Raw genomic sequence first — 288,358 nt, forward strand, 5'->3', positions numbered from 1 at the left:
GAGTTACCCTCATGACTCTTGGACTTCTAATGTGACCTTTGGACTTCTATATGACTTTTGACCATTTCCTAGAGACTCTTTTGTCCATATATGACTATGTGACTTTTCATATTCCACATATGATTCTTGGACTTCCACACATTACATTTAGTCCTTTCCTTTTAATAATTACATCATTACATCCACACACATGACATTGTGATGACACTAGTACAAGTCACAACTTAACAACGATGACATGGACTTCATGATGAGGTGGCAATGCCAAGTTGTTCTTCTTGTTGCTTTGTCTTCAATCTTCGTGAGAGATTTGTTCAACACTTCATTTTCATGAAAGATATCCTTTGTTCTTCATCTTCACCCTCCAAAGGACTGAATGATATGGAGTCTTCAAGTGATCGTGATCTTCCAACTTTTGTCGCAATCTAGTGTCCCTTCATCTTCTTGTTCAATGATCAACCTATCTCTACTGCTTCATAAGTGCCTTTAGCATTATCTCCTTCTCCTATTCACTCATCATCCTGTCATGTCAAGATCTACAACTAAAAATCACTCATGACAAGATGACATGCATCTGGAAAACTCCTAGTCTAGCTTGCTTCATGAAAATCTTTGATTGAGTTGGAACTAGGTATTGGATAGGGAAGAAGGCTCAGCGACTGTGCAGTGTGTAATTCAAGAGACCAAGAGTGAGGTATTGGTGCTTGTGATTCGCAATGTGTAGCACTAGGGGCTCTAGAGATAAGACTGCACAGTTGAGGGTCATAGTGAGGTAGGCTTGCCCACTGTAACTACACAATGCGTAGTTCAAGAGAGAGAGAGGGGGGGCCAGAGGATTGGGAGGCACGATTATGCAGTTCTGGAGGTCAGGAGGCAGTCATTGGGCACTATGGTTGCGTAATGTGCAGTCCTTGGAAACAATAACTGCACATTACACAATTCTAGGAGGCAAGGATGCATGCTTGAGGCTTGCAACTGCGCAATGCGAAAAAGTGAATCCAGGTTGGTTGGGCATGAGACTTCCTGAAATTTGACTAAGTATGCGATTAATAAGGTAGGGATGAAACCAAAGTAGGAATTGAACATGATCACACACTCAAAACTATCGACGACACAAAATTAAACATTGAGCACCCAGAATCAACATGGTCCCCTTAATGCAATGAAAAAGCGACATTCTCCTCCAAGTGCGACACTTAAGACATACTTTTGTGACGACAATGACGACACTAGTACAACAGTACATAAAACTTTGGGAATAAGTCTAATACATGTCATTAGAGAAATTTTGAGGTTTAAAATGGGCCTCAAAACAAAAATATAAAACCAAAATCAATTTTATAATAACTAATAGGATTCAAGATGATGATGTCAACCATGGGTGATGATTCATCAATTTTGGAGTAAAAAAGTAAAAAGACTAAAAAAATAAAATTACTTTTCAACTCGTATTTTCAACTTATCTCCCTAAGGTTTTACTCAAATTTCAAGCGGGAGCACTCATTGGATGCAGAATTTAATTTCTCATCCGAGTACCAATGTTGCATATTTTTTATGGACCCTGATACACAAAAAATGAAAAATACATGAAAAATGTGATTGCAATCATGTTTTTACATGTATTTCTCTTTTTTTTGTAGCAAGGTCCATCGAAAATATGAAACATAGGTACTCCTTGGATGAGGAATTAAATTTTGCATCCAATGAGTGCTCTCGCTCGAAATTTGAGTAAAACCATAGGGAGATAAGTTGAAAATATGAGTTGAAAAAATAGTTTCTTTTTTCTTTTTTTCTCTCTAAAATTTAATGATGTGACCTAATCTTATTTTATTATTTCCACTATTATTTTAGAATATTCTTTAGGAGAACCATTTTAGACCTCAAAAATTCTCTAATGCTATATAATAGATATGACCCATTGGTACCAAAGTTTCCTTTTGAAATGAATCATAACTCTTCTTTTACAACATGTGACACTTCCCATGCCAAAAGACGACACTTGTGATAGTAAGATAATAATGCAAACGGCACTTGCAAAGGCTTAAAAAAAGTGAAAGGGACACATGCTAGAGTGAAGATAACATGAAAACGATACTTATTAAAGTGAATTCAAGCAAAAATGGAAGTTGCGAATGTGAAAACGACACTTGTGAAAACAAAGGTGTGTCGGAGCAACAATTGAGAGAACTCACTGAAGTAGAAGTACAATTGCAATCGAAGTGAGGAAGACTGTCAATGGATAGTGCACACTAACTCTCAACATGTGTTGCGCAATCCATTGTGCTTATGGACTGTGCAGTAATTGTCACTAGTGATTGTGCATGCCTTACCTTCAAGAGTTTCATAATGCCTAATTACGTTTACATAAAATATGTGTGTTTGTTAATTCTTCGAACACAAAACATGTGTGAGCAAGTGATTGTGACACTTAGAAAAAGACTTAATACTTTGCAAAACATTAGACGACCATGAAGTGACCATGGAACGACAAATTGCAAGATCCTCAGTAGGCTCCAAAATTCAAGTGTAAGCAAAACTTTGGAGGGTGTTTGTCGCGGTAACAACAGTATCTCACATTGCCAATCTCTTCATTGAGAGTTTGCAATAATTTCACCCCCTCATGGGCACATGACATCATCCAACCAATCTTCAAATGGGACAATAACTCTCATCCAAACTATTACTTGACCATCATGATTGGGCACACCTTTGCCAAACTTTATGCCATAGTTTTGAATTTGTGATCTGTGCAACGTTTTGAGAGGAATAAACACAAGGCTATAGACCAAGCAGACTCTAAAAGTGACTGATAAATAGTAGATGCCATTTTTACTCTCCAAGCTATTGTTGAGAAAGCCATGTAATGGCCTTTGTTGTTTTGCAAACTTCAACAACGCTTTTAACTCAATTCTAAGGGTTCTCATTTTCCAAAAATTGCAAGACAATGGTTTTTTGAGTCTCTCAACGTGGTTTCCATGAAGCTTTATGAGACAATTGCTAGGAAATTTTGTATTCATTAAGACTTGGAAAGTTAACTCATATAATATACTCACATAAATAGTGTTAGTGTTAGTATTTGCATACTGCCATTAGTGATCAAAATTCCTCTTTTCATATTCATATTAGGGTGTCGCTCAGAAATTTTTGTCATTCCACCAGGTCATCATTCAAAAATTTACTCACCAATGGTAGTCCTAGTCCAAAAACATCACTCTTCCCTAAATGTGATTACTTGTTGGCATAGTTTCATATCTTGTTGATTGTACATCATCCATAAAGTTAATTTTATCATGCCATTTGTATCAGTCATGAGGTCATCATGTCATCTTGAAATTCAGTCCTTCAAGGTCTCATTAGGTCTTTTAGGGTTTTTCAAGGTTTCATTAGGTCATTAGGGTTTCCAAGGTTCCAATAAAACTCCATTCCATTGCATAAGACCAACAAGTAAAGGGTGATCAAATAACATCTCTTCACCATGTGAAGATGATTTGTAAAGAGAAATGCTTATTTCATCATGTAGTTTTGAGTTCAAATGTAAATTTTTATATTTTTACCATGTAATTTTATGTTATTCAATTTGTAATAAGTTCATGACTCCCAAGCTACCAACTCAAAGTTCCACATGCCAAGCATCAAAATGTCAAAGTCAAATGACAACTAGATTAGAAGAGCTTTCCAATGAGCTATCATGAGCTCAATTTGGAGTTGAGGAAGGCCTCCAAAAGTTGCCTACAAGAGCACACTGCATTTTTTCACCCCCCATTCTGCATTTCTTTACCAGTCTTGGGAGAATTGATTTTTGAGGGGCTATACTTGATCATTTTCAGTGCTTGATAGGTCCATTGTGTAGCCAAGAGAGAGATATTTCCAACGAGTTATCATGAGCTCAATTTGGACTTCGAGGAGGCATTCAAAAGTTGATTTGAAGTCGGAAATGCGCATCTGTTCATTGCGTTGCGCACCTGTGTTTTGCATTGCGCGCCTGCGTTGTGCGCTGTGCACTTGCCCGAATTTGCACAGCAAAGGTCAAAACGCCTCCAAACTCCATTTCATCGCCTCTACCACTTCAAAAATTGTTCTCCACGCCTCCAGCAAGCAAGCAAGCCACAATTGCATCATCCATTTTCTTCTTAAGTCGATTGTGTGGTGTTTTAAGTGTTATTACAAAATTTGGTGTCTTATTCAAGTTTGAAACCCTAGTATCACCGTCAATTCCTAATTACAATTCCAATTTCACTCCCTAAGAACTTTTATTCCCTTCCCACATCACTATTAAAACCCTTTCCCAACCCCCATATCATATTACTTCTTCCCAAAACCTTTATTCTCTTAAAACCCTAAGACCTAGGTGTTTCATTTGCCTAGGCTCCCAAAACCCCTAGCCTGTAATTAAATTTCCTATCCCAAATCCCACAACATTTCTACTCCCCGTCACCTCCCTCAACTTGATAATCCCTTCCCCCATCTCCCTAATGTTTTCCATCCCATTCCCCACTCCCTAAACCTACATTTCACTCCCAATTCATCTCCCTAGGGTTTCTAGCCAAGACACTATGGAAGAAGACAAACATAGATTTCATGGAGGAAGAAGAGAGGGAAGAGAGAAGGCCACATAAGGGAGGAAGGATTAATCAGCATTTGGAGAAGCTCCTAGACAAGGCCAACAACTACAATGAAATTCAGAGAAGGATGGCAAAGCATTATGCCAAAAGAGACAAAATTGCAAGGGCAAAGCTTAGAAGAGCTAATGCAAAGATTGAAGCCCTAAACAAGCATGAAGAGGAAGGAAGGCTTGATATCCTTGCTAAAGCCTCACTCCATGCATAAACCACATGATCAGCGGTCATTTCACCAATTTTGAAAAAAATTGGGGTAATTTTTGAAGTTTTTGTGTTTTTCAGCAATCCTAGACAGTTTGTGACAACCAAAATGCCAAGGGCATTGCGCTTTTGTTTGAGGCACTTTTTGGCCAAAAGAAGACCACCATTGGATTCAGAGCAGGGAAGACATGCAGGAAAACCACTTTGCTAGCCTTGTTTGGTCCAACTGTCAGGTGAAAAGGTGAAAAAACATACGAAAAATCAATGTTCTACCTCCTTTTTCACCTTGGCACTACGCGCTGAGCAGTGTTGGGAGAAACACTTTTTGAGGGGTCAAATCAAGTCCATTATGCAAACTAAAGACATCTGGAAAGTAGACTGGATAGGCTTTCCAACAAGCCATCTTGAGCCCAGTTTGGACACCAAGAAGGCACTCAAAACTTGGCTGCAACATGGAGGGCGCACCTGGCAAAGAGATGGCGTGCTTGGCACAAAAATGGCGTGTTTGACAAATGTCTGATATTTTTCAATTTTCACTGCATTTTTTACTTTTATCTTGGGAAATGATGATTTCACTTATGTAATTGATGAAGTAAATGTAATTATCATGTTTTTATTATTACCTAGGGTAAATACATTAGGTAAATGGACTCAATGAGGTGTAATGAATCAATTCACTTAAGTTAGGGATGAGTCACTTGGACCTCCCTACACTTCAGCTTTCAGCTCAGTTTTTGGTGGAATTGCTCCTCCTCTCATGGATTCGACCCCCGAGGCTGGGAGGAGTTTGTTTGAGGCCTATATCGTGTAGTTTTTCAGTGATTCCACATGTTGGACTTAGTTGGATGTTGTTGTTTTGATCAGAGACACTAGTGTAACCAGTATTTGGCAGAAATTTAATGAATCAGTTGCAGCTATTTTGATGGAATACCTGTGGTATGGCATTTTGACATAGTTTCTTCTTACGTTGCATATGTTTGAATGTTTTGTACTCTCATGTTTCATTTCACTTCTATGATATGTTGATTTTCAAGTTGATGAGCATAATACATCTTACATGCTCTACTTTGGGAAAATCTTCATAATTTGTCCATTTTCTTTAATTTAGAAAGAATACATGCTTGTCTTGCTCTTTCTAGCACCTCACCAGTCTTATCCATCTCACTCAAGAACCTTAAAGTGTTTAAGTGTCTACCTACCTTGATCCATTAGATATCTGCAATCATACCCTTATTTTCCCTGACCTAGTCTCTTTGACCTAATCCTCATTCAGCAACCCATTATCAAACAATCAAACCCTTCTGCACATCATAACTAGCCTAAAACCCTAATTCATACAGCCCTCTTGGCTGTGATCTTGCGGAGAGAGCCCTCTTTGGCTTGGTAGGGTTAGATACCAAGTCAAAAGGTTGGTTTGTGGTTACCTCAGCTGGACTCTTCCTCAGCCTTGGAGATCCGAAGGAGTGATAACAGATGGGTGCAAAATCTTACACCATGTGATTTGTATTATAATACTCATTTGCAAATATGTGATCCTCTTAGACTCCTCACACAAGGGCCAATAAAGGCCACTGGATGCCCTCCCTAGCCTTTGTGATTTTGACCAAATGCTAGTAAGCCTTAACAAGACAAACATAATTATCTTTATTACCTCCAAAATGTCTCTAGAGGATTTTCATTTTTTCTTTTAGGTGGGAGGTGGAGATTGTTAATGCTTACACATACTTCCAGGTTCAACCCAAAAAACAAGGTGAAACAAGTATATCAAGATTTTAGGGAAATGCACTTTGAAGTGGGGGATTTCGTATTCCTAACGCTACTACCATGGAAAAAAAGGTGCCTCAAGCAACAAAAGTAGTACAACAAATTAGGACCCAAGTACTATGATCCTAATAAAGGTGTCATGGAGGATTAGCAATATGTCATAAAATTGGAGTTGTTTTTTTCACATGTACATCTAGAAACATCATAATGAAGGGAACTTTAAAGTGGTGGATTGCTATTTCTAAGATTGAAACTATACAAACAGATGTCCCTCAAGAAACAAAATAAAGATAATAAATTTGCACCCAACTATTATGGTCCATAAATGTGTTTTAGAGGATTGTGTTAGGGTAAACTTGACTCTGGCAAAACAATCAAAATTGTTAGGTTCATAGTGATGATTTCGAGCACATGGTTTTAGTGGCCTGTGGTATTAGAGCCCATGGATTTCATGTGATGAAGCCTTTAAAAGGCTTGGACATTCTCCATTGTGATGTACCTGATTTGAGCGCAAGACTCAATTGGTCGGGCCAAGAGGTGGCCACCCTGGTTGCTTTTAAGTCAAGGCATGGATGGATTTTAGCCATACAAAAATAATAGATTTATCAGTTGGTTTTTCCCAATTTGGATTTTCCAAGTTAAAATATTTGCGTTTTGTGTGTTATCGTTGTTATAATATTTTCTCTCGCATTGTTTTTATTTCTAATAGTGATATCGGAGCCAAGGGATCATGGCCTTTAGAAGGAGGTGATGATTGCATACATGAATATTTCCTAAGAGAAAATAAAGGTCCAACAAGGAGAGACGCAGCCATAGAAGCGACCTTTGGGGAGGAGAGCACTTGGTGTGAACAGGTGTGCAAACGAGTGAGAATGGTGGTATAAGTGTCAGATAACAATAACCAAAAAAAATTTACTTTGTAGATGATATTTATAAATTACATGCATATGGGCATATTCTTGTAAGACCTGGTTAAGCATGTGTACCCTTGTCGGTAAAGTCTTTGAGTAGGCCTAGGTGACAGGGGAGGAGTGTATGTGGATTCCCCCAATCAAGTTTAAAGGGGGGGATGTTAGGATAGAATTGATTTGGTCAAAGAGTCAAAGTTGTTAGGTCATGTTGCCCACCACTTTGAGGGTGATATCCCTAGGAAAAAAAAATTCTCCATGATGGTCCTCATCTAGCAGCCCCTTGCAACCACCAACTAGCTCGGTGTGCCATTTCTCCGCCACTTAAGCCAACCATGTGGTCCCTCACCCATTTGTCATGATTGTATGTTTGAAGGAGGGCCTCCCAAGCCTAAAGGTATGCCTTGTCATTTAGTAATTGAGTATTTTAGTTTACTTATCATGGAAACTCTTGGGCATGGAATAATCGGGGGATTCGGCAGAAAAAGTGGACTAGGTTTGTGCTCTATCCCCTAGGTCTCTTTTGGGATGTTAACCTTGAACCCTAGTCCTATGGGATCTCTTTTACTGGCCTTTGGGTTTCTGGGATGGTATTTTACACGAGAAACCTTGATTTTGCATGTGTGGTCTCGCTCCCCAATTCACATATATCACCCCCCTTTCCGCTCATTATAACCCTTTTCATCACTTCTCCCACCTGGGTCTACATTCCTCTCCTGGGCCCGCATAGGGTCAGCCATCCCCTCCCCTTGCCCACATCTTGGGTCGGGCCTAGAACAATGCCCCAAGAGGTTGATGCAGCTGAAAAGAAAAGAAAAAGCATAAAAGCATAATTGGCCACATTCAACAGGGAATTGTACCACAAAATGCAAAATATGGCAGGACAAAAACATTTAGCACGTGGGCAAAAGCCATTACATGAGCTCTACCCCTTCCATAGCCATCACCATGGTTCCTAGAGGCCCTAGATGAGTCTCCTTTATCATTCAAGAACCCATGATTGTCCCAATCCATAGTGGGTGATGAGTTGCCCTGTTAGCCTTGGAAGCATTTGGCCCAAAAATGGATCCAAAACACTACTGAAGGCTTCGAAATTCACCTAAGGATCATTTAAAAATCCCAATAGTCGCATGCCAAGAGCCCTTGGAAGGGCGGAAAATCACTATCGGGAGGAAAAAACCAAAGAAAACAGTGAAAAACCATGAATCACAGGCTTACACAGTCAAAGCACAGCAACCGTTAGATCTGGCCGATCAACAGCCCAGATCTAAGCGACAAATCGCAATCGGCAGATTTGATCGGCACAGGCGAGCAGCGGCAATCGGTGCAAGACACCGCCGATGATCGGATCAGCAGGTCGCATCAGCGGAGGTATTGGCGTAAACAATATGGAATGAGCAATTGCGATCGGCAATTCAACGTGGGTCGTCGATCGTGCGCACAGATCGACGGCCCACATCGCATCAGCGAATCGCAATCAGGGAAACCAAGGGGTGGAGCCTTTACACCTTCATGTACGCGATGCGATGATGCGGACCCGACGGTATTCTAAATAGTATTTGATAATATTTGAGGTCCGTAGTAAGCCTATTTTAATGTATTTCATTATATAACGAAATACAAAGGGGAACTTGGCAGCGTCGATAGCGATGAAGCCCAGACCCGAAAGGGTCTGAGAAGTGAAATCTATAATATTTGAAGTCCAGAGGGAGGCCTTTTTCATGTATTTCTCGTGTTTTTCAAGTATTTCAAGGAACAAAGGGACCAGGCTGTCTGCGATAGGCGACAGCAACCCAAAGGGCGGACTCGATAGATATATATGCCATGTTTAAGGACTTTTGAAGTCCAGAAGAACAAAGAATTGGCGGGATTTTTACAGGGTTGTTGTGTTTTCTATATTAAACAGAAAACAATCATTATAAACGTTTAAAAGACCACAAAGGCATGCAGACCCTTTCCATTACCTAACAGAGGCCGGGAGACAGGGAAAGAGGCCGAAAAGTGATCATGGATAGCACAGCACGACACAGCCAAAGCAAATCGAAACGATCATAGAGTAGACAGCGCAACACAGCCCGAAACAGAAATATCATGGGCATCAATAGCACAACACAGCCCGAAACAGAATCGGTCATGAGGCATCAACAGCACAACTTATCCAAAACCAACAAATGATCATGGGGCATCTCTAGCACGAGAGAGCTCCCAGACAGCGCAGAAAACTACCCTAAAGCAGTTACTCTGCTGTCAGAAGAAGAAACCTCCGAGCCCATGCTTGCCTAGTCAGGGCATGAAACTGTTGAAAAGACAGAGAGGAAGATTGAGACACTTCGAGCCTTTGAGAGCTCAGGAGCATTGTAAAAGGCCTATAAAACGCTGAAAACAAAATGTAACAAGGGTTCAACTTCTGGAGACTATTGAGACTTTGCTACTCAAGCTTCTCATCTTCATTGATTAGTAATACAAGCTTCTTTTGTTGTTATATGTTTAATGTTCATTTTCTCTTCTGTTCTTAGCTTGCACTTGAATAGTTTGTTCATGTTTCTTCTGTATCTAATGCCACATAACTGTCATCTAATCACTGCGTTGATAAATTAGATTTGCAAGCTTCTTTACTGCCTGTAGCTAGCCATTCATATGTGTTATTATATATGCATCTGCCAGTACAATAAGTATTCTCATTTGTTGCGTGTAGCTAGCCGTTCATATGTGTTTATATATATGCATCTGCCGGTATGGTCAGTGTTCTCCATCCGTTCATTGAATCTACAAACTATTGAGCATTAGTGCTGAGGGTGTTCATGCATGTCTTGAGTAAAAACATAGTTTAAATGGTTATCTGGCTTGATCCAAACCATCTTTCATTCCAATAGTTCAGAGAACAATATTGAAGATTATATGTTACCAGGCATCTCCGAGTTGCAACTTAGGAGAGTTTCATGGAGTGATAACATAATTGGCGTCATTGCTGGGGAGAGGAAACTGAAGCTCGGCTTCCCTGGGAAATGACACAGATCCAGCTTTGATGATAGACAAAGTCTTGGCACTTTTTTGGTTGTAATCATCTATCTGACGACTCTACTAGAGGTCGAACCTCTTGGAGACTCCACTTCATAGTTCTGGCTCAGTTTGTGAGGTATACTCGGAGAAATCCTAAGAAGCCACAAGCTGACCCAGTACCTGACCCTGAAAAAATCATCAAAGAGAGAAAGGCATTGCAGAAAGGAGCATTAGGTTCAGGTAAACCTAAACAATCTTCTATATCTCTTCAAGAAAATCCTGCAATAGAACAAATACATGTTGAGAGTATAGCATCTAATACTAACAGTGAAGAAAAACTCTCAGAGATTCATAAAGCTCCTTATTCTTTAGGTTCTCCTTTTGTTGTAAGCCCAAAGGAAACCTCACCTCCTATCCATTATACTCCTTTAGTCTTGTCAGTCACTCCTCAGCCCTCTATCATTCAGACTGCCAGTACTCTTATAGCCACCACAGTTATGGCAGGTCCACAAGCACCTACCAAAATGGAAAGAATCATAGCTGCTAGGTATGGACCTCTAATACTGCCCACTCCTTTGAATGCCATGCCTACTGGAGAATATCAAAAATATAGGCCTAAGTTCACTAGGACTGAAGGTGTTACAGCTGAAGAACATCTTGAATCATTCTATAACTATGCTGATAACCTGGACATTAGTGAAAATGATGTCTGGATTAGAGTCTTTGTCCAAAGCCTAGATGGAGACGCTAGAAAATGGTTCAAAGAACTAACCCCAAGATCTATAGCAGATATTGAGGCTTTAGATGATGCATTTCTAAAGCATTGGGGGGATAAGAAGGATCTCCTCTACTACCACACTGAGTTTGAGAACTCAAAGAGGGAAAATGGTGAGTTGTTGTCTGATTTTAATAAGAGGTTTAACAACATGTACAGCAAGATACCAGCTGAAGTAAAACCCACCACTACCTCTGCCAAACTCACCTATGCCAGTGCTTTTGATTCTGACTTCTGCCTACTATTGAGGGAGAGGCGATGTGCTACTTTGGCTGATATGCAGGATGCAGCCTTGGAAGTATAATCAAACATCATAGCTGCAGAGAAGCTCAAGGGAAATGTCGATAGAAGAAGACTGAGGGGCGAGTCTTCATCATCTTTAAACCCCAAGATAGATAAAATGACCAAAATGATAGAGTCATTAGCCTCTGAAATCTCCAAATTAAAGGTTGAGCAGCACCCTGGGAAAGGAAAGGTCCCTAATGCCTTTGCTCCTAGAAATCCAAATCCATATAGAAGAACTAATGAACAATTGCAGATTTTGCAAAGAAGCAAAGATGCCAATGAAGACCAAAGGGTGAAGACCCCTTTCCAAAATGTGGTCATAGAAGAAGAGCAGTTTGAAGAAGATGATGAGATCCATTGTCTGGAAGACAAAGGTAATGCCTCCTTTTTGACCTCAGTTTCCTATGAAAAGTCATTATTCAATGACCAGATCAGCCAAGAATGGGATGGTGACGTTGTTCTGCAAGCTGAAGATTAGCACAGATATAATCTGAGGCCGAGGATGAATAATGCCAAAGAAAATCCTATTCAAAAAGTTGTTATCCCTGTAGTACAACAAGCTAATAAGCAGAAGCAACCGACAGTTGATCCCATCATCCTCAAAGCTCCAGCTCATGAGGTAAGAGGCCTTGACAAGTCTCCTTCTCCTTTCAGTTTTCAATCAGAAATTCAAAAGCTAAGAATACATATGCCTTTGATTGAACTAGTGAAGAATGAGTCCTTCAAAAGATCCATCCTCGAGGCCCTTGAGCCTAAAGCCATCCAAGCCTCCACTGACTATGTAAATCTGCAAGATGACAAGCCAACTATTATTCTCAGCCCAATGATTGAAAATTGTGAAGACAGCTCCCCATCATTCTATGTCTCTCTAACTATTCATGAAAAAATCCTTCACAACTGCCTTTTGGACACTGGAGCCAGCCATAATCTAATGCCCAAGGCTGTCATGGATGAGTTGGGTCTTGACATCACCAAGCCTTATCATGACCTGTTTTCTTTTCACTCTAGAAAAGTGAAATGCTTGGGATTAATCAAGGACCTAGCCATCACTTTGTCTCAGTTGCCCATGAAGAGCATGATGATGGATATTGTGGTAGCAGATATACCCCCCAAGTTTGGCATGTTACTTTCCAGAGGTTGGATCAAGAGATTAGGTGGATCATTGCAAAATGATCTGTCCTATGCTATTGTCCCAATCTTCGGAGGTGAGAGCAAGAGATTGTACAGAGAAGCTCAGTTGGCTTATATCATCAGTGATGAGAAGAATCCCACTAATCATCCCATCTATGCTGTTGACACTGATTTTGGAGCATGTATTCTTCATATTGAAGAATCCCAGTTGGCCTCCACGCAGCTTAAAAAACCAGTTTGCCAAATCGCTGAGGAAGAAGGCCCACAAATTTGGGACATGTTCTTTGATGGGGCTTGCTCTAAGGAAGTTGCAGGGGCAGGTGTAGTCCTTGTGTCCCCCACATAAGAATACATTCATTTATCTTTCAAATTAACCTTTCAGGTCACAAATAACATAATAGAGTACGAAGCTTTGATTTTGGGCTTAAGCGCTACTAAAGAAATGGGTATCAAAGGCCTGAAAGTGTTTGGAGATGCAGACCTCATCATTCAGCAGGTCAATAAAGCATTCTAAGCAAAGCATCCAAGGTTGAAAGCATACAGAGATGAGGTATGGAGGCTCAAGGATTCTTTTAATAATTTCAGCATTTCTTATATTCCGAGAATGAAGAACCAACGTGCCAACTCCCTTGTTGTGTCTGCTAGCACGTTTATTCCTCCTTTGCCTCTTAAATTGACGTATGAAGTTCAAGTAAAATATAGATCGTCTCTGCCTCGCAATGTCAAATACTGGAGAGTTTTTGAAGACGGTGAGGAAATTAACAGGTTTTTACAAGTCGTTGAGGAATTTTCTAAAACGCACATCGACCAAGAAAATGAAACCATGGAAGAATGCGGCCAGTCCAAGCTAAAGGACGAGATCGGTCGAGGAAGCATTGTCCAGCTGCCTAGTAATCATATACCAAAAGGATTGGTGCCTCTAGAGAAGTTGTTCGATCATAACGATGTGCCTTATAAGCCTGCCAAAACAGAAAATGAGTCTGTTGTTCGTAAACACAATATAGGGAGCCCAGCCCATCCAAAATACATCAATCTATCCACTCATTTGTCTTCTGCCCAGAATTCCGAGTATTGCACCCTCATGAAGCAATTCGCTGATATTTTTTCTTGGGAATACAGTGATCTTAAAACCTATGACACAAACATCATTCAGCATAAGATTCCACTGGAAAATAACACCACCCCTTTTAAGCAGAAATTAAGACCTATCAGCCCTCTCTTATTGCCTTTGATTGAGAAAGAGATCAAGAAGTTGTTGGATGCCAAAATCATAGTTCCCCTAAGGTATTCAAAGTGCATAGCTAACCTTGTGGTAGTAAGAAATAAAAATGGAGAAATCAAGCTTTGTGTTGACTTCATAAATCTGAACAAGTGCTCTAAAAAAGATAACTACCCCCTGCCTAAGATGGAACACTTGTTGCAAAGAGTTTCAGGGGCCAGAGTCATGTCTTTCTTAGATGGATTTTCAGGTTACAATCAGGTTGTTGTACATCCAGAAGATCAGGAAAAGACCGCCTTCACTACTCCTTGGGGCACTTTCATGTACTCCAAGATGCCTTTTGGACTGATGAATGTTGGGGCTATTTTTCAGAGAGCCGTGGACATAGCCTCTGTGGCAGAGAAGGACAAGTTTGTCCTTATTTATTTTGACGACATAACAGTCTTCTCCAACAGTCACAAAGACCATTTACAACGTTTGAAGGTCTTTCTAAAGTGCAAACAGTTTGGAATTTCGGTTAACCCAAAGAAGTCACAATTTGCTCTAGAAAAAGGCAAGCTTCTGGGACATATTGTTTCTGCTGAAGGTGTGAAGATTAATCCAGCAAGAGTTCAAGCAATTCAGACATTGTCCATCCCAAGGTCAAAAAGGGACATTCAATCCTTCCTGGTTAAGATTAACTTTGTAAGGAGGTTCATTCCAAACTTTGCAGAGCTAGTAAAGCACATCACTTCCATGATGAAGAAAGGATCAGAAATAAAATGGACAGATGCCTCAGGAAGCTTTTTTGAAGCCATCAAGCAAGCTATCATGGAAGCTCCCACTCTAATCAGCCCAGATTACACTAAGGAGTTTTGTATCTTCTCTTTTGCCTCTTATGATACACTTGCAGCAGTTTTGTTGTAGAAAAATGATGAAGGCATAGAGCACCCTGTGGCCTTTTTCAGCGAAACTCTAAGGGATGTTGAACTAATGTATGACCTTATTGAAAAAAAGCTTATGCTCTCATAAAATCTTTAAAGGCATTCAGAATTTATATTCAGCATTCCAAAGTGGCGGCATATGTACCTTCAACCCCAGTAAAAGATGTCTTAATTCAGCCAGATATTGATGGAAAGAGAGCTAAATGGATTGCAAAAGTCATAGAGTTTAACATAGAGGTGAAGCCCACTAAGCTTGTCAAAGGCCAGGGCTTGGCTAAACTTATGGCTGAAGAAAATTACAGCTTGTTAGACATAAATTGCATGGGTCTAAATTCAGATGCAGACAGAGGGAGCAGAAAAAGAGCAAAAGCAGAATCAGTCTCTGGCTGAAAATCTAGCCACCTGTGAATGGTATTCCAGCATAGTTCATTTTTTGCAAAAGCTAGAAGTCCCTCCAGGGCTTAGCTCAAGTCAAGCCCGGGCCATTAAACTCAGATCAGCCAAATTCTGCATAAATAAAAATCTGCTTTATTGGAAAGACCCATCAAGAATCCTCTTGAGATGTCTCGATAAAGAACAAGTTGTGGACGTCATACACCAGTTCCATTCTAGCATCTGTGGAGGGCATCATTAGTGGAAAACCACAACCCACAAAATCCTGAGGGATAGGTATTATTGGCATACTCTGTTCTCTGATGTGTTTTCTTTTGTGAAATCTTGTGACAAGTGTCAGAGGTTTGCAGGAAGACAGCAGCTAAAATCTCTGCCCTTGAAGCCAGTACATGTCAATGGTCCCTTCCAGCAGTAGGGCTTGTACTTTATAGGTGAGATCAACCCACATTCCAATGGCCAACACAAATGGATCTTAGTAGCCACTGATTATTTCACCAAGTGGATTGAGGCTATACCCACTAAGAATACCAATCATCAAGTTGTCATAAAATTCTTGAATGAGAATATTTTCACTAGATTTAGTTGCCCAACCAAACTAGTCACTGATAATGCAGCAGCTTTCAAGGCAAAAGAATTGGTGGACATGACTGAATCCATGGGCATTCAAGAGGTGCATTCTACCTCATATTATCCTCAAGGCAATGGCCTGGTAGAATCATCTAATAAGAGTCTAGTAAAGGTAATCAAAAAATTATTAGAGGACAACAAAAAGAGTTGGGATTCCAAGTTGAAGTTTGCGCTATGGGTTGACAGAGTTACCATCAAAAAGTCCATAGGGAATTCTCCATTTAAACTGGTTTATGGCGCTGATGTTGTTTTCCCTATCCCGCTGATTCTCCCTGTGGCTAAATTCTTGCAAGAAGAACAAGATGAAGAGAATGACATGGTAAAAAGAATGAATAACCTGGTTGAACTACAGCAGATCAGAGAGCAGCTGGTTGAGAAGTCAAAGGCTCATCAGAAGACAATCAAAGAAACCTTTGACAAAAAGGTAAAAAGGGTCAATTTTCAGTTTGGTGACTGTTTTCTCAAAAGGCATGCATTAAAGGAAGGAGGAGATGTTTTTGATGGCCCAGTCAATGGGTTGTTCTTCATACTTTATTTCAGTTAAGACTTTCAAGCCTTGGTATTTTAAATATGTTTTTTCAAGTTTTTATTTCATGCTAAATAGACTCCATGCCCAATGCAACACTAGGAGGAATATTTGATCTTGTTTTTTTTTACAGGAAAGGCATTGTTCTGTAGTTCTTGAAACCTCACAGGGAGGATTTCATCCCCAGAAGGAGCCAATGTTAGCCTTGGAAGCATTTGGCCCAAAAATGGATCCAAAACACTACTAAAGGCTTCAAAATTCACCTAAGGATCATTTTAAAATCCCAAAAGTCGCATGCCAAGAGCCCTTGGAAGGGCGGAAAATCACTATCGGGAGGAAAAAACCAAAGAAAAACAGTGAAAAACCATGAATTGCAGGTTCACAGTCAAAGCATAGCAACCGTTAGATCTAACCAATCAACGGCCTAGATCTAAGCGGCAAATCGCAATCAGCGGATCTGATCGGCACAGGCGGGCAGCGGCAATCGACGCAAGACACCGTCGATGATCGGATCGGCGGGTCGCATTGGCGGAGGTATCGCCGCAGACAGTATGGAATCAGTGATTGCAATCGGCGAATCAATGTGGACCGTCGATCGCATGCGCAGATCGACGGCCCACATCGCATCAGCGGATCACAATTAGGGAAACCAAGGGGCGGAGCCTTTACACCTTCATGTGTGCGACGCGATGATGTGGACCCGACGGTATTCTAAATAGTATTTGATAATATTTGAGGTCTGGAGTAAGCCTATTTTAATGCATTTTAATGTATTTCGTTATATAACGAAATACAAAGGGGAACTTCGCAGCGCCAATAGCAATGAAGCCCAGACTCGAAAGGGTCCGGGATGTGAAATCTATAATATTTGAAGTCCGGAGGGAGGTCTTTTTCATGTACTTCCCGTGCTTTTCAAGTATTTCAAAGAACAAAGGGACCAGGTCGTCTGCGATAGGCGACAGCGACCCAAAGGGTGGACCCAATAGATATATATGCCATGTTTAAGGACTTTTGAAGTCCGGAAGAACAAAGCATGGGCGGGATTTTTACAGGGTTGTTGTGTTTTCTGTATTAAACAGAAAACAATCATTATAAACATTTAAAAGATCACAAAGGCATGCATACCCTTTCCATTACCTAACAGAGGCCGGGAGACAAGGACAAAGGCCGGAAAGTGATCATGGGCAGCACAGCACGACACAACCAAAGCAAACCGAAACGATCATGGAGCAGACAGCGCAACACAGCCCGAAAAAGAAATATCATGGGCATCAACAGCGCAACACAACCCGAAACAGAATCGGTCATGAGGCATCAACAGCACAGCTTATCCAAAACCAACAAATGATCATGGGGCATCTCTGGCACGAGAGAGCTCCCAGACAGTGTAGCAAACTACCCTAAAGCAATTACTCAACTGTCAGAAGAAGAAACTTCCGAGCCCAGGCTTGCCTAGTCAGGGCATCAAACTGTTGAAAAGACAGAGAAGAAGATTAAGACACTCCGAGCCTTTGAGAACTCAGGAGCATTGTAAAAGGCCTATAAAAGGCTGAAAACAAAATGTAACAAGGGTTCAACTTCTGGAGACTATTGAGACTTTGCTACTCAAGCTTCTCATCTTCATTGATTAGTAATACAAGCTTCTTTTGTTGTTATATGTTCAATGTTCATTTTATCTTCTGTTCTAAGCTTGCACTTGAACAGTTTGTTCATGTTTCTTCTGTATCTAATGCCACATAACTGTCATCTTATCTCTGCGTTGATAAATTAGATTTGCAAGCTTCTTTACTGCCTGTAGCTAGCCATTCATATGTGTTATTATATATGCATCTGCCAGTACAGTCAGTGTTCTCATTTGTTGCCTATAGCTAGCCGTTCATATGTGTTTATATATATGCATCTATCGGTATGGTCAGTATTCTCCATCCATTCATTGAATCTACAAACTATTGAGCATTAGTGGTCTAAAGCCTTGTAAGTTGAGGGTGTTCATGCATGTCTTGAGTAAAAACATAGTTTAACTGGTTATCTGGCTTGATCCAAACCATCTTTCGGAGAACAATATTGAAGATTATATGTTACGAGGCATCTCCGAGTTGCAACCTAGGAGAGTTTCCTGGAGTGATAACATGCCCCACCTTAAAAAGGGGGTATCCATTGGTATACTTTATATATCATGCTCTCATTCCTTTGGGCCCCAAGGAGTCAACCAAAGAAAATCATAAAAGTAAAAATGCATACAAAGAAGGGTGAAAAGATCAAGGCCAGGGTAACTCATGTACCACGATTTCTCCCTCCTACACATCATTTACCCAAGTGTGGGCTTCCCTTTTTATTGGCTACCTTTGTACCATGGCATGTGACCCAGTTTGTTCCCCTTCATCCCCTACTATGTTTTATCATTGTATCACATTCCACCATCATTTGAAGGATGTACCATGGACATATCACCCCCTTTGGAGGCAGAAACCACCTAATAGGATGACTGGTTAACCCCCTTTGGACCTTGGAGACATTAGCACCTGCCAAAGCCCATTATGGAAGGGCATGCCATTATGAAGTACCCACTTGTTTTCCATGGTTTGTAAATTATTTTAGTTGATTGCTTTAATGACTTGATATGCTAGAAGGTACGGGGACACGTTGGATCTTATGCAGGATTGCTAATGGTCTCCATTTTGGGTTTGGTCTCCCTATACTGGGTCCTAACCCTCCAGAGGGCTACATTGACATATGTAGGGTGTGTATAGAACCATGGGCCTCCACAATAGTAGACAACATTTGATGGATCCCCAAAGATATTTAGACATTGCTCGAGATTCACCTATTGGACAAGGAAGATGCACCTGATTCACCATGCCCAGTGGGCCCCAGAGTTATATCATAAACTTGGCAGATAACCCAAGACCTGTATGATGATATGGAATCACTTACACCATCATCTAAGCCATTGCAGATGGTCTAAAGACATCTTCGATCTATTTGGAGACCCATGAGGGCACTTGTGTGCCCCCACACCAAGGAGAGCACAACATGTTTATTATTTGGAAAACAAGGGGCCAAGCCCTTGTCCACTACTTTTAGGAGTCCTATTTCACATTTTGGCACTAATGGACTTAATTGGGCCTCTTCTAAGTCCCAACGCCATGTATTATTGATCATTCGACCTCTTGAGAGGCTTATTCTTTTGATTATGAGCTAGTTTGGTGGGCTTGTCACCAAAAGTTAGTTGTTTTGCACATTATTTTATTTTAAGAGTTGTATTAGGCTTCATTAGGCAAATCGAATTCATTTGGACATGTATAAATACAAAGTGATGTGATTTCATTTTAGCATGATCACTTGGATTAGGACTTGTATCTCTTTAGAGATTTATGCTATCCTTCTTGGAGGACAAATTTTTGGAGCATGTAATGAATTTTGATGTTTGAATTATTTTCTCATGTCTTGGAGCTTCTTGAATGGAAAATTTTGGATGGTTGGATATATGTTATTCTTTCTTTCTATTTTTGTCACATACATTGTTGTTGGGATTTCGATATACTAGGGCTAATTTGTTGCATCCATTTTTGCAAAGTTGTGGAAATTTTGTTTCTAGATAGTGTTGCTTCATGTATGGGCCATGTATAATGAATGAATGTTCCTAGGGATGTTTCATTACTGAAATCCATTTTGATAAGCCATCCATTTTGCAAAGCGAAGTATAAAGTCTTTGAAGCTACTTTTGTTGTTGCCCTAATGCTAATTGAAGTTGTCTTTGAGGCCTCCTTGACCTAGAAAATCTCCCCAAAGGATTAGACATTGGTCCACCATATGGTGATCACCTTAAACCTTATTTCCTCTCCTCCCTCTTCTTTTCTAGGCCTAGCCCATTAGATCTCCTAGGGAATCATTTATCTCACAAACCACCCACTCAAAAATATGATCTCTTAGCATCCTTTACGTCAATGTGTCTCCTAAGTGCCCTCCAATTTTGAAGAAATTTCGACGGTGGGATTTTGAGATATCTCAAGCCCTGGCCTCAAGATTGAATCTTGCCCTTGGTTTCCTTAGGCTAGAAGCCTCATTGGGACCCTCATATTGCCTTGCATTAAAAATTCTTTCTTTGGTCCCTTTCTCCCTCCAGGATAGGTCAAGCATATCATTGGTTGCTAAACCCTACCCCCTTGACCTAACCCTGGGTCCACTTGGTCCCATGTGGTCCCATACACCATTAAGGATAATCCTTCAAAGATCACTTGGAATCCAAGTCTTCACAAGAATTTTAGGGCTTAGGAACCTCCATTATAAGATACATACCTTGAACCTAAACCTTGAAATTCTCCTTAAGCCCTTCCTTGAGAGCCTTTCAACCTTGCACTCCAAAGCAAGCAAGCCACATATTTGAGCCTCTCTTGTGAATAGGCTTCCAGGATCACCCCTCACCTTATCATTGGTCCATCTATTTCGTGATCCTTATCATAACGGGTCTCCTCCCATCGGTGAAAGTCCATAAAGAGTAGGGAGCCTTAGTTGAGGTGACAATGGGCTATTGCTCTAGTGTTTCCCTTAATCTAGTAGCCCTTCAAGGATCCCCTTTTAGGGCCCCGCTAGTTTGAGCGGTAACATGTCCATAGTGATGGTTTCAACCACATGGTTTTGGTGGCTCATGGTACTAGAGCCCAAGGATTACATGTGATGAAGCCTTTAAAAAGCTTAGGGATTCGCCATTGTAATGTGCTTGGGTTAAGTGGAGGGCTCACTTGGTCAAGCCAAGATGTTGGCTGGCTTGGCTGCTTTTAAGTCAAGTAATTGTTGTGTTTAAGCCATACAATAATAATAGATCTATTAGCTGGTTTTTCCTGATTTGGATTTTCCAAGTTAATATCTGTGTTTATGTGTTATTGTTGCTATAATTATTTTCTCTCACATTGTTTTTATTTCTAACATATTGAGAATATGGCTTACAAATTGGTGTTGCTTCCTGATTCACATGTACACATGAACTTCCATGTTTCTTATTTAAAGAAGGAAATCAATAACAAAATTCTAGTTTCAGAGTGCTTTTCTACAGCTTAATGAAGAAAAAATCATACAATACATCCCAAGTGTTGTCCCAAGATAAAAGGAAGAGAATCAAAAGCAATCTCCCCATAAATGATAGGTCAACTTTTTGGTAGAGCCGAATTGCCAACCAAAAATAAGCCAAAGTTATAATATCTAAGAGATTTTAATTTATAAGTTTAGCATTGCACTTGTGTATTGGTGAGAACTTTGCAAGTCCAATCTACTTTCTTTGTTTCTGTGATATAGTATCATTTGTCCTAGAGCTTAGAAGCCATGTTTCGGCTTGTGTTTTGGACAACTTTAAAAAGGGAGATCTTGGCAAATCCCTTTGTTTGGAACACATTTCTTTTTTAGGGGCTCAAATATGCTATTTGCATAAAAAGTTTCCATGACTTTTCATTTTCCTTTCCTTTTCCAAACATTTTGTTGTCATAATAAAAAGCCACTTGCGTTCATCTGTGAAGAATTTTACAGTTTGTAAACAATTACCTTTGCAGACTAATTTTCAAATGACTAATATGTAATGCCTACATAAACTTGAAACATGCAAGGGAAAATTGACATGGAGGTGTAGTTTTATTAGATTCTTCAAAATTGTGATGTATACAAAGGTACATGAAGACAACCCTGCAAAAAATTCAAACAGAACTACTGCTCTATCCTATTTAAAGACTGTGATTTGGAAGTCCTTTAGATCTCACAGATAAAACCAATCATTTGAAACAATATAACTAAACATTGTGAGAAACATTTTAATGTGACTCAAATTTGACTGTAGCTTTTCTTATTAAAAAAATCTAGAAATTTACTTCCATGGAAGTCTTATATAAATTATCTTTATGCTTTCTTAATGTGACAACTAGGTACAAAGCTCAGTAAGAAGAGAAACCTCCGACTTGCAACAGGGCCCATGCATCATGGTTGTCATCTTAGTAAAAACAAGAAGATGCCTCCTGCAACTGAAACATTGAGCGACTCAAATCCTCCTGGCATAGGTATTGCAACAAGATTACATGACTTTCTTGCTTGTTCAGACAAGCCTTTTCCCTCACTGCCCAGCACAAGACATAAAGGTTTATCTGTCACCGCAGATGCAAATTCATGGGACAGTAGAATTGAATTATGTCCATTGCAGACTGTGCTACCCTTGATTACTGAATCACTATGAGAGAACTCTAGAATATTTGCATTCTCATCTTTCCCAAAAGTTGCATATTTTCTTGCCATTGTCTCTTCATTCGTTTTACTGCTGTCTTGTTGAGCTGCATACATATTTATTTGATATTGATCCCTAATAATCTCTAGATGACTCCAAAGCCCTGTAATAATAGGAAGTTGAAAGCATGCTCCTTGTGATGCACGAAGGGCTTTCTCATTAAATGGATCGCAGCAACCAGGCAATAAGAAGATACCATCCTACATATATAGCTATTATTGAGTATTGAAGGTTTTACAAGAAACATTATTTTCAATTAGGAAAAGAAAAAATAAATGCAAATGAAAAGGTTGAGACTTACTAAAGAAATAAATATAACTAGACAAGGGATCTAGAGGATGTACAATTAGTTCTAAACAGACACAAATAGTAAAAATGTAGACATGAAAGAAACATTTTTCAACATAAGAGTATGGGTATAGAAAACTTAAGGTAAAGATGAAATATTTAAAAACATTTGAATAAGAAAAGTTTCAGCAATAACACATGTAAGGGAGAAATTAAGAACCTGACAGTATGTTAGATGAAATAGAATATTTAAAAGGCAAAGGATTTCAAAAAGATGCAGCAGTACACCATCAAATATTTGGTTACTAAGTTGCAACGAAGCAAAATATCATGGTTTCACATTTTGCACAAGCAAATGCCATTATTTGTTATCAATGTTACTCATTAATGGTCTATATTTTTACTCAATTACTAGACAACATTGTTGCTTTGTCATTCAAGAGAGAATGATAGACTGTAAATTAAAATATAAAGCTGAAATGCTTTACTGCCAAAAATTAAGTTTAGGATTAAGAACACACTCCTGATTCTACAATCAAACTGTAAGACTGAAACAAGATGTCATTTTTCTTGCCTAGAAAGTGCACGTAGTATTGAAGTCCAATTAGCCTGACAATTAATTATTGTGAACAATATCTCATCAAATTTCCAACTGTCATTTGTAGTTGCAATTATGATTCCATACATTTACCAAGCACATACTAGCAATTTCTATCAGAATTGGCATTGGATATTTTGAAGGGATATGGTAGGTGTTACCCCCCCACAGGGTAACTACATTAGAAGCACCCCCACAAGGGTGTTATGTTGTTGATTTCATGAGCTTTCTTTATCAGACTCTCCAAACTCAAGACAGTTCTCTCAATTTACCCTTTAGGCATATGATTGTGCTAGCTTAGCTATGGTATATCAGATGCTCCACCCTCACCTCTCAGATTGACAGATGCACTTATGGATGATACAATTTTGTTTCAGCATGCTCTATTTGATATTTCATTCATTGGCTGTCTTACTTGGATGTGATGCTATAAACGTTGGGTTATGCCATGTAAGTGGTAAATGTTAAATGAGATCCAGTAACCCTTCAGAACATTATAAGTTCCATTATTTGCCTTGTCGTACCATGGGGGGCATGATTCTCCTTTAGAAGCATTGTCATTTCTCGAGTCAGTTTGTACTATTGGGAAACTGGTCAAGGTAGTGTCTTCCACATCCCAACCATACTTAACACTTTCCATTTTCCCTTTCACTCCATCCCATCCATAAAAAAGCTATCTTCTTTCATGTTTGACTAGTCAAAGAATCAACATGGTCTAAATGAAGAAAAGCCCAAGTCATTAAAGCCAAAAAGGCCAAGAGGTGGAGAAACAATGAAGTTAAAAGCCAAAATGTACAGCTTGAGTAAATGCCACCTCGCTATGAGGCCAGTACCCCTAGTACCATGCTTGTCTATGAATATTTAAATAAAAAGGGACTTGTTCAATGAAATTAACACTTAAAGTAAATGGCAAAAGGGGTAGTAAGAAACAATGCCAAGGAAAGGCAACTCAATGCTAAGCTCCCTCTTCAAAGGCTTCTATGCATAAAATTCCTAGCTCTTGGAAACTAGATGAACAAAATTATAAGACCTATACATCACTACATGATTTTGAGAGCCATTACATGAAGCTTTCCCCTTCTCCTCTCATAATTTTTCATCACATTACCTACCTTCTACTTAGGGACTTGGGAAATTGTTAAAATTGGCAACTAGGGCCGAACTCCATGTGGGTCATCTTATTTACAGCAGCTGATATTTTTCTTGGATTCCTCTCTTCGAGAGGTGTAGGATTGATCTAAAGATCATACGATTCCGACATGTATTTATGGAAATATGAATTTATTTGTATTATTTGACAATTTGTCAAGGTCGGCCAGCAAGCAAATTACCCCAGCTCAACCTCAACGTTGCATTATAAATAGAAGAGTCTTCAAGTCATTTGAGACACACTCACATCTCTTGTGATCTCTCTCCACTCGTTTGGGTTTGGTGGAAAGAGAGGTCTAGAGAGAAAGCCCTAGCCGCAGTCCTAAAGGAAGGAGATCTAGCCGCATTTCTGGAGAAGAGGCCATGCCCTAGCTGCAGTCCTAAAGGTGCCCCAGCCGCAGGTCAAGAGGATCCTTAATCCGCACTTAAAGGGAAGCCCTAATCCGCTGTCAAGAGAGCCCTAAAACGCAGCTAAAGGAGACCCTCATTCGTAGCTAAAGGAGACCCTAAGCCGCAGTAAACGGCAGCACTAGCCGCAGTCAAAAGAGGCTTAGACGCGGTCAAGAGAAGCCAGACACGCAGCAAAAAATAGTCTGTAATCCGCAGCAAGGGGCATTAGGGTCACTAATCCGCAGCTAGAAAAGGAGAGTCCCTAGCTGCAACCAGAGGAACCTTAGTTGCAGTCAAAGGAAACCCCAGCTTAAGAGAATCATGGTCAGATTGCTGTAGGTGACAGCACAGTGATAGAGACTGTTCCAGGTATGAGTTAAAGACTGCCTGCAAGGAATGAGAGCCACAGTCATAAGGTGAGGCTGTGTGTTGAAGAAGTCTGCCCTCAGACTTAGATCAGATCTACGTAGGGCTAGTTTCATATGCAGATTGGGTGCTAATATATATACTGATGCGTTGATGATGTCTGTGTAACTGTTTTGAGGACATTTACTACAGTGTTGCTATGTGCTAGGCCACAGGCCATAGCACCATAGAAAGGGCTACTTAGGACTGCTCTTAGGACTGTTTGAAGATTATGAAGGAAGTTTAGGACTACTTCAAGTGCCCTTATGATGGCACGTCATCACGGTTGCCACCTGGACCACTTAGAGATGCCCCCCTTTCCCAATTGGATGCTTAGTCACATGTATGCATGATTATTTGCCTCCTTGGATCACACATGGGAGGTTGTTGACGTGTTTGAGGACTCCTAGGAGGTGGTTACAAAGGGTCACAAGTTGTTACAGCAGTTACAGACGACATGGCAGTTGACCATCTTATTTTATTTGAGAAGCATCCTGATTGAGGAGCCACAAATATCAGCCTACATTGGATGCTTACCTTGGACGATGCACATGCATGGGACGTTATCATGCATGAGGAGGTTGTTACCTCTTTAGATGTGCACTTCCTTGTTTTTAGGAGTTAATTAGAGGATTTCCCTAGTCCTCAGGCCCATGCTGACTAATTCTTCACTCATTCCAAGGACAATGGCCAATATTTGTGAGGGTGCACTTCTCCTCGCCCTTTTCAACCACACGTGTGACCCCTTTTGTTGCACATGTGACCATTTTTAGTAGGGTTCTCTTCTATTGGAGGATTTTGAGAGTGGTTTGTGCCCACTTATTGTGGTTTGCTCATGGTTTTAAACTGGGCTAATAGTTTTTGCTCATGGTTTTAAGCTAACGCAATATATTTACATCTTGTATTTAGGCTCCTTATCTATGTAAGGAGGTTGTCTCACTCCTTTTCATTTGTCAAAGATTATTGAGAAAACTTGCCTACAATTACTTGTGCATCTATATTTTTCCTAAGTGTTGTTTAGATATTTTCCAAGAGTTAAATTAGGATATTTTTTCAAGTTTGCTAGACGACAGACCTACCACAAGGCCAAGGAAAAGCACCTTGTTCCACTTGGAAGGGAAATCAAGGTATAGTGTTTTTGCCTTACTCCCTTTGATCACTGATCTTTGGTTCCTTTGCATTGAGGTAAAACATCCCAGGGCTCTTCCCTCTTGCTTTGGCCAAACTTTGAGATCATCTTGCTAGTATACAGTGTTACCCCTCAAGGGGTAACTACATTAGATGCACCCCCACAAGGGTGTATGATGTTGATTTTACTAAGCTTTCTTGCTCAAGCTCTCTTGATATAGATAGTTTTTCTCATTTTCTCCTTCAGGCAGATGATTGTGCTAGGCTAGTTGTGGTATATCAAATGCTCCATCCCACCTCTCATATTTACAAAAGTACATGTGGATGATACGATTGGTTACTTTATATCCTATCTTGATATCCCATGCATTGGTTGTTTTATTTGCATGTGGTGCTATAACTTGTCATGCCATGGAGGACATGGTTTTCTTTTAGAAGTGTTTTCTTTTCTTAGGTCAACTTGTCCGACTGGGAAACTAGTCAAGATAGTGTTTACACATCCCCATCCATACTTAACACCATCGAATGTGTTACTACCCAAAATGTAATAATTGGTGAAAGCCCTAATCCTTAAGGTACAATCCGAGGGGAAACCTCTAAGAAGGTCACCTTTGTCACTTTAGCAACCTATCCTCTACACTAGATCATCTCTCCTTTGGATCAATGGGGTATCCCTAATAGGATTACTAATACCAAGCAATGAGGCACAAGGTGAAGTTCCAAGGAGCCTCCTCTCTTTTGGCTCAAGTTTTAGAGACTCGTGATCCAAAAACATTTGCAGAAGCTTCAAGCCATCCAGATTGGGAAACAATAATGAATGAAGAATATCGTTCCTTGATGGTGAACGATACTTGGAACTAGTACCCTTTCCAAAAGGAAGAAAACTTGTCAGACATAAATGGGTGTATAAAACTAAGTATGCATCATATGGAAGTATTGAAAAACACAAGGCTCATTGTTTCTAAAGGATTCTCCCAAGTTGAAGGAATTGACTACAATGAAACCTTTGCCCCTGTTGCCAAAATCAATTCCATACGCTTTGCTCTAGCCCACTGTTTAGAGTGACTGCGACCTTGTTTGCCAGTTTAAGAAATATCTTTATGGTCTTAACCTAGCTCCTCAAGCTTGCTATGCAAAAATGGATAACTTTCTTCTTGACACCATCTTCTCTAGATGTCATTTTGATCCCAATGTCTACACCAAGAAAGTAGGAGCCATCTCATAATCCTTGTTCTTTATGTTGATGACCTTATCCTTACTAGTAGTGACCCTAGACTTTTAACCCGTGTGAAATGAAGCCTTAGGAAGAATTTTGATATGACGGACTTAGGTTATTTGCATTATTTTGTGGGCCTCCAAGTATTGCAAACCAAGGAAGGAATATCTATTTCCCAATCTAGGTATGCATGTCACTTTTTTCGTCAATTTCACATGGAAGATTGTAAACCATCCCCTTTTGCCTTTCATTTTGGAGTGAAACTTGTTGCCACCCACACTACACCTAAAGTTGATGCCACTTTGTATCGTTAGTTATTTGGTAGCGTCTTATATTTGACCCCTACCCGCCTAATATTTCCTTTGTTGTTGCTCTTGTTGTCCAATATATGCAAACACCTAATGAAAGTCATTGAAAAGCAGCAAAAAGGATACTTCAGTATATTCGAGGTACAGTTCAGTTTGGGATACATTACATTTCAAGGGGGGCTCCTTTGTTGGTTGTGTTATCACTCAGGGAAAACCCTGGCTGCAAGGAAAAACCCTAAGGTAACCTCAGAACCTCTTTTAGGTTGAAGCTGGCCCTTCAACCCAGAGAGAAATCTCTCCGTAAAAACTCAACTACCCTATGGTCATTGTAGTAGAAGGTTTTGTGCAATTGAGTTCAGGTGGCTAGATTTAGGTCGAGAGATAAATTGGTTGGGTGATCTTCAAAACCATTAGGCATGGAGTCCAGCTATTAAACAAATGTGATCACAGCTCCAATGAGCAGGTTGTACAAAGCATGAAAGTCACATGTCCTTTGAATGTTTGGGAGATTTGGAAGAAAGAGGATTGAAGGAAAACAAAGTTTATAGATGACTAGAATAAAAAATATTAATGATCAATAATTTCAAGAGAGGAGCATCAAAGGAATCCAATCTCATAAACTAACATACTCAGACAATGAAGAAAACAATTATATAACAGAGAAAAACTAACAAGGAGAAGTAACACATGAATTTCCTACTAACTGCTCATTAAACATTGTGAATACATTCAAGATTTTCTCAAATATATTTGGACTACAAGTGTTTTTCCAATAAAAGCCAACCTCATTTCAATATTCATAAATTGTTTATATAGTGCTTACATAACAGTTTGCAAGATAATAGTCATCACATAATTACAAAAGCTGAGATATTTTAAATATCTTTCAAATTCATGTATGCAAAAGATAAACTTAAAAATATTGTCTTCCCTAGAATAACTATAGGAAAATATGCTTGTATTTAGGCAAAAAGAAATATCTGGTCAACTACCTCCCTTGAAAGTAGAATAGGTCCCTAAATTGTAGTTTAGCATCTCTGCTAGCATAATAAGTCCCTCTGCAACAATCCATCAAAACTACTCCTTTGTTTTTCTCGTTCTTCTTCAATTTTGTTGGAAAATCTTTAGCCTTCAAATCTGGAAATTGGTTCATTAATGTTGATCCTCTGCCTTGGAATCTGGAGTGGTTGAAGTTGTTTTCACAAAACCTGTTAGTTTCCCTTTCAAACTACCAACTCCTCTATTCTTGCACTCAATCTCGCAGTTGCTGACCCATACGTCTTTAACTCTTTGTATTGTCTTATCGGAGAAATTCCACATCGTTGCAATGCTTCGATACTTCTCAGTCCCTTGGCACTTAGCTCCTTTGGCATTTGCTTTCTCATATGACTGGGCCAGTGGCCATCGACTTAATGCCATATCGAAGCCCTCTTGGTATCGTAACTTTTGCAAGTTTCTGATTTCATCTTGGCTCCTTCTGCTTAGCCCTCCCCGAATTTCCCGTCATAGGACCGAGAGTTGTGACCTGTCGCTTAGATTTTAAGGTGCTGGGGCGTTTTGCTCTTGTCGGAGGCCATTTTCCTTTGTTAAGTGCTTAGCACCCTTGCTTCTTTAAGTTCTTCTTGACCATGTGCCATCCCAATATCAGAGCCCCTTTATCGGAAGTTTCTAATTACCAACTTTTATAAAGTGCCAACATCCTCAACCTCCAATATGTCGTCCTCCAATATGACGTTATCACTCCACGTGGCACCTCATGAGTGGTGACCAAATTTGTCCCCTTAGGCCCCTTAAAATGCCAAAACTGCCTGCCACATGTCTTGTCGTACCGCCACGTCATGCTGACGTCAGATGCCACTGTAGCTTTATCAAAACCAATCATATGCTGCCATGTGTCCCGCTAGAGGAGAGAGAAAAGGACCCATCCACCTTTGGTTTTGTGATGAAATCCTTTGTTAACCTTTATCGGCGTTCCCCGACAATTTTTAACACTATCAGCACATTATGCATATCGCAACTTTTTAAAGGTTGTCACCTTAAGAAGTTCTGATTCTCCGATACACCGACCTTCCGATATGTTGACGCTCCGATATGCAGGACCTCCGATATACGATCGCCAATATCTTTGGACCTCCGATATGCGATTGTCGATATGCTGGACCTCCGATATGTGATCGTCGATATCTTTGGACCTCCGATATGCAATCGCCGATATGCTGGACCTCCGATATGCAATCTTCGATATCTCTTTCCTTCCTAAGGCTTCAATCCTTGAAACTTCAACACACCATATATTTTGATCCAAGAGTCCATTTTTGGACTTCTACATATCGTTGGAAAGCTTGTTCAGAGCACTTTCCAATGGAGAGGGTCCAATGTAGGCTTTGAATCCTTCTGCTACTTGGAAGATGACTGCAAACTTCTCTGCTTATTTACTTGGATTTCCAAAAAATGTTGACAGCCCTGTTATCAAGAAATTTTCCCTATTTATTACAATTTTAAATGTTGACACTGCAACTGTCAGCATTTTCCAAAAATTAATTTAAAATGTGAAATGTTTATTATGATAATAGTTGGCTCCACGGGGATGTTGTCGATTAATGATGGCAGCAAGAACCTCCCATAGACCAATTGCCTCATCCAATGGGCGACTCCCAACCAATAACCCTACAACCTGTAAACTGTACCACACTGCAAACCGAAATTGAAAGTTGCTACAAAACATGCTCGGAGTGTTGAGCTTATTGGCACACCATCCTATCCTAAACTGCTCAAATAACTGCTCAATCAAATAACACAAAAATGCCAATGAAACCAATCCATTAGCTGCTCAAATACAATGTCTTTTTTACTATGTTTCAACAAAACAAAAACTGGAAAATATAACAGCAATGGCAACTGATAATGGAACTGGTTTTCACAGTGAAAATATGATTGAGAATGTAGTCTGAAAAATTCCTCCATATAAACAGCTACAGGATCTTTGAAATCATAAAAACCACATCTTGTCTGATGATCTAATTGTTCCTTTTGCTTCAGCTGTGAACTGTCAAGCTCATGATTAAAGTCATAATATTTTCCATTCTCAAAACCAAGGGGCAGCAATATAACTTGTTGCTTCTACTGAAATGAAACTTCAAAAGAAAGATCCTGAAATGGAAAAATATGGGGTAAATTCTGACCTTCTAAAGCTTCAATCCTGATTTCAATGTCATTGGCCAACTCTTCTAAAAAATAAATTTTATCTTTCGAGCTACATTTGCATGACTTTAAATAAGAATACAAAAATGAAGAAAAGTTTTCATCCACTTCATCATTAGTGTACATATCATTCCATTCTTTAAAACCTTGAATGGAAACATGATCTGCCACAAATTTTGTTTTCTCCATCCATGTTTCTAAAAAGATGAGCCAAAAAGCTGAAAAAGATCTTATAGATTCTGTAGGTAAACCTTCAACCCAACTTTTGCACTTTCCTTGGAATGAATCATAAAATAGTCTGATAAAGACATCTTCATATTTGACTCTAAGAAGATCAGTAAAGTCACGAAAATTTGAAATATGTTTCAAAGTCAAGCTCAAATCCTCTCCACTAAATTTTGGACCATTCCTCAAAAAATATTCATCCTTGGGTAAAGGATTAGGGAAACCATGATTTTTTGAAAAGTCCAAACATGCATACCTTGAAATGATTGTAGCAGTAATTAAGTCCTTCATTAGTGTAGTGGAGTCACCAATTAATTCTTTGAGCTACAAATCCTTTTAACAGTGGAGTCGCCAGTGATGTATCAATTTTTGGATCTCATTGACATTGGAATCGCCAAGTGAATGGTACACAACCTTTCCGTGTATGTCCTCTGTTCACCATCAAAGAGCAGATCTGATCTTTGTCGTTCTCCCAGGGATGATTTGACATGAAACTTAGGGGTGATTTGACATGAAACTTCGCCTCCTCGACAACGGCGCCAAAATGTTATCACTCAGGGAAAACCCTAGCTATAGGGAAAAACCCTAAGGTAAGCTCATAACCTCTTTTAGGTTGAATTTGGCCCTTCAACCCGGATAGGGATCTCTCCGTAAAAACTCAACTACCCTATAGTCACTATAGTAGAAGGTTTTGTGCAATTGAATTCAGATGGCCATATTTAGGTCTAGGGATAAATTGGTTGGGTGATCTTCAAAACCATTGGGCATGGAGTCTAGCTATTAAACAAATGAGATCACAAATCCAATGAGCAGGTTGTACAAAGCATGAAAGTCACAAGTCCTTTGACTGTTTGGGAGATTTGGAAGAAAGAGGACTGAAGGAAAACAAAGTTTATAGATGACTAGAATAAAAAATATTAATGACTGATAATTTCAAGAGAGGAGCATCAAAGAAATCCAATCTCATAAACTAACATTCTCAGACATTGAAGAAAACAATTATATAACAGAGAAAATCTGATAGGGAGAAGTAACACATGAATTTCCTACTAACTGCTCATTAAACACTGTGAATACATTCAAGATTTGCTCAAATATATTTGGGCTACAAGTGTTTTTCCAATAAAAGGCAACCTTGTTTCAATATTCATAAACTGTTTATATAGTGCTTACATAACAGTTTGCAAAATAATAGTCATCACATAATTAAGAAACTGAGATATTTTAAATACCTTTCATGTTCATGTATGCAAAAGATAACTTAAAAATATTATGTCTTTCCTAGTATAACTATAGGAAAATATGCTTGTATTTAGGCAAAAAGAAATATATGGTCAACTAACTCCCTTAAAAGTAGAACAGGTCCCTAAACAGTTTAGCATCTCTACTAGCATAACAGGTCCCTCTGCAACAATCCATCAAAATTGCTCCTTTGTTTTTCTCGTTCTTCTTCAATTATGCTGGAAAATCTTTAGCCTTCAAATCTCGAAATTGGTTCATTAACATTGATCCTCTGCCTTGGAATTTGGAGTGGTTGAAGTTGTTTTCACAAAACCTGTTAACTGCCCTTTCAAACTATCAACTCCTTTGTTCCTGCACTCAATCTGGCAACTACCCACGCAGACGTCTTTAACTCTCTGTATTGTCTTATCGAAGAAATTCCACATCGTTGCAATGCTCCAATACTTCTCAGTACCTTGGCATTTAGCTCCTTTGGCATTTTCTTTCTCATATGACTGGACAAGTGGCCATCGGCTTAATGCCATATTGGAGCCCCCTTTGTATTGTAACTTTTGCGAGTTTCTGATTTCATCTTAGCTCCTTCTGCTTAGCCCTCCCCGCATTTCTTGTCATAGGACCGAGAGTTGTGACCTGTCGCTTAGCTTTTAAGGTGCTAGGGCATTTTGCTCTTGCCGGGGGCCATTTTCCTTTGTTAAGTGCTTAGTGCCCTTGGTTCTTTAAGTTCTTCTTGACCATGTGCCATCCCAATATCAAAGCCCCATTATCAGAAGTTTCCAATTACCAACTTTTATAAAGTGTCGACATCCTCAACCTCCGATATGACGTCATCACTCCACATGGCACCTCATGAGTGGTGACACATGTCACCCATATTTGTCCCCTTAGGCCCCTCAAAATGCCAAAGTTGCGCGTCACGTGTCCTATTGTACCGCCACATCACGTTGACGTCAGATGCCACTGTAGCTTTATCGGAACCAATCATATGCTGTGAATCGCGATGTATCCCGCTAGAGGAGAGAGAAAAGGACTCGTCCACCTTTGGTTTTGCGATGAAATCCTTTGTTAACCTTCATCAGCGTTACCTGACGGTTTTTAACACTATCGGCACCTTACGCATATCGCAACTTTTTAAAGGTTGTCACCTTAAGAAGTTTCGATTCTTCGATTTGTTGACCTTCCAATGTGTCGATGCTCTGATATGCAGGACCTCTAATATGCGATCATCGATATCTCTGGACCTCCGATATGCAATCGCCAATATGCTAGACCTCCGATATGTGATCGCCGATATATTTGGACCTCCGATATGCGATTGCCGATATATCTGGACCTTCGATATGCGATCGTCGATATATTGGACCTCCAATATGCGATCGTCGATATGTTGGACCTTCGATATGCAATCGCCAATATGCTGGACCTCTGATATGCGATCGCCAATATCTCTTTCCTTCCTAAGGCTTCAATCCTTGAAACTTCAACAGACCATATATTTTGATCCAGGAGTCCATTATTGGACTTCCACATATCGTTGGAAAGCTTGTTCAGAGCACCTTCCAATGCAGAGGGTTCAATGTAGGCTTTCAATCCTTTTGCTGCTTGGAAGATGACTGCAAATTTCTCTGCTTAATTACTCGAATTTCCCAAAAATGTTGAGAGCCCTGCTATCAAGAAATTTTCCCTGTTTATTACAATTTTAAATGCTAACACTACAACTATCAGCGTTTTTCAAAAATTAATTTAAAATGCAAAATGTTTATTATGATAATAGGTTGCTTTCACTAATTTAGATTGGGCTGGCGACACCGATAATCGGAAGTCTACTGTAGGTTATGTTTTCTATCTCGGTTCCAGATCTGCCACTTGGGCTTATAAAATGCAATAGGTTGTTTCTCTTTCTTTAGCAGAAGTAGAGTATTGAGCAGCGGTTAGTGAAATTCAAGAAGTGTTGTGGCTATCGCAAATCCTTTTAGAGTCTAGATTCCAACAACGATATCCAACCACCTTCTGATACAACAATTAGAGGACCATCAAGATTGCTAAAGATCCAGTTCAACATCAGTGTAGCAAACAAATTGAGTTACAAATGCACTTCATCAGAAAGCTCATTCATGAGTTTTGAAGTGTTGTTACTTTTCCCTGCAAATGATCAAGTTGCAAACATTTTCACAAAGTCTCTTACAGAAGCAATTTTTCTAAACTTTGATCCATGTTAAGAGTTCAACATGTTGTCATTAAGGGGGGATAGGCTCTAGGGCCACCTTCCTTCTATTGTGTTACCTTTGTAAAACCTTCAATCCTATCCCAAGTTGTTCTTAAGGAGGCATGTTAAGATATTTAGACACCTAGAAGTTAGTTAAGTTCAACTTGGTCTAATGTGTCTATTACGTAAAAGTGTGTTTCTTTAGTATGTATTACTTGCATTGTTATTCAATAGTCACGATATGTTATAGACATAAAGTAATCTGACAGCTCGTATTCTCCTCGATACTAATGGCTATTGTTTCGTGGCTTAACATTCGATTGGTCCATGATCTCTATTTAAAGAACATGGAGGGTCATGGATGATGATCGATTGCGAGAACTCTCTTATGTAAAAAAAAATCTTTTGCATTAATAAAATTGCCTCAAGTTGCCACATTGGCGAGGGTAGTGGACTTTTTCCCTATTAGAGGGTTTTAACCATGTGAAAATATTGACATTATGAAGTTTGATCTGGTTGTGTGAGTGGTTACTGAAGGTGTCCATCCTGTATGGAATACCCTATTTTCCCAAACAACAAGGTGGGCCTTAGGGGGTTGTGTGGCGGGAGGGGGTGTGTTAGCCTTAGGAGAGAGAAGGAAAGAAGAGCATGGCTCGCAAGGGGGATGGTGGAAATAGAGAAGTGACAAATAAAGGGGAGTAAGTTTTGGCTAGAGAGGACATAATCAACAACACTCACACCTTTGTCATGAGGTCGACATGTGAAAAAGAGTGAATCTAGGAGACATGTAAGCCCATTCATAATTGATGGTTAGCTTCTAGCTTCAAAGATACATCAAGTGAGATTGTCATAGCCTAAACCAGAGCCAGCTGCCAGAGCCTAAAGCCAAAGTCAGCCATAGCTAGATTCAAAGTTGTAGTTAGATACAAATTCATGTTCTATGAGCATGACTTGGTTGGTGGCCATCCTTAAACCACCACCAACAGAAGACTTTGATTTCTGCTATTCACTTCATCGGTTTGTGGTCATATTTAAACCATCATTAGGGAGCACTTCCACTTCGCAGAAGGCTTTGACTTCTAGGCAGATTCAGAATTTTTCCAGGAATTGCTTTGAGCTTAGTTCCAAAGTCGGTGGTCGGCCTTAAACCACCACGGCTAGAAACTTCGGGTTCTTCTACCTCATTTGGTTTATGGGTGTATATGAGTCCAAGAAAAGAGTTGAAATACAAAGGTGCATGGTAACCAATGGCTAGACGTGCTCTAAGGGGGGAAATGTTGGGCACCTAATCTGTTAGGGTTGGTGTAAAGGAATTCCAACATTCATAGGCGTCCAAGAGACCTCCCCCCTTAATCCAAAGGGGTGTACATGAGTCCAAGAAGAGAGCTGAAATACAAAAGTGTATGGCAGCAAATGACTGGATATGATCTTTGAAATGGTGGTTTAAGCAAGACCATAAACCAAATGAAGTAGAGGAACCTGAAGTTTTTATCGATGTTGATTTAAGGTTGACCACCAACTCTTGAACTAAGCTTGAAGCAGTTCTTGGAACAATTTAGAATCTAACTAAAAGTTGAATTCCTCTACGAAGTGGAAGTGCTCCCTGATGATGGTTTAAAGATGGCCACAAACTAATGAAATGAAAAGCAGAAACTGAAGTCTTCTACCAATGGTGGTTTAAGGTTGGCCACCAATCAAGTCATGCTCATGGAACATGAATCTGTCTCTAGCTACAACTCTAAATCTCGCTATGGTTAACTCTGGCTTTAGGTTCTGGTTCAGGTTATGGCTCAAGCTCACTTGATGTATCTTTGAAGCTAGAAGTTGACCATCAATTCCCCACTATCAGATACAAAGTGAAAAGATGAAGATATCTCCACTGCAAGACGTGTCAATACTCGAGAATGAAATCTAACATACGACCAATATATCTTCTTGATTGTTGAAGACCATTACCAAGAAGCAATCCATCCAATCAAAGATTTATCAACTACAAGCTTCAACTTACAAGACAAAATGCATGTACAATCCTTATTGATCCAAGATAACTTCTCCAATGCCAAGAAAAGAGCTCCAAAAGATAAAGTACTCCATAGATCACATCTCTTCAAGACCCGGGAGGCCGAAAATCTCCTAGGAGGGCCAAAATAGTCACAAGTGGTGATGAATAGAAATGAATGAGCCTCTCCTCTATTTATATGAGTAGGACCTAATATTAGCCTAATGGCACCCCTAAAACAAGTTTAATCACAAAACACCTTGGGTTACAAGCCAAACCACTAGCTTCAACCATAAATGCTCTAATAAGCCCACACATGTGAGGCACTAACTCTCTAGGGCTGATGTCATGCGTGAAAGGAGCTTCAAATGCCATGTCCAAGTGATATGAGTTGTCCAAGGTGATGTAGAAGCATGTAAAAATCAAGATTTGAGGGTTGGCATTCAAATCGACCTCATTTCCTTACTTGTGGTCCCAAGACCCAATTGGCGCAACACAAAGTGGTCTCCATGGGTCTCCAACTAGTCTAAGTGGCCTCCTCTACTCCAGCGTTGAGGGCTTCTTAGGTGCAACTAGCCCTCCCTAGTCTCTGAAGGTGAAACCAGCATCTGGGCTCTGAATTAGCTATGATTCATCAATTGGTGTATAGGTCAGCCTGGGCGCAAGCTAGGTCTGGGTGTGTCATCCTGAAGAATCATCAAATTAGGTGCAAAGTCATCCAACATCTTAGGTGCAGGGGGTGTGGGTGCCTGTGGATAAGGTTCCCAAGACCTAGGCTACTGAACCACCTGACAAACACAACAAAGAGTTTAGTGAAAGCAACCAATCATCAGAGACAATGATTATTATTGCATCTAAGTGAACCAAACTTGGATATCATGGGTTATTTAATACTTCAAATAAGGATCCCCTTCCAAAATCAGGGCCCTGATCTCGCAATGGTGTTTTCTCCATATGTAGGAGTGGCTAATGGACAACCCCTATTAGGTGTTTCTAGCCCCTAAGGGGAAGTAGCATTTCCTAAGTCCACCCTTCAATTGATAGGTGTTAGTGAATAATAATGATGCTAATAAGACTTCATGGCCAAGTGCCATGGTCAAAGGGACCAGCTAAATGGGTGAGTCCACATCCTAAGTGTATAGATGTGAGGAGGGAGTAATCAAGGATGCATGAGATACCAACTCGGCCTTTGTTTTTCCACCCCTCTTGTGCGCCTTTTACTTTTCCCTGATTTTTTGTTTATATTACTACTCATAGCTCAAGGGTTAGAGCTTGCTTTGTAAGATGTGGTAGTTTTATCACCCCTTAATGACGAGTCAATTCATCGCTCATTGGGGTTAGGACATCCAAGGGTTCCTTGTAATTGATCAACATGTGCTCAGGAATCAGGTGATGGCCATATGAGTGAGGTAGAGCTCATGCTAGGCTTTTGCCCACATGCTAATTTTTATGTCCCTGCCCATCTTTTGCATTTTGATTTTCTTTCTTTTGTTTTGCTTGAGGCCATGATATGCTCTTTTTATTTCTTTTAGCTACAACAACCTCTGACGGCAAAGTTTCCAGGCCCTACCCAGGTATATGGACTTATGAGCGCCAAATGCCAAGGAACCAATGATCAGTTGAACCTGAAGAATGGAGGTGACACATGGGCTTGTAAAGTAAGATGAAAAGTGTTAAGTATGATATATAAGATAGATGGAACTACGCTATCTCAATCCAGGATTCCCAAGTAAAGCCCCTCCTATACCGATTAGGCCATTCAGGAAGGTACCACTAGACCGGGATCAAATATTAACCCCCCATTTAAGGTGAGAGAACAAGATCACGGTCAAAACCCATCCTTCTTCCATATCATAATCCCAAAGACAAACACGTATGTAATATTCTTTTTAAGAAATTACTAGTAATAACTAGAGAAACTATCAAAGATTTGCTTCATAATTTATGCCATGAATTTTTATCCCAGAAGTCACCATAGAATTTCACAATATACAATAGAAATGACCAGCAAATTTAACAAGAATTTGCAATCCAAAATTTATATGAACTATTGCAATTTCAGTAATATTTTATTAATGAAATTCATGGAGGAAATTTATATGAACTTTGAGACAAAACCCAATTGATGGACCCCTGAAAACGCTCCTCCTAAAGCCCTGCTAATTCGGCCTCTAAAAGGGAAATTTGACCCTCTCACAACAAGTGATTCGGCTCCAACAAATAAACTCAGCTCCATCAATTAAATTTGGCCCCAGTAGATAAACTCGGCCTCCATCAAAATACTTGGCCTCTAGGAAATAATCTTGTCCTAACAAATGAAATCAGCCTCTAGTAAATAATCTCGGCCCCAGTAAATGAAATTGGCCTCCAGTAAATTATCTCGATCCAGTAAATGAAATTGGTCTCCAATAAATAATATTGGCCCTAGTAAATGAAATCAGCCTCCACAATGATGAATTCGGCCTTCAATAAACTTGGCCCCCACAAATGATGGACTCTGCCTCCAACAATTAACTCAACCTGTATAGGGAACTCGTCCTCAATGAATAAATTTGGCCTCCATTAATATACTTCGAACCTGCAATGACAATGACCAAAGCTCAAAAAATTAACCCTTCAACCAAGGGTCTCTCCTCTATAAAATTTGCTCCAAATACCTACAAAATCTCTTGTTTGCGCAAGTGGAAGATCTAAAGTAATCTCCCCAAAGAGCCAACTAGGGTGGCACTTGAAGTCCACCAAAATCAGCTGAAGAGTTCCGCTTGAAACCTTTGTATGAGACTCGCTTGAGCCAAATCGATCTTCAAAGTAATGATTAATAGAATAGAATAATGTAGAAATTTCTGTTTTCCCACCCCGGTTTTCAGTTTCTCCTTATTTCTCCCATGTAATTAAATGCTCATTCCCATAACCATACATTTAACAAACTGAAAAAAATAAATATTGCTGAAAACACAAATTCTGGAAATTTTTCAGAATGCTGGAAATTGCAGAATTAAAAATCAGCAATCAAAAACAGCCATTAAAACACATTAAAACACTGATTTTTTTGTCAACTTGACCCTGGAAAAACCCCCTACAACTCTTGGGGAAAACCAGTTTGAGAGCTCTTCTTTATTTCTGAAAATTCCCTTTTTACAGTGAGAATTATTCAGCAAAAAATCAGCAAGAAAATTTACAACTTATCTCATTTCCCGTGCCTCACAGCAATCTGGAAATTACAGCAAACAGGACAGCAATAAATGCTGTACGGCCTCCGTTTTGTGTGCAGAAAAATCAGCAAACTGCTCCTCGATTTTTGTGCAAAAATCTGCCTTTCACTATGTGCTAAATCAGCTATACAAATCTACTCAACTGCTGCCTTGGAATGTGTGCCAAGCTGCTGTCTCCTTCTCCTCCCTGCTCAGAAATCTATCTTGCTCTCTTGCTCTCCTTCTCCCAATCTGCTCATGAAAGAATGAATGACCTTTTCTTCCTTTTCCTCCTTTAATATAACTCCAAGTGACTTTTGGGTGATCCAAGTGACTTTTGGGTGATCTCTAAATCCAATGGCTGAAATAGATTTAGATCAATGGTTGAGATTAAATGCTCATTTAAATCTCACTTTCTATTTTTTAATTCACCCCACTTTAATAAAAACCCACTTAGTCATTTATTTCCAAAGTCACTTTTCCTTTCTAATTTTTCATTTACTTTTTAAAATTAGACTTAGTAACTTTATCACTTAAAGTCAGTTTTAAATTAGATTTAACTTTATAAAATTATAAAGTCACTTTAGGAGAAAAATTAAATTCTTTTGGACACTTTTCCCTAGGCCAAAGATCAAAGCCTAAGGGAACCACCTGTCCTCCGGTACCAAATTTCAACACTCCCTCTTACCGAGGAAGGTGTTCCTCACCACACCCATCTTGTCTCTGAAGTAGACATGCTTGCCCCGTGGTAAGGCTTTGGTAAGAATATTTGCAACCTGCTCATCAGTGGAAATATACTCAAGCTTCACAGCTCCCTTCTGAACATAGTCTCTGATGAAATGATATCTGATCCCGATATGCTTTGACCTGTCATGAAATACTGGATTCTCCGTGAGTTTAATGCAACTCTGATTATCACAGTAAATCACTGAAGGTCTCAACGGCTGACCAAATAAGCCAAACAACATCTTGCGAAGCCAGATGGCCTCACAACTAGCTAGACTGGCTGCCATATACTCTGCTTCCGCTGAACTCAATGCTACTGACTGCTGCTTCTGGCTGAACCATGACACTACTGCTGAACCCAAACCAAAACAACACCCTGAAGTGCTCTTCCTATCAGAAGCACAACCTGCCCAATCAGAATCAGTGTACCCTGCCAATCTCACTCCATCTCCCTGCCTGTAGTCCAGACCATAATCCACTGTCCCCTGCAAGTACCGCAAAATGTGTTTTGCAGCCACCCAATGAACCTTCCTAGGCTCACACATAAACTGACTCATCGTGTTGACTGCAAAACAGATATCTGGTCTAGTGTTGACCAAATACATCAAGGAACCAATCAGCTGCCTGTACAATGTGGGATCCACCAACTCGGAACCCGAAGCATGAAGCTTCTTCCAGTTGGTGATCATCGGTGTCGACATGGGTCTACAATCCTCCACGTGGAATCTGCTAAGGATGTCCACAATATACTTCCCCTGCCCCAGGAAGAAATGCCCCTCCTCCTGCCACACCTCCAAACCCAAAAAGTAATACATCAAGCCGATGTCCTTCATCTCAAACTCCGCCGCAAGATCTCTCTTGCAGTGCTCTATGAGTCTCTCTGCACCTGTAATGATCAAGTCATCCACATACAACACCAGAATGAGAGGCTCCTCACCAATCACAATAAAGTAAAGGTTCGGATCTGCCTCACTCTTTGTGAAACCCATCCCCTGCAAGTATGCATCTATCCTGTAGTACCAAGCTCTGGGAGCTTGCTTCAGGCCATAAAGGGCCTTCTTCAATCTGCACACATGGGACTCCTTCCCATGCACCTCAAATCCCTGTGGCTGCTCAATGTACACCTCCTCCTGTATGAAGCCATTGAGAAATGCGGTCTTCACATCCATCTGGTGGATCTTCCAACCCATCTCTGCTGCTATCGATATAATGGAGCGGATCGAAGTATATCGAGCCACGGGAGCGAAGGTCTCCTCATAATCAACTCCCTCTACCTGGGAGAACCCTCTAGCCACAAACCTCGCTTTGAATTTCTCAATGCTGCCATCTGCAGCATGCTTTACCTTGTAAAGCCATCTGGAAGTAACCACGGATTTGCCCTCAGGCCTCGGCACCACCTCCCAAACATCATTCTTCATGATAGAAGAATACTCCTCCTGCATGGCCTCTCTCCAGACCTGCTGGCTAGCTGCCTCCTCATAGCTAGAAGGCTCAGAGTCAAGGATGCTGGTAACCATCGCCATATAGCTACAGAACCTCTCAGGTGGTCTACTCTCTCTGACCGGCCTCTTCGGCTCAGCAACAGATGTGGCATCTCTCAAGGTGTCCTGAAGCCACTTGGGCTTCCTCTTCCCTGAGCGCACTTCTCCCACCGGAGAATGAAACTCCTCCTCCTCATCATCATCAGTAGCCTGAACTCCTGACTGTCTGTCTGTCGTCCTCTTGCCTGCACCTGAACCTGTAGAAGCTGAGGTACCGTGTGAACTGTCCATCAATGGACTCCCTAGTGAACTGCTCTGCATGCTGCCCGGAGCACCACCCCTCTGTCTCGGCGAGCCACTGCTCACTGACGGACCTGACATCCTCATAGATGTACCTCCGGATCCTCCTGATCCCTGCCCACTGGATCCCTGCGACTGACTCAACTGCTGCTGAGGGTCTGGCTGATCCAGATACTCTAACTCCCGTGACCTCCTAAAGGCCCTGTCCTCCTCGAACTTCACATCCCGTCTGACAACAACTCTCCTCTGTGCAGGAATGTAAATCCGAAAGGCCTTTGAGGTCTCACTGTAGCCCACAAAGATACCCTTCTCTGCGGTGGGCTCTAGTTTGGTCCTCTTCTCCTTGGGTATATAGGAGTATGCAATGCATCCAAAGATATGAAGATGACCAAGATCAGGCTTCTTCCCAGAGAAAGCCTCCTCCGGAGTCATGTGCCCCAAGGCACGATGCGGACTCCTGTTCTGCAAGTAAACAGCTGTGTTGCAAGCCTCTGCCCACAAGAACAATGGCAACCCCTGATCATGTAACATGGCTTTGGCAGCCCCTATGATGGATCTGTTCTTCCTCTCTGCAACCCCGTTCTGCTGGGGGTTGTAAGGAACAGTGAACTCCCTCCTAATGCCTGCCTCCGCACAATAGTCAACAAACTCTCCAAGGGTGTACTCTCCTCCATTGTTCGACCTCAAGGACTTGATCTTTCGACCTGTCTGAGTCTCCACAAAAGCTCTGAACTCCTGAAACCGCTTGAAGACCTCACTCTTGGTCTTCAAAAAATAAATCCGGGTCCTCCTGGAGTGATCATCAATGAATAAAACATAGTACTCATATCCACTCAAGGAAACATGAGACATCCGACCGCTCACATCGGAATGAATCAAATCAAGTATCCCCGTCGCTCTGCTGTCACTGCTGGGAAAAGGGGATTTGGCAAACTTGCCCATCGCACAACCTCTGCAAGTATCAAAGTGATCAGTACTGAAATCTGGCACACCTGTAGTGATCTCCCACAATGTCCTCAAGGCTCCATGATACATATGTCCCATCCTGCGGTGCCAAATCTCACACAGCTCAGAACTGCTAGCTCTGCTGTCGGTACTACTGCTCAATGCCAAAAGGGGTTGGAATGCAAACTTGTACACCTTTGCATGGCGTACACCTATCACTCTAGCTGAATCAGCTGGAGCGCCCCTGGGATACATCAACACCTGTCCTCCCCTGAACAGTACCTTATATCCTCTGTCCTCCAAAGCTGAGACGGATATGAGGTTCTTCCTCATCCCTGGCACATAAAGAACCTCTGACACCTTCAAGGGAGGTTTGGACTCCCTCTGAAATGTCACTGTCCCCACCCCGACTGCTCTAACAACTCTGTCATCACCGAGCACTACCTCAATATCAGTGCCACTCTCTGAAAGCTCTGAGAAGTACTCACGGACTCATGTCATATGACGTGAAGCCCCACTGTCCACATACCAGATACCTGAAGATGCTCCGCTAATCGAGGGAAAAGCATGCTCCCTCTGAACCTGTGTGGCAGGTGATCCTGCACTAGAGGACTCACACGTAGTGAACACAAACTCCCGGTCAAAACGACCTGCAAAGTCCTCAATCTCTGCTGAAGCTGCCACGTCCTGGTTCTTCCCCTTCTTCTTCTTCTTCTCCGGACACACAACTGCATAGTGTCCCATCTTTTGACAATTCCAACACTTCACCTTGGAATAGTCCTTCTGTGTGTTCCCCTGTTTACCTTTACCTTTGCCTTTGCCCCCACCACTGCTTGTGGAAGCCTGCTTCTTCCCTTTGCCTTTCTTGCCTCCTACCACCAGTGCTACGTCCTCATCCTGCTCAACTGGCTTGGCTGCCCCAAGTTGTCCTTTCCTGATCTCTGTCTGAATGCAATCATCCCAAAACCTCTCCCATGTGGGAAGGGTCTCACGTGCACAAACCCCATCAGCAAAGTTCAACCATGAACGGGGGAGGCCATTCACTGCAATACGCACCAACTCAGTGTATGGAATGGCCTCTCCAATCGCTGCCAACTCATCTCTCACATTAGTAATCTTTGTGAGATATCCAGCTGCACTATCATTACCCATCTTAATGTTCTTCAGCTTCTCCTTCAGGACCATCTTCCGGTTCTCATTGGTACTCTGGTAGAGATTGGACAATGTTGTCCACATCTCATGGGCATTGCTCTTTCCTCTCACATGAGGAATGCAATGGTCTTTGATTCCGTCTAGAATCAGCCTCTTACCCTTATTGTTCTTCTTTTTATACTCAGCCAACTGAGTAACATCAGTGGGCACAACAACAGGGTTCTGTGCGGTATGCACCATGATATCCCAGACTTCTGCCTCCTCAAAGATACTCTGCATTCTCTCCTTCCAAACACTGTAATTTGTATGCCCATCCAACCTATCCTCCACCCTCAATCCCAATGACATCCTGCTGTCCTAAAACTGAAAAATAGCACTGCTGTAGTAAAGATAAAACTGTTGTTTATGAAAAAATCAGCTTGCTGGAATTTTCTGAGTGAAAAATCAGCAACTGTAATTTTTCCTTTTGCTGTCCCAAACTGCCCTTCAGCACTCAAGCTCAGATACCATATAGAAATTTCTGTTTTCCCACCCCGGTTTTCAGTTTCTCCTTATTTCTCCCATGTAGTTAAATGCCCATTCCCATAACCATACATTTAACAGACTGAAAAAAATAAATATTGCTGAAAACCTAAGTCACCTGACACGAGGATTCGGGACACGTAGGATTCGGGATTCGTGGTGTCGGATTCGGGAAAAGTTGACCCCGGAACAAGACACGATTAGGACACGTTATATATTATTTTATTAAAAAATATATATATATATATATATATATATATATATTTAAAATATATATATATATATATCTTAAAAATTAGTTATTAGCATATTTCTTACACAAATTTTAATTAATGATACAAATTTATTGATTTCAAACATAGATCCTCATCTATAGCTATTAGCATGCATAGTACATACAAAATTCAAATAAATGTCAGTGGTACTGGTCACATAAATGATAATTGATAAATGATAAATCTATTAAAAATTTAAATCATGATTCATAAATTATAATTCATAAGTATAACTGAAAGACAACTTACAACTACAAGATACTAAGATAGTAAGATAAACACACTGACAACTGTAGTTTTCTCATTAAGTCATCAAATCAAAATCTGTTACATAGGTAGTGTTGGTGCAATGCCAATGGCAAATAGAAATAGAAAATATAAAACAACTATAAGTCTAGACTCTATAGGTATAAAAGCCTCAGGCCCTCAAGCCATCAATCAGCATCAGAATCAGCATCACTGTCCCCATCATCATGGTCCCCACTGCTCTCCTCTGCATCCTCCTCCTCCCCTGTATCCATAGTCGCCTCTGCATCTGCTGGTATGGAGGTTGAGTCATCAAAACTAATAGGGTCTAGCACTGGATCACCGAGATCCATGTTGGCCAATGCCAACTCAACAGTGGTGTCCAGACCCATATCTTCAGGAAAGACATCCCACATCTTTGTCTTTCCCCTCAACCACTCTTCCCTCTGCCTGTAAATAAGACGAAGGTTGGTGTGCACATACACCATTGTCTCTGCCCTGGACTGCTCAAGCCTGTTCTTCTTCACAGTATGCAAATTCCCATATGTGCTCCAATTCCTCTCGCAACAAGAGGATGAAGTCACCTGAGAGAGGAGCCTCATGGCTAACTGCTGAAGAGGACGGCTTGTTGCCCCATGATATGCCCACCAAGAGTAGGGCTTCTTAAGCCCCCTGTCTCTAATCACATCATAACCTGCAAACCCACCAGTGCTAGTGGAAAACTCTGCAAAGGAATCCTCCACCTCAGCAAGCAATGCACTATCCTGAAAAATCCGCTGAAGCGCCACTTTCCTCCCCTGTGAGATTTCACCATCCATGTGAGGAGGGAATCTGCGGGAAGGTCCACCATTCAGCCACTCATGGCTGTAGTATTTGGGGTTCAATGAGTGAGCCAAACAATGTAAAGGTGTACAATTCTTGTCCCATCTGCGGACAAGAATATCATGTATGGTATCGCAGAAGGCCTCTGGTGATGTCTCATACGGGGGGCACTCACTCTGTAGAATAATGCTCCTCACAGACTCAATCATGGAATCCCATCCCTCATAAACCTCTCCTAGGATGGGTTTGTCTGTATCTACAACTCGAAGCAAAGAGATGATAGGGTCCATGATCCGAATAATTAGATCTACCCTCTCCCACCAAGCATCATCTAGTACCGTGTCCTTCACTCTTTTAGAGGCTGCCTGATCTGTCTTTCTCCAAAAAGACCAAAACTCAGAAATAACCATGGACCCAAGAGCAGTCTTGACCTCCCTCAACCTCTTCAACATCATGAATGAAGATGCAAACCGTGTATCAGCAATCTTCAACAATGATAGATTGTTGTACTCCTTGTAGATAGTGAGGGCATTTGTATGATTTTGCACAAAGTTACGGATATGTCTTGCATCCTCAATAATGCTTCCAATCCAAAGCACATCAGAAGCAATGGATTTCAGTGCTAAGTTCAATGAATGGACAATGCAAGGTGTCCAAAACACTTGTGGATATTTAGCTTCCACAATCATGCCAGCCGCCTTGCAAACAGGTGCATTATCTGTAATGATTTGCACACAAGAATCAACACCTACCTCTTCAATAACTCTAATAAATAACTCACCCATAAATTGTGCATCCTTGTATTCGCCAAGTGTATCCACTGCTTTCAGGAAAACTGGACCATTCAAGGAAGACACCATGAAGTTGATGATTGGGTGTCGTGCTAGATCTGTCCATCCATCAGAAACAATGCTAACCCCAGATGTTGGCCATGATGCCTTAATAGGCTCGAGCATTTTTTGCACCTCTTTTTTTGCCTTCGTCAACAATGTGGTTCTCAGCTTCTCTGACCCAGGAGGCACATACCCTGCTGGAGCCCCTTGAGTTAGAGCTCGGCACATCTCAACAAATAAAGGTGAACGTGCAACATTAAATGATATGAAGTTTTGATAGAAAAAGAAGGCAATGGTGAGATCAAGCTCGTCCCGTCTCTCTTTTTGGAAAATCCTGTCCATTGGACCAAGTGATCTTCTTTTTAATGCTTGTCCCCCAGTAGAAGTAGAACTCTCAAATGGAAATTTGGAGGTGGCTTTCCTCAAAAATGGAAGGGGGTCTTCATTCTTGCCCTTGGGTGCTTTTGATTTTGAAGCCAGTGCCACATGTTCCATACCAACATGGGCCTCCTTTACCAATTCTTTTCTCTTTGGTTTAGGAATACCTTCACAAGCTGCAATCCCCTTACGAGGTATAGCCAACAAATGTGCTCTCACACGGTGATATGTGCTTGTGAAAGAAATGTTACAAAAGCTGCATTTCCATTGCACATTGCCTCCTCCCTTTCCCTTGCTGTTTGACCCATCATCTCTTGCGACATATTTCCACAATGGATATTTTTCATTGTCTTTAACTCCTCTTCCCTCAAGATTACTTGCAGCAGACTCTGATGATATTGGGGGAGGAAGAGCATCTCTACCCATGACATTCTTGCCCTTCCTTGCTGCCCCTGCCGTTGATTGAGCCATGTTACCTCAACCTGTAAAAAAAATGAACAAACAGTCAAACTGCTGTAAAAATTTTAAAATGAAAACAGCAAAACTTCTACACTGCCAGGACAGGCCAAGGTCTGACTCATGTGCAATAGGGTAGTGATGAGTTACTAATGAAATTTCCCTGTGCCAAGTGTGCCAAATAATTAGAAAATTTTCAGTACTTTCTGAGCTGTACTGGAGCACTTTGAAACAAACAGTGAAAATTATAATAAGGTTATGCCACTGTCATATTAGATTTATGCACATTGCAGATGTGAGGGGTTTTTATGTTGATTTAAGTTTGATTTTCTCACTGTTATGAAACTAATAGGACAGCTGTAGCAAAATGATGAAGTAGGAAACATTAGGAGATCAAACCCTGGAGGCTCAACCACTAGAACCCACTTGCACGAGAACCTAACTTCAAATTTCAATGCTTCTGCAAACCCACCAGGGATCAGCTCAAGAAACAAACATTTGCTGACAGTGACTGATATGAAAGAAAAGGAAGAAGATAAAGCAAAACAGTCAATTGTAATACAAACCTTAGGATATAGCAATGATGCCATCAATCTATATAATCAAGTGATGCAACAGAGCTATATAATTAATTGATGCCACAGTCAAGCGATGCCACAGAGCTATATAATCAAGCAATGCCACAAAGGCTCAGACCAGTGACATATAATTTATAAACACTCAGAAAATGGTACAGTCCTCTGATACAGGCAACAACAGCAATATAACTTTGAGTTTAATATAAGTGTAGAGATACCTGGGTATGCTCCACTGTAAGATACACCTCTAGGAATATCTCAAAATCCCCTTAAATTTTCTCAGTTTTGCTTGGGCTTGTCAATGTGGTATTTTGTCAAACAGTTGGGATGCATATGGCTGTAGGTGCACTTTCTTATATTTTATTCAAAACAAACACAGTCGCCAATAAATGTTGAAAGACACTTCCAAACAGCAATTTAAATTAATATCAGAGACGGTACATACCCCTGATATGGCCTTGCTGTAGCAATATAAGAGGAATATAACAAGAAATATCAGCAATATGTCAGTGAGCGTGACAAAGCTATACAATGAAGCGGTGCCACTGTAATTATAATGCGAGCCATGGGAATATAAGTGCAAGCGAAGTATTCTTCCAAAAACAAAGGCACAGAAGAGTCCGACTTGACCCGGGATAAAGAGAATTAGCACTGAATCGTTGGTACGAATATATGTATCATGGCGTTGCTCAGCAAACTAACCTTGGTCTCCGCCGCTGTTACTCGCTCCAAATCGCTGTTAGTCGCTCCAGATACAGCCTGTTACTCGCTCCAAATTGCAAATGCGGTCAAATGCGTGTGAAAACAGCGAACTTAAACCCCGAAAAACGAATCCGAAACCCTAAATCGTTCCAAAAATCGTGACACGCTCTTCATTTTTTTGACACGTTCATGACACGGCGTACCCGGATATGACACGACGAGTCATTGAAACATGACACGTGTCAGGGCAGAATCGTGTCCGATTCGCCCGATTCGGGATTCGTCCAGGGGTTTGGACGAATCCGGTTTCATAGCTGAAAACACAAATTCTGGAAATTTTTGAGAATGCTGGAAATTGCAGAATTAAAAATCAGCAATCAAAAACAGCCATTAAAACACATTAAAACACTGATATTTTTGGTCAACTTGACCCTGGAAAATCCCCCTACAACTCTTGGGGAAAACCAGTTTGAGAGCTCTTCTTTATTTCTGAAAATTGTCTTTTTACAGTGAGAATTATTCAGCAAAAAATCAGCAAGCAAATTTACAACTTATCTCCTTTCCCGTGCCTCACAGCAATCTGGAAATTACAGCAAACAGGACAGCAATAAATGTTGTACGACCTCCGTTTTGTGTACAGAAAAATCAGCAAACTACTCCTCGATTTTTGTGCAAAAATCTGCCTTTCACTATGTGCTGAATCAGCTGTACAAATCTGCTCAACTGCTGCCTTGGAATGTGTGCCAAGCTGCTGTCTCCTTCTCCTCCCTGCTCAGAAATCTCTCTTGCTCTCTTGCTCTCCTTCTCCCAATCTGCTCATGAAAGAATGAATGACCTTTTCCTCCTTTTCCTCCTTTAATATAACTCCAAGTGACTTTTGGGTGATCCAAGTGATATTTGGGTGATCTCTAAATCCAATGGCTGAAATAGATTTAGATCAATGGTTGAGATTAAATGCTCATTTAAATCTCACTTTCTATTTTTTAATTCACCCCACTTTAATAAAGACCCACTTAGTCATTTATTTCCAAAGTCACTTTTCCTTTCTAATTTTTCATTTACTTTTTAAAATTAGACTTAGTAACTTTATCACTTAAAGTCACTTTTAAATTAGATTTAACTTTATAAAATTATAAAGTCACTTTAGGAGAAAAATTAAATTCTTTTGGACACTTTTCCCTAGGCCAAAGATCAAAGCCTAAGGGAACCACCTGTCCTCCGGTACCAAATTTCAACAAATAATTGAGAAGTGAACCCCTCTCCCGTTTTAAATATTTGTTGGATCTTTCTCCAACCTTCTAGAAGCACCTTATTATTTTTATTTTTTATTGATAAAGTCGCTAAGTGAGTTTTTCTTATTTTCTCCAAATGACTTATTCCCTTCTTGGCCTTTTTCTCCAATTAAATAGTAGAGAACACTTTTCCCCTTTTATTTAATAAAGGGACTTTTATTAACTCATTAAAGTCACTTTTAACCCCAGAAAATGCTTAATTAATCATCATGATCACACCGACCACCCCAAAGTCCCTTTTCATCATCCTGCCTTGTATTTTGTTCTAATTCCAATGAGCTATTACACTAAGGTGTTCCTCCAAATGACCGGCCCCAAATAGCACCTTAACCGTAAGTGATTAAAATATGCCTGATAATAACCTTTTTTTACGGGAATCGTCGAAACACAATAGAACCAAGATCGAATTGTGTGGAATTGATCTTGATGATGAAATATGGTAAGTGATCCCAGTTGGGCCCCATATAACTCCTCCAAACCCACTAAGCCTACCAATGGTGTAATCTCGCTCCTATGACCTAGCTGACAGAAGCTCTGGAAATCTACCCTAACCATATTACAAGGTAATCCAAAAATTGGAGACATTACAAAGTATAAGCACCCAATTGCAAAATGACCAAAGTACCTTTTGAGTGGAATCCCACCTTCATTCATGTGCTCATGTCGAATGGTTGAGAAGAAAATGGTTGATGCAAGTGGTGGAGATATATGGCATATCATCAAGTAGTGATTGTTGTCAGGGGCTACTGGTTGTATGGATGATCGGTTTGGTTGTCAAATGTAGGAGAAAAAAATTATCCAATGGGTTACCCATTTTGGTGGGTAACAATAACCATCCCACACCTAATCAAGGTAACTTGTTTACAAAGCATAAGCTAGGAAGACATTTGAAGATGATGCTTGTGTGAAGTATTTTGATGCCTTCATCATTGAATATGGCCCACACTGATACTCTGATGGTTTATGAACCCATGATGTTGATCTCACTTGATTGTGGGAGTGTCTATTAGATCTTTGCTCCTAGGTACAGGTGCCATCCCTCAAGGGATTGTATGACGCTTCCCTAGCACTTCAAAGAGGACATCCAGCACCACTTGAGGATTCCACTGGGCAATTTGACATAGGACATTGACCACTTATTGAGAAGCATTGACCTTGTAATGCCTCAGCATAGTTGTCACATCCTCACCTATCTCTAAGAACTTGGATGCAGTCTTCCAGAACTAGGGCATTGCCTTGAGAATCGATGAACCCTGTTACCGCTCAAACTAGCAAGGGCCCTAGGAGGGGTTCCTACTAAGCAACTACTAGGTCAAGGGACAACAATGGAGCAATAGCCCATTGTCACCTCAGCTAAAGCTCCCTGCTCCTTATGGACTTTCACTGATGGGGTGAGTCTCAGTATGAGAAGAATCACTAGGAAGGACAGATCAATGATAGGACGTAAATTGATTCCAAAGCCTATTCACAAGAGAGGCTCAGATGAAAAGCTTACTTGCTTTAGAAGCAAGATGTATGGCTCTCTAAGAAGGCTAGGAGGATACCTGGGTCTATGCATGAGAGGTATCTCTTGATAAGAGGTGCCCTAGACCAAAGAATCCTAGAAGAATAGGGTTTCTAAGCAATCCTCGTGAAATTGGAGTTAAAAGGATGTGGGACCACAAAGAAGCCCTAGTGGACCCAAATAAGGTCAAGGGTTTGGGGTTGAACAACAAACTAATGGATTTGACCAAGTTAGGGTGGAGAAGAGAATCAAAGAAATTAGATTTTTCTTGAGATTTGAATGCAATGGCCTCAATGAAGGCACTAACCCAAGGAACCCTAGGGAGAAAAACGGTCTTTGAGCTAGGGCTTGCAATATCTTGAGATTCCACTTTTGGATTGGTCTCAAATTTGGAGGACCTCACAAGAAAACCCCAACGCAATTCTTGACTGATTTTCAAGAATTTTGGATGGCTAGAAAGAATTTCGTGTGATGCCCTAGGAGGCCTACTAGGGTTAGGCCTTAGAAAAGGAGAAGAGGTGAAAAAGAATTTTCTTTCGATGATCACCTAGGACTAGACCAGTGCCTAGCCTATTGGGAGAATGGAGTCTAATGAAACCAATGTTTAGAGATGTTGATTCCCAACCAAGGAGTTTCCCAACAACTTCGTATGGTCCTTAGCAGCGACTAGGCTATTTAAGGAAATTTATACTTCTTTGTGCTGCAAATTGATGACTTATCAAGGAAAATCATGAACAATCATGTACCCCTAGGACAATAATTCACCATACTTCACAATAATCATATGAAAAATCCCTCACAAAGACAAGATTAGCAACTTCACATTAGCATTAGGGCAGCTACACCAGCTTCATGAACGAAAATATTTCATAGATCATTAAATGAGACAAAGTACAAGATAAACATGAAAAAGAGTACTCACAAGTATAGCGAAATTATTCCAATCATCAAAGTGCAAGAAAATCGAAGCTCCAAGACAAGAATTAAGCTCTTCCAAACATCGAAATGCATTAAGAAACCAATTAGTTCATCAAAAGGTTATAGTGAAATTCTCAAAAGAAACAAATGATCCAAATACAAATGATGATCAAATGGAATGATTATCACATCAATATATATCCTCCCAAGGGATTCGATTTGCCTAATAAGGCCTAATAATACCCCTACTAATAAAATAATGTGTCAAAATAACATGCCTTAGTGACAAGCCCACCAAAATAGCTCCATAATACAATAATAAGCCTCCTAAGAGGGAAAAATAATAGATGCAATAGGTCGAAGGGCCATTGAACAGGCCTAATGGAGTCCAATATGTGCCAAGATGAATAAATGAACTCCAAACATAATCATCATGAAGTTGGCCCCTTGATATCCAAGCAAACAACCTGTGGTGTCCCCAAGTGGCTATGGGGGCACAAAACATCCTCATGTGTCTCCAAATGGATCAAACAAGCCTATATCCCATCTGTAAGGGCTAGAAGAATGGTGCAAGACCTCTCATGGTGAGAACACATCCTCATTTGGACCTTGGATCAACTGCCAAGTGTGTGGTGCAAGAGTGGAGCCAGTTGGGCAAGGTGGTCCAGGTGCATCATCATCGTCCAAAAGGTGGAACACGAGCAAGGAATAGGTGGAACTGAAGGATCCTATGAAGTGGCAATTTTCTCTGAGCTATGGTGGAGACCCGTGGCTCTCAATGCTCATCCTACAAACGCCATTATGACCCTCTAGTGGGCTTGGACCCCATACAGGGAGACCAAACCCAAGACGAAGACCCACTTGCAATCCTGTATAAGATCCAATGTGTCCCTTCACCTTCCAATACAACAGATCATTAGTGCAATTGAGTAAATAAGCTTACAAATCATGGAACCAAGCAGGCACTTCATGGTGGAATGCCCTTCCATATTGGGCTTTAGACTGTAGAAGTGTCTCCAAGTTCAAGAAGAAGGTTAACCAAGGACCCCATTAGGTGGTTTCAGCCTCCAAGGGGGTGACATGTCCATGGTACATCCATCAAAGCATGTGATATAATGGTGAAACGGAATGGGGCATTAGGGAAAGCTCCAAGCCACATGCCACAGTAAAAGGGTACCCATAATAAGGAAAGCCCACACTTGGGTGTATGAATGCAGGAGGGAGCAATCATGGTACGTGAGTTACCATGACTTTTTCCACCCTTCTTCATATGCCTTTTACCTTTTATTGCTTTTCTATTTGTAGCTGCTTGGGGCTCCAGGGGATGAGAGCATGATGTGTTGATTTGTGGTAGCATCGGATGTGCTCTAGCCATGAAAATTGGTGGAGAAGCTAAGGCACATAAGATCTCCAAGACCCATAAATGGTTTGGGGAAATTCCACCCGGTTGGAGAAATATTAAAATAATTAATATTTTTAATGGGGTTCATAAGTCTAAACTTAGGAAAATTAAAATATTAATGGGTATTAATATAAAATTTGGTGAGAATGTTCTAAATGACATGGATCAAGCCAAATCTAATCTTAGTTGTTGATTAGAAACTTAATCTAGGCCGTTGAAGACTCAACGGGAAAAGTATAAGAGGAGGCTTGAGGTTCAGTTGGAGATACACCAAGATTGATCAGTCAGTTTGATTTTCTGGAGCGGGGCTTACTAAGAAAATTCGAACTAGTGATCTGTTGCAGCGAGGGGCAGTGAGTACATAGCAAAGAAGCAGGGATAGTGCCAGAGGGTCAGCGCAGAGACCGAAGAGGCTGACACAAAGGCAGTTGAGGACTGCGCAGAGTTTGAGGGGCCTGCGTGGGTAACGCAAAGGGCCAGAGAGCTGACACAAAGAGCTAGAAGGCTGACGCAGGGGCTTCATGAGCTGAGCTCAAGCTAGCTGGGTTGACGCAAAGCCAAGAGGAAGTGCCAAAAGGATTTTCGTGGGGCAGACTAGCTGAATATATGTCCCCGAGAAGAGGTATTACTGTCGTGTAACAATCTCTGTTGGGTGAGCCATTTCTGGCACCCTAGTTGTACTCAAGAATCTGCATAATAATAAAACCCTCAAAACTGTTGCATCGGTTTTCCCGCATTTGGGTTTTTCCGGGGACGTTTGTCCAAAAATAATGGTGTCCCTTGTGTGTTTGTTTCAGTATTTTAGTTGTTGATCTATATATGAGTTAAGGCTACATCTATGTTTATTTTTAGTATTTATATTTATAAATAACTTGTTAATGTAATAAACAAGTAGGAGAATTTAAACTAGAAGATGCAGTAGGGATTTCTAACGTGTCAGAATTAGAAATTTCAACATGGTATCAGAGCATTGCATATCACAGGAGGACTTAAGGCATCAGCAATATCGGAAATTTTCAGCAGTAGCAGTTGTCCCGACTCCCGAGAGACAGAGTTGCTCCTAAGCAAAAGGCAGCAAAGAAGTGACGCAAAGGGCCTGTGTCATCATTTCGAGCCAAAGAGAGGGCCAGTGCAGAGGCATAGAGAGGCAGAAGAGGCTCACGAAGAGCCACGTCATCCTACTCAGCCCAGTAGGATTGATGCAGGTGGCCAGAGGAGCGATTCAGCCTTTGTCTGGATTGCGCAGAGCTGGAAGGCTCAGTTTCTTCAGTTGCCGGGGCCTAGGGAGTTGTGGGAAGATTGTGGTTGGGAAGCTGGTGGGGTGTTGTCTCGGTCAAAGCATAACAGTACCTAACGAGACAGAACCAAGGTAGAGGGAGTCGCTACCTTGACAGATTTCTAGCCAAGAAATCTAGATCCGAGTTGCATTTGCAAGGAGGATTGGAGAGGAGCAATTCGACATTTGGCGAGAAGATTTCCAGCAGGGAAATCAGGACTTAGAGGGAGATTTCCAGGAGGGAAGTCAAAACTCAGAGGGAGTCCAAAAGAGGAGCAGAGATGGCAGTGAACGGACTGAGGGATCAAGACAGGTTGGACAGGGCTTCCAACTTTGTCATCTGGAAGGCCAGGATCTTGGCAGTCCTAGATCAACATCGCATCAAGGGCTTTGCCTTGAGAACCGTGGCTATCCCAGTCGACCCAACTGATAATGAGAAGTATGAAGATGCAATGGAGAGGGAAAAGTGCATAATCCTTGACGGGGTCAAAGATCATGTCGTACCACATATTGCTTAAAAGAACACAACAAAGGAGATGTGGGATACTTTGACAACCTTGTATCAGGGCACTTCTGTGCAACGGAAGATGTTATTGGAGAATCAGTTGCGGTCGTATCAGATGCAAAAGAGGGAGCAGATAAATCCATTCCTCCTCAGATTGCAGGAGATTCGTGACCAAATTACTTCCATAGGGTCTACACCAGACCCAGAGTTCATGGTGAGGACCGCCCTGAATGTAGACTCCGAGGAGTGGGAGACATTTGTCCAAGGCATTTTGGGCATAGCTACTCTTCCAGGATGGGAAGAGATGTGGGCAGCTCTTCGCCAAGAAGAGATCAGACGGTTGACCAGGGCAAGGAGTAGTGGCAAAGGAGGTCAAATCAAGAAAGAGGAGGAGGATGTGGCTCTAGCATCTGCAGGACAGCAGGGGAAGAGGAAGAAAAAGGATATTTCCAAGGTGAAGTGCTTCCATTGTGGGGAGTTGGGACATTACACATCCCAGTGTCCTAGGAAAAAAACAAGGGAGAGGCTTCTGACTCCAAGGCAACTCCGGCTAAGGCAGAGAAAGAAGTCGAGACGGATGACGATTGTGCCATGAGTGATCATGCACCTCTAGAGAAAAGGTGGGGAGACATCGAGTTGTAGTTAGGAGGACTACACACTAGGGGTAGGATCCTTGAGGTGCTCAAACTCTTGGATCATATCCAGCTACAGGAACCCTTAATGACAGTAACAGGATGACAGAGGTCGGGTGGAGCAAGTATAGTGGAGCAGCAAGGCATTGCTTGGGTGCAGAAATCTGAGGCAACGCAGTGGAGGTTGAAGCAATGCGAGAGGCACAGAGGTTTATGCAGTAGTGCAATGGCAATAGAGGGAGCATAGTATAGCAACAGAGGCAGCTTTAGCATCATGAGGCTTCCAAACTGACCGGATGTCAGCATATTTGGGTAGATCGGTTACTTACTTCTTGGTAACTGAGTTGTAGTGCAGCAGTTAGCAATGGCAGTGCTAGGGGCAGCATGGGCAGCATGTTGAGAGGGAGCTACAATACAGATGTAGCAGTGGCAGTGGCAGTGTCATAGGCAACAGTATAGGAAGTAGCAGTGCAGATGATGTGAGTCAGCAGGCCATGCATCAGCACAGGTACCGCTGCGAAAGGATCAATGTGATGTTTAAGTGGTGGAGCATTACTAGAGCACATTCCTCGCTAAGAGGGAGTGTTGATTTGTGGTAGCATCGGATGTGCTCTAGCCATGAAAATTGGTGGAGAGGCTAAGGCACATAAGATCTCCAAGACCCAGAAATGGTTTGGGGAAATTCCACCCGGTTAGAGAGATATTAAAATAATTAATATTTTTAATGGGGTTCCTAAGTCTAAACTTAGGAAAATTAAAATATTAATGGGTATTAATATAAAACTGGGTGAGAATGTTCTAAATGACATGGATCAAGCCAAATCTAATCTTAGCCGTTGATTAGAGACTTAATCTCGGTCGTTGAAGACTCAACAGGAAAAGTATAAGAGGAGGCTTGAGGGTCAGTTGGAGATACACCAAGATTGATCAGTCAGTTCGATTTTTTGGAGCGGGGCTTGCTAAGAAAATTCGAACTAGTGATTTGTTGCAACGAGTGGCAGTGAGTACATAACAGAGAGGCAGGGATAGTGCCATAGGGTCAGCGCAGAGACCAAAGAAGCTGATGTAGAGGCAGCGAGAGCTACGCAAAGGCAGTTGGGGACTGCGCGGAGTCTGAGGGGCCTACGTGGGTGACGCAGAGGGCTAGAGAGCTAGAAGGTTGACGCAGGGGCTTCAGGAGTCGAGCTGAAGCTAGCAGGGCTGACGCAAAGCCAGGAGGAAGCGCCGAAGGATTTTCGTGGGGCAAACTAGCTCAATGTTGCACGAAGCGGGAGCGAAGCGGAAGCGTTTTTTGGAAGCGGGGACGCTGAAGCGTCATTTTCCAAAAATCTAGGAAGCGAAGCGTCCGCGGAAGCGTCTGCTATATATATATATATATATATATATATATATATATATATTTTATATTTTTTTGCATTTATACTCAAAACAAACATCCCAAATACCAAATTAATTGTAGAAGACATGAAAACATGCATATTTTTGCATAAATCAAGATAGATATGGCATCCATGATTCCATTGTAGTTACTAGTATGTACAACAATCATCTATATTCTAGCTATTACAAACATACATCAAATTTTTAAGCATATCATAAAACATAAAACATTTAAGCATATTATAAAACATAAAACATAGAGCATATTATGATTTATCTAGCAAGTGAGCAACTGTCAACATTTGTCATGTCCAAAATTCAAATAATAATGTTTACAAAATATGTCACTTGGTCACCGCCAAGCCAAAAAGGTTCAAAATTCAAATTCACAAGTCTACAAGTCTAATGAGTAATCTATGACAAAAAGTAGTAGATTGTGAATATATCTACTAATCTCTCCTCCTTCCACCACGAATAGAACGTGGTGGCGGGCCTCCACGTGGTGGCGGGCCTCCACGTGGTGGCAATGAAGAAGATGGTGCCTGTGGAAGTCGTGGCACTGAAACTGATGAAGAAGAACCCCCTGCTGTTGGTGTTGAACCATGGAACCTAGGAACCAAGGGACCAGATGGGGGTGGGGGTGGTGGCATATCAACACGGTCATCATCATCCTAGAATCGCTCAAAAAATTCATGCAAAAAAAAAAACACTAGTTAACAAAAAAATTAAAAACATGAATTAGAGAAATGCTTTATAAGGGAAAATTGGAAAATTCATACCACAATGGACATACCTGGATAAGAGCATCCTCTAATTGCTCTAGTCGCAACACTCCATCCTCCAAATTGGGCTCCTCTGGATTATTGTCCCAAATCAACAAGTTTTTATTAGACTTTGCATCTTCACAGTAATGGGACAACAATCGCAAGTTGTAATGAACATAAACCAAGCTCTCTGCCCGGTCTAAATTCAACCTGTTCCTTTTAACACTGTGGATGAAAGAATAAGAGCTCCAACACCTCTCTGCAGAAGAAGTGTTTACCACCTGTGATAGCACCCGCAATGCCAAACTCTGTAGAAGTGGAGTACCCCCTCCATGCATGTTCCACCACTCAAGACCAGAAAAAGTCTCTCGATCTTTAATTGCATGCATGCTCCCAAATGGACCAGTGTTGAGCATATAGTTGCTCACCTGTCTCCGTACCAATGCAGCGTCCTCCTCATCAGGGATTAATTTACTCAATGCAGCCATATATTTTTTGTGAACCTCTTGATCTTGGTGTGGTTTTCTCCTACTTCCCCCCCCAGGTGCTGGTGTTGAAAGCCATGATGGATGATAGTATTTAGGTGTTAAAACATATGCTAATGCATGCAATGGAACATTTAGCATTTCCCATCGGTTTTCCACCTCTACACGAATATAATTGTACAAGGTGATATCTCTAGGCTCAACAATGTCTTTAATCTGCCCCAACATGCTATCCATTTGCTCATACACCTCCCCAATTACTGGTCGATCTGAATCTGCAAACTTGATCATGTAATAAATTGGTTTGGTGAATTGCAAAGCATATTTAACCTGTCCCCAAAAGTAACTGTCAAGAACAGTGTCCTTGACTGCATTAGCACCATCTATGTCAGTGTTAATTTCATCCCATGTTTCAGCACACACCAGATTAGTTAAAGCTTGTCTCACCTTCACTAGCCGCCTAAAGGTGAGGTAATAACTAGCAAATCTTGTCTTTGCAATTTTAAGCAATTGCAACTTGGAGTAAGTGCCATAGAAGTAGTTTACCCTTGTATGCCCTGTGATGAATTTAATGAGCTGCTTCCCTCTCCTGTAAACCTCAGCAATCCACCCACATTCTTTGTGTTTCACAATATCATGCATCAAAAGGTTCAATGTGTGAACCAGGCACCCAGACCAAAAGATGTGTGGATGAGTACGCTCAATAATTTTTCCTGCTGCCTTAAAATTTGCTGCATTATCTGTGATCACTTGAACCACATTATTCGGACCAACATCTTTGATTGATTTCAATAGGAGATCTGCAATGTTTTGTGCAGATGCAGTGATGGAGGAGGAGTCATGACATGCAATAAATACTGCACCACTAGAAGAAACACCAAGAACATTTATCAAATGTTGGTTTCTAATATTTGTCCACCCATCTGATACAATGGATACCCCAGAATCTACCCACTCATTTGTAAAACGTGTCAAAGCTCTTTGAACCTTAGTTTTTTCTCTTTCTAATAACATTGTTCTAGCTTTCTCATAGTTGGGGGCCTTGTATCCTTTTGGGGCTTCATTGATGGCCTTTACCATTTCATGCCAATAGGGAGAGCGAAGCACATTGAATGGTACACCGCAAGCACAAAGAAAACGGACTATCTTTCCATCCACATCATCCCTCCCAGCAACATTAAGGAAATCCCCTATTGTTCTTCTACCTCCAGAGCTTGCAGAAGTACCATGAGGAGATGAGCAACTACCAAATTTAGAGGTTGCACTTGATTCAGAATGAGTTTTTTGTTTCTTGTTTTTTTGTTGTGCAGCCATCTCTATTTGGATGTATTTTCTTCTTTCTTCAGTTGAAATGTTTGGGCAAATTTGTACCCCCACAGAACCCTTTTTTTCATCACTGTCCAGCACCCCACAAAGATGCCTCCTCAGACGGGTATATGAACCACAATATGGTTTTCCTCCATGACAACCATGAGGGCACACAAATTTGTAAGATCCACCACCCTTTCCCCCATCAAGTTTGTCACATAGTTCCACAAGGGTGTTGATGTAGCTTTCCCATCTTGTGTTTCAGTGTCCCCTTCAGGTTCATCCCCTTCCTCTTCAAACCCTTCCTCCTCATCATACATTGGGTCACTCCTATTAGGACCATCACCAATGTCTTCTTCTGTTTCTTCCCTTCTATTCCTCACATTTGCCATCATTAAAACCAAGAGTGGAATGATACATAGAAGCCAAAAGAACACCATCTTGGAATATGGATATAGGTGGTGGACAACGGCAACCTGTAAATAAAGGAGCAAGTAGAAACAATGGGAAAGAGTAGGAGAGGGAGGAGAAAAATACAAAAAAATTGTCAAAAAAACAAGGGAGTTTGGGGTTTGAACTTACCTCTTTAGCTCTTGTAGATGAAGTCCTCCAAGCTCTTGCTCCAAGCTCCTCCTCCTTCTCCTAGCTCCTCCTTCTTCACTCCTCCAAGCTCTCCTCTCTTCTCCTCTCCTTTCCTCTCTTCTCTTGTCCTCTCCTCTCTTCTCTTCTCCAACTCTCATAAACTCAAAGTGAGAAAATGAGGAATGAATGGGGGCTTTATTCTTTTCATTCCTCACCTTAACCTCACTCTAAGCTCACCCTAACCCACCCCCTTAATGTTGAGTGAACATAACTTAAAAAAAAAATTAAAAAAAGACTGTTTTTTTTCCCTTGGGCGCGCCCCTTTTCGCCGAAGCGTACGGAAGCGTGCGCGAAGCGGCCGCTTCCTGCTCCGAATCGTCGTGCTTCGGAGGCCCGAAGCGCCGTATGAAGCGCGCTTCGGAGCCATGGAAGCGGCGCTTCCGGCCGGCGCTTCGGAAATTCCAGGAAGCGTTTTAAAATGCCGAAGCGCCGCTTCCATGGATCCGAAGCGCGCTTCGTACGGCGCTTCCGTACGGGGCGCGCTTCAGAGCTTCGATCCGAGGGGGGGGGGGGCGCTTCGTGCAACACTGAACTAGCTGAATATCTGTCTCCGAGAAGAGGTATTACTGCCGTGTAACAATCTTTGTTGGGTGAGCCATTTCTGGCACCCTAGTTGCACTCAAGAATCTGCATAATAATAAAACCCTCAGAACTGCTACACTGGTTTTCCCGCATTGGGTTTTTCTGGGGACGTTTGTCCAAAAATAACGGTGTCCCTTATGTGTTTGTTTCAGTATTTCAGTTATTGATCTGTATATGAGTTCAGGTTGCATCTGTGTTTATTTTCAATATTTATATTTATAAATAACTTGTTAATGCAATGAACAAGTAGGAGAATTTAAACCAGAAGATGCAGTAGGGATTTCTAACGTGTCAAACTTAGAAATTTCAAGATGATGTGCAATATATAGCAGTGAATACCCCCTCTAAGGTGGGGCAATTCATCGCCCACTAGGGGTTGGGACAATCATGGATTCCTAAATGATGTAAGGGGCCAATGTGAAGGGCCCTAGAAACCACAGTGATGGCCATGATAAAAGGGGTAGAGTTCATGTTCGTCTTTTGCCCACGTGTTATATTTGTATGCCCCGACCATCTTTTGCATTTTATGGTACGTTTCTTGTTGAGAGTCTCCAAATTATGCTTTTTATTTTCTTTTAGCTGCATCAACCTCCGAGGCATCATTCCAGGCCCAACCCAAAGCGTGGACAAGGGGAAGGGGAGGCTAACTCCTTGTGGACCCAATGGACAAATGTGGACCCGGATGGGAAATATGTTGAATGGGGTTATAATGAGTGGAGGGGGGTGATGTGTATGGTGTCAGGAAGCAGAACCACGTAACCAAAATTGACGTTACCCATGTAGTGCCACCCCTAAAGCTAGTAGCCAATAAAGGAGATTCCACAGGACTAGGATACAAGGTTAACCATCAAATTGGACAGAGGAGACAACAGTACAAACCAAGCCCACTCTTTCCACTGAATCCCCCCACTAATCTATGCCCAAAAATGTCCATGATGAGTAAACAAAAATACCCAGTTGCACGATGAAAAGCCATACCTTCGAGGTTGGATGGCCCACCTTCAAACCAATGAAAGAGGACTCGTTGATCAGTCGCGAGTAATCGCGATTCAGACACTGCTCACCTTCCAAACGATCCGATTCAAGACTCTGCGAGTTAAACTCGTGTTGACCGAGTTTGACCCATGGTCAACACAAGTTTGACTTGCGACTCACCGATTAAATCTGATTCCTACAATTATTCCTGATTTATTCGATTTCCAGCCTTGACTTCGCAAGCACTGGTTTCATGAGTTTTTCAAGTTTAGGGCTATTAAACATCGGTTGTTCCCAAATTCATTTCAACTGTTCAAGCCCACAACTCATACGCCAAGACCTTCATTACTAAGAGACCACTCACTATTACACATCAACTCCATATCAGGCAGCCACCAGCATAAACCTCTGTCCAGACTCCACACTCCAAGCCAACATGTGCTCTATCCAAACTCCAGACTCCAGACTCCATATCGACCCTTGGACATTCGCGCGTTACCTTTAGGCTTAGCTACTTTCCAGTGAGAGCAATCGAGGTACGTTGTCTATTCTATCACTTAACCATTCTAGATGGCACCACACTTGAGACGTTGAGAGAACTTAAGCATGTAGATTCACGAGCTCCATAATATCGGCTCAACTCCAAACCATCAACTAAAATTGCAACACAAATTCTGTAATCGGAAGACAAAAACGAGAAAGCATGACACAGCTTAAGCTGCCAAACAGTGAAGTGGCCCATGGGCACTGCATATTGTTTTAAAATATATACTTTGAAAAGTTGTATACTTTAAAGTTTTAAACACATTTGAAGATCCGAATTATGTATTTTTAGAGGGGTTGTTTTATTGGTTTTAGGGGAATCTGTTTTTAGAGGGGTTGTTGTCTGAAAAGAAATTTGGATGTTGCCTGAATGAATTATGAAACAGTTATGAACCATTTAAGAAGTAGCTTTTTTGTTTAGTAATCCAAGTATAAAGAAAGGTAATCCCAAAGGGTTGGAATTTCTTATATTATTTGAATAGGTGTTTGGGTATTAAATTTATTTGTTGATAGTATTTCCTTTAGGTAGCATTTCCTCATATATACCTAATTGTGTTTCAACTTTCAACTTTCAAGGTCATAATGATATAGCAGGTTGAAATGTGCTTGTGTTGTTGGACAGACTTCTCACTCTTAGAGTCTTATACTCTTAGTTACTGTTTTTTTACTGATTAGTATGCATTATTTTGTAAACTTTTAAAAGCAGATGCTTCTGGTTCTATGTAGTCACTGGTTAGAAGTCAGGACTCGGTACTTTGGATCATGTTTGGACTCATAACATATATGAGATACTTATTCATTCATGATATTTTTGACATCTATTGATATTATGCATTGTTTGGACATGGCTTTATTTAATATCAATGAAAAATGTTTTTTTTTATTCCATATATGTGTATATCTTTATTTATTGAATTCACTGATTTTTTCCAGACCCGATTAAAACTCTTCACTCTTTTGCCTCGCTGATTTATTGCCTAATATGAGTCTGGTAACTTTGCTTCAAACATACGATCATAACAGATGGGCGAGGGAGCATATGGCTAACTCAGGTGGCGGAGATAGTGGCACATTGAGCTATCTGGTGGCTGCAAGGGGTCGCTGGCTGCTGGCTGAGGACCATATAGGAGAAAAAAAATCTCCTACGGATACTACCCACTAGTGATAGGTAACAAACCCTAAAGATAATATGACACCCTCAAGATGGCATTACACCTACTTGCTGGGCGTTGCCCTGTTTTTGAGGATATTTGATAATGATGATGACACATGACCCTTCTAGAGAGGATGGCACACTTTTCTACTTGATCACACCATGCCCTAGCAAATATGTCACATGGTTCAAGTTCGCGTTCAACAATGATTAAGTTCAATTCAAATTCGAATTCTTTTGATAAGATCTTTTGATAAGATTCGGATGAGATTCGCCATTAAATTCAACTATTCACACACACACACACACATAATGATATAATCTTTAAAATAACTTATAACATAAACTAATATATATATATATATATATAGACTATCTTTAAAATAAAATATACCATAAAATAATAAACTTAGATTTAATATAAAAAACAAAAAAACAAAAAAAAAAAACTACTGTAATTTAATAATTATAATTCATACAATCTTTACAAATCACAAAACTAGTGAATTTCAACCATAAGTTATATATGATATACTACAAGTTTTAAAATCTATAAATTTACACTATATCCCAAGGTGGCTTTGAAGAATGCACCTTGCCACTACACTGTTGATCTAATTAATTCAGAGATTTCCACTACACTTGTCTTAGCTTCAGCATTATTGGTATCAACATTCTCTGCAATAGCATAACGATTTGAAGAGTGTGCTTGTGGTGTCCGCTATATTTCCCTGTTCATGGACAGAATAATAGGAGTGACACTACTTGACTGTTATTTATAATCAAAAGTCTCATAGGCACCTTCCCACGTTCACTTGCCAATGTGAATAAACATACGAATAATTGTATGGTCTGTGTTCTATTTGCATCTATATCTTCAAAATGAGATCAACCTTTTTAGCAACGCTTAAAATATCAAGCTTGTACTTCTGAAACTTTTCTCATTGATCTTCACGATGATCCATGGCACCTTCCCCAAAATCCCTACTATCTTCATCATTCTCTTTTTTTAACAACTATGCTAATACCTGTTCAAGGAATATATCAAAAGCCTCACAAACAAAACCATAAACTGTCTCATACTGATATGGACTCTCTGCTGGCTTCACCTACAGTGCCTCTGTGATCCAAATTGAATTTCATATGAGTAGGTATTCTGCCTGTTGCTCAATCCCATCGGAGTTTTTTTTCAAGTCCATTCTGCAGATTCATTTGCTTAGACTAACCCTCCAAACTGGAGGATCCTCTACATTTGGCCCTTTCTTCAACAAAACCACAAACGAAAATAGGTTTCACATTGACGAATTCAGTTAGGGTGGTGTAAAAATTTGCCAGAACCAAACCTGGGCAAACCAAGGGGTAGCAGTCCCAATCCCAATTTAGACCCTATATAATATTTAGTTTCTATTCTTAATATAGGTCAGCATATCTCCTCAAAGTTTTGTGTCCCTATATTGGGTTCAACTCAGCCATCATCATTGGTTTTGGCCTATGTCTTTCTTATATATAAACCTTGTTCCTTTTCATTCTAAGCAATGAAGTTGTCCTTGAATACTTTGAATAGACACTATGAATTTAATGCTCAAAAAGGGACATGGGTCATAGATGAATGACTTTGAATATACAGTGATCTCCAAAAAATGATATCTCGAGAGTTTATTTGTTTATACTATGGTAATGGTTAAGGTCAAGAATCATTAAAGGCGCCTCACATAAGGAGGTCACATGTGGTATCTCAGGATAACTCAAGACATGAGAGTTTTCAAATATGATTTGAGGTAACCTATGGGTTCATTGTTGGGTTGGGTACCTAGTTTTTGTATTATCTGGGAGCTGGCTAGAGGTATCATATAAGATGTTAACAGGATAGTCAGTTGCCAATCAAGGTGGTCACCACAAGCGAATTTCGATCACTTCCATTGTTATATCCTTTAAGGCCTCTAGAATTTTATACTCATAATGTGGAATTGGTATGGACACAATGTTTACATAGTACCAGTAAAATTTTATGTACAGCCCTAGATGGCTATTCTCATAACCAGCCTACTTGTGGGATTGTCTCACTTTTGGAGTGTTTATATTATTGTATAGACCACAGACCTGTACTATCCTTGGGTTTTATCTTACCAATGGTTGAGAGGTGAGTACTTATAGGCCTTCGTTCACTATTTTCTAGATGAACATGATATAAGGCAAATTGAGTTGCTTATTAGACATGATAATGCCAAATCCTACATGAAATATTTCCATTTTATAATAACATATGCCAGTGGTGATTACATCATTGGTGAATTTAATGTACATGTAAGGTATCACTTATTTGAAATTTCAATTTAAATGTGTAACAAATTTATAAAGAGCTTGATAGCAATTAGCCATTATGTCCCTCCCAAGAATAGAAAAGTAACATAAATGATATTAGTAATTGACGCCCTCCAAACAATGGAAAGTAACATATATAGTCAGGAAATCAGAGTGCATACCCATTGAAAGGCAACAGCAGTGCGGACTAAGGTGCCCAAGTTACCAGGATCCTGCAATTAAACATATATCATAGTCAACACATCATTCTAAAGCATTTACAATGCATAGGTTGCAAGAACACGAGCGAAAAGGACAACCACTAGTAAAAAAACAACATACATTTATTACATAAGGATACAAGATAATTTTATTAATGTTCAAGAAATGACCACAAAAGTAGGTCAGTGGGACAGAAGAAGAGTACAATCAGTATGAGACTGATGTGGGAGTGCAATCTCCTAGAAAATGCAGCAAAATAACATAAAGAAAGAAAAAAACAAGAGGTAATGCTTCCACTACATGCATATAAAAGACCATGGCGCAATGCAAAATAATCAATAGCCTCCCAAGAAAGAATGAGTGAGAAGAAGATCTGGCAATAGAGCTAGAGATGTCAATGGCAACTGAGTCTGATGGTCAATGGCTGTTATAGATTATTTGCATGCTCTAAATTGCTGGTTAGAGCCCTAGTTTATAACGGTTAAATATAATTTCTCAATTGCATGTGTTTGAGAACCTATTTGATCCTCTAACTGTTAACCTAAGTCTTACAGATTAAGCCAAAGGAACCCTTCAGGTCGCTCTCTTAGAATTATACCATAAATCACCCAAAACACTAATCGTTGCATATTTATCCTTGGTTGTGTTGGAAAATCAAAGTTCTTGTAAATAATAGTTGACATTCCTTTCTTGATAGTTACTTGTGATGTTAGTTGCCCTTTTATTACTTTTTATTTCTTGTTCATCAAGCAATTATCAAAACAGTGAAGATCACAAAAAGACAAAGTACACAAGATATAGGCTCCAAGCCAAGGCAAATCCCCTCCAAGGGGAAAACCCAGAAAGAATACTTCTCTTCTTATAGAATCAATTCAAAATGAGACTTACAAGACCCAAAGACCAAAGCCAAGATTCCTCCCAGGCACCAAGTCAGCCCTTCAACAAGATCTCCTCTAAGCAAGACGAAATCTTCCAAGGTCAACAAAGATCGAACCTCTTCAAAGTCTGCTCCAACTAGGTCTCAGCCTCCACCTCAGATCTGCAATTTCGACCTGCGATTTTCGACCCTACAATTAGCCCCAAAACCCTAGATTCTCGCACGTGTGGACAGAATTAGGTCTGATTTCAGCCTTCCTTCCTTCACTAGGTCTTTCTCCTTTCCTTCTTGTCCTTCGCACTTGCTTTCCTTCTTCTTTGATTGCAGATCGAACTTGTTGTGCTTGATGCCACAAATGAGACGAAGTTCCTTCTTATTTATAGTCTTCTTGAGGGGTTGAATAGGCTTCCATTGGGCTGACTTTTCTTTGTAGGGCTGACTTGGTCTTGGAGGATAAATTGGCTTATTAGACTCACAAATAGTATTTTTCTTTTGATACAACAAGTCCAAATGGGACTATAATACATGACATAAATTCTTCTTTGACTCAACAAGACCTTGAAGCATGAAGAACATGCTTTGACCTAGACTTTGAGCATGAAACCCATGCTTGAATAAATAAAAATTATTTCTCTTTTTATATAAAATATATAATGTCATGTTTACAAAGGTCATTACGAAAACCAAACCTAGTTACATTTTCCAACACTCCCTCTTAACTAGGGAGGTAGTCATAATCCCATCATAAAGTACAAGGAATCTCAAATTGAAGTATTCTCATAAGAAGAGTCAGATTGATAAGCCATCTTTTAAGCATCTACATCACAAACAACATTGTCAACAAGGCCTTAACTAACAAGCTCTACTTATATCAGAGCATAATGCAGGGAGGCTTTACGTGAGTCATCACACAACCTCTGTCATGTCCCTTCTCAAACACATTAGTAACAGGGTGCTACTACACAATTTTGCACATTTTTTACTAAGGAAGAGGGCCCCACACTTTCGACTTAGGGACTTAGGGGCCAAATCAACTTTATTTAGCTGCTAGTGGAATGTGGGGGCCACCCACATAGGAGTTCGAATTAGCCATTCGATATGCTTGGAGGGAAAATCGAATGGGTGGATGGAGGGGCCCACATGAGGCTAAGGGGGCCCAAGGAGTTATAAAGAGAGATCAACTCTCATTTTGTTTTCATTCTGAATATCTGGCAAACAAACTCACTCTTGTACGCTCTGTTGTTTAGCGAGTCTACCGATTGTTTAGCCATGAGTCTTCCGCATGGAAGATTCAACCTCTACTTCGGGGACCATCCATGCCCGCCCTAGGGAGGTTGTTCCACAAAGATTGCAGGAGTTTCAGCAGCAATTCACAGCGAGCAAGCCACGCAAAGGTTGATTTAGCCACCCAAGAGGCCGAAAATCCAAAGTCAAAATCAGAGAAATTCCCTTCTAGGTTTTTCTGGGTTTTGTCCAAGGAGTCTAAGGCTAAAAGGGTATAATTTTCTGGGCAGTTTTTGGGCACTTTCCAGCAGGCCGAAAGTCGGCAGATGTAACGGGAGAGCAGCTCCCAAGAGGCCAAACTCAAAATCAGAGAAATTCCCTTCTGGGTTTTTCTGGGTTTTGTCCAAGGAGTTAAAAGGGCAGAATTTTCTGGGCAGTTTTTGGGCACTTTCCAGCAGGCCGAAAGTCAGCAGATGTAGCGAGAGCAGTTCCCAAGAGGCCGAAAATCCAAAGTCAAAATCAGAGAAATTCCCTTCAGGGTTTTGCTGGGTTTTGTCCAAGGAGTCTAAGGCTAAAATGGAAAAAAATTATGGGCAGTTTTTGGGCACTTTCCAGCACGCTGAAAGTCAATAGATGTAGCCGAAGAGCAGGCTGCAGCTCCCAAGAGGCCGAAAATCCAAAGTCAAAATCAAGGAAATTCCCTTCTGGGTTTTTCTAGGTTTTGTCCATGGAGTCTAAGGCCAAAAGGGCAAAATTTTCTTGGCAGTTTTTGGGCACTTTCTAGCAGGCTGAAGTCAGCAGATCAACAATTTACTAGGATAGCGCAAAGCATAGTAGAGCAGCAACTAAACAGCCATCTTTCCAACTATTCTACCACCTGGGTTTGGTCCAACTTGTCCTTGAGACAAGCCCAGGTGCACAACTCCATTTATATATTGTACTCATGCTCTCATATTTCATAATATATGGCTCAACAATTCCAGTATTATAGTGTTTCATGGGTGTTTGCTAAATGTTTTTAATTTTCCACTGTTTCATTGTTTGTTTAATTTGTTTATCACTTAAATTCTTGTTTAGGAACATTACAACCTCTAAAGGCACATATCCCATATGAATGTTCACCAGGTATGTCCTTTTAGGACTATTCTTATCTTTGATTCTCAATCCTCAAAGAATAGCAGTCCTCTTCGACTACCCTCATCTTGGATGCCCTACCTCATCCTCAAAGAGTATCAGTCTATGAATTTATTTCTATCTTGGATTTACCAATCCTCAAGAAGTACCAATCTCAGATGTTTATCCAATCCCCTGGACCCCATTCTCCCTTCATGGCCTTCACTTAGACTTATGGCTATTAGTCTTGGCCTAGTGCATGATACATGAAGAAGAGAATATAATGTCCATCATCACTCCCTCTCAATCAAGGAAGAGATGTCCACCAAACCAAGCTTGCTTCTTAAGTACTCAAGCTTCTTGTTTGGTAATGCGTTTGTCAGAATATCAGCTACATGTTCATCTGTAGGAATGTAATGTAGCTTCACAACCCCATCTCGTACCAGGCTTTTGGTATAGTGGTACTTATTATTAATACGCTTTGTCCTAGCATGAAACACAAGGTCTTTTGTCAGTCTTATGCAGATTTCATTGTCACAATGTATACTTGTAGGGCTTAAAGGTCCTTCAAATAAATCGGACAGCAACTTTCTAAGCCAAACAGCTTCTCAGCAAATTTCACTTGCAGTAACATACTCGACTTCAGCACTACTCAAAGCAACAGTATCTTGCTCACCCATGAGATCATAGAAGGTCCCAAACTAAAGCATAGACTAGTAGTGCTTATTCCATCTGTCTCACTGCCACCCCAATCAGAATTTGTATATCACAAAAGTTGGATTGCATTACCAGCATATCGTAGGTAGTGATACATGGTCCGATGAAGATAACTTAGGATGTGTTTGGTTGTTATCCAACTTTGGCTCCATCTGAAATTGGCTGAGAACATTTACTGCAAAACAAATGCCAAGTCTAGTATTCACAAGATACATTAAGGAGCCAATCAATTGTCTGTAGCAAGTAGGATCCACCAGACTAGAATCTGAACTCCTCAACTTCTTTAGATTAGTAATCATAGGAGTTGTCATTGGCTTGCTATCCATCATGCCAAATTTTTGTAGTATCTTGATCACATACTTTCCCTGACCAAGATATATTTCACCTGGTTTCTGCCAAACCTCTAGTCCCAAATAATAGTGCATAAGCCCAAGATCCTTCATGTCAAATTCTGCTGCCAACTGCTTCTTGCATTCCTGAATTCAATGTTCCACACTTGTAACAAGTAGATCATCCACATATAAAAGTATGATCATAGGTTCATCCTTGACCACTTTGATGTAGAGGTTAGGATCTGCAAAACTCTTGACAAAACCAAGTCTCAATAGGTATGCATCCATCCTAGCATACCATGCTCTAGGTGCTTGCTTCAAGCCATATAGAGCCTTCTTCAATCTGCAGACATGTGTCTCCCTCTTATGGACTTCAAATCCTAGAGGTTGCTCAATGTAAACCTCCTCATCAATGGTCCCATTCAGAAAAGTTGTTTTAACATCCATTTGATGAATGTTCCATCCCATAGTAGCAGCCAAAGAGACAAGTGATTTGATAGTTGTATATCTAGTTGTAGGAGCAAAGGTTTCTTCATAATCGATACCTTCCTTTTGTGAAAAGCCTCTTGCCACAAATCTAGCTTTATACTTATCAATGCTCCCATCCACTACATGTTTTATCTTATATATCCATTTGGAAGTGATAATAGATTTGTCACTTGGTCTAGGAACAATTTCCCAGACATCATTCTTCATAATCGACTGGTATTCTTCTTGCATTGCATTCCTCCACTCTTGATGTTTAGTTGCATCTTCATAGGAGGAAGGTTCAGCCTCAATGAGCTTAGTCATATAAGTTGCATAACCAAAATACCTTTTAGGTCTTTTACTTTCTCTAAAGGTTCCCTTTGTTGTTGCATGTCCCTTTGCCTCTTGTAGAGTTGTTCTCAACCAAGCAAATCTCTTACGAGTTTCTAGAATAACGATTTGTTGCACAAGCTCACTAGGTCCTTCAAAATTTTCTTGACTTAATGTAGGATCTTGAACATTGTCATCCCTTGAGATTTCTTCAAAAATGGGTACCTCTTCTTCATCAAAATCCACTGGGATCTCCTTGGATTTCTTGTAAGCAACATTTTCATCAAAGATGACATCTTTGCTTACTTCAATATGACAATCCTCTTTAATGTAGATTTTGTATGCCTTTGATGAAGCACTATAACCAACAAAGATGCCTTTTGTACTAGTAGGATCCAATTTCTTCCTCTTGTCTTTTGGAATGTGTATGTAAACTGGACATCCAAATATTCGAAGATGATCCACAATTGGCTTCTTTCCTATAAAAGCTTCTTCTGGAGTCATATTGTTGAGAATCTTATGAGGACTTCGATTCTGCAAGTAGATAGCTATTACAGATGCTTCTCCCCATAAGAACTAAGGGAGATCTTGATCATGAAGCATGGCTCTAACACATTCTTCAATTGTTCTATTCTTCCTTTCAGCCACACCATTCTGTTCAGGATTATAAGGAACAATTAGCTCCCTCTTGATCCTTGCTTCCTTGCAAAATGCTATAAGTTCTTTGGAGGTATATTCTCCACCATTATGTGACCTAAGGGTTTTTATTTTCTTTTCTGCCAGAGTTTCTACTTCATTTTTGAATTCATGGAATTTCTCAAATACCTCATCTTTATTCTTGGGGAGGTATAACCACGTTTTCCTAGAGTAATCATCAATAAATGTCACATAATATTGATGACCTCCAAGAGATTTTATAGCCCTAGGACCACACACATCAGAGTGTATGAGATCTAAGATTTCCTTGGATCTGGTATCACTTCTTGCAAAGGGTTTCTTCACATTCTTGCCTAAAGCACATCCCTTACAAATTCCTTCATGTTGTTCCTTCAATTCGGGGATGCCATTGACCATTTGATTTAGAAATGGCAAGACCCTGTAGTGAAGGTACCCATACCTTTTATGCCATAATTCAAAAGGGCTAACATCTAAGTGTACTAGGGTTTGAGGGAGAGGTGTAAGAAGTCTACACAATGTCCCCTCACAAATCCCCATTATCTTAGCATGTTCAATAGTAGAGCCCTTTCCCTAAACCAAAACTTTACCATCAACAAAAAGCAATCCTATCACCTTTATCTTCTAGGCAAGAAATAGAAAGTAATTTTTTTCTTCAAACCAAGAACATAGAGTATGTTATTGAGATAAATGCTTCCGTAGGTCTCTAGCTCCAATGAAGTAGACCCAATTCCTTTCACTGGATAGCTCTTCTTGTCTCCAAGTTCGACTGAATGAGAAGAGGTTCCTTTTGACAAAGTCTGGAGTTGAATTTGCCTGTCATATGTCTGGAGGCTCCATTGTCAATAACCCATACATTATCATCCTTAAAAGTGCCTGTGAGAGCACAGAAGAAACTTACATCTATCACTTTTTCTGCTAGCTTGGAGATGTTCTCCATTGTCAATAACCCATACATTATCATCCTTAAAAGTGCCTGTGAGAGCACAGAAGAAACTTACATCTATCACTTTTTCTGCTAGCTTGGAGATGTTCTTCAAGATGTATCTTTTGAGAGTCACTAGGAGGCTTCCAAGAGACTTGAAACCTTTCTTCATAATGGCTTCTAGATCTTCAACAAGAGTGCCAACTAAGATGTGATCTTCAATCTCCTTCTTGCACCTTAGCTCTGATACCATGTTGGAAAATCAAAGTTCTTGTAGATTATAGTTGACTTTCCTTTCTTGATAATTACTTGTGATGTTAGTTGCCCTTTTATTACTTTTTATTTCTTGTTCATCAAGCAATTACCAAAACAATGAAGATCACAAAAAGACAAAGTACACAAGATATAGGCTCCAAGCTAAGACAAAACCCCTCCAAGGGGAAAACCCAGAAAGAATACTTCTCTTCTTATAGAATCAATTCAAAATGAGACTTCCAAATCCCAAAGACCAAAGCCAAGATTCCTCCCAAGCACCAAGTCAGCCCTTCAAGATCTCCTTCAAGCAAGATGAAATCTTCCAAGGTCAACAAAGATCGAACCTCTTCAAAGTCTGCTCCAACTAAGTCTCGGCCTCCACCTTAGATCTGCAATTTCAACCTGCAATTAGCCCAGATTCCTAGATTCTCACACGTGGACAAAATTAGGTCTAATTTTGGCCTTCCTTCCTTCGCTAGGTCTTTCTCCTTGCCTTCTTGTCCTTCGTACTTGCTTTTCATCTTCTTTGATTGCAGATCGAACTTGTTGTGCTTGATGTGTCAAACGAGTCGAAGTTCCTTCTTATTTATAGTCTTCTTGAGGAGTCGAATAGGCTTCCTTTGGGTCGACTTTTCCTTTGTAGGGCTGACTTGGTCTTGGAGGATAAATTGGCTTATTAGACTCACAAATAATATTTTTCTTTTGATACAACAAGTCCAAATGGGACTATAATACATGACATAAATTCTTCTATGACTCAGCAAGACCTAGAAGCATGAAGAACATGCTTTGACCTATACTTTGAGCATGAAACCCATGCTTGAATAAATAAAAATTATTTTTCTCTTTTTATATTAAATATACAATGTCATGTTTACAAAGGTCATTATGAAGACCGAATCTAGTTACATTCTCCAACAGGTTGAATATTGTTGTAAAACCCTTAGGGGGCATTCATCTTAAGTCTAATTGGGTTACTTGATCCCTAAGATCTAATAGGAAAGCCTCATTTCGGGTGGATTGTGTTCAATCACAGAAAAGAGAGGAATAATTGCTAAGGAAACAGTGGTAACTCTCCCATTGTTGCACTCAATTTAAGTTGCTTAGAAAGGCTTTGCACTAAGGTTCTAGATTTTGGAGTAACAAGCGTCACATAAGCTCACATACGGTAATCATAGTTGAGTTGCAGTCAAAGCCAAGAGAAGTTGCAATTGCAGGTGTAGATGTGCAGAGGGAGGAGCTACGGTTATAGGTATGGATGTGCAGAGGGAGGAGTTGCAGTGGCAAGTTTAGAGTTATGCACGAAGGGGAGAGTTGCAGCTGGGGGTTTAGAATTCAGTTGCAACAAGGCATTGATCAGTAAATTGTTGTGGATATTCCACCAAACAGTTCGTCACAACAGATCAAATAAGATTATATATAAAATCTAAAATTCTACACTATTATAGTTTTATTCCTTTTATTTTTGGATCTATAGAATACTGTTAATAGTGCATGCATGAAAAATAAAATTTACGCAAAAAATAGTGAACGGAAAAATAAAAGCTCACACACACATTTGACACAAGATATGACGCAAGAAACTCTTTTGGGAGAAAAACCCAACTGGAAGGTGAGGTCGCTCTGCTCTCTTTCTCTAAATGGAAATATGGCTACAAGTACAAAGAAGTATGGTTTGTGGCCCGTGGGCTATTACAGTGCACGAATCCTCTCTACGTGCTCTATCTCCTATCCCTCTTGGCTATTTTTGCTCACCTATGGAACAAATGCACTCGAAAGAATGGAGCCTCCTTTCCTCCTAGTGGCCCGATTATAACACAGGCGGATAGCCCACTAGTGGTTAGGTTTGCCTACCTCAACTCTTAGCAAGAGTTACAATATAGACTCTTCTAGAGTCTACATCATAATCATGTGTCTAGCCCCCTTTTTCATGAATAATGGGGGCTGACATGGCATCCTCTCAAATTATGGTGGTGAAAACGGGAAGGTCAAATTTTGAGTAGCACAACTTTCACATACAAACTCTGATTGACGTGATTCTTGCACCATTGGAAAGGTCTCTATGTGTAGAATAGGAAAAAAAGATGCGGCACTATAGCAACAAAGTTTTACCCCCCAAAAAATGTCATTTGATGCCTTAAAATGCTCTCGGAAGGTTCCAGAACCCAATTTGCCAAACTGGGCCCCCTCGATAAAAATTGTCCCGAGAGTTTATTCCTCCACTTTTTCCACTCTAAAAGCATCAAGATGGACGACAAACAAGATAATGATCCAATCCAAATCAGGCATGGGTATAAGAAATAAGGGGACGCACAAAAAATGGGACGAAGTTTGGATGCGTTGAGGGTTTGGGCAGGTAGTCGACACACAGAATGAGGACGAGGTGTGGGTTCGTAGAGAATGAGATGGAGCTTGCACACAAAAAGTGTTTGGATCCTTTTGCATCTTTTTCTTAGCATATGATTGCCATTATCATGCATTTCCAAGGATGTGGAGGACTTGCAACATATTCACTTCTCATGGTTAGCTCTCATCAAATATTGGAGTTCACATTAACAAACAATTAGAGATATTCTAGCTCACATTTTTGCACAATGGGATTTTCCAAATTTTCTGAATTTGCAGCATCCAGAGTTGGCAATTTTTTAGGCAAATATTCGTTGAAGCTTAGATAGGGAGTCCCATAATGAAGACATGCAAATGTGTAATAGGCTAAGGCAATTTTAGCACTAGGGTTTCATAAGATGTCAATAATTTTTTTTCCTTTTTCCAACACAGTTAATTCAATACAACTAAATACTTCTTCAAGGAACAAATACAATTACGGAACAGAGCAAAGTAGCATTTAATGAACCAATCCTTTAGTTAACCAAATAAATAAAATTCAACAGTGCCATGTATTATCACAAATCTAAGACAATAGTAAGATAATATAATCCACGTTTAACTAAAGTTTTTCTATTTTAATTACTAGATCCCCTGCAGGCCCCTCTCTACTCCAATGAAAACACATGAGTTTTGCCTCAGGTCCGCACAAAACTCCAGCCGCAATTTTACCCAACCATCATGCTTTTGCCCCTCTCGAGAGTGTCTCGTCTAGTACTAGAGCCGCACGTAGACCAATCACTACAGAAGCTTGGGAAACTAGGTTTTATCTGAATTTGTCACAGGCGGCTACAGAGTTTCCACTGTCACAGATCACTTGGAATTTGTAACCCTCGCTTCAAGACGTGGCTCTTCCTTAATTCTTGCGATCTCAGGTCCTGTAATGACAATTCCCTCAGCTTCTATAACTTGCATGACCTCAAACTCGATACCATGTATGCCCACAGAAAAATACATCTCGCGTAGGGTTAACGGCTTGCCCATAGAGTTCAACAATTTGACCAGCTTCTAAGGTCAGAGACAAACTTGTCTTCTGTCTTAGGGTGAGATCAAGGGTCTTGGCTAATGAACATCAACAATACATAGAGGACCTCGCTACCTCTCCAATGATACCTGTTACCCACCACCAATGGGTGACACCCATAGGAATTTTTCTCCTAGATTGCCTTCATCCAGCAGCCCCTTGCAACCCCAAGATAGCTCGATGGCCACTATTATGCACCCTTTCCCATCTGTCATGATCTTATGTTTGAAGGTGGGCCTTCCAACCCTAAAGGTATGGCTTTCATCATGTAGTTGGGTATTTTTTATTACTTAGTATGGACACTTCTGGGCATGGATTAGTGGCGGTATTCAGCAGAAAGAATGAGCCTGGTTTGTACTCTTGTCCCCTTGTACAACTTGGTGGTTCACCTTGTATCCTAGTCCTGTGGGATCTCCTCTATTGGCAACTAGCATTAGGAGTGGCACTACATAGGAAACCCTGATTTTGGTTTCATGGTCCCTCTTCCCGACATCATATACATTACTCCTCTCCGCTCATTATAACCCTTTTTCACATATTTCCCATCCGGGTCCACATTTGTCCATTAGGTCCACAAGGAGTTAGCCTCCCCCTCCCCTTGTCCACACATTGGGTCAAGCCTGGAATGATGCCCCAGAGGTTGATGCAGCTAAAAAAAAGTAAAAAGCATAATTTGGCCACTCTCAACAAAAAATGTACCATAAAATGCAAAAAATGGTCGGGAAATACAAACTTAGCATGTGGACAAAAGCCAACATGAGCTCTACCCCTATCATCATGGCCATCACCTTGGTTATTAGGGCCCCTATATTGGCACCCTACATCATTAAGGAACCCATCATTGTCCCAAACACTGCTGGGTGATGAACTGCCCAACCTCAAGAGGATATTCACTGCTATATCATTCACATCATGCTCTATCCCCTGGAGCCCTGAGCAGTTATAAAAGAAAACAAATAAAAGGCAAAAGGCATGTGAAGAAGGGTGCAAAAACAAAGGCCGAGGTAACTCGTGTACCATGATTGCTCCCTCCTACATCTATACACCCAAGTGTGGGCTTCCCTCATCATAGCCACCCTTGTACCATGGCATTTGACTTGGAGCCATCCCCTATTGCCCCACTTTGTTCCATCATTATATCACATGACACTTGCCACTTAATGGATGTACCAAGAACTTGTCACTCTCGTAGAGGTTGAAACCACATAATAGGGTCCTTGATTATCTTCCTTCTTGAACTTCGAGACATCTGTACACTCTAAAGCCCATTATCGAATGGCATGCCACTATGAAGTGTCCACTTGGTTCTGTGGTTTGTAAGCTCATTTACTCAATTACACTGATCATTTGTTGTACTAGATGGTGAGGAGATCCATTGGATCTTATACAAGATTGCAGGTGGGTCTTCATCTTGGGGTTTAGTCTCCCTGTACAGAGTCCAAGCCCTCTAGAGGGTCATATTGGCATTTATAGGGTGTGCGTTGAGAACCATGGACCCCCACTAGAGCAAAGAGCAGATAGCCATGCCATGGGATCCTTTAGCACCACTCAATGCTCACTCGTGTTCCACTTATGTGATGATGATGATGCACCTGGACCACCTTGCCCAGCCGTATACACACTTGCACCACACACTTGGCAGTTGATCCAAGGCCTAGATGGGGTTTTGTCTCACCATGGGAGACAAAGGGAGGGCTTCAATCATTGTTTCAGCCCTTGCAGATGGGATACATGCTTGTTTGATCCACTTGGAGACCCATGAGGATGCCTTTATGCCCCCATAGCCACTTGGGAGCACCACAGGTCATTTGCTTGGAGATCAAGGGGCCATCCCCTTCATCACTATTTTTGGAGCCCTTCCATTTATTTTGGCACATGTTGGACTTCACTAGGCCTTCCAACGGCCCTCCTAGCTATTGTATTATCATTTCGGCCCTCTTGAGAGGCTTATTTTTCATATTATGGAGCTATTTGGTGGGCTTGTCACCAAAAGGTTGTTATTTGTACATTATTTTATTATTAGGGGCATCATTAGGCCTAATTAGGCAATTCAAATCCCTTAGAGGATCATATAAATTGATGAGAGGTTCATTTCATTCCTCATCATCACTTGGATTTGGGATATATCTTTCTAAAGATTTCGGACCTGCAATTTGTGGAATGATTTGGATGATTAAATGCATTTTGATGTGTGGAATATTTTCGCTATCTCTCTTGGAGCTTCTATTTGGCAAGTTTATTGATGGATATACTCCTTTTGTCATGTAAGTGCTCTTTTCATGCAAATTTCATAATGTTTCATGTCTAATGTATGGAATGTTATGTCATGATTTTACTTGTGCCCCAAAAATTAATGTGAATTTTTAAAACACATGTAATCTTGGCTCGTTGCATATGTTATTAATATTGGCAAGAAGAACAAATTTTCCTAGGGGTAGGTTGGGCACCTTTTACCTTGAAACTCCATCAAAAATTGTATATTGAAGTATAAAAGTCTAAAGATGTTGTGAAGCTACATCCACAGAAATTGTCGTTGCTTCTTTAGGCCTCCTTGACGAGCGAAGTTCCTAAATCTTGATCATTTTGACTCCAATCTTCCCAATAGCTATGCACTAGTCCTAGATCCTTGGTGATCACATTAACTCAACAAAATATCATTCTTTCACCTCCTTTCTTCCTCTTTTCTTTGTCCCCTAAGGATAAGGAGATTTTCTAGGGCTTGGTGCGAAATTTTAGGGAGGAGGAATTTTAGGATTTTGTCCAGACAAGTTTCTTCATTTATGTCTCCTTTAGGCATCCTCCAATTTTGAACGAATTCCGACAGTGGAATTTCAAATAAATCGATGCCCTAGCTTTCACACTAAGAGGGAACCCTTGAAGTTGCTTTGATTTGGGAATTTCTTGAAGGTTTGCACTTTGTACTTCATCATTCAAAACCTTTTCTTTCAACTATAGGTGATCATTGGATTGTTGATTTGGGGTAGCATCCGATGTACTCTAAGCCTCAAATTTTGCAGGGAGGCTTTGGAACATGCATTCCAAAGAACCTAGAAACTGTTTTGGGAAATTCCACACAGAGACTATTTTATTAAAATAATTAATATTTTTAATGGGGTTCCTAAGTCTAAACTTAGGAAAAATAAAATATTAATGGGTATTAATCTAATTGTGGGTGAATCTTCTAGATAAAAACAGAGATCAAGTCAAAACGATCTGAGCCTTTGATTAGGAGGTAATCTACGTCATTTGTTATCCAACAGGAAGATATAAGAAGGGGCTTGAGGTCATCTAGAAAATACACCAGGTAGATACTCAGTTGCCCGAGTAAAATCAGTTTTCTCACTGGTCGAAGTTCGGCAAGAGAAAATCGATTCAGAGGGAGAGCTGCAAGTGGAGGAGAGACAGACAGAGTTCAGCATCAGTTAGGGAGACAGGGATGAAGACGCAGAGCAGCAAAAGGACAGCATTGGGCAGATTGACGTTGGGAGAAGCAGCACTGGCTTGGGTGACACTAGCACTACGCAAGCCAGTCAAGGAGCCGGAGAAAGTGACACTGGGCAAGCCAGAGAGACACTGAGGGTGGAGGAACTTCTCTCTCAGGTCAGATACTTGTTCAGGAACATCTATAAATTTTTCTCAGAAAACCTTGTTCTATACTGCTGGGTGTAATTTGTACATGAAGATTTTGCTGAAGAATAATGAAACCCTCATCTGCTGCATCGATTTTCCCACATTCGATTTTTCCGGGGACAATTGTCCAAAAATAACTGTCATTGTGATTGTATTTGTGCCAGTGTTTTACTTACATTTACTTTCTGCAATGTTTTAATTGTGAAGGCTGCAGTGGAATATACTTCGATATTTGCCATAAGAATACTATAGATAACTTATTTTTAAGGTAATAAGTAGAAGAAATAATATTAATCACTGCAGTAGGATTTCTATTTAGAAATTTTCACATGATATCAGAGCTACAGGGAAGCAAAAGAGAGAAGCCGGAGGACCCAACATTGAGAAGAGAAGGGAACTTGAAATTCATGTAGGGGCAGAAATTCGAATCTCCCAAAGGATTGTGCAGTTCAAGGAGATTGGATTTCGTGGGAAAACTCTCTCTGAGTGAGTCGACGGAGAGGTAAGTCTTTCGAATCGAAATTTATCACTGGTAGAAGGGATAGCGCAACAGAAGATTCAGCAAGGAAGGACTATCTTAGGTGGGACGCAGTTTTTCCTACAGCAGTTGCTAGGATAGGTTAGCGTTAGAAATTGGCACAATATGGATACTCAAAGTGTCTCAAATTTATCTACCAGATTAGATGAAGAATTCGCATGCCTAGCAAATTCAGCATCAGCGGATGTTTGGTACATTGATAGCGGGGCTTTAGCTCATATGACTAGAGTACGAGAACATTTCTCGAGCTATCAAAAAGAACAAATGGACTTCCAAATAACTATGGGAAACAAAACGAAATGTACTCCAGTAGGGAGAGGCACCATAGCTTTTCAGACGGAAGTAGGGACCAACATCCAAGCCACCAATGTTCTGCATGTGCCAGGATTAGGAATGAACTTAATTTTAGTGTCCCAGTTACAGGACAAGGGATATGATGTATACTTCATAGGAAAGAAAGTATATGTTAAGCATCCAAGCTAAAAGAAGAAAAAGCAAATTGGGGTTCGAACTTCGAAGCAACAAGTTGTATAGGTTGCAGCTCGAATCGCCAAAGGCACTGATAGGCAGAAACTGTAATGGTGAGAAGGAGCGAAATGAATTAGGGCACATGCGAATGAGGCACTTACACCATGGAGCACTGAGGATGCTAAGAGAGACTGTTTCAGGGGTACCAGTCCTTAGTAGTGAACACGATGACTTGTGTAGAGAATGTGTGCTAGGAAAGTAGCCTTTTCCAGAAGTAACAGTAGAGCAAAGTGTGTATTAGGAATAATACACTCAGATATCTGCAATCCTATGTCCACAAGAGCTCTTAGTGGTGGCGAATACTTCGTCACTTTTATCGATGATCACTCCAGAAAAACATGGATTTATTTCTTAAAGACCAAGGATGAGGTCTTTGATCATTTCCGAGAGTTTAAGGCTCTTGTTGGAAATATGACAGGGAAAAAGATAGAGGTATTGCGTTCAAATAATGGTGGAAAATACACAGACAAAGACTTCACAGATTTCTGCACAAAGGAGGGCATCAAAAGAGAGTGGACAACCCCATATAATCCAGAGCAAAATGGAGTGGCAGAATGGAAGAACAAAACTATTGTTGGGGCATCCAAAGCCATGTTGTATGATCAGGATCTACCTAGGTATCTATAGGCAGAAGCTTGCAACACGGCAGTATATATTCAGAATAGAACTCCTCATAGAGCATTGGGAAAGAGAACTTCCGAAGGAGTTTTCACAGGGAAGAAGTCGGAAGTCAGTCATCTCAGGATATTCGGAAGCGTGGCTTATTGTCACATTCCAGATGAGAAGTGCAGCAAACTGGATCAGACAGCAGAGAAGAGGTATCTCGTAGGATACAACGAGACCTCAAAAGCATATAAAATCTACATTCCTAGCAGCAGGAAGATTGTAGTAAGACGGGATGCAAAGTTCATGGAAGATAGAGCTTTCAAGAAATCTCGTGAAATGCCTACAAAAGATCAATCAAGAGATGTTCTGTTAGTCCAAGAGCAGCAGGGGCAGCAAGAAGGATAGGCAGGAGAGCATACACCTCGGTCGAGTACAGTGACCAACCCCAGTATCTCCTCAAAAGGAGGAAATACAGGTGCTTCTCAACAGACGAAACAACAGGATCACGAGGAAAAGTTGGTTTAGCTCCCACCACCAGTGGTAGAACACGTAGAGAAGTGCGGCAGGCATTGAGGGATGCAGAGGAGTTTGTTGGAGCTCCTAGAGTCAAGAAGAGGCAGCGTAGACAACCAGATACATACCAAGCATTGGTAGCTCAGGTTGAAGAACTCTCTAGCTTTCCGAAATTTGTTCAACACCAAGTATGGATGGATGCCATGGTGGAAGAATACAACTCCATCATGACGATTCATGCCTGGGAAGTAGTACCTAGACCAGAAGATAGATTAGTTGTAGGATCACGATGGACCTATTGTAGACGGCAGCATAGAGAAGTATAAGGTAAGGTTCGTAGCAAAGCGGTATGCTCAAAAAGAAGGAATAGACTATGAAGAGACCTTCGCCCCAGTTGCTCGATACACCTCTATCAGATCTGTTATATCCCTAGCAGCTCAAATGAGATGGGAGATTCACCAGATGCATGTCAAGACAGCATTCTTGAATGGAGTGATAGAAAAGGAGGTGTATATAGAACAGCCCGAAGGCTTCCAAACTCGTGAGAAGAAAACTCATGTTTGCAGGTTAAAGAAAGCCATGTATGGGCTCAAGCAGGCACCCAGAGCATGGTATGGTCGGATTGATAGTTACTTGCAGCAGTTGGGATTTGTGAAGAGTGATGTTGATCCCAATCTCTACTATTTGTTGGTAGATAATGAGCCACTTGTTCTGGTATTATATGTAGATGATCTGTTCCTAACTGGGTCCTGTTGACCACTGGAGTGGCACCTGATGATTATGTGAAGACTCCATGCCCAAGGATGATCCAGAGGACACTTGTACCATTAGATATCATTAGTCAACAGCGTTTTTTAACTCTACTTCTATCTTCTCATCATCTTTCTTGTACCCAGATTCCACACCCTACGGGGAATTGTAATAAGTGATACTAGTTATGATGAGTTTTGAATTTGTAACAGGCCTAGGATGTTGGGACTCGATCAGCAAACGAGTACACCTTGGAGTGTTTTTTTTATCCGGTTAATTATCCCTTCTTTTTCAGAGGCGGATAATTTTCTGGATTTTTTCACTCATGTTTTACCCCAAAGCCGAGGTGACGGTTTGAAGATTGAGCCCCTGACACATCTTAGTGTCTAGAGTCGATGTATATTACCATACTAGATCACACAAAAAATTTCGTGGAATTTGGCTAGGTCTAAGTAGGATTTTTTAATAATTAAAAATTTCCCGCAAAACGGGATTTTTTAATTATTTTCTATATAGTGATGTAAATAAGTGGCCTTAGGAAATGTCTGGGGCATGCGACTACTCGAAATTCATCCTCAGAGGCCCAGCATTATCCTAGGACCCACTTTGGGGGTCAAAAAATGACTTAAAGTCCCTCAGAAGCCATTTTTTCAAGTGACAGTAACAAAATGAGGAAAAAATTCAAAAAAAAATGAATAATTGGAAAAATTTATAAATTTTTCCAAAGTCAAAATAAGTCAAATTTTGACATGGAAATTATGTGGAGAGTCAAGGGTGATGTGGCAAACACAAGGGACCCACCTCATGAGGTACAACAGGCTCAAGTCAAAAGTTTCAAGTCAAAGTCAAAGGGGCCCACAATGAGCTCATGAGAAGTACGTACAAGCAAATGTATGAAGTGACTTTGATTTAATTTAAATCAAATGTTAATTAAAGTCTAAGGTGAAAAAGTTAAAAGAACATGGAGGGACCCCACATAACTATAGTCTACACATTAGTTTGATAAAAGGCACATGATAAAAGATATCTCCACATACAGCTACAGCAAAGGAATATTCACGCCAGTCAAAGTGTCAACGCAGCCACTCCAGCTCCACGCAAATCAGCCAATAGCAGTTCAGTTCAGCTTCAACGCAGCAATTATAGGCAGAATTTTAAGAGGATATTTACGCTGGGAATCAAGGAGACAGGTCCACGTATGGGCAAATTATGTGCATGTTGGCGGTCAAAGATCAACGCTACAGCAAACAGCTCAACATTGCCAGTTACCTACAGCAAATACTCATATGCCAAATCAGATTACACGCTGTCCCAATCAAATTTTTAATGCAGCTGTCAAAGTTATATACACAGATTTTTGAAGCAGATTGGAAGGTTCAGTTAACGCATAAGTTATGGAGTGTGTCACCACTATTCTACGCCCATCCATCCACGTGTATAAAGCTAGCTACTTCAGCTCCTACGCAAATCAGTTTAGAGGCAGCCTATACGCACAGTTAACAACAGTCAATACAATCTTCATAACAGCATACACAGCAGTTGGTTGGCTTGGCTGTTTGAGGTGTCAACAGCAGTTTAGAGGCAGCCAAACACACAGCAGATTTGAGGATATTCGATGGACAGCCAAGGAATCAAGTTTTCTGCCTACAGCCAGTCAGCTTGCCACTTGTAATTTGATTTTCTACATTGGGATTGTCAATCCATCTCCATTTGTCATTGGAATTTTCCTTGGGATCATCTCCCATTTTCTTATTTATATGAGTCTTGAGCTCTCATTTTGATCGATAGAATGAGCTGTTGGGCTTGCGGAGACTCTGCTGGATTTTGTACTCAACTTCTATATAAATAAATAAAAGTCTTTGGGGTTACTAGCTTCTCTTGTGGTGCATTCTTTGGTTGATGAGGTATACCTGTGTCATTTGATGTTATTATTCATTCGATTATACATTGCTATCTAGTTGTTTTTTTTGTGCATTTGCCTGAAGGCATTATTGTCTAGGGAGGAGAGATTTGCAGCTATCTCAAATCTCCTTTGGGCTTGGTATATTTTGTGCTCTTGTTGTAGCTTGTCATTTTCGGTTGAATGACAAGCTCAACTTGGTCTCTATATGCCAAGTCCCTTTTGCGCTAACAATTGGTTTGCAGGCATTTTTGTGTTCAAAGTATAGGTTGCCAACTCTATTGGAGTGTGAGGACTTCTTCGGTTGGAATAGTCACCTCCAAGGATATCAAAGGTCCCACAAGTTGTTCAAGCCAACAATCTCACAAGACATCAAAAGATTTATTTAAGAGGGGGTTTCCTGAGCCCTTTGCTTGTTTTCTATCTTGAAAAATTATCCCATATTTTCTTCTTTCATTTGTGTGTATATTGGTTTTATCTAGCATTTGAGGCCGTAATTTTTTTTTTTTTTTTGCAGGCTAACTCTTTTGCTTGCTTTCCTACAAGCGTTCCTGGAGGCAAATTCAAATTTAAAGAAGAAAGCTAAAGCATAAGCTAAGTAACCCTTTTCCGTTGGGAAACCCAGGTCCAAGGTTATTTGGGTTTTCATTTGAAAGCGTTTGACTTCATTCTAAACAAAAATAAAATAAAAAATTTCATTTCTTAAAGAGCAATACTTTGAAGGCACTGGTTGTTTATGTATCTCATGCTTATCTTATGTGTTTATGGTTATTGCTCATATCAGGCTTGCTTATAAATCTTAAATAAATAATCTATTTAGTTCTAACAATTCTCCTAGAAACTCACATCCTTGTTTTTAACTTAACTTTCCATTAGGGACCACCCCCCTTAGCTAACCTAGGAGATAGCTCAAACGGAGAGAGTTGGGATTAGTGTGACAGCCCCTTCTCTGAGTTCCCTGCCACCAACCACACCTTGTGGGGTTGAAGGCTTTTCTCACTGACCTGTAGGTAGGTGTAGGCGGCAGGGTCAACATCTTTGGCGCCGTTGCCGGGGACAAGCTTTCTTGTACCTGGGAAATCGACTAACCTTTTGGTTTCAGCATTTTGAACTTTAGATTTAGATTCTTGCTCAAGTGGCGACTCCACTCAATCCAAATTTTGCAAGAGTCTCTACTAGGAGAAATTCAAGTGGTCTAGTTAGCCCCTCTCCTGATCCTGAAAGGGTTTTTAGAGAGAGGTTGAATAGACTTTCTCGTAGTAGAGCTCTTGCTAGTCTTGGGCAAGAGGCTATTTCTGATATTCATTTGCTTTTTCAAGAACAAGTAGAGCCTAGCATCATGAATGATCTTTTTGCTCCTTGTGACTTTACTAACATAAATGGCTATCCTCACAATATCCCTGACAAGGCTATTGAAAAGTTGCCTTCCTTTCAAGGTAACAATGCCATTAGTGCTACATCACATGTGAAAAACTTTAATGTTTGTATCTTTAAATGGTGTAACACTGCTAATTATGAGGATGTGAAGATGAGGCTTTTTGTTTTATCTTTAGAAGAGGATGCTCTTGATTGGCTCACTGAGCAACCTGCTAACTCATATAACTCTTTACAAGCCATTCTAACTGCTTTTTTGAATAAGTTTGGAGAGAAGAAGGAAAATAGGCATTTGATCAATGCCATTAGCAACATGAAGAAAAACGAGAATGAGACCATGGAGGAGTTTAACAAGAGATTCAATGAATTAGTAAAAAGCATGCCTGCTACTGTTAAACCTCCTGATGAATTTCTTTTATGCTCATATCTAGATGCTTTTGGGGTTGACACTGCCTATGAGTTGAGGAGGAAGGAGCCTACGAATCTGAGTGTAGCTCAATCTGAAGCCTTAAAGATAGAAAGGGCTAGAAAGCAATCAGGAAAATCTGAAATTCCTGGTTTCAATAGAGGGCCATCGAAACTGAACGATTCCAAAGGCAAGGCCAAAGAAGAGACTACGCATGATCCTATTAAGGAGTTAACCCAACTCATCAAGAGTATGGAGGCGAATCACACCAGTCAAATGAATGCTATCCAAAATCGATTAGTGGCCATGGAAAGAAATCAAGGTGGGAGATTCCCAAATAGAGTAAATGATAAATGGCAAAAGAGAGGACCTCCCAATGACCATAGGCCACCTAATCCACTCGAGTCTACAAACTTAGTTGATGATTCCATGCCTTATTGTAGACCTTGCGATGACATACATGATGAACTCACTTGTCCTTATGCAAGAAGGATCCTAGAAGGAGATATGATGGGAACAAGTGAACAAATCAATGTAGTTGGAAAAGAGCATCATTTGTCCTTAGAAAATTGGATGGGAGTTATGGAGAGTAGTCAGAAGGTAAATAAAAAGACTCCATCCTCCTATAGTATAAATAATTTTGAAGATTTGGATAGGATCACTGAAATATATGGAGAGAAGCCTTCATCAACTCAAATTTTAGAGATAGCCAAGAATAAAGAAAGAAATCATAGTAAAACTTTCACTCCACCCACATCGAAGTTGAATATTGACTTGGGAGGATGGATTAATAATGCTAAGATTTTAGTTCCTGTCACTGAAATCATGAAGATTCCCTCCCAAAGATATAAATTGTTGAAAGCCATTGATGCTCCCAATGGAAAAGAAATGTCTAATTTTTCTAAGGATAGATATGAGGATGCCCCTATCACTCTGCAAAGTAGTGATATGTGTAGAGATAACAGAGACCACCAACCTTTTTTCATAACTATGTTGGTCAATGGAATGCTTTTACACAATTGTATGTTTGACTCTGGGGCATCATCTTGTGTCATGACTAAGAAAGTCATGAATCAGTTAAATTTGAGGATTTCTAGACCCTACCACAACATTTGTGCAATGGATTCAAAGATCATTAAAGTGTGTGGTTTGATAAAAGATCTTCAAGTCCACTTAGCTGTACATCCTGACATTATGATCACCATGGATATTGTGGTGATTGATGTGCCTGATGCTTGGGGGATGTTATTGTCTAGAAAGTGGGGAGCTGATATTGGGGGTAGTTTGCAAATGGATTTAAGTTATGCTACCATCCCTAACAGTGAGGGCATCATGGTTAGACTGGATAGGGAATTGGAGAGAAAGTTTCATATAGAAAATCCCAGGGAGCCTCATAATGAAATTGTGTATGAATCTGATAACTTGGGAAACTATGCTATTCTGGCTAATTCTTTTCCTCCTTTGGAGGAGGAGGTTGATTGTAAAAAAGATGGAGTTTGGCACATGAATTTTGATGGTGCCCATTCTAGGTATGGTAAGGGTGCTGGAATTGTCCTTACCTCCCCTCTTGGTCACATATTCAAGTTTGCCTATAGATTGGAATTCGATGCGACCAACAATGTAGCAGAGTATGAGGCTCTATTGTTGGGTCTTGAGTTGGCAAAAGACTTGAGGATAAAGTTGCTTAGTATCAAGGGGGATTCTGATCTAGTCATTCTTCAAACTAAGAATCAATTTGCATGCAAGAATGATAGATTAAAGAAGTATCGAAATGCTGTTTGGGATAATATGGAATATTTTGATGCATTAGACCTTCAAGCAATTCCTAGGGAAGGAAATAAACAAGCTGATGAGCTGGCTGTTGCTGCATCTACATTACAGCTTGGAGAGAACTTGGTGGATGATAAAATTAAGATGGAAATTATCTTTAGGCCATCAGTTCCTGACAATCTAGAGCATTGGCAAATCTTTAATGATGAAAGCCAGGTGGTTCGTTTTTTAAATAACATGGAGGAATTTTCTGAATTTAAGGCTGGCTACAAAGAGGAAGGATGTGATTATGAGGAGTGTAATGTGGTGACAAATCCTACTCCTAGGGAACGTGTAGCCTTGGAGCAAGTGTTTGACAGACATGATGCATCAAAGAGAAAAGATGATAAGAAAATTGGCCCAGGGGAATTCATTGAAGTGAATATTGGTACCCCTCATGACCCAAAGGTTATTAAAATAGGCAAGGGTACCAATGAGCAAGAAAGGAAGAATTTGATAAATTTACTTCATGAATATAGAGATGTTTTGGCTTTTTCATATGATGAGTTGAAAGGTTATAGGGAAGATGTTATGGAACATACTATCCCTCTTAAGGACGAAAATGCCAAACCCTTTAGGCAGAAACTTAGGCAAATCAATCCTAAGTTAGCCCCCTTGGTACAAAAGGAATTGCAAAAGATGCTTCAGGCTGGTATTATTGCTCACACTAGGCATTCCACATGGTGTTCAAATTTGGTTATTGTGAGGAAGAAGAATGGATCAATCAGGCTATGTGTAGACTTTCGAAATCTTAATTTAGCATGTAAAAAAGATAATTACCCTTTACCTAATATGGAAACATTATTGCAAAGGGTAACAGGATCTGGAATGATGTCTTTGTTAGATGGATTTTCAGGATACAACCAAGTCTTGGTGAAAAAGGAGGATAGGCATAAGACAACATTCACCACACCATGGGGTACTTTTGAATATTTAAGGATGCCTTTTGGATTAACGAACGCTGGAGCAACTTTTCAAAGGGCTATGGACTATGCCTTTAAGGGTTTAATTGGGAAATTTCTTGAGATCTATCAAGATGATTTAACTGTTTTTTCTAAAAATGGAATTTCCCATATAAGCCACCTAAGGCAAATTTTTGATAGGTGTAGAGAGTATGGAATATCCTTAAATCCTGATAAATCTATTTTTGGAGTGACTGAAGGGAAGTTGCTTGGTCACATCATTTCAAAGGATGGGATCAAGATTGACCCTGAAAGAGTTGAGGCTATTCAAAAGATTCCTTTGCCTCATAATATTAAAACTCTTCAATCCTTCTTAGGAAAGATTAATTTTCTTAGAAGGTTCATTCCAAATTATGCTGAGATTGTCAAACCCATCCAAACCCTCTTAAAGAAAGATGTTAAGTTTGTTTGGGGAAATGAGGGTAGAAAAGGTTTTCGGGAAATAAAGGATTCTATTGTCAAAGCACCTGTTCTAATAAGCCCTGATTATTCAAAGGAGTTTTTGATTTTCTCTTTTGCATCTGAAGATACTATTGCTGGGGTGTTGCTTCAAAAGAATAATGAAGGGCATGAGCAGCCTATTGCTTTTATGAGTAGGTCCCTCCAAGGGTCTGAGTTGAAGTATAGCACCATGGAGAAACAAGCTTATGCTTTAGTCAAGTCTCTTAAACAGTTCAGAGTTTATGTAGGGTATTCTAGGATAATTGCATTTGTTCCCCACTCTGCTGTAAAGGATATTTTAGTCCAAGCTGATTGCTTAGGAACTCGAGCTAGGTGGGTCTCGAAGATTCAGGAGTACGATTTGGATATTAGACCTACCAAGCTTGTGAAAGGCTAGGGATTGGCCAAAATCTTGACTGAAGGAAATGAGAAAGCGATAGGAATGATTTGTCAAAATGATTTGGAATTAACTTCATCAAAACTTCAAAAATTGGGTCAACTTGAATGGTATAAAGACATTATTTATTATTTGCAAAATTTATCATGTCCTAACCATTTAGTTAGCCATAAGAGAAGAGCATTAAGGCTTAGAGCAACTAAATATTGCATTATGAAGGATGGTCTGGGTTGGAGAAATCCGGAGGGGGTAATACTTAGGTGTGTTGATGAAGTTGAAGCCAAAAAGCTTCTATCTGAGTTTCATTCAGGATTTTGTGGAGGGCATTATGCTGCTAAGACTACTACCCACAAAATCTTGAGGGCTGGTTATTTTTGGCCATCTATTTTTGCTGATGTGCACAAGTATGTTAGAGGTTGCCAAGCTTGTCAACTATTCACTGGGAAGCAGAAGTTAGCCACTTTGCCTCTTCAGCCTGTGGTCGTGGAGGCTCCCTTTCAACATTGGGGGCTGGATTTTATAGGGAAATTTAATGAAAATTCGAGCAATGGCTACTCATGGATTATAACTGCCACTGATTATTTTACTAAATGGGTAGAGGCCATCCCTACAAAACACGCCACCGAAAAAGTAGTGATAGATTTTCTTGAAGATAAGATTATCACTCGTTTTGGTGTCCCTGCCAAAATAACCACCGACAATGCCAAGGCTTTTAGCTCTGCTGAATTCTCATCATTTTGCTTTAAGTATGGCATTGTTTTATCCCATTCATCAAACTACTATCCTCAAGGTAATGGCTTAGCAGAGTCTAGTAATAAGAATTTGATAACCATAATCAAGAAGATAGTAGGGGATAACAAACGGGCATGGGATAGCAAAATTAAATATGCTTTGTGGGCTGATAGGATTACAAAGAAGAGTTCTACTGGGAAGAGTCCCTTTGAGTTAGTTTATGGCTTGGATGTTACCCTTCCTGTGCATTTGAGGTTACCAGCTTACCAATTGCTACAAAGTTTTACATCTGATAAAGATTTTGTGCAATGCAGGATTGATCAAATTGTAGAATTGGATGAAACCAGAAGAAGAGCATTTGAGCATTGTTGTAAAAATCAGTCGAAAGTAAAAAGAAATTTTGACAAATCATCTAGGAATAGAATGTTTTCTAACAATGATATGGTTTTGCTATGGGATCGCAGGAATGAAAAGCCAGGAAATCATGGTAAGTTTGACAGTTTGTGGCTTGGACCATACATTATCAGGGAAGCAGCTGGACAAAATTCCTACCATTTGAGCACTTTGGATGGAGAACCACTCGAGTTACCTGTGAACGGCCAACTGCTCAAATTGTTCTACAAAGAAATTATCTGATGCCATGGGGCATCTTTTTGTATCATATTTCTAACCTTATCTTGTGTCATTTTTGTTTAAGTAGTTTTATTTCATGAATAAATTGTCATTTATGCTCTTAGAATAAATTTCCATTTCTTCGTTTCTATACTTTATTTCTTTTGATGATATTTTGAATGGATACTGCTGATATATGTCTTTTGTCAGTGGATGCAGATTCCAGGTTCTTGCACACTATCACTTCATATCTAGCATGCATCCCCATATGGAGCCAAATGTTGACCACTGGAGTGGCACCTGATGATTATGTGAAGACTCCATGCCCAAGGATGATCCAGAGGACACTTGTACCATTAGATATCATTAGTCAACAGAGTTTTTTAACTCTACTTCTATCTTCTCATCATCTTTCTTGTACCCAGATTCCACACCCTACGGGGAATTGTAATAAGTGATACTAGTTATGATGAGTTTTGAATTTGTAACAGGCCTAGGATGTTGGGACTCGATCAGCAAACGAGTACACCTTGGAGTGTTTTTTTTATCCGGTTAATTATCCCTTCTTTTTCAGAGACGGATAATTTTCTGGATTTTTTCACTCATGTTTTACCCCAAAGCCGAGGTGACGGTTTGAAGATTGAGCCCCTGACACATCTTAGTGTCTAGAGTCGATGTATATTACCATACTAGATCACACAAAAAATTTCGTGGAATTTGGCTAGGTCTAAGTAGGATTTTTTAATAATTAAAAATTTCCCGCAAAACGGGATTTTTTAATTATTTTCTATATAGTGATGTAAATAAGTGGCCTTAGGAAATGTCTGGGGCATGCGACTACTCGAAATTCATCCTCAGAGGCCCAGCGTTATCCTAGGACCCACTTTGGGGGTCAAAAAATGACTTAAAGTCCCTCAAAAGCCATTTTTTCAAGTGACAGTAACAAAATGAGGAAAAAATTCAAAAAAAATGAATAATTGGAAAAATTTATAAATTTTTCCAAAGTCAAAATAAGTCAAATTTTGACATGGAAATTATGTGGAGAGTCAAGGGTGATGTGGCAAGCACAAGGGACCCACCTCATAAGGTACAACAGGCTCAAGTCAAAAGTTTCAAGTCAAAGTCAAAGGGGCCCACAATGAGCTCATGAGAAGTACGTACAAGCAAATGTATGAAGTGACTTTGATTTAATTTAAATCAAATGTTAATTAAAGTCTAAGGTGAAAAAGTTAAAAGAACATGGAGGGACCCCACATAACTATAGCCTACACATTAGTTTGATAAAAGGCACATGATAAAAGATATCTCCACGTACAGCTACAGCAAAGGAATATTCACGCCAGTCAAAGTGTCAACGCAGCCACTCCAGCTCCACGCAAATCAGCCAATAGCAGTTCAGTTCAGCTTCAACGCAGCAATTATAGGCAGAATTTTAAGAGGATATTTACGCTGGGAATCAAGGAGACAGGTCCACGTATGGGCAAATTATGTGCATGTTGGCGGTCAAAGATCAACGCTACAGCAAACAGCTCAACATTGCCAGTTACCTACAGCAAATACTCATATGCCAAATCAGATTACACGCTGTCCCAATCAAATTTTTAATGCAGCTGTCAAAGTTATATACGCAGATTTGTGAAGCAGATTGGAAGGTTCAGTTAACGCATAAGTTATGGAGTGTGTCACCACTATTCTACGCCCATCCATCCACGTGTATAAAGCTAGCTACTTCAGCTCCTACGCAAATCAGTTTAGAGGCAGCCTATACGCACAGTTAACAACAGTCAATACAATCTTCATAACAGCATACACAGCAGTTGGTTGGCTTGGCTGTTTGAGGTGTCAACAGCAGTTTAGAGGCAGCCAAACACACAGCAGATTTGAGGATATTCGATGGACAGCCAAGGAATCAAGTTTTCTGCCTACAGCCAGTCAGCTTGCCACTTGTAATTTGATTTTCTACATTGGGATTGTCAATCCATCTCCATTTGTCATTGGAATTTTCCTTGGGATCATCTCCCATTTTCTTATTTATATGAGTCTTGAGCTCTCATTTTGATCGATAGAATGAGCTGTTGGGCTTGCGGAGACTCTGCTGGATTTTGTACTCAACTTCTATATAAATAAATAAAAGTCTTTGGGGTTACTAGCTTCTCTTGTGGTGCATTCTTTGGTTGATGAGGTATACCTGTGTCATTTGATGTTATTATTCATTCGATTATACATTGCTATCTAGTTGTTTTTTTTGTGCATTTGCCTGAAGGCATTATTGTCTAGGGAGGAGAGATTTGCAGCTATCTCAAATCTCCTTTGGGCTTGGTATATTTTGTGCTCTTGTTGTAGCTTGTCATTTTCGGTTGAATGACAAGCTCAACTTGGTCTCTATATGCCAAGTCCCTTTTGCGCTAACAATTGGTTTGCAGGCATTTTTGTGTTCAAAGTATAGGTTGCCAACTCTATTGGAGTGTGAGGACTTCTTCGGTTGGAATAGTCACCTCCAAGGATATCAAAGGTCCCACAAGTTGTTCAAGCCAACAATCTCACAAGACATCAAAAGATTTATTTAAGAGGGGGTTTCCTGAGCCCTTTGCTTATTTTCTATCTTGAAAAATTATCCCATATTTTCTTCTTTCATTTGTGTGTATATTGGTTTTATCTAGCATTTGAGGCCGTATTTTTTTTTGCATGCTAACTCTTTTGCTTGCTTTCCTACAAGCGTTCCTGGAGGCAAATTCAAATTTAAAGAAGAAAGCTAAAGCATAAGCTAAGTAACCCTTTTCCGTTGGGAAACCCAGGTCCAAGGTTATTTGGGCTTTCATTTGAAAGCGTTTGACTTCATTCTAAACAAAAATAAAATAAAAAATTTCATTTCTTAAAGAGCAATACTTTGAAGGCACTGGTTGTTTATGTATCTCATGCTTATCTTATGTGTTTATGGTTATTGCTCATATCAGGCTTGCTTATAAATCTTAAATAAATAATCTATTTAGTTCTAACAATTCTCCTAGAAACTCACATCCTTGTTTTTAACTTAACTTTCCATTAGGGACCACCCCCCTTAGCTAACCTAGGAGATAGCTCAAACGGAGAGAGTTGGGATTAGTGTGACAGCCCCTTCTCTGAGTTCCCTGCCACCAACCACACCTTGTGGGGTTGAAGGCTTTTCTCACTGACCTGTAGGTAGGTGTAGGCGGCAGGGTCAACAGGTCCTCTATGCTCATCCAGGACTGCAAGAAGAATCTTGAAGCTGAATTCGACATGAAGGACTTGGGATTGACGCATTAGTTTTTGGGGTTGGAAGTTTGGCAGAAGAATGGGGAGATCTTCCTCGGACAAGGAAGGTACGCTATAGAAATTCTGAAGAGATTTAGAATGCAGGATTGTCGATCCATGGCTACTCCCATGATCACCTTGGAAGAAAATAGATGCATGAGAGGACAAAGAAGTAGATCCCACCTTGTATAGGTAGCTCATTGGGTCGCTTATGTATCTCGTCAACACTAGGCCAGACATTTGTTTTGTTGTCAACACTCTTAGTCAGTTCATGGTGGAACCAAAAAGGGTGCATTAGGTAGGGTCGAGACACATTCTTAAGGATATGTACGTGGAATAGTTGGATATGGATTGAAGTACTCTAGAGGGGAGGACGTCAGTTTGAATGGGTTCACTGATGTAGATTGGGCAGGTAATTCAGTAGACCGGAAAAGTACCTCAGGGTATTGCTTCAGTGTTGGATCAGGGATGATATCTTGGTGCAACAGGAAGCAGAAATCAATAGCACTAAGTTCAGCAGAAGCAAAATATATGGCAGCCAGCATAGCTATGTGCGATGCCATATGGCTCAGTAAATTGCTTGTGAACTTATTCAGAAAAATGATGGAAGCAACCAAGGTTTACTGCGATAATCAAAGTTCTATCAAACTCTCTAAGAATCCAGTATTTCATGATCAGTCGAAACATATAGATATTCGTTGTCACTTTATCAGAGATTGTGTTCAACGTGGGGCAATATAGTTACAGTATGTTCCCACAGGAGAGCAGGTGGCTGATATACTCACAAAGGCTCTCAGAAGAGCTAAGTTCACTCAGTTCAGAGAGCAGATGGGTATGGTTAAAAATCTGTTTTAGTAGCAGCAACAGTTTGTAGTGCAGGGACAGTTGGCAGTGGCAGTGCCAGCAGCAGCACAGATGCAGAAATTCAGACGGAGTTGTAGTACAGATGTAGCATTGGCAGTGGTAGTGGCAGTGTCAAAGGCAGCAGTACAGTTGCAGCAGCAGCGCAGTAGTTGGTACACAACATGTCAGACATCAACAGCGTAGAGATCGATGCTTCAAAGTCAGAGCAGTATGCAACTGCAGTGTATTGCTAAAGTACATTCCTCGCTAAGAGGGAGTGTTGATTTGGGGTAGCATCAGATGTGCTCAGCCTCAAATTTTGTAGGGAGAGTTGGGCACATGCATTCTAAAGAACCCAAAAACCGTTTTGGGAAATTCCACCTAGAGATGTTTTATTAAAATAATTAATATTTTTAATGGGGTTCCTAAGTCTAAACTTGGGAAAATTAAAATATTAATGGGTATTAATCTAATTGTGGGTGAATCTTCTAGATAAAGACGGAGATCACGTCAAAATGCTCTGAGCCTTTGATTAGGAGTTAATCTAGGTCGTTGGTTATCCAACAAGAAGATATAAGAAGGGGCTTGAGGATCATTTGGAAAATACACCAGGTAGATACTCAGTTGCCCAAGTAAAATCGATTTTCTCACTGGTTGAAGTTCGGCAAGAGAAAATCGATTCAGAGGAAGAGTTGCAGGCATAGTTTTAAAAACCGATTACCGGTCTAACCGGCCGGTTAGCAAGCCCGCTGGTCTAAACCGGCCAAAATACCCGGTTTGAATGCCCATTTCTCCAGTTTTTTGCCCTAACCGGTGAAAACCGGCCGGTTTAGGACAAAACCGGCCGGTTTTAGGCACGCCCACCGTAAAGTTAAAAAAGCATATTTCTGACTGTGTTTTAGGGGTTTTGGGGGCAAAATAAGGGTGTTTCAACCCTAACAATGTTGGCAATTAATGGTAATGTTAAATTCTTAAAGTAAAAGTGACATTTCCTTTAATTTTCATTTTCCTCCTTTTACTTAAATTTTTAACATTACCATGAAATGACTCAGGATGTTTGAGAGTGGTTTCGACCTCATTAGATTTCATATGGAGAAACTAGAATTTTAGATTTCACTCAAAATTCAGCAAACTTAATGGTTTTCAGGATTTCATGGTTTGGGGGTAAATAATAAATGCAATCGGAGCTCCAAATGATGAGCAAAACTCCCGATCTAGATCCCATTGTGTTGGACGATATTGATCCAACATCAGAATGGGTGGAGGAAACTGAAGAACCTGTGTTTGAGGCTGATTTTGATATCGACATGGCTTTAGCGGGGGATGAAGCAGATTATGTGGTGGCATCAGAACCAGGATCAGTAGCGGCATCAAGGAAAGGCACAGAACCAATGGAAGGCACTAGTCATGTAGGTCGACAAACTCGTGCTTCCATTAGGTCCACTTCTATTGTCATTGGTGGCAATGATACTGAGGTTGCAGATCAGGCTGAGGCATCCTCAGACTCTGAATCAGATGATGTCTATGTAGCTCTGATGATGATCCTGTGTCTAGTAGTGGTGATGAACTTGATGATTGATCATGTGTACACTGTAGACTTGTAGTAGGCCAATGGCCTCATAGCTTGCAGCATTGTTTTTGGACTTTATAGGCCATTTAGAGCCTCATTTCTTATGTATTTTGCTATTTTGTCGATGATATGTATTGCACTCGGTGCCATTTTGATATATTCACCTTTACATGGTATATAAATGAACAAACTTTGCATATTTTGTCTCTATTGGCTTGGAATCATGGTTTTACATCTTACAAATGGTTTTGTTTCATTAAAAATTAATTATTTAATGTATTTTTTTAAAACCGGTTCGTTTAGACCAAACCAGTCCCGGTTAGACCGGTTCCGGTCGGTAGACCGGTTCATTAGGTGGACCGGTTCCGATTTTAAAAACATTGGTTGCAAGTAAAGGAGAGACAGAGAGGGTTCAGCATCAGTCAGGGAGACAAGGACGAAGACGCAGAGCAGCAAAAGGACATTGTTGGGCAGATTGACGCTGGGAGAAGCAGCGCTGGCTTGGGTGATGTTGGCATTGCGCAGGCCAGTCTAGGAGCCGGAGAAAGTGATGCTAGGCAAGCCAAAGAGACGCTGAGGGTGGAGGAACTTCTCTCTCGTTTCAGATAGTTGTTCAGGAATGTCTGTAAATTTTTCTCCGAAAGCCTTGTTCTATACTACTGGGTGTAATTTGTACATGAAGATTTTGCTGAAGAATAATAAAACCCTCATCTACTACACCGGTTTTCCCACATCGGGTTTTTCTAGGGACAATTGTCCAAAAATAACTGTCATTGTGATTGTATTTGTGCCAGTATTTTACTTAGATTTCCTTTCTACAATGTTTTAAATGTGAAGGCTGCAGTAGTATATATTTCAATATTTGCCGTACGAATACTGTAGATAACTTATTTCTGAGGTAATAAGTGGAAGAAATAATATTAATCACTGCAATAGGATTTCTATTTAGAAATTTTCACATGGATGAGCCTTTACCATAGTATACCTCTCAACCCTTGGTCTCTTATAGTATTTCTCTTAAGGGGTTTTTCGTGGAAAGTCACCCTAGCTTCTCCCAAAGCTCACACTTTAATTGAATCTTTCCATTGAATGAGCCATCCTTGCCTCATTTTGAACCCTAGTATAAGCACATCAATCACAAGTGAGGGATTGGAAGTTTTGATCTTAGGCATTCATCATTTTTGAATACTCCTAAGCATGAGGTCATCCTTCATAGGTCTTTCTTGGGGAGTCTTTAAGTTTTTCTTTTTTATTTGAACCATTAATTGAGCCTCTCCTTTGAATGGGCCTAGGAAATCATGTTATACCTTGCCATTGATCCTATCATTCAAGTGATTGCCTCCATACCAAGACTCCTCCCATCGGTGAAACTTTGTAAAGAGCAGGGGGCATTGACTGAGGTGACAATGAGTCATTGTCTCGTTATTGCCATTCGATCTTTGTCCCACTGTTGACATCACATATATCAATCCCCTCTACTCATTATAACCTCTTTTCACATATTTCACATCCGAGTCCACATTTGTCCATTAGGTCCACAAGGAGTTAGCCTCCCCAACCTTTGTCCACACTTTAGGTCAGGCCTGGAATGATGCCCCAAAGGTTGATGCAGCGAAAAAGAAAGAAAAAAGCATAATTTGGCCACTCTCAATAGGAAATGTGCCATAAAATGCAAAAGATGGTCAGGGCATACAAATTTAAAATGTGGGCAAAAGCCAACATGACTCTACCCCTATCATCATGGCCATCACCATGGTTCCTAGGGCCCCTATATTGGCCTCCTACATCATTAAGGAATCCATGATTGTCCCAACCCCTGGTGGGTGATAAATTGCCCAACCTCAAGGGGGTAATCACGGTTATATCATTCACATCATACTCTCATCCCCTACAGCCCTGAGAAGTTATAAAAAAAGAAACAATAAAAGGCAAAAGGCATATGAAAAAGGGTGGAAAAACAAACGTCGAGGTAACTCGTGTACCATGATTCCTCCCTCCTACATCTATACACCCAAGTGTTGGCTTCCCTTGTTATAGCTACCCTTGTACCATGGCATGTGGCTTGGAGCCTTCCCCTGATGCCCCACTCTGATCCATCATTATATCACATGACACCTGCCACTTGATGGAAGTACCATGGACGTTTCACTCCCTTAGCGGTTGAAACCACCTAATAGGGTCCTTAATTAACTTCCTTCTTGAACTTCGAGACACTTGTACACTCTAAAGCCCATTATCGAAGGGTGTGCCACTATGAAGTGTCCACTTGGTTCCATGGTTTGTAAGCTCATTTACTTGATTTCATTGATGATTTGTTGTATTGGATGGTGAGGAGATGCATTGGATCTTATACAGAATTGCAAGTGGGTCTTCATCTTGGGGTTTGGTCTCCCTATACTGGGTCCAAGCCCTCCAGAGGGTCATATTAGCATTTATAGGGTGTGCGTTGAGAGCCATGGGCCCCCACTATAGTAGAGAGCAGACAGCTATGTCATGGGATCCTTTAGCACGACCCATTACTCACTCATGTTCCACTTATTTCATGATGATGATGCACCTAGACCACCTTGCCCAACCGGCAACACACTTGCACCACACACTTGGCAGTTGATCCAGGGCCTAACTGGGGTTTTGTCTCACCATGGGAGACAAAGGGAGGGCTTGCATCATTGTTTCAACCCTTGCAAATGGGATACATGCTTATTCAATCCAATTCGAGACCCATGAGGATGCCTTGGTGTCCCCACAGCCGCTTGGGAACACCACAACTCATTTGCTTGGAGATCAAGGGGCCATCCCCTTCATCACTATTTTTGGAGCCCTTCCATTCATTTTGGCACATGTTGGACTTCACTAGACCTTCCAATGGCCCTCCTAGCTATTGTATTATCATTTCAGCCCTTTTGAGAGGCTTGTTTTTCATATTATGGAGCTATTTGGTGGGATCTTCACCAAAGGGTTGTTATTTGTACATATTTTATTATTAGGGGCATCATTATGCTTAATTAGGCAATTCAAATCCCTTAGAGGATCATATAAATTGGTTAGAGGTTCATTTCATTCCTCATCATCACTTGGATTTGGGATATATTTTTCTAAAGATTTCCGACCTGCAATTTGTGGAATGATTTGGATGATTAAATGCATTTTGATGTGTGGAATATTTTCGCTATCTCTCTTGGAGCTTCTATTTGGCAAGTTTATGGATGGATATACTCTTTTTGTCATGTAAGTGCTCTTTTCATGCGAATTTCATAATGTTTCATGTCTAATGTATGGAATGTTATGTCATGATTTTACTTGTGCCCTAAAAATTAATGTGAATTTATGAAACACTTGTAATCTTGGCTCATTGCATATGTTATTCATCTTGGCAAGAAGAACGAATTTTCCTAGGGGTAGGTTGTGCACCTTTTACCTTGAAACTCCATCAAATATTGCATATCAAAGTACAAAAGCCTAAATTTGTTATGAAGTTGCATCCACAAAAAGCGTAGCTACTTCTTTAGGCCTCCTTGAAGAGCTAAGTTCCTAAATCTTGATCATTTTGACTCCAATCTTCCTAATAGTCAAGCAATCGTCCTAGATCCTTGATTGTCACATTAACTTAACAAAATATCATTCTTTCCCCTCCTTTCTTCCACTTTTCTTCGTACAAGAAGGATAAGGGGAACTTCTAAGGCTTGGTGCGAAATTTAGGGAGGAGGAATTTTTGGATTCCGTCCAAACAAGCTTTTTCATTTATGTCTCCTCTAGGCATCCTCCAATTTTGAACGAATTCCGATGATGGAATTTCAAATAAATTGGTGCCCTAGCTATCACACCAAGAGGGAACCCTTGAAGCTGCGTTGACTTGGGGATTTCTTGAAGGTTTGCACTTTGTAGTTCATCATTCAAAACCTTTTCTCTTAACTATAGGTGATCATTAGATGAGCCTTTACCACGATATATCTCTCAACCCTTGTTCTCTTATAGTATTTCTCTCAAGGGGTTTTTCGTGGAAAGTCACCATAGCTTGTCCCAAAGCTCACACTTTAATCGAGTTTTTCCATTGAATGAGCCATCATTGCTTCACTTTGAACCCTAATATAAGCACATTAATCACAAGTGAGGGATTTTGGAAGTTTTGATCTTAGGCATTCATCATTTTTTAATACTCCTAAGCCTGAGGTCATCCTTCATAGGTCTTTCTCGGGGAGCCTTTCAGCATTTCTTTAACTATTTGAACCATTAATTGAGCCTTTCCTTTGAATGGGCCAAGGAAATCACGTTATACCTTGCCATTGATATTCAAGTGATTTCCTCCATATCGGGAATCCTCCCATCAATGAAAGTTCGTAAATAGCAGGGGACATTAACTGATGTGATAGTGGGTCCTTGTCCCATTGTTGCCATTTGGTCTAGTAGTTGTCCCTTAGGAACCCCTCTTAGGGCCCCTGCTAAATTCAGCACTAACAATACCATGTACCCAAAACGAAAGATTAGAACCAATAGGAAATTTTGTTGCCTTCCAGAAGTAATCTCGTGCCAAAACAAGAACCAGCAGATAATTTCATTGACCTCCAGATAGTTGTCCTATACCAGAATAGAAATAAAAAAACAGAAGATATGTCAACTAGTGTGGAATCTTTCACCACCGAAATTGATGAGGAGAAAGGGGTCCTAAAACCTCAGAGCTAATACTCAAGAAACAAATGAATTGATCCACACTTGATGATCCAAAATGAATTCAATCCCCCTCTATTTATAGATATCTTAGCAGGGTTTACTCTTCTTCAATGATTGATTAATCCTTACTCCAAACCCCAATTTTGGGTTTCTTCGCCCAGCTACTCCAAAACTCACCCCAATAGTAGGTGTTTTGGGGGCTTTTCCCCTTTATAGAGGACTATTGACCACTACGTGTCAACGACCCATAGCAGTACACCCTTTTTTTTCAAAAAAGGGATAGCGCCTGATCGATGTGTCCGTGCCGTCCAGCTATCATCATCACCCTGATTTCCAAGATGTTATGTAAACCCATTCTGCATGTATATGATGTAAATAACCTCAGCAGAATCGTGTCATGTACAATCTAGGTAAACTTATCTTTCTAGCAACGATCTCCATTCTGAGAGGCTTTTTGTCTCACCGATCCATTCTCGGATGATCGGCAGAGTTTTCCCCTCCAGTCTTACCCCAAAGCTGGAATGGATTTTTCCGCTAGGATATTAAGCGAGTCCTAGTGTTCTAAATCGAGTCTATGTAAAAGTGATTTGGGAATAATCCTAACTATTTGGCTAGGTTATTTTATTACACATTGCTTACTCTACTGGAATATATTTGTGTCACAGAATGGGGTACTCTGTGAGGATCTATTACAAATGGGTTTTCCCCCTTATGATGTAAAAAATATGAAAATCATTGTGTTAAGTGTCTTGAGGATTGGAAAAATAATTTATCCCCAGATACGTTAATTAATTAAATTTTTTGGCCCAAAATTAATTAAAATCCTAAGCCATAAATTTAATTAATTTTAGGTACTAGGTAAATTTAAATTCTCCAAAGGCCAAATTCGTCAGTCCTAAAAAATTAAATTTTAAAAGGTCCCGGGACTAAAGATAAATTAATTATTTTGCTAAATTTTAAACCTTTAATCCCTAGGGGTTAAGTCAAAGTCAAATTTTTTGGGAAATTAACTCAAAAAAAATATTTTTGAGTTAATTAAAATGCATTTAATTAAAAATTTCGAATTTCCCCAAATATTTAAATCTTTCAACGGATGAGATTAAAAGAAATTGTAATCTTCATCAACGGTCGAGATTACTTTGATGAGGATCACTTGAACTAGCCGTTGGAGGATTTATCTTTAAAAAGGAGGTCATTTGTCAGTCGATTCATCCGATCTCTGAATCATGTGCTAAGCTCTCAAGCTCTCTTGTATACTTTTTTGAATTAATGCAAAAGTCTTTGGGGTTTCAACATGTTGTGGTGTTCCTTTTCATGAACTTATGGTAACATTGTTTTAGTTTTTGCTTAATGTTATGTGAAAACTATTAATCAATAGCTCTTTTAGAATAATCTGCATACAAGTATCTTATTCAGTTTGTTAGATCTAGGGTAACATTCTAAATTTTTATCGAAGTAGCAGGTATCTCTATTTCTTCAGAATTTCATTGTTGTTCTATTTCTCTACTTGGTTTGATGGTTGATCTAATGATTGCAGGAGATTTTTTGAGTTTACGTTGAACGTTTGGGGATAGTTCTCGGTTGGACCAGCCAATTATCAGCGTATATTTTCTAAAGAGCCTACTTCACATAAGCTCTAGGACTTATCCTAAGATTAAATTATTTTTCCTGCAAGGTGTTTATGGGCTAGTACCTCTCCAAATTTTTCAAAATTTGTTTTTAAACAATTGAAGAAAATTGATAGATCTGGTTGTTGAGAGCCTTAGATTATCAAATCTGGGAGCAGAGTTGGACTCATACTCCTCAGTTTTCATAGATCTACCATCTTTATGCATAGCTCAATATTTTTTTTGGTTTCCTAACTTGGGTTTCTGGGGTTTTATTTATTTTTGTATATCTGGATTCTAGGTGTTTTTGTTATCATTTTTGCAGGTGCAGAATGTAGATCTGAAGGAGGGTTTTTTATTTGAAGCCAGATCTAGGCCCTAGAGGGTAAGATTGCCTCAAAACCATTTGCAAAGGCATTATCCCAAATTTTTTCCAATTTGAGGGTTTTTAAATTTACATCTAGGAATTTCATGAATCTTTTTTAAAGCAAATTTTAAACATGGAGTATGTTGGCTTAACAAATAAATCTCTGGAATTTTTTAAGGGTTTCTTGGGCTACCATATTCCTTTCTCTCTGCTGCATTTTTCCCTCTGGAAGAATTCGAAATCATTTTCATGTCCTCCTTCTGCTACTGCTCAAATTTTCGATTTTTCTTCTCTTGTTGTGTTTTTTCTTGTTGCATGCCCTTCCCTTCCTCATCTGCTCGTGGCTCTGTCCAACACGTTCTTTCTGTCCCGCAAGCCCTCATTGTTTTTCCCTTCATTGCATTCTCCTAAGCGTTCCTCACTATCTCCCTGTGTAGCTCTCTCCTTCGCTTTGCATTACCCTTCTCCCTCACGCAGCTTTCTCCAAGTCCATTTTACATGAGTGTTCTGCTCTCTTTGTAGCTCCTCATCACTCTTGTTGCCTGTGTTCTTTAGTTGTCGCTACCCTCCACTCTCGTTCATCAACCCACAGCCCCAGCTTCTTCTTTCTCCCGAGTCCCTTTCTTCCTGTGTGAGCTCCATTTCCCTCGCGTCCCTCGTCCCCTTTCCGACCTGTGTCCTCCCTCAAGCTCCTTTTCCTCCCTGCCATCCCCTCAAAATTTCTTTCATTTGCCGCCGTCGAGCCTTCCTGCAAAACCAACATTTGAATTCCTTTGTTTTTCTTTTTAGGTTTTCTTTCTTAGCTTTGATATGCGTTAGGTTTAGATTAAATTTTTTTTATTTAACATAGTTCGATTTTTTTAGCTTTTCATTTTAATTTTGTTTTGATTATTTTTTTTTTAAATTAAAAAAGAAAACTAAATAAAACATTTTGATTTTAACGACTTTGATAGAAATTCATTTTTTTAATCTTTGCATTTTATTTTTCTTTTTTTTTACATTTAGATTTTTCTTAAAAAAACATTTAAAAAACCTAAAAAAAAAATCATTTTATGTGACTAGGAATTAAATCAAAAGAAGACTTTGCGCTTTTTCATTTTAAATTTGTATGTGGCCTTTGGCCCATTAAAAAATTTAAAAGTTATTAAATCCTTTTGATTTGTTTTACTTTGGTCACATTAAAAAATCTTAATTAATCATTGGCCACATCAACTTGTTTCATAAGACTTAGCACATCAAAAAAAAATTCCCAAGGAATAATTAAACTGTTAATCTAAAGTTCCTTCTTGGTGTCTTTTGTGTTAAGGGTAAAATCTCTAAAAGAAAACTTTCGTGGTATTAAACAATTCAACTTTTTAATAGTCAAGCACACTTAAATTTTAATCGTATCTAAAGATTGACTATAGAAAAGCGACAAATTTTCCTAAATTTGGGTCACTAAGGACAAATTATTTTAATTCTAGGATTGTGAATTGGTTAGCATTTAAATTTCAAGGTTTTTCAAAGTATTTAGATCTCTAGAAATTTAATTGCTAGAATATTTTGCATCTATCAAGATTGATCATCATATTAATTGCTTGAATTATTTGATGTTCATTGCATGTTAAATATTTTGCGAATATTTCGAGTAATTATTAAAGTACTTTGTCATGGAATTGTAATAAATTGCATATCTTTTGTTTCCTAAGCTGAGTATTTTTTAAGCATCTGTTGGCATTGATATTAAATTGTAAAGAAATTTTTGTTCTCTTTGAGCAATAATTGTATCAAAAAGATTTGAAGTAAGCTTGTAGTTTAATTGTGATATCTTCAAGGGTTTATTTTTAAGTCTTCATCCAGTGAAGTGAGCATCTCATTTTGGTGATTAAGGGCTTTTGCGACACAAGTGTTTCTAATCCTCAAGTCTAACTTCCTCTCATCATATCGTGCATTTGCATATTAAGTTAGCTTTGCATAGTTAAAATTTACTTCCAAGCATAAGCTTGGTCAATAGGGAGAAAGGTATTTATTCATCTTTGCTTGAGAAGCCTGCTTTTAATAGTACTTAAAACAGTGACCTTGCAGTCGTCAGAGCCACAGCTCTCTGCAGCACCGAAGGCACCGGGTAGGTTCGATTTTTAGGAGGTAACATTAATCACACCTTAGTGTGCTTCACCTTATCTTCTCTCTGCCAATTACTATGAAATTAGGCTCAACACAGAAAGGATCGAAGGATTACAACTTAGATAGGCATTTAACTAAAATTAACCAAGATTCTTGCACCTCACATTAGTTTTAGGATCTGCATTTCATATAAGACAGTCATTCATCTAAGCAGCAGTTGCTAATCGATTACTTGGTCTTCATTTCCCTAGCAAGATCGTTGACTCCATAAGGCACTGGTATCAATCGTTTAAATTTATTCAAATCTTGTAAGTCTTGATAAATCTTAATCAAGTACTTAATCGCTTCACTGTGTCTCCCAAACTTGTTGGTTCCCAACTAGTTCTCTTTCATTCCATTTCCATAGGGTCTACCCCCCTTAGCCTGCTATAGGGAGACAGCTTAAACGAAGAGATTGGGGATCAGGGTGATATCCCCCGATCTAAGCCGTTGTCATGGTGCCTAGACATTCTGTGCGACAACATTTTTTGGTGCCGTTGTCGGGGACCAATTTATTGGACTTTGGCTTTACGACATTCGACATTCATCTCATTTCATTCTTCTCATCCTTTCGTCTCTCGCCAAGATAAGTTCCTTGTCCTTGGTTCCTTTTATTGACTTTCTTCCTTGCATTCGGGTTATTTGAAGTTAGATTTTTGTCTGAGTGGCAACTCCACTTCCTTTATCTTCTACAAGAGTGTGTACTAGAAGACATCCAAGCAGCTTGGTTAATCCTGGTCTTGATCCTGAAAGGGCTCTCAGAGTATGATTACACAAAATCTCCTCTCGTTCCCTTCTTGTTGATCTCGAACAAGAAGCTCTCTCTGATATCCATTTGCTTTTTCCTAGCCCAGTTGAGCACGACATCATGGACGTGTTCGCCCCTTGTAACTTTGCTAACATTCAAGGTCATCCCAATGATCTTCCAGACAATGGGATGGATAAATTGCCTGCCTTTCAAGGCAATAATGCAATTAGTGTTAACGCTCATCTGAAAGCTTTGGTTCTTGGCTAGGTAAGTATGCGAGGGCTGCTGATTATAATCATGAAGATGTAAAAATGAGCCTTTTTGTTCTTACCTTAGAGGGAGATGCTTTGGATTGGTTTACGCAAAAGCCTGATGATTCATTTGATTCTTTGCAATCGATTATTAGTGCCTTTAAGGAAAAGTATGGAGATAAGAGAGAAGGGAAGCATCTCGTAAAAGATATCAGTGCCATTAAAAAGAAAGAAAATGAGACCATAGAAGAATTTAATGAGAGACTTAATGATATTATTACAGAATTACCTCAAGATTATAAACCTCCTGATAAATCTCTTCGAGACTTCTATATTGATGTGTTAACGCTGATACTTCTTATGAATTAAGACGTGCTAAGCTTCTTAATTATAAGGATTGTCAAGCTTTAGCAACAGAGCTTGACAAAGATAAGAAGGCATCTAGGAAGTCCGAAATCCCAAGTTTTGATAGGGCCTCAACAAAATTGAAAGAACCTAAAGGGAAAGAGGTTAAAGAATCCAATGACGACCCTATTCAAAAATTACTGCAAAAAATTGAAAGCATGGAGCTTAACCAAGCGAAATTAATCTCTAACCATGCTAAGGAAATAACTACTTTACAATCTTGGTTGGTCCAAATGGAAAGAGATCAAACGCAAAATTTCCAACCTATAAATAATAATAATAATCGAAATAATAATTAGCAGAAGAAAGGTCAATCTAGTTAGCAGAGACCGCCTAATCCGCTTGAATCTACTAATTTGGTCGATGAAGCTCCACCTTATTGTCGAGCTTGTGATGCTCTTCATGAGGAGGCTACTTGCCCCACAGTTAAAAGGATTTTGGATAGTGGAATGTTTGGGGGAAGTAATCAAATAAATGTAGTGGGTAAAGAGTTTTCTTTGTCTATGGAAGATTGGATGGAAGTTAAGGAAAACAGTCAAGATGTTAGGCCTTCCACATCATCTTTTAGTATAAATAACTTTGATCATGAAAAGGATGTGATGGTTAAATTATTTGGTGAAAAGCCTTCTCTAGAGCAAGTCATGGAAATTGCTAAAGATAAGGGTTTAACTTATCAAAGAAGGGATAAAGATCAAAGTGGGAATCAAATTCCCCCTCGAAGTTTTAACCCGGGTTCAAACTCTGGATTAGATATCGATTTGGGAAGTTGGTTTAATAATGCAAAAATCTGGGTTCTTGTTGCTGAGATTGCGAAGATTCCTTCCCAAAGGGCTAAGTTACTAAAAGCTATTGAAGCTCCTCAAGTGAATGTTTCTCAATAGAAGGCACCTGAAACTGACTATTAGGATGCTCCTATATATTTGCAAAGTTTGGATTCAGATAACAAGGATCATCAACCATTCTTTATTACTTTGATGGTTAATGGATATAAATTGAATAATTGTATGTTGGATTCTGGTGCATCAACTTGCGTCATGACCAAGAGGGTCATGGAACAGCTTGATTTAAGGGTTTCTAGGCCTTACTACAATATATGTGCCATGGATTATAAGAAGATTGAAGTTCATGGGTTAATAAAGGATTTACAAGTTCATTTATCAGTTTACCCTGACATTATTATTGTTATGGACATTGTTGTTGTTGAAGTGTTGATGCTTGCAGTATCCTATTATCTAGAAAATGGGCCTCTGATCTAGGAGGGAGTATTCAAATGAATTGGTCATATGCTACAATTCCTTCTCCTAGAGGTGATGGATTTGTAAGACTTAACAGAGACCCCGAGAGAAGATTCCATGTTGAAGATCTTAAGAGACCTCATAATGAGATAATTAAAGAACAATCTGACATTGGGATTTATGTTATTCTGTATAATTCCATAGTTCTTCCTAATGATAAGATTGATGAAAAGATTGGGGATCTCAAGGATAAAGTTTGGTACGTGTTTTTTTGGTGCATCGTCTAGGCATGGTAAAGGTGCAGGAATAGTATTAAAATCTTCCCTTGGTCTTGTTTTCAAATTTGCCTATTGATTGCAATTTGAAGCAACCAACAACATTGTTGAATATGAAGCTTTGTTGTTAGGTATTGAGTTGGCAAAGGCTTTAAGAGTTAAGTTGCTTAGTATCAAGGGAGATTTTGACTTAGTTATCATGAAAATTAAAAATAAATTTACATGTAAAAATCAAAGGTTAAGGAATTATCGAAATGTTGTATGGGATACTATGGAATACTTTGATGTCGTTGACCTTGAAGCTATCCCAAGAGAACAGAATAGTTTGGTAGATGAGCTTGCTGTAGCTGCTCCTACTTTGCAGTTAACTGACGGGTTGATCAAGGATAAATTAAAAATGGAAGTCATTTTTAGAGCTTCTGTTCCAGATAATTCAGAGCATTGGCAATTTTTTGATGATGAGAAAAAAGCAATGTTGTTAAAAGCGCGAGCGGGATTAAATCGGCGCCGGGAAAAAAGCGGAAAAAATCGGCAAAAGCAGGAAAAAAGCGTTTGGCACAAAAATATTCATTTTTTTTCAATTTTTTTAATATCTAAACCATCTACAACATAAAATAAATACATTGACACATAAATATGATAAAAAAACTAATATATAAGATGTTTAATATCATTTATAGCGCTAAAATCACACATAACATTGAATCATGTCCTGAATAGTAAGTCCTGAGTCCCAACTCAGCCTCAAAATATCAACAAAAAATATGATAATGTATCTCATCATGTCATAATGTCATATACAATAAAATGAAAGTCTAAGACTCTAATCCTATTGATTTCCTCTGCCCCTCTTGCGAGAAAATGTCACTGCTTTCCCTTTCCCTCTAGATGAAGATGCTGGTGCCTGTGCTGGTGGAAATGGCAGTGGAGTCTGACGTGCTCTAGAAGCTGAAGAAGTAGAAGTAGCAGCTACTGTAGGTAGACGGAGACCACGTCCTCTACTGGTGGTAGTGGTAGCCCGGGTAGGCGGTGTCACCTCCTCCTCCTGCTCCTCCAACTCCTCCTGCTCCTGCTCCTGCTCCTGCTCCTGCTCCTCCTCCCCCTCATCCTGCACTAACCAATCATCAGTGGGATCCATGAGAGGCCTCTCGGTCTCAACCCTCCATTCAGCAGTGGTGTCAATCCCATCCAATGAGATGGCATCCATTGCAGGTGTCTTCTCTAGTTGCCTCACCCACAATCGAAGATTGTAGTAGACATAGACCATGTCATTAAGTCTATGGGACTCCAACCTGTACAAAGTTCATGAAATAATAATTAATAACTAATATTATAAAAAAATTATTGTTTAATGAATTCAAAAATTTATTTGGAAATTTGCAATATTTTAAATGTTTAAGTGTTAAGTTGTTAACCTATTGCGCTTCTTGTTGTGTATTTTTTCAAATACACTCCAATTGCGCTCACATCCTGAGGAGCTGCATGTTTGGCTGAGGATGCGTACGGCAAGCTTTTGCAAAAGGGGTACTCTGCCACCATACATCTTCCACCATGCGTCTACAACAAAATTACAAATAAAATTTTAAATAAACATAAGAAAAAAATGGAATTTGAAGAGACAATGAAATTTGAAACAAAGTTACAAAGTACAAACTAAAAAATACCTGGCATTTTAATCGTCCTATCAGTGACAGCCATCTCAAAGCCAAATGTGCCACCTGACATCTTATATGTCTCAATTTGTTTAGAGATCTCTATACGTTGTTCTGGAGATCTCACCATCTTCTGGACACAGGTTAATAATCCATCCATGATCTCAGCATCAAAATCAAACCCACATGCATAAGAAAATGCAGGGTTCAGGAAAAGCCCAGCAGCATGAATGGGACGATGGAGTGTGTTGTTCCATCGCTCATCAATCACTTCCCATAGAAGGAGTTGTTTCTGAAACCCATCATCTCCCTTATCATCATAGTAGGACCGAATGGCTTCTTTGGCCCTGTCCATGGCTTCATACAAATAGCACATTGCGGGCTTCTCACCATCAACCAACCGAAGAACCTTTACCAAAGGTTCAGTAACAGCGCACACCTCCTGCACTCCCGCCCAGAAGTCTTCCTGGTATGAAACTAGTCTGCACACGGCCTCTCCTTTTGGTTTGCGGCTCATTGACGAAGCACGCCACTCCTCTGAAAGAAACATTCTCTTCAAATCCCACATAGAATTCAAGAGGGATTGAAGAGATATGAAACTCGTCGCAAACCGTGTAATGGCGGGGCGCACCAACTCTTTGTTGTTGGTGCATTTTCTCATCAAGCTAAGCACAGATGTGTGATTGTAAATAAATTTTGTGATGCTTTTTGATGAGTCAACAATATCTTTGACAAAAGGAATTTTCCCTATGTCCTCTAACATCAAATCAATACAATGGGCAGCACAAGGTGTCCAAAATAAAGTAGGATGCCTGTCCATAAGCATTCTACCAGCGGCAACATAATTTGCAGCATTGTCCGTTATGACTTGGACAACATTTTCTGCACCCACCTCCAAAATAAACACATCCAGCAAATCACATAAAGTTCTTGCATCTTTGATTTGATGAGTTGCATCAATAGATTTGATAAACATAGTCCCCTTGGGACAACTAACCAAGAAGTTTATAAGGGCTCTCCCCTTTTGGTCAGTCCAACCATCTGACATAACAGTGCATCCTGTTTGTGCCCATGATGCCCTAAAATCCTCCAATCTTTGGGTGCAGTCACGCTTTTCATCTTGAAGAATCTGGCCTCTGAAATCATGATAAGAAGGGATTTTGTACCCCGGGCCAACACTGGCAATAGCATCAACAGCAGGTTGGAAAAATGGATTATTCCTTACAATGCTGAAAGGAATATCACTCCAGAGGAGAAATTTTGCCATCAACCTATCAGCTTGTTCTTTTTCAGTTCTTTTTAGCATTGAACCGATAGTTGGTTGTGAACCAGGTGTGGTTCGAGGAACAAAAAATGATGATGCAGCTACCGGATTGACTGACGCTGCAGTAGAACTAGTGCCACTTGGCCCACTTCCTTCAGCTGACCTTTTTAGTTGCCTTTTGAGTTCTTCTTTGGCCTCTCTAGTGTGCTCTATTTCTCCCAATGCTCTCATGGCTCTTTGGATAAGTTCAGGATTTGTATTTATACAGGGCCCCACATCACGTCCGATTTGTGCAAGGTGATACTTCAACCTGTACACCCCCCCGCATATCTCCTTTCCACACAACTTGCAATGCAAGTTTTGTCTATCATTCGGAGCAAAAGGTTCACCATATTCCCAGAAAGGATCCAATTTCCTTGGCATCTTTGTTTTTGAATTTTGAATTTGCAAACCTATGGAAAAATAAGGATTAGGAAATAGGAATTTAGGATTACAAATTACAATTTAGCATTTACAAAATTACAAGTTACAAATTTACAAAATCCCAATTTCCAAACCCAAGTTACCCAACCAAATGGCAAATGCCAAAAAACAATGAAAAAACATAAACAATGTTTAAAAAAAATGAAAAAAAAAATAAAAAATTGGTTCCCATAGTCATACCAAGTTACCCATCCCAAATCAATGAAAAATTACAAAAAATTCTTTAAAAACAATGAAAACAAAAGGAAAATGGTGCCCATATGAAGTTTCCCAACCAAAAACAATGAAAAACAAAGTTTTTAAAGAAGGAAAACAAAAAAAAATTAATCTACATACCGTTTTTATGGACAAATTGGTGATCTTGTCTTGGATTTCTCCTAAAAACACTTGGATTCGCTCCCAAAGTCGACCCAAACCCTTCAGCTCTTCTCCTCCTCCTCCGCACGGCGACAGTCAGAAATGACAAAAAAAAATTCGTTTTCCTTTATTAAAAGCCCGCTGCCCGCGCCCTCGGCGCTTTTTTCAATTTAAAGCGCGCTTTTTTCGGAAAAAAGCGCTATAAAAAAACCGGCGCTTTTTTGGTATAAAACGCGGGTTTTATTCGGCATGACCAAAAACGCGCGCTTTTTTCAAAAAAGCGCGATTAAATCGCGCTTTTAACAACACGGGAAAAAAGTGATTTGTTTTCTTGATAATTTGGATGAGTTTGAAAAATTTTCGGATAGATTCTAGGGAGGATGGATCTGATGATCATGAAGATATTATAAATCCTACTCCTAGGAATGTTGTCGCTTTAGAACAACACTTAGATCGGCATGATGCCACAAAGATGAAAGAGGAAAATAAAATGGATCCAGGTGAATTCATCGAAGTAAACATTGGTACCTCTAGTGATCCCAAGATTGTCAAAATTGGTAAGGGTACTAATGATGAAGGAAGAAAAAAGTTAACCAATTTACTTTGTGAGTATCGGGATGTTTTAGAATTTTTTTATGATGAATTAAAAGGTTATAGGGAAGATGTCATGGAGTACACTATCCCTTTCAAAGATGAAAATGCTAAACCCTTTCGTCAATAGCTTAGGCAAATAAATCTTAAGTTAGCCCCTTTGGTTCAAAAAGAGCTTTCAAAGATGCTTGCAGCAAGAATTATTGCTTGAACAAGGCATTCAACATGGTGTTCCAACCTAGTGATTGTTAGGAAAAAGAATGGTACAATAGAACTTTGTGTCGATTTTCCAAACCTTAATCTAGCATGTAAGAAAGATAATTACCCTTTGCCAAACATGGAGACTATGTTGCAAAGAGTAACTGGTTCTAGAATGATGTCATTTCTAGATGGTTTTTTCTGGATATAATCAGGTATGGGTTAAGAAGGAGGATCGTCACAAAACTACATTCATCACGCATGGGGTACTTTCAAATATATTAGAATGTCATTTGGATTAACCAATGTTGGGGCTACTTTTCAAAGGGCTATGGATTATGCCTTCAAGGGTTTAATTGCGAAGATTATCGAAATTTATAATGATCTTACTGTTTTTTCCAAGGATGGTATCAGTCATATAGGTCATCTTAGGCAAGTTTTTGATAAATGTAGAGAGTATGGGATTTCCTTAAATCCGGCTAAGTCTATTTTTGGAGTAAATGAAGGGAAATTACTTTGTCACATCATTTCTAAAGATGGAATCAAGATTGATCATGAAAGAGTTGAGGCAATCCAAAAGATTCCTCTTCCCCATAACCTTAAATCCCTTAAGTTTTTTATTGGAAAAACAAATTTTCGTAGAAGATTTATTCCAAATTACGCAGAAGTAGCTAAGCCTATTCAAAGTCTTTTGAAGAAGGATGTGACGTTTTTATGGAAAGAAGATGGCAAAAAGGCTATTCAGGAAATCAAAGGAGCTATTGCCAAAGCACCTGTTTTAGTTAGTCCCAATTATTCGAAAGATTTTTGTTGATTTGGGGTAGCATCGGATGTGCTCTAGCCATGAAAATTGGTGGAGAGGCTAAAGCACATGAGATCTCCAAGACCCAGAAATGGTTTGGGCAGATTCTAATCGGTTTTGGAGATATTAAAATAAATAATATTTTAATGGAGTTCCTAAGTCTAAACTTAGGAAAAATAAAATATTAATGGGTATTAATATAAAACTGAGTTAGAAGGTTCTAAATGACATGGATCAAGCCAAATCTAATCTTAGTCGTTGAAGGACCAACAGGAAAAGTATAAGAGGAGGCTTGAGGGTCAGTTGGAGAATACACCAAAGTGATCAGTCATTCGATTTACTAGAGCGGGGTTGCTAAGTAAAGTCGAATCAGTGATCAGCAGCGAGGGGCAGTGAGTACTGGATAGAGAGGCAGAGATAGTGCTGAGAGACCAACGCAGAGGAAGAGAGGCAGACGCAGAAGCCAAAGCAAGCCACACAGAGCCTAGTAGAGACAGCATAGAGGCCGGAGGGCATGCGTCATCCATGTAGAAGGCAGCAAGAGTGACGCAGAGGGTCCCAGAGGTTGCGCAGTGCCTTAGAGGGCTGACGCAGAGGCCAAGAGGGCTGACGCAATGCTTCAGTTGTGCTGGAGAGGGTTTCGTGGGGCAGGTTTTCTGAATACCTGCTTCCGAATATGGAGGTATTACTGCCAGTTATTTTTCTCTGTCGGGTCAGCTAGTTTGGCACCCAGATGTACTCAAGGATATACTGCATAATAATATAACCCTCAGAATTGTTGCACTGGTTTTCCCACATTGGGTTTTACCGTGGACGAGTTTTCCAAAAATAACAGTGTCACTTGTGTGTTTGCTATTCCTTTTAGCTGTTGATCTGTCGATGGTTGAGACTGTATTGTGTTTATTTCGATGTTTATATGTTTAAATAACTTGTTAATAATTAACAAGTAGGAGAAATAAACCAGAAGAATACAAATAAAATTTCTAACGGATAGACTTAGAAATTTCAACATGGTATCAGAGCATGGTTGTAGATCACAAGAGAGCTGAAGGCATCAACCGAAGTAAATCATTTGCAGCAGAAATAGTTGTCCCGAGTGACAGAAGTTGTTCCTTGCAGAAAGCGATAGATGAAGGGTTGACGCAGAGGGACTGCATCATCAGTCCGAGCCATAGAGAGGCTAGCGCAGAGCCTGAGGATGGCAGAAAAAGACTCACACAGAGACCAGGAGGGTTGACGCAGTTGGCTGAGGGAGCATTTTTGCCAGTGTCGGGATTGCGCAGAGCCTAGAGGCTCAGTCCTTCAGTTGCTAGCGCATAGGAAGCCATGGGCAGTTTGCGGGAGTGAAGTTGGTGGGGTACTTTGGGCAGAACAGTACCTAACAGGGCAAAACCAAAGTAGAGGGAGTCACTACCGAGGCGGATTTCTAGCCAAGGAATCTAGATCAGTGTTGCAAGTGCACAGAAGATCGGAGAGGTGCGACTTGACAATTGGCAGGACGATTTCCAGAAGGGTAATCGAGCCTCAGACAGAGTCTAGTAGAGAACTTCCAAGCAAGAAGTAGAGAGACTCACCAAGAGTCGAAGAGAGAACTTCCGGAGGGAAGTAGAGAGACTTGGAGGAGTCGATAGGAGGAGCAGAGAGATGGCCATGAATGGACTGAGGGATCAAGACAGGCTGGACGGGGCGTCCAACTTTGTGGTCTAGAGGATCTTATCCATTCTAAATAGACATCGCATCAAGGCCTTCGCCTTGAGAACAGTGGTGATCCTAATTGACCCGGCTGATAATGAGAAGTATGAGGAAGCAATGACCAAGGCGAAATGTATCATTCTTGATGGGGTCAAGGATCATGTGGTCCAACATATTGCCAAGAAGGAGACGGCAAAGGAAATGTGAGAAGCCTTGAATACATTGTACCATCATACTTCCGTGCAGAGGAAGATGTTACTTGAGAATCAGCTGCGGTCATACCAGATGCCAAAAGGGGAGCAGATAGATCACTTCCTCGAGAGATTGAAGGAGATCCGGGACCAACTAACTTCCATAGGGGCCATGCAGGATCAAGAGTTGAAGGTGAGAACCGCTCTAAACACAGTCTCCAAGGATTGGTTGACATTCGTCCAAAGCATTCTGGGCAGGGCGAATCTTCCAGATTGGGAAGAATTGTGGGCGACTCTTCGTCAAGAAGAGATCAGACAGCTGAGCAAGACGGGAAGCAGCAGCAAAGGAGTTTGGATCAAGAAGGAAGAGAAAGAGGATGCATCTCTGGCATCTGTGGGAAAGCGGGAGAAGAGGAAGAAAAAGGACCTCTCCAAGGTCAAGTGCTTCAACTGTGGGGAACTAGGTCATTATGTGAACCAGTGTCCGAGGAAGAAGAACAAGGGAGAGGCGTCTGACTTTAAGGTAGCGCCAGCGAAGGCAGAAAAGGAGGTAGAGGAGGATGAAGATTATGCCATGAGTACTCATGTACCTCTAGAGAAGCGGTGGGGAGATATCGAGTTGTAGTCAGGAGGACTACGGGCGCTGAGGGGCAGGGTCCTTGAGGTACCCAAGCTCTTGGATTATACCTTGCTTTGGGAGCCCCGAAAAGAGAGTAGCAGGACTAGCAGATGTCGGTAGAAACGGATGCGAATGAAGCGGCAAAGAGTGCTACAGTGTAGTGGTCCCTGGGTAGTGCGAGGCTAGCAGTGCGAGAGGCACGAAGAGTGTTGCAACAGTGCAGGATAGCACAAAGAGGTTTGCAGCGGTGCGAGATGCAGGGAGTTGTTGCAGCAGCACAGAGGCCGTAGAGGGAGCACATGATAGCGACAAAGGGAGCTTCAGCATCGGGAGTGTTTCTAACCTAACGGGGATGCCAGTAGTTGGGTGGGTCAATTACTTACTTCTCAGTAACTGAGTTGCAGTGCAGTAGCAGTTAGCAGTAGCACGATGCAGCATGATGAAAGGGTGTTGCAGTGCAAATGCAGTGTTGGGAGAAAGGACCAGCAGCAACACAGATGGAGAGGGAGTTGCCGTACGGATGCAGCAGTGGCAGTGGCAAGGCCATGGGCAGTAGTACAGGATGCAGCAATGCAGAGGATGTTGGGCGAGAAGGCCTAGCATCAGCACAGGTATTGGTGTCGTATAATCAGAGTGATACTCAGTGTGGAGTATTATTAGAGCACAGTCCTCGCTAAGAGGGAGTGGAGTATTATTAGAGCACAGTCCTCGCTAAGAGGGAGTGTTGATTTGGGGTAGCATCGGATGTGCTCTAGCCATGAAAATTGGTGGAGAGGCTAACGCACATGAGATCTCCAAGACCAAGAAATGGTTATGGCAGATTCTAACCGGTTTGGGAGATATTAAAATAATTAATATTTTAATGGAGTTCCTAAGTCTAAACTTAGGAAAAATAAAATATTAATGGGTATTAATATAAAACTGGGTTAGAAGGTTTTAAATGACATGGATCATGCCAAATCTAATCTTAGCCAATGATTAGAGATGTAATCTCGGCCGTTGAAGGACCAACAGGAAAAGTATAAGAGGAGGCTTGAGGTTCAGTTGGAGAATACACTAGAGTGATCAGTCATTAGATTTACTAGAGTGAGGTTGCTAAGTAAAGTCGAATCAGTGATCAACAATGAAGGGCAATGAGTATTGGACAGAGAGGCAGAGATAATGTCGAGAGACCAACGCAGAGGCAGAGAGGCAGACGCAGAAGCCAGAGCAGGCCACGCATAGCCCAATAGAGACAGCGCAAAGGCCAAAGGGCCTGCATCATCCACGCAGAAGACAGCAGGAGTGACGCAGAGGGTCCCAGAGGCTACACAGTGCCTCAAAGCGCTGACGTAGAGGGTTCTGAGGCTGATGCAGAGGCCAGGAGGGCTGACACAATGCTTCAATTGTGTTGGAGAGGGTTTCATGGGGCAGGTTTTCTGAATCCCTGCTTCCAAATAGAGAGGTATTACTGCCAGTTATTTTTCTCTGTCGGGTGAGCCAGTTTGGCACCCAGTTGTACTCAAGGATATACTACATAATAATATAACCCTCATAATTGCTACACCGGTTTCCCACATTGGGTTTTTCTAGGGACGAAATGTCCAAAAATAACGGTGTCACTTGTGCGTTTGTTATTTCTTTCAGTTGTTGATCTGTAGATGGTTGAGACTGTATTGTGTTTATTTTGATGCTTATATGTTTAAATAACTTTTTGATAACTAACAAGTAGGAGAAATAAACCAGAAGAACACTGATAAAATTTCTAACGTATAGACTTAGAAATTTCATGATTTTCTCTTTCAATTCTGAATATACCATTGTTGGTGTCTTATTGCAGAAAAATAAGGATGGTCACGAGAAGTCTATTGCTTTCATGAGTAGAGCGTTTCAAAATTCTGAATTAAATTACACTACCATGGAAAAACAAGCCTATGCCTTAGTCAAATCTCTTAAGCATTTCAGAACTTATGTGGGCTATTCCAAAATCATTGCTTTTGTCCCACATTCTGCGATTAAAGATATATTAACTCAAACTGATTGCTTAGGGACTCGTGCTAGGTGGGTTACTAAAATCCAAGAATATGATTTAAAGATTAAACCCACCAAGTTAGTCAAAGGTCAAGGCTTGGCTGAAATGATGACCGAAGGTAATGAGAAAGCTCTTGGTTTGATTTGTCTTCACAATTCATCTTCACCTGAGCTGCAAAGATTAGGAGAGAATGAGTGGTACAAGGACATTATTTATTACTTGTTAAATCTTATGTGTCCTAACCATTAAATTGCTCATAAGAGAAGGGCCCTTAGATTAAAAGCCACTAAGTATTGCCTCATGAAGGATGGCCTTGGATGGAGAAATCCTGAGGGCATAGTACTTAGGTGTGTTGATGAAATTGAGTCCAAGAAGTTAAGTTTTGAGTTTCATTTGGGATTTTGTGGTGGTCATTATGCTGCTAGAACCAGTGTTGATAATATCGGTATCGACAAAATATCGACGAGGGTCCAGAAAACATCTTATCGCCAATATTAGAGAAAATATCAGCAAATATCGGCAAACATAAAAAATGCATAATATATTCATTTTTTTCAGATTTTTAAACATATAAAGCAATAACAACATGAAATAAACACATTGGCACATAAATATGAAGAAAGCACTGATATATATGATGTAGTGGATGTAAAATAAAAATGATACATCAAAGGCGATACCAAATCCTGCTAATCCCTGATAATTGTCCAATCAAGGACTCAAATGTGGAGAACCAATACAAAATAACATCACATATATAAAAGTATCTCATCATCATGAGTTATAAACTTATATGTAGCAAAACAAATAAAACTAGCAGCTATCTATCTGAGACCAGTGCCCTCTCCCTAGCAGCTATCTTTCTGTCTTGTTCAGCAATTGCTTCAAGAGCTTTTTGTATAACCTCCGCACTAGAAACCATACAAGGTATTACATCATGTGCAGGGAGTCTAGCCAGATGGTATTTCAATCGCGTAATCCCTCCTGACATCTTGGTCCCACACAATTTGCATACTAGTTATGCCCGATTTGCCCCACCAATAGGCTCCCCATACTCCCAAAATGGGTCCAAGGCTTTTGGCATATTTGTAGTGAACTAATTCAAACCTAGAACACAAAAAAAAAACAAAAAAATTGGCATTAAACCCCCCAACACAAAAAATAATAAGTAATAACCACCTCATTTAAAAAAAAATTACTACATTATTTGCAATGTGAATGAAAAATGGCAATAAGAGGGTGCACAAGAAAGTTGAAAAAAAAAATGAAGCTTCTTGTCCAAATATGGAGAAAACCCTTGCATTGGCTCATGGGCATGAAAATCATAGCAAATGGAAAAAAACAAAGAAACAAAATGTTGGTAGGCAAAGAGGCAAGCAAGCATAACCCTAAATCTATGAAAAAATCATTAACATAGGGGCTTTCAAGAACATACATGTTAATGGAAGAAATGAAGTTTGTCTCATTGTTCTTCAATCTTTGATCCACAAAAAAATCTTGGTGGTGATAATGGTTGTTTGATCCTCAATCCCTCCTTGACAACCACCACAAAGCTCTTCCCCTTCCTTCTCCAACACTCAGAAACTGAAATGAGGAAAAAAAAAGGCAAATTTCTCTTTTCTAGCCGCAACCCAGCCGACCTGGCGATATTTTATATCGTCTCGCGATATTTTTTTATCTCGGAAATATCGCGATATTTTCAGGAGCCAAAATATCGCGATATTTCCGATATTCGGCGATATATTGCTGATATTATCATCACTGGCTAGAACTACTGTCCACAAAATTCTAAGAGCTAGTTATTATTGGCCTTCAATTTTTTCTAATGTGCATAAGTTTGTTAGAATTTATCAAGCCTGCCAACTGTTCACTGGGAAACAGAAGCTTGTTTCCCTTCCCTTACAACCTGTGGTTGTGGAAGCACCTTTTCAGCGTTGGGGTCTGGACTTCATTGGGAAGTTTCATGAAAATTCTAGCAATGGCTACTCATGGATTCTAACTGCTACTGATTATTTCACTAAATGGGTAAAATCCATCCCTGCTAAGAATGCCACTAAAAAGGTCATTATGGATTTCATTGAAAATAATATCATTACTAGATTTGGTGTCCCTGCCAAGATCACTACTGATAATGCCAAGGTTTTTAGTTCTTCAGAATTTTCATCCTTTTGTGTCAAGTATGCCATTGTCTTATCTCATTCATCTAATTACTATCCTCAGGGTAATGGCCTTGCTCAATCAAGTAATAAAAATCTTATAACCATTATCAAGAATATAGTAGGAGACAATAAGCGATCTTGGGACAGTAAAATCAAGTATGCTTTATGGGCATATAGGATTACTAAAAGGAAAACTACTGGTAAAATACCTTTGAATTAGTTTATGGCTTGGATGTAACTTTACCTATGCACCTTAAATTGCCAGCTTATCAACTCCTTCAGCATTTTTCCACTGATAAAGATGTTGTTCAAAATAGAATTGATTAGATTGTGGAGTTGGATGAAACTCACGGGAAAGCTTTTGATAATATGTGTAAAAGTCGGTCTAACATTAAGAAAAGCTTTGATAAATCATCTCGATTTAGATCTTTGCAGGTTGGAGATATGGTACTCCTTTGGGATCGCAATAATGAAAAACCAAGAAAACATTAAAAAATTGACAGTTTGTGGTTGGGACCATACATTATCTGAGACATTGTTGGGCCAAATTCATTCCACTTGAGCAGATTGGATGGTGAACCACTTGAATTACCTGCAAATGGCCAAATGCTCAAGCTATTCTTCAAAGATGACATCTGATGCCATGGGGCATCCTTTGTATTGTATTTCTAACCCTACACCTTGTCATTTCAGCATTTCATTTTTGTTTTAGGATTAGATTTACTTTTCATGTTAATAAAATTATTGATGAGTTTTTATTTCATGTGCTTAATGTTATATGATGATATTTGGATGGACACTACTTATGTAATTTTGTGTGTTGCTTGGATGCAGATTTTGGATTCTCACATTCCTTCGATGCAGCAACGTGTCCCCAAGTAGAGCTAGATGTTGACCACTACGTGTCAACGACCCATAGCAGTACACCCCCATTTTTCGCAAAAGGGATAGCGCCTGATCGATGTGTCTGTGTCGTCCAGCTATCATCATCAGCCTGATTTCCAAGAGGTTATGTAAACCCCTTTTGCATGTATATGATGTAAATAATCTAAGCAAAATCGTGTCATGTATGTAACAACTTAGGTAAACTTATCTTTCTAGTGACGATCTCCATTCTGGGAGGTTCTTTGTCTCACCGATCCATTCTCGGATGGTCGACAGAGTTTTCCCCCCCTGGCTTATCCCAAAGCTGGAATGGATTTTGTCGCTAGAATCTTAGGCAAGTCCTAGTGTTCTAGATCGAATCTATGTAAAAGTGATTTGGGAATAATCCTAACTATTTGGTTAGGTTATTTTATTACAAATTGCTTGGTCTGTTGGATTATATTTGTGTAGCAGAAATGGGTAGCCTGTGAGGGTTTATTACAAATGGGTTTTCCCTCTTATGATGTAAAAAATATGCAAATCATTATGTAAAGTGTCTTGAGGGTTGGAAAATTAATCTATCCCCTCATAGGTTAATTAATTAAATTTTCAGGCCCAAAATTTATTAAAATCCTAAGCCAGAAATTTAATTAATTTTAGGCCCTAGGAAATTTAAATTCTCCAAAGGCAAAATTCGTCGATCCTAAAAAATTAAATTTTAAAAGGTCCTAGGACTAAAGTAATCTAATTATTTTGCTAAATTTTAAACCTTTGATCCCTGGGGATTAAGTCAAAGTCAATTCTTTGGGGAAATTAACTCAAAAAAAATATTTTTGAGTTATTAAAATGCATCATTTCCCTTTTGATTCTTTGGAAAACCTAATACGAAGTCCATTGTTACTGAAGCCCATGGCCTATATAGAATTGGTAATGTCGTGTACAACCCTCTGTTATGGATTTTTCCTTTTGCATGTTGGAAAATTCTACAACTGCTCTCAAAATTCTGCACAATAGTCCTCATCTTTGGCCAAAATTAAAAATGCTTCAGTTACTCATATGTCTTATCATGTCCAAAGTGTCAACCAAGACCCCCACTATGCTTCTCTTTAATTAATTCTCCCTCATCGAGCACTTTGAAACACAGAGTTAAAAATTCTTGAACAATAATCCTGCTTGAAGCATGTAACGGAGCCACAGGGTTTTATTTTGGATTGCTGAGTTTTTACAACCTTTGTAAGCTTCTTTAAAATCTGCATCTTCCTCATACAACTCCTTCACAAAGTCGAACCCCATGATTTGGACTTGACTTCCCTTCATAATTAAATTCGTCTTGCTCAAAGCATGAGCAATTTTATTAGCTTGGCCACTAATGTGCTTCAAAACAAAAGTGAATTTTTGGAGATATTAAATCCATTTGACATGTTTTTGGCTCAATTTTGGCTATTGCATAATGTACTACATGGCATGATTATTTGTGTACAAAATATACTCTTTAGACATTAAATAATGCCTTAGTTTCTTTAAAGCTTGTACCATAACTTAAAACTCCTTGTCATAAGAAGTATACTTCCTTCTGGACTCACTTAACTTCTCACTAAAATAGGCTATAGGCTTATCCTCCTAACTTAACACAACGCCAATCGCTTCTACACTAGCATCACATTTCACTTAGAAATGTTTGTTGAAATATGGCAACGCTATAACAAGTTGTTTTGTGATCTTTTTCTTTAATATATGAAAGCTTTTCTCTACTTCAACAATCCATTGGAATGGTTATTTATCTTTCTTTATTGTCTCTACAATTTGAGCACTCCTCTTGCTGAAATTCCTGATGAATTTCTTGTAAAAGCTAGCAAATCGTGAAAACTTCTAACTTCAAACATGCTTTTAGGAGAGGGCCAATCAAGAATAGCTCTTACCTTCTTAGGGTCCATCTTCAAACCATCTTTGGATATGACAAATCCCAAGTAAACAAGATTTGTCTTCAAGAATGAACATTTCTTCAAATTGATAAGCAAACTCTCTTATTGTAGCTTCTCTAATACATACCTCAAATGCCTCAAGTGCTCTTCTTTGGACTCATTGTAAACCAAAATGTTATCGAAATATACAATCACAAAATTCCATATAAACTCCTTTAACACCTCATTCATGAATCTCATAAAGGTGTTGGGTGCATTAGACAACCCAAATTTCATGACCGACCATTCATACAACCCATCATTGGTTTTAAAGGTTCTCTTCCACGCATCTCCCTCTTTAATCCTGATCTGATGATGCCCACTCTTCAGATGAATCTTAGAGAAACAATTAGCACCACTTAAATAGTCCAACAAAACATTTATGTGAGGTAAAGGAAATAGATACTTGATTGTGATATTGTTCAATGCTTTGGAGTCTAGACACATGCTCCAACCACCATCTTTCTTATGACTCGGCACTGCACATGGACTAAGACTTTCTCTGATCTGTCCTTTATCTAACATCTCATGCACTTGTTTTCTGATTTCTTCATTCATGTATGTGTAACTTTATTTGGTAGACTTTCTCCCATTATTAAGTCAATATGGTGACTTATACTCCTCACAGGTAGCAACTCATTAGCTAAGTCATCGACTATAATATCACTATATTCGTTCAACATATGTTGGATTTCAAAAGGAAAATCATTCACATTAGTGGAAGTAAGAATAACCCTGGGTTTACAAATCAAAGCAGAGCTCACCGCGTTATCATCCACCTGCTGCAAAAATTCTTCCCCCTACACAACAATGCCTTGGAATCATTGCTCTCTGATGTCCCCTCTTCTTGCAAAGGCAACAAAGTATGCTTGATGCCATCCTTTTGTAATTTATAAATATTCTTCTTCCCATTATGCGCAACACCACTATCAAACTGCCACGGTCTACCTAATAGAATGTGACACACATCCATAGGCATGATGTCACACACAATTTTATCCTTGTAGTTGTCTATCTGCAACTCCACTTCACACTCCTCATTCACCAACAATTGATGAACCTTTTTGAAGCCATGACACCTTATAAGGCATGGATCCTTCATCTTTTTCAGATTTAGTTGCTCCACCACTTCTATAATTTTTTTGCTTTTCTAACTTGGGTTTCTGGAGTTTTATTTATTTTTGTATATCTGGGTTCTGGGTGTTTTTGTTTTCATTTTTGCAGGTGCAGGGTGCAGATCTGAAGGAGAGTTTTTTATTTGAAGCTAGATCTAGGCCCTAGAGGGTAAGATTTAGCCTCAAAATCATTTGCAGAGGCATTATCCCAAATTTTTTCTAGTTTGAGGGTTTTCAAAGGGAATTTCATAAATCTTTCTTAAAGCAAATTTTAAACCTAGAGTATATTGGCTTACAAATAAATCTTTAGAATTTTTTAAGGGTTTCTTGGGCTACCATATTCATTTATGTCTACTGCATTTTTCCCTCTGGAAGAATTCGAAATCGTTTTCATTTCCTCCTTCTGCTGCTGCTCAAATTTTCGATTTTTCTTCTCTTGCTGCGTTTTTCCTTGTTGCCTGCCCTTCCCTTCCTCATCTGCTTGCCGCTCTGTCCAGCAAACCCTCATCGTTTTTCCCTTTGTTGCATTCTCCCAGGCGTTCTTCACTATCTCCCTACATAGCTCTCTCCTTCGCTTTTCATTACCCTTCTCCCTCATGCAGCCTTCTCCTCATCCATTTTGCATGAGTGTTCTTCTCTCTTCTTATCTCCTCATCACTCTTGTTCCCTGTGTTCTTTAGTTTTCGTTGCCCTCCACTCTCGTTCTTCAACTCGCAGCCCCAGCTTCCCCTTTCTCCTGAGTCCCTTTCTTCCTGCGTGAGCTCCATTTCCCTCGCGTCCCTCATCCCCTTCCGCCCTGCGTCCTCCCTCACGCTCCTTTTCCTTCCTACCATCCCCTCGAAATTTCTTTCCTTCGCCGCCGTCGAGCCTTCTTGCAAAACCAACATTCGAATTCCTTTGTTTTTCTTTTTAGGTTTTATTTCCTAGCTTTGATATGCGTTAGGTTTAGATTAAAAAAAAAATATTTAACATAGTTCAATTTTTTTAGCTTTTCATTTTAATTTTGTTTTGATTTTTTTCTGGTTTTAAATGAAAAAAGAAAACTAAATAAAACATTTTGATTTTAATGACTTTGATCGAATTTCATTTTTTTTAATCTTTGCTTTTTATTTTTATTTTTATTTTTTCTTTTTCTTTTTTTTACATTTGGATTTTGCTTTAAAAAACATTTATAAAACCTAAAAAATAAAAAATAAATTCATTTTATGTGACTAGGAATTAAATCAAAAGAAGACTTTGCGCTTTTTCATTTTAAATTTGTATGTGGCCTTTGGCCCATTAAAAAATTTAAAAGTTAGTAAATCCTTTTGATTTGTTTTACTTTGGTCACATTAAAAATCTTAATTAATCATTGGTCACATCAACTTGTTTCATAAGACTTAGCACATCAAAAAAAAATTCCTAAGAAATAATTAAATTGTTAATCTAAAGTTCCTTCTTGGTGTCTTTTGTGTTATAGGTAAAATCTCTAAAAGAAAATTTTGTGGTATTAAAAATTTCAATTTTTCAATAGTCGAACACATTTAAATTTTAATCGTATCTAAAGATTGACTATAGAAAAACGACAAATTTTCCTAGATTTGGGTCACTAAGGACAAATCATTTTAATTCTAGGATTGTGAATTGTTTAGCATTTAAATTTCAAGGTTTTTCAAAGTATTTAGATCTCTAGAAATTTAATTGCTAGAATATTTTGCATCTTGTTAAACACACACATGGCAAACACAAAAGATGAATGATAAACATGAGTGTATGTTTATTATTGACAATGATATACATTTATAGTACATTCACATGACCTTTGGTTTTGTATTCCAAGGTCTCTTGGACTTCCTTAGACTATTCAGCTTCCACACCAACCCTTAGAGGATTAGGTGTCCAACATTCCCCCCTTAATCCGAAGGGTTATGTATGAGTCCAAGAAGAGAGTTGTAATACAAAATGTGCAAAAATGCATGGCAGCACTACGCTGAATGTGCTCTCTAAAATGTTGGTATAAAGGGCAGTGGTTTAAGGATGACCACCAACACTGGAACGCTTAGTGCAGTTCCTAGAACTCTTCCAAGTCTGGCATGAAGCTCAAGTCTTCTGCTAGAGGAAGTGCTCCTGATGTTTTGAAGAGGGAAACCTTCAACCATGAAAGGGAGGTCTCACCCCGCATAAAAGGGAGAACCTCAACTTGAAAAGGGAGGTCTCAACCTGTGATGGTTTAACAATGACCAACAACTCTGGAATGCTTAATGCAATTCCTGGAACTCTTCCGAAACTAGCAAGAAGCTGAAGTCTTCTGCTAGAGAAAGTGTCCCCAATTCTTTGAAGAGGTATCACCGACTGAAGGCATGCTCAGGGGCATCTTTGTCTCAGACTACAACTCTGAATCTGGTATGGCAGGTTGTGGCTCAGGCTCGCTTGATGTGGCTTTGAAGCTTGTAGATGACCAACATTTCCCCCCCTGTCAGATACAAGGTGACATGATGGAGAAAACTCAACTGCAAGACTATTCAATACTCTAGAACAAGTTTTGACATATGACTGGAATATCTTCTTGGTTGTTGATGCCCATTGCCAATAAGTGATCCATCCAAGATGAATCTTTGTTCTTGCAGAAGGTTTGTTTCTGAAGCATCTGTTTGAAGAATGACTGGTTTTATAACAATGCTTACATGGATGAAGATCAAATCAGTGATCTTTCATATGGCCAACTCGATCACAGTGTTGGCATTTCACAATTTGTTGTTGTTGCTGTGGAAGAGGGGCAGAAGCTGAAGGTGAACTGTCATGAAGGAATCCAGCACTCTGAAACTGAATGGGCTTTGAGTAATCTGGAATATGAAAGGACACGTCCTTCTCATATCCAAGACCTGTTCTATGCTTGTTATGGACAAGCTCTTCCCAAGGTCTGATGATTGGCTTGGGAAGTGTAGGCTGGACTTCTAAATCTGCATTCACATCTGCTCTTGAATCAGCCTCAACTTTACTGTCTTGATTATTTTTTGCATGTTGATGGGAGTCAATTTCTGATTCAAAAGGAGAATTGTTCTAAACATAAACAAGTTCAAAATCATGACTATACTTCTATAACTCCTCTTGCTGTAGTTGTGATTCTAGCTGCAAAAAATCAATCTGTTCTTGTGCATATTGTAGACATGTCTGAATTTCTGAGAGAGAGACTTTGCTGATTTGGAATGTGTCATGAATAGTGGATTGTATCAAAATTTTCAAAAACTCTAATACTTTACCAATTTGAATCATTTTCTCCAATGTCAAAATTACAGTTTAAAAAACTGATTACAGCTACCGATCAATGAAGAAGAAGCAACACCCAGTCACAATAAGGAGGTGAAATAAATGTACACCGGGATTATCATGATATTTTTATTCGAGGGGCTTCGCAAACCCTGAAACTTGCAATTTCGCCGCTAAATTTTATCTCCAAATCTACTCTTTAGATTCCTTAAGAAAGCTTTGGAAATGTTTGATAGCTTTGAAAAAGATCGACATCGTTGCTTTTGTGCAGGGAGTGGTATAATAAATGCAATTTAGTAGCATCATCATTCAACCAAATGAAATGGCGTTGTGGTTTTGGTCCATTTTAATTTGATTGAAACAACAGAATTTATTCCTGCAATTGTGGAACTATCTGTTAAAAGGAATCTCTTCCTGCAATTGTGGAGTCATCCATTTGATCCACTGGAATGCAAGTAATTCAATTCTCTGGTTGGCACAGATACCGTTCTCGACGTGGCTATGAAAGCTGCTACCCATTTTATGATACATAAACTTTAGAGGTAACGCTGCAAGAATTATTGTAGTTTGATTTATGGATGCTCATATCCCATTATCATTAAGACAACATGTTTTCTGACTTCTGAAAATTGATTTATGTCTCGCCAAAATTTCTCGTATGTTTGAATTTTTCATCAACCACCATTATCGTCCATGGTCGCTGGTCGCTAGGAATGTTGATTGTTGCTTAGCTGGACCGTCGATTCAAGCCAACATATCAAACACAGCGGAGGATCTAAAGCGATGCCGAGGAGGATAGTGCCACGAGAGGCACGTATCAAACATTAAAATCTCCTTTCGAAGAGCTTAAAGGTTCTGTGTGCATTGAACTCTGCCAGTGTTGATGCCGGTGTCTTTCTTGCATATAATTCCAAGACGAAGGTGCTTCTCGCCCACTTCACTGACACTGTGAAAGGAATAGCTACATTATCCTAGGACTCCCACTCTGCACCGAATTTATCAGCAATGAAGAGGACTAGTAATTATAATAATACTAGTAATAATAACATTAAAATCTCCAATGTCAGAAACAGTAGAAGCGGGGATAACAAGTCAAGCGAAGTGACAGAGTGGTTGGAATGGGTTCTTTCTCATGCACTGCTATGCATTGCAGAGAGCAACATGCCTGGCTTAGATAGCTTCTGGCTTAAACAGGGCACCCCAATTCTGTTGAACCTTTTGGAAAGCTCACAGGAGGATGTCCAAGAAAGAAGGGCCACACACTTATAAATAGACAATTCCCAGAGTTGTACATGCCTGTTGCCAACTATGTTTTTGGAATGAACAAAAGGATTTAGCCTAGACTGCCATATTTTTCGTCAAATTCTGTTCTATCCTACTACTACCAGCGCCGACCAGATTTCATAAAGATCCGATCAGAAGAGAATGGCAATGGCTGCTGCAGTTTCTGCATCATCAGCTTCCACATTCAATCGGGCCGGGTCCTCTGGATTTCTGGAGGCCAATACTATCAATTTGTCAACTTCACAATTTCCATCCAAGGGTCTTTACAGATCGTTGTTTCTGAGCAGAGTGCTGGAAATCAAGGCTCAACACAAAAGGAATACCTTTTAACAGTCGGCTTCAGGTTTAATAGTGAAAGTATTGAGTGAAGACGACAATAATGGGAAACCATCTCAGGTGTCCCTGCTAGTGGTGTGCTGTGGGCAATTGCTGATCGATTTTGTCCCAACGGTCAATGGAGTGTCATTGGCTAATGCTCCTGCATTCAAGAAAGCTCCAGGAGGAGCCCCTACGAATGTTGTCGTTGGTATAGCAAGGCTCAGAGGTTCATCTGCATTTGTAAAGAAGGTTGAGAGGGTTCTAACATCTCAGTTATAAGCGCAAAAAATTTAGGCTCTGATTGCATATCCGAATGGAAGAACAGACAGACAGCGAATTAACTTATAGGCAATGAGCAGAAATGACATAACTAAAAATAGTGGCTCATATTTGGGCATGAAATTCAGCTTGAATATAGCTTAGAAGTGCAGGACTAAAATGCACAGAAAAGACCACAAAATTAGTGGCAGATTTGAGCAGGGCCAAAACTGGCCGGCTCTGGTACCATGTTAAACACACACATGGCAAACACAAAAGATGAATGATAAGATAAACATGAGTGTCTGTTTATTATTGACAATGATATACATTTATAGTACATTTACATGACCTTTGGTTTCGTATTCCAAGGTCTCTTGGACTTCCTTAGACTATTCAGCTTCCACACCAACCCTTAGAGGATTAGGTGTCCAACACATCTATCAAGATTGATCGTCATATTAATTGCTTGAATTATTTGATGTTCATTGCATGTTAAATATTTTGCGAATATTTCAAGTAATTATTAAAGTACTTTGTCATGGAATTATAAAAAATTGCATATCTTTTGTTTCCTAAGTTGAGTATTTTTTAAGCATCTGTTGGCAATGATATTAAATTGTTAAGAATTTTTTGTTCTCTTTGAGCTATGATTGTATCAAAAAGATTTGAAGTAAGCTTGTAGTTTAATTGTGATATCTTCAAGGGTTTATTTTTAAGTCTTCATCCAGTAAACTGAGAATCTCATTTTGGTGATTAAGGGCTTTTGCGACACAAGTGTTTCTAATCCTCGAGTCTAACTTCATCTCATCATATCGTGCATTTGCATATTAAATTAGCTTTGCAATCAAAATTTACTTCCAAGCATAAGCTTGGTCGATAGAGAGATAGGTATCCATCCATCTTTGCTTGAGAAGCCTGGCTTTAATAGTACTTAAAACGGTGACCTTACAGTCGTCAAAGCCACAGCTCTCTAGAGCACCAGAGGCACCGGGTATGTTAGATTTCCAAGAGAGATATCGTTAATTGCACCTTAGTGTGCTTCACCTTATCTTCTCTCTGCCAATTACTACGAAATCAAGCTCAACACAAAAAGGATCGAAGGATTAAAATTTAGATAGGCATTTAACTAAAATTAACCAAGATTCTTGCATCTCACATTAGTTTTAGGATATGCACTTCTTATAAGACAGTCATTCATCTTAGCAGCAGTTGCTAATCAATTACTTGGTCTTCATTTCCCTAGCAAGATTGTTGACTCCATAAGGCACTGGTATCAATCGTCTAAATTTATTCAAATCCTGTAAGTCTTGCTAAATCTTAATCAAGTACTTGGACGCTCCACTGTGTCTCCCAAACTGGTTGGTTCCCAGCTAGTTCTCTTTCATTCAATTTCCATAGGGTCTACCCCCCTTAGCCTGCTATAGGGTGACAGCTTAAACAGAGAGATTGGGGATCAGGGTGACAGCGGTTGATTTGGGGTAGCATCAGATGTGCTCTAGCCATGAAAATTGGTAGAGACGCTAAAGCACATGAGATCTCCAAGACCTAGAAATGGTTTGGACAGATTGTACCCGGTTTGGGAGATATTAAAATAATTAATATTTTTAATGGAGTTCCTAAGTCTAAACTTAGGAAAAATAAAATATTAATGGGTATTAATATAAAAATGGCTTAGACGGTTCCAAAAGTCATGGATCAAGCCAAATCTAATCTTAGTCGTTGATTAGAGATTTAATCTCGACCGTTAAAGGACCAACGAGAAAAGTATAAGAAGGGGCTTGAGATTCAGTTGGAGAATACACTAGAGTGATCAGTCATTCATTTTGCTAAAGCAAGGTTGTTAAGCAAAGTTGAATCAGTGATCAGCAGCGAGGGGAGGGGCAGAGAGGCAGAGACAGTGTTGAGAGACCAGCGCAGAAGCAGAGAGAGCGAGAGCAGCAGCCAATCTAGGCTACGCAGAGCCTAGCAGAGACAGTGCAGAGGCGAGAGGGACTGCGTCATCCACGTAGAGGCTACTAGAGTGACGCAGAGGATCCCAGAGGTTGCGCAATTCCTCAGAGGGCTGACACAGGTTAGCAAGAGGCTGACGCAAAGGCCAGAAGGGCCAGCCCTAAGCTTCAGTTGTGCCAGAGAGGGTTTCGTGGAACAGGTTTTCTGAACACCTGTTTCCGAATATAGAGGTATTGCTGCCGTGTATTTTTCTCTATTAGGTACACAGAAAGACTACATCATTATATAACCCTTTGAATAGTTGCACCGGTTTTCCCGCATTGGGTTTTTCCGAGGACATTTGTCCAAAAATAACGGTGTCACTTGTGTGCTTGTTTTCTTTCAGTTGATGATCTGTAGATGTTGTGACTGTATTGTGTTTATTTCGGTATTTAAATGTTTTAAATAACTTGTTCAAAATTTACAAGTAGAAGAAATAAACCAACAGAATACAGATTAATTTTCTAACGGATAGACTTAGAAAATTCAACATGGTATCAGAGCGTGGTTGCAGATCACAGGAGAGCTGAAGGCATCAACTGAGCAGAGCATTTGCAGCAGAATCAGTTGTCCCGAGTGACAGTAGTTGATCCTTGCAGAAGCAACAGAGGAAGGGTTGACGCAGAGGGACTGTGTCATCAGTCTGGGCCAGAGAGAGGCCAGCGCAGAGGCTGAGGAGGGCAGAGAGAGGCTCACGCAGAGCCACGCAGAGGCCAGGAGGGCTGACGCAATTGGCTGAGGGAGTTGCTTTGCTGGTGTCGGGATTATGCAGAGGCAAGAGTCTCAATCCTTCAGTTGCTGGGGCGAAGGAAGTTGTGAGCAGTTTGTGGGAGCGAAGATGGTGGGGTACTGTGGTTAGAAAAATACCTAACAGGGCAAGACCAAGGTAGAGGGAGTTGTTGCCAAGGCGGATTTCTAGCCAAGGAATTTGGATCAGTGTTGCAGTTGCACAGACAATCGGAGAGGAGCAACTTGACAATTGGCAAAAGGATTTCTAGGAGGGAAATCGGGACTAAGAGGGAGTCCAGAAGAGAACTTCCAGACGAGAAGTAGAGAGACTCAGCAGGAGTCGAACCGAAAACTTCTAGACGGGAAGTAGAGAGACTCAGCAGGAGTCGAATTGAGAACTTCTAGGCGGGAAGTAGAGAGACTCAGAGGAGTCGACAAAAGAGCGGCGAGATGGCCGTGAATGGGCTAAGAGATCCGAACAGGCTGGACAGAGCGTCCAACTTTGTAATCTAGAAGGCCAGGATCTTGCCCATTCTAGAAAGACATCGTATCAAGGGCTTCACCTTGAAAGTGATGGCTATCCCAGTTGACCCGGTAGCTAATGAAAGGTACGAGGAGGCAATGGCTAAGGCAAAGTGTATCATCCTTGATGGGGTCAAGGATCGTGTGGTCCCACATATTGCCGAGAAGGAAACGGCAAAGGAGATGTGGGACACTTTGAAGACATTGTACCAGCATACTTCCGTGCAAAGGAAGATGCTCCTAGAGAATCAGCTAAGGTCATACCAGATGCAGAAGGGAGAGCAAATACATGTCTTCCTCGATCGATTGAAGGAGATCCGTGACCCACTGACTTTCATAGGGGCCACGCCGGATCAGGAGTTGATGTTAAGGACCGCACTTAACGCAGTCTCCGACAATTGGGAGACATTTGTCCAGAGCATACCGGGCAGGACGAGTCTTCCGGATTGGGAAGAACTATGGGTGGCTCTTCGTCAAAAAGAGATCAGACAGCTGACCAAGGCGGGAAGTAGAGGCAAAGGGGTCAGGATCAAGAAGGAAGAGGAAGAGGATGCGTCTCTAGCATCTGCGGGAAAGCAGGATAAGAGGAAGAAGAAGGACCTCTCCAAGGTCAAGTGCTTCCATTGTGGGGAACTGGGTCATTATGCGAACCAGTGTCCGAGGAAGAAGAATAAGGAGAGGCTTCTGACTCGAAGGCAGTGCCAACGAGGGCGGAAAAAGAAGTCGAGGAGGATGATTATTGTGCCATGAGTGCTCATGTGCCACTTGAGAAGAAGTGGGGAGACATTGAGCTGTAGTCAGGTGGACTACAAGCGATGAGGGGCAAGATCCTTGAGGTACCCAACCTCTTGGATTATACCTTGCTACGGGAATCCCGAAGAGGAGTAGCAATACTGGCAGATGTAAGTAGAGACGGATGCGGATGAAGCGGCAGAGACTACTACAGTGCAAGAGTCCTCGAGCAGCGCAAGGCTAGCAGGCTGCAACAGTGCGAGAGGCACGAGAGTGTTGCAACAGTGTAAGATGGCACAGAGAGGTGTGCAACGATGCGAGATGCAGGGAGTTGTTGCAGCAACACAGAGGTCATTAGAGGGAGCACTTGTTAGCGATAGAGGGAACTTCAGCATCGGGAGTGTTTCTAGCCTGACAGGGATGTCAGAAGTTGGGTGGATCAGTTACTTAATTCTCAGTAACTGAGTTGCAGTGCAGTAGCGGTTAGCAGTAGCACGATGCAACATGATGAGAGGGGGTTGCAGTGCAGATGCAGTGCGGGAGGACGGACCAGCAACAGCACGGATGCAGAGAGAGTTGTCGTACGAATGCAATGATGGCAGCAGGGCCATGGGCAGTAGTACAGGATGCAGCACTGCAGAGGATGTTGGGCGGGGAGGCCTAGCATCAGCACAGGTACTGTTGCCGGATAATTAGAGTAATGCTCAGTGAGAAGTATTACTAGAGCACAATCCTCGCTAAGAGGAAGTGTTTTTTTAGGGTAGCATCGGATGTGCTCTAGCCATGAAAATTGGTGGAGAGGCTAAAGCACATGAGATCTCCAAGACCCAGAAATGGTTTGGATAGATTGTACCCGGTTTGGAAGATATTAAAATAATTAATATTTTTAATGGAGTTCCAGACTTAGGAAAAATAATATATTAATGTATTAATATAACACTGGGTTAGAAGGTTCCAAAAGTCATGGATCAAGTCAAATCTAATCTTAGTCGTTGATTAGAGATTTAATCTCGGCCATTGTAGGACCAATGAGAAAAGTATAAGAAGAGGCTTGAGGGTCAGTTGGAGAATACAATAGAGTGATCAGTCATTCATTTTGCTAGAGCAGGGTTGCTAAGCAAAGTCGAATCAGTGATCAGCAACGAAGAGGCAGAGACAGTACTAAGAGACCAGCGCAAAAGTAGAGAGAGCGAGAGCAGCAGCCAGTCCAGGGTATGCAGAGCCTAGCAGAGACAGCGCATAGGCCAGAGGGACTGTGTCATCCACGCAGAGGCTGCTAGAGTGACACAGAGGGTCAGAGGGCTGACGCAAAGGCCAAAAGGGCCAGCGTTGAGCTTCAGTTGTGCCAGAGAGGGTTTCGTGGAACAGGTTTTCTAAATACCTGTTTCCGAATATAGAGGTATTGTTGTCGTGTATTTTTCTCTGTCGAGTGAGCCGTTAGGCACCCTGTTGCACTCAGAAAGACTGCATAAAAATATAACCCTTTGAATAGCTGCGTCGGTTTTCCCGCATTGGGTTTTTCCGGGGACATTTGTCCAAAAATAACAGTGTCACTTGTGTGCTTGTTTTCTTTCAGTTGATGATCTATAGATGTTGTGACTGTATTGTGTTTATCTCGGTATTTAAAATGTTTTAAATAACTTGTTCAGAATTTACAAGTAGAAGAAATAAACCAGCAGAATACAGATTAATTTTCTAACGGATAGACTTAGAAAATTCAACAACAGCCCCCGATCTGAGACGTTGTCGTGGTGCCTAAACATTCTATGCAACAACAAGGACTATAGCCTATGGGGATGAATAGGCTATTTCATCCCATTCATCCTCAATTCGTAGAGGATCGTGGACGTTACAATATGATACCAGTTTATGCACTATTTCTTGTTGCCATGCTAGTATAATTGTTTGGACTTATGATTAAGGAGGTGGGATTGTTAGCATGTGTCTCCCTATACAATAATTTTGTACCACATCTATGTATATTCCACATTATGGGATATAATCTTTATCCTAAGCGTGCGTTATATCTTATGTTGCCTCCTCCTAACGTTATCTCCTTATGAGGTGTTTGTATGACAGCAAATCTACCTCAAGAGGTGGTTACACCAATTGTGCTATATTTGTATCTTTCGTGTGAATATATATATAGAACTAGTTTATGCCTTTTTCACCATTTTCTAGTCTCTTATTGAATATCACTTTGTATTATATTCTTTCATGCATGCATAGATTATGCATAAATTAGTACTTTTGTTAAGCAAATATAATGTATTTTATCTTTTGCACTTCATACTATCAAATTTAATATGGCTTAGTAGATCTATTAGTAGTAATCAAGGTCTTCTATTAAACAACGAGATGAAAAAGTAAGGATGTATCACCCTCTTTGGGTCACTTCTGGCATAATTTAACTTAATTCAATCAAACTAGTAGATAGTACCTTTCTTTGGAGACATGTTACTCATACAAAAGACCACCATGGAGTTACTCCTTTTGAATTGTGTAAGGTTACCAAATACATCACTTGAAGTTGATATGGCATCGTTCACTACTATAATGTGGCTATGTTAAATCATAGTGTAAAAATTGGCATCAACGAAAAAGAACTAAAATTCTGGACATCACCAATAAATCAATAAACCATGGCAAACATTCAAAAATACAAAATAATTTCATTTTTTCAATCTTTTTGAATGTAAACCAACAACAACTTCAAATAACCATATTGCCACATAAATATGATAAAAAAAATTGATAGACAAGATGTACAGATCATCAAACAAGACATCAAACATACATTGCCAATATCGAATCTTCATAGTTTGTCCATTCAAATAATAAACATAAAAAATACATCGACTATATAACAACTATATCTCATCATCATGAGTCATAATCATCATTAGTCTAGTACCTAGCTACCAATTCCCTCTACCCCTTTTACAAGCAAAGGTAACAGCTCATTCTCTCATAGAAAAAGGCCCACAGCAAAAGATGTAAGGCAAGTAGTGGGTGTCTCACTCTGTGTAAAAGGTATTGTTGAGGGTGGCACATCAGCTTCCTCACTCTCGATCTCCTCCCCTCCATAATGGTTGTGGGTCATCCTTCCTTGGCCCCTACTCCTACTTATACTCATGTAACCACCCAAGTGCCTCCTTGATAACAACCCTTTTGGTTTCCACCCTCCACCATGAAAATATATATATATATATATATATTCAGGTACATCAATGTAAATCTGAACCAATAAACACCAAATATGAAAAGTTTGTTCATGTATATAGCACATAAGGATGAATATAGCAAAATGGCACTAACTGTGATGGATAGTTGAAATGAAATACATTGATATTGAGGCTCTAAATGGCCTCCAAAGTCCAAAAGACATCATGCTACAACAATTAAATACATATCTTCAAAATCATCCCCTATATTGAGATCCTCGTCATCAGTAGCATCGTATGATACCTTCGTCTCTACCTCAATTCTCCAAGGATATCAATACTGGTGCTACTTGTGGATACTAGTCCATTTACCATGTTGTTATTCACACCCTCTAATTTTGATGAAATTGGCTAATCAAAGCATTAATGATCTAAAAATGGGGCACTAAAAGCTTCTTTTGAGCTTACAAGAACCTCTCCCACTTCCAAAGCTTACATATTCCCAAGATTTATTGATTAACCAATGCGGAATTAATAATGTGCTTGAACATAGGTGTATGCTTATATTTGTTTAAAAATTGTTATGTGTTGTAAGTTCACTTGCTTATGCTAGTATAAAATACATATGACAGTAAGTAAAGCAGCAAATAAGCAACACATGCATAGCAGCAAGATGCAGCAATAAAACAACACACATAACAGCAATATTAATTTGGAGTTCACCCAAAACTCTTGGGCTACATCTCCTTGAGCTCTAGTCAACTCGACTAGGCTCTCTGGGATTAGGGCATCAGTTCTTTTACAAGCTCCACACTCAACTCCACTGCTTTACACAGAAACAATGGGCTTAGAACACCCTCTCATCCCTGGCTCTGAACCTCTCAGCTTTTTGGCTCTAGCTCTCGCTCTGGCTTTGGCTCTGGCTCTCGGCTCTAGCTCTGACTCTTGGCTCTCGGCTTTGGCTCTGGTTCTTCGGCTCTGGCTTCTCTAAGTTCTCTCTTGGCCTCTGCGTGCATCAATGGTTCGCTTGACCTCCAAGTGACCTTTAGCAACCTTCCAACAACCTTTAGCAGCTTTGTTGCCTGTCAATCGTGCTCTCTGGCTTTTCGCTCTCGTAGCTAACAGCTCTCCTTCAGCGACCTCCAGCTCTCGCCAACCACCCTGTCAATTGGGCCTTCTGGCTCCTTTGAGGCATTTTCTCGGCTCTGCGGCTTCCCCAGTTGTTTCTTTGCGTGTCATTACTCCCCTGCGGCTCTGTGGCTTCTCTACACGTTGTCTGTTCGACTGGCCATCTGGCTTTGCGGCTCTGTGGCTTCAAACGCATCATTCTCTGCCAAAAACGCCCACTTGCAGCATGGCACAGTGATCAGGGGCCGTTACAGAGGGATTGGGGCCTTCTTCCAGGCAAAAACAAAAATCCAATATACAGAGATTTTTCCAAAATTACACTATCGGACGTGAATTCCGGACTTGAAATTTCATTAAATCGCCCCTATAACCCTATTGGGTCTGCCATTAGTCGCAATATTGCTATCACATCATCGCATGGCCAAAATCCCAAATACACAAGATAACACAGAAAATCTGAATTCCAAGACTTCAAAAATTATGTAATCGGGCTTATAATCCCCATCGGGTCCGGTCCTTCTCGCTTATCGCAATCGCAATCGCATTAGCCCTGCTATCGGGGATCGCCGATCGCCGATTTAATCTGGACCATTGATCTGATTTCCGATCCGACGGCTGAGATCGCACACCACGGATTGGCAATCGCATGTCGCATAGTCTCGGGGTTCCTTCCCTTATTCCATAGCATCGCCGACGCCGATATCGGCGATCGCAATGTCGCATCGGCCTGGGGTCCTTTCCTTATATTATTTGCATATGCCTGCCTCCGACCCAATATGTCAGGGATCGGTAATCGGGGGTCTCTTCCGCCTCTGCTTTAAGTCCGCCTCTTGGACCATTCCGATGCAATTTTCCTTTATAAAGCCTTTTAGGCCATTTTTTGAAGATTTTGCCTCTTTTTCAAAGGACAAAGGGCAACTTCTTTCTGCGATAACTTCTGCATCCGAGGTCCGTTTTAGCCCATTCAAATTGCAGTAGATTCAGAATGAAAGATCTACGCAATGGGACTATTTCCAGGAGCATTCTTAGACTTTCATTTTCCTCTGTGAGGAACACTTAGAATTCTATCCAAAATCCATTTTGGATCACGCCTTCCCACTAAAGAACTTTTGGTCTCCAAAAGAATGATATACTGATCTGAATAGTAAATGAGAGTAACAGCACCCTCTTCTTTCAACCTCCACACACTTGCCATGCATAATGCCTCTGAACCAAAGCCTTTGACCACTTTTCTTCTTGGATGTGCTGGTCCTCTTGGGAAGAACTGCCTTCCTCCTTGCCTTCCTGCAAAACTCCTGCTGAGATGGTCACAAAAGATAGCTTGAACTTTTCTGCCTTGATCATTGATCCAAGGTGGCTCAAACAAATGTGAAGTCACATATGCTCCACAAAATTTTCATTTGTACCTGTTTGACAAGTTGTCAACAACAACAGAAATACAAACAACAACTGGATGGCTTAACCTCTTGCTTCAACAAAGAAATAGATTTCACATCTTGTGGACACCTCCATGTCTTACATCTGCATACAAATGATGAACTAGATAACAAGCCCACAAAACATGCCTTTAAACAAATGACCTTTCAAGTCAAGCAAGTAGAAAAAGACCATTAGGACTCTTTTTCAAAAGATGAACCACTTCATCATCATCTCCATCTTGGAGACCAAGTTAACGTCTCCCAAGTCAACATTGCATCACATGCATGTCAAGCAATCAACCCTTCAAGTTAATCACACACACGTTCAAAAACAAAAAAATCATCAGCATCCCTGTGTTCATGCACATCAAGCTCATGCATGCATTTCATCTTTCAACTTTCGGTTAAGCACACTGTACTTTCGAAGCTGAAATGAAATATAATGTTGCAGCAACAAAGTGAGTCTCCTACTCAACTTCTCCATTCACCTTCTTGGTAAAATCCCGCAACTTGCATTCCATTAACAAAGAAATGCAAACAGATGCATCAATAGACATGCAATCTTAATTGGATAAGAACTCTAACCATTTTTCACCAATCCCCTTCAAAGGTACTACCTTTGTCTGCACATCAGCATCAACATGTGAATCATCCTGAAACACATCATCCATGGAAACTTCCTTTCCATTTCTGCCATCTTCTCTTTCCACCTTCTTCAGCTTTTGTGGAAGCATTGTTGGATTCAGAGTCCAACACTTTTCAACAAGATGCCCTTGCTTATGGCAGTAAGTGCAACACATGTGCATCCTCTTGACAGCATGATTTGCCTTGTCCAATGGACCTTTGGCTTCTTGCTTCTTTTCCTTCAAAAGTTTCATGTATGTGGCCATTCTCTTCCAACATCTAGAAACATTATGGTTATCCAAACCACAAAAGGAACATGCAACTCTTTTCCCATATCTATGTGGAAATTTACCATGCTGAACAAAATCAAAAGGAATATGATTAGAACCAGATTTATACCTTTCTCTTTCACCTTTATTGCCTTCATGAGGAGGTGAATCAAATGAAGAAGTGGCTCCCTTTGGAACACCATCAATCTCTTCAAGGCTGTTAGAGTTTCCACAACTCTCTGGTTCAAGTGTGTGCTTCTGAACACCTGCATCCTGCAAATGATGTTTCAAGCTATTGCATTCCTCCTGAATACAATCTTCACACTTTTGAGGTGGAGGACCTGCAATGAAACTACTCCTTGGAACTGTTTCAATGGCCTTCATGGCAGCTTTGGAACTCTCTCCATAAGACTGTCCATAGCCAAGACCCAAATACTTAGGCCTTTCCTCAACCATTATTGGCTCAACAATACCCTGCGCATGTTTACCCAAGCCTTTTCCTTCATGGCCCATCTTGGACATTAGCTTGGAACCTATGCCTCTGGTATGCTTTTCAAAAGAACCAATATAAGCATTCTTAGAAGAATTTGAAGACAAACTAGAATGGTTTACCTCTTCTTCAAGCTAATACTTGACCAAGGCTTCTTTGGCAACGAAGAGTTGTGACTCCAACTCATGCATCCTTTTCAAGTTCATATTTGCAATATGAAGTTGCCTCTCCATTTCCTACAATTTGTCAGAAAGCATCTGCTTCTCTTCTTCCACGGAATTCAGCTGCTCTCTAAGTATCTTGCTCTTCCTTCCATCCTCATACATTTCTCTCACCATATTCATCATAGTGGACAAGTCTTCCTTCATGTCTTCATCAAAGACTCTTGTGAAGAAAGAAGAATTTGATTATTCACTTGTTGAAGTAGTCATTTTACCAATGAACAAAAAAACTTCAAACAAGATTAACAAAGAGCTTAACAAACCTCTTGTGCTTCAAGGATTGCTTTGAGGTCCTTTGGGATAGAAGAATGCCTTCAGCCCTTCTTCTTTCTTGTCCTTCCTGGACTGAGCTATCAATAGCTTTCCCTTCACCTCTGCAAACTCAAACAATAGTCAGTCTGCAAACAAGCATACAATCAATCAGACAATCAATCCTTGACTACCCAAACACCTTTCGGACAAGCAATCTTTGCTCTGTCAATCAAACATTCTAATATAACCCTCTTTGAAGGTGGGGTTAATCAATCTTAGGCTCTGATACCACCTGATCTGAAAATGGGGCGCTAAAAGCTTCTTTTGAGCTTACAAGAACCTCTCCCACTTCCAAAGCTTAAATATTCCCAAGATTTATTGATTAACTAATGAAAAATTAATAATGTGCTTGAACATAGGTGTATGCTTATATTTGTTTAAAAACCGTTATGTGTTGTAAGTTCACTTGCTTATGCTCGTATAAAATACATATGACAGTAAGTAAAGCAGCAAACAAGCAACACACGCACAGCAGCAAGATGCAGCAATAAAACAACACACATAACAGCAATATTAATTTGGAATTCACCCAAAACTCTTGGACTACGTCTCCTTGAGGTCTAGTCAACTCGACTAGGCTCTCTGGGATTAGGGCATCAGTTCTTTTACAAGCTCCACACTCAACTCCACTACTTTACACAGAAACAATGGGCTTAGAACACCCTCTCATCCTTGGCTCTGAAGCTCTCGGCTTTCTGGCTCTGGCTCTCGGCTCTGGCTCTGACTCTTGGCTCTCGGCTCTGGCTCTGGCTCTTCAACTCTGGCTTCTCTGAGCTCTCTCTCGACCTCTGCGTGCATCAATGGTTCACTCGACCTCCAAGCGACCTTTAGCACCCTTCCAGCGACCTTTAGTAGCTTTGCTGCCTGTCAATCGTGTTCTCTGGCTTTTCGCTCTCGTAGCTAACAACGCTCCTCCAGCGACCTCCAGCCCTCGCTAACCACCCTGTCAATTTGGCCTTCTGTCTCCTTTGAGGCATTTTCCCGGCTCTGCAGCTTCCCCAACCGTTTCTCCGCGTGTCATTACTCCCCTACGGCTCTGTGGCTTCTCTGTGCGTTGTCTGTTCCACTGGCCATCTGGCTCTGCGGCTCTGTGGCTTCAAACGCATCATTGTCTGCCAAAAATGCCCGCTTGCAGCATGGCATAGTGATCAGGGGCCGTTACAGAGGGATTGGGGCCTTCTTCCAGGCAAAAACCCGAAAATGGGGAAAAATCCAATACACAGAGATTCTTCCAAAATTACACTATTGGGCGTGAATTCCGGACTTGAAATTTCATTAAATCGCCCCTATAACCCTATCGGATCCACCATTAGTCGCAATATCACTATCACATCATCGCATGGCCAAAATCCCAAATACACAAGATAACACAGAAAATCCGAATTCTCAGACTTAAAAAATTATGTAATCGGGCTTATAATCCCCATTGGGTCCGGCCCTTGTCGCTTATCACAATCGCATTAGCCCTGCTATCAGGGATCGTCGATCGCCGATTTAATCTAGACCATTGATCTGATTTCCGATCCGATGGCTGAAATCGCACGCCGCGGATCGGCAATTGCATTTCGCATAGTCCCAGGGTTCCTTCCCTTATCTCATAGCATCGCCGACACCGATATCGGCGATCGCAATGACGCATCGGCCCGGGGTCCTTTCCTTATATTATTTGCATATGCCTACCTCCGACCCAATATGTCAGGGATCGGTAATCAGGGGTCTCTTCTGCCTCCGCTTTAAGTCCGCCTCTTGGACCATTCCGATGCGATTTCCCTTTATAAAGCCTTTTAGGCCATTTTTTTTTAAGATTTTGCTGTTTTTTCAAAGGACAAAGGGCAACTTCTTTCTGTGATAACTTCTGCATCCGAGGTCCGTTTTAGTCCATTCAAATTGCAGTGGATTCAGAATGAAAAGATCTACGCAACGGGACTATTTCTAGGAACATCCTTAGACTTTCATTTTCCTCTGTGAGGAACACTTAGACTTAAAAGTCTATCCAGATTCCAAACTCCATTTTGGATCAATTAACATGAGGCAGAAGGCTTAATGTGCCTAATCATTGGTTTTGGCTTGAGTGAAGAGTACTCTTTTATTAAGGCCATGACACATGAGTTCAATGGTCAACATCACCAACAATGGTGTAGGTACTAGATAGAGAGCTCTGTGTTATTGACTAAATGCCTATTCCATACTCTTATATATAGTAGAATCAGGTCTTCAAAGGCTGCAAACCCACCGATCCTAAAAGGCTGAAATCCTGAAAACATTAAATCTGCTGAATTCTGAATAGGATATGAAATTTCTCTTTTCTCCATATGAAATTCAATGTTAAAAAGGATAGAAACAGAAAGGCAAAAGAGCACATCAAGTTTTCCTTTAAGCATTTAATGTTGGCTGTTATGGCTTCCAACAGAAAATAAAGTCGGAAAAAATGACCCAAAAAATCAAATTTTGGGCTGATATTGGGAGTTTTCTCAAAGCTGTAAACTTTTCAAAAAAATTGGGATTTTTTCTCAGTGATTTTTCATTTTGTGTTTGACATTGTGAAGTTGATGATCGTTCAGATAATTTTTTCATTTATGGACAATGGACAGTTATTATTGTTCTATAACGTAATACCATACAAGCTGTGCACTCTGCTTACATGGAATGTGGTTATGAATCTTCACCACTAAGATCATGCGATATCACTGTAACCTATAGTACATGGCTATCTAATCAATTTGGTGAATATACACTCACTGTGTTAAAATATGAAGTCTACATTGACCTTCTCCAAGCAAAATCTTTTATAGGGTTCTATGAATTCTAGTTGATATAAAATCATCCATCCCCATGAGTTTCTCCAATATTTCTGTTATATATAATTTCTGGAAGAATAATTCATTTATGGATCAAGGGTAGCATCAGGATATAGGCATATTTTGTCATTAGCCCTGACAATTTCCAAATCTGCTAATCTGGATTGGTGACACACAAATTGGAACATCATTGAGAGAGCTGGTTTATTTCATTAAGCCTGGCTCTTAAAAGAATTATTCTCTTTTCGAAGAATGAAGAACCTGTATATGTTTCTGTTTATATATCCAATGGCTTTGCTCCCTGGGGAAGATGGCATTCTTAAATTGTGTCAAGAATTTAAGGGACATAAAAGCAAATGCAGTACAGAAGTAAAAAGATATCAGTAGCATTTAAATAATGAAAGAAATCTATATGAAAATAGCTACAGTACAAGTAATGGAAAATAAAGATTAAGCAAGAAAGATGTAGCCAAGAACCAGAAGAAACCTGAATGCCATCAAGTACAAGCAGACGATGTGGCAACGAGCACCATATCTGGGAACTAGAGTGAATTTCAAGAGATTCCAAGTTGTAGAAACTGCTAGGAAGCTTGATTACACCTATTGCTTCAGTGGGCTCTATAGACTCTACTCCGGCTAGCTTCTGCATCACCAAATGATTTACATGCACAATGCGCCTGGAAGTCTCTATCAAGCCCACAGGTATGCCAGTAACATCTTGTACAAACAGACAGTCAACCACTTGTTTAACTGACTTCTGTTGCAAATATTCAGATACCTCCCTTGACAAAATAACATGAATTTCTTAAAACGCGTCAAGGTATGGAATTTTTACATAAAGAGTGAAAAAAGCACATATTCAAAGTGGGCATCATCCATTTGCAATGTAGAAGTTAGCACAAGCAAAAGCAGAGTGCCAAAATGACGAAGAAAAAGGAAATTAGATAAGGTTATGTACTTGAGCTTTTTGGGGGTAAAGTTGTAACCATGTGCTTGATTTTGAATGTTTCAAAATTAAGCACACAGTTTATCTCCAAAAAGCTCAGGAATACTATGAGTAACTGTGGAAACTTACATTCTTAAATGAGGTTATGTCAAACTCATTAAAGATTGAACATTTTTGAAACACCCAAAAAAAAATTATGTTGGTATTCAACATTCAAAATGGAAGTTCATACCCAAGGCTTGCCAAAAGGTACTGTGATTCTGACTCAGAACATCCTTCTTTTGAAGACAATCCTGAGATTTGTATTAGAAAGAATGAATATGCTCAGCTGCCAATACCAATAGCCTTTGCAAGCATCTCTTTATTGGTTACACCCTAGCTAAGAAACAGGATATGTCCAACAGTACCTGTGTGTCCCTATTCCTCATGTCAGATGAGTGACATGCTAGGACATGTGTCAGACACGAATTTGATACATGTCCTGAAACAGGACACATCTTGGACATGTGCCCTAGTATGTCTCGAGGTGTTAGACACGCAAGAGGTCAAAACAGAGTTAGAAAAAGTGATCCTTTTTTCACTTTCAGCCACAGAAAAATGCTTTAAACATTGTGGCATGTGCAGATGAAAGAAAAAACAGAATTGAATGGATTCTTGGAGAGTTGAAGGAACTCTAACATCCTACATTTGTCATTTCTCCAACAGCAGCATTTTTCTTCATTCATACCACTGAAATCATGGCTCAATCATCAAGGGCTGCTGGTGAGGGTCAAAGGAAAGAGAAGGAAGTCAGTGTTCTTGTTGCCTGCCCTCCTCCAAGTCCATCTATTGCTGTTACTTCTCCATCTGCTGCAATTGGAGTTGCCAGTGCTGTGCATAACCCTACGATAATAAGATCAAGAAAGAAATATCCGCCGTATCTAAGATCTACCCAATTTTGTATTTGCCATTGACATTCACACCAACAGTATCTATCTACGTAAAACATTTTGATTTGATGACATCAATGACTCAATGAGAAAACAGCAGTTTATGGTTCTAACTTCTAAACCTCTATTTTATGTGTACTGGTTCTTGAACACTAATTTCTTGTGTTTGATGCTGTAACTAGTGTTGGAAATACCAAGAGGGGGTGAATCAGTATTTCTTTTCAATTGTTATTTTTACCGGTTAGATTCTTCACAATTATAATCAGAAATGAAATAAATAATAACTTTATTAAGAGAGGACTTTAATCCTCTTTTCAAATAATTGAGTACAATAATAGTTGAGGGCACCAACCCTTCAAAGTTCCAAGCACCAACCTGTAGCCAAGCACCAACTTGGACTTTTTAATGAGGCTCCAACCTCTAGGGCTTCGACCCTATTCTTCTCAAGGCTCCAGCCTTGTGTTTAAGGGCTCCAACCCCTATGACACCAATCCTAATTGCTTCTTTTAATAGAGAATGTGTGATGTACTTACTTGGGTGTCTTTGATAAAATTCTTCACTATTCCATAAATACTTGAAATTGACTTCACTTACTCTTCACTGAACCTTGTCCTCCACTGGACTTCACTGTTGCTGCAAATTCAGTTAATAATACCATACCCCAGCTACATCACAAGCTCCAAGACACTGTCCAAATTGGTCATTGCACTTTACTGTACCATAGAGAATCCATCACTGTTATACAGCTCCAATACTTCCACAATCGAGGCTTTAAGGAGATCGAGTTTTTTAAGATGTATCACTGTCCAAGCTTATAAGATTACAGTCAACAGTCCGAGAGAATACAAGTCATGATTTTCTGCAATGTCCAACAGTCCGAGCTATAATTACAGTCAACAGTCGAGAGAATACAAGTAAGGATTTTCTGCAATGTCCAATAGTCCGAGCTATAATTACAGTCAACAGCCAAGAGAATACAGGTAAGGATCTTCCGTAATAACCGAAGTATCTTCTCCTCAGTCCGAGTCTAACTGAGGTAAGGTCACTACCCAAACAGTTGTTGATGCAACAAAGAAGTTCCAAAGAACACTGCTTGGTTCTGAAGGTACAAGGCAACAGTCTCGAGGCAAGACCCTCCCACTAATCCGAGAAGCACTGTAGTCAATCCGAGAATTTCTGTAACGATGCAGTCAAAACAAAAGACCCTGTAACGAGACAGTCAAATCAAGCATTCGTTCACCAATCTGGGTTATCACTGTGCAGAAAGTCTGAGGTGCAGAAAGTCCGATGTTCTTTTAGGCTTCTTTCTTGGATGTTCACGAGTTGTAATCTTCCTCTGTATTTTTCACCGAATACTTGACGAGAAAAGTGATGTTCGAGCACCCATATATATAGTGATTTTGGTGCTAATGCGAAGGGACATGACTCCTATAGGCAGGCCGACATGAGAGACTAAGTACAGGTCGGTTCCATAAATAAATAATTCTATTTTGTCTTAAAAAATCGATTTCTCTCTAACCACCAGGAGTTTGGAGGCGTGTGAGGGCTTGTTGGAAAGGGGAAACAATCCTCTTTCAAATGGTCTATAGTTCATTTTGAGAAGATGCCTTCAAGGTGACCAGATTTAGTTCTTTTGTTAACTGTGCATGAATTTTGTGCAGACAGTCCTCATTGTAATGTGTCATATCATCATGACTCCAAGTTTTCCATGTGATCATGGTGGCATTCATGTCATCAACCATGCATCATCCTTGGTGACTTCCAACCATGACATCATATGTCATCAAATCAATGTCCATCAAGAGAGTTATATTTCATCAATGACAATTATTGACCAACAGTCTCCCCCTTTGTCATTGATGGAAATATCTGGACATCCTCTCCCCCTTTGACATCAATGGCAAATGGGGTGGCCAAGTACTCCCCCTATCAAACTGATTTCTTTGTCATGCTGCTCCCCCTGACATGCTGCCCTACTCTTGTGAAGATGATTATTTAATGTGATGCAAGAGCAATAACCCCCATCTTTTGGCGAAGGTGTTCAAATGCTTCTCGTGGAAGAGGCTTTGTGAAGATATCTGCAATTTGTTCTTTTGTATTGATGTACTCCAACTTGATGTTTTGTTCAGCGACCTGTTCACGGAGAAAGTGATATTTGATTGGAATATGTTTGGTCTTTGAGTGCATGACTGGATTCTTTGAGAGACTGATGGCACTAGTGTTGTCACAATAGATGGTGATTGGTTGTTTAGTTTCTATGTTGACATCCTTCAAAGCTTCCTTCATCCATAGTATCTGTGTACAACAATCTGCAGCAGCTATATATTCGGCTTCAGTTGTGGAAAGAGATATAGATGATTGCTTTTTGCTAAGCCAAGATACTAGACAATCTCCCATGAAGAATGCATTTCCGCTGGTGCTTTTTTGACGCTTCCAGCCCAATCAGCATCGATGTAAGTTGTCACTGTAAGAGTTGTGTTTTTGGGATACCAAAGACCAAAGTCAGCAGTTCCTTTCAATTATCTAGGAATTCTTTTCACAACCAACAAATGGGATTGCTTAGGAGTTGATTGAAATCTTCCCACCATTCCTACTGCTTGCATAATGTCGGGTCTTGTAGCAGTTAAGTATAGGAGAGCTCCAATTATTGACCTGTAAAGAGTTGCATCTACCGAGGGGGATTCATCATCTTTGCTCAATTTGCAATCTGTGGTCATTGGTGTGCTCATAGGTGCACATTCTTCCATCCCATATCTTTTAAGCATGTCTTTAAGATATTTTGCTTGAGATATGAACATGCTTGTTGTGGTTTGAGATACTTGTAGTCCAAGGAAGTAAGATAACTCACCAATCATCGACATTTCGAACTCTTTTGACATATTTTGAGCAAACTCATGGCTCATCTCATCATCATTGCTAGCAAAAATCAAATCATCAACATATACAAGAGTGACTAGTAATTTATCCTTGTCCATCTTCATGTAGAGATTACTTCCTGCCACCCCCTTTTTGAAGCCTTGTTGTTGTAGATAGTGATCTAATCTTTTGTACCAAGCTCTAGGAGCTTGTTTCAACCCATATAATGCCTTTTTCTACTTACATACAAAGTCTCTTCCTTTTGTTAGATCAAACCCTTCTGGTTGCTCCATGTAGACTTCTTCCTTGAGTTCCCCATTCAAAAATGTTGATTTTACGTCCATTTGATAGACTTTGAATCCTTTTGAGTAAGCAAATGCCAAAAACATCCTTATAGCTTCCATACGAGCTATCGGTGCAAAGGTTTCTTCAAAGTCGATTCCTTCAATTTGTGAATAACCTTTACAAACAAGCCTTGCCTTATTTCTGATGATTTGTCCATCTTCATTCATTTTGTTTTTGAACACCCACTTGGTTCCAATTATATTTTTATCTTTTGGATGAGGTACCAGCTCCCATGTTTCATTCTTCTCGATTTGAGACATTTCTTCTTCCATGGCTTCCACCCAATGAGGATCCTTACTTGCTTGAGTAAAAGTTTATGGTTCTATCATAGATAAGAGAGCAACATCATCTTTCCTTGGTGTACTTGTCATCCTTCTTCGGGTTTGTATTCCCTCATCTACATTGCCAATAATCTACTTTTCTGGATGATGTTTTTGGAGGAATTTCACTTTTGAAGGAGTTTGAGATGGTTCTTTTTTATTTTCTTGATCTTTTTCCTCTTTTGCTGACTCTTCTTCTTCGAATTCTTCAAGGATAGAATCTTCTTCATGGACTTCAATTTCTTTTTCTGGAAGAGCTTCGTCAATTTTTACATCAATGCTTTCTACTACTTTTCGTAGTCGATTATTGTAGCATTTGTAAGCTTTGCTTCTTGTAGAATATCCAAGGAGTATTCCTTCATCAACCCGAGAATCAAATTTTCTTAGTGAGTCATCATTGATCTTCATAAAACATTTGCTTCCAAAGATTCTAAAGTACTTTACTAAAGCAGGTCTCCCTTTCCATAGTTTGTATGGTGTCTTGTCGTTATTTGGTCTTAGTTGAGTTCGATTCAAGGTATAAATTGTTGTCCCGGTTGCTTCTTTCCAAAACTTGGGCTGCAAATCAACTGCTAGTAGAATTGTTCTTGCCATCTCTTGTACAGTTCGGTTTCTTCTTTCTACTACTCCATTTTGTTTGGGAGTTCTAGCAACAGAGAGCTCTCTCTTGATTCCATGTACTTTACAAAATTCATCAAATTCTTTTGAAGTAAATTCTCCTCCTCTATCTATTCTAAGGCATTTAATCTTTGATTCTTTCTCATTTTCTACTAGAGCTTTAAAAATTTTGAAACATTCAAAAGCTTCGGATTTGAATTTTATAAAGTATACCCACATCATTCTAGTATAGTCATCAACAAATAAAGCAAAATACCTTTCGCCTTGTAGAGTTGCAGTTCTGGTTGGTCCACATAAATCTGCATGTATGATCTCCAAAGGTTTTGATGTAGAGAACTCCTTAGTCTTGAAACTGATTCTTGTTTGTTTTCCATGTTGACATGGTCCACAGACAACTTGATCCGGCTTGATAATTTTTGGAATGTCCCTTACTGCATTTGTTTTGTTGATATTGATCAAGTTATCAAAGCTTATATGTCCCAATCGTTTGTGCCATAGCCAACTTTCATCTGCTCGACTTACATAACATTTATCTTCTTGAATTTTGTTCAAAATGTATACATTATCTGGTGTTCTTATTCCTTTAGCTATAAGTTCACCTGAGGAGGAGCTCCTTATCTCACAATCTTTCGTACTAAAGACAACCTTGTGTCCTTGATCACAAAGTTGGCTCACACTCAAAAGATTGTGTTTGAGTCCTTCCACCAACAATGCATTTTGGGCTTTTCCTTTTCCATTGATGAGAGCAACAGTTCCTTTTCCAGCTATCTTGGCCGATCCACTTCCAAAAGACACATTTCCATCTTTCTTGATTAAGGAGGTAAATTTCTTTCAATCACTTGACATGTGTCTTGAACATCCATTGTCTACGAACCATTGATTTTCATCACTATGAGCACATAGGGCTAGGCCACATTTATCAATAGTGGGTTCATCCTTTTGTAGATCTTCCTTTTTGAATGGACAATTTTGTTCATCATGACCATAATCATTACATAATGAGCAACTTGGATCATACTTAGCCAAAGGATCAAAAGAGTTGTAAGTCTTGATTTGTCCTTGTTCTTTGAGGCCAAGTGGCTTGCTTTGTTGATTCTTATTTCTTGAAGCATTATCTTTACGAGCCTTGCAATGCTTGGCTTGATGACCAAAGTTTTTACAATAAAAACAATAACCAAGAAAGATTGTTTGGTACCTATTAGAATAGCCTTGACTTGAGGTAGAATTCTTCCTTGGAGTTGTCCTTCATTCCTTGGATTGATAAAGGTGAACTTTTGTTCTTGGTGAGATGACTTCTCTTCTTTTGGATGACTGGAAAGAATGTCAGCATAGCTTCTTTGGATTTCCTTATTCACATTCTCCTTTGTACTTGATGATTCTCCTTTGAAGCCAATCCCAGATTTTTCATATTGAGGTCTTTGAGCATTAAGGATGTTATCAAGTGTTTGAGAGCTTTGCCAACTCCTTTTAACTTGATCCAATTCTTTTCTTAGCGAAACAATTTCAGTTTCACGTTTTTCGCAAATCTCTTCTTTCTCTTTTAGTTTATTGTTCAAGAAATCTTCCCTCATTTTTGCTTCCTCCTTTTCTACTTTGAGAGAAATAATCTTCTTTCGTAATTTCTCATTTTCTTCAATGGCACTCATTAGTAACTCATCCACATTTCCTTCGCCTTCTTGTTCAGAGTCATCATCATTTGTAAATGCCATGAATAATACTTCTCTGCTTCCAGCATAGTCATTTTCCTCATCTGACTCATCATCATTTATTTTGTGAAAAGTGATATTTTTAGTTGATTTCTTCTTGGTGATCACAAATTCATCTTCATCAAAATCGTCTTGTTTGGAGAAGAAGTTCTTCTTGTTAAAACCTTTCTTTTTGAACATCCCCTTTTTATATTCCTCCTCATCATCACTATCATATTTATGAGGACATTTTGCAACATAGTGACCTATCCTTCCACATTTAAAACAAATGAGAGGATACTTACCTTTTAGCTTGGATCCTTTTCTTAGCTTTCATACAAACTGTGCAAGTTCAGATTCAGTATCAGAGTCATCACTGCTGGTATTCCAATTCTTCCCCTTCTTTTTTTATTTTGAAGCTTTGAATGTTGCTTCCTTGGAATTTGGGATCCCTTTTCTCATTTCATAAGCAATGAGAATTCCATGAAGTTCATCCATTTTTAAAGTATCCAAATCCTTCATTTCTTCTATGGCACTTACCTTGGAGTCAAATCTATCTGGAAGAGATCTCAAGACCTTTTGAACAATTGTGCTTTCTTCAATATTTTCTTCTAAGCTTTTAAGTGAGTTGACGACTTCAGCTACTCGAAGAAAGAATGATGTAATGTCTTCTTCATCATCCATTTTAAGACTCTCAAATTGCCTTCTATGAGTTTGGAGCTTTGCCTTCTTAACTTTGGAGTCCCCGTCATATAAAGCAATGAGTTTGTCCCACATTTGTTTTGCAGAATCACAGCCCATGACTTTTGTGAATTCAGAGTCAGTAATTCCACTAGTTATGGAATTTAAAGCTTTGGCATTTGCAATGTAAGCTTTCCTTCCATCTTGATCAGTCGGAAGAGTGGGAGGAGTTTTGTACTCATCCAAAACAGATTGCCATACTTCAGGTCCAAGAGACATTAAATAGTAGGACATCCTCTTCTTCCAAAAATCAAAGTTTGTACCATCAAACAAGGGAATCTTTCCTGTCATTTCCTGATTCTTCATTGTGACTGTGAATCCTTCTTCCAGCTGTTAGGCTGATAATGAAGAAGCTGGCTCTGATACCAATTGTTGGAAATACTGAGAGGGGGGTGAATCAATATTTCTTTTCAATTGTTCTTTTTACCAGTTAGATTCTTCACAATTATAATCAGAAATGAAATAAATAATAACTTTATTAAGAGAGGACTTTAATCCTCTTTTCAAATAATTGAGTACAATAATAGTTGAGGGCACCAACCCTTCAAAGTTCCAGGCACCAACCTGTAGCCAAGCACCAACTTGGACTTTTTAATGAGGCTCCGACCTCTAGGGCTTTGACCCTATTCTTCTCAAGGCTCCAACCCCTAGGAAACCAATCCTAATTGCTTCTTTTAATAGAGAATGTGTGATGTACTTACTTGGGTGTCTTTGATAAAATTCTTCACTATTCCACAAATACTTGAAATTGACTTCACTTACTCTTCACTGAACCTTGTCCTCCACTGGACTTCATTGTTGCTGCAAATTCAGTTAATAATGCCATACCCCAGCCACATTACAAGCTCCAAGCCACTGTCCAAATTGGTCATTGCGCTTTATTGTACCATAGAGAATCCATCACTGTTATACAGCGCCAATACTTCCACAATTGAGGCTTTAAGGAGATCGATTTTTTAAGATGTATCACTATCCAAGCTTATAAGATTACAGTCAACAGTCCGAGAGAATACAAATCATGATTTTCTGCAACGTCCAAGAGTCTGAGCTATAATTACAATCAACAGTCGAGAGAATACAAGTAAGGATTTTCTGCAATGTCCAATAATCCGAGATATAATTACAGTCAACAGTCGAGAGAATACAAGTAAGGATATTTTGTAATAACCGAAGTATCTTCTCCTCAGTCCGAGTCTAACTGAGGTAAGTTCACTATCCAAATAGTTGTTGATGCATAAAAAAGTTCCAAAGAACGTTGCTCAGTTCTGAAGGTATAAGGCAACAGTCTCGAGGCAAGACCCTCCCACTAATCTGAGAATCACTATGGTCAATCCGAGAATTTTTGTAACGATGCAGTCAAACAAAATAGCCTGTAACGAGAGTGTCAAATCAAGCATTCGTTCAACAATCTGGGTTATCACTGTGCAGAAAGTACGATGATCTTTTAGGCTTCTTTCTTGGATGTTCACGAGTTGTGAACAGTAGTAATCTTCCTCTGTATTTTTCACCAAATACTTGATAAAAATGATGTCTGCGCACCCATATATATAGTGATTTTAGGCCTAATACAAAGGGACATGACTCCTATAGGAAGGCTGACATTAGAGACTAAGTACAGGTCAGCTCCATAAATAAATAATTCTATTTTGTCTTAAAAAATCGATTTATCTCTAACCACCAGGAGTTTGGAGGCGTGTGAGGGCTTGTTGGAAAGGGGAAACAATTCTCTTTCAGATGGTCTATAGTTCATTTTGAGAGGATGCCTTCAAGGTGTCCAGATTTAATTGTTTTGTTGACTGTGCATGAATTTTGTGCAGACAGTCCTCGTCGTAGTGTGTCATATGATCATGACTTCAAGTTTTCCATGTGATCATGGTGGCATTCATGTCATCAACCATGCATCATCCTTGGTGACTTCCAACCATGACATCATATGTCATCAAATCAATGCCCATCAAGAGAGTTATATTTCATCAATGACAATTATTGACCAGCAACTAGTTATATCAAAATTTTGTAAATGTTCTAAAAAAACTGGATGTTTATGTCTATATATATAAATATATATATATATATAACGTATCTCCCAAACCCGGATGGGTTAGCTCAAGTGGTTGAGTGTTGTGACTTACAAGCAAAAGGTCATGGGGTCAAGTCCCCAAACTGCCTACCTATGTGGATATTATGAGCCTAGTTACAGCAAAATGTCACACTTCTCGATATAAAGTCCAAAATCTCAAGTGTGAGAACCACTGTACTCAAGAGGGGAGCATTGTCACCTCACCAACCCTCCTCTCGCTTCTGGTTGGCTCTCCTCCAGTTCAAAGGGGTTCTCCCTAGTAAGTCTTAGGGATCAAATGGCCCAGTCAAACCAAGTCAAGGGCCCCCTAAGGTGTTGAGAAGTGTAGCAAGAAAGTCTCAATTTGACTTAGCCTTGGTCAAATTGAGAAAATTTGAAATTTCCACGCCAGCAGACAAGTTGGAGGCAGTTAAATGAGGTGACATGGATCTTGTCACTCCGTTAGCTCAGTAAATTCGAGTTAAGGGCTTGGAGTTCGGTTTGCATGTGTTGATTGCTAATTTGTAGCAATCTAGTTCAGTTATTTCAGTTGTATTTAGTTAAATTGGTTTTAATTGTTGATAGAACTAGTTGGAGGTCAGTTGTGCAATGGGACAGTAGTCTAACTCAGTGATCATCCAGTTAATTGATCAATCAACCAAAAATAGCTCATGCTTTCAAGGAATTCGAATTGCTCAGTTGTGGTGGAGATTCCAAGGCAGTGTAACATCAATTGTAGACTAGTCTTGAGTGTACATGTGTTGCATGCAATCAATGATCAATCCTTGGGAATTGCATGATCAATTGAAAGAAAATTCCTAAAAAAATAGGAGCCTAATTCCTCAAGATTTGCGCAAGGAAATAGGAGCTCAAGTGGAGGCGGAAATTGACTAAGTTTGGGTCAGAGCTTTTCTTTGAGCAAAGAGAATAGTTATTCACTTACAGGTTAAGCTCAGAGCAAGCAAGCAATTGTAATACATTCTATATTCATCTAATTAATGCAAACGGGCTTAAGGGGTTTTTACCAGTTGGTTTCCCCTAGATAAATTTGTGTACTTGTGTATGTGATTGATGCATGTTTGCAAATGTTGTTCTAAATTGTGAATTAATTTCCGCAGATCAGAAGAGTAGAATTGTGTCTCTTGATTTAGATTAAATTTCTTAAGCAGTTGCAATTCTATCACCTTATTTCTACATGGTATCGGAGTAGGATTCACATTAGAACAAGAATTTCAAAGTTGTTCCTCAAGAGGTTTGAATCTGCAGCTTCAGTGTAGCAGGATTTCTTCAAAGTTGGGAGAATGGCCTTCAATGCACTGAGATTAGTGTATGCCTTGGAAGGCAGCTTGAATTTCATTGCCTGGAAGGATCGCATGGAGGCAATGCTTGATGGCAATGGAGTGTTGAATATGTCAAGACAGACATTCCAAAACCAGGATCAGTTGATGCCCAGAACCTAGCCCAATGGAAGAAAGATGTAGCCAAGGCGAGGAGAATAATCTTGGAGGGAGTGTGAGACCACATTGTCTCAAATCTCCATGGCAAAGAAACTCCTTTCGCAATGTGGAAGGCACTGACTGAGCTATTCGAGAATAGCAGTGACCATAGAAAATTGACCCTCAAAGACAAACTTTGAAACATTAAGATGCAAAAGAATGATACTATTCCATAGTATCTCACCAGATTTACACAAGTTCGGGATGAGCTTGGAGGGGTTGGTGTGAATGTTGCAGAAGATGACCTGGTAAGCCTAGCTCTTCTAGGCCTTCCCAAAAGCTAGCATAGCTACCATGACTTCGTTTGGGAACACTTATGGTCCGATTTGGTACAAGAAGAAATAAGGCAAAATACCGGAGATGGAAGTTCATGCAAGGGAGAGGATGAAGAAAATTTTTCTTTGGTTGGAAAGGGAAAGAAGGGAAAAGGGAAGAAATCTCAAAACAAACTAGAATCCATCCAAGGGGGAAGAAGAAAGACTTGTCCAAAATAAAATACGTCAATTGTCATGAATTCGAGCACTATTCTACGAAGTGTCCACACAAAAATTCTAGCAAGAAGAACTCAGGAGGAACAACAGGTGAAGCATTAGCTTCACAGTTCGAGCTAGACTTCACCCTGATCACATGCATGGCCAGCACTGTGATGGGGAGTGTGTGGTACTTAGATTCAGGTGCCTTGTTCCACATGACAGGGTGTAGAGAGTTTTTCAGTGACCTTGAGGACAAAAAGATATCCAGATGCATATTGAGCTTGGGGACGACGAAAGGTACAGTGATACCGGGATTGGTATAGTAACCTTTAAGAGGGAGTCGAGATCCCCTCTTCGCCTCAAAGATGTCATGTTTGTACCAGCCCTGAAGAAGAACCTCATCTTTGTAGCAGTTTTGGAAGACTGTGGCTATGATGTGATCTTCAATAAAGGGAAAGCCTTTCTGAGACACATAGTTACTGGACAGGTGAAGTAGATTGGGGTTCGTGTGAAGAACCTGTATAAACTTGATGTGGAAGATTGTGCTACATTAAGCAGTAAGCCACCAAAAGTGCAGAGTTGTGATGTGGATGAACTCTAGCACAAGAGATTGGGCCATTTGCAACATGGCGCCCTAAAATTATGCAACAAATAACCACTGGCCTCCCTAAAGAATCACTTGAGCAGTAGTATGTATGCAAGGGTTGTACCTTAGGGAAGTATGTAAAATCCACATTCCATGATCGAGACAGCAAAGCACATGCAGTCTTGGAGAGAGTCCGCTTTGATGTTTGTGGACCCTCCTCGACAACCTCCACTACCAGACATAAATACTATGTTATTTTTATTAATGATTTCTCAATAAAGTGCAAGATCTTCTTCATGCGGAAGAAGGATGAGACATTCTCAAAATTTGTAGAATTCAAGACACTAGTTGAGAAAGTGGTCGGCAAGAAGGTGAAGGCTCTCATGAGTGACAATGGAGGTGAGTATGTTTCGAATGACGTCAATGACTTTTGTGCCAAAGAAGGAATTTGAAGAGAACTAATAGCTCCCCGCAACCCACAGCAGAATGGGGTAGCTGAGAGAAAGAACCGGAGCATTGTGGGAGTTGCGAGAGCTATGCTACATGACCAAGGCCTGCCACTGCATTTGTGGGCAGAGGCATGTAACACAGCAGTCTACTTGTAGAACCGAAGTCCTCATCAGATTCTTGGTATGATTACATCGGAGGAGGCTTTCTCGGGGAGAAAGACAGATGTGTCTCATTCAGAATTTTTGGAGCTTCTATTACTATCATGTCTCCAAGGATTCGAGAAAGAAACTTGAGCCAACAACAGAGTTGGGAGTTTTTGTGGGTTACGCCGAAACTCCACATAACTACTAGGTGTACGTACCTTCCCTCAGAATAACAGTTGTGCAAATGGATGTAAAGTTTGATGAAGAGAAAGCAATGAGATGCTCTCTTGAGAGGGAGTTGCAAATCCCACCAGAAGAGGAGCTTTTAGCTCCAAAGGAGGAGCCTCAAGAAGTTGTGGAGCAGCCACAAATGGAGGAGCGGAGAGGAGATAGAGTGGAGACATCCACTCAAGCATAACCATCCAAAGAAGGTAGAAAAAGAACCAGGGAAGTTGATAGATTGTTGCAGGATGCGAGGGAAAATGTGGGAGTTCCTTCAAATTTGCGCAAGCAAAGAAGGTCACCTGAGAGGTACAATGGCTACATGGCTCTAATGACTAAGCTTATAGAGACTAAGCCATCCTCCTTTGAAGAAGCAATTGAGCAACCAGTTTGGGTTGATGCAATGGTGGAAGAATATGAATCCATCATGAAGAACAGTGTTTGGGAAGTGGTCCCAAGACCAGCAGATAAATCAGTTGTGGGTTCAAGACGGATCTTCAAGGTTAAGCATGCAGCAGACGAGAGCATAGAGAAGTATAAGGCCAAATTTGTGGCCAAAGGATTCTCTCAAGTCGAGGAATTGACTATGAGGAAACCTTTGCTCCCGTAGCAAGGTATTCATCCATTAGATCAATTCTTGCATTGGTTGTGCAGATGGAGTGGAAGATCAACCAAACGGATGTAAAAACAACATTTCTCAATGGTGTTATTGAGGAGGAAATGTACATCGAGCAACCAGAAGGTTTTGAGACATTTGATCGAAAGTCTCATGTATGCAGCCTCGAGCAAGCATTGTACGGTCTCAAACAGGCATCCCAATCTTGGTACACTCAGATTGATAATTATCTCACTAGATTGGGCTTCACCAAAAGTGAAGCAGATGTGAACCTCTATCATATTTTGGTAAAAGGTAAATTGCTTATCATTGTTTTATATATTGATGATTTAATATAGACAGGTGATGAGCAGTGGATTAGCTCTTGCAAGGAGGACCCTGCAAGAGAATTTGAGATGAAAGACATGGGTCTCATGCACTACTTCCTCAGGCTGGAAGTATGGCAAGGTGATGGGGAATTGTTTGTGTATCAAGTCAAGTATGACACCGAGATACTACAGATATATTGCATGGAGAGTTGTAAGTCATGGAAACACCTCTAGCGACCAACTGGAGGAAGGAGAATGGCACTTCAGGTGAAGAGGTTGATGCTACCATTTACAGGCAACTAGTGGTTTCACTAATGTATCTTGTGAACATACGATCAAATATGTGTTATGCAGTCAACCAATTAAGCCAATTTATGGTTATGCCGACCAAATTGTATTAGAAAGCAGCTAAGCATGTTTTGCGATACCTCAAAGGCACTACCCAGTATGGATTATGGTATAGATGGACAAAGGAATGCAGATTGGGCAGGGAGTCCATCCGACCAAAAGAGTACATCAGGTGGAATTTTCAGTGTTGGGTCTGCAACAATTTCATAGTACATCAGGAAGCGGAGGTTTGTGGCGCTCAACTCGGCAGAAGCTGAATACATGGCTACAAGTCAAGTAGCATGTGAGGCGATCTAGATGAGAAATATACTTGTGGGATTGTTTGGTCAAGAGATGGATCCAACTGTGATCTATTGTGATAATCAGAGTTACATTAAGCTCTTTGAGAATCTGATATTTCACGATCGATCCAAGCATATAGATATCTGGTATCATCATTTACGGGACTGTGTGCAAAGGAGGATAATGTTGCTACAATACATTTTGACAAAGGAACAAGATGTTGACATCTTGACAAAGGCCTTGTCAAGAGGGAAGTTCAAATTCCACAGGTCCAAGATAGGGGTGGTTGAAAATCTCTTTCTTACTAAGAGGGAGTGTTGAGAAGTGTAGCAAGAAAGTCCCAATTTAACTTAGCCTTGGTCAAATTGAGAAAATTCAAAATTTCCACACCAGCAGACAACTTGGAGGCATTTAACTGAAATGACATGTCTCTTGTCACTCAGTTAGCTTAGTAAATTCAAGTTAAGGGCTCGAAGTTCAGTTTGCATGTGTTGATTGCTAATTTGTAGCAATCTAGTTCAGTTATTTCCAGTTTTATTCAGTTAAACTAGTTCTAACTGTTGATAGAACTATTTGGAGGTCAATTGTGCAATGGGACAGTAGTCTAACTCAATGATCATCCAACTAACTAATCAATCAACCAAAACTAGCTCATGAATGCAAGGAATTTGAATTGCTCAGTTGTGGTGGAGATTCCAAGGCAGTGTAACATTAGTTGTAGACTAGTCTTGAGTGTACTAGTGTTGCATGCAAACAATGATCAATCCTTGAGAATTGCACGGTCAATTGGAGGAAAATTCTTGAAAAAATAGGGGCCTAATTCCTCAAGATTTGCGCAAGGAAATAGGAGCTCAAGTGGAGGCGAAAATTAACTAAGTTTGGGTCAGAGCTTTTCATTGAGTAGAGAGAACAATTATTCACTTGCAGGTTAAGCTCAGAGCGAGTAAGCAATTGTAATACATTCTCTATGCATTTGATTAATGCAAGCAGGCTTAAGGGGTTTTTATGAGTTGGTTTCCCTAGATAAATTTGAGTACTTGTGTATGTGATTGATGCATGTTTGCAAATGTTGTTCTAAATTGTGAATTAATTTCCAGAGATCAGTAGAGTAGAATTGTGTCTCTTGATTTAGATTAAGTTTCTTGAGCTGTTGCAATTCTATCACCATATTTCCACATAAGGTTGCAACTTCTACTACCAACAATCAATGGATTTGAACAATTAGGGTTTAAGATGGATCTTTGAGTAGGATTGCTAAGGTTTTTGGAGTAATTTACATATTTGAGTTCAAAGGGAAGATCCCCAAACACACACAATCAGGGATTACAAGGATATTAAAACCCTATCAAAGCAGTTTAAATGATTTCGAAAAGTGGTGATGGAAGATAGAACATCAATGCCTTAGCTTCCCAGTATATTTTTGGGGCATATGGGGTCAAGGATCAACTCACTTGAAAAAGATTGGAGTAGATTTAGGTTCACTAGACTAGGGGAAGGCTACTCATTGTCTCTAGGCTTTTCAATCTTCAAGGAAAAGATAAAGGAAGGAGCCCACTTGTTACTTCCTCAAACAATTGGAAGAAGGGTTTGTTTAAAAGCGATAATAAAATTTAAATAGCATGCTCACTTGGTTAATACTAAATTGCCCTCATCCATAAACAAAACCAAGACAAAAGAAGTCTGCTCACTTAGATTATCATTCATTCATCCAAGCTCCACCAATATCCATCCAAGAAAAGACTAAGTAAATTTATTAATATCTAACCGGTGACCACAAAAGTAGGTCAATGGGACTAAAGAAGAGCACAATTAATATGACTACAGTGTGGGACTGCTAGTGCATCTCCTAAAAAAATACTAAAAATAACATATAGAGAGAAAGATACTAGTGGTAGTGTTGTTGCGACATGTATATAAGAGACCTTGGTATAATACAAAATACTCAATAGTCTGCAACATGATACAAAATAGTAATTGCCTGCTAAAAAGGAATGAGTGAATGAGATGGTAAGGTCTAGAAATGGAGCTAGAGATGTCAGAAGCAAGACCTTATAGAAGAGTTCGAGATAAAGGATTTGGGGTTGTTGCACTACTTTTTGGGGTTGGAGGTGTGGCAGGGGGGGATTTTTTTCTTGGACAAGGGAAATACATAATTAAAATCTTGAAGCGTTTTAGGATGGAGGACCGGACCCATGGCTATGCCACTTGTGACCAATTGGAAGAAGATCGATACATACAAATTAGAGGCAATGGACCCTACCTTGTATAGATAATTGATTGGCTCCCTCATGTACTTGGTCAACACTAGACCAGACATTTGTTTTGCAGTAAACACACTCAGTCAGTGTGAAATTTTTATCTATTGCAGTAACTAGAAATTATTCTTCTAACAATAAATTTAATTATGCAGTTTATTTGCTACGTCAAACAATGAATAAAATCACCATTGCAATTTTCCCCATAAAAATACTATAGAAAATAAAATACTAAAAACTGAGAAATTCTTGCACACACGCAAGAATTTTGACACAGTTATTTTTAGACAATTGTCCCCGAAAAACCCAATGCAGGAAAATTGGTTCAGTAGAGGAGGGTTTTATTATTATTCTTCAGCAGCAATTTTGAGTACAATAATTTAGATGCTCAACTGGCAATCTAATCTGAGGAAAATACTGGCAAAATTATTGTGGGAATTTTATCTCACCCCACACACAGCTAATATTTTTCACATCCTAAAGATGAACCATCGTTGCTGGTTCGAAACGTCGATGAAAAAGAATCCTTATGCGGTGGATCCGGAAGATAATCTAAACAATGATGAAACTCGCAGAAACCTCAAAGACAAGATACACAGCTAATTTCTACCTCCGAAATTACCTCCCTAGCCTCTGCATTGTGCCTCCTGCGTCACCCTCTGCGCAGATCTTACACTAATCCTGTGAGGATTTCAACCTTCCTTCCTTTGCCTCTTCCTGGCACTAGAAACCTTCCTCCCGAAATGCGGCTACCCTCCTCTTCCACCTGCTACTCACCCTCTGGCTCTATCTTCTTTGCTGAGTTACTCCCACTGAGAAAATCAAATTGCCTAGGCAACTGAGTATCTGCACTGGTGTGTTCTCCATCACCACATCAATCTCCTCTTATAATCCACTGTTGGAGCACCAAAGGCCAATATTAAAACTTAATCAATGGCTAGGATCATCTCTAGATCGATCTAGATGATTCTCACCTTATCTCAAGTAATATTGATTAATTAACCATATTTTCTAAGTTTGGACTTAGGAAATATTTAAAAAAACGGTTAATAATCTAATTGAGACACTTTTATGCAGAATTTCAAGAAAGGATTTCTAGGTTTTGGAGATCTCATGTATTCTAAACTCTCCACCAAATTTCGTGGCTAGAACACATCCGATGCTACAAAAACTAACACTCCCTCTTAGTGAGGAATGCGTTCTAGTGCCGTACTCCCTCCCACAACACCCTATCTCTGAATCATCTCCTGTCACGCAGCTGATGTATAGCCATAATGACCACCAAACACTATGCAACTCTGATATACGTTGCATCTGTGTTGCTGTTAACGCTGCCACCACTGCATCTGCACTACAACTCCCTCTCATTTGTTGCTTCTGCAGCTAAGAATCATCCAAGGTAATCTGCCTTTGCTACTGAAACAGGTTCTCCACCATACCCATCCGTTCTCTGAAATAGATAAACTTAGCTCTTCCTATAGCTTTCGTGAGTATATCTGCAACCTACACTTTTGTGGGAACATACTGTAGCTGGACTGCTCCATGTTGTACACAATCTCTGATGAAATGACATCGAATATCTATGTGTTTCAACCTGTCATGAAACATTGGATTCTTAGAGAGATTTATGCAACTTTGATTATCACAGTAAGCATTGGTCGCCTCCATCCTCTACCTAAACAAGCTCATTAGTAGCTTCCGAAGCCATATAGCTTCGCACATAGTTTTGCTTGTTGCCATATACTCTGCTTTTGCAAAGCTCTGTGCTACTAACTTCTGCTTCTTGCTACACCAAGAAACCATCCCTTGTTGGTTTTTGGTAGCATCGAATGTGCTCTAGCCATGAAAATTGGTGGAGAGACTAAGGCACATGAGATCTCAAAGAGGCAGAAATCGTTTGGAGAAATTTCACCGAGATGAAGAGATATTAAAATAATTAATATTTTTAATGAGACCCTAAGTCTAAACTTAGGAAAATTAAAATATTAATGTGTATTAATATAATATGTGTGAGAAAGTTCTAAATAACGAGAATCAAGCCAGATCTAATCTTAGTCGTTGATTAGGGACTTAATCTCGGTCGTTGAATCGTCAACAGGAAAAGTATAAGAGGAGGCTTGAGGGTCAATTGGAGACACACCAAGATAGATCAAGAGTTTGATTTTCTATAGTAGGGTTTGCTGAGAAAATCAAGTGAGTGATCAGTTGCAGTAAGGGGCAGTTCAACGATGGATTTCGGGTTGAAGGATACATATCAGAGAGGCAGCAGAGTGCCAAAAGAGGCAGCAAAGTGTCGAAATAGGCAGCGCATAGCCTAGGAGGGCTGACGCAGAGGCAACAAGGGTTGACGCAGAGGCCAAGGAGGCCAGCGCAGAGAATGCAGAAGGCCAAAGAAGTTGACACAAAGGTCATAGAGGCTGACGTGGAGGACGCAGTAAGCTTCAGAGGTTGCACTGAGGTGATTCAGTGGGACAGGCTGAGAGCTGATTGGCTGACGCAGAGCCAGAGAAGGTTACAAAGTTCCGAAGAGGGTGACGCGGTTCCAAAGGAGTGCGTGGAGCAACTTTCACTGTCCAACACAAGGAACAGTGGGAGTCACTGTGGGATTGTTCATCAGGTTGCTGATCAACCGAAATATCTGTCTTCGGATAGAGGTATTGCTGCCAAGCATATTCTCTGAAGGGTGAGCCATTTATGGCACCCTAGTTGTAATCAGAATCTGCTTAATAATAAAACTCTCATATATGTTGCACCGATTTTCCCGCATTGGGTTTTTCCAAAGACGATTGTCCAAAAATAACGGTGTCCCTTGTGTTGTCTCAGTTTATTTCAGTTGTTGATCTGTATAATTGTGAAGGTTGCATTTGTGTTTACTTCGATATTTATGCATTTAAATAACTTGTTAATGTAAAGAACAAGTAGGAGATAGTAAGCCATAAAATGCAGTAGGGATTTCTGATGTGTTAGATTCAGAAATTTTCACATGGTATCAGAGGAATTGCAGATCAAGGAGGACTGAAGACACCAGCAGAAGAAATCTGAGGATTTGTAGCAGAGAAGCGGATGTCCCGAGAGACAACGTTGTTCCAGAGTTGAAGAGGCCAAGAGGAGTTGATCCAGCTCTCACTGTGATTGCGCAGAGCCTGAAGGGCTCAGATTCTTCAGTTGTCGGGGCTAAGGGAGTTGTGCAGATTATGATTTGAGGAACTAGTGGGATGATGTTTCTGTTAGTGCAAAACAATGTCCAAGGAAACGGAACCAAGGTAGAGGGAAGCACTACCTCGACGGATTTCTAGCCAAGAAATCTAGACCCGAGTTGCAGCAACAAAGGTGGATTGGAGAGGAGTGATTCGACAGTTAGCAGATTTCCAAGAGGGAGTCTAGGAGAGGAGCAAATATGGCAGTGAACAGATTGAGGGATTAAGGCAGATTGGATGGGACTTCCAATTTTGTCATCTGGAAGGCCAGGATCTTGGCAATCCTGGATAAACATCACATCAAGGACTATGCCTTGAAAATCGTAGTTGTCCCAGTTGACCCGAATGCAAATAAGAAGTATGAGGAAACCATGGCGAAGGCAAAATGCATGATCCTAGACAGGGTCAAAGATCATGTCATACCACATATTGCTGAGAAGAACACAGCAAATGAGATGTGGTAGACGTTGAACGGTTGACCACCTTATACCAGGGCTCTTCTGTGTAGCGGAAGATGCTATTAGAAAATTAGCTGAGGTCATATCAGATGACGAAAGGAGAGGAGATAGATCACTTCCTTCTCAGGTTGCAAGGAATTCGCGACCAGCTTACTTCCGTGGGGTCTACACCAGATCCAGAGTTTATGGTGGGGATTGCTCTAAATGCAGTGTCCGAGGACTGGGAGACATTTTTCCAAAGCATTTTGGGCAGAGCAACTCTCCCCAATTGGGAGGAGATGTGGGCAGCTCTTCGACAGGAAGAGATCAGGAGGTTGACCAAGGCGGGGAGTAGCAGTAAGGGAGTTCGAGTAAAGAAAGAGGAGGAGGAGGGTGCGTCTCTAGCATCTGCGGGACAGCAAGGGAAGAGGAAGAAGAAGGACATCTCCAAGGTCAAGTGCTTCAACTATGGGGAGCTGAGACATTATGCATCTCAGTGCCCTAGGAAGAAAGGCAAGGGAGAAGCTTTCGATTCAAAGGCAACTCCAACAAAGGCGGAGAAGGATGTCGAAACTGATGACGATTGTGCCACGAGTGCTCATACACCTCTATAGAAGAGGTGGGGTGACATCGAGTTGTAGTCAAGAGGACAACATGCAAGGGTAGGATCCTTGAGGTGCCCAAACTCTTGGATCACATCCATTTACGGGAGCCCTTAACGACAGTAGCATGATTGATCCAAGTGGATGTTGGTGGCCACCCACCTATCCCACTTGGACCCCCACAACTGTCTCTTTCAGTTTTTCAGTTTCCTTAATTGTAGCACAATTTACTATTTTTCGCAGTTTTTCGGGTCCTGAACTTCCAGAGCCGTTTTGAGGCCCTAAATGACGTTTTTTGGGAAATCTAGGAGCAACATGGGTCCATGGACCAATGTTGTTCTTCCCAAAGTTGTAGTGCTCAGATAGATCTTTCTAATGAGTTATTGTACGCTTCAAACGAAGATCGGGTGCCAAAGTTACAACCCCATGAAGTTGATGTACCAACTTACCCAAAACAGGGCCCACAATTTGGTGTTGTTGAAATTTGGTACCGGAGGACAGGTGGTTCCCTAAGGCTTTGATCTTTGGCCTAGGGAAAAGTGTCCAAAAGAATTTAATTTTTCTCCTAAAGTGACTTTATAATTTTTATAAAGTCAAATCTAATTTAAAAGTGACTTTAAGTGATAAAATTACTAAAGTCTAATTTTAAAGTGACTTTAATAAAGTCAATGTAAAATTAGAAAGAAAAGTGACTTTGGACATAAATGACTAAGTGGGTCTTTATTAAAGTGGGGTGAATTAAAAAAATAGAAAGTGAGATTTAAATGAGCATTTAATCTCAGCCCTAGATCTCAATCTATTTCAGCCATTGGATTTAAGGATTCCCCAAAAGTCACTTAGGGTTAGATTAAAGGAGGGAAAGAAGGAAAAGGTCATTTAATTCTTTCATGAGCAGATTGAGAGAAGGAGAGCAAGAGAGCAAGGGAGATTTCTGGACAGTGAGGAGAAGGAGGCAACAGCTTGGCACACATTCCAAGGCAGCGTTTCAGCAAGTCCGTACAGCTGAGTTAGCACACAGTGAAAGGTAGATTTTGGGCACGATTTTCTAGAAAGGCCGTATAGCAGTTTTGGTTTAGATTCCAAGGAGGCCGTACAGCAATTTTGGTTCAGATTCCAAGGAGGTCGTACAGCAAGTTAGCACAAAAATCGAGGAGCAGAAAATCTGAAGTTTGCTGGCACGTTTTTCAAGGGAGGCCGTACAGCAAGTGGCTGTACCTTGGCACGCTTTTCTAGGCAGAAATCCGTACAGTTGTACTGCTGTTTTTCTGCACAGAAATCGAGGAAAATCGTACAGCAACATTTATGGCAGCTTGCACGCTTTTCTAGGCAGTCCGTACAGCAGCGTTTCAGGTTGAAATTTGGGCACAAAAATCGAGGAGGTCATACAGCGTTTATTGTTGTTTTGTTTTGCTGTTTGCAAGTTTTTTCCAGTTGGCTGTGAGGCACGGAAAACGAGATAAGTTGTAAAAGTTTGCTTGCTGAATATTTCTCACTGTAAAAAGCATTTTCCAAAAATAAGGAGCTTTCGAACTGGTTTCCCGAAGAGTTATAGGGGGTTTTTCCAGGGTCACCTTGACCAAAAATCACTGTGTTTAAATGTGTTGAATGGCCGTTTGTATGTGCTGATATTTATTTCTGCATTTTCAGCATTCTGTAATATTTCCAGAATTTGTGTTTTCAGCAAAATTTATTTTCCAGTTGTTGAATGTATGGATATGGGAAAGGGCATTTAACTATTTTGGAGAAATAAGGTGAAACTGAAAACTGAGGTGGGAAATGAGAAATTTCTACAGGCGTTTCATCTTCTAGGGTTAGGTTTTGGGATATTAAGGGTTTTCCATTGTTTCTCAACAATAAATAGGCCTTCGAACCTCATTGTAACACAGTTCAAATGCATGTAGCCGCCACATCTCTTCTCAAAGATAAGCTATCGTCGCCCTAGTTGTTTATTTCAATTTCTGTTTGTAAGCATATTTCAATATTTTACATTAATGAAATGAAGTATTATTTCCATTGCATCTTTGTGTTTATGGTAATCTTTGTAATTTGTTTTGTTCCTGTTTAAATCCAGATCAATGATGACAGGTGTCGGGTGGAGCAAAGTGTGGTGCAACGGCAGGGCAATGCTAGAGTGCAGAAGTTTGTAGAAATGCAATGGAGGCTGCAACAGTGCGATAGGCACAAAGGTGTTTGCAGCAGCGCAATGGAAGCACAGGGAGCACAGGATAGTAGCAGAGGTAGCTTCAGCATCACGAAGCTTCCAGACTGACCGAGATGTTAGTATTTGGGTGAAGTCAGTTGCTTACTTCTCGGTAACTGAGTTGCAGTGCAGCAGTTAGTAGTGGCAGTGCTATGGGCAGGATGTTGAGAGGGAGCTGCAGTACAAATGTAGCAGTGGCAGTGGCAGTGTCATTGGCAATAGTACAGTAAGCAGCAGTGCAATAGATGTAAGGAAACAGACCAAGCATCAGCACAGGTACCAATGCGAAGGATCAATGTGATGCTTCTATGGTGAGGCATTACTAGAGCACATTCCTCGCTAAGATGGAGTGTTGGTTTTTGGTAGGATCGAATGTACTCTAGCCATGAAAATTGGTGGAGAGGCTAAGACACATGAGATCTCCAAGACCCAGAAATCGTTTGGAGAAATTGCACCCGAATGAAGAGATATTAAAATAATTAATATTTTTAATGAGACCCTAAGTTTAAACTTAGGAAAATTAAAATATTAATGTGTATTAATATAATATGGGTGGGAAAGTTCTAAATAACGAGGATCAAGCCAGATCTAATCTTAGTCGTTGATTAGGGACTTAATCTCGGCTGTTGAATCGTCAACAGAAAAAGTATAAGAGGAGGCTTGAGGGTCAGTTGGAGACACCAAGATAGATCAAGAATTCGATTTTCTGGGGCAGGGTTTGCTAAGGAAATCGAGTGAGTGATCAATTACAATGAGGGGCAGTTCAGCAAGGGATTTCGATCCAAGGCTGAAGAATACATATCAGAGAGGCAGCAGAGTGTCGGAAGAGGCAGCGCATAGCCTAGGAGGGTTGACGCAGAGGCTAAGGAGGCCAGCGCAGAGGACGCAAACGGCCAAAGAAGTTGACACAGAGGACGCAGTGAGCTTCAAAGGCTCGCTGAGGTGATTCAGTGGGACAGACTGAGAGCTGATTGGCTGACGCAGAGCCAGAGAGGGTGATGCAGTTCCAAAGAGCGGATGCAATACCAGAGGAGTGCGTGGAGCAGCTTTTGTTGTCCAGCACAAGGAACAGCAGGAGTCACTATGGGATTGTTCATCCGGTTGCTGATCAGCCGGAATATATGTCTCCTTATAGCGGTATTATTGCCAATGATATTCTTTGAAGGGTGAGCCATTTCTGACATCCTAGTTGTATTCAAAATCTGCTTAATAATAAAACCCTCATATATGCTGCATCGGTTTTCCCACATTGGGTTTTTCCGGGACGATTGTCCAAAAATAACGGTGTCCCTTGTGTTGTCTTTGTTTATTTCAGTTGTTGATCTGTATAATTGTGAGGCTACATTTGTGTTTACTTCGATATTTATGCATTTAAATAACTTGTTAATGTAAAGAACAAGTAGGAGATAGTAAACCAGAAAATGCAGTAGGGGTTTCTGATGTGTTAGATTCAAAAAATTTCACATCCCTGATCCAACATTGAAGCAGTACCCAAAGGTAATTGTCCACTGAACTGCCTACCCAATCTGCATCTATGAATCCACATAATTTGACATCATGTCCTTAGGTATATCTTAACCCATACTCGATTGTGCCACGCACATACCTCAAAATGTGCCTCGCTGCTGCCCAATGTACCCTTTTCGGCTCTACCATGAACTAACTAAAGGTATTAACAGCGAAGCAAATATCTAGTCTAGTACTGACTAGACACATGAGAGATCAAATAAGTTGTCTATACAAGGTGGGGTCAACATCCTTATCATCCAATGCATCTATCTTCTTCTAGTTGGTGATCATGGGTGTAGACATGGGTCTGCAATCTTGCATTCTGAACCTTTTCATAATATTTGTAGTGTATCTTCCTTGCCCAAGGAAGATCTCCCCATTCTTCTACCACACTTCCAATCCTAGGAAATAGTGCATCAACCCCAAATCCTTCATGTCGAACTCTGCTGCCAGATTCCTCTTGCAGTCCTCTATGAGCCCTGATGGTCCTATCAAAAAGAAATCATCCACATACAAAACTAGGATCAGTGGCTCACCCTCTACCATCAAATAGTAAAGGTTGGGATCTGCGTCAATCTTGACAAATCCCATCTGCTGCAAGTAGCTGTCAATCCTACCATACCATGCCCTAGGAGACTGCTTGAGTCCATATAGAGCTTTCTTCAGTCTACACACATGAGTGAACCTCTCATGAGTCTCAAAGCCCTCTGGTTGTTCTATGTACACTTCTTCCAATATCACCCCATTCAAGAAAGTTGTCTTGACGTCCATTTGATGAATCTGCCATCCAATTTAAGTTGTTAGGGATATCACTAACCGGATAGAAGTGTATCTGGAAACTAAGGCAAAGGTCTCCTCGTAATCTATCCCGTCTTTCTGTGCATACCCCTTTGCCACGAACCCAGCCTTGTATTTTTCCACACTGTCGTCTGTAGCATATTTGATCTTGTAGATCCATCTAGAACCTACAATTGATCTATCTTTTGGCCCTGGCACCACATCCCAAACATCATTCATCATGATAGAGCTATACTCTTCTACCATGGCATCTACCCATACTTGATGTTGTGCGGCCTCCTAAAAGCTGGAAGGTTCTGCATAGTGAGCCACCAATGCTTGGTACCTTTCAGGTTGTCTGTGATGTCTTATGTTCGTCTTAGGAGTTCTAATAAACTCCTCTGCATCTCTCAATGTTTAACGAACCTCTCTGCTGGATCGACCACTAGTCGGGGGAGGTTCATCCAACTCTTCATCCTGCCTCTGTTGCTCCATCTGCTAAGAACTCCCAAGATTTCCTACACCTGAGAAAATATTGGTACTGGTCACAGTACTTGATCCTTGTGATTATCCTCTTGTCTGTCCCACTAGTTGCCCCTCTTGCTGGACCAAAGGAGCTTCTGCTGACTAATCCCGATCACCTGTAGGCATCTCACAAGATCTCCTGAAAGCTCGGTCGTCCATGAACTTCACGTCTCGCCTTACTACAATCTTCCTATTGCTAGGAATGGAGATCTTGTATGCCTTTAAGGTTTTGTTGTACCCAACGAAAAACCCCTTCTCCGCAGTCTAATCCAGTTTGGTACGTTTCTCATCTGACACATGGCAATAAGCAACAATACCAAAAATTCTGAAGTGACTAACCTCTGGCTTCTTCCCTGTGAATACTCCATCTAGCATTTTCTTCCACAATGTTCTATGAGGAGTCTTGTTCTGAATATATACTGTCGTGTTACATGCCTCTGCCATAGAAATTTGGGTAAATCCTGATCATATAACACAGCCTTTGCAGTTCCAACAATGGTTCTGTTTTTTCGCTTTGCTACACCATTCTATTGCGGATTATATGGAACTATCCATTCTCTCTTGATGTCTTCCTTCACACAAAAATCTATGAAGTCTTTAGCAATATATTCTCCATCATTATCTGAGCGAAGAGCCTTGATCTTCTTCCCATCCATTCTCCACAAGTGCTTTAAACTCTCTGAAACGATCAAAGGCCTCATCTTTGGTCTTCAAGAAGTAGATCCAGGTATTTCTGGAATCGTCATTGAAGGTGACGAAATATGCGGCACCGCTGAGAGCTCTAGTAGACATCTTTGAATGTATGAATCCTAACAAGCCATCAGCTTTGTTGTCACTTCTTGGAAATGTTGCTTTAGCATACTTCCTAAGTACGGATCCTCTGCACACATCATTGTGTTCCGAGCCAAGTTCTGGAATCCCTGTTATTGTTTTTCTGAGCATCCTGAGTTCTCCATGGTGTAGATGTCCCATTCTCCTATGCCATAACTCTTTCAACTCCTTCCCACTGCTACTGTCACTACCTATTAGTGCCATTGGAGAGTCAATCTGTAACCAGTACAATATGTTACTTCGAACTCCAATCTGCGTTACCTTTTTCTAACTTAGGTGTTTGACACAGTGTTGTTAAAATCGCGATTTTATCGGAAAATCGCGATTTTTTCCTCTGCCAGATCAAATCGCGATTTTTATACCAAAAAATCGCGGACTTTTTTTATAGCGATTTTTTCCAAAAAATCACGATTTTTACAGAAAAAATCGCAGAGGCACGGGGCAGCGGGCTTTTAATAGGCGAAAATCGATTTTTTTTATGTCATTTTGCTGTTTGCGCGCGGAGGAGGAGGAGAAGAGGTGAGGGAGAGGAGCTGGAGGAAATCAATAGGATTAGACTTTCATTTTATTGTATATGACATTATGACATGATGAGATACATTATCATATTTTTTGTTGATATTTTGAGGCTGAGTTGGGACTCAGGACTTACTATTCAGGACATGATTCAATGTTATGTGTGATTTTAGCGCTAGAAATGATATTAAACATCTTATATATTAGTTTTTTTATCATATTTATGTGTCAATGTATTTATTTTATGTTGTAGATGGTTTAGATATTAAAAAAATTGAAAAAAAATGAATATTTTTGTGCCAAACACTTTTTTCCCGCTTTTTTCAGCTTTTTTCCCGCTTTTAACGATTTTTTCCGCTTTTTTCCCGGCGCCGATTAAATCCCGATCGCGCTTTGTGCAACATTGGTTTGACATACACTTTCTTCCCTATGAAGTGAATATCATACCCCTTATCCTGTAACTGGAATACTGAAATCAAGTTCATACCCAATCTTGGCACATGCAATACATCTGTACTGGTGCTTGCTCCTGACTCCCTCTGAAAATCTATGGTACCTCTCCCCACTGGAGTACATCTCGTCCTGTTTCCCATAGTAATCTGGAAGTCCATCTGCTCCTCCTTGCAACTAGAGAAATATTCTCTAACCCTTGCCATGTGAGTTGATGCTCCATTGTCTATATACCAGACACCTTGTGAAGTTGATCCTGAAAAGCAAGCAAATTCGTCGTCCAACCTAGAAGACAAATCTGAAGTTTCTCGAATGTCACTTGTGTCCATGGTTATGCTGCAGAATTTATAGTGTGTTATTCCTCTTTCACCCAATACTGGTTCTGCACTAGCAACCTGCTTCAAAACCTTCTGCGTCTCACTAGAGATCTGCCCAACGAAATAATTGAGCTGCTCCCTCTGCCTCTGGAATCACTCGAACTGAAAGAATCGAATTTTTCTGCCCCTTTCTCAGAAAAATCGAACTTCCTCAAGCAACTCGGCCTCTTGGCAAAAAGACTGCACTTCCCTTGGGAATTTCAGCCTACTGCCCTTGCTAAGCAGCGAAATTTCTTTCCTTCGTTTTTTATCACTCCAACTGATTAGCTATGCTCTAATACCATGTGAAATTTTTATCTATTGCAGTAACTAGAAATTATTCTTCTAACTGTAAATTTAATTATGCAATTTATTTGCTACGGCAAACAATGAATAAAATCACAACTGCAATTTTCACCATAAAAATACTACAGAAAATAAAATACTGAAAACTGAGAAATTCTAGCACACACACAAGAATTTTGACACAGTTATTTTTGGACAATTGTCCCCGAAAAAACCCAATGCGGAAAAATCGGTGCAGTAGATGAGGGTTTTATTATTATTCTTCAGCAGCAATTATGAGTACAATAATTTAGATGCTCAACTAGCAATCTAATCTGAGGAAAATACTAGCAAAATTATTGTGAGAATTTTCTCTCACCCCACAGCTAATTTTTGCCTCTGAAATTACCTCCCTAGCCTCTGTGTTGTGCCTCCTGCGTCACCCTTTGCGCAGAGCTTACGTTGATCCTGTGAGGATTTCAACCTTCCTTCCTTTGCCTCTTCCTGGTACTGGAAAACTTCCTCCCGAAATGTTGCTACCCTCCCCTTCCACTTGCTACTCACCCTCTGGCTCTATCTTCTCTGCTGAGTTACTGCCACTAAGAAAATCGAACTACCTGAGCAATTGAGTATCTGCACTGGTGTGTTCTCTATCACCACATTGATCTCCTCTTATAATCCACTGTTGGAGCACCAACAACCAAGATTAAAACTTAATCAATGGCTAGGATCATCTTTGGATCGATCTGTGAGAGTTTCTAGATGATTCTCACCTTATCTCAATTAACACTAATTAATTAACCATATTGCCCAAGTTTAGACTTAGGAAATATTTAAAAAAACAGTTACTAATCTAATTGATACACTTCTAGGCGGAATTTCCAGAAACGATTTCTCGGTTTTGGAGATCTCATGTATTCTAGCCTCTCCACCAAATTTTGTGGCTAGAACACATCTAATGCTACAAAAACTAACAGTCAGTTTATAGTAGAGCCTAAGCGAGTGCATTGGGTAGTTGCAAAGCATGTTCTGAGATATCTTTGAGGCACAATTGAGTATGGGTTGAGGTACACTCAGCGTGATGGAGTGAAGCTGGAGGGATATACCAATGCGGATTGAGTAGGTAGTACAGCTAATAGGAAGAGCACTTCTAGGTGTAGTTTCAGTTTGGAATCAGGAGCAGACCCTTTGTACAACAAGAAACAGATGTCAGTTGTGCTGAGTTCTACAGAGGCCAAGTACATTGCTACACCAGTATGGCGGCATGCAAAGCTATTTGGTTTCAAAAACTCCTTGTTGGGTTTTCTTATCAAGAGTTGGATCCGACTGTCATTCACTCTGATAATCAGAGTTGTATTAAACTCTCTGAGAGTCAAATATTCCATGACAAGTCAAAGCACATAGAGATCAAGTATCACTTCATCAGAGATTGTGTGCAAAAGGGGACAGTAAAGCTACATTACATTCCCATAGACAAGCAAGTAGCAAACATCTTGACGAAAGCCTTAATGAAGGGAAAATTTGTATTCTTCATGGATAAGTTGGATGTTGTGCAAAACACCTTCCTCGCTAAGAGGGAGTGTTGAGATTGTAGCTTGGAAGGTGATTCTGCATGGATCAGGTGCCATGACATGCAACAAGTCACCTTAATTATCTCCTATGGTAGTTTATTAATGAAATTCCTAAGTCAAGACTTTAGATGGCAATGTAATTTGATTGTCGGGTACCTTTTTTATAAAAGGGAAAATAATTCATCAACAGATTAAGTCGTAGTCATTGATCTCAGTAAAGTGAGATCTAATCCCAACCATTGGGATTAGGGATTCTTCATCAGATTCGCATTTGATCTTTTTTATAGGAGATTCGAGCCAAAAGAGATACACATTTGAATCAGCACGAGTTGAGATTCAGTGGAGTGCAGTGTTTGGCAACAAGAGTGAGAAATGGCTAGATCGAGCTATCTAGAGCAATATCAAGGCAAAGTGAGATTAGCAGAGAGGCCGAATTTTCTCTTTTGTTGAGAAACCAAGTTTCTTTGTATGCAAAAGTTTTTTGTTGGGTAGTGCGCGTGGGTCGTACAAGAGCTAAGAGAAAGAGGGTTGAGATCGTTTTATGGGTATTTGCCATAGAAAACTATTGTGTAATTGTTGTAAGAAAATATTTCTCATGAAGCTGAATAAGAAGCCCAACATTTGTTGATTTTCCCCACACTAGGGTTTCCAGGGTATTTCTGTGTTACTCTATTGCATGTGGTTGGTTTCAAGTATTTTCATTATGGACTTAATCTAAGATGTTAAAGGTGATAAACAGTTAATTTTCTTAGATCGTGGATAGGAAAGGACCATATATTAGTGTAGCAAGGATGTTGTGTCCCAACTTCGTCGATATTGACTTGATGACGTGAATGATAATACTGATTTTGTTCTGACTTGATGACATGAATGATAATATTAATTTTGTGACTTTCCCATTCTCGTGGTTGCGAGCCGCGATACATGTCATTTCATGGGACATAATTTATGTAAACCCGACAATTTTCTAAATTTCCATGCACTCAGTTTTGTTGAACATGCTAACACGTCGCAGTCATATTTTGAATTTTAAGAAACGCAAAAAATATAAGAAGTTCTCATTTATTCAACATTTACTAACACTAATTTTAATAAAGCTAAACTAACACTACGTTAATTTTTTAAGTTTTAACTATAGAAATTTGAATCTTGATCTATCAGACTTGACTTTTATTTCAATATTTAGTATTCACAGTTGGAACTTCAATATGGTTTAAACTTTTTTTTTCATTCTCCATTGTTACAGTGACATCTATGATTGTATCATGTTTTTCATTTTAAATTTGTTTTAGTTATATGATTCATCAATATATCCTTCATGATGTAAGTGTTATATAACGATAAAGACAGTTAAATTGTAAAATTTCAATGATATATTTATGAGTTTTTAGTATTTTTATTTTATTATTTTTGTCGAGGTCCCTTGTGTTAAAGACACCGATGTCCCCCCATGTTTCCTAAAAATTGGTGGGGATCTTTTGCATAGGCCGCTCCTGCGTATCCCCGCTCCCCTGTCCCCACATCCTAGAAACTTGGTGGAACATTGCAAATAATCTCTAGCAGTGCTCTTGAGTAAAGATTCAGGGTACAGATTAAACATTCAAACTCATGATGTCGGGTTTATACGTCATGGAATTAGCAGAGAAGCACGTGAGATTACCTGGTTCTGGTTTGAGAAAAATTGGGAATTTTTTTTTTTTTTTGAACACAGGTTCACAAGATGCAAAACTACTAAAAATAGAAATATCTCACACGTCTATGAAACCACCCTCATTAAACTCGAATTTCAATGAGGAGTCTAAGTATGTGACCAACTCTGACATGCAACCCCTGGTAAAAATAGCCTTGTCTGGCATGTCACTTGAAAGTGGTTCATTAGAATCTTAAGCTCGTAAGGATCTCAAATGTACTATCACAACTGACATGCAAGTCTGCATGCCATGTCTCCTAAAAATAGGGGCACTACTAAAAGTAGCAACTCTCTCCAATCTGATGAAAAACTGTGCAAAATCTGTATCTAAACAACAATAACATCACTGAATCAATACTATAGTTGAACCCCATTGGAACCAACCCATGGCTCAAGAAAAATTGTATCTGAATATGTCTCTAAACGTGCAGCCTAATGAAATGTGCTAGTCATTAACTCTCTAGATTTGCAGAGGGGAAAATAGGGTTAGCACTATTGTTGTGGAAAAGCAAAGATGATCTGATCCTAATTCTGTCCCCAAGTCTATTGATCATCTCAGGGGGCTCAATTCCAAATTCATTGTTCCTGCAAGGTGGTATTTTGTCTCAGCTTCATCCTTTATGGTACCAACGATGTTACCAGGATTCGGATACGGATACGGATCCCGATCCGCTAGTTTTTTGAAAATCCAAGATCCAGATACGGCAAGAATACGTTACGTACAAAAAAAAAAAAAAAAATATATATATATATATATATATTAAATTTTAAAAAACACTTTCGAGCTAAAAAATCAAATACTCCATGAAACCATCAAACACTTTTAGAACACTGAATGATAAATACGAAGATCGAAACACTAAAATGATGCATCCTCCCTCATACAAAGTAACAAAAAAGATCATAATATCATAAATGATAATAGTAAATACATTTACATATCCTCAAATGGATCTATATCTTCTGCATATTGCAACCCTACATCATTATTAGATGATCGGGGTCCTGGAATGTAGGAAGTTGCATCAGTAGGCTGGACTGGTGGCGGAACAATATCCTCAAGTAAGTTGAGGTGAGCCATGGCATTCAGTGTCAGGTTCAGGTCAGAGATCCCAGGCTCCACATCCACATCCTGCTCGGACCTTTTTTATACTCTGGTTCAACATGTGATAGAAGACGAAGGTTGGAATGAACATAAACAAGATCCTCAGCCTTTGTCGCTCCCAGCCTGTTTCGTTTCACTAAATGGATGAAGCCATATGTACTCCAATTCTTCTCAGCTAATGAGGAACTAGCAACCTATGATAACACCCTGGTGGCTAGATTAGAGAGATGAATGTTATCCCCACCATGGAAGCCCCACCAAGTGATAGGATCAAGATGCTCTCGATCATCCATAGCTATTGGATCTGAAAAGCTACCAATAGACTGTACAAACCCTCCAAATTCTTGGTGGACTTCCATTGCAACTCCCATATCTCTATAAATTTTCCTCAAAGTTGTCTTGTATCCTTGTACCACTTCAAAATCTTTGTTTGGTGTTGTTCTACCAAGTAAAGACAAAATTTTAGAATGATGGTATTTAGGGTGCAATGCATATGCCAAAATGTGTAAAGGTGTGGTCATTTTGTTCCACCTTTCTGTAACTATGTCCTTCACTAAATAATAGAATGTTTCATACGGTCATTTTCACTTGCCCTGATAATTTCCCTTATCCTCTCCAACATACTATCAATGTTTTCATAAACTTCCCCCAACCAAGGTGCATTTGTATCAAATGCCCTGATCAAGGTCAAGATTGATTCAATGAATCGTAAAAGGTATTGGACCTTGTGCCACCATGCATCATCAAGAATGATGGACTTGATTTTTTGCCCTCTATTAGAAGTGGAAGTCCTCCATGATTCCCAAAGAGAGTCAATGACCATTGCTTGTAGTGCTTGTCTCACCTCCACAAGTCTCTTTATGATAGGAGTGTGGGAGGCAAAACGAGTTTCAGCAACCTACAAGTTTCAAAAAGTCAAATCTCAAATGAGAAACCATATATAAATTTGTAATTAAAAATAAGAATTTCCAATACAAATAATATTGATTAAAAAAAAGTACCTTCAGTAGCTCCAACTTTGCAAAACCCCGATAAACGGCTTGGGACATTGAATGATTTGTTATGAACATTTGGATTTCTTTTGATGCTACATATATTTCATTAATCCATTCAATCTCACCAATCTTGTCAAGCATAAGATTCAATGAATGTACTACACATGGAGTCCAAAAGATGTGATCATATTGACCCTCCACAATCAAACCTGCAGCTTTACAAACCTGTATGTTGTCCGTAATGACTTAGACAACATTTTGTGGCCCCACACTTTCTATTGCATCAATAAGAATTATGGATATGAAAGATGCATCTTTCTCTATTCCACTGCAATCAACAGCCTTCAAAAATATTGCCCCTTGGGGGCATACTGCAACAACATTAATTAATGGGTGGTTTCTTTGGTCTCTCCATCCATCAGAAATGATGGACACCCCTATTTCTGCCCATGTATCCCGGATTCCCTGTAGCTGTCTATCCACGGATTGTCTCTCTAATGCCAACAAAGTAGTGCGGACTTTTTCATATCCAGGGCTCTTGTACCCTTTTGGTGCTTCATTAATTGCCTTAATCATTTGTTGCCAATAAGGGGAACGCACCAAATTGAATGCTAGCCCATTTGCATAGATGCAATGAGCTACATGTTCATCGGCTATGTCTCTACCTTGATTATTGAAACACGTTTCAAGAGGGCCTAGAGTGGGCCTTTTATTAGTTGTGGCAGCAGGCCTAGATGGCAGTGGAGGCCTAGTTGTAGAGCTTTGCACAGGGTATTCTCCCTTAGCAAGCTTCCTATCAGCAGCTTCTTATAATGATGCATAGAATTTCATTTTTCCAGGACTCGAACCTTGGCTAGGTTTTCCATTTGCATCTTTTGGCCCGGTGCATACTTGCACCCCTTGTTAGTTTGACCAGTGAGATGGGCTTTCACTCTAGTATATGAGCCATTTTTCATATCTTAGCATCATTGCACTTCCATTTAAACGAACCACCTCCGAGATTTTTTCCAATAATCTCCACATACTGCCATAGAGGAGATTTTGGGTCTGTTTTGATGATTTCCCCTTCACTATGCTCATGCTGTGATGGCTCCATAATGATAATGGTATAGGTCACTGCATATAAAATTCAAATTATAATATATTATCAATAAACAATTAAAAATTAAAATACACAATGAATTTATTAAATACAATAAAATTTAAAAACAAATTTTATTGAAGAAAAACATAAAAAATTGGAAAGGGGAATTAAATAACAGACACTTTATAGTTATTAATTATATAACATATATGATATACATGCTAGAGATAACAAATATGAGATATAACTTTATAAAGAATCTTTATTAAAGATATATAATATATATTATAACTTTATAAGGGAGAACAATAAAATATACATTATAATATATATATATATAGAGAGAGAGAGAGAGAGAGAATAGTTATAAATCGACTAAATAATACAATGTTTAGTAAGGGTATTTCGTAATATATATAAAGAGAACAATAAAATTATAAATCCCTAAGAATATATACAAACAAAACATGACGTAAAATTATAAATGCGGCAATGCCTAATGCCAAATCGAGAGTAGTGGAACAATAATAAATAATATAATATTTTATGATTTTTTTTAAATGGCACTATGGAGAGTGACTATCAGGCCTTCGAAAAACAAAAACAAAATATTTATTTTTATTAAAAATGGCACTATGGAGAGCGACTATCGAGCCTTGAAAAACAAAAAACAAATCGACAATTGACCTTCGCAAGAAACAAAAAAAAAATTGGACCATTTGCTGTGTATTTAAAATCAACCTTTGAAAAACAAAATTAGTATTTAGCTTGTCAGATGAGCAGCAACGAAGGCGGCGGTTGAGCGTTCCTCTCACTCTCACAACACAGGGTGGCAGCAATGACTGACTGACGGCTTCCCCGATGGCTTTGTCCCGACCGGCGACGGCTTCCTCGATGGCTTTGTCCCGACCGGCAACGGCTTCCTCGATGGCTATGTCGTTGTGCTCACAGTTCCAAACACTACGTTGCTGTGTGGAGCAAGGCCCAGTTCAATATTTAACAATTGTTGGGGATATTCGGTGTGAGTGCCGACAAAGGGGAGGGACCACATGTTTATAAAACTAAAAGTTAAAACCTAAAGCGACAGACAGTCAACCCATTTGGGCAGTTCTGGCAACTTGCCAAATTGGCTCGGGATTCGTTTCGTCCGTGAATGAAACGTTTCTTAAAACGTCAAATCTGTAGGCATCCGTATTTAAGCCGTATTTGGCGGATCCAGACCCGAATCCGGTTCAAATCCGCGGAACCGCCATTCTTCACCCTCTTGATGCCAGATCCGCCAACATGGGGTACCAGTGACGTAAAAGAGGAATGGGTCGACTCCGTGGGTTCTGCTACTTCAAAGGGTACTAGCTCTAATCCCATCATCATCGAGGATGAGAAGGATGGATAAGAGCCCTGCTTCAGGGAGGGCAGAGATGTTTCTCCTCGGGCTGGCTGTCCCCTTAGGCCTTCTTGATAAGTGTTTCCTGTTCATGTCCTTCGTTCATGTTTACACTGCTTTATATGGTTTATTTTTTACCATTCTGGTCAGTTTGTCTTTTACCAGTCCTTTTGCATTTTTAGATAAGGGCCCAGATGGCCATAACAGCAGACTTTTTCAGACTTTGTGGGTCCTTTTGACTCAATAGATGATCTTGCAACTGAGGCCCGGTTTCCATTTTGGCAGACTCAGCCTCTTCGGACTGTACTTTTATCTCTATAATATATTTTTTGCCAGCTTACAATAAAGATTAAAAAACAAGCACATTTGATTCACCAAAGGAAGTCATGAAAACAAAGTATAGCAACAATACTAACATTAAAAGAATGCCTACTTTGCTATTAGGATCTTTTGCTTAAAATCATCTTATGGCACTTATACAAGTAGCATGACTATATGGAGCACTAACACTACTCTTTGATGTGTGGAACTCTATCAAATGTGTTGTCCATGTTAACAACATTAAACCTCTCCTTCAAGAGTCTCCCATAGTAGATGAGTATTCGGAGTGGGAAGATAGAGAGGAGATGGCTCACACATCGGAGGTTAGGGTTAACAAGCTCTCTGCTCTATCTCTTGGGGCTGGCTTCAGAGGTTAGGGTTAACAAGCTCTTTGCTCTATATCTTGGTGTTGCCGCATAGTATCCAGCTTTTGCTTCTTCCCATCTGATCATTCAATGGATCCACGTAGGGACAAAGGGCTTTCCTGCAGACATGGAAGAAATTATTTTGATGCTATTGTCTCCAAGGACTTCTACGATCACAGGATGTTATGGGCAAATGAACTCTAAGGATGTTTGCGGGAGTCTCCTCAAATGTTACCACCCTCTGCTCCGGTAACACCTCTTTACTTTCCACATTCTCTTTTTTCCAGTGTTGCGAAAATTACGATTTAATCGGGATTTTTTTGCTGAAACGATTAAATCGGCAATTTTTTCATTTTGAAATCGCGATTTAATCCCGATATTTGGGGAAAAAATCTTGATTTTTGTATTTTTTTAATTTTTTTGATCTTTTTAATTTTATTTTTTAATTTTTCTAATATTTTTGGCCCATTTTTTCCGATTTCAGACCCTCGTTGATTTAATCTCGATCGCGATGTTCGCAACATTTCTATTTTCCTCCATGGCCTATAATTTATGGATGTGGTCATTAAGTTATTTTGAATGGAAGCCTTTGTTTGTGGAAACCTCGATGGTCTCTGCATCCCATAACAACCTTTTGCCTATTTATCGGGGTTCAAACTAGTGCTGCGAAATTGTGATTTAATCGCGATTTTTCCCCACAAAAACTTGTTTTTTGTATTTTTTTAATTTTGCCAATTTTTACCGATTTTATCTCGATTTTTACGATTTTTTATTTTTCCGGACCCTTGCTGATTTAATCCTGATCACGATTATCGCATCATTGATTTTTGTTTATATTGCTTATTTGGTTAAAAAGCCAGAATATTTATTGTTACAAATCAGATTAATTTATTTCAGATTTGTGATTATTCATTGAGACAGTAAATTTGTAACTGGGTTTAAAGAAATTAACATAATGGGTAAATAAGGACAGAGCTAAAGGTTACGCAATAGTGTAAGCTCAGATTTGCTATTAGTGCAAAAATTATCAATAAAATAAGGTCAATGTAATGCCTTTTGATGTTTGTGATGTAATGTTTGCTAATCCCTACATGTATATGAGGGATGCCATCCTCGTAAGAACGACAGACCAATACCACATGATCAAAGAAGGTAAATCTTTTTTCTATAACGCACATAAAGGGAAGTTTAGGATCTCTCTCATGAATGCCTATCAAAATAAGAGATTCATCAACTCAAGCAAGAGGTATGTATTTCGCTTCTTGAGACAAAACCAAAAAGACAGTGAATTATGGGTGTGAAAACATGCTTGAAAGGATGCACGAAAGAACATAAGCATCTATTGGAAGAGCAAGCATATAAAGAAGTGTTCCAAGATCCAAAGGTTTGCAATAGTGTTCTAGGATCCAAAACATTTTCCACCAAGAGGGAAGTGGAGCAGGAGATACAATCGCCACCATGTTCTCCTTCACCAAATAGAAGATCGTATAGATAGACCATATTAAAGTTATACAAGTCAAAGAAGTAGTGAGAGTCATTGAAGCAAGGAGCCATAACAAGTACCTCACTATGTTGTTACCCTATCATTATGTTGAAATTTCTAAGTCTGACACATTAGAAATCCCTATTGCATTATCTGGTTTATTATCTCCTACTTGCTCTTTCCATTAACAAGCTATTTATAAATATAAATAACGAAATAAACACAAATGCAATCTCAACACATATACAAATCAACAACTGAAATAACTGAGACAAACACACAAGAGACACCGTTACTTTTGAACGATCGTCCCCGGAAAAACCCAAAGCGGGAAAACCGGTGCAGTAGATATGAGGATTTTATTATTATGCAGTTTTTGAATACAACTAGGGTGCCAGAAACGGTTCACCCAACAGAGAATATCCTCAGTAGAAGTACCTCTCCTCGGAGACAGATATTCTGGCTGATCAACAACCGGATGATTGATCCCACAGCAACTTCGATAGTTCCTTAGTTGGACAACGAAAGCTGATCCAAGCTTCTCTCTGGAACTGCATCACCCTCTTCTGCGTCTGCCTCTCAGCTCTCAGTCTACCCCACGAAAATTCTTCAACGTTGCATCTACAGCGCAACGTAAGCTCTGCTATCCTCTGCTGCCTCTGTGTCAGCTTATTGGCCCTCTGCGTCCCCTGCATTGGCCTCCTCAGCCTCTGCATCAGCCTTCCAAGGCTTTGCGCTATCTCTCTGATACTTTCTCTACCTCTCTACTATGTATTCTCGACCTTCTACCGAACTGCCCCTCGCTGCAATAGATCACTAACTCGATTTCTCAGCAAACCCTGCCCCATAAAATCGAATTCTTGATCAACTTGGTGTATCTCCAATTGACCCTCACGCCTCCTCTTATACTTTTTTTATTGACGATTCAACAGCTGAGATTAAGTCCCTAATCAACGGCTAAGATTAGATCTGGCTTGATCCTCGTTATTTAGAACTTTCTCACCCATATTATATTAATACACATTAATATTTTAATTTTCCTAAGTCTAGACTTAGGGTCTCATTAAAAATATTAATTATTTTAATATCTCTCCATCCGAGTGGAATTTCCCCAAACGATTTCTGGGTCTTGGAGATCTCATGTGCTTTAGCATCTCCACCAACTTTCATGGCTAGAACACATCCGATGCTACCAAAAATCAACACTCCCTCTTAGCGAGGAATGTGCTCTAGTAATGCTTCACTATAGAAACATCACACTGATCTTCCGCATTGATACCTGTGTTGATGCTCGGCCTACTGCCTCACATCCATGCACTGCTGCTTCCTGTACTACTACCCATGACACTGCCACTGCTACATTTGTACTGCAACTCCCTCACAACATGCTGCCTCTAACACTACCACTGCTAACTACTGCACTGCAACCCAGTTACCGAGAAGTAAGTAATTGTCTTCTCCCAACTACTAACATCCCGGTCAGTTTGGAAGCCTAGTGATGCTGAAGCTGCCTCTGCTGCTATTCGGTGCTCCCTCTGCTGCCACTGCGCCGCTACATACACTTATGTGCCTCTCGCACTGTTGCAACCTCCATTGCGCTGCCTCAGATTTCTGCACTCAAGCACTGCCTTGCTGCTCCACTACACTTTGCTCCACCCGACACATGTCATCATGCTGCTGTCGTTAAGGGCTCCCGTAGCCGGATGTGATCCAAGAGTTTGGGCACCTCAAGGATCCTGCCCCTTTGTAGCTCTTTCAAACTATAGTTCTAAATCAGCCCACCTCCCTCCTGAGATGTGGCTGCCATCTCTGCCAAATGAATGTCGAACTGGTTCTCTTCTCCCTCTTTCGTTGCTGCCCCAGCAAAACTCGGATCTGGATTTCTTCGGCGCTAGAAATCCTCTAAGGAACAAGCTCCTCTAGACTCCCTCTGAGTCCTGATTTCCTTCACGAAAATCCTCCGGCCAACTGTCGAACCGCTCCTCTCCAATCCTCCTTGCAACTGCAACTCAGATCTGGATTCCTTGGCTAGAAATCCGTCGAGGTAGTGACTCCCTCTACCTTGGTCCCGCCTCCTTAGACACTGTTCTATTTCGATAGAAACAGCGTCCCACTAGCTCCTCAAATCACAATCTGCCCACAGCTCCCCAAGCCCCAGCAACTGAAGAAACTAAGCCTTTCAGGCTCTGCGCAATCTCGGCAAAGGTTGAATCTGCTCCTCCTGGCCACAGCGTCAATCCTTCCTCGCTGAGAAAGATCACTGGGCACTATGTAGGTATGATCTGCCCCTCTCTGCCTTTGCGTTGGCCCTCCTCTTGGCTCAAAATGATGATGCAGGCTCTGCGTCACTTCTTCTCTTATTGCTTCTGCTCTGGAACAGCGTTGTCTCTCGAGACAACTGCTACTGCTGCAAATTTCAGATTTCTGTTGGTACCTTCAGTTCTCCTGTGATCTACAAAGCTCTGATACCATGTTGAAATTTCTAAGTCTGACACATTAGAAATCCCTACCGCATTATCTGGTTTATTATCTCCTACTTGTTCTTTCCAGTAACAAGCTATTTATAAATATAAATATCGACATAAACACAAATGCAGCCTCAACATATATACAGATCAGCAACTGAAATAACTGAGACAAACACACAAGGGACACCGTTATTTTTGGACAATCGTCCCCGAAAAAACCCAATGCAGGAAAACCGATGCAGCAAATATGAGGGTTTTATTATTATGCAGTTTCTGAATACAACTAGGGTGCCAGAAATGGCTCACCCAACAGAGAATGTCGTCCCCAGAAGTACCTCTCCTCGGAGACAGATATTCCGATTGATCAGCAACCGGATGATTGATCCCACAACAACTTCGACATTTCCTTAGCTGGACAGCGAATGTTGCTCCAAGCTTCTCTCTGGAACTGCGTCACCCTCTTATGCTCTGCGTCTGGCTCTCAGCGCTCAGTCTTCCCCACGAAAATTCTTCAGCACTGCCTCTCAGCACTCAGTCTTCCCCACGAAAATTCTTCAACACTGCCTCTACAGCTCAGCGTCAGCTCTGCTATCCTCTGCTGCCTCTGTGTCAGCCTCTTGGCCCTCTGCGTCACCTGCGCTGGCCTCCTCAGCCTCTGCATCAGTGCTAGTTGCCTCTGCATCAACGTTCCAAGGCTCTGCACTGTCTCTCTAGTACTTCCTATGCCTCTCTGCTATGTATTCTTGGCCTTTTGCCAAACTACCCCTTGCTGCAACAAATCACTAACTCGATTTCTCAACAAACCCTTCCCCAGAAAATCGAATTCTTGATCAACTTGGTGTATCTCCAACTGACCCTCAAGCCTCCTCTTATACTTTTCCTATTGATGATTCAATGGTTGATATTAAGTTCCTAATCAACGTCTAAGATTAGATCTGTCTTGATCCTCGTTATTTAGAACTTTCTCACCCATATTATATTAATATACATTAATATTTAATTTTCCTAAGTTTAGACTTATAGTTTGATTAAAAATATTAATTATTTTAATATCTCTCTATCTGGATGGAATTTCCCCAAACGATTTTTGGGTCTTGAAGATCTCATGTGCCTTAGCCTCTCCACCAATTTTCATGGCTAAAGCACATCTGATGCTACCAAAAATCAACACATTATAGTACCAAAGAAGAACAAAACTTAGAGAAAGTGCATTGATTGTCAAGCCTAAACAAGATACCTCAAAAATTAGTACCCTTTTCCCCAAATCAATGACTTATTAGATCAAGTTATAGCATGCAAGATACTTCACCAAGTTGGATTTGGATTCGCATATGGACAAGTGTGCCTCAAGGAAGAAGACACTTAGAAGACTGCCTTCAAGATGAAGCAAGCTCTAAACAAATGGTTATGAAGCATGCTCTAAACAAATGGTTATCAATGCCATTTGGTTTGAGTAATGCAGCAACTACTACTAGTCCCTACAAGGCCATGCAAAAACCTATCCATAGATTTTGTTGGAGGTTTATCAAGGCCAAGAAAAGAGCATGACTACCTATATGTGGTAGTAGACAAATTCAATAATATGTGTGCTCTTATGGCTTGGAAGACGACCATCAAAGGACAATAATTTGCAAGCTTGTTCTTTGACAGGTTCTAGATGCACTTTAGGATTCCAAGGGGCACTATTTTCAATAGAGATACTAGATTTCTCAATACCTTACTTTAGTGTGAGAGAAATTGGATATGAAATTGAAGAGATCCACTACCTTCCACCCACAAATTGATGGGTAAATAGAGGTAGTGAATAGAAATTTAGTTCACCATTTGAGAGGTCACCATCAAAGCATCCAAGGAAATGGGACGAAAACTTGGTTTACATACAACATTCCATAACAAGATCGTTGACACTTCCACCAATAAGTCCTCGTTTGGGATCTATTTTGAATACTTGCTACCATCGCCATTGGATATTATATATGGACGCCCTAAAGCAAGGGAAATAGCCTCAAGGCATGTATTGAGCAAAAAAATTCATAGATAGGATCAAGGAGATACATTTACAAATTCCTCAGATGCTAAAGAAATATTAAGAGAAGTACAAGGCAAAGCATGATCAGCACAAGGTTGAAAACAGCGTCAAAGTAGCATATGGAGTTTGGTTGCACCTTAATAAGGAAAGGTTACAAGGACTAAGGAAGAAAATCAAAGCCATGAGATATGGAACTTTTGAAATATTGAAGAAGGTGGGAAACAATGCTTATAGACTCAATCTTCCATCTTATATGTGCACTTACTCAATAGTAAATGTAGAAAACCTAGACCCTACCAACCATACATGCTCTGTGAGGATGAAGAGGGTCAAGTCTTACCTTACATTGAAGATTTGGCACCAAAGGCATGAGCAAAACTACCAAAGTACATAGTTCTGCAAAAAGATTAGAATGACCAAAGGGGGTCAACAAGATCTTTGGTATGTGGGATTAAAGGGTCAACAACTAACCAAGGCCAAATGGTACTCCATAGAGAAAGTTGAGGAAATGTTTCCTCATATCCTTGAAAAATAAAGCTTTTGGCGACCAAAAGCCTCCCAAAATGGGCAGGGATGTTCCCAAATGGATCTATAAAGTTAACATATGACTTTATTGGTGCTCTAAGTGGAGAAAAAAGAATTTGGGACCTATAACGGTCGGTTTGGGTCAAGTCCTAAAATCCACACTAACAAGCCAAAACAAAAAATCCCCAAGTAATGATCAAAGTAGTGGAATTTTGGGGTTTTTAACCTTTAGAGCATATGTTGTGGAGGTGTTTATTACATTCTATGGCTGACAACTTTCTAATGATTATCATAATCGAAGTCTGAGTTAGAGATTTTTGCCCCGGACAAGGTAGTGATGGAATTGTTTCCCACAAGGAAGTGACAACCATGTCAACTCACTATAATTCACCCATGTGGAGTTAGTAATGTGTAGGAATCCACTAGAGACTTCTAGAAATGAAGACTCCAACATGGTTCTGAAAACTTAAACCTAACCCAACTCCAATTTTCTGTTGAATTTTTCTACAAGATGAACAGTAGAAACCAATTTTCTGATCTGATAAGTACTTCTTAATGATCTTCAACCAATTTATCTTATGCCACTAATATTATTGAGCAATTATATACATAAAATCTCAACAGTAATGCAACGAAAATAGTAAGATCATAAAGAGACAACCATGCACAATAGATACAATAAATTTACCCTAGGAAACCCAAACTTGGGAGAAAACACAACAACTCTTCTTCTAGGAGAAATTATTCTTTAGCAAGGTTTACAATAAATTGTCTAAAAATCCATGCCAAAATTCAAGTCTAAATACCAGTCAAACTTGGTCAAAGTTCCATCTGATCAACGTTGGTCAAATCACCCAATAAGTCAAATCTAGTCAAGTCTTTGATCTAATCAAACCTGCAGTTGACTCTTGCAGTCAAACCTACGGTCAACTTGTCCTTTTCTGCAGTCAAATTCAGCCAGATATCTCGATCAAACAGCAAGTCAAACTTGGTTAAATAACAGCTCTGTTGACTTGGTCAAAGATTGGTCAAATAGTCAAGAAATCAGCTCAGTCAAATCAGTCAATTCTTCCTTCTTTCTCCAAACGTGTGAGTGCTCTTAAAGAGATAAGATGTTGTGTTGATGATGATTGTCAAAGTGGAGTGGCACATCATGTATTTATATAGGTCAGATGGGTGAATTTGACCAAGAGACACACCTCCTCATGGGGGGCCCAACTTGTCCATTTTGAGCCTACATGAAGCCCAAAAAAATAAACTTTTTTATTTTTATTTCCATAAATTTCTTAAGCTGACTTAGGAGGGCTCTTGTCATGTAGCAATACTTCCCGATGCTACAAGAAATCAACACTCCCTCTTAGCAAGGGAGATATTCTCCTTGGTTGCAACAGATTTCCCCTTAGCTGAAATTTCCCCTCCATAAGAAAAGTTCATGAACTTGACATGTTGATGCATGTCTATAGATAACTCCATCCTAGAGTAGGCAATGTGAGTATCCAAGGACTTTTACCTTTGGCCAAAATCCTTTATGGCTCCTTAGGAAAATGTATCAATCTCCTCTGGTCAAACTCCTTTAGGACCCAGCCAAGTCCTTCTAGCTTCTTAGGAGAGAATCTGCCCTTGGACCTGTCACCCTCAGCGAAAATCCTTTATGGCTTCTCATGTGAATTACATCTATCTCCTCTGGTCAAAGTCCTTTATGACCCAGCCAAGTCCTTCTGGCTTCCTAAGAGAAGATTTGTCCAATCCTATAATTGCTCTGGGCTATTAACCTCTAGTCAAAGTCCTTTATGAACCAGCCAAGTCCTTCTAGCTTCTTAGGTGAACGTATCCATCTCCCCTGGTCAAAGTACTTTATGACCCAGCCAAAAACTTTTATAACTTCAGGAGATGGTCTACCCAATCCTGTAAAGACATCATCACTCCCTTTAAATGAGGGAAGCATTTTGTATCACCCCAAGCTTGTCTCTAAAGTATACAAAACTTCGCCCTAGACAAAGGCTTGGTGAGAATGTCAACAATTTGTTCATCTATGGATATGTATTGGAGCTAACCTGTTCCCTTCTATGCCATGTCTCGAATGAAGTGATATTTGATCTCAATGTGCTTTGATCTGATCAAATAGGCAAATGAAGTGATATTGATCTCAATGTGCTTTGACCTAATCAAATAGCCCTACAAGTAACTTTTGAAGCCTCATTGCTTCCTATCTTGCAGCAGTCCCTGTGATATAATTTGCCTCTGTTGTATCGAGTGCGATAGAAATATACTTCCTGCTAAACCAAGATATCATAGCTTATCCCAAGCTGAAGCAACACCCCGAGGTGTTCTTTCTATCCTCTACACTCCTTGCTCAATCTGAATCCGTATATCCCTGTAGCCTCACTCCATCACTTGAGACATCTCAAACCATATCCAATTGTACCATGCAGGCACCACAACACATGCTTTGCTGCAACCCAATGCACATGTCTAAGCTCAATCATAAACATGGCTTATGGTGCTCACTACAAAGCAAATATCTAGCTTGGTGTTAACCAAGTACATCAAGGATCCAATCAATTGTTTGTACATCGTGGGATCCACAAAACCTGAATCTGAAGCAAAATCACTCAACTTCTTCAGATTGGTCACCATAGGTGTAGTCATGGACTTGTAGTCCATTATACCAAATCTCCTCAAAATATGGACAATGTACTTCCTTTGTCCAATGAAGATCTCATCAAATCTCTACCACACCTACAGTCCAAGAAATAATGCATCAAGCCAAGATCCTTCATCTCTAAGGCCAACTCCCTCTGACATTGAAGTAGATCCATCCAGGTTGGTCCCTTTTGTCACTTAAGCAAGTCCTACCACTGTTGCTCCCTCTGCCACTAAAGCATACTCTTATATCTGACATGGTCCCTTCATAGAAGGCATACAACTCCTAGAGACTTCCTGTCTTTAAGCATCTAACAAATTCATGACATCCTCTTGGAAGGTCGCTCGTTCCATTCTGCCTGATTGTCTGCTCCCACGGAACTAGAAACTCTTTTGGTTATCCGACATGGTCCTGGATGTCCTAACAATCTATATAATTTCTCCCTTTCGAAAACAAATCACTCTTGCTGAGTCTATGCTCGTGCCCTTAAGCCAATCTATCAGAGACTGGAGAAAAAATATCCTTGTAGTCCACCTCCTCTTACTCAAAGATTCCTCTTGCCACAACCTTGCCTTCTACTTCCTAATGTTGCCAGCTATGTAATGGCAATCTTAACAATGGACATGTTCTTCCTTTATGGAAACCTCATTCAGGAGACCATGGAAAAGGAAATTCATAATGGAGGTAAGAATGAAATATCGAGGCCATACAAAATAAAAAGACAAGAGGTTGACTAAATAAAAATAATAATAATAATCAAGGGAGAAAAATATGAAGTACTTATCTCTTAATTTAAGAAGAAACAATTGAGAATTGAAGGGAATTGTCCATTCCTTTTCTGACTTCTTCTAAGGTGGCTATTCATCATCATCATTCTCAATGTTGGTTGTTGATGCGTGTTTTTCCTTCCTTTTCCTTTCAGGACAATGGGATGCATAGCGTCCAAAATTAAGACAAATGAAGCACTTAATCTTTGAAATATCCTTCTTCTTCTGCTCTTGAACAAAAGTGAGCCTTCTACCTAAATTATTCTTGTCAAATTTTCCAAAGTTCCTTCTACCCTTTCCTTTTCAAGTATGAGCTGCAAGGGCTTGAATTTCTTCATTTTACGGAATTTGTGAGTTATTCATGGATAATAATATAGCTTCCTCTTGCACACAATCAGTCCATAGATTATCAAATGTGGGTAGCTTCGATCGTACAAAAATTCCCTGAATAAATACCTCCCAGGAGGAGGAAGGAAATCCATTTAGAGTAACTATAAAAGGCTTTGTATCATCAATGGTGTCTCCAATGGCTACAAACTCATCTCTGGTCTAGGGGACTTTCATATGATATGAGACAACAGAATATGATCTAGTCATTGTGACATTACAGAGACGATTTTTCAAGGCTAATTTCCTTTTGGTATTGCTACTTGCATACTGTTGCTGCACAAACTAGCATGCCTTGTAAATAGGCAAAAGATAGAGAGCACAACAACACCTAGGACAGAGGCCCACTATCACCACAGCCTAAGCCCCTTACTCTTCTTGGATTTTCACCAACAGGAGGAGTCCCAGTATTGACTCACTTGTGATAGATATGTATATATGGTAGGTTTGAAGTGAAGGAAGGTGGCTCATTCAATGGAAAGGTTCAATAAATGTGTGAGCTTTGGGAGAAGCTAGTAAGGCTTTCCACGAAAAACCCCTTGAAAAGAAGGGTACACAAGACCTAGGCTTCAGATATTTAGTGAGGTAGACAAGAGAAAAGGCAATTTATGATTTAATCCAACGAGTACTAAAGCAAATGCCTTAAAGAAATCCCCAAGTTGAAGGATTAGCTTCTAAGGTTCCCTCTTGGTGTGATGGCTAGGGCATCAAATTTACGGAGATTCCACCATAGGAAATCCACCAAAACTTGAGGATCACTAGAGGAGACACTAAGGAAGAGTTATGTTCAAACAGAATACAAAATGCACTCCTCTAATGGATTTCGCACCAAGCCCTAGAGAGGCCTTCTTATCCTTAAAGGGACGAGGAAAAAAAGGTGAAAAGTGTTGAAGAAAGTGTAACTAGGTTCGGTCTTCATGACATTGTAATTATGATTTTTGTAAACAAGAAAATGAATTTATTATTATGCCTTGCTGCATGGGTTTCATGAGCAAGAGGTTTATTTTATAGATGGCTCCCATTAAGAGCCTTAGGATTTATCTTTAAAGTCAGAGTTAAAGTCATGAATAAAGAGCTCTTCTTGAGCCTATGTCTAATGTATCCAAGTCTATAGAAATGTCAAGAAGCCCTCCAAATGACAAGCACAATCCTCTTCATCATGTCGGCCAACAAAATGATGTAAAAGCAGTCATGTCGGCTCAGAAAGGAGACACAACAATTCACTATGTCATGTAGGCTTAATATGTGAGTCAAACCACTATAAATAGGTGTGTAAAGTTCAGAATTACAGCCATAGAATTTCGGACATCTCTGCAACTTCAGATAAGTACAGGAACTCAGATTCTCTCGGATGGGTACAAGGATCTGTATTACAGGAGGACACAATCTCGTGGATAATCTCAATGAGAAAATAACAGTCTTCTCCTCCTCGGTGGTATAGATCTCGGTGCAAGGAAATTACAGTCTCCTCCTCGATGGTAAATTGATATCACAGTCTCGGTGAAGGAAACACAGTCATAGTTTCGGTGGTGAAGATGATTTCAGGAATCCACAGTAGCACACACAGTCTCGACATCATCATGATGAAAGGATCTAATAGTAACACACTCTATCTCGACATGTAGTCTAGAAGCAGTCATGATCCCACTCTCTACATATCTCAATCTATAGACCTTGATGTCATGGTGATGGACTCAATGAATGAATAGCACTGATCTCAGTAAAAGTGCAGCAATATTCTCGGTGAGGGTGCAGCAAGGTGTCAAGATCTCAGTGGTGCAATAATGATGACCTCGGTGAAGCAACAGTGATGAAGATGATATCAGAAGTAACAAAGAAGAGGATTGGTGTCTTGGTCTTGGAATGGCCTAATAGGTCAAGGGTCATGGTCTTGGTATTCGTCAATTGGAATCTCTATAAGAAGAATTTTGTGCAGGTTTTTCTCTCCAAGAGGGAGAGGTTTTGACCTTGGCAAAAAGCCAACATCTTGTGTTTTTGTCTCTTTGTTTTTTGGTAACTATTTGAGGAACATAAGAAGACACACTCTAATAAGAACAAGTGAAGATTGTGCTAAGAAGAAAAATTAATTTACTTCACAAGTAGTTATCATGCTAAAAGAATCTCATTAACTTCACTTGCCCTAGATTCTTCAACTTGGTATCAAAGCTAAGGTGTTGAAGTCAAAGGAAGGGAGCCAAAAAGAGACATTCAAAGATCAGCTTCAAGAAGGGTATCAAAGCAAGTTGAAGGTCTTTGTCAAAATTGAAGGATCAGTCTACAACAGCAGTCTACATCAGCAAGGGTTTTCGTCTATGCAATCAAGGAGACAATCTACAACAGCAAGAGCTTTTATCTCCATAGTCATCATCAAAAGGCAACCAAGACCCTCATCAAGTTGTCTACAAAGTAAGGTAGCTCAAAGGACCTCAAAAACAAACATTACATCATCTTGGAGAAGATCAAAACTCTAGGAGCAATCTTGATCTACAAGAGAAGGCAAAAAATATTGAAGGCAATAAGGCATGGTCATCTTCAAGAAAGAATCATCTCCTTTCCCTAGAGAAGCAGCAAATCATCCTCATCAAAAGGAGCAACCTTTTCTATTGAAGAAAGGCTTTCTCATTTGAAAAAAGATCATTCAAGAGGAAGCTCTAATGCATCTACCACTTCCAACATGATCAAGGTGAAAGTTTCATCTTCACATCTCAAGTAAGTATTTTTATTAATCAATTTGGTAAAATGACTTCATGATTGCAAGGAGATCTATAGGTTGGATGGGTCATCAAAGATTCCTTGCATGAAGAAGGAGGATAGACATAGTCCTCTAAGTAGTTGAAGTCATTGAACATATCAAAAAGTCTCCTCTGAATTCATGGAAAGGGATACTTATGAAAGATCCCCTCATATAGAAATATTGGAGACATCAAAGAGATGTATATGATAAACTCATTCTCTGAAGGTGCAATGAAGAAGGTCACATGAAATCTGATCTACATGAAAGTAAAGGGTATCAAAGGATGTAGGATATCTTCATAAGGTCCCATCTACAAGATCTAGGAAGGAATATAACCATCATTGATTCATAATGCACTAACAGATAATCAAGGTAACAAATATCCATGGGATAAGAAAGTTACCTCATTCGACAACTTATGGTCTCTATGCTAAATAGAGAAAAGTGGATGGAAAAAGTACTGAAGGTTAAAAGAACTCAAACATGTGCAAAAAGGAAAGACAAGTTTGGTCCTCAAGCAAGACAGAATAAGTATGGCTAAGATTCAATGCTATGAAAAGATTATAGAAAAAAGCTCATATCACTGGAAAGATGGAGGAAGCTGAAGAAAAGGGGCCAAGGAAAGAGGGAGTAACAAATCTCTACTATGAGTAAGATGGTATCCCTCACAAAAGGGTCCTATCATAAGCTCCTAAATCTTATGTTATAGATATGACCAAGATAATAAGATGCATTGTGGCATCATGGAATCATTAGAAACAAAGAACTTGTGACATCACCATGGGAAACATGAAGGATATCGCTCTTGGGAATCTAATTGGATATGGAAGTAAGGAAAGAAGTCATTCAGGACAAGTCTCATCATACATCAAGTCTGAAAGGAAAACATCTACCAGATGGGGATATACAAGATCCTCAAGATTCTCTAATGGAATCCTCATCAGAGGGTTCACTAATCTAGAGAGGAAGCAAGTGTTTCATCAGAAACAACAACTTGTGGAATTCGTGGATGATGTTATGGTGACATAAGAGAAGAAGCAGATCGAGGGGTTGAAGACACTTCAATCAAGCAAGTTGTTGAAAGAATCCTAGATGACCTAAAGGTAAAATAAGGCATGTATGCTTGTGTTTAATATTATAAGGTCATGTCATATAGTTGCAGGTAACATGGATCATTACTTCTATTTAAGAAGCGTGATCAAGAGAAACAGGATCTCGTCCTCTGAAAGGATGCAGGGAGGCATAAATTCACACTAAGATGTAATCAACATAATATGTCCTCATATGAAGTATGAGGTGGTTGACTACACTTAAGAAACTCTGATTGAAAGCTCCTGGGAATGCAATGTGTGAGGAAGGAAGAAATCGTGAGATATGCAACCCTAATAAAGGCGATCAACATCCAAAGGCCAACAAGACTTGACTAGGAAATCTCCCAGAAAGACATGAAGACTCTGATCGAAAAATGAAGACCCTTGACAATGGACATCCTTGGGAGATGTGTCAACATGTATGCAGGATGATGATACCTACAGAAAGATGTCATGATAAAGAGCCATCTCGTAAGGTATGATTTGATATAATATTATGTTTTGATTTCTTGAATAATATTCGGATAAGTTAATGCAGGGCTACTCGAACAAGAGTTGTAAATACAAATACAACTAGCATTCATGTGGTGGATGGAAGAAGCATGATGAGAAAGAAGTAGTCATATGATGAAGGTTTCAGATATGAAGAAGGCCACTTTCCATGAAAGGAATGACATGACGAACTAAGGAGGAAAGTGATCGATGGTTGTTGCCCTACAAGAAAGAAGCTCAACTGAGTTTCGTGACATCAAGGAGAGAAGTTGATCAAGCAGCGGAGGGACCAACAAAGAAGAAGTTGTTGATGTGTAGAAGAGTCCCTAGCTAGAGGGAGCTTGGGTACATTCCTGGTTAGAGGGAGCTTGGGTACATTCCTTCAAGGAATGGGCATATCTTCCCCAACCGAGAGGGAGAGATAGACACAACATTATTGTCTTCACTTTGGAAGAAAGAATGGAAGATTGAGTAATCATCTGGCATTTGATGCTCTTTGAGGATGTGTAAGGCATCTAAGTCAAGAGTAGGCAAGAGAACCGATATTCTTTGACGGTTGGGAACCCAAGATAAGAATAGTCCTAGAAGGTCATCCTCAGTGAACACCCAGGTGGGTATGTACCTTGAGAAACAATGATGAAGGTGCCTATAGTCATTGGTCTCACCAATATTGTGCTCTGATCTGATGAGAGATAGAGTTGCCAGTCAAGGCCTTCCTGTGGAAACAATGTTGGTTACTATGATGCTATACAGATGGGTTACCAGCCTGATTCCTCTTATGAGAAATTCTTCAGATTGAGAATGACCAAGTACCATCATGAATACCTCCCTAGTTAAGAAGGAGTGTTGAAGAAAGTGTAACTAAGTTCGGTCTTCATGACATTGTAATTTTTTGTAAACAAGAAAATAAATTTATTATTATGCCTTGCTGCATGGGTTTCATGAGCAAGAGGTTTATTTTATAGATGGCTCCCATTGAAAGCCTTAGGATTTATCTTTAAAGGTCAAAGAGTCAAAGTCATGAATAAAGAGCTCTTCTTGAGCCTATGTCTAATGTATACAAGACTATGGAAATGTCAAGAAGCCCTCCAAATGACAAGCACAATCCTCTTCATCATGTCGGCCAGCAAAACAATGTAAAAAAAGGAGACACAACAGTTCACTATGTCATGTCAGCTTAATATGTGGGTCAAACCACTATAAATAGGCGTGTAAAGTCCAGAATTACTATCATAGAATTTCGGACATCTCTGCAACTTCAGATAAGTACAGGAACTCGGATTCTCTCAGATGGGTACAAGGATCCGCATTACAAGAGGACACAATCTCATGGCTAATCTCTGTGAGCAAATAACAGTCTTCTCCTCCTCGGTGGTATAGATCTCAATGCAACGAAATTACAGTATTCTCCTCGATGGTAAATTGATATCACAGTCTCGGTGAAGGAAACACAGTTATAGTTTCGGTGGTGAAGATGATTTCAAGAATCAATAGTAGCACACATAGTCTCGGCATCATCATGATGAAAGGATCTAATAGTAACACACTCTATCTCGACATGTAGTCTGGAAGCAATCATGATCTCGCTCTCTACATATCTCAGTCTATAGACCTTGATGTCATGTTGATGGACTCAAGAGTAGCACTGATCTCAGTAAAAGTGCAGCAATATTCTCGGTGAAGGTGTAGCAAGGTGTCAAGATCTCAATGGTGCAATAATGATGACCTCAGTGAAGCAGCAGTAATGAAGATGATCTCAGAAGTAACAAAGAAGAGGATTGGTGTCTTGGTCTTGGAGTGGGCCTAATAGGTCAAGGGTCATGGTCTTGGTATTTGTCAATTGGAATCTCTATAAGAAGAATTTTGTGCGGGTTTTTCTCTCCAAGAGGGAGAGGTCTTGGCCGTGGCAGAAAGCCAACATCTTGTGTTTTTATCTCTTTGTTTTTTGGTAACTATTTGATGAACATAAGAAGACACTCTAATAAGAACAAGTGAAGATTGTGCTAAGAAGAAAAATTAAATTACTTCACAAGTAGTTATCATGCTAAAGAATCTCATTAACTTCACTTGCCCTAGATTCTTCAACAAAAAGGAGGTGAAAGAAATGTGATTTATCAATTTGAGAGTGATCACCAAGGATTTAAGACTAGTGCCTAGCAACTAGGAGAATTGGAGTCAAAGATAACCCTGATAAGGCAACTTGCTCTTCAAGGAGACCTAGAAGAAATTTGGTTACCCTTAATGGAAGCAACAACCAAACAACTTCTAGATATTTACACTTCAATGGCAATAGTTAATGGAGTTTCAAGGATACATATGCAGCAAATCCCCTAGGAACATTCATTCTTTCATTATCTATGCATGACACATGCAAAATTTCCCAATAGTTTCAATGCTTAAACAATAATTCGTCAATTAGGGTATATTAATAACAATGAGACAATATTCCATGCATTAGACATTAATCAAAATCAAAAATATAGAATTAAATAGCACTTACAAGACAATGAAGAATATATCCATCCTTCAACATGCCAAAAAGGAGTTCCAAGACAGATAGCGAAATTAACCAAACATAAAAATTCATCCAACTCGTCCAAAATTCATCGTCAAATTGCAAGTCCAAAATTCTCAAGAAGAGATATCGAAAATCCAAATTGCGATGCTAGGGAGAGATAGAGACTAGCTCTCTCCTAATTATACATGTGCTAAGAGTTCAAAATATGAAAGACAAAGCCCCTCCAATGCCTAAAATGTCAAGTAACCCACCCATGGTTACAAGCCAACCATGATAGCTCAAAAATAAAATTGAATTAGCCCTCTTAAGCCCACGCAAGGCTGACGTGGAGGCCTAGAGGGGCAGCATTGAGGCCTCATGTGCTAAGAATGAGAGAGAGGGCCTAAAAAATGATGATGAAGAGGGGGATGCCCTCCATATGCTGCAAAACATCTCCAAACCCCTATTTGGGCTTTGTGGGCTCCAAATGGGTCTCATGGGTCTCCAAGTGGCTCAAGATCAAGTCAATGCTCCATCAATGAGGGCTAGAATATGACACATGCCCTCCCATGTCTCCCTAGGAAAGACATAACCTCCTCCAGACCCTAGATCAGCTGCCAAGGGTCAGGTGTTATGTGTAGCCGACTAAGCAACATGGTCCAAGTGCATCATCATCTCTGAATAACTGGGGCACGTGCAAGCAAATGGTGGTGCTGAAGAAGCCCATGGTGTGTCAATCAATGCTTTGCATGGTTGGAGCCTGGAGGCTCATGGCTCTCAACACTCACCCTACAAATGCCATTGTGATCCTCTCTAGAGGGATTGGATCCCGTATAGGGAGGCCAAATCCAAGATGAAAAACCCACCTGCAATCTTGTATAAGATCCGATGCATCTCCTCACCTTCCAATACAATGATTCATTAGTGCAATTGAGTAAATAAGCTTGCTAATCAAGGGCAAAGACGGACACTTCATAGTGGGTTTCCCTTCCAAATTTGGGGGCTTGAACATGTACCCATGTTACCTTCCTTGGAAAGAGGGGTTAATGAAGGACCCTATTAGGTGGTTTCAACCTTTAAAGGAATGACATATCCAAGGTACACCCTTCAAATGGAAGGTGGCATGTGAAATAATAATGGAACGGAGTGGAGACATAGGGAAGGCTCTAGGCCACATGCCATGGTACAAGGGTAGCTATGATGAAGGAGGCCCACAACTTGGGTGTATGAATGCAAGGAGGGAGAAATTGTGGTACATGAGTTACCCGACCTTTGTTTTTCCACCCTTTTTTATTTGCCTTTTGCCTTTTATTGATTTTTCTTCATTTTACTGCTCGGGATTCAAGGGAATAAGAACATGATGTGTAAGGTATAGCAGTGATCACCCCCTTAAGGTGGGGCAGTTCACCTCCCACCAGGGGTTGGGACATTCATGGGTTCCTTAATGATGAAAGGAGCACTCATAGGGGCCATACGAACCAAGGGGTGGCCATAATGATAGGGGATAGAACTCATGTTTCGCTTTTGCCCACATGCTAAATTTTATTGTCCTGGTTATCTTTTGCATTTTTTGGTACATTTCCTGTTGTATGTGGTCATATTATGCTTTTATCTTTCTTTTTAGCTGCATCAACCATGGGGGCATCGTTCTAGGCTCAACCCAAGGTATGGACAAGGGGAAGGGGAGGCTAACACCTTGCGGAACCAGATATGGAAAATGTGAAAAGGGCTTGTAATGGGTGGAGGGAAGTGAGATATCTGGTATCAGGAAGCGGGACCACGCAACCAAAATCAGGGTTTCCCATGTAGGGCGACTCCTAAAGCTAGTAGCCAATAAAGGAGATCCCACAGGACTGGGATACATGATTAACCCCCAGCCGAGATAAGGGAACAAGAGTACAGCCAAATCCCTTCATTCTTCCAAGTCACCCAATAATCCAAGCCCAAGTGTTAGGCCCAAGAAAAACAAGCATAAACACCCAATTACATCATGAAAAATCATACCTTCGGGGTTGGATGACCCACTTTCAAACATACAATCATGAAAGATGAGTGAGGGTACACAATGGTTGGCTCAGGTGTCGGAGAATTGTAGCACATTAGAGCTATCAAGTGGCTACAAGGGGTTGTTGGTTGTCGGCTGAAGACAAATTTAGGAGAAAATTTATGCTATTGGGGTCATCCCCGAGTGGTGGGTAACATCTGGCTCCAGCTAGAACCTAAGCTCTCAGTAGAGTGCACGAACCATGTACTCTAATGGGGAGGTCATGAGAACACCAACAATCTCTTGGGACCGCAGACTTGTTATCTATACATTCACAGACAAGCAAAGTAAGCATGTATCCATGGCGTACTTTGATCGCCCATGCTTTCATTAGCTAATATAACCAATCAAGAAATAAAATCTATTCTAAAATGCAAGTCTAATCTAAATGCACTTGAACTAGCAAGTGAACAAGATATGAAATTCTAATGCAAAAATCAATATCCAATGCGTTCTACTCTAACATGCATGGCTACATTATGTGAATGCTAAGAGTAATCATACATCCAAAGCAACCAACATATCAGTAGATCATTGGTGCCAAGATTCATCGAGGGTTTGTTTCTGCAATCCAAAGCCATGATGGATTCGATAGGAGAGCAACAACAGAGAGGTAACAAGGTCGAATCCTGCAAATTGGAAATCAGCTACCTAGAAGACGATGAAAGATACCCCGAAACCAAGCGCATTGCGGCCCGATCCTCCATGATCGATTCTTTCAAGGCCTTTGGATTGGCTGGCCTCAGGATCGACCAGGAAGACTTGAGGAAAAGATTAATCATCCCATAATATCTGAGAATTGCCATAGTGGAAGCTGTGAGGAACGAAGAATTTGTTTACAATGAAGATCGGCATTGTTGGGACGGCACCAGCACTGCGCCGAAAGCTACCGTTATTGTATTTGTTAATTCCAACAGCGGAGGAAGTTGAGGCCCTACATTGAAGGCTCGGCTTCAAGAACTTATCAGCAAAGAGCAGGCCGACGGACTATTTACTCTTCTCAACGATCTGGAACACAAGCACGGATATAGGAAGGAAGCTCGTAATCTTCACAACAGGCTAGAGGAGGGAGTGACAGCTGAAGGGAAACAGTACCACTGTCGAAAACACCAGCAGATCTTTTCTTCCCTAGATCTGCATTATGGCTCAAAAAAAGGCTAGAAACCATCTGAATGGATCATCCAACACACCGATCTATCACCGCAATGGTCAGATCTGGGCTGCCTCTCTGCAGATCCGTGGATCTTGAGGAAAAATATAAATCTGGGTTATCTGGAAAGCCGGACGGATGGATGAAGTTAGTGCAGAGAAAATATGTAATGAAGGTCCGGGCCCAGAAGATAGATCCCCAGGGCGGAGAGGAGCTTGAGGAGGCGAAGGAAATGGTTACTTCGGATCCCAACCTACACAGTTGGGGATGCACAGACACGGATCCCTGTATCATTAAGATTGATCTCTGTATTATGAAGGCTGAGTGGACCTCCAAAGGACCACAGCTGCCTCTACGCATAGGGATAACTTACAAAACCCCAAATCCAGAGCGAAAAACCATAGATGCTTCCTTTGGTGGGACTGATATTCCCAAACCAGAGATCCTCGCTGCAGATCTGGACTCGAGGAGGTCATTACCGACAAATGGCCCATGCTTTTGGGGGTTTCCTCTGTCTAAAGGCAAGGGTTTCCCACAACAGGCAAAATGGGGCGCCATGAAGAAGATTCATGGAGCAATGGTAGCCGCGATCCATTGGAGGAGGGCAGAGCAGCATACAAGGCCTCGTGCTAAGGATCACCTTGGACTAGTATATGATGATCATCAGTGGGTAGCGCGAGTCCACAAACTAAACAACCCAGATCAACAGAGAGCTACAACGATTGAGCATGAACACCACGAAGAGGCAAACACCCCAACATTGGATCTTGAAGCCTCTGTATCTGAAATGCTCGAAGGTAAACAAAGTACCCTCTTTATCAGATCTATGGAAGGGAACACAGTATGCATCAAGATAGGGAGTTGGGAGGAGATAAAAACACTCAAACAGAGGATACAAGAAAGGATAGGTATCCCACCTTGCAAACAACTTCTGATCTACACAGGAAAAGTATTGCAGGAGGAGCACAAGCTAAAAGAATACGACATAGGCAACGACTCAACTATCTACCTCAACACAAGACTCCATGGAGGCTGCTCCGGCACAAGCTCAAAAGGACCTGTTTCCTTCAAAGATGCAGTAAAAGGGAAGATGGGACTTCAAGCGCAAACAGAACAACAAGCTACGACCCTTGGTGCCTACATCGTCGAGCAGACAACTCAGAACCCTGCATTAACAATTGTTATACCTGAGGTAAATGAAATACATGATGATTATTTATCTAAAGCAGTGATATGCAGGTTTAATGGGTTTTGGCCCAAACCGAAAGCCCTTAGTCAATGGATTTACTCCATATGGACAGAAAACTGTGATATCCACCTCTGCTCAAAAGGATTTTTTATTGTCAAATTCTACTCAGTCAATGACAAGGAATATGCATTGAACGAGGGACCATGGTTCTGGGGTAATGCTGGCCTTTTTATGACATCTTGGTTTCCGGAATTTGACCCAAACACCATGGTGGTTTCCAAAATGCCTGTGTGGGTAAAACTATACAACCTACCTCTGCACTTTTGGCACATCAAAGTATTAGCAAGCATTGGCAACGCTTTGGGGAAATTCTTAAAAGTAGACAGTGAGTGCCTTTGCAAGGATATCTACACTTTTGCCAGGATCTGTGTGGAGGTTGATCTCAGTCAAGGTTTACCAGACCACATCCTCTTACTCCACAACGAAAAGCAATGGGCCCAGCCACTTGATTATGAAAACACTGCCTTCAGATGCCGCATTTGTCGTCAAACTAGTCACCTACAAAGCGCGTGCCCACAAAACAAAAAAGACAGGAAAAGAAGACAACCACCAAAGCCGAAAGGATGGCAGTTTTCAGCCACACCGACAGATGACATAGAAGAGGAAGAAAACACAGAAACTACCACAAACAACATATTCCAAGAAGCAGAATATCCAGGAAATAACCCAGAACCCAACGAACAAAGCACCCTACACAGCTCACAAAATGATGAAAATCAGAATTGCTCCGCATTAGTTCCAAAGACAACCATTCCACAGCAGCAAAGTGAGCAACTCATACCAGGGCAAGAAATTGGTGGCAGCAAGCGAGCACACTCTACAAAAAGTTCAGATTCTGACAAAGAAACCCCAATTGCTACCAATGAAGCACAAATGTCTATTGTAACATCCACTCCCAACAATGGAGGTTGGCAGAAAGTGGAAAAAAAGAAAGGTAGGAAAGCATAGATAGCCATTAAATTATTTTTTAGATCTTGTTGTATCAGGACAAGTTTTGATAAAGCATATGTTGTTTCAGCATCTACAACATGTAATTTTGCTGAATATGAATAAAATTTATTTTTCCATTGGGAAAAAAAACATATCAATAGATCAATATACAAACACCTGGCCCTATGATTACTCATGCGATAAACCCCAAAGCAAAGATAGGAATATTCATTTATAGGATCACAACCGCAGGAGGTGGGAAAATAAAGTGTGCATATATGGAAGATCTCGGATGAATAAGGAAAAGAGAGGTGCAACTTGCTCCATTGGATCCTCTCTTCCAGCCCAAAGATAGAGATATCAACAATCAAGCTCATGAATCTCTGATGAAGGGTTACCTCGGGCATATCACACTCATCATGGTCCCCTCTAATGATGCCATGTTCCACGGTTACCTTAAGGTCAAGATGTGAAGGGAAAAGAGAAGGTTGGCACGAAGGATCATGGTCAATGAGTTGTTTTTCCAAATGACCATACTCAAGAGGGGAAAAAGACTCATCACTATTAATGATCAAATGAAAAGGGATGAGGCAATGATCCACAGATGGTTCAACTATACTCTTAGGATCATAAAGAAGGCAAGGAGAGGCAAGGCCCTTGTCGATGTCATCATTAGTATCATAGATTGGGCCTTCATTAAAATGACAATCAATTGCTTCCAACTGCCCTTCTTTATACAAGAGAAAATGATGATCTTCCCTTTCAAGGTTATCGATAGATACATCATTGTAAGTAATGTCCTGAAGGGGAGGAAAACTAACATTAACCTCATCTTCCTTGTCGGTATCATAGATAGGATCATTGTCAAAATGATGGCTGATGATACCCCATTTTCCCTCATTTATGTAGAAGTCATGAATGTCAACCTCGAGTGAAGGAGTAAGATCTTCATGAAGTATATTATTCAGCACCCTTTCTTGAATGAGAGGCCCAACTTCATTAGGTTCATCATCGTGGACCTGGGCTCCAACGGGGCCCGCATCTTTATTGTCATCATATCCAATTCCCTAATTTGTTGCCCAAAAATCATCCAAACACAGCTAGTCAACTTGTTATGATCTTCTTTAGAATCATCCCACTCTTCATTACTAGGCAAGGAATGCTCCTCTTCTTTCTCTCATATAAAGTGTCAACTACATAATCCTAGTAGATAAGATCAAGGAGAAGGGTGTTGGTAGGATTCTTTTTATGCTCTTGTTGCAGCTCATAAAGCTTTCTTCCTTGCTCACAAAAATGAAAATTTAGATCTTTGCATTTATATTTTTTTGCTAGCTTCATGGAAGACTTCTTATATTCATTCATTCTCTCTTGCAACATTTGGAGGCTTTCAGAATCAAGATCCTCGTCATCATCCTGGGAGAACATACATTCAAGTTCATAACCTTCTTCTTTAGTATATTCCTCGAGGTCTTCATCAATGTTCTCATTATGATGATCCTGAAGAGAGACCGACTTCCCTTTCGAGGTTGTCGACAAGTGTATCATCCTGGAAAATGGGAAACCTGAATTCATCTTCTTCATTAGCTTGATGTTGATTAGCCAATTCCTTCATGAAGACATCTTCAAATTGATCCATACCTATGATGCCCCTTGGAGGTAGTTTGATATACCAATCCCTAACATTTCCTTCACATGTTACGGCAAGGAGCATCATAAAGACATATTTTTCATAAGGATTCCAAAGGGCAACATCCCAACAAAAATCATCCACATGCTTCTCAGCGGTAGTAATATCACTTCCATCAAACTTAGGCAACCACTCATGGTGATTGGTAGGCAATGGGTGAGGGGCATTAGGGAATGCATCAAAGTTTAATGGTTTGAATAAAGCAAGATCAGGATGGTCAATGGTTACTTGATCCTTTTCCAGATGAGACATCTCCTTAATCTTTGCATATAAGTTAATTGTGGAGTCACTAGGGTGAATTCATAGTGCCTTGAAAAATGCTTGCTCCACCCTACAAGCATTTGCTTTGAAGTTCAATGAAGAACAAGGGCTTCGTCATTCCAATGGAGTCACCAAACATGATGTATCAATGATGTCGTATAAGAACAAGACACACGTCTCGTGTCCCCGGAAACAGCGCCAAGACGCACGTCTCGTGTCCCCGGCAACAGCGCCAAAAAATATTGTTGCACAAACTAGTAGGCTCTGTAAATAGGCAAAAGCTAGAGGGCACAACAACACCTAGGACAGAGGCCCACTATCACCATAGCCTAAGTCCCTTACTCTTCTTGGATTTTGACCAACGACAGGAGTCGCGGTATTGACTTACTTGTGATAGATATGTATATATGGTAGGTTTGAAGTGAGGGAAGGTGGCTTATTCAATGGAAAGGTTCAATAAATGTGCAAGCTTTGGGAGAAGCTAGTAAGACTTTTCGACGAAAATCCCTTTAAAAAGAAGCCTATACAAAACCTAGGGTTGAGATATTTAGCAAGGTATGAGTTCATCCAAGGCCCAAGTAGACAAGAGAAAAGGCAATTTATGATTTACTCCAACGAGTACTAAAGCAAATGTCTTAAAAGAAATCCCCAAGTTGAAGGATTAGCTTCTAGGGTCCCCTCTTGGTGTGATGGCTACGGCATCAAATTTCCGGAGATTCCGCCGTGGAAAATCCACCAAAACTTGAGGATCACTAGAGGAAACACTAAGGAAGAGTTATGTGCAGACGAAATTCAAAACACACTCCTCTAATGGATTTCGCACCAAGCCCTAGAGAGGTCTCCTTATCCTTAAAGGGCGTACGAAAAGAAGGTGAAAGAAATATGATTGATCAATTTGAGAGTGATCACCAAGGATTTAAGACCAGTGCCTAGCAATTGGGACAACTGGAGTCAAAGATAACCTTGATAAGGCAACTTGCTCTTCAAGGATACCTAGAAGAATTTTGCTACCCTTAATCGAAGCAGCAACCAAACAACTTCTAGATATTTACACTTCGATGGCAATAGTTAATGGAGTTTCAAGGATGCATATGCAACAAATCCCCTAGGAACATTCATTCTTTCATTATCTATGAGTAACACATGCAAAATTTCCCAATAGTTTCAATGCTTAAACAATATTTCATCAATTAGGGCACATTAATAACCATGAGACAATATTCCATGCATTAGACATTAATCAAAATCAGAAATATAACATTAAATAGCACTTACAAGACAATGAAGAACATATCCATCCATCAACATGCCAAAAAGAAGCTCCAAGAGAGATAACCAAACATCAAAATTCATCCAACTCGTCCAAATTCATCCTCAAATTGCAAGTCTGAAATTATCGAGAAGAGATATCGAAAATCCAAAGTGTGATGCTATGAAGAGACTGGCTCTCTCTTATTTATACATGTGCTAAGAGTTCAAAATATGAAAGACAAAGCCCCTCCAATGACTAAAATGTCAAGTAACCCACCCATGGTTACAAACCAATCATGATAGCTCAAAAATAAAATCAAATTAGCCCTCTTAAGCCCACGCAAGGCTAATGTGGAGGCCTAGAGGGGCAGTGTTGAGGCCTCGTGTGCTAGAAATGAGAGGGAGAGCCTCAAAAATGATGATAAAGAGGGGGATGCCCTCCATATGTTGCAAAACATCTCCAAACCCCTATTTGGACTTTGTGGGCTCTAAATGGGTCTCATGGGTCTCCAAGTGGCTCAAGATCAAGTCGATGTTCCATCAATGAGGGCTAGAATATGACACATGTCCTCCCATGTCTCCTTAGGAAAGATCAATGTTACATTTATCGTTATCGACAATCTATCGTCGGGGGTCCAAAATTTTAATTATCGGCATTTATCGTCGGGGATCCAAAATTTTAATTATTGGCAATATCAGAGATTTTATCGAAAATTATCAGTTAACTTAAAAAAATAAAAATAAAAGATAAAAAAACTCATTTTTTTTCAAATTTTTAAACTTTTAAAGCAACATCAACATCAAATAAACATGTTGTCACATAAATATGAAAATAAAACTACCATATAAAATGTATAAGATGTCAAGTGGTACATCAAACATCGATACTGAAATATGACATTTGTCCTAACTCTCTTGAGTCACAAGTCTTAATAAGATCAAAGAAAATTGCATCAAAACAAAAAGGTGTATCTCATGAGATGATCATCATGAGGCATCTAGATACTACAAGCCTACAAGGCTAATCATGATGCACTAAAATGTCAAGTTTCAACGATTCCCTCTACCCCTTTTACGGGCAAAGGTGATTGGTGTCATTCTTCCTCTAGAAGCAGTAGGTGGACGTGTTGAGCCTGAGCCTGAAGTGGAAGGTGAAACTCTTGGGGAAAATGTGGAAGATGAAGTGGGATGTCTTCTGCCTCTTCCCCTAGTTGGCAGTCTCTGTGCAGGTGGTTATGGTTGTAGTGGTTGTATCTTTGGCACACTCTCAAATTCAATATCATCCCCCTGCTCTATATTTGTCTCTCCTACAAGTGGAGCATCCTCCTCCTCCTCCTCCTCCTCCCACTCATCCTCTTGCTCCAACCACTCAAGTGCCTCCTCCATAACAGGCCTCTCGTTGTCCACCCTCCACGGACTCGTGGTGTTAAGTGCCTCCAATGAAATGCCATATGTATCAGGTACTTTGTTTATCTGCCTTACCCATAACCCGAGATTGTAGCAGACATATATCACGTCATTGAGGCAGTGGACATCTAACCTGCATGAGGAATATTTTGTGATTAATCATTAGAGGAATCATTTAATCAGGATTCAAGACGATGTCCCACATATGCCATAAATTAAATTAATGAACTTATATAAAAAATTAAATTTAAATTTGAAAATTTTAAAGTTTCTAACATGTTGCGCTTCTTGGAGTGTATCTTTTCAAAGACACTCCAATTGCGCTCACACCCTGAAGAGCTGCAAGTTTGACTTAGCACTCGAATGGCAAGTTTTTGCAACTCTAGGACTCTTCTACCATAGTTTTCCCACCAAACATCTACAACAAATAAATGGAAAGGATTCAAATTTCCAAGGAAAGACAATGACTTATATTTCAATTTTCCATTAAGTAACAAATGTCAAAATTCAAATAGAATCATAGATAGTCATAGAAACTTAGAAAGGAAACACATTGAAATTTGAAATTGAAATAAATTTTATTTGTAACTTACCTGGCATCCTTGCGGTCCTATCTTGGATAGCCATATCATACCCAAATGTCCCAAAACCCAACTTATATACCTCAAGCTGTTTGGAAATCTCATTGCATTCAATGGAAGTCAACATCATCCTCTAAATACATTGGTAAAATCCATCCATAACCTTTGCATCAAACCTGAATCCACATGCATAAAAGAATGCAGGGTTAAGGTAGAGCCCTATTGCATGAATCCGTCGATGGAGAGTGTTGTTCCATCACTCATCAATCACACCCCATATCTCATCTCGTCTAGTGAATCCCTCTTCCCCCTTGTCCTCATAGTATCGATGGATAGCTTCCTTGGCCCTATCCATGGCCTCATACAAGTAGCCCATTGTGGGCTTCTCACCATCAACCAAGTGAAGAACCTTTACTAAAGGTTCACTGATAGCACACAACTCCTCCACTCCCATCCAAAAACTCTAGTTGTGTCTCACAAGTTGGGCTATGGCTTGCCCATCCACTTTTGTGCTATAGACACAAGTATTCCACTCATCTAAGAGAAACATCCTCTACAACTCCAACATCAAATTGCGAAGAGATTGAAGAGAAATGAAGCTAGTTGCAAAACGTGTGATAGCAGGACAGACCAACTCCTTTCCCCCTGTGAATTGTCTCATGAGTGTTAGAACAAATGTATGATTGTAAATATATTTTGTAACACTCCTAGCCGACTCAACAATTTCCTTGATCCAAGGAATTTTTCCCATGTCCTCTAGCATCAAATCAATGCAATGGGAAACACAAGGAGTCCAATCTAAGGTTTGATACCTCTCGATAAGCAACTTGTCAGCAACAACATAGTTAGCAGCATTGTTTATAATGAATTGGGCAACATACTGCGGACCTATCTCCTGAATGAAGTTATCCAATAACTCACTTAACAAATGTGCATCTTTAACATATGAAGATGCATCAATAGATTTGATAAACATTGTTCCCCTTGGGCAATTAACCAAGAAATTCAGAATGGACCTGCCCTTCCCATCTGTCCAACCATCTAACATAACGGTGCATCCTGTGATCTCCCATGATTCTTTCAACTAAGCCAATCTCCTTGATCAATCAGCCTTTTCCCCTTGAAGGAATTGCCCTCTCAAGTCATTATAAGAAGGGCCCCTGTAGATCGAACCAACAATGGCAACAGCTTCAAACATAGAATGGTAGAATGGGTTGTTCTTGGCAATGTTGAATGGCATGTCACTCCATAGAAAGCATTTGGCCACAATTTTGTCAGCCTCTTCCTTCTCCTTCGATTTCACCATTGAACGAATAGAAGGTTGCCCCCCGGGTGTTAGTTTCTGTAGCATCGGATGTGTTCTAGACACGAAATTTGGTGGAGAGGCTAGAACACATGAGATCTCCAAAACCCAGAAATCGCTTCTAGAAATTCCACCTAAAGATGATTTAATTAGATTATTAACCAATTTTTTTAATGTTCCTTAAGTCTAAACTTAGGAAAATTGGTTAATTAATCATAATTAATTAAGTCAAGCTGCGAATCATCTAGAAACTCACATGGATCGACTCCAAGATGATCCTACCCATTGATTAAGTTTTAATCCTGGTCATTGGTACTCCAACAGTGGATTATAAGAGGAAGTCGATGGGCACTTGGAGAACACACACTAGAGTCAGTTGGAGAATTCGATTTTCCAGAGTAGCAGTGGTTAGTTGCCGGAGAGTTCAAGCTTTAGTGAGGAAGTAGAGACAGTGAGGGGCAAGGCGAGTGAGGTTGGAGGAAGTTTTCCAAATCCAGCAAGTATATTTGCAAAGGGACCGAGATTTCTCCAGGAGGCTGCGCAAAGCCTCAAGAAGACCATTCAATTTGCTAAAGGGGGCAGAGGTTTTCAATTCCAAAGGCCAAGAAGGAGTCCCAATGTACCGAAGAGATGTTTTCCCAGCTAGCAGCAGGCATGACAGTTTGATTACAAGACATTTTGGGCAGCACGTAGAGCAAGCAGCGTCATAATGACGTAGGGCTTGCGCATGCCCAGTTGGGCGACTTGCTTTTCAGTCCCAGTTAAGAGCCAGAATTGCCCGAAGTGAGGGTAAATTTCCCTCTAGTATTTTTACCAGTATGTTCTCTGCAAGATAGCCAGATTTCGGCATCCAAATTATTGTACTCAGAATTTCTCACAATTGCTTAATAAAAAACCTCAACTGTTGCACCGGTTTTCCTAAGTTGGGTTTTTTCAAGGGACAATTGTCCAAAAATAATGGTGTCATTTTTATTGTGTGCTGGTATTTTCTCAGTTCCAGCGCTATTTATTTTCCGAAGAATTTTATTTGTGAAGGCTGCAGTGTGTTTAATTCGATGTTGTCGTAGTAATAAACTAAATAATCAATTTATCAGTTAGAAAAATTAATACCAATTTTTGCAATAGGATTTCAGCAGTAAGTTGAAATTTTCATATGGTATCAGAGTGTGAGTGATCAGCCGGGAAGCTCAGAAGCGAAAGAGGGAATTTCATTGTTCAGTTGGAGCAGCAGGCTGAAATTCCTAGAGGTAGCGCAGTGCTCAAACAGACAAGCCGAATTGTTGGGCAAAAAAAGTGATTTTCAGTTGCGAGATTGCAGAAAAGTCGAATTACCCGAGATTGTGATTCCAACAGTCAGAGAGAGCAGCAGCAGCTCAGATTTTCGCTGAGCAGATTCCTTGGTTGGACGCAAAGGGTTTTGCAGCAGCAAAATCAGCGTCGAGTGGAAGAGAAAGGCACACATTGCAGAGGGAAAATTTCTCTCGGGGAACTTCGAGTCTCAGAAGTTTGATTTTTCCAAGCATATTGGCAGTAGCAGCTAGCAGATTTGTGCATTCCAAAAGGGAGTATGAGTAGCAAAGCAGCAGCCAAGGAGAAGGAAAGAGAGGGTTTTCGATAGTTTTTTAGATGGCCACAGCAGGGCTTAAAGATCAGTATAGGTTAGAGGGTTCCTGCAACTATGTCATCTGGAAGGCCAGGATGTCCTTGTTGTTAAATGAATATGGCCTAAAGCTCTACATAGATAGTGTTGTGGCAATTCCCCAAGATGTGGATCAATTGGAGGAATACAAGAAGGAGATGGCGCATGCGAAGCAATTGAAACTTGATCTTGGATGGAGTCCGGGACCATACAGTCTCACACATAGTTGGCAAGGATATTGCCAAAGAGATGTGGGATGCTCTCTCCATGCTATAACAAGGCACTTCTGAGCAGCGGAAGATGTTCCTGGAGGAAAAGCTGAGATGCATCAGGATGCAAAAGGGGAAAGGCATAGATCCCTTCCTCACTAGGATTCAGGAGGTCCGAGACCAGCTTGCAGTTGTTGGGGCAGCGCCTCAACCAACAGAGCTAGTGAGATTGGCACTGAATAGTGTCTCTGAGGAGTGGCAAGTTTTTGTCCAAAGTATATTGGGCAGAGACAAGCTACCAGAATGGGACAGGATGTGGTCAGACTTACAGCAAGAGGAGTTGAGGCAAGCTCTGTTAAAGAGCTTCATCAGTGGCAGCAATAGCAGCGGATCAAAGGTGGTGAAGGAGGAAGAGAATGTGGCCCTCCCATCAAAGGGTCCCAGTCAGGGGCAGGGGGAACAAAAGGAAGAAGGATATGTCAAAGGTCAAATGCTTCAGATGTGGTGAACTCCGTCACTACAACATGCAGTGGCCCCTCAGGAAGAAGGACAAGCCGAAGAAGCAGGACTAGCAGGCAGCATTAGCTGAGATCGATAAGTTGTCCTCCAAGCTGGAGGAAGACTTTGTGATGATGGAAACTATACCTCTAGGGGTGAGGTGGGGTGACTTGGAGTTGTAGCCCCAGAGAGCTATAGAGATTGAGCAGTGTCCTTGAGGAGTCCACATCATCGATCATTACCTTGCTATGGGAGTAGCAGGATGGATCAATGGCAGTTGATGCAATCAGTACCATAGTGACAGTTGCAGACTAGTAGCAATCAGATGCTGAGGAGCATAGTGCAGTGTTGACAGCAGAGCGGGTGACTCAGTGCAGAGTTGGCAGCAGTGCAGATTCTTCAGTGATAGTGCAGATGCTAGTAGCAGTCAAAGACTCGAGAGACAGATACATCATACTGAGCATAGTTGATTCAGTATTTTGGATGCTTCTCAGTTGCAATTGCAGCAACAACAGATGAGAGGGAGATGCAATGTAGACGCAAAGTTGACAGCAGTATGGCAGTGCCAACAACAGCACAGATGCAGCATCAGAGTTGTGCAGTAGTCGGTGGGCAGCAGCAGTCAGACATCAGCAGCATGACAGAGGTGATACAGAGAAGGTGTTGTGGCAGGATGTGCAAGACTTGAGAGAGAACACAATGCTCGCTAAGAGGGAGTGTTAGTTTTTGTACCATCGGATGTGTTCTAGCCACAAAATTTGGTGGAGAGGCTAGAATACATGAGATCTCCAAACCCCAAAAATCGTTTCTGAAAATTCCACCTAGAGATGACTTAATTAGATTATTAACCAATTTTTTTAATGTTTCCTAAGTCTAAACTTGGGAAAATGGTTAATAAATCATATTTAATTAAGTCAAGGTGTGAATCATCTAAAAACTCACACGGATCGACTCCAAGATGATCCTAGCCATTGATTAAGTTTTAATCTTGGTCGTCGGTACTCCAACAGTGGATTATAGGAGGAAGTCGATGAGCACTTAGAGAATTCGATTTTCCAGAGCAGCCGCAGTCAGTTGTCGGAGAGTTCAAGCTTCAGTGAGGAAGCAGAGAGAGTGAGGTGCAGGGACAGTGAGCCTGGAGGAAGTTTTCCAGATCCAGCAAGTACATTTGCGGAGAGGCTAAGAGTTCTCCAACAGGCTGTGCAAAGCCTCAAGAAGGCAGTTCGATTTACTGAAGAGGGCAGACGTTTTCAATTCCAAAGACTGGGAAGGAGTCCTAAAGTGCCAGAGAGACGTTTTCCCAGCCAACAGCAGGCAAGACGGCTTGATTAGTAGACAGTTCAGGCAACACACAGAGCAAGCAGCTTCAAAGTGACGCAGAACCTGTGCAGGCCTAGTTGGACAGCTTGCTATTAAATGCCAATCAAGCGCTGAAATTACCCGGAGTGAAGATAAATTTCCCTCTAGTATTTTTGCCAGTATTTTCTCTACGGGATAGCCAGATTTTGGCATCCAGATTATTGTACTCAAAATTTCTCACTATTGCTTATTAATAAAAACCCTCAATTGTTGCATTTTTTTCCCAAGTTGGGATTTTCCAGAGACAATTGTCCAAAAATTACGGTGTCATTTTTATTGTGTGTTTGTGCTAGTATTTCTCTGTTCCAACGCTATTTATTTACCGCGGAATTTTATTTGTGAAGGTTGCAGTGTGTTTAATTCGATGTTGTCGTAGCAATAAACTGAATAATTAATTTATCAATTAGAAGAATTAATACCAGTTGCTGCAATATGATTTCAACAGTAAGTTGAAATTTTCACGTTGGGCACAGATCTTGGCACAAAGAAAGGTGAGGACGCTAAAGGGCCAAGCATTGTAGAAGGTGTGCCCAAGGATTGGCTTTCCCCCATTGCTAAGAAGCTTGTGGATCTATTCGCCATCTCAAGCCTTGCTACTTCCTTTTGATCTCCCTTCTTATGCATTTGAAAAATGGATTGATTTGCAATATGGATAATTTATGGGGTGGCTGCTGGACAAATCTCCACTTCATTCCCTAGTATTCTGGAAAGGTGGTATTTCAAACAATTGATTCCACCAAACATTTCCATGCCACATAGCTTGCAATTCAACCTCATTCTATTATGACCCTCATAGGATAGACCATACTCCCGCATTGGATCTAATGGCTTTGGCATTTTGATTCTTGGAATGTGTCTGTAGACTCTAACATCTAGAGCACTAATTCAATTTGTAAACCTATGGGACAAAAAAATGAGAGGAACTTAGAATTACAAAATTCTAAAATAGAATACAAATCCACAAAATTGAAAAAACATGAAACATGCTCCAATTAAAATACCCTAGCTATATAAGTATTAAATCCTCCAATCAAAGAAAAAAGAGGTATATCTAATAAACATTGCATACCCTAGACTAGATCTTGAAAAACAAAGAAAATGAAGGAGAAATTTTTTTTACATATCTGGAAATGTGGAAATGGTATATTGGAGTAGAATCCACTCCACAAATACTCAAATAATGGCAAACAAATCTAAGGAAATCCCCTTGTGCACTGGTTATAGTCAACTCACAAGATTGTTATACTCTCAGAGCAAAAAACCAAAATGACCAAAAAACACCGAACCTAGACGCTTAAAAATAAATTTCGGAATAGCAGGGCAATAAATTCGTTTGACTTGCGACAATTTTGACTTCGCCAATTTATCGCAATAATATCGGCAAGGTGGTTTTTGGCGATAATATCACTATATGTGCAACACTAGGAAAGACATAACCTCCTCTGGGCTCTGGATTAGTGGTCAAATGATAGGTGCCATGTGTAGTCGGTTGGGCAACGTGGTCCAAGTGCATCATCATCTTTGAATAATTGGGGCACGAGCAAGCAAATGGTGATGTTAAAGAAGCCCATGGTGTGGCAATCAATGCTCTGCATGGATGGAGGTCCATGCCTCTCAACGCTCACCCAACAAATTCCATTGTGCCTTTGAAGGGTTTGGATCCCGTATAGGGAGGCCAAGTCCAAGATGAAAAACCCACCTGCAATCCTGTATAAGGTCCAATGTGCCTCGTCACCTTCCAATACAATGATTCATTAGTGCAATTGCAATTGAGTAAATGAGCTTGCTAATCAAGGGCAGAGATGGACACTTCATAGTGGGTTTCCCTTCCAAATTTGGGGGTTTGAACATGAACCCATGTTACCTTCCTTGGCAAGAGAGGTTAATGAATGAACCTATTAGGTGGTTTCAACCTTTAAGGGAATGACAGGTCCAAGGTACACCCTTCAAATGGTAGGTGGCATGTGAAATAATGATGGAACGGAGTGGAGACATAGGGAAGGCTCTAAGCCACATGCCATGGTACAAGGGTAGCTATCATGAAGGAGGCCCACAGCTTGGGTGTATGAATGCAATGAGGGAACAATCGCGATACATGAGTTACCCGGACCTTTATTTTTCCACCCTTCTTCATTTGCCTTTAGCCTTTTATTGATTTTTCTTCATTTCACTGTTCGGGGCAGTGATCACCCCCTTAAGGTGGGGCAGTTCATCACCCACCAAGGGTTGGGACATTCATGGGTTCCTTAATGATGAAAGGGGCACTCATAGGGGCCCTAGGAACCAGGGTGATGGCCATAATGATAGGGGGTAGAGCTCATGTTTGGCTTTTGTCCACGTGCTAAATTTTATTGTCCCGACCATCTTTTGCATTTTGTGGTACATTTTTTGTTGTATGTGGCCATATTATACTTGTATCTTTCTTTTTAGTTGCATCAACCTTCGGGCAACATTCCAAGTCCGACCCAACGTATGGACAAGGGGAAGGGGAGGCTAACACCTTGTGAACCTAATGGACAAATGTGAACCCAAATAGGGAAAATGTGAAAAGGGCTTGTAATGAACGGAGGGGAATGAGATATGTGGTATCGGGAAGCAGGACCACGCAACCAAAATCAAGGCTTTCCATGTAAGGCCACTCCTAAAGCTAGTAGCCAATAAAGGAGATCCCACGGGACTAGGATACATGATTAACCCCCAACTGAGGTAAAGGAACAAAAGTATAGCCAAAGCCTTCATTCTTCCAAGTCACCCAATAATCCATGCCCAAGTGTGCCCAAGAAAAACAAGCATAAACACCCAATTACATCATGAAAAATCATACCTTCGAGGTTGGATGGCCCACCTTCAAACATACAATCATGACAGATGAGCGAGGGTACACAACGATTGGCTCCGGTGGCAGAGAATAGTTGCACATTAGAGCTATCCAGGTGGCTGCAAGGGGTTGTTAGCCGTTAGTTGAAGACAAATCTAGGAGAAAATTTCTCCTATAGGGGTCATCCCTAGGTGGTGAGTAATACATACAATTTTACCAGAGCATCATATACTACCTTGGCAAACTTTAATCCAACGACATGAAGGATCAAGTTCTCTTCTATGGAATCTATCAAAATTCTCTTTGCCTTGGCTTCATTCTTCTTATACTTGGCTTTCTCCTCAGCTCCCTCTAGCTCTCGAATGACTTTCTCCACATAATCTCGAAGTTCATTCTCTTCCAAGATAAGGAGTATCCTGTGAAAATTCCACACCGAAATCCTATAGCAGTAACTGGAAATTATTCTCCTAATTGTTAATTTAATTTAACAATTTATTTACTGTTTACTACAACAAATACTAAATAAATCACACTACAGCTACACAAATAAAACTGCGGAAGAATAAACACTAGAAGAAATGCTAGCACACACACATAAAAATTACACAATTATTTTTGGACAAATGTCCCCGGAAAAAACCCAACTTGGGAAAACTGGTGCAGCAGCTGAAGGTTTTATTATTAAGCAACAGTGAAATAACCTGAGTACAATTTGGATGCCGAATACTGGCAAAATCCTGTAGAGAAAATACTGGCAAAACTCTAGTGAGGAAATTTCCTCACCCCTCAGGAAAATCCAGGCTCTGACCTCAGCTCCAAGTGAGTCATCCAAACTGGCTTTGCGCAGCTACTGCGTCACCCTAGCGCAATCCCTTCTGCACTCAATATGGAAGAGCCTCTCCTCAAGTTGTCTGGTCTGCTGCTATCTAGGAAAATGTCTCTCCTGGCCTCTGGAACCTCTGTTCAGCTTCTGGCATTGAAACTCGTCTTTCCCTAGCAGAATTGGATCTGACTCTAGAGGCTACTGTGTTGCCCTAGGGTCAGCCTCTTTGTGGCTCCTCTGCCTCTCTGTAAATGCACTCACTGGATCTAGAAATCTTCCTTTGGCTTCACTGTCTCTGCCCCTCTCTCACTACTTCGATCTCAGGCTCTCCCTACCACAACTGAATGCTCTACTACTCTGGAAATTAATCTGCTCAGAAATTGAACCTCTCAAGTGTCTCTCCATCACCACATCAACCTCCTCTTATAATCCTCTATTGGAGCACCAACGGCCAAGATTAAAACATCATCGATGGCTAGGATCATCTTGGAGTCAATTTGTGTGAGTTTCTAGATAATTCACGCCTTGACTTAATTAATTATGATTAATTAACCATATTCCCTAATTTTAGACTTAGGAAATATTTAAAAATTGGTTAATAATCTAATTAAGTCATTTCAAGGTGGAATTTCCAGAAACGATATCTGAATTTTGGAGATCTCATGTAGTCTAGCCTCTCCACAAAATTTCAAGGCTAGAACAAATTCGATGCTACAAAAACTAACACTCCCTCTTAGCGAGGAATGTGTTCTAGTGCTACTGCTCACCCTGTCTTTACATCATCACCTGTCACGTTGTTGACGTCTCGCCATGTTGTCCACCAACCACTGTGCAACTGTGATATACATTGGATTTGTGCTGCTGTTGACCCCGTTGAACTGCTATCAATACTGCATCTGCACTGTAACTCCCTCTCATCTGTTGTTGTTGCAACTGCAACATTTGCAACTAAAAACATCCAAAATACTAAATCAATTGTGATCAGTATAATGCATTTGTCACTCGAGTCTTTGACTATTGTTAGTATCTACACTATCACTGAAGAATTTGCGTTGTTGCTGACTCTGCACTGTTGCCAACTCTGCACTGCGCTCCCTAGCATCTGACTACTACTAGTCTCTGCAACTGTCACTCTGGCATCTGACTGCATCAACTGTCACTGATCCATCCTGCTATTGAAAAACTATGGGCCCCTATAGCAAGGTATTGATCCATGAGGTGGACTCCTTCAAGACCCTGCCCAATTGTAGCACTCTGGGGCTACAGCACCAAATCTCCCCACCTCACTCCTTGATGTATGCCAACAAACATGGCAAAGTCTTCCTCCAGCCTAGAGGAAAGCCTATCGATCTCTGCTGATGTTGTTTGTTCGTCCTGCTTCTCCTCCTTGTCCTTCTTCCTAAGAGGACATTGGGTACTGTAGTAACCAAGCTCACAACATCTGAAGCACTTGACCTTTGACAGGTCCTTTTGCTTCTTCCTCTGCTCCCCCTGTCCCTAGCAGGGGCCCTTCGATGCGAGGGCCACATTCTCCTCCTCCTTCACCTGCTTCTGCTCGCTGCTGCTGTCACTAATGAAGCTCTTTAGAAGAGCTCGCCTCAATTCCTCCTGCTACAAGTCGGCCCACATCCTGTCCCAATCTGGCAGCTTGTCTTTGCCCAATATACTTTGGGCAAAAACTTGCCACTCCTCAGAGACACTGTTGAGTGCCAATCTCACAAGCTCTACGGGTTGAGGCGTTGCCCCAACAGTCGACAACTGATCTCGGACATCCTAAATCCTGGAGAGGAAGGGGTTTATGCCTTCCCCCTTCTGCATCCTGATGCATCTCATCTTTTCCTCTAAGTACATCTTTCGCTACTCAAAAGTGCCCTGATATAGCATGGCGAGAGCATCCCACGTCTCTTTGGCAGTATCCTTGCCAGCTATATGTGAGACTATATCGTCCCAAAATCCATCCAGGATCAACCGCTTTGCCCGTGGCATCTCCTTTCTGTACTCCTTCAACTGATCTGCGTCCTGGGGAACTGCCACAACGTTGTCTATATAGAGCTTCAGGCCATATTCATCCAACAAGAAGGACATCCTAGCCTTCCAGATGACATAGTTGGATGAACCATCCAACTTATCCTTATCTCTCAACCCAGTTATGGCCATCTCAACAAAATGTCGAAAATATCCTCTTCCCTTCTGCTCAGTTGTTGCTCAGCTATTCGCACTCCCTTATGGAGTGATAAGATCTGCTCACAACGACTGTTGATCTGCAAGGAAAAAACAAACTTCTTGAGACTAGAAGTTCCTTGCGGAAATTTTTCCCTCAATGTGTGCTCTTCTTCCTTCCACCTGTTGATTTGGGGTAGCATCGGATGTGCTCTAGCCACGAAATTTGGTGGAGAGGTTGGGGCGCATGAGATCTCCAATACCCAAAAAGGGTATGGGCAGATTCTAAAGAGTTCAGGAGATATTAAAATAATTAATATTTTTAATGGAGTCCCTAAGTCTAAACTTAGGGAAAATAAAAAATTAATGTGGATTAATATGAAACTGTGTTAGAATGGTCTAAAAGACATGGACCAAACCAGATCTAATCTTAGCCGTTGATTAGGGACTTAAGATGGGGCTTGAGGGTCACTTGGAGAAGACACCAGTGTGATCAGTCATTCTATTCTCTAGAGCGGGGTTTGCTAAGAGAGATAGAATTAGTGATCAGGAGTTGTAGCTGAGTGGCATTGAGTACAGAGAGACAAAGAGGCAGAGATAGTGGCGAGAGAGCAGCGCAGTAGTCGGGGAGAGTGACGCAGAACCAACCAGGGCTCATGCAAGTCCACGTAGAGGCATCCGGGAGCTGTGTAGAACCTCAGAGAGGCCAACGTTGCTGACATAGAGGGCCAGAAGGTTGACGCATGGCCTCCTAAGGCTGACGCAGACCCATCCGGGGTGACGCAGGGCCAGCGCTAGGCAGAGAGGGGCTGGCGCAGTCCAGAAAGGGCAGACGCTGGGGTTTCTGGGGTAGATTGGTGCTGAGGAGCTGCCGGAAGGATTATCCGAGGTTTCAGCCGAGAAATTTGTCTCAAACTGAGAGGTATTACTGCCAAGGAAATTCTATGTTGGGTAGGCCAATTTTGGCACCCAGCTTGTACTCTGATATTGCTTAATAAGAAAACCCTCAGATAGTTGCACCGGTTTTCCCACCTTAGATTTTCCCGGGCACATTGGTCCAAAAATAATGGTGTCCTATGGTGTGATTGTTTCTGTTTCCTTCAGTTGTTGATCTGTAATATGCTAAGCATGCACTAGTGTTTATTTTCAGTATTTACATTGTAAATAACTTGTTATGTAACATAACAAGTAGGTAGGAAAAAATCAGATAAAGTGCATGGAGGGTTTATAACTAAGTAGACTTAGAAACTTCAACATGGTATCAAAGGGTGATTGCAGATCACAGAAGGACTGAGGACATCAACCGAGCGGAGCAATAGCAACAAAAACAGTTGTCTTGACGTGACAAAAGTTGTTTCTAGCAAAGCAGCAACAAGGGAAGGGTGACGCAGTGCCTGCGTCATCAAGGGTGAGCCGAGAAAAGGTAGCGCAGAGGCTAAGGAAGGCAAAAGGAGCCTCACGCAGAAGCTGGGAGGGCTAACGCAGTTGGCTGAGGAGGTCGGGTTGCTGATGCCGAGATTGCGCAGAGCCTAGGAGCTCTCACCTTCAGGTTGTTGGGGTTTAGAAGACTGTGGGAATATTGCAAAGTGTTGCTAGTGAGGTACTATAATCAGAACAGTACTTGACAGAGCAAGGCCAAGAAGAGGGAGTTGCTACCGAGGGTTTCTAGCCGAGGAACCCAAATCAATGGTACGGTTGCACAAGACGATCAGAGTAGGGGGCATCTTGACAGCGACAGAAGGATTTCTAGGAGGGAAATCAGGACTCAAAGGAAGTCCAGAAGAGAACTTCCAGACGGGAAGTAGAGACTCGAAGGAGTCGAACAGAGAACTTCCAGGAGGGAAGTAGAAGAGCATCATGGCACTACACGGAGTAAGAGACCAGGATAGACTGGACGGAGCGTCGAACTTCGCAGTCTGGAAGGCCAGAATCTTATCCGTACTTGACAGAAATTGTGTCAAGAACTTTGCCTTGAAGGTTATAGATATCCCAGTCGACCCCAATGATAACGACAAGTACAAGGAGGCAATGGCGAGGGCCAAGAGCATCATCCTTGATGGGGTCAAGGACCATGTAGTACCACACATTACCGAGAAGGAAATAGCATATGAGATGTGGGAGGCCCTCAAGAAATTGTACCAGCGTACTTCTGTGCAAAGAAGAATGTTACTTGAGAATCAGTTGAGGTCATATTAGATGAAGAAAGGAGAGCCGATTGACACCTTCCTCGGAGGACTGAATGAGATCCAAGATCAGTTGATTGCTATAGAAGCCACGCCAGATCAAGAGTTGATGGTGAGGACAGCCCTGAATGTTGTCTCAGAAGACTGGGAGGTATTTGTCCAGAGTATGCTGGGCAAAGGGACACTTCCACCTTGGGATGAGATGTGGGCGGCTCTTCGCCAGGAAGAGATCAAATGGTTGTCGAAGACAGGTAGCAGCAGCAAGGAGATCAAAGTCAAGCAGGAGGAGGAAGATGTTGCCCTAGCATCTGAGGGAAAGCAGGAAAAGCAGAAGAAAAAGGATCTCTCCAAGATCAAGTGCTTCCACTATGGGGAGCTGGGTCATTATGCGACCCAGTGTCCAAGGAAGAAGAGTAAGGGAGAGTCTTCTGAGACTAAGGCATCGCCAGCAAGGGCAGAGAAGGAAGTGTTGACAGACGATGACTGTGCCATGAGTGCACACGCACCACTTGAGCGAAATTGGGGAGACATCGAACTGTAGTCAGGCGGACTACAGGCGATTAGGGGCAGAATCCTCGAGGTACCCGACCTCTTGAATTAGACCTTGCTATCGGAGCCCCGAAGAGGAGTAGCAGGACTAGCTGATGTGGGTAGAGATGGATGCGGATGGAGCGGCAAAGAGAGCTACAGTGCAGGAGTCACGAAATAGCGCCAGGCTAGCAGGCTGTAGCAGTGCGAAAGGCACAAGAGTGTTGCACCAGGGCAGGATGGCACAGAGAGGTGTGCAATGGTGCGAGATGCAAGGAGTTGTTGCAGCAGCACAGAGGTCAGAGAGGGAGCACTTGTCAGTGGCAGAGGGAGCTTCAGCATTAGTGGGTGTCTCTAGCCCAACAGGGAGGTCAGGTTGGGAGATCAGTTACTTACTTCTCATTAATTGAGTTGCAGTGCAGCAGTGGGCAGCACGAAACAACATGATGAGAGGAGGTGTAGTGCGGATGCAGTGTTGGGAGAAAGGACCAGCAGCAACACAGATGCAGAGGGAGCTGTCGTACAGATGTAGCAGTGGCAGTCGTAGGGCCATGGCCAGCAGTGCAGAGGATGTTGGGCACGAAGGCCTAGCATCAGCACAGGTACCGATGCCGGATGATCAAAGTGATACTCTGTGAGGAGTATTGCTAGAGCACAGTCCTCGCTAAGAGGGAGTGTTTATTTGGAGTAGCATCGAATGTGCTCTAGCCACGAAATTTGGTGGAGAGGTTGGGGCACATGAGATCTCCAATACCCAGAAAGAGTCTGGGCAGATTCTAAACAGTTCAGGAGATATTAAAATAATTAATATTTGTAATGGAGTCCCTAAGTCTAAACTCAGTGAAAAGAAAATATTAATGTGGATTAATATGAAACTGTGTTAGAAAGGTCCAAAAGACATGGATCAAGCCAGATCTAATCTTAACCGTTGATTAGGGACTTAATCTCGGTCATTGATATGTCAACAGGAAAAGTATAAGAGGAGGCTTGAGGGTCACTTGGAGAAGACACCAGTGCGATTAGTCATTCTATTCTCTAGAGGAGGGTTTGCTAAGAGAGATAGAATTAGTGATCGGGAGTTGCAGCTAAGGGGCATTGAGTACAGAGAGGCAGAGCTAGTGTCGGGAGAGCAGCGCAGTAGCTGGGGAGAGTGACGCAGAGCCAGCCAGGGCTCACATAGGGCCACGTAGAGGCAGTCAGGAGCTGCGCAGAGCCTCAGAGAGGCCAATGTTGCTAACACAGAGGGCCAAAAGGTTGACGCATGGCCTACTAAGGCTGACGCAGACCCATCTGGGGTGACACAGGGCCAGCGCTGGGCAGAGAGGGGCTGACGCAATCCAGAAAGGGTAGACGCTAGGGTTTCTGGGGCAGATTTGTGCTGAGGAGCTGTCAGAAGGATTATCCGGGGTTTCAGCCGGGAGATTTGTCTCAAACTGAGAGGTATTACTGCCAAGGAAATTCTTTGTTGGGTAGGCCAGTTTCAGCACCCAGATTGTACTCTGATATTGCTTAATAAGAAAATCCTCGGATAGCTACACCGGATTTCCCACATTGGGTTTTTTCGGGGACATTGGTCCAAAAATAATAGTGTCATATGGTGTGATTGTTTCTGTTTCCTTCAATTGTTGATTTGTAATATGTTGAGCATGCACTAGTGTTTATTTTCAGTATTTACAATGTAAATAACTTGTTAAGTAACATAACAAGTAGGTAGGAATAAATCAAATAAAGTGCATGGAGGGTTTCTAACTAAGTAGACTTAGAAACTTCAACACCACCTGACGTTGGCTCTACTCTAGCAAACTGCTGCAAAACCACTACGTCCAACTAGAGATCTGCTCAATGAAAAATATTGAGCTACTCCCTATGCCTCTGGAATCACTCAATTTGGAGAGATTGAATTTTTCTGCCCCACTCCGAAAAAAAAAACGAATCTCATCAAGTAACTCGGCCTCTTGGCAAAGTGACTGCGCTGCCCCTTGGAATTTCAATTTGCTACTCACACTGAAGAGCGAAATTCCTTCTCTCTTCGCCTCTGAGCTCTTTGGCCAATCAACTACGCTCTAATACCATGTGAAAAATCCACACTGTAATCCTAATGCAGTAACTGGAAATTATTCTCCTAAATTTAATTTAACAAATTATCTATTGTTTGCTACAGCAAATACTGAATAAATCACACTGCAACCTACACAAATAAAACTACGGAAGAATAAACACTGGAAGAAATGCTAGCACACACACATAAAAATTACACAATTATTTTTGGACAAATGTCCCCAATAAAACCCAACTTGGGAAAATCAGTGCAGCAGTTGAGGGTTTTATTATTAAGCATCAGTGAAATAATCTTAGTACAATCTAGATGTCGAATATTGGCAATTCTGCAGAGAAAATACTGGCAAAATTCTAGTGAGAAATTTCTTCACCCCACAAGCAAATTCAGGCTCTGACCTTAACTCCAAGTGAGTTGTCCAAACTAGCTTTGCGCAACTACTGCCTCACCCTAGCACAGTCCCTTTAGTACTCAATATGGAACAGCCTCTCCTCAAGCCATCTGGTTTGCTGTTGTCTAGGAAAATGTCTCTCCTAGCCTTCGGAACTTCTGTCCAGCTTCTGGCACTGAAACTCGTCTTCCCCAGCGGAATCGAATCTGACTCCAGAAGCTACTGCATGTTGAAGGAAATGTAACTAGGTTCGGTCTTCATAAATGTACTTTTGATATTTGTATTTATTCAAGAAAATAAATATTATTTTTATAATATATTGCAATGAGTTTCTTGCTCATTGAAGTAGGTCTAGCACATGTTAAAGTGTTATAGGTAAATCAAAAGGTCAAAATAATTGTGTTAAAGACCTTAAAGAAGTAACCTCCAAGCAAAGTCAAGTCATCCCCTAGCGAAGACACCATCAAAAGAAGCAATGGCACCATTAAAAGCACCTATCGCAACAAAGGAAGACAAGTCGGCCTCAAAGCAGTAAGTCGGCCTACAAGTCGGCCTAAAGGAGGGATAGTCCTCTATATATAGAGGTTGTCCACTCCTCTAAAGACAATGAATTCATATCTCTGAAATTTGCAAAGTAAGGAGGCAAGAAAAGGGTAGCTAAAGGACGAAAGAAAGATCTCCAAGGACAGCGAAGAAGGAGAAGTCACCACCGAAGATTTAAGGATTGTTTTCTAGGGTTAATATAGTCACATGTGCGAGAAAAGATAGGACAGTCTGCGGTTATATCAGCAGTAAGGTCACAGTCACATGTTCATCATTGTTTGGGTTAGAAATTAGGCCTACAAGGCCTCTCAAGTCAAGCGAAGAAGACTCTCTCTCTATCGAAGGAAAAAGGACCCTAATTCTCTAGGGTACCTCTCTCACGTGCAAGAATTATGGCTGCAGTGTTGTCACACTAAAGAAGAACGATGTGTCGGAAGAAGGACGAAGTAATAGAAGAAGGATGAAGTGCTAGGGAACGAAGTGTCGGAAGAAGGATGAAGTGCTAGGGAATGAAGTGCCGGAAGGAGGCGAACAAAGTGTCAGGGAAACATAGTGCAAAGAAAAGAAGGATTTGACTTCTGCTTGGAGGATCTTCTAGTCAAGGTCTAGGGTTTGGCATTGATCAAGAAATAAGCTTCAATAAGCGAAAACTTACCAAAGCGTTTTCCTCTCAAGAGAAGAGAGGTTTTGGCCCTTGCAAAGAGCCAACATTTGTGTTCTTGTCTTTGTGTTTTTGTGTTAAGTTATGGTATGTTCTATGCTTATAACAGTTTACTTCTTTTTCTTATTATATTCCACAGATTAGCAATCACATGTACATAAAGTAAAGTGCAGATAGAACATTAAACGATCGACAGAAAACAAGCCAAGACAAGAGACACAAGATGTGGTGGCTAGCCAGGGACAAACCCCACAATGTGTGGGGAAACCCTTTAATCAAATCTTCTTTTATCTTCAATAATTCAGCAGAGAGAAATAGTACAATAAATCTTATTCATATCAGCAGTAGCAAACCCTAGATCAGCAGCATCAGCATTAGCAGCGTCATTATCAAACTAGGGCAAACAATATCTCACAAACCAACCGTCGGATTGACTTCATTCCACCACCAAAAGTTGCAGCTTCCAGAGGAGGTTCAGATGAACCTAAAACGCAGTTTAGATGAGATATTCTAGGCCACGCAGGTCAATCTTTACTTCTGCAGTTGCAGCTTCAGTTTCAGCAGTTTCCGGCTTCAAACTAGGGTAGTCGATATCTTGCAAACCGTTCATCGGATTGACTTCATTCCACCACCAAAAGTTGTGGTTTTCAGAGGAGATCCAAATGGACCTACAGCGCAGTTCCAAAGAGGAGATCTTCTAGGCCACGCAAGTCAATCTTTGGATCTGCAGTTGCAGCTTCAGGTTCAACAGCTTCCGCCTTCACATGTGTGAGAGAGAGACCCATTTCTGCGCAGTAGAGAAGAGACTCATTTCTGCGCAGTAGAGAGAGAGATGTGATGAGATGAGTGAGTGCAAATGAGGAAAAGTCCTCTTATATTTATACACAACGTTGGTGTTTGAATAGATGCGACTGTTGGGCTTCTGAGCCTACATGAGTTGTGGGTCGACTTGATAATAATTCCATAATCAAAATAAATTTATATCTCCATGAATACTTATCGGAATCAGATGATATTTATATCAATCCTACACCTCTCGACAAGAGGAATCTAATAAAAATATTATCAGCCATGAATAAAATGACCCACATGAAGTTTTGCCCTGGTTGCCAATTTTAACACTCCCTCTCAACCAGGGAGAACTTCATCTACAATCTGTCTATCGGTCGTTACTATTCATCCATCAAATGCACTGCCTTGTACAGCCTGACCCTTGCCCTGCTTTGCTCTATTATGCCTGTTTTGCTTTGTCTTGTTCTGCCCTATACTAATCGGTATTGTTTTTCTCTGTTCTGCTCTGCTCTTGCATTGTTCTGTTCTTCTCTACTTTTGTCCGAATTATGAAGAAGAAGAAATGATCGAGGATGTATCATACTGACTCAAAGTCAGTCTCAGAGTATGTACCACTGGTCCCAGACCAGTCTCAACCAACTCGAAGTCAGTGTCATAGTGAGTACAACTCCACTGGTCCTAGACCAGTATCATCCTCCACTGACTTAAAGTCAGTCTCAGAGTGCATACCACTGGTCCCAGACCAGTCTCAGCTGACCCAAAGTCAGCTTCATAGTAAGTACCACTCCTACCACTGGTCCCAGACTGGTATCGCAGTCTCAAAGAGTGTACCACTGGTCCCAGACCAGTCTCAACCGACCCGAAGTCAGTCATAGTATGTACCACTCTCACTGGTCCCAGACCAGTACTGCACTGACACGAAGTCAGTCTCGGAGTATGTACCACTGGTCCCAGACCAGTCTCAACCGACCCGAAGTTAGCGTCATAGTATGGTACAACTCCTACCACTGGTCCCAAACTAGTATCGTAGTCTTAGAGAGTGTACCACTGGTCCCAGACCAGTCTCAACTGACCCGAAGTCAGCGTCATAGTATGTACCACTCTCACTGGTCCCAGACCAGTACTGCACTGACGCGAAGTCAGTCTCGAAGTATGTACCACTGGTCCCAAACCAGTCTCAACCGACCCGAAGTCAGCGTCATAGTATGGTACAACTCCTACCACTGGTCCCGGACCAGTATCATTGATCCCAGATCAATGGAGGTCATCCTAGCGTAGGGAGTACGGTAGATACAACGATGTCTCCATCGGTACTGCTATGGTCCCTAACTTCATTTCCTTGCTCATTGATCAGATGAGAGGTACTTCCCATGAGTCCCAGACTGCATGGGTAGGATGCCTCGACAGGAGAACTAATCAATCCTATCGTCACAGGAGAACACATCAATCCTGCTACAATCGCCATGGAGAACACATCAATCCAGGCCGCCATGGAGAACACATCAATCCAGGCCTCACAGGAGAACTAATCATCCTGCTACAGAGGAGAGCGAATCATCCTGTTCCACAAGAGAGCGAATCATTTTGTCCACAAGAGAGCGAATCATCTTGTTCCAGTGCACACCACCAGGGGAGGGTGAGTCACCCTATGGTCGTATGTTGCTCCAGTAATAACCGCAAGCCCTCAGAGCTCCTAGAGCTCAATGTATGCAACATGCAAGACCCTTGTACAAGGGTTTCTTGACGACTCCAAGTTGTTTGGGAAAATCACAAATTAGATCTTTCCTCGGGGCTTTGACAAGGTGTATCGACCTGTACATCATCTTAAAGCGATGGAGCATCCTTGCTCATCGACTTACCATATGCCAGATGATGTCTATCTGCTGGAGCAATCGACGAATACGGGGTTCCTCAATAATCGAATCCCACCTCTGGTTGTTATAGAGGATCACAGTGGTATCCAATGTAAATCCAAATAGCTCACTGAAGAGCTTTCGCAACCAGACTGCCTCACACGAGGTCATGCTAGCAGCAATATATTCTGCTTCGACGGTGCTCAAAGCCACCGACTTTTGCTTCCTGCTCATCCAGGATATCGAAGCAGATCCCAAGGTGAAACAGCACCCGGAAGTGCTCTTACGGTCCACCACACTGCATGCCCAATCAGCATCAGTATATCCAAGTAGTCTCACATCTTCGGCAGTGTATCTTAACCCATTGTGCCACGAAGATATCTTAAAAGATTCTTGGGATCAATCCAGTGAAGCTCAACCAAATATGAGCTCACAATGCTAACTGTAAAACATATGTTCGAATGGAGGTTCACCAAGAACATCAATGCAAATGAGTTTATGAAACTCAGAGGCATTTCCAAAATCTGGTCCGACATCACTACCATATAACTTCTAAAAGTTAAGAACCTCGGGGTAGTCACAGGCTTGCAGTCCATCATACCGAGTCTTTCCAATATCATTACCACATATTTTCCTTGAGATAGGAAAATTTCCCCCGGCTTCTGCCACACTTCAAGTCCTTGGTCCTTCATTTCAAATTCAGAAGCCAACTCCCTCTTACATTTGTGAATGAGGGGGTTTGCACCTGTTAGAAAGAGGTCACCCACATACAGCACCAGTATGAGAGGCTTGTCATCTTCAACCTTAAAGTAAAGGTTAGGATCGGCTTCACTACTAGTGAATCCCAACTTCATTAAGTAGCTATCGATCCTCTCATACCATGCTCGAGGTGCTTGCTTCAGCCCATAGAGAGCCTTCTTCAATCTGCATACATGAGATTTTCAATCATAAATCTCAAATCCTTCGGGTTGCTCCACGTAGACCTCTTCATTGATAGAACTGTGCAAGAACGTGGTCTTGACATCCATTTGATGTAGGTTCCATCCTTGTGAAGCCGCAAGGGCTATGATCAAGCAAATGGTCGTATATCTGGCAACAGGTGCAAATATCACATCATAGTCTATACCTTCCTTCTAGGAGAAACCACGAGCAACAAAACGAGCCTTATACTTTTCCGTACTTCCATCTGCTGCATGCTTTATCTTGTAAAGCCATTTGGAAGTAACAACTGTCTTGTCCTAAGGTCTGGGAACTACTTCCCAGACATCATTCTTCATGATAGACTCATATTCTTCGGTCATAGCATCCTTCCATACTTGATGCTTGACGGCGTCTGAGAATGATGAAGGCTTATTTTGTATGATCGTGCTCATGATGGTCAAGTATCCCTGATACCTATTAGGTTTCTTACTTTCACGAAAGGTTCCTCGGGGTGTAGCATGTCCTTCAGCATCATCAAGTAGCCCCCTAAGCCATGAAGGTCTCTTCCTAGAAGAGGAAGGCTCATGTGGATGAGGATCAATCGGATCCATGGGTTCTTCTACATCAGGCATTGATTCATCATCTTTTTCTTTCAGTTCCCTGGTGTTGGCTTCTTGAGAGCTCCTCACAGTCGGAAGATTGTTCACCTCGCTAAGAGCCATATCTTCGTCAAAGGTGACATCACGACTAATTACGACTTCCCTTTGACCGGCTACATAGATTCTATAGCCTTTAGTATTTTCACCATAGCCCACGAAAATTCCCTTCTTTCCAGATGTACCCAATTTATTTCTTTTCTCTTTCGGCACATGAAAATATACAAGGCTTCCAAAAATTCTAAAATGAGAAACATCAGGTTTCTTACCAGTGAACTTTTCTTCAAGAGTCTTGGAACCCAATGCTTGATGAGGGCATCGAATTTTGTACATATACGGCAGTGTTTGTAGTTTCAGCCCATAGAAACTTCGGAAGTCTTTGATCATGTAGCATGGCCCGGACAGCTTCCACAATCGTGCGGTTCTTCCTTCCCGCCACACCATTCTACTCAGGAGTACGTGGTGTAGTAGTCTCCCTCTTAATGCCAGCCTCAGATATGCCTGAGTGAACCAACTATAATATATCGGAGGTCTTGCTTAGGCTTGAGGGGAATGGTCCCCTTTTAAGCTTTCCTTCAGCACATCTCGGACATACACCTTCTTTCTCTACTTGGAATTCAGGCATCCCTGTTACCATCTATCTTACATCGGGTAGAGCTTTGTAATGAAGGTGGGCAAACCTCCGATGCCAAAGTTCGAACTGAAGAGTTGTGTCACAAGACATGACACCTAGCGGACTTCCATCGACTTGATATAATGAATCAACAGTAAACCCAAGAGTAAAGGCATCTTTAACATTATTTTTCCATATACATACCTTGCCATTGCTGAAGGTTACCTTGTAGCCTTTGTCTTCCATTGCCGAGATGGACACTAGGTTCTTTTTTTGAGGTCAAGTGCATTTAATACATCCTGGACTTTCTAGCCTTCTTGAATGGTTGTCCTCTTCCTTGATTCCCATCTCTCCTCTTACCTTTGCTATTGAATTTGTCATTCCTTTGATTTGCCATCAGAGGGATTTTGATCATCATCCCGGTGTAAGTCCTTTCTATCAGGGCACTCCCTTGCATAGTGACCTGCTTTATTGCAGATGTAACATCGTCCTTTTCTTCCACCCTTAAATCCAACCTTTCCTTTTGATTTAGACCCAGAATTATTTATTCTCTTAGCATGAGAAGAAAAAGCAGCAGGAGGACCTTTAGGCATGGGCATTTCTTGCTCTTCTTCCCTTGTTTCTTCTTGAATGCATCTAGCCATTAATTCCTCAAAACCAGGAATTACATTATTGTTCAGAAGAGTAGTCCTGAACACGTACCATTTGGATGGTAATCCTCCAAGAGTCGTGAGTGCCATTCCCCTGTCAGTGATAGCCTCCCCAATAGATAGGAGATCGTTCTTGATTTCGGTGATCCTTAAGAAGTATGCTTGCATACTCTCATCTTTACCCTTCTTAATTTCCTTCAGCTTATTTCTAAGAAACAAAACTTGATTTGCATCATTTACTTTAAATAAACTCACCAGTCTATCGTAGACTTCCTTGGAGGTGTCCAGTTCAAAGATGTAGGCCACCAAGTGCTTGTCGATAGAGTCCCGGATGATCTTCTATTTTGACTTCTTTGGTTTTCCATTTGTTCCATGCAGCAGCAGATGCATTTGATGGAGGCTCAACAATATTGCCTCTTACATAGTCCAGCACTCATGGGTCTTCTAGGGTTAGATCGATAGACATCTTCCATGCGTGATAGTCATCTTTCTCACGGAGCTTGTCTTCGGCAGGAAAGAGTGTTGAGGACCCCATAGTTCTTTTAGGATAGCCTTGCCAATCATCTCTTCGGTGATTGCTCTTGCTCTTGCTCAGGCTTTGTCTTCACCTCAGCTCCGATTCCATGTTAAGTTATGGTATGTTCTATGCTTATAACAGTTTACTTCTTTTTCTTATTATATTCCACAGATTAGCAATCACATGTACATAAAGTAAAGTGCAGATAGAACATTAAACGATCGACAAAAAACAAGCCAAGACAAGAGACACAAGATGTGGTGGCTAGCCAGAGACAAACCCCACAATGTGTGGGGAAACCCTTTGATCAAATCTTCTTTTATCTTCAATAATTCAGCAGAGAGAAATAGTACAATAAATCTGATTCATATCAGCAGTAGCAAACCCTAGATCAGCAGCATCAGCACTAGCGACTTCATTATCAAACTAGGGCAGACGATATCTCACAAACCGACCGTCGGATTGACTTCATTCCACCACCAAAAGTTGCGGCTTCCAGAGGAGGTTCAAATGAGGAGATCTTCTAGGCCACGCAAGTCAATCTTTACTTCTGCAGTTGCAGCTTCAGTTTTAGCAGTTTCCGGCTTCAAACTAGGGTAGTCGATATCTTGCAAACCGTTCATCGGATTGACTTCATTCCACCACCAAAAGTTGCGGTTTTCAGAGGAGATCCAGATGGACCTACGGCGCAGTTCCAAAGAGGAGATCTTCTAGGCCACGCAAGTCAATATTTGGATCTGCAGTTGCAGCTTCAGGTTCAACAGCTTCCGGCTTCACATGTGTGAGAGAGAGACCCATTTCTGCGCAGTAGAGAAGAGACTCATTTCTGCGCAGTAGAGAAGAGACTCATTTCTGCGCAGTAGAGAGAGAGAGATGTGATGAGATGAGTTAGTGCAAATGAGGAAAAGTCCTCTTATATTTATACACAACATTGGTGTTTGAATAGATGCAAATGTTGGGCTTCTGAGCCTACATGAGTTGTAGGTCGGCTTGATAATAATTCCATAATCAAAATAAATTCATATCTCCATGAATACTTATCGGAATCGGATGATATTTATATCAATCCTACACCTCTCGACGAGAGGAATCTAATAAAAATATTATCAGCCATGAATAAAATGACCCACATGAAGTTTTGCCCTAGTTTCCAATTTTAACATTTTGGTAGCAGTTTGATGAAACACACACTAATAAGAAGAAGAAGATCAAGTTAAGATAATAGTAAAAGTGCTTCACAAATTGTTATCGAGCAGTGAAGAATCCTAACAAACACCAGTGCCCTTCATTCTTCAACACTATGTTGCCCCAACGTCAGCCTCTCTGTGGCTCCTCTACCTCTCTGCAAATGCACTCACTGGATCTGGAAATCTTCCTCCGACTTCACTGTCTTGCCCCTCTCTCACTACTTAGATCTCAAGCTCTCTCTACACTGTTCGGCAACTGACTGTTGCTACTCTGGAAATCGACCTACTCAAAAATCGAACCTCTCAAGTGTCTCCCCATCACCACATTGACCTCCTTTTATAATCTTCTGTTGGAGCACCAACGGCCAAGATTAAAATATAATCGATGGCTAGAATCATCTTGGAGTCGGATCCATGTGAGTTTCTAGATCATTCACGTCTTGACTTAATTAATTCTGATTAATTAACCATATTCCCTAAGTTTAGACTCAGGAAATATTTAAAAATTGGCTAATAATCTAACTAAGTCATTCTAGGTGGAATTTCCAGAAACGATTTATGGGTTTTGGAGATCTCATGTAATCTAGCCTCTCCACAAAATTTCAAGGCTAGAACACATTTGATGCCACAAATACTAACATATCATGGCATTCCTAGATGTGTAATTGATGGCACCATCCAACCAGTCTTCAACTCTAATACTTGGTGCCATTTTTGGCAAGAGACCCAAAAACCAATTAAACTGCTAAACACTTGTCTCTAGGGCTGACTTCAATGGCTGCTCTTTCAACAAAGCTCTAATACCATGTTGAATTTTTGTACAAGATGAATATTAGAAACCAATTTTCTAATATGATAATTACTTCCTAATGATCTTCAACAAATTTATCTTATGCCACTAATATCATTGAGCAATTATACATAGAAAATCTCAACAATAATGAAGCGAAAATAGTAAGATCATAAAGAGACATCCATGCACAATAGAGACAACAAATTTACATTGGGAAACCCAAACTTGGGAGAAAACCCAACAAATTTTCTTCTAGGAGAAATTATTCTTCAACAAGGTTTACAATTCCAAAAATTGTCTAGAAACCTGTGCCAAAATCCAAGTCTAAATACCATCTAAACCTGGTCAAACTTCCAGCCAGTCAACGTTGGTCAAACCACCCAATAAGTCAAATCTGGTCAAGTCTTCGATTTGGTCAACTTAGCCCTGAAGGTTGACTCATGTGGTCAAACTTGTGACCAACTTGTCCTTTTCTACAGCCAAACTCGGCCAGATATCTCAGTCAAATAGCAGCATTGTTGACTCGATCAAAGCTTGGTCAAATATTCAAGAAATAAACTCAGTCAAATTAGTCAATTCTTTCTTCTTTCTCCACACGTGTCAGTGCTATTAGAGATCTAAGATGTCGTGTTGATGATGATTGTCAAAGTGGAGTAGCACATCATGTATTTATATAGGTCAAATGGGTGAATTTGACCAAGGGACACACCCCTTCATGGTGGAGCCAACTTATCCATTTTGAGCCTACATGAAGCCCAAAAAAGGATTTTTTTTCTTTTATTTTCATAATTTTCTTAAGCCGACTTAGGAGGCCTCTTGTCATGTGGGAATACCTCCCAATGCTACAAAAATGAACATCAGCAAACCCCTAACAAGAGGGAAACTATATCACTTTCTTTAGCCATCAATCGTTCTATAGTATGAGAAAATTTGTGGAGACACTAAGAGAGCAAAGAGAGGGCAGCAATCTATAGACTATAAAATATCATAATATCTCATAGCTTCGCAGTAAACCTGGAATTAATTGTCTTTCCATTTTATAATGTAATCTCCACAATATAAGAACACAAATGGTGCAATCCTTCATTTCTTGTCGGTTTTCCCACATCAGGTTTAGGGTAGCTTTTGGTGTTCCAATGTGTCTTTGCTACAACTGTTCTCCTTTCATGTCGCAATAGGTAAAAAAATCCTTTTGCTGTGATTTATTTCCTATTTAATCACTAGAAATACAAAAAAATCAGTTGTACAACCAAACATAAACTCATTATATTCATCGTAGTGGTAGATTTGTTTTGGTTAGCCAACCATCAAGATACCAAAGACAATTTACAAATCAAGTTTGAATTGCTTTGCACAGCTCCAAAATTTCACATCTTGATACCATATATACAATTTGCGTGCTATCATTTTGCATAAGCCCGATGGCACTACGCAATACTCAATCTCCTCAGTGAACTTTGTTGAGATCATGAATTTAAACTTGCTTCTTGACTTTCAACATCATAACATTATGTAGCCATCCCAGAGCATAGGGACACAAATGATCCACAAAGGTTAGATTAAGTTCCTACCTAGTTTCACCAGATCAAGTTCTTTTTAACTCGTGAGAATGAATATGGCATTGATCGTTACCTTCTTCGACTATATTTTCACAACAAATAATTGTTCGTGCTCTTTGGTATTTGCAACAAATTTCAACTTGCCCATAACTACAATTTATCATCAATGTCATTTGTGATATCAATTACATGCTCATCATTTCTTCAACCTAAGGCAAAAGTTGTTTCTACTTCTAATTCTAAGGCACTAACATTGGACAAAGTTTCCAACATTTATCTTCAACATGGATTTACTTTTTGCAATGCTTACAAACTACTTTAGCCATTGCATTTGTCTTCTTCTTCACCTTTTCAAACTTCCCTTAGGTCTCCCTCTTTGTAGAACCTTCCCTTTGACATAGCAAACTAACCTATGGACTCCCCCCCCAACCTTGCAATGTTGTGAACCAATTTTGGTAATTAGCAAAATCCTTTGGTGAAGTCAAGGAAGGAATCCAACTCACATATGTGGAACCGACAATGGAAAAGTCATGTTGGGTCAAAAGCCCAAAGTGATAGCTTAGTTAATTTAAGTATCGTGTTGTCGTATCATAGACCCAAGTTCAATTCCTCTCACAAGTAGGTCTTGGAGGGTGAGGCACTCCAATATATGTCAACTAGTTTACTACAAACACCATCCACGAATGTGGGAAAGCATCCCTAAGTTGCCCTGCGAGATTGTTTCCTTTAAAAAAAAGTCATGTGGGGTCAAATGTAGTCTCATGTTGATAATGGCATGAACCATCGAAAGTTCAAAATTAGCATTACTAAAAGGTTTTTTGATCATAAAAAGAGTTGATATTAACCACCTCCCCTCTAGAACTTTTGATATCTAGCATATGCATGTATTGTTGTTCGCTCGACCATTCTTTCATTTTCAAATAGGATGTCTTATCAATACGAACTTGGTTAGATGGTGAAGTAGGGGTGTTTCATACCCCCATCAAGGTTCAAATCCCCTAGAGGCATGTTTTTCCCTTCGTTGATCATCTTCCTATGCAAGCAAGTCCCTTCAAGTTATTGGCCACAAGTGCAAGCCTTGACAGATTTTGGTAGAATAGATACCAACCACCTGCAACTTCTTAGCCAAAGAGGCCTTAATCGAGTATTATAAATCGAATACAAAGCATTGCAATATCCCCACATTAGGGAAAAGCACACTTGTTGCATAGTGATAACAACAAATATCTTGTCAAAAAAAGGATGTCTCACACACAAGATCATTGTTGCAGTTGTATATGAGATTCAACATATATAGCATATCTATAAATAAGATGTTTTTTCTTTACATGGACATTTATATGAAATGGAAAATATATTGCATCTCTACCGAGCACATCCCAGACATTAGTACAACCATTGTGCAAGCTATAATCAACTGAAAACAAAAAGGGCAAGTAATAACCTTATCCATGTGATCAAATTTTAATTTGATTGTCCTCATTGTCATCTACTCTATTTCAATTTTCACATCCCAACAATCATATTCCTCTTTCACTTCACAACTTCCTATTCAACCCAATTCTTTCTAGCTTGCAGTATAGGATCAAATTTTTGGTTCATTTATTGCTCAAGGTTCGCTACAGGTTCGCTACCTTCTCTTCTAAAAAGCAAATCCTAGCCTTCACCTTCTTTGAACCCCATAATAGCTCTTTAGCTTGATAAGGAACATCTTCATCTAGTTATTTTGGGCTTCAACAAAGCAACTAAGAAGGTCCATACCCATCCCTACCAAAGGATCAATTCTAAGATGATAAATTGAGAATGCTACTTTATATAGTAGCCAACAGTCTCTAGTATGATCTATGTCATGAGAGAAGAAATCTAAATCTCCGTCTTCTTCCTCCCTACAAAAACTTAAGCTTCTCAAGCCTGCATTTCTAACTTCCTTTTACTCATTAGAGGATGTCAAGCCTCTAAATCTAATCAAAATTTCCTAATCGACTCCTTCATTCGTTGTCTCCATCTAACTTTCCTCATCCACCCTTCCTCCTTGACCCCTTGCTTTCACTTCACTTTTCCCTTTCTTATACCCATCTAGCCTAAGATCAACTGTTGACTAAGAGATACCGATACATTGCTTCCTTGGGAAGCTTGACCTTGAAGTTGTATGGGTGTAGATCAACAATAAATACAAACACCATTTTTTTTTAGGCCTTCAATCTTCCCTTTGGCTGGCTTTGTGTTTAATGTCTTTCGAGTGTAGAATCGACTTTGCTTGCCTCTTCCCATGATTGCTCAATCTCCCTTGTGATTGCTTTGGGAGGCACAGACCTTTCCTCCATTCACCCCGTGTATCTTTGCCATCATTCTGAAGTGTCTTCTTGGAACATTAACAACCCGTTGCTCTAAAGATTAATCCTTGTCATTTTATGGTTGTCTATATCATCGTCTATGCTTTTCAATTTCTCTAGGCAATCTATTAAAAAAACTAAAATAACTCTTAGACCATCCCTTCAAATTTGAGCATTGGATATTACCTCACTTACATAAGGTATAGATAAGGGTTAGATCTGGCTGATGATGGTTTAAAAATGCAAACATGCCAACAGGTCATTGGTTCGTTCACTAGTGTGATTGACAATCTTGAACCAACCGCAAGACCTTCATTCTCACTGTGGTCAGCCCCATCTGCAAAAGGATGCGCCCAGGTCTCAGACCTAACACTCTCCTCAGGCCTCACACCAGAGAGGGAGGAAAATCTGCTCTTTGCAATGCAGACCCTTGAAGCATGTTTCTCAAAGCAAAAGAAAAACAAATACAATCATACTTAAGACCACAAGAGCAATATTTCCATCGTTCTTACAGTCATCGCAGCAACCAAATCGATCAAAATATACATCAAGCAGGAGAACCAAACTATTTATACTGGTCAGAAAGCAGATTTTGGCTCCAAACGCTTCTATCTTATAAACACGATGCATATATTCTCGATCATCCGACTCTAAGCAAAAGAGTGCAAGCCATTGGACACAACAAGAAATAACAAATGCGATGGTTTGCATAATAATACCTTAAAGGAGTACTTCCGACCACAACAACAGAGCCCACAGAATGCCTATAAGAAGTGCTCTGGCGAAGCTTTACTAAATGTTTCACATAAGGATTGGCGACACTTGATATATAATTTACATGTGAAGGAAGGTCCACCCGAGAATTTTTATCTGTTTTCCCATCTGAGCTCTTCGATTGGATCGACCTAATGGGCTCCGTCTTTATTCTACAACTACCCAGATGTCTACACATGCCTTCGAACCTGTTATTTGTGAAAACACTCTGTCCAGAACAAGGCCCCCATGTTATTCTCCGCTTTGAATCGAACCCGGGTGCAATTTCAATTACAATAAGGGGTGAAAACATACAGAGGAGACCGGGCATGTTAGTTGCAAAATTGCAAAAAATCTCGTTTTCTGCTTGTGAATTATTTTAAGAAATTAGGCAAACTTGGGAGAGATTTTTGGGGCTCTGGAAGTGAGTTCAGTAATGACAGCATACGCAGGGCTAATCGTTAAAGGTCTCGAGTACAAAGAGAACCAAGGGCGGAGTACAGAGAGAACTAAGGGTGGATAAACCAGAAATGGAGAGTCCCTCCACAAATTCTGTGTGTCCAGCCATGAAAGGATGAACTCCCGTCCATTTTATCAATTGCTTAGGAAAGAAAGTATTATATTTTATCAATTCCTTAGGAAAGAAAAAGTGTTATAGGAAAAGAAAACGTTATATAGGAAAAAAAGGGAAAGGTATGTGGAGTAACATTCAAAATTATTATTACCGGTTTAAGAATTAATTCTTATGTAAAGGCTAAAAGAAGATTGGGAAGAAAGAATGTGTATTTTTTTTGTACTTTTCGGATATAGAAAAACATTTTATTTTATAATGTGAAACTTTCAAGGATAATAGGGACATATATGCAAAAACTCTAATGAGCAAGCTCTTGGGATAATTAATCAATAAAGGGATAGTTGTAGAGTTGAGGCCATTCATCATTACATTTAACATAAGAAAGGCTGAAATGCAGAAATCTATTTGTGAGTTGCTTGTCATGTAGGTCATTTAGCCTCGTGGACATTAAAAATTAATTTATTTCTTTCTTTCTTTCCATGTGATCTTTCTTTAAATTAAAGTATTTTGGTGGGAAGAATATTTGCACCTGAAATTAAGCTTCCAAACTCTATTTTCACCCACTCATCCACTAAAGAGATACAAATGAATTTGAGTTTCCAATTCCTTTTAGAAATTCAATCTGAAGTATTGGGACGATTCAAAGAATTTACAAAACAACCTAAAAAATTCCTAATTGCTCGAGAATGAGTTTGAAAACCTTAAAATATAAAACTTTTAAAATATATTTTGTCCATTTGATTAATTCCCTACACTACAGCATTATAGGGACATCCTGAGTGATCGCTTCTCCCGACGATTTGCAGCTAGACGGGCGATCTACAGCTTATCCCGGGATCGTTCCAGGCTTCCAGCTAAGGCGATCCTCACTGGTTTTTGCTTCTCAGATTTTCCATGGTAAGAAAGTAGGGACGTCCTGAGTGACCGCTTCTCTCACCGATCTGCAGCTTCCCCGACGATCTGCAGCTAGACGAGCGATCTACAACTTCTCCCAGGATCTCCTCTCGTTGCTCTCACTGCTGGCGTTGGGCGTCTTCTGATACAAACATCTGCCCTAGATCTTCAACTGGTCGGCGCTAGCCTGGTTGGGTATGCTCACAACCCCGGTGCTCCTGCTCACCCCGGTGCTGCTACTCACGGGGTATAAGGAGATCATCTTCCGCTCACTTGCAGTGGGGTCTGCGATCGTTGTCCTCGACGCAGCATCTCTGCCGCTTGGTTCTAGATCTAATCTTCTGCGGCTAGATCTAGATCTAATCTTTAAAATATGGCTCCCAGCTTCGCGAAAATCGATGCTGGCTCCATTCCGTCCGCTTTTGGAGGGCAAGCTCCTGCCCAGATCGTTAGTGAAGCCCCAGCTCCCATTGTCCAGGTGGTCCAGACCTCAGTCGATGAGGCTTTGAAGTTTTCTGAAAGTGCCCTAATCTGCAGGTTCAATGGTTTTTGGCCGCAGCTGACAGCTCTCCACAAATGGATCTCGGAGGTATGGAAGCTTGTCATCTCTGATGAAATTAATATCTACCCCTATGCTAGGGGTTTCTTTATAGTAGATTTTGAAAATCCTGAAAGCAAACAATGTATTCTAGATTGCGGCCCATGGTTTTGAGAAAACTCAGGCCTATTCATGAAGCCATGGAACCCATCATTCGATCCCTCAACAGTAGTCATAACCTCAGCACCAATTTGGGTGAGATTTCCAAGCCTACCCTTGCATCTCTGAAATCTCTCCTCACTACAAGCCATTGGAAATGCAATTGGGAAATTTTACTGCAGGTGCCCAAAAACAGAGGAATATGCCAAAACCACCTATGCACGCATCTGTGTGAAAATGGACTTCAGCGGCGGATTCCCAGCTGAAATAAACCTAACAAGTAAAGTCTATGTGTGGAACCAGAAACTCGATTATGAAAGTGTCCTCTTTCGATGTCGAACCTGCTTTGAAACAAGCCATCTAGCCAAAAATTGCCCAAAAGCCTCCTAGAAAAATTCTGCTAGAAAAAACCACCACAGATCTACATGGTGGGAAGGAGCACAAAAAGAACATTACACTGTCATCAAAGAAGAATACTCTAGAGAAAAATTTGAATCACATGAAATCGAACAAGAAAGAAACAACTCTCAAGACAAGCAGGGAGAAAGCCCCACCCAACAACAAAAAAGTGAACTCGACAACCCCTCAAGCAACAGTTATGAGGATTCAAATACTGCACAAAATAAATCTTCATTTAACAACAAAGGAGATCTCCTAGACCAAACTTCTTCTTCAACTATCTTCAAAAGGACGAACACAATAGATCGCGAAGCTAAGACACCAATGTCCCAAGAACCAGAAGAGATGAAGGAGATGCAAGATAAAGGAAGTTGGAAGACCGTAGAGAAAAAAAAAGAAAGCTACAGCACCAATCTCGCCAAGAAAGACGAGGAGCCAGACAATTAAAAACTAAGAAAATTATAGGTCCGATAAACCAATTTGGTCTCAGTGGGCATTAACCACTATCATCATCATCATCATTTGGTGGGGCCAAAGCTCACATAGAGATGTTTTTCATCTAATTTATTTTTCAAAAATATAAAAAATGGGATGTTTCCATACAGTGTATATATATAACAAAAAATGGGACCATTATGTCTAGCTTATTTATATGGCATATAACTGAATTTAAAATAACTCAAAGAAAGGAAGATTTATTTTTAATAGTGATTGAGTTTTATGACTAAAAATTGTGATAATGATAATGATAATTCTATTGTTTTATATTGGTTGTGGGTACTAGTTTGTAATGGTATATAAGCTTTAATATATCATGATTCTTATTTCAAAAAAGATATCCATCAAGGTAGTGCCCTTACTAACATAATGGTCGATTGGTTGCAAAGTGATTGTGTGTTAAGTTGTCCTTCCTCTTTCTCCTTTTTGTAGCATGTGTGAATAATAACATCAAAATTAACAATGCAATATGCATGTCTTGTGGTGCCTTATAATAGTTTCTATAATTATAACATATGCTTCACTTTCACCCCACAACAGTTGGGAGTATTAGTTTACAAAAACAAAAAAGCCTCATTATAGCATGATCCTTATGCCAAGAAGGGCATACATGAAGATAATGGCTGCTTGTCAACATAATGGTTAATTCGTTGTGGATGGATTAATTATGTTTGCCTACTCAGTTTTCCCCTCCCTGGTTTATGTGCGTGTGTGTGAATAATAACAATTGGATTTATCTTATCGTGTCTTTGAATAGCTTCTATAAGTATAAAACCTCAACTGTGTGTGTGTGTGAGAGAGAATAATAACTATTGGATCTATCTTATCGTGTCTTTAAATAGATTCTACCTTTATAAAACCTCATTTCCTTCCATCCCACATTGGTTTTGAGGATTGATCCACAACAATAATAAGTCTTTGTATACCAAGATTCTTATGCTAGTGAGAGCACCCACAAACATAGTGACCCACTACTAATTTAATGGTCGATTGGTTGTGAGGTGATTATGCTTGCTTTCTTAGCATTTCCCTGGTGTATTTGCTTGGCATTCCCTTCCTTTGTTTGTGTGGCTTATGTGCATATGTGTGTGTACATTGTGGCATGTCGGAATCACTTATATGCATGTGACATGTACCTCCTTCCCTTTCTTTCACTTTATTTAGAATATAGTTCATGAGTTTGAATCAGGCTTTAAAAAAGTTGTAAGTGTTCAATAACTCATCCTTGTTAAAATACCTCTTATGTCCCAAGAAATTTGTGGTGCCACATGATGGGGTGACCAACATCCTCTGTTACCATTTGATTCCTTTGGAAGGAAATATGGGTTTTATTCTTTGTCCTTCACTTATATCAAGACAAGGTTCTTTGGCCTCGGCTCCTTCTTCATCTTGAAGTTCTTACTTGCTTTGCTCTTTGGAAAAATGTTAATGTGAGAGCACCCAATTACTTCTCTAAACTACTTGGAAAGAGTTATCATTGTAGTACATTAGATGTGCCCATGCAAATGTGAACACTATGATGGGTCATTAAAATTTATCATGATCCTACCAAGTGTCTAACTTATTGATTTATAAGTGGTAAGCCTAGGCCCTATCCAATTCACCGACATGGATCCTCTAAAGGATTTAATAAATTGAATTGTTGTCCCTACAAATGCTTACAAGACTGGGAGTATAACAATGCACATAAATTCTCTTGGTAGCCTATGTCTCTATGTTGTTCTACTTCCAATTGTTTACTTTGTGTATTGTAGTGATTGAATCAATGTTTAATTCAGTAGATTAAATTCCTCTTACTTCAAATCTCAAATATCGGTACATGATGTTCCATCCCATAGCCTACCCAACTCCCTTATCATCCTTATTCAAAAAAAAAAACAATTATGTCATGACTAAATTAAACAACAAGAATCCTAATGGCATTCTTCCCCCGAGGCAATTTTTTATTTGGAAAACAAGGCAAAGTAAATAATGACTCTCATTTGCTATAGCTTGTATTTATCATATTAATTTATGCAACCCATTTAATCCAACATTGTTTACGACAACACTCCAACAATTAAGGCATAGATCAAACTCAACATCTTTCCAACATTAAGTCCTATAAGTATTCACATATGGAACATAAACTTCAAATGTCATGAAGAGAGGTCAAAGAGTGTGTGAATTCCCAATTGCTTCCAAAGTTTGTTGGAACAATTCACACTATAAATGTCTTTTGTGGATGTATATAAATACCCATTAAATACAATGTGTTCTTAGTGAATGAAGATACAAAGACCATAAACTAAATTATACCATCTAATAAGATAATAAAACTATCATTTCATAAAGGTACACAATTGAAATGGATGGCTGTAGAAGGTTGTTCCACACATGGCATTGAGTATTAGCAACTCACTCAACTTTTGGACAATTCCCAAACATCAAAAGGAAGGCATACAACTCCCTTGGAGTGCCCAATAGCCTAGAATAGGGAAGAGTTATTGATTTTAAAATAATACGAATAGGAATTCAGTTGAAAATTTGCAATAGCCATGTTATTATAACCATTTATTTCAATGTACAAAATTGAAAGGAGGATAAATTTTTCTTGATTATTGTTGTTAACTCTACCATTAGTAGAAAGCTATACCAAGCAAAAATTATCAACAAAATGTGAGATTCATCATATCAATCCATGAAAACATAACCAAGAACGATAATATCTTCCCACATCAATTTCTCCATAGTTGCACAACAATCACAAAGTAATTCATTACACAATGAACACAACATTTACCCCATAAACCCAAAATGGGAAAACCAACATTTGACTAGTTTCAGTCAATCTTTTGTTTATCCACAAATTTGTGGGTTACAACTCAACCTAGATCTCTACTTTTTACATAATCCTCTCACATGCATTTCATAGTTGCATTGAACATTCATTTATGGACAAAAAAGTGGCAATTGAATTTGCATAAACCATGTCCAACATAGCAATAGGTACCACTTTGCTAATTAGAATACATGTATCACCTTGCCCAAGTAAGATTCTATTGGCCCCATGCATAATCTGCAACACAAAACAAGTGTTGATGACCATTTTAAGCCTATATACTATCAACATAGATTCATTTTTAAAGCCCTTCAACGCAATCCTTGTCACACTCAACCATGTTCAAGTCCCCTCAATGGATCACACAGTCAATAGGAGTGCTCATGCAATCAGTGCCACACATGTATTTTCCTAATTGGATCCCATCACAATCTCCACCAAAGATCTAATTATTTATGCCTAAGTTTGTAGGAGAAACGTGCGTTGTTGGGTTCATTTAGAAGGCCAAGAATCCTTGACTCTTTAGCTTCCCTTAGATCCAACACCTCTTCCTTTAATATGTGTGTGTGCGCTCTTCATGCTCATATTTGCATTGCAGATTTATATGGTGTAGTGGACATTGGTTGCAATGGCACAGGGCCCTTCATGCTATCAACAACCTATCCAATCTCATCATTTTCAATTATGTATCCTTCTTCTATTGCTATATAATTGATTTGTTAAGCACCTTCCATAAATTTGAGGTGAAAGGTAATCGTTTTCTTTTGCAAATCCAACTCAAATTACTAATGAGATCCAAATATCACATCCCTATATATTTTGGGAAAATAAACACAATTATACAAATGATTTGAAATGGATCACTAAGAAGATAAAATAGTTTGGCTTAGAATATCGAAGGCTCAAGTCAAGCAAGGATGAATACAAAGACAACAAACATAAGTCTTTAACTATAAAAGGAAGTGAAATTTTTCAAATTGTATTATTTCACTGAGAGAACGAGTGTTGGTCCAAGGGATTGAAATCAACTGACTAACGAATCAATTTGACACATCATATTGATGGGAAGTATTTGTTAAGACCAAACAAATGCTTGTAGAAATATGGTAGCATAAATGAGAACAAAAAGAAGAGGAGTGAATGGTGAAGGGAAACAATCATGTCATTCCAATGCTTAGACGTAAGTGGAAACAATATTTTTCCCTCATAAGTTCAAAGAGAGAGAGAGAGAGAGAGGAGTTCTTAAGACCAAAGAAATGCTTGTAGAAATATGGTAGCATAAATGAGAACAAAAAGAAGAGGAGTGAATGGTGAAGGGAAACAATCATGTCATTCCAATGCTTAGACTTAAGTGGAAACAATATTTTTCCCTCATAAGTTCAAAGAGAGAGAGAGAGAGAGAGAGAGAGAGGAGTTCTTAAGACCAAAGAAATGCTTGTAGAAATATGGTAGTCAAAATGAGAACAAAAACAAGAGGAGTGAATGGTGAAGGGAAACAACCATGTCATTCCAATGCTTAGACTTAAGTGGAAACAATATTTTTCCCTCATAAGTTCAAAGAGAGAGAGAGAGAGAGAGGAGTTCTTAAGACCAAAGAAATGCTTGTAGAAATATGGTAGCCTAGTGAGAACAAAAAGAAGAGGAGTGAATGGTGAAGGCAAACAACCATGTCATTCCAATGCTTAGACTTGAGTGGAAACAATAGTTTTCCCTGATAAGTTCAGAGAGTGAGAGAGAGAGAGAGAGAGAGAGAGAATTCATCATTTTACATGACTCGGTCAATCGAACAACTAACAAACTAGGAGCATTGATTGAACTTGATTGGTATGGAAGTTTGATGGCATGAAGGGTGCATAGGCACTTAGCCACGTGGGTGAAACAATTTAGAAATGAATGTCACATCCTTTGTGTCAACTTCACTTGGATGAAAATAATTACAACCCAATTATCTGCCATGATGGCCTTTTGATTGTTGATTCATATGTAACCTTTTGTTGTAAACATTGCTAAATTAAAATAATTCTTTAAATGAAATTATTATATTAAATATTTTTTGGTTAAAATTTCATACTGAAAAAATTACAATTCTACAAATTCCACCACCTCTTCCCCTCCTTTAACCCTCATTTCCTTTCCTTATATCCAAATAACCATTGACCAAACCTCAAAGATTCTACCCAAAAAGAATATAAAAACCATTTTAAGCCCTTCAAAACTCTTATACACTTATTCAAAACTAACAAAGATATATCTCACTATATGGTTAGACCTTGTGTTTACTAAATTATGTGTTACTATGGCAAATAATTCGTAGCGCAAATATGCAAACATTTCAAAGCCCACCTAGAACATATAGTGGACACTTGCCATAATTGTATCTCCAAATCTACTATCAATGAACACTTTCATATCTTAAAATACCTCATATGCTTTGGTTAGCCTTAAGTTCTTAAAATTGAAAAGCATCCTAATAATTTTGATAAAAAAGATGGCTATAAACCTAGCCAATACTAGAAACCTATTATACGTGGCCTTGGTCAATAAATATTTGACTTTATTTACCGCTTTTATCTTTAATCTCACATATTTTCTACCTCTTTTATTCCTAAAACCCTACACCCCAACAACTGCACTCTCCGCCCACCACATTATCTTTCCCTTTCTCGTTTTCTTCTCAAGATTGTCCCTCCATAAAAAATAGAAATCCCCCTCTGAAATTTAGCCTCTCTCTTTGATGATAAAGTTATTTCATGACCCTAAGATTTCATTGTATCTTTTTACTCCATTTATCTCCTTTCTTTATTAGCTTTTAAATATAATTTTGTATCTTCACAATCGATTTTGATTTAATTATTTTACTCAATGTAATTATCTTACTTTATTCAATTTTATGAATGGTTATTTCCATCTCTCACAATGGTTATTTCATTTCTTTATAAATCACACCTTGGCACTCTCTTCAGATATCTCTCTATAGCTTATTTTGTCGATGATGTTGGGTGGAATGTCCACTCAAAACTATGGACATTTCACACTATTGCACATAGCCAATATCCATAAATAATTTAAAGCAAAGTTAAAATTTCCAAAGGGTTTTGAATAAACCCAGTGACAATTCCAAACCAATCATGAGATGACAAATGTGTTAAATATGTCAATAGGTAAAAACCATGTAATTCCCTTCTCCCACAATACCCAAGTTAACCGGTCTGCTAGGGTAAACATGTGTCGAGAGGCTACTATGATACGATTCAACTCCCCATGTATACTCAAGGAAGTGGAACCGACAATATGTCATCTGCTTTTAAGTTTGTTTAATTTCAATGTTTTCTTCTGTCTAAAGAGAATTCAAAGTGATTGTTTGCTCTCTTTAGCTCCTTATCTTTCATTCCTGACCATTCACCTCAGTTAAAGCCATCAACGCTGCCTCCTACCTCGCCCCAAGGAACTCCCTGCAGAAGCTGTGTCCAATCCCCGCACCCAAAATTGCCCTCTCCTCAATTTGCCACCAAAAAACCCAAAAAACCCCAAATCAAACTCTTTTATCAGTTTACTAGCCTAATATCAGTGTTACCTTATTGGTCATCTCATCCATTGAAGATTTTACCGAGATAGACCAGAGAGAGCCTTCTCCTGCCCCGTAGGGCTAGCTACGAGGCTAAATGGTTTGATGTTGCCTTGAGGTTTACCTTTCTCAGCCTGAGGTGAAATTTCAAGTGCTAACACAAGGGTCCCTGGACGTTGTCATGACCATTGTGTGCCAACGTCCAGGCACTAAATTGCTCAGTTTTGTTCTAGCATCCAGGAATCATAAAACCCTAACTGAGTGTGAGCTTCATCTTGTAGCTTTGGACCCTTATGCGAGCTTCCTCCATCAAGCATGTGCAAGCCAAGAAAAAATAGAAGAGGATAAGAGAGATTTATTAATGTGTCCAATTGATGCTTCTAAACATCAAAACTCTAATTTAGATAATTGTAATGTACTCTCACTACCTATAGCCTGTTGCCGAACACTTTTGTCACTGAGCGAAATCTTTGGAATACTAAAATCTCATCTTGGAGTCCTGGACACAAGGAGAAGGAGCTGTGTGATCAACTATGACAAACCTAGTCGCTCTCTGTGAACTGCATGATAGTGATTATGGTAGCTCAGTCGCTCCCATACTATTTTGTGCAGGCGACTGGGGACCAAACTAACCGAGACTCTCGATTGCTCTCATGAAGACTCTATGCCAGCGTCCAAGGTTCCCTAGACACTGTCATGACCACTGTGTGCCAATGTCTAGGAACTAAATTGCTCAGTTCTATGCCAACATCCAGGAATCAGAAAACCCTAACTCAGTGCGAGCTTCATCCTTTAGCTTCGGACCCTTGTGTGAGCTTCCTTCATCAAACTTGTGTGAGCCAAGACAAAATAAAAGAGGAGAATAGAGATTTAATAATGTGTCCAAATGAGATTGAGGTCTATTCTATTTATAGGCTTCCACGAGGGTCCACTTGACCTGTCCATTGGTACACGTGTATAGGGCCGACCTGATCCAAAATATATGTATGAATAAAATAATTCATAAATCAACTTTCGCTTGTCCAAATGAGGTGATATTTAGGCCGATTTTGGTCCTCTCAAAAAGAGGAATTCACTGCAATCATCATATCCATAAAATGAGTAGTCTAGAGTGGAATTTTACCACATTTGCATATTTTTAACAAGATCTCGCTCAGCCATTCTATGGTCAAGTGGAATGTGGTAGTCCCACCCTGGGTTTGGATTTTGCATCATTAATGAGAGGTTATTTCTCCTTGTATTTCTATGAGTATTATATTGGTTTATATGTGGATCATATGGCAGTGAGTTCATTGGTATTTTTGTTGCTATTATGTTGGTTATATATGTGTTTTATGACAGTGGTTATGTATGACTCTCATCATGATTTTACTTGGAAATGAATGGACAATGTATTTAAGACCCAATAGATGATAATGCAACAAATGATAAGAGGGAACAATGGTTCTTAGCGATTCTCAGATAAGTATGAGACCCCTATGCTTAAATATGCTATTTACACCTATAGATTACATAATTGTGATATGCTTGACGAAATGCATGTTTGCATCATTGTTTCCCTGTTATTTTACTGTTTTGGAGATGTCACTCCATTCTGGGAAATGACCTGGGCTCTGGGCCTGAAAAAGTGGCTCAAAACCCGGGATGCTGGCATAGCACTAGAAAAAATAGTCCCTCGACACTGGCATTCCTATAGCATGAGAGCGTCTAGAGCCTCCTAGACGCTAGCAGGCTTATAACATGAGAGTATTAAGAGGTTAAGTGGTCAAAAACATCAGTGGGATCCAGGGGCTAGCTACCTGAAGAGTTGGGATGGTTCTAAGGGGTCATGTAGTTCATGTGCAAGGTTTGTATGTTATGTTTCTATCGGTTCCATTTCCTTAAGGTCACATAGGAGGTTGAATCTAATCATAGTAGTCTCTCGTCGCATTTTTACCCTAGTTGGCCAGTTACTTAGGTAGATGTGGGAGGAGACTATTACATACTTGATCTGACCCCTATTAACCATGACATGCATTTCGTCAAACATGGCACAAATATGCAATCTACAGGTCATAACATATCTGAGCATAGGTTTCTCATACTTATCTGAGATTCGTAAAGAAGCATTGTTGCTCTATCACATTAGTTGCATTATCATCTATTAGGTCATGTATTCATTGTACATTCATTTGCAAATCAAAACATGATCAGAGCCATACATCAAATCTGTCATAAAACATACTCATAACCAACAGAAATAACAAGGATATAACAACCATAATAATCAAAGATAAACCAATATATTTTACACATGAAATACCAAGGAGACAGAGCTATTATTAATGAATGCATAAGCCAACCAAGCTTGGGACTTCCACAAACCACCCGACCATAGATTGGTTGAACCAAATCTTTCTTTCATCCAATCACCCTATTGATGTGCTGGAATTTTACACCAACAGTCAAGGGGATCTCCCCGATGTAGGTTCCCAACTAGAGCCTGCATCGTGTGTGTTGGGGATCCCTTCCGGTATGTAGGCCCAACTGCCGTTCAGTTTTGTAGAGCTAGCTTCGGACAGAGGTGGGATATGAACTTAATCGAATGCATGAACTTTAATAAACACAAGAGAATAATTGACAAATATCCTGTACCACATATACCATGAATAGCCAAAATGTAAACAACACAACCTTATATAAAGTTACTATTAGCAGGACTTTAGATAAGACTTATGTATACTAGATAAATAATGCTTAACAATTGCAAATCAGTTCACAACAATCAACCATTTATAAGCGTACATAATTGTGCAGTCAAGACAGATTATACTAATACCAAAAGAAATAGTTCACCGGCATGAGTATAGAGTTAGTAAGCCAAATACCATTCATACGTAGCAAAACCAGATTTGAAGTATGAAACAGCATGTGAGGAGACCGCACATCAAATAGCTTTCAAGAACATTCGATCCATCAAGTGAAGAAAATACTCATGGCACAAGCACATAAAAATTTGAAGAATCCAATAGTGAAGATGTACAATCAACCCTTGTATTAATTAGAAGGACATCAATTCTCTCAAGTAATATATATATATATATATATATATCTCTCTCTCTCTCTCTCTCTCTATATATATATATATATATATATATTTATATCTCCAAAATAGTCCTCAACAAAAAGACCCTACAAATGAGGCATGAGGTTATATTTATAGGATAAAAGTGACCCTTGGTCTACCCTTGACTCTTGGACTACCTCATGACCTTTCATCTACCAGATGACTCTTGGCATTCTACATGACCTTTCACATTCACAAGGAATTTTGTGCTACTGTAGTACACAATGTCACAAAAATGGTTATCAATCTAATTGACTAATCTACTGATGGCAAGTTCCGGAATGTTGAGCCCGAGCTGTTCTGTCATATAAGTGCCATAGGCTGTATTCTGCCGCAATAGGAGAGATCTGTGGCTGGTCTTCATCATGTTGGTGTAAGCACTCAAGTGCTTCTGGGATGAGGATGTTCCGTTTGGCATGCACATGATTATTCAAGGTCCCCAGCTTGGTGTAGAGCCTCACTGATTCTAATGCTTGATATTTTCTCTGGTGATTGGCATATCTCCCATACAAGTTGCTTGTCTATATGTCTCTACAAACGCTTGTACTTCATTGTTGATCTCCTCCTAATTTTTTACCTGTCCAACCTCCCCTATAGAGGGGACCTCAAGTAGTTGGATCACTGATTCCAAGCCACTGAACAACTGTCTGTAGGAGGCTAGCACCCTCTCCGCATCTTTGGTGAATTTATCCTTAGACTTAATTTTGATACAAATTTGGACCCTTATTCTGCATAGTGATCCAATCTTTCCTAGAGACCACTGTCGAAGCTTCTAGGTACTTTTGAGACCATTCATGTATTTTATCCTAAGCGGCCATAGCTTCTTTGAGCATGACGACCCTCTCTTTTGTGTGAGTTTGAATGGCCATGATGGGTGCTACAATGTGCTCAAGTTTTGACATTTCCTCATACACTACTACCATGGTCTCCCTTAGGGTCTCTGTTTCTGATGCGATTACCACTTGGAATTCTGTTGAGCTTGTGTGTAATAAGCAGAGTGTTGTGTTCTCCTCCTCCATCCTTTTCTTCTCCTGTTCCGCCACGGTGGCCCTTTGCTCGGATGTGTACAACCTGTTTTGCAAGTCTACAATTTGTTTACTCATTCGGGCTACGTTGTGTTTTGTGGCGGCCACGAAAGTTGTTACGACAGAGGCGATCATTTGAGGATTTTTCGTGATATTGGGCACGATATCTGTTGCCGTAGTTACTGAAAATGGGTCAGCTGGGTTCCTGTTGCAATATTTCTTCCTCTCCTATATAATTTTGAGATTTATTTCATCAAATGTGATTTTAGTAAGATCTAAGACCTCCTCGTCTTGATCTCCTGAGATGCCCAGCTCTTGGAGGGGAAGGTGTCCACCAGTGAGGAGAGTAGTGCGACGTACATCTAAGGGAGGAAGCTCACCTTGTCCTGTGCCGAAGTTGACTGCTTTGTTTGTCTCCCCTTGTTCACTTTTCTCGGTTTCCTTTTCCTTGTCCATTGTAAGCTCTTCTTCCCATTGCCTCTTTTCTCCCTCTGCTAATGTTCGTTGCCTCTCTAGTTCCTTCTCCATGTTCTTCAGCTCTTGTTCTAATCTTTTGTTCTCCTCTTGTTTTCTCCTCTCAGCTTCCTCTGCTTGTTTTTGCTTTTCAGCTTCTTCTTGCTTTTTTCTCTCTATCTCATCTTGTGCTTTCTTTTCTTCCTCCTGCTGCCTTTTCTCCTCTTCTTGTTTTCTCCTTTTCTCATTTTGGCTCTAGTCGCCAGAGTCCTGAGATTGTTTGCTTTCCAGTTCTCTTTGCCTCTTGAGCTCTTGCTTCTTCCTTGCCAATTTGGCATTTCTTTGTATGAGCATAACTTCCTCTTCCTCGCTGTCGCTTATGGGGTCTTCAACCTCTTTTCCTTTGCATTTCCCTGATTCCTCGGTTCCCTTTGGTGTTTCGTGCCATTGTTTCTTCATGGTTGAAACTCTTTCTCTAAGGCTTACGTCCTCCTGGGAATCATCGAGGAGCTTGTCCTCTATGGCCTGTTGTTCACTTGGGCTAAGTGCCCTCATGGAGTTATACCAATTCCTAATCCCATCCTCGAGGTCCTTCTTGGTGTGGGCATAAGACCAACTGAATTTCGCCTTCTTGCAATGGGTGACCACGACTTTCTTCGGGTCATATGTCTGGTAATTCAAGGTCACGAAATGGCTTCCATTCAAAGCTTCGGCTTCTGCTTCTACCTATTTGAAGTTTTCTGTTAAGAATAGCAACAAGAAATGCTAAAAAAAAAGCATTCAGGATATTCCAATTTTAATTTGTCCCTTAATTAAAATTCGAATTTAGTCTCACTAGCTGCTTGAAAAATAATTAATTAATTCATCTTGGATTAATTAGTTGGAGAAATTCAAGCTAGAAGCCTTTGTGAAGTCATGCAACAGTTATCCCTTAAATTAAGGAGATTATCCCTTGATTAAGGAGATAAGGATGAGTTGTATTTGAGTTGTAATTAGTTAGCTCAGTTAACTGAGTTAAGTCCAGTTAAATTAGTTCCAAACAGTTTGAGATACTAATTGCTAGTTCATTCAATTAATGCATGCATGCATGAAGTTAGTGTACTCCAGATAACTGAGGATTCTCTCATAAATAACCCATGCTTGTCAGTTCAGACAAAGACCCAGTTGAGATTAAAGACAGGGACATTGTACTATTAGTTGGAGGAATTTTCCTATAAAGGAAACTCATCCATGCAGAAGGAATAAGGTTCCTTGAGGATTGTGCAGTTCTAACAGTGTGTTAGAGCAGTGTGTGAGATCAGTGTTACACTGGGTGAAGGAGATCATCCCAGAGGTAACTACGCAAGGAAATAGGAGCTTGGAGGACAGAGGAGAAGGCTTGTGAGAAGCTTTGATTGCCTGTGAGCATCCAGGAGGATTGTACTGAGAGCTGGATAGCTATGAGAGCTAAGGCTTTATATAATTCTGATGTATTTCCACCTTGTATGATAATACAGATAGCGGGGTTTTTGGCTGAGGCTTTCCCCAAAGTATTATTCTGTGTTTCATGTGTATTGATTCTTCTCTGTTATATGTATTCTGCTTGATCTTGCTCAAATCTATTAAGCTTCCGCAAGTTTGATAGTAGAAGTAGATTATAGTATTTTTCTTTGGTATATTGCATTATCGAGTTAATCTACAATCAGATTTTCTACATAGATCTCAGAGATAGATTTGTAGAGAATTTGCAGGAAATTCTACATTTTCTACCATTTATGCCCCAACAGTGAGGGGAAAAGGTGGCCATGGTTTCTTCTTGCCTTTGTTCAATATCTTCAAGAAACACTGCATCATTTGGTAACAGACCTCTAGCAGAAGCATCTTATTCGTGATGAACTTGGGAAGAGCATGAGGAGCTTTATGAGTACTAAACACTCTGACGACTGTTCCTTCATCAACGAGGAACCAATGAGCTACTTTGACCACGGTCTTCATGGCCCTCTATGATATGCAAGGTGATTCTTCCCTGAACGGTAGTTTGTATAATGGGCTAATAAATGTTTCGGATATTACATCCAACATGGCTTTGTAAGTTGTGTCCCAGAAAACTTTGTAATGGCAGTGGACAGGTTGGGCCACTGATGTGTCCCAATTACAGCTCCAGTGTTGGAAGTAGCACCTCGAACATACAACATCAAGGAGGTACGACGACATACAAAATTCTAGAGGCTACGCGGGGGTGGGCTTTTGGCAGCAACTATGTTTGTCTTCAAAGACGATGAGAGGATGCTTGCCCAATTAAAAATAGTTCCTTGAGTTGTGACAACATACATGAGAAGGACCCACGTGCCGAAAAAAGACATCATAGTTTGCCTTTCCATATAACCGGCACATCATTGCAGCGATTAACTGATATACTTTGCGTAACCACTCTATCTTGTAAGCCTGGTCTGTCTTGACCCAGAATTTTGCCGGGTCTTGCCACCATTCCCTTAAGATGTCTTTCATTGGGGTTGTGAACTCGGTGAGCCACTTGGTGTTAAAAGTCTGCTGCCTCTCAGGCAATCTATAGTAGATGTTGATTTCTGTTGGAGAGTTGGTGGCTATGGGTGCCCCGTCATGACCCCTAATCATCCAGGAATCTATATCTGTACACTGCAAAATCCATTCGATTATTTCCGTGCACGGGAACACTGGGGGATGTGCCGCTACTTTATGTAACTTTGACTTCTTGATGTTGATATATACTTGGAAGTCTTCTTGTGTTTCTAGAATATCCTTTTTAGAAAATTCCTCGTAGACAGTATACCAAGAGAGCCTGGTGGTTTTACTTATGTTGCAAGCAGTGTCTCCGAAGATAGGTGGCTCTTCTTCTAGATCGACCTCCCATGCCCCGCTTCCCGAGGTGCCTTGAGCAACTTTAGCGGTCGGGTGACCCATTTCATCTTCGAAAGAAGAAATGGATATGCACTCAAGATCGACGTCACCTGGCATGTCAAAAACACAGTCCCACGATGAGAGAGATGGCATGAAAATCAATTGAGACTGCAAAAACAGAGAGGAGTCTTAGCCAGTGACAGGAAGGTCGCGGGGAAGGCAAGTCACACAGTCGTAGATTTCAAGAATGTGACTGAGCGACTGAGATCATAGGTCGTGGTGCAAATGAGGTCACAAGGTCACGGTTTACGAAATCTGGTCACAAGTCGCACAACAGGATGGTGGTTGCAAGTCGCAACCAGATGGAGGTCGTGAAGTCGTGTGGGGAATGGTATCGCGGCCGCGGGACGCACGACTAAGGCTCAAAGAAGCTCAAAGAAGGCACTAAATGGCCTTGGGAGGCCAGGGTCGCCCTTAGAGGAGTGGATTTTAGGCTTACTGATAAAAGTGAGGGGATCAGGGTTAAGACAAAACACACTTTCTAGGTGCAGGCACGGGGTGAAGAGGCTAGGGCAAACTGTCAAGCACGAAATGAGAGAAACACTAAGTAAAAAAGGATAAACCCTAGTGCGAGGGTAAGCTAGAGGTTAGGAGGGGTGGATAGTTACACTTGGAAGGAAACAATGATTGCAGGAGGAAGGACCGTTACTTACGGGAGCCGGATGCGCGTGCAAACTCGAGTCGGAGGGACTTCTAGCTTCCCGTGCGACCAACAGAGCCTTGACAAATGCGACTGGGTGACTTCCTATTTATAAGATAGTCGCACATGTGGGGTCGCGAGGGTCGGGAGTGCGTCTATTGTGACCAATGTGACCATGCGACCTAGGAGGTCGCATAGTCGCATGGGTCGCGTGGTTGCATTGGAGGATGGAAGGATGCAGAGCGACCTTACGAGTCACCGAGTCGCATAGTCGCAAAGTCCCACATATGACTGATGGGGAAGTGAGGTGTATTGCGACCTTGGGACTTATGCGACTTAGAAGGTCACAAAGTCGCATGTTGGGCATGGAATCCCCCCAAGGCTTGTTTTGGGGCTCAAAGTCCAAGTTTTGACCAAATCTTTTTGTAAAGCTCCGCGAATTGCGGGCACGGGGCACGAAAGTATGATAGATTCATAGGGTTGTCCGCCTTAGTTTTGTAATTTAATGTCGACTGGATAGACCTACCCATGGTCTACAGACCATGAGATTGTATAAATAGAGCGAGGCTCTAAGTGTAAAAGAATACAAACTGAGAATAGAAGAAGAAGCATGAGAAGTCCGAGTGATTGAGTTGGTAGTGTAAAGTGTGTCTTTATGTCGTAGGGTAGGAGAAGGCTCTGCAACTATGTGCACAGAGGCCTAGTAGTCCGCAGCTGAGTGCGTAGACCACTGCAGCTGAGTGCGCATGGTGAGTCGAGTCTGTAACTATGGAAAGAATCAATAAAGAGAAGTTTTGCTATAATCATGTGTATCTGTTTTTGGGTTAATGCATGATTGATATAATTTGTGAATATACTGTTTATTTATTGTGCGCACTTGTATGAAGGTTCTATGTTGTTAAGTATAACTTAAAGCACTCAAGTAGGCAAAGATAATTAACTAATATTGGAATATAAGCAGGGTTTTGGGGTAATAACGTAGAGTGTGGCGCACAGCCCCTGGGTAGGGTTGCGCGAAGACAGTATATCAGGCCGCAAGGAACGGGAAAGTGCACGAAGCAACATGCGTGCAGCGACAAACCGCGGATTAGTCGAACTCATCAAACATCTCGAGGGTGTGAACACCTGGTTCTAGCACCCTCCCAAACTACTTCGGGTGACACCTCAGTCCGTGCTTCACGGACTGTTGTCGAAAGGGCCAATATTACGGGGATGTGTTTGGCTAATTAACTTTGAACCTGGGTTAGGCCCCAACAAGCCAACAAATGGTTCCGTTGCCGGGACCGAGATCTGCATAGAGATGTCTAATGTCGTATCATTGGAATCTGATAAAGGAAGGAATTGAAGAGTGGTTAGACAGAAAGATTCACGAGTTCACGACGCAGGAAAACAGGAATCTGCGATTATCAAAGGAAGAGTGGTTAGATTGCTACTTATATACGGAAATCCACAAAATTTTCTTTGCATCCTTCCCTACTGAATTGTACAAGTGGATATAGAAGCTAGCAATAGCCAAGAAAGGTGTAAACTCGACAAACCTATTGTGTGGACTCCAAAATTGGTGCACAAACTGGAAGCATCGAAATATAAGATCGCACATGCTGTCGATCACTCGCTGGATCAAATCATAGGAGGATTCATCACTGAATTCACGGTAGATACTTCAATTAGCTATAGCGAGGCAGAAAGACGCTTCCTCAAGGGACCGCGAGGTAAGTATGTTAAATCTTTGAACACTTGGATTAAAATTCTACTATGTGAAAAGCGGGTTATGCGAATAAATTGATGTTTGGGGCTACATAGAGTGGGAAAATCTACAGAAACGAAGGTAGCACAGAACTAGAAACTAGCCCCTTGATATCACCTCTGTGAGGGGGCGAAGAAGAGCTCGTGAAGGTTTCACCAAGAAGTGCGATCAACCTAATAAGGCAGAGAATTGCAAGCATACCACCCCCACCCACACCACCACCAGTTTCACCATCTTCACCCCCGACTTCGCCCATACCACCTTCGCCACCATCGCGAAGCAGTATGGGCAGCGCAATAAAGCTACCAATGTTCAAGGGAGTAGGGAATGAAGATTGAGACTAGTTTTGGTTCGTGATAAAAGTTGTATGGGAAGCACAAGGTGTCACGAAACACAATATAAGGAAGGCACCATTGGTTAGCACTCTGTAGGATCACACGCTGACTTGGTACATTAAGCATTCCAATGACAATTCGAATGTGGGGATAGCGGACATCCAGACTGCGCTAAACAAAGAATTTAACAGGCCAAAGTTGGAGGCACAGTCGATCAATGGATTCAAGGAAATCTCAAATGCTACCAGGCAAAACCCCGTGGGAGTTGGATCAAAGACTGAAGTGCACAATTCGCCAAGTAAACATGACCCTAACAGATGGGCAACATCACGAATGGTTTGTATCCTCGTTAACACTGCATCTACGGAATGCGTTGTCGCAACAAAGGCTAACAACTTAGGCTGAGGCTTTGGAGGTTGCGATGAGATTACACGAGACTCCGATATAATATCCTAACCTGGGAGTCCAGCAGATTCACATGCAGTTGAAAAACTTGTGCCTGGACATGCAGAGTTTGAAACAAGACATGAGGGCTCGTCCAAAAGTGCGCGACGAGGTATGGTGTGTAAAATGCAAGGGCCAAGTGCACGATAAGGACCACTGCTCAGTGTTTACGGATTACCTTGTGGGAGGAGGGCCAATGCCACTAAGACCAGAGGCACAAGTAGGACCAAGCATGGCGCCTGCATTGTGGTGCATGATTTGTCAGATAGGAGGGAAGCATGCTATAGATAACTGCCACCTGTTACAAAAGTATACGCAGAATTCCTAACATTTGTTCTGTAATTTCTGTAGGTCAATAGGCAATGATGAGCGCACCTATAGAAGTTATGAACTGATCATGGATCGAACTCCGACCTACAGAGTTCAGGCCGAAACACGGCCCCTCGATCAAAATACAGGAATGACACACACTGGATTTCAGTGGCGCGGACAAGGCCGAGGTGGAATGGGACCAGGTAGAGGTCACAAACAGCTGATATGTTACAATTGTGGAGGGCCATGGCATTATGTCCGCGATTGTACAAATCCTATGAGACCATCTTGCTTATATTGTACACAGTTTGATCATGAGACAGAGGACTGTCCCACGCTGATAGCGAGGTTGCGCAATAAAGGAGCACTCCAACCTCCCCCGACTCAGAACCTGCAAATGATGAGGTCTGAGTCGTGCAAGGAAGACCCGAATGTAAATATCGTGCTCTGGAGTGGTATTACGACAAGGGATGACAAAAGTAAGTAGCCTGAAGAAAGTACCTAGGTTTGCAAGGCTCCAACGAAGGAACCAGAATTTGATTTGGAACACGCTAAGGAGACCTTCATGGAAGCTAAGAGGAGCTTCGTTGATGCCTCCACTTCAGGAAGTAAGGACATACTGGAGCCGGAAATGTACCCATCGATGCTCACTACGTTCTTGGAGACATGCATCAAGTTGTTGCATGACAGCAAGGCTGTAAAGGGGCAGCAAGAACTCATAACTAGATGCGTTGGGACTGCGCCAGGAGAACCACGCGTAGTATGAAAGCTTGGAAAACACACGACGCGAACATGAAGGGAGATGAGATTAACCGCGCAGATTAGGGAATACGAAATGGATCAAGTGATTCTGGATCTAGGATCGGACGCAAACGTCCTGCCAAAGCAGACATGGGAGCACATGGGCAAGTCTGCGCTGCAACGGTCTCTTATCCAACTACGCATGGCGAACCAGTGAAAGATCCTACCTATAGGAAGATTGCAGGGAATCACAGTAGACATCAAAGGAGCAAGCACGCTAGCATATTTTGAAGTGATAGAGATTGTTGATGATAACAATCCCTATCTCGCGCTACTCGAAATAGATTGGGCCACTGACATGAATGGAGTGATAAATATAAAGAAGCACAAGATGATTTTTGAGAAAAAGTCATCGCGCATAGTGGTACCTTTAGACCCTGCAGAAGGATCGCACTACACAGAACCAATGCACGACAACAATAGCGATGACGATCTGGACTGCATCTACAAGATAATTGTGCCGAAGCAAGATTGGGTAAATCCAACCACGGATGGTCGAATCTCTTGGGAGTGCGAAAGCTCCTGCACATCAGATTTTGATGAAGAGATAGAACGATGGCAAAACCGGTTACACGAGGTAACCATGCTCAACTGTAACATGATGACGAGATCGTTGCGTTATGTAACGACAGAGGTAAGAGATCTGCCTACGTATGACGGGTTAGATAAAGTGGAGGAGTTCTTGAACAAATTTGAAGAAGAAGTATCGAAACAACAGCGTTTAGGCACTCTGAAATGGGTACTGCGCACTACGCCCGCAAGGTGGTGGGGTGCGCACCAGAAGAGTTTTGAGGACTAGCACGACTGCCAAAGGATATGATTTGGGAAACCTCAGATGCGGTTAAAAGACAAGTATGACAGACGAAACGACCCGCGTGCCCACCTTTCCAGGTGGTTACAAGCATATGGTACGAAACTTGCAGGGGTACACACAGTACTCATTGTAGGAGACATGATCGAGATGCAGGTGCGGGCAAGACAATGGCGTGAACAACCCCTTCGTTTGGGACCAGGAAGTATGATAAGACCAAGTGCACAGAAGCATATTCACGCAAAAGCTTTTTGACAAAGTATGCGAAGCACTGAACACGGTCCACCATGTGAAGCGGGCTGACTGGGACCTACGCGTACCAGTGGTTCTCTGGGCATATAGGACCGTGTGCAAAACCCTGACCGTGCGTGCACCTCCGAAGCTAAAGTATGAAGCAAATGTTGTAATCCCTATGGAGCATGAAAAGCCTAGTCCGCGCATAGTAGCACCAGTAGATACGATGGTTCGCAGAGCCTAGAAAGAAGGGATCACACAGCTGCAAGAAGCGGAATGCATGGGACTTGAGGAAGAAATCTAACAGGGGAATTTTAGGCTCCAAGAACTTGAAAAAGAAAGGGTGCGATTAAGGCGGAAAATTTCTTTGGTAGAAGTAGAAGTCAAGAAGCTAGAAGACGAGATAAGGGGCGAGTTTCTCGATAAGAAGACCACGGTGATAAAATAGGATGCGCACGATCATGCTGACAAGCTTGCGGACTATCGCCATGAATTGATCAGTCTAATGCCTTGGCTCGAACCACATATTACTATGAGAAGTAACTAGGGTGCTGCACTGCATAGGATAAGCTGCGCGACATGACCAATAACAGTAAAATGTAGGTATTTCCCAGAAAGAATGTTGGATGATCGGAGGAAACCGCACATAGGTGGCGCGACCACCTGACTATCCGAGGAAGGAACAGTCCTAGCGCTCCAGGAAGTTGAAAGGGAGCACAGGACTATAAACTATTATGCCCAGGAGCTGCGTGACATTGGAGATGCGTACAGAAGCAAAGACTCATAAGGTCCACGACCGCGCACGAGGGGCTGCACTGCCGCGCGGGTTGGCCAGAAAGTGACAGTTGAAGTCACTATTCACGATGGGATGCTCAACTTGAGGCCAAATGGAGAGAGCGATAGGCATTTAAGACGCGATTTACGGGCAAGATCTGGGAAAGTCTGCCGCCAAGGGAGAATTAATGAACCAGATTTGGGGGGAGCGGTCAAATTCAAATTTAAAAAGCGCTATAAATTACAAAGGGCTGCCCAGCAAACAACACTTGGTCATTTGCGAATTGAGTTATTGAGCAGTGCCCTGATTGTTGAGTGTCGAGCATTGAATGAGCCCCTGAGATCGCAAGTGATAGATTTCTGCACAGATATGTTGGACACCTAATCCTCAATGGGTTAGTGTGGAAGCCGAATAGACTAAAGGAGTCCAAGAGACCTTGGAATGTGGAACCCAACGGTTAGAACATGTACTATAAATGTATATCATTTGTTAATAAAAATGTATTCTCATGTTTTATCTTTCAGATTATGTTGCTGCCGATGTGTGTTTAACATGGTATCAGAGAAGGCGTATTCCTCTCCTACATAATTTCTTTGAGCCATTTGTTTTATGGTCTTTATGTGCAGGTCATTTCTGCCATCACTTATGAATATTTTCTCAGCTAAAGTCTAGCTACCACCTCTGTCATTTATCCAACCCTATTTTTAGCATTCCTGTCTTTATAACTCCCTATATTTTGCCCGGTTGCCTGAAGGTTGCTCCAGGCAGTGTCATATATGCGTTCCTCTGTCTAGACTGCGCCCTCTATCATATGCGTTTTTTAAGTGAATGCCCTTTGTCAAGACTGTGCCCTCTGTCAAGAGACCTGTTGCAAACGCTGTCTCACTGCATTAGTGTCATAGACGTTTTAGATTCTCCTATACTCCACTGAAACGTTGTCTCTTGCTGCAATCCGAGCGCTTCCGAAACTGGAGAGACTATCTTTAAGTGGGAATAACTTATCGGGTCTGGTTCCATTTTCCATCTTCAACAGTTCCTCCCTGTGCGTACTTTAACTGGGTTTCAATCGATTCTGCTTTACCTGCCAGTGCCGGCGCTTTGAGCTTGAGATTGAAGATACTGTATCTCCAGAGCAACATAATCACGGATTCCATACCAGAGTTTGTTGGCAATCTCTCTGATCTGGAGGTTTTATCACTATCCAGTCGCAGATAATTTGTTGCGGGGTGAAATACCAGTCTTGATTGGTATGGAGAGCTTGAGGTACTTGAATCTCTCTGGTAATGTTTTCTCTGGGAGAATGCCATCGTCGGTGAGCCTGGTATTAATGCAAGCATGTGTCTCCTGGTATTAACGTTGTCCCATATTTATTTAACGCTGCCATCGAATTTAAATATTCACGCTGTCCCATATTTATTTGAACGCTGAAACCTGCGGTTTTTGTGTACTCTCTGCATTGGGTTTTGTCATTGGAGTTGATCCTCGATACGTTTCAAATGAGTATTGAATTGAATATTGACATAAACGATATACTTGCTGGCGAATTTTATGTGAGAGTAGCTGAGAGGGAAGCTGTTGGTATTTGTGTTGTACATTGAATGTACGCTCTCCCATGTTTCAATGGAGTGATCTTGTTTAACGCTGCCATATATGTGTTGTTTAACACTACCATATTCTATATTTTAACGCTGTCTAGATTAATACATTCTGTCATTTTATCATGGACCATTGCCACGAAGTCATCTAGCTGGCTTTGTTGCAGTACAGTGGCATTTATTTTAAAACATAACAAATACCGCCTTGATCTTTCTATGCGAGTGACTTTGGTCAATGTATAGGCCTTGCATATTGATACAACGTTTTTGAATAATACGCTTGAACTGGATGATCCATTGGTGAATTTAATTTCGAGCTGAATATTTTTAAAGGTCAATGGAATATATGACTAGCAGTGATACATATTCAATATATGGTATGCGTTGAGTTCCCAAAAAAAAACAAACAAACAAACAAAAGAAAAACAAAAAAAAAAAGGAGGAGGAGAAGAAGAAGAAGAAGAAGAAATAAATAAATGGTGTTGGAACGATGTTCGTTGAAGACTCCGGCGCATGACCGTGTATTGGTGAAGAGAAGAATAATAATAATAATAAATAAATAAATGGTGCTGGAATGATGTTCGTTGAAGATTCCCATGCATGACCGTGTATTGGTGAAGAAGGTGCATTGAACCATTCATGATAGAACATTGAAGATATGCGGAGAATACAACTTGGTGATATATGCGAGTTAGTTTTGGCACTATTCAAGTTATTTCCATGTGAATTGATATACTGTGCATTGGTCATTTTGGTGTGGCTCCATATACTCTGCGTTGGTTATTTTGGGCTATATTTGGTATTTGTATTTTGAAGACCGAGTACCATATGATGCATGAATTAATTACTAGGCATATGCGTGTGTCCGAATAGTTCTGGAAGACCATCTTTGGCACACCACAGCAAGCAATTTGCAGTTTATGAGATTATGTACAACTCTTTCTCTGGTGATCTGTAATCCCACAATTGTAGCTATTCCACATGCTATCATCAATGGTTACAAGAATGTATTAGCAGTCGCTATTGAACTTGACTATTATTTTCCACTGGCCGAGAAAGTGAAGGAGTATTTGAAAGATCCAATTCAATTTAAAGTTGTTGCTTGTTCAATTTACTTGTTCCTGTTGTGCAGTTTGGGCATAAATTTATGTGCAACAAACAAATTTGTTTTTCTCAACAGGTTCTAATGAGAAGGTTGCTTTAATTTTTGGGGTGATATCAGTGTTATATGCACCAGATTGTCTGCTATTTGTTTGCAACAACAATTCAGATTTATGAGTGTTTTGCTTGTTGTTTTCGGCATTGCAATACAGTAAAGGACAAACACATGTATAAATTCCAGCATGTGCTAACTTGAAGTGCTTTCAATTTCCTTCAAATACTCGAAATATGAAGCCATTAAATTGAGGAAGAGAATTATTTCAAAGGGGACAAGATTGTTTTATATCAACCCTGCTGCAAGTGTCTACATATTTCTTTCTAGAGAATTCAAGTGCTTAAAATTGTTGTCATTATTCTGCATTTTTCTTGGCACTCTTGAACTGGAGAAAATGGGGAAAGCTTATGAAGTATTAGAGTTTTTGAAAATTCTGATACAGTCTACTACTAATGACACAGTAAAAATCAACAAATCCTCTCTGGCTGACATTAGAATTTGTCTGCAAAATGCACAAGAGAAGATAGAATTTTTGGAGCTTGAATCTCAGCTTCAACAAAAGGAATTAAAACAGAGGAGTCATCATTCTGAACCTGCTTCTATTCAGAACATTAAAACAGACTCCCATAAGAAGCAAGTTCATTCTGATCCAGTGCCCAATAAAGCAGCAGTTGTACATGCAGAAGCAGAAACTCAGTTTGCACTTCCCAAGCCCATCATCAGACCTTGGGAACAACTTGTCCATAACAAGCACAGAACTGGTCTTGGATATGAAAAGGACTTGTCCTTTCATATTCCAGATTACTCAAAACCAATCCAATTTCAAACTGTTGGATTTCTTGAGGATGATTCATCTTCACCTGTCCTTCATGACAGTTCCACTTCAGCTGTTTCAGATTCTGGTTCTCTTCCACAGCAACAGCAACAGCCACCACAACAGATTGTGAAATGCCAACACTGTAACCAAGTTGGCCATCTGAAAGATCACTGTTTTGATCTTCATCCATGCAAGCACTGCCATAAAACCAACCATTCTCTAAACAGATGCTTCAGAAACAAACCTCCTGCAAGAACAAAGATTCATGTTGAATGGATCGCTTCTTGGCAATGGGAATCAACAAGCAAGAAGATATTTCAATCACATGTTAGAACTTGTTGTACAGTATTAAACAGTCTTGCAGTTCAGTTTTCTCCATCATCTCACCTTGTATCTGACAGGGGGGGGAATGATGGTCATCTACAAGCTTCAAAGTCACATCAAGCGAGCCTGAGCCACAACCTGTCACATCAATTTTAGAGTTGTAACCAGAGACAAAGATGCCCCTGAGCATGCCTTCAGTTGGTAATCTGGGACACTTCCTCTAGCAGAAGACTTCAGCTTCTTGCTAGTTTCGGAAGTATTCCAGGAATGAAATTGAGGACACTTCATCTAGCTAGACTTGGAAGAGTTCTAGGAATTGCATTAAGCATTCCAGAGTTGTTGGTCATCCTTAAACCATCACAGGTTGAGACTTCCCTTTTCAGGTTGAAATTCTCCCTTTTATGTGGGGTAGACCTCCCTTTCATGGTTGAAGGTGTCCCTCTTCAAAACAATAGGAGCACTTCCTCTACCAGAAGACTTCAACTTCTTGCCAGTTTTGGAAGAGTTCCTGGAACTGCACTAAGCGTTCCAGTGTTGGTGGTCATCCTTAGACCACCGCCCTTTATACCAACATTTGAGAGAGCACATTCAGCCTAGTGCTGCCATGCATTTTTGCACATTTTGTATTATAGCTCTCTTCTTGGACTCATACATAACCCTTCAGATTAAGGGGGGGAATGTTGGACACCTAATCCTCAATGGGTTAGTGTGGAAGCCGAATAGACTAAAGGAGTCTAAGAGACCTTGGGATGTGGAACCCAACGGTCAGAACATGTACTATAATGTATATCATTTGTTAATAAAAATGTATTCTCATGTTTTATCTTTCAGATTATGTTGTTGCCCATGTGTGTTTAACAGATATAATGGTAACAGCTAAGGATGTCATGGAGATAACAGAAATAACCGCTGAGGACGCCGCGCAGGCCCTGACTGTGGGGGATATTCCGGAAGGCACCGGGATTGTGGCAGAAATCCAGAAATCACCGCGCACGCCATGAGCCAAGAAGGACAAACAAGCAATGGTTCCCGGATGTGTGTCCCCGCGGAACCCGTTGCGCACCAAGCTGCCAATGGAGGAAAAGGGGAAAGTTGTCAACATAGAAACCGATGAAGAAGAAGAAGATCTGGAGGATCTTATCATCATAGAGGAGGAGGATGAAGGCATGGAGGAGGACACTCAGCCTATACACTCTATGACAAAATTGCTTGCTTATGACCCCCCGCGAAAAGGGAAGGCGAAAGTGCCCAAGGACTCGGACAAGACCAAGAGCTCGCTCCAGACCCTGCTCCTCCCAGATAACATTATGTTTGAGGGTACGCGCCTAGGACTGGTGCCGAGCCTAAAATTTGAAGATTGGGACCTCCCTGACCACGAGAAGTTCCCTCACCTTGAGACTAGGAACCTCATGAAGCCCAAATAGAACACCGCGGCGGGGGTGATAAAATTAAAGCCGCAGAAGTAATTGCGCGAAGTGGAAAAGGCTGGGCTACTAAATCTGCTCTAGGTTCTACACTTCCACCGTGCACCATTAACCATTTTCGTCATCAGGCAGCTGCTCTGCTTGGTGCATGATGGGTTTTTGTGGCTGGAGGAGCCCATCCCCATCACGACAGACTTGATTCACTACATCTCCTGGCTTCCATGCAAAGGAGAGGACCCCGCAAACATCAGATTGCCGAGCTGTGGTTAAAGGCGCGGCCATCCACTCCCCTGGAAGTCAAAGAACAGTGCGCTAGCGCTATCATAGTGGGATTGGAGGAAATTGGAGGTGCAGTGCGCGACTACACAAGTATGTTGGAAGAATCACTTGAGGTCCTCTCAAATCTGCAGGAGGACCCCAACATCCAGTGCTTAGAGACAGAGGCGCAAGAACTCCAACAATAGTATGACAGTGTCTGAGGAACTGCGCATACAGTGGTCCTCACTCAGACGCTTCCACGAATGCAACAAGCTAAAGCACTGAAGGAGCAGGTGGACGCGGCACGACATAAGGAAGCAGTCCTGAAGGTGTGCATTCAGCCTTGGATCGACGAGGCCTTCACCATCACAGTAGAAATCGAAGGCAAGCTCACACACATGTGGGGGATGCACACATTGATGTGGAGAAGCACTCCCGACACAGAGGTCTCGGAACAGCGTATGCAGCAGATCCAACAAGCAACAACTCAGTGCGCTGTTGACCTCCGCACAGTTCGAGAACAGTTGGAGGGACTTCACGCAAAGATCGTCACGCCGACAGAGTGACTTGAAGGTGAGTCCGATGTTTTTGTTGGGGGCTTGTCAGGCATGGAATCCCCCCAAGGCATGTTTTGGGGCTCAAAGCCCAAGTTTTTACCAAATCTTGTTGTAAAGATCTGTGAATTGTGGGCGTGGGGCGCGAAACTATCATAGAGTCACAGGGTTGTCCGCCCTAGTTTTGTAATGTAATGTCGGCTGGATAGACCTACCCATGGTCTGCAGACCATGGGATTATATAAATAGAGCGAGGTTCTAAGTGTAAAAGAAGACAAACTGAGAATAGAAGAAGAAGCATGAGAAGTCCGAGTGATTGAGTTGCAGTGTAAAGTGTGTCTTTGGGTTGTAGGGTAGGAGAAGGCTCTGCAGCTGTGTGCGCAGAGGCCTAGTAGTCCGCAGTTGAGTGCGCAGATCCCTGCAGCTTAGTACGCAGGGCGAGTCAAGTCTGCAACCATGGAAAGACTCAATAAAGAGAAGTTTTGTTATAATTCGATGTATATGTTTTTGGGTTAATGCATGGTTGATATAATTTTCGGTTATATTTTCTATTTGTTGCGCGCACATGTATGAAGGTTCTATGTTGTTAAGTATAACTTAAAGCACTCAAGTAGGCAAAGATAATTAACTAATATTGGAATATAAGCAAGGTTTTGGGGTAATAACGTAGAGCACGACACACAGCCCCTGGGTAGGGCTTTGCGAAGGTAGTATATCAGGTCACGAGGAACGGGAAAGTGCGTGAAGAAACTTGTGCACGGGGACAAACCGCGGACTAGTCAAACTCATTAGACATCTCCAGGGTATGGAAACCTGGTTCTAGCACCCTCCCATACTACTTCGGGTGAGACCTCAGTTCGCGCTTCGCAAACTGTTGCGAAAAGGGCCAGTAGTACCGAGATTTGTTTGGATAATTAACTCTGAACCTGGGTCACGCCCCAACAAGCCAACATCGCAACAACTTTATGAGGGTGGAGGCACGACTATGCGACCTTGTGACCTACAAGTCGTCATGGTCGCAATAGTTGCCATGGTCATAATTATTAGCTATAGTCGCGTTTCGACCCTTCGACTGACCTACTAAGGAAAGAACTGGGGACTTGGTTTAACTTAGCCAAAACTTAGATTCCTCCTCAGTCTTGATGAGACTGATGAACTTTTCGGGCAGAACCTGGCGGGCTTGAAGGTTGGACCTGCTGGGCTCCAAAAATTTAAGGGTCCCTGGATTTTCGGAGGGGTTGTTGCAGCAGCTACAACACCCCTCCATGCCATATTTCTAAGCATGAATGTGGGACTCAAAACCAAACCAAACTAGGGTTCCTCAAGCTTTACTGCAATTCCCAATGGATCACTAGGCCCTGAAAAATCATGGATGCCACCGGATTTCTCCACATACACCGTGAGAAATTTGTCTGCCTCCTAGTATTTAGGATTTACCATATATCCCATCATACAATGGTCAAAGATTATAGACTTAATCAGGACTCCACCCTCCAGGCTTTAACGTATATCTCGCAATTGACTGGTCGATGATCCCTAGTCCTAATCGAAAGCACACACCTCTAAGATTTGTTGTATATCCTGCCATTCACAGGTCGAGGATTCCTAGGTCCACTAAGGAACACAAGATCTGGGTTTACCGCAATCCTAGATTCTCCAGTCCAAGGATTCTTATGCGTGGTGTTCTTTCTTTCAGAGGCCACCTTACTAAGTTTTGAAACCACTTGACGATCCAATTCAACCAAATATAAGAGAACCCATCACTCCATGGCTATCCAGAAATAGCAAGGTAAGGTCGAAGAACACTGTCACACCTGGCGAAAACCATGGCAATGACAACAAGAGAACCAAATACACACATGCATGCCTAATCTAGTAAGGAAATCACACATGCAAATTTATACCTGCAAATAATCTCGTTCTAGTTGTTAGATGTTGTTCTTCCTTGCTTGATCTTCGCTTTCCTTTGCCTTCTTAGTCCTTTCTTTGCTTTCCTTGATCCAATGCTAGAGTGCTCCAAGAATGCACTGTGCCCAAGAGTGAGAGAGAGAGGGAATAGAGATAACTCCCAAAAATGAACTGTCAAAAGCTTGTGAACTGATCCTCATAAGCCTTTTTATTAATGAGGCCTTTATTTTATTTTTTTAATTTTTTTTTCCATCATTTTCCTCCTCACATGTAACCTATGACCTTTCACCTTCCTTTTCTCCTAATTTCCTTTATTTTCATAGATAAAATGCCAATTAATGCCACTTCGCCTTTTTAAAGCCTTTGTTATTGTCTTTGCCAATTTCCTTTAGCCATAATAACTGAAATGAACACCCACTAGAATGTTTTGCCCAACATTCAGTGTGGAATACGTGTCCCATGACCTTGGTTATTATTTTTCCTTTATTAAATTTATGCATGTAATTTTAACTAAGGTTGTTACAATGCACAAATGTTCAAAACATTTTAAAATAACCCATAATGATAAGTAATTGGTACCAAATCTGATGGCCAAAGCTAAACCAAGATCAATGGCCTTGAAAATTTGCAGAGCTATAAGTCATAGGTTCTTAAAAAGTAACCTCAACCTTTGCAAGTAAGAAACTACTCAAATCCATGTGGTAGCTTTGTTGGGTCTCCAAAATGTCATCTACTTTCACCTTCATTTCTATCATTTATCCCTCATTCCATAACTCTATAACTCCATAACGCTACATTTAGTAACCATTTCCATAATCATATGGGTTTATTATTATTATTTTCCAAGTCATTGATTTAACTATTTTAAGTGAATTTATGATTAAATATTAGGAAATTAACATGTTTTCACATATATCTAAAAGTGTCATGAGTTTTGTGATATTGTAGGCCTACTTGGAGATTCTAGAAGGGTCGTGTTTGGCCCCCCAACCACAAATTCGAATTTCAAATTCCAACTCATGAAGATTTGTAGAATAATTGTAGAAGATGTGGATCATCAACTAAGCACAATCAAAGGATAAGAATCATGGATATTTGGATATGTGTCTCTTATCAAAACTAAGAGATAATTTTGAGAGGATTTGTATCTTATATTTCTAGGTGATTGGTTGTAACCATAGTAGATAATTGTGGATTTAGGAGAGATCTAAGGATCTATATTCACTGAATAGTTATCCTTAATTTGTGTATAAATAGGATTGCACCTTTCATACAAAGGGTTGTTAGTTGTCAATTGTTAGTAGCTAGTGATTATAGGTTAGAGGTAGCTAATTGTTAGTTGCTAGTTGGAGGTTCCAAGTTCTATCCAAGATGTGATTTGTAAAGTAAGCATAGAGAATTCTTGTAATATCTTGTAACTCATTTTATGAAATACATATTGCCACTTTGATCTCCAAAATATGATATTTGTTCAAGTGTGCTTGTTGAGGAATGGAGGGCCCCCATCAACCACAGTTTGTGCACCTTTTTACATATTGGTAACATAGTGTAGTTATTTTATTTGATTTCTTTCCAGCAAGTGTGTTTTCATTTTATGCAGGTGTTCTTTTCCCTTCAGCAAGTGTGATTTCATTTCAGCAGGTGTGAGTGTGATTTCAATTCAGCAAGTGTGTTTTTCCTTTCAACAAGTGTGATTTCAATTATGCAAGTGTGGTGTGATTTTAGTTTATGCAAGTGTGGTGTGATTTTAGTTTATGCAAGTGTGGTGTGCTTTCAATTCTGCAAGTGTGATTTCATTTATGTAAGTGTGGTGTGATTTCATTTAAGTAAGTGTGATTTTCATTTTCAAACAAGTGTAATTTCCTTTATGCAAGTGTGATTTCAATTTTTTTATGTTTGGTTTGGTTTGTAATGGATTGATTTAATTAACTTTGTAGTTAGTTTCAATTGCATTAGATTAATCTATTCTGATAAATAACTACCTAGTACATATAGTACATGTATACCTTGTCAGTTCTACGAACCCTGGGTTGACAATTCATGACAGGTATTTAACTCACAATTAAATCCCCCAACATGCTTCTTGTCAATCGCAAAGCTTAAGAAAAATTTCTGAAAATCACTTTGAAAGCTTCCATAAATCACCTTTGAGGTTCATGCCACCATTGCTTGATGATTAAATGTATTGGTTGATAACCTTAATAGTGTTGTATGTTTGCCTAGGTTAAAATGAATCAAAGGCTGACATGTGTTATCTGATGAAAAGGTAATTTGATATGTTAAATAATGAAAATTCGAAGAAACTAAAGGTGGTCACTCTTTCAAAACCATGTTGAATGCACAAAACATTGACATTAATCATAACGATGTTGAGAAATCACTAGGGCAACCAATTAGGGTTGATTTCTCTTACTTGATAATTGCTTGTGAATATATGTTAGCTTCTTTTTACATGTAATATTTTCTCTTCATCAAACTCTTACCAAAACATAAACATGAAGATCACAAAAAGACAATGAACACAAGATATAAGCTCTAAGCCAGGAAAAATCCCATAAGGGGGAAAACCCAGTCAACTCTTCTCTTATTGTAGAATTAGATCAAAATGAAAAATCCAAGACCAAGACCTCCCACAAGACCCAAGTTAACCCTCCGTTCAAACTCTTCCACCAAGTCAAAGTCAACTCATGTCAATAATAGTCAAAGCCTGTCAAATCTGGTCAAAATTTTGATTTTCGGCCCCTGCAACTCTCTAAAATTTTGCATGTGTGATAGAAACTAGGGTAGAAAATTTCGAAGGTGTTGCAGATTTTCTCTCTCGTTTGACCTTCACTCTTTCTCCTTTGACTCTAGCTCTTCTTCTCTTGTCTTTCGTTGGTATTCTTTCTTTTCTTAGCACAAAAATCAAAGTTGCTTGCTTGTCCTCTAATGACGTAGAATTGCATTGTATATATACACATCCAAGAGGTTGAATGGGTCCCTTCCAAGGCCGACTTGGTCTTGTGGGGACAAAATTGACTATTTTGACATAAAAAATAAAAAATAAAAAATAAAAAATAAAAATAAAAAATAAAAAAAATTCCTCTTTCCTTCAAAAGTTCAAACGAGACTTGACTCTAGTCCAATGAATTGACTCATGGAAAATATTATTTTGACTCAATAAACCCTGGTCTTGTGGGGACAAAATTGACTATTTTCACATTAAAAAAAAAAAAAAAAACAAAAAACAAAAAACAAAAAACAAAAAAAACAAACAAACAAACAAACAAACAAACAACCTCTTTCCTTCAAAAGTTCAAATGGGTCTTGACTCTAGTCCAACGAATTGAGCCATGGAAAATATTATTTTGACTCAATAAACCCTAGAAGCATGAAGAACATGCTTATATAATGAAATAATAATAATAATAATTTTATTTTTCCTCTTTTGTGTTTTTCATGAAATACATAATGATACAAGTACAGTGATAATTATGAAGATCAAACCTAGTTACATTTCCAACACTCCCTCTTAACTATGGAGGTATTCATAATTACACTACAAGATACAATGATGCTCTCAAATTGAAATATTTTTACAAGAAGAGTCAGATTGATAAGTCACCATCAAATATCAACATCATAACCAGCATTTTCAATTTGCAATATAGCAAGGCCTTGACTAACAAGCTCTAACTCCCCACTAGATTAGAGCACAATTTTGGAAGGCATACATATGTACAACAACACCATAAAGCACTCAAGTAGGCAAAGATAATTAACTAATATTGGAATATAAGCAAGGCTTTGGGGAAATAACGCAGAGCACGGCGCACAGCCCCTGGGTAAGGTTGCGCGAAGGCAGTATATCAGGCCACGAGGAACGGGAAAGTGCGTGAAGAAACATGTGCCCAGGGACAAACTGCGGACTAGTCGAACACATTAGACATCTCTAGGGTATGGAAACCTGGTTCTAGCACCCTCCCATACTACTTCGGGTGAGACCTCAATCTGCGCTCCGCAAATTGTTGCCGAAAGGGCCAGTAGTACGAGATTTGTTTGGCTAACTAACTCTGAACCTGGGTCAGGCCCCAACAAGCCAACATCACAAGAACTTTATGAGGGTGGAGATGCGATTATCCGACCTTGCGACCTGCGAGTCGCCGTGGTCGCAATAGTTGCCATGGTCACAATTATTAGCTATAGTAGTGTTTCAACCCTCCGACCGACCTACCAAGGCAGGAACTGGCGACTTGGTTTAACTTAGCCAAAACTTAGATTCCTCCTCAGGCTTCTTGAGATTAATGAACTTTTTGGGCAGAACCTGGCGGGCCTAAAGGTTTGACCTGGTGTAGGGGCTCCAAAAATTCAAAGGTCCCTGGATTTTCGGAGGGGTTATTGCAGCAGCTACAACACCACTCCATGCCATATTTCTAAGCATGAATGTGGGACTCAAAACCAAACCAAACTAGGTTTCCTCAAGCTTTACCGCAATTCCCACTAGATCACTAGGCCTTGAAAAAATCATGGATGCCACTGGATTTCTCCACATACACTGTGAGGAATTTGTCTACCTCCTAGTATTTAGGATTTACCATATATCCCACCATACAATGGTCAAAGATTATAGACTTAACCAAGACTCCGCCCTCCGGGCTTTACCGTATATCTCGCAATTGACTAGTTGATGATCCCTAGTCCTAATCGAGAGCACACACCTCTAGGATTTACTCTATATCTCGCCATTCACCGGTCGAGGATTCCTAGGTCCACTAAGGCACACAAAATCTGGCTTTAACGCAATCCTAGATTCTCCGGTCCAAGGATTCCTATGCGTGGTGTTCTTTCTTTTAGAGACCACCTTACTAAGTTTCGAAACCACCTGACAATCCAACTCAACCAAATATAAGAGAACCCATCACTCCATGGCTATCCAGAAATAGCAAGGTAAGGTCGAAGAACACTATCACACCTGGCGAAAACCATGGCAATGACAAAAAAAGAACCAAATACACACATGCATGCCTAATCTAGTAAGGAAATCACACATGCAAATCTATACCTGCAAATAATCTATGTAGAAATTTTGAATAATATAACGCTTATTCACAGAGATTATCCTGATCATACACTATTTGCGGAATGCATGCATAATACACAACCTCCTCTACCATTGATCATCAATTTGCGGAATTAAGATCAATCGCATGCGCACATTGAAACATCAATCACACATATCAACACAGTATGTACTGGGAAAGCATACAACTGAAAACCCCCAACTATCTGTATATTATAATGATAGAGAACATGTAACAATACATTGTACAATACTCCTCACAAGTACTCAGTATTATCTCCACCTGTTACACATAAACTAGCTCAGATCTGAATCAAGTCACAGGTTCAAATCTCCTGCACTGTTTGCCTGCCTCTACTGCGCAATCCAAAACGAGAATAGATCAGCTCCAAGCTCGAATTCCCTTGGCCTGTACTACGCAATCCTCATTAGCAATCTTAATCAATGATTGTGCAAATCTCATGCACAGATATAGTCACAACTAATAGTAGTCTCACCCTTTCACCCACCTCTAACACTTGTCTCCACTGAACTATCCATGCACTGAGTTAACTGATGTATTCTTTAGTTGATTTATGAGTTAATAATTAGTGAATTAATTAATAATTAATTCACATCACTCATCACTAGTGTATTTGGCAGTTAGACTAAATACAACTATTTCAACTAAGTCAAACTGAACACAACTCCATCAACTCCTCAATCAACTCCACCAAACTCAATCACTTGAGTTCTAACTGGATTCCATCATGCAATAGCTCAACTAACCCATAGGAAAAGCATATTTCCTTCTGGCAGTTGCATGTGCCACATCCGTAGCTTGAACTGAAGAGCTACAAGAGGATAAGATAATGTTTATAGTCTAAATATTATTAAGAGCTAATAATATTCGACTATTCTATTTTTAGACTTGCAGTCTAAAAATAGACTCCGCCCATATGTCTAAAAATAGAAGTCCATCTACTTTTACCAACATGACCAATCATCCATAAATAGCATCCTGCAACTCATAGACCATGATCCATATGTCTAAAAATAGACTTTGCGCCAAAAATAGCCTGCGGGCCCACTTAGTGAAGGCGACTTCTTTTCACTAAGCTCCATCATCTTGTTGCATTTTCAACAATCTCGTTGTAGTTGTTAGATGTTGTTCTTCCTTGCTTGATCTTTGCTTTCCTTTGCCTTCTTAGTCCTTCCTTTGCTTTCCTTGATCCAATGCTAGAGTGCTCCAAGAATGCACTGTGCCCAAGAGTGAGAGAGAGAGGGAATAGAGATAACTCCCAGAAATGAACTGTCAAAAGCTTGTGAATTGATCCTCATAAGCCTTTTTATTAATGAGGCCTTTATTTTTTATTTTATTTTTTCCATCATTTTCCTCCTCACATGTAACCTATGACCTTTCACCTTCCTTTTCTCCTAATTTCCTTTATTTTCATAGATAAAATGCCAATTAATGCCACTTTGCCTTTTTAAAGCCTTTGTTATTGTCTTTGTCAATTTCCTTTAGCCATAATAACTAAAATGAACACCCACTAGAATGTTTTACCCAACATTGCTTGGAATACGTGTCCCATGACCTTGGTTATTATTTTTCCTTTATTAACTTTATGCATGGAATTTTAACTAGGGTTGTTACAATGCACAAATGTTCAAAACATTTTTAAATAACCCATAATGAAAAGTAATTGGTACCAAATCTGATGGCCAGAGCTAAACCAAGATCAATGGCCTTGAAAATTTGCAGAGCTATAAGTCATAGGTTCTTAAAAAGTAACCTCAACCTTTGCAAGTAAGAAACTACTCAAATCCATGTGGTAGCTTTGTTGGGTCTCCAAAATGTCATCTACTTTCACCTTCATTTCCATCATTTTACCCTCATTCCGTAACTCTATAACTCCATAACGCTACATTTAGTAACCATTTCCATAATCATATGGGTTTATTATTATTATTTTCCAGGTCATTGATTTAAGTATTTTAAGTGAATTTGTGATTAAATATTAGGAAATTAACATGTTTTTGCATATATCTAAAAGTGTCATGAGTTTTGTGATATTGTAGGCCTACTTGGAGATTCTAGAAGGGCCCTGTTTGGCCCCCCAACCACAAATTCGAATTTCAAATTCCAACTCATGAAGATTTGTAAAATAATTGTAGAAGTTGTGGATCATCAACTAAGCACAATCAAAGGAAAAGAATCATGGATATTTTGAAGGCTTTCCAGAGAGCCTCAAAAAACGCATTAATTAAGAAGGAGCCAAAGGAGTGTCGTCCAGGTGTCCATCTTCCCTATGTTCAAGGAACCACGAACAAGATTGCTCGGATCCTTAAAAGGTATGATATTCCCTCAACCTTTAGGCCCCTCAACACCATTCGCAATTCCCTCTGATCGGTGAAAGATCCCATTAACCCTAAGGACATGAAGGGTGTCTACTTGATCCCTTGTTCTTGTGGGACCCCCTATATTGGGGAAACAGGACGCTCCATCCATCAAAGGATCTGCGAGCATGCAGCCGACCTAAGACATGGGAGATCCAGGTCTTCAGCGTTAGCAGAGCATGTGGAAAAGGCCAAGCATCGGGTGTGTATTGAGGAGGCCAAGGTTGTTGCCAAAGTCGCTCAGTTTCAGCATCGTAAATTGAGGGAAGCTATTGAGATTGAGAAGAGGCCGAGCAATCTCAATAGAGATGATGGTTGGAAAATCAGTAGGTGCTGGATTCCAGCACTCTCTTCTTAGTTGTTTTTTCTGCCCCCTCCAATTTTATTTTTATTATTTATTTATTAGTATTATTATTATTTATTTATTTATTTTTTAAGCATCCTAATATTTTAATATATATAATATTAGAAATAAATAATTAAATAAATTACCTTTTTAAACTAACCTTATTTTATTTATTTTAAGTTAAGTTATTAATTAATTATTTATTTATTTATTTATTTTATTATTTTATTATTATTATTTTTTAATAAATATATTATTAAATTACTTTTTTAAATTATATATATATATATATATATAGCTTTTATAATAATTATTAAATAATTTAAATAAATAAATAAATTATCTTTTTAATCTAACCATTAATCCTAACTTTTACCTTAATAACCTAATATTATAACTTTAATTATAGAATATATATATATATATATATATATATATATATATATATATATATATAACTGTTAATAAATAAGTTAAATAAATAAATAATTATGTTTTTAACCTTAAAATTATATTTTAACTAACTTCCATAAAAATAAACTAACCATTGAATTATTATTGGATAAAAATACTAGTCAACCTAATATTATGATTTTAATTAATATATATATATATATATCTAATACCAATAATAATGATTTAATAATTTGAATAAATAAATAAATTATCGTTTCAAACCAACCATGGAAATTATTAATCCTAATTTTTACCTTAATAACCTAATATATATATATATATATATAGATATATATATATTAATTTTAATTTAAATAAATAAATATATTCCCTTTTAAACCAACCATTTTACCTAATTTAACTTATTTCCATAAGCAAAATAATAATAATAATAGTAATAATATTAAATTAATAAATAAGAATTTGACCTGGGTCCTAAGGTCAAAATTAGCCGTTAGTCAATTTAGCCGTTGGAGACTCTGCTCAGACTATTTAACATGCTAAGCTGGATCTGTTTCTTCAACTTGTCCTGACGATGAACCACACTAGTTGGTTCGGAACGCGTCGACAAATGTATGTCTACATGTGATTTACGCTGAAGTTTTTCTTTCAAATATTATGGATCACAGAAGCCTCAATTCAACCTTAATAGTGTTGTATGTTTGCCTAGGTTAAAATGAATCAAAGGCTGACATTTGTTATCTGATGACAAGGTAATTTGATATGTTAAATAATGAAAATTCGAAGAAACTAAAGGTGGTCACTCTTTCAAAACCATGTTGAATGCACAAAACACTGACATTAATCATAATGATGTTGAGAAGTCACTAGGGCAACCAATTAGGGTTGATTTCTCTTACTTGATAATTGCTTGTGAATATATGTTAGCTTCTTTTTACTTTTATTATTTTCTCTTCATCAAACTCTTACCAAAACATAAACATGAAGATCACAAGAAGACAATGAACATAAGATATAGGCTCTAAGCCAAGAAAAATCCCATAAGGGGGAACCCAGTCAACTCTTCTCTTATTGTAGAATTAGATCAAAATGAAAAATCCAAGACAAAGACCTCCCACAAGACCCAAGTTAACCCTCCTTTCAAACTCTTCCACCAAGTCAAAGTCAACTCATGTCAACAATAGTCAAAGCCTTTCAAATCTAGTCAAAATTTTGATTTTCAGCCCCTGCAACTCTCTGAAATTTTGCACGTGTGATATAAACTAGGGTAGAAAATTTCAAAGGTGCTGCAGATTTTCTCTCTCTTTTGACCTTCACTCTTTCTCCTTTGACTCTAGCTCTTCTTCTCTTGTCTTTCGTTGGTATTCCTTCTTTTCTTAGCACAAAAATCGAAGTTGCTTGCTTGTCCTCTAATGACGTAGAATTGCATTGTATATATACACATCCAAGAGGTTGAATGGGTCCCTTCCAAGGCCGACTTGGTCTTGTGGGGCCAAAATTGACTATTTTGACATAAAAATAAAAAATAAAAAATAAAATTTCTCTTTCCTTCAAAATTTCAAACGGGACTTGACTCTAGTCCAATGAATTGACTCATGGAAAATATTATTTTGACTCAATAAACCCTGGTCTTGTGGGGACAAAATTGACTATTTTCACATTTAAAAATAAAAAATAAAAAATAAAAATCCTCTTTCCTTCAAAAGTTCAAACGAGTCTTGACTCTAGTCCAATGAATTGAGTCAAGGAAAATATTATTTTGACTCAATAAACCCTAGAAACATGAAGAACATGCTTATATAATGAAATAATACTAATAACAATTTTATTTTTCTTCTTTTGTGTTTTTCATGAAATACATAATGATATAAGTACAGTGATAATTATGAAGATCAAACTTAGTTACATTTTCCAACACTCCCTCTTAACTATGGAGGTATTCATAATTACACAACAAGATACAATGATGCTTTCAAATTGAAATATTTTTACAAGAAGAGTCAGATTGATAAGCCACCATCAAATATCAACATCATAACCAACATTGTCAATTTGCAATATAGCAAGGCCTTGACTAACAAGCTCTAACTCCCCACTAGATTAGAGCATAATTTTGGAAGGCATACATATGTACAGCAACACCATAACCTCTCAAGGCACATACCCCACCATCTCAATGTTCATTAGGCATGTCCTTACAAGACTATTCTTATCTTGTATTCCCAATCTTCAAAGAGTATCGGTCCTCTTCGACTACTCTTATCTTGCATACCTTATCTTATTGTCAAAGAGTATCGATCCATAGGACTACTACCTGTCTTGGATTCCAAATCCTCAAGGAGTATCGGTCCCAAATGCTTATCCAGTCCTCCATTCTCCCTACCAATGCCTTCACTAGACTTACGGTTGTTAGTCCTAGCCTAGCGCATGGCACATAGAAAATACGGTGTCCATCATCACTCCCTCTCGACAAGGAAGGTAGTCCTTACTCCCTCTCAACAAGGGAGGAAATCCTTGCTCCCTCTCAACTAGGGAAACATAACCATAAGCTTTGTCTCATTCATCATCTACCTAATTTTCTTGTGGAGATATAGTTGTAGTTGCAAAGGCTCCTATCTCACAACACATCATTCTAGAGCTTCGACCTTCCTATATGCCATGGAGCCAAACTCTTTCGCAATCAATCTTAATGACAGAGTTCTTTCCATCAACCTTTTATATCACTTTCCATCAACCATCATAAGTATCTTTGTCATCAAAATTATCTTGTCAAACTAATCAATGTAGAGTTAATTGTAGATCCCTCTATCCATCTGGGAAAGTGAAATTCCTTTTAGATCAATCATGATCAATAAACCATTTCATGACTTGCTACCTATCCTATCTTTACACATTTCTGCCATATATTCTTTAAGACCATTAGCAGTGAAGTTCACTTAATCCATGTGTTCCCAGACAATTGTAGATACATCATATTATCTCAACTGTTATCCTTCCATCTTGCACTTCTTGCAATATGTTTTTCGAGGTAGCAAAGTCATACCTCAATTAAATCATCAGAGTTACCAAATCATAAAGGCCTTTTGTCAATATGTCAAATTCTGCTATTTGCTCCCTCCGAGGTCAACATCCCTTTGCATGGTCTATGTTCATAATGTGCTTGAGTTCTTCTTCATTCTCTTCAGCTTTCAAACATCAATCAATGGGTTCCCAGAATGAACCAATCAACAAGCTTCAATATCATATCCATCAAGGTCTTTACAGTTCCCTTTGAAGTTGTCTTTGTTACGTTCTTTAAGAGACCATATCGGATGTTGATCAATATCACCATGTATTATGCTCATCTATCATGCTACTATATATATTGAATAACCACATGAAAGAGTCTTGTTCTTTTCAATCTAATCAGTACATACCATGCTCATGCTTCCAAGTATATTTTTGCATCCATCTCTTCCTACAATATTTTTCTGAATACATGAATCTACTTTCTAATGAAGAGCTCTCTTCTAAATACATATAACTATTATTTTCATACTACCATCTACTTAACTTCCTTTTAAATGAATTGCTTCTTTTATTTGAAGATGATATTCCTTCCCTAAGATGAGAAAATCTCCAATCATGCCTTCATGTTGCATTTTTTCCCGACTATCTTCACACTCTCAAACTTACAACCTCCATAATATTCTAGTGGAATATAATCTAGACATGTCACAAAGATTCTTCCATATACTAAAGAACATTATTATAGTGATGGTTTTGTTTTTGTAGAGGATCCTTGTGATCTTTTTTTGCTAATAGACTATTTTTAGGTCAACATGATACCAAGTAGTTGCTGCAAAAATAGTGAAATGCTAGATTGTCCAAATCCTTCTATCCTTGCCTTGCTAGACGATTGCTTCCAATAAAAATGCAAATGACTATGTAGACTGGAATTCTTCCAATGCTATATTCTTCTTTCCATGGTGCCATAATTTTCAAAATCCAAGACTCTTCTATAAATGTAATTTCATATGCTACTATAATTGCCATCTTCTACTGAAATAGAAAACAAACTATTAGTGAACCTGGTAGAAGTGGATCTTTTCAATAGTAGAGTTCCTTATGATCTTCATTCTTCGACTTCTTTTTAAGTTATTCATTTTCTTTATCAATGTGAGCTCCACTTCTTTCCTTCCTTTTATTGTTGTTTTGAGGATCCTTGGGACAATACATTTTAAAGTTTCATATTCATTAATGCACCCAAAGCATTGTACTTTGGACATATATTTTCTTTTGCATGATTGATTGTTGTAATTTTGACAAGGTTCAAATCTCCCAAACTTCCTATTCTTCTTATTTGATCTAGCAGCAAAAGCTTAAGATTTTTTGTTTTTGGGTTCAATGTCATCCTTGGCCTTCAATATTATTTATTCTAGAATACACAAAGCCCATAACTCATTGAAGTTTGGAGTGCCTTTTCTTGAATAGTTTCTTGTCACAAAGCTACTCCATTATGAGGGTAAAGCATTGAGTACAAAAGTAGTTAATTCAAAATCAGAAATAACTTCTGCAAGCCCTTGTAGTCGATCCTTAAACTGTAAAATATTTATAAAATATGAGGCCAAGTCTACATCTTTAGTTATTTTCTTATTTGTGGTACTGACTGCATATAGTTTTACCAACTTTTCATAGATTTCTTTAAATGTGCCCAAATCTGCAACAAAGGAGATGAGATGATCCTTGGTGGATTCAATGAGAATCCTTTGAGCCCTAACTTCTCCTTTATTGTACTTGTAATAACCCTAGTGAAAAATTCCATGTAATAAAAGTTAATAAAGGCAAAATAATAACCACGGTTGATGGGACACTTATTCCAAGCTGAATGTTGGGCAAGACATCCTAGTGTGGTTGTTCATTTGGTTATTAATGGCTAAGGAAATTGGAGAAGGCAATGGCTAAGGCTTTAGAAAGGAAAAATGGCATTTTTGGCACATTTATTTGTGAAAATAATGGAAATTAGGAGAAAAGGGAGGTGAAAGGTCACAGGTTGCATGTGAGGAGGAAAATGAAGGAAAATAATGGAAAATGAAGAAAATATAGGCCTCATTCATAAAAATGCTTATGAGGACCAGTACACAGATTCTTTTGAGTTCAGTTTTGGAGCTCTCTCATTATTCTCTCTCTCATACTCTTGGATACTAAAAGTTTTATTGGAGCACTCTTGGAGGGTGTGGCACACTTGGATTTTTGGAGCAAGAAGGCAAAGGAAGAGCAGGAAAGCGAAAGAGGACATCACGATCAACAACTACAACGGATTTGGCTTGCAGGTACCGAGTTTCATGTATGTTTTCCTCATTAGTTTTGGCATGCATGGCATATGCATGTGGATTATTTGTCATGATATGTCATTGGCATGGAGGATGGTTGGGATTGACAACGAATTTGCCTAGCCTTGCCATTTCCTCGATAACCATGATGATTGTGGATCTTCCTTGTTTTGTTTTGGTTAGTTCTCATGTTTCCTTAGCTTGGGTTGAGTTACTCGTCCTGGAAGCCTTGGTTGTCCAAATGCTTTAAACTTGTAACAACTTGGGTTGAGTTACTAGTCATGGAAGCCCTGGTTGGACAAACGCCCTGCAAGGCCGAAATAAGTTGTGGGTTGAGTTACTAGTCCTGGAAGCCTTGGTTGGACAAATGCTCTGGAGCCTTGGAAGGCTTGGATAGAACCAATCTAATGATTTCTTTGTGATGTCCGATCGTGAGGTGGAACCATTGTTTGATGGGTTTAGGTAGATGACCTCTTGAAGCCCTGGATGGTTTTGGATTGATGTGCTCTATGAGATCCCACATTCATGCTTGGAATATGGCATGGGGGTGAATGACTGAAAAGAGATTTGGCTCAACCATTCTATGATCGGGTGGAACATGGAAGTCCCATCCAAACAATCTAACAATCCAACAATACTGGGTTATGAAGAACATAGTAGCTCGAGCAATGACACTATACAAGGAACAGGAGGTACAGGAGGAGGCCCAAACAACAGAGCCCAACATGAAGGATCTTCATAGAGAAATTGCTGCAGTCCAGATACAAGTGTACAAAAACAATCTTGCACTGAACAGGATCGAGCAAAGCATACAGGATATGAAGAGGAGCGAAATCCCGGGGTCCAGTGCGAAAGCCCTAGCCCCGGTGGACTCATCTGACGAGTGAAACAAGTCTCTAATCAGAATTTTGTTATATGTCGGTTAGCCTTTACTTTTCTAAGTTGAAGTTAATAGTAGATAGAACAACTAATGTTGCCTCGATGGTGTTGAAAAACTTATTTAAATTTTGGACAACATTTAACGCAGACAGGTGGCCAACCTAGTTTCCTACGAGCAGGTTGAGGCCACCTGCAATTTTTTTTAAAGACATTATTATGGTCTGAAAATATTAATAGAGAAAGTACTACCAAGCTTACACCAAAATATATATATATATATCTATAGATATAGATATATTATTTTCTCTACATTATTTTCTATGCTCTAAAAATGTACTTTATTGTCAATTTTTATCTTGTTCCTCACATGGCGTGGATCAATCGACATGAAACCAGGAAGGAAAACAACATGGAGGGACTTGGGAGATTAAAATCAATGCATGGAGATATGATAGTAGCATGGTCAAGACATGGATCCCAAGGAGAAATCGGGATGAAGATCAAAGAGGAAAGGCCATAATTGGACCTCATGTCCACATTTCACTACGATGGATGGATGCTCAATCATGGTATACGTTGACTACATGGCTAAGCGATTCATATTATATGGATTCTTCCCATGTATTAAGAACACACACACACACACACACACACACATATATATATATATATATATATATATATATATATATATATATTTTCTCTACATTATTTTCTATGCACTAAAAATGTACTTTATTGTCAATTTTTATCTTGTTCCTCACATGGCGTGGATCAATCGACATGAAACCAGGAAGGAAAACAACATGGAGGGACTTGGGAGATTAAAATCAATGCATGGAGATATGATAGTAGCATGGTCAAGACATGGATCCCAAGGAGAAATCAGGATGAAGATCAAAGAGGAAAGGCCATAATTGGACCTCATGTCCACATTTCACTACGATGGATGGATGCTCAATCATGGTATATGTTGACTACATGGCTAAGCGATTCATATTATATGGCTTCTTCCCATGTATTAAGAACAAAATATACCCACGGGGATGGAATATAATCTACCTAGGGAGGTACCCAAAGGGGTAATAAATGTAATGTTGCAATAATAATGAATTTATCCACTAAGTAATTAAAAGGAAATACTATAGTAATAAGGGGTAGTTGGCATAGACCAATGGGAATTCTCATGGGCAAGTATAAGTACACGTGGAACATTGTATTGGATATGTGTTGGATTGTATTTTTTTGTAGAAATCATCGCTTGTGGAGTGATTCCTTCCACGAGGAGTAATTGATGGTGTTACCCTGCCTTTAGAGTTATTCTTGTGTTGTTCATAATGAATGTTTTGGATGTATTTGGAGTTTATGTGTTTGTTTTTGAAGTTCCAAGGTTTATCGTCTCTCATTTATATCAAGGTTTACTACCTCTACTTTGAATTGGGTAAGTCCTTTATTGTCTTCACTCCTTTACAAATTAATTAGTTTGAGTATTCTAAAAAATTCATCATACAAAAATTCATCATTGCAAATCCTCCAACGTTTATCGAACCTTTTTATTTGGTTAACACCCTTCATGATCTCTCTAACCTTATAATTAATTAACTAAAATGCCTCAAATATTGAGGCAAATAGCATAATACCTTCTAAATTAGCGTAAGAATCCCATGGTAGAAGTAAGGGTGG

General features: G+C 40.2%; 1 protein-coding gene across 1 annotated transcript; it reads right to left on the bottom strand.

Annotated features, from left to right (window-relative positions):
• Window positions 1-22,063: 22,063 nt before the first annotated feature.
• Window positions 22,064-241,825, bottom strand: LOC149225015 (tRNA/rRNA methyltransferase (SpoU) family protein). Its single transcript, XM_089386416.1, has 4 exons — window positions 241,167-241,825; window positions 146,335-146,629; window positions 67,437-67,487; window positions 22,064-22,833 (listed from the first exon to the last, which is right to left on the bottom strand). Exons 1-4 carry the CDS (start codon window positions 241,529-241,531, stop codon window positions 22,342-22,344), a joined length of 1,203 nt encoding a protein of 400 aa, XP_089242542.1. The 5' UTR covers window positions 241,532-241,825; the 3' UTR covers window positions 22,064-22,341.
• Between the last annotated feature and the right edge of the window lie 46,533 nt (window positions 241,826-288,358).

This window comes from Pinus tabuliformis, chromosome Q (assembly GCF_031772625.1).
Source record: "Pinus tabuliformis cultivar Carrire ecotype Pingquan chromosome Q, CPIR1, whole genome shotgun sequence".
Lineage (NCBI taxonomy): Eukaryota > Viridiplantae > Streptophyta > Pinopsida > Pinales > Pinaceae > Pinus > Pinus tabuliformis.

Coding starts and splice junctions, on each gene's coding strand:
- LOC149225015 (XM_089386416.1), bottom strand. CDS start 241,531: ATGCCCGGTCTCCTCTGTATGTTTTCACCCCTTATTGTAATTGAAATT. Junction 146,630..241,166: donor GTCGGAAGTACTCCTTTAAG/GTATTATTATGC, acceptor TATTTTGTCAAG/GGAGGTATCTGAATATTTGC. Junction 67,488..146,334: donor TTGTACTTGATGGCATTCAG/GTTTCTTCTGGT, acceptor GTTTAATTGCAG/GATCCTGGTAACTTGGGCAC.